Raw genomic sequence first — 288,358 nt, 5'->3', positions numbered from 1 at the left:
AATGAAAACTTTTTTTCTCTATTTTTCAGCCTGTCCCGACCCGTTTTTGCTTGATATGAAGCTTGGATGATATTGTTTAATTTTTTTGAATTTTTTTGCTATTATTTTTTAATTTTATAACTCGGGTCAGGTTGAAACGGATCGAAACGAAAATTCTTTTTTTTTCTCTATTTTTCGGCCAGTACCTACCTATTTCAGCTCGAAATGAAGCCTGGATGATGGTTTTTAATTTTTTGAATTTTTTTGCTGTTATTTTTGAATTTTCTAACTCGGGTCAGGTAGGAACGGATTGGAACGAAAGCTTTTTTTTTTTTCCTCTATTTTTCGGCCTATCTCGTCCTGTTTCAGATTGAAATGAAGCCAGGATGATGTTTTAAAATTTTTTTGATATATTTTTTGAATTCTCGAACTCGGGTCGGATAGAAACGGTTCGGAATGAAAATTTATTTTTCAATATTTTTCAACCTCTCTCGACCCGTTTCGGCTTGAAATGAAGCCAGGATTATGTTCTTTAATTTTTTGAAATTTTCTACTATTTTTTTTGCATTTTCTACCCTGGGTCAGGTAGGAACGGATCGGAATGAAATATTTTTTTTCCTCTAACTTTCGGCCTTACCTGTCCCATTTCAGTTTGAAATTGAGCCAGGATGATATTTTTTATTTTTTTGAATTTTTTAACTTTTTTTTTTTTAATTTCCTTACTTGGGTCAGGTTGGAACGAATCGGCACAAATTTTTTTTTTCTCTATTTATCGGCCTGTCCAAAGCCGTTTCAGCATGAAATGAAGCCAGGACGATATTTTTTAAAATTTTGAATTTTTTTCCTATTATTTTTGAATTTTCTAACTTTGGTCGGGTAGGAACGGATTGGAAGGAAATATTTTTTTTCTCTATTTTTCAGCCTGTCCTATCCTGTTTCGGCTTGAAGTGAAGCCGAGATTATGTTTTTTAATTTTTTGCATTTTTTTTTTTTTGTATTTTCTAACTCGGGTCGGGTAGGAGTGGATCGAAACGCAAATTTTTTTCTTTTCTCTATTTTTCGGCCTATCCTGACCCATTTCGGCTTGAAATGAAGCCAAGATAATGTTTTTTAATTTTTTTGAATATTTTTTCCTATTATTTTTGTAATTTGTAATTCGGGTCGGGTAGAAACGGACCGGAACGGAAAAAAAGTTTTCTCTATTTTTCGGCCTGTCCGGACCCATTTCGGCTTGAAATGAGGTCTGGATGATGTTTTATAATTTTTTGAATTTTTTTTCTTAATTTTATGACTCGGGTCGGGTAGGAATGGATCGGAACGAAAACTTTTTTTTTTCTCTATTTTTCAACCAGTCTCGACCCGTTTTTGCTTGAAATGAAGCTTGGATGATATTGTTTAATTTTTTTGAATTTTTTTGCTATTGTTTTTAATTTTATAACTGGGGTCGGGTTGAAACCAATCGGAACGATTTTTTTTTTTTTTTTCTATTTTTCAGCCAGTCCCGACCTATTTCGGCTTGAAATGAAGCCTGGATGAGGTTTTTAAATTTTTTCACTTTTTTTTCTATTATTTTGGAATTTTCTAACTCGGGTCGGGCTGAAACAGGTCGGAACGAAAAAAATTTTTTCCCTATTTTTTGGCCTGTGACGACCCGTTTTGACTTGAAATGAAGCCTGGATGATGTTTTTGAATTTTTTGAATTTTGTTGCTATTATTTTTTAATTTTCTAACTCGAGTCGAGTAGAAACAGATTGGAACGAAAAAAAAATTTTCTCTCTTTTTCAGGCTGTCCCGACCCGTTTTTCTTGAAATTCAGCTTGGATGATGTTTCTTCATTTTTTGAATTTTTTGCTATTAATTTTGAATTTTCTAGCTCGGGTCGGGTAGGAACGGATTGGAACGAAAGCTTTTTTTTTCCCTCTATTTTTTGGCCTATCTAGTCCTATTTCGGCGTGAAATGAAGCCAGGATGAAGTTTTTAAATTTTTTTAATATTTTTTTTTAATTCTCAAACTCGGGTCGGATAGAAACGATTCGAAATGAAAATTTCTTTGTCTCTATTTTTTAGCCTGTCTCGACTCGTTACGGCTTGAAATGAAGCCAGGATGATGTTTTTTAATTTTTTGAATTTTTTTCCTATTATTTTTGAATTTTCTGACTCAGGTCGTGTAGGAACGAATTGGAGCGATATATTTTTTTTTCCTATTTTTCAGCCTGTCCCATCCCGTTTCGGCTTGAAGTGAAGCCTGGGAGATGTTTTTTAATTTTTTGAATTTTTTTTTTTTTTTTTTTTTTTGTATTTTCTAACTTGGGTCGGGTTGGAACGGATCGGAACGAAATTTTTTTTTTTTCACTATTTTTCGGCCTATCCCGACCCACTTTGGCTTGAAATGAAGCCAAGATGATGTTTTAAAGTTTTTGAATATTTTTTCCTATTATTTTTTTATTTTGTAACTCCGGTCGGATTGAATGTTTTAATTTTGGAATGGAAAAAATGTTTTCACTATTTTTCGGCCTGTACGAACCCGTTTCGGCTTGAAATGAAGCCTGGATGATGTTTTATAACTTTCTGAATATTTTTTTTTAAATTTTATAACTCGGGTCGGTTAGGAACAAATCGGAATGAAAACTTTTTTTTTCTTCTCTACTTTTCAGCCTATCCTGACCCGTTTCTGCTTGAAATGAAGCTTGGATGATATTGTCTAATTTTTTTGCTATTCTTTTTTAATTTTATAACCGGGGTCGGGATGAAATCGATCGGAACGAAAATTCATTTTTTTTCTCTTTTTTTTGGCCAGTCCCAACCTATTTCGACTTGAAATGAAGCATAGATGATGTTTTTGAATTTTTTGAATTTTTTAACTAGGGTCGGGTTGAAACAGATCGGAACAAAAAAAAAATTTTCCCTATTTTTTGGCTTGTCCAGACCCGTTTCGGCTTGAAATGAAGCCTGGATGATGTTTTTTAATTTTTTGAATTTTGTTGCTATTAATTTTGAGTTTTCTAACTAAGGGTCAAGTAGAAACAGAACGGAATGAAAAAAATTTTTTCTCTATTTTTCAGTCTGTCCCGACCCGTTTTTCTTGAAATTCAGCCTGGATGATGTTTCTTCGTTTTTTGAATTTTTTTGCTATTATTTTTGAATTTTCTAACTCGGGTCAATTTGGAACGGATTGGAAAGAAAGCTTTTATTTTTCTCTATTTTTCGGCCTATCTCGTCTTGTTTTGGCTTGAAATGAAGCCAGGATGAAGTTTTTAAATTTTTTTGATATTTTTTTTGTATTCTCGAACTCGGGTCGGATAGAAACAATTCGGAATGAAAATTTATTTTTCTCTATTTTTCAGCCTCTCTCGACCCGTTTCGGCTTGAAATGAAGCCAGGATTATGTTCTTTAATTTTTTGAATATATATATATATATATATATATATATATTTTGTATTTTCTAACTCGAGTCGAGTAGTAACGGATCGGAACAAATTTCTTTTTTTCTCTATTTTTTCGGCCTATCCCAACCCATTTCGGCTTGAAATGAAACCAAGCTGATGTTTTTTAATTTTTTGAATTTTTTTTCCGATTATTTTTGTATTTTCTAACTCGAGTCGGGTAGAAACGAACCGGAACGAAAAAATAAGTTTTCTCTATTTTTCGGCTTGTTCAGACCCGTTTCGATTTGAAATGAAGCCTGGATGACGTTTTATAATTTTTTGAGTATTTTTTTTTTTTTTAATTTTATAACTCCGGTCGGGTAGGAACGGATCGGAACGAAAAAAATTTTACCACTATTTTTCAGCCTGTCCCGACCCGTTTCTGCTTGATATGAAGCTTGGATGATAGTGTTTAACTTTTTTGAATTTTTTTGCTATTATTTTTTAATTTTATAACTGGGGTCGGGTTGAAACGGATCGGAACGAAAATTCTTTTTCTTCTCTCTTTTTCGGCCAGTACCAACCTATTTCGGCTTGAAATGAAGCCTGGATGATGGTTTTTAATTTTTTGAATGTTTTTGCTATTATTTTTGAATTTTCTAACTCGGGTCGGGTTGAAACAGATCAGAACGAAATTTTTTTTCCCTATTTTCTGGCCTGTCCCGACCCATTTCGGCTTGAAATGAAGCCTAGACGATGTTTTTTAACATTTTGGATTTTGTTGTTATTATTTTAGAATTTTCTAACTCGGGTCGAGTAGAAACAGATCGAAACAAAAAAAAAAATTTCTCTATTTTTCAGGCTGTCCCGACCCATTTTTCTTAAAATGCAGCCTGGATGATGTATCTTCATTTTTTGAATTTTTTTGCTATTATTTTTGAATTTTCTAACTCGGGTCGGGTAGGAACGGATTGGAACGAAAGATTGTTTTTTTTCTCTATTTTTCGGCCTATCTCATCCTGTTTCGGCTTGAAATAAAGCCAGGGTGATGTTTTTAAATTTTTTTGATTTTTTTTTTGAATTCTCGAACTCGGGTCGAATAGAAACGGTTCGAAATGAAAATTTATTTTTCTCTATTTTTCAGCCTCTCTCGGCCCGTTTCGGCTTGAAATGAAGCCAGGATTATGTTCTTTAATTTTTTGAAATTTTCTGCTATTTTTTTTTTGCAATTTCTACCCCAAGTCAGGTAGGAACGGATTGGAATGAAATATTTTTTTCCTCTAACTTTCGGCCTTACCCGTCCCATTTCGGTTTGAAATTGTGCCAGGGTGATATTTTTTATTTTTTTGAATTTTTTTACTATTTTTTTTAATTTCCTTACTTAGGTCGGATAGGAAGGGATCGGAATGAATTTTTTTTTCTCTATTTTTTGACCTGTCCCAACCCGTTTCAGCTTGAAATGAAGCCAGGATGATATTTTTAAAATTTTTGAATTTTTTTTCCTATTATTTTCGAATTTTCTAACTCGGGTCGGGTACGAACGGAATGGAACGAAATATTTTTTTTCTCTATTTTTTAGCCTGTCCCATCCCGTTTCGGCTTGAAGTGAAGCCAGGATGATGTTTTTTTAATTTTTTGAATATATATATATATATATATATTTTATATTTTCTAACTCGGGTCGAGTAGGAACGGATTGAAAGAATTATTATTTTTTTTTAATCTATTTTTCGGCCTATCCCGACCCATTTCGGCTAGAAATGAAACCAAGCTGATGTTTTTTGAATTTTTTTCCGACTATTTTTGTATTTGCTAACTCGAGTTGGGAAGAAACGGACCGGAACGGAAAAAAAAAGAAGTTTTCTCTATTTTTCGACCTGTCCGTACCCGTTTCGGCTTGAAATGAAGCCTGGATGATGTTTTATAAATTTTTGAATGTTTTTTTTGAATTTTATAACCCCGGTCGGGTAGGAACGGATCGGAACGAAAACTTTTTTTTCCCTATTTTTCAACCTGTCTCGACCCGTTTCTGCTTGATATGAAGCTTGGATGATATTGTTTAACCTTTTTGCTATTATTTTTTAATTTTAAAACTGGGGTCGGGTTGAAGCGGATCGGAACGAAAATGCTTTTTTTTCTCTATTTTTCGGCCAGTACCGACCTATTTCGACTTGAAATAAAGCCTGGATGATGGTTTTTAATTTTTTGAATTTTTTTGCTGTTATTTCTGAATTTTCTAACTCGGGTCGGGTTGAAACAGATTGGAACGAAAAAAAAACTTTCCCTGTTTTCTGGCCTGTCCCGACCTGTTTCGACTTGAAATGAAGCCTAGATGATGTTTTTTAATATTTTGAATTTTGTTGCTATTATTTTTGAATTTTCTAACTCGGGTCGAGTAAAAACAGATCGGAACGAAAAAAAATTTTTCTCTATTTTTCGGGCTGTCCCGACCCATTTTTCTTAAAATGCAGCCTGGAACTGATCGGAATGAAAACCTTTTTTTTTTTCTCTATTTTTCAGCCTGTCCCAACCCGTTTCTACTTGAAATGAAGCTTGGATGATATTTTTTTAATTTTTTTGAATTTTTTTGCTATTGTTTTTTAATTTTATAACTGGGGTCGGGTTGAAACCGATCGGAACAAAAATTCTTTTTTTTTTCTCTATTTTTCGGCCAATCTTGACCTATTTCTACTTGAAATGAAGCCTGGATGATGTTTTTTAATTTTTTGAATTTTGTTGCTATTATTTTTGAATTTTCTAACTCGGGTCGAGTAGAAACAGATCGGGACGAAAAAAAAATTTTCTCCATTTTTCAGGTTGTCTCGACCCGTTTTTCTTGAAATGCAGCCTTGATGTTGTTTCTTCATTTTTTGAATTTTTTTCCTATTATTTTTGAATTTTCTAACTCGGGTCAGGTAGGAATGAATTGGAACAAAAGCTTTTTTTTTCCCCCCTCTATTTTTCATCCTATCTCGTCCTATTTTGGCTTGTAAAGAAGCCGGGATGAAGTTTTTAATTTTTTTTGATATTTTTTTTGAATTCTCGAACTCGGGTCGGAAAGAAACGGTACGGAAGAAAAATTTATTTTTCTCTATTTTTCAGCCAGTCTCGACCCGTTTTGGCTTGAAATGAAGCCAGGATGTTGTTTTTTGATTTTTTGAATTTTCCTGCTAACTTTTTTGCATTTTCTACCTCGGGTCGGGTAAGAACGGATCACAATGAAATAATGTTTTTCCTCAAACTTTCGGCCTTACCCGTCCCTTTTCGGTTTGAAATGGAGCTACGATGATATTCTTAGATTTTTTTGAATTTTTTTACTATTTTTTTTTAATTTCCTTACTCGGGTCGGGTAGGAACGGATCGGAACGATTTTTCAGCCTGTCCCAACCCGTTTTAGCATGAAATGAAGCCAGGATGATAGTTTTTAAATTTTTGAATTTTTTTCCTATTATTTTTGAATTTTCTAATTCGGGCCGGCTAGGAACGGATTGGAACGAAATTTTTTTTTTCTCTATTTTTCAGCCTGTCTCATCCCGGTTCGGCTTGAAGTCAAGCTAGGATGATGTTTTTTATTTTATTTTATTTTATTTTTTGTATTTTCTAACTCGGGTCGGGTAGGAACGGATCAGAACGAAAAAAAAATTTTCTCTATTTTTCGGCCTATCCCGACCCATTTCGGCTTGAAATGAAGCCAAGCAGATGTTTTTTAATTTTTTTGAATATTTTTCCTATTATTTTTGTATTTTCTAACTCGAGTCGGGTAGAAACGGACCGAAACGAAAAAATGGTTTTCTCTATTTTTCGTCCTGTCCGTACCCGTTTCGGCTTGAAATCAAGCTTGGATTATGTTTTATAAATTTTTTAATTTTATAACTCGGGTCGGGTAGGAACGGATCGGAACGAAAACATTTTTTTTTTCTCTATTTTTCGGCCTGTCCCAACCCGTTTCTTCTTGAAATGAAGACTGGATGATATTTTCTAATTTTTTTGAATTTTATTGCTATTATTTTTTAATTTTATAACCGGGGTCGGGTTGAAACGTTTCGAAACGAAAATTCTTTTTTTTCTCCATTTTTCGGCCAGTACTGACCTATTTCGGCTTGAAATGAAGCCTGGATGATGTTTTTTTAATTTTTTTGCTATTATTTTTGAATTTTCTAACTCAGGTCGGGTAGGAACGGATTGGAACGAAAGCTTTTTTTTTTCTTTTTATTTTTCGGCCTATCTAGTCCTGTTTCGGCTTGAAATGAAGCCAGGATGAAGTTTTTTAATTTTTTGAATTTTTCTGCTATTTTTTTTTTTTGCATTTTCTACCCCGGGTTGGGTAGGAACTGATCGGAATGAAATATTTTTTTTCCTCAGAATTTCGGCCTTACCCGTCCCATTTCGATTTGAAATGGAGCCCGGATGATATTTTTAAATTTTTTGAATTTTTTTACTATTTTTTTTTAATTTCCTTACTCAGGTCGGGTAGGAACGGATCAGAACAATTTTTTTTTTCCTCTATTTTTCATCCTGTCCCAACCCGTTCCAGCATGAAATGAAGCCAGGATGATAGTTTTTAAATTTTTAAATTTTTTTCCTATTATTTTTGAATTTTCTAACTCAGGTCGGGTAGGAACGGATCGGAACGAAATTTTTTTTTCTCTATTTTTCAGCCTATCCCGACCCATTTCGGCTTGAAATGAAGCCAAGCTGATGTTTTTTTTTAATTTTTTGAACATTTTTCCTATTATTTTTGTATTTTCTAGCTCGGGTCGACTAGAAACGGATCGGAACGAAAAAAAAAATTTCTCTATTTTTCGACCTGTCCTGATCCGTTTCGGCTTTAAATGAAGCTCGGATTATGTTTTATAATTTTTAAAATTTTTTTGAATTTTATAACTCGGGTCAGGTAGGAATGGATCGGAATGAAAACTTTTTTTTTTCTCTATTTTTCAGCCTATCCCAACCCATTTCTACTTGAAATGAAGCATGGATGATATTGTTTAATTTTTTTGTATTTTTTTGCTATTATTTTTAATTTTATAACTGAGGTCGGGTTGAAACGGATCGGAACGAAAATTCTTTTTTTTTTTTTCTCTATTTTTTGGCCAGTCCCGACCTATTTCGGCTTGAAATGAAGCCGGGATGATGTTTTCTAATTTTTTGAATTTTTTTGTTATTATTTTTGAATTTTCTAACTCGGGTCGGGTTGAAACAGATCGGAACGAAAATTCTTTTTTTTCTCTATTTTTAAGTCAGTCCCGACCCATTTCGGCTTGAAATGAAGCCTGGATGATGTTTTTTAATTTTTTGAATTTGTTTGCTGTTATTTTTGAATTTTCTAACTCGGGTCGGGTTGAAACAGATCGAAACGAAAATTCTTTTTTTTTTCTATTTTTCGGCCAGTCCCAACTCGTTTCGGCTTGAAATGAAGCCTGGATGATGTTTTTTAATTTTTTGAATTTTGTTGCTATTATTTTTGAATTTTCTAACTCGGGTTGAGTAGACACAGATCGGGACGAAAAAAAAAATTTCTCCATTTTTCAGGCTGTCTCGACCCGTTTTTCTTGAAATGCAGCCTTGATGTTGTTTCTTCATTTTTTGAATTTTTTTCCTATTATTTTTGAATTTTCTAACTCGGGTCAGGTAGGAACGAATTGGAACGAATGCTTTTTTTTTTTTTTCCCCCTCTATTTTTCATCCTATCTCATCCTGTTTCGGCTTGTAAAGAAGCCGGGATGAAGTTTTTAATTTTTTTTGATATTTTTTTTGAATTCTCGAACTCGGGTCGGATAGAAACGGTACGGAACAAAAATTTATTTTTCTCTATTTTTCAGCCAGTCTCGACCCGTTTTGGCTTGAAATGAAGCCAGGATGCTGTTTTTTGATTTTTTGAATTTTCCTGCTAACTTTTTTGCATTTTCTACCCCAGGTCGGGTAAGAACGGATCACAATGAAATAATGTTTTTCCTCAAACTTTCGGCCTTACCCGTCCCTTTTCGGTTTGAAATGGAGCTAGGATGATATTCTTAGATTATTTTGAATTTTTTTACTATTTCTTTTTAATTTCCTTACTCGGGTCGGGTAGGAACGGATCGGAACGATTTTTCAGCCTGTCCCAACCCGTTTCAGCCTGAAATGAAGCCAGGATGATAGTTTTTAAATTTTTGAATTTTTTTCCTATTATTTTTGAATTTTCTAATTCGGGCCGGCAAGGAACGGATTGGAACGAAATTTTTTTTTCTCTATTTTTCAACCTGTCCCATCCCGGTTTGGCTTGAAGTGAAGCCAGGATAATGTTTTTTAATTTTTTGAAATTTTTTTTTCTGCTATTTTTTTTTTTTGCATTTTCTACCTCGGGTCGGGTAGGAATGAAATATTTTTTTTCCTCAGAATTTCGGCCTTACCCGTCCCATTTCGGTTTGAAATGGAGCCAGGATGATATTTTTAAATTTTTTGAATTTTTTTACTATTTTTTTTTTAATTTCCTTACTCGGGTCGGGTAGAAACGGATCGGAATGGATCGGAACAATTTTTTTTTTCCTCTATTTTTCGGCCTGTCCCGACCCATTTCAGCATGAAATGAAGCCAGGATGATAGTTTTTAAATTTTTGAATTTTTTTCCTATTATTTTTGAATTTTCTAATTCGGGTCGGGTAGGAACGGATTGGAACGAAATTTTTTTTTTCTCTATTTTTCAGCCTGTCCAATCCCGTTTCGGCTTGAAGTGAAGCCAGGATGATGTTTTTTAATTTTTTGAATTTTTTTTTTTTTTTTTTGTATTTTCTAACTCTGGTCGGGTAGGAACGGATCAGAACGAAAATTTTTTTTTCTCTATTTTTCGGCCTATCCCGACCCATTTCGGCTTGAAATGAAGCCAAGGAGATGTTTTTTTTAATTTTTTGAATATTTTTCCTATTATTTTTGTATTTTCTAACTTGAGTCGAGTAGAAACAGATCAGAGCGAAAAAAAAAATTTCTCTATTTTTCTGGCTGTCCCAACCCGTTTTTCTTGAAATTCAGCCTGGATGATGTTTCTTCATTTTTTGAATTTTTTTGCTTTTATTTTTGTATTTTCTAACTCGGGTTGGGTAGAAACGGATTGGAACGAAAGCTTTTTTTTTTTTTTTTTTTCTCTATTTTTCGGCCTATCTAGTCCTGTTTCGGCTTGAAATGAAGCCAGGATGAAGTTTTTAATTTTTTTGATATTTTTTTTAAATTCTCGAACTCGGGTCGGATAGAAACGGTTCAGAATGAAAATTTATTTGTATCTATTTTTCAGCCTGGCTCGACCCGTTTCGGCTTGAAATGAAGCCAGGATGATGTTTTTTTAATTTTTTGAATATTTTTCCTATTATTTTTGTATTTTCTAACTTGAGTCGAGTAGAAACAGATCAGAGCGAAAAAAAAAAAAAAATTTCTCTATTTTTCTGACTGTCCCGACCCGTTTTTCTTGAAATTCAGCCTGGATGATGTTTCTTCATTTTTTGAATTTTTTTGCTATTATTTTTGTATTTTCTAACTCGGGTTGGGTAGGAATGGATTGGAACAAAAGCTTTTTTTTTTTTTTTTTCTCTCTATTTTTTGGCCTATCTAGTCCTGTTTCGGCCTGAAATGAAGCCAGGATGAAGTTTTTAATTTTTTTGATATTTTTTTTAAATTCACGATCTCGGGTCGGATAGAATCGGTTTAGAATGAAAATTTATTTGTATCTATTTTTCAGCCTGGCTCGACCCGTTTCGGCTTGAAATGAAGCCAGGATGATGTTTTTTAGTTTTTTGAATTTTTCTGCTATTTTTTTTTGCATTTTCTACCTCGGGTCTAGTAGGAACGGTTCGGAATGAAATATTTTTTTTCCTCAGAATTTCGGCCTTACCCGTCCCATTTCGGTTTGAAATGGAGCCAGGATGATATTTTTAAATTTTTTGAATTTTTTTACTATTTTTTTTTTTAATTTCCTTACTCGGGTCGGGTAGGAACGGATCGGAATGGATCGGAACAATTTTTTTTTCCTCTATTTTCCGGCCTGTTCCAACCCATTTCAGCATGAAATGAAGCCAGGTTAATAGTTTTTAAATTTTTGAATTTTTTTCCTATTATTTTTGAATTTTCTAATTCGGGTCGGGTAGGAACGGATTGGAACGAAATATTTTTTTTTCTCTATTTTTCAGCCTGTCCAATCCCGTTTCGGCTTGAAGTGAAGCCAAGCTAACGTTTTTTAATTTTTTGAATATTTTTTCTATTATTTTTGTATTTTCTAACTCGGGTCGGGTAGGAACGGATCAAAACGAAATTTTTTTTTCTCTATTTTACGGCCTATCCCGACCCGTTTCAGCTTGAAATGTTTTCTCGATGTTTCGGCCTGTTCGGACCCGTTTCGGCTTGAAATCAAGCCTGGATTATGTTTTATAATTTTTTGAATTTTTTTTGAATTTTATAACTCAGGTCGAGTAGGAGCGGATTGGAACGAAAACTTTTTTTTTTCCTCAATTTTTTGGCCTTTCCCGACCCGTTTCAGCTTGAAATGAAGATTGGATGATATTGTCTAATTTTTTTTGAATTTTTTTGCTATTATTTTTTAATTTTGTAACTGGGGTCGAGTTGAAACGGATCGGAACGAAAATTCTTTTTTTTTTTTTCTTTATTTTTCGACCAGTCGGGACCTATTTCGGCTTGAAATGAAGCCTGAATGATGTTTTTTATTTTTTTGAATTTTTTAGCTGTTGTTTTTGAATTTTTTAACTTGGGTCGGGTTGAAACAGATCGGAACGAATATTTTTTTTCCCTATTTTTTGGCCTGTCCCGACCCGTTTCGGCTTGAAATGAAGCCTGGATGATATTTTCTAATTTTTTGAATTTTCTAACTCGGGTCGAGTAGAAACAGATCAGAACGAAAAAAAAAAAATTCTCTATTTTTCAGGTTGTCCCGACCCGTTTTTCTTGAAATTCAGCCTGGATTGTGTTTCTTCATTTTTTGAATTTTTTTGCTATTATGTTTGAATTTTCTAACTAGGGTTGTGTAGGAACGGATTGGAACGAAAGCTTTTTTTTTTTTCTCTATTTTTCGGCCTATCTCGTCCTGTTTCGGCTTGTAATGAAGCCAGGATGAAGTTTTTAAATTTTTTTGATATTTTTTTTTAATTCTCGAACTCGGGTCGAATAGAAACGGTTCGGAATGAAAATTTATTTTTCTCTATTTTTCAGCCTGTCTTGACCCGTTTCGGCTTTAAATGAAACCAGGATGATTTTTTTTTTTTAATTTTTTGAATTTTTCTGCTATTTTTTTTTTGCATTTTCTACCCCGGGTTGGGTAAGAACGGATCGGAATGAAATATTTTTTTTCCTCAAACTTACGACCTTACCCGTCCCATTTCGGTTTGAAATTGAGCCAGTATGATATTTTTTATTTTTTTGAATTTTTTTACTATTTTTTTTAATTTCCTTACTCAGGTCGGATAGGAATGAAAATTTATTTTTCTCCATTTTTCAGCCTGTCCCAACCCGTTTCAGCATGAAATGAAGCCAGGAAGATATTTTTTAAATTTTTGAATTTTTTTCCAATTATTTTTGAATTTTCTAACTCAGGTCAGGTTGGAACGGATAGGAATGAAATATTTTTTTTTCTCTATTTTACAGCCTGTCCCATCCCGTTTCGGCTTGAAGTGAAGCCAGGGTGATGTTTTTGAATTTTTTGATTTTTTATTTTTATTTTTATTTTCTAACTCAGGTCGGGTAGGAACGGATCAGAATGAAGATTTTTTTTTTCTCTATTTTTCGGCCTATCCCGACCCATTTCAGCTTGAAATGAAGCCAAGATGATGTTTTTTAATTTTTTTTAATATTTTTTCCTATTATTTGTGTATTTTGTAATTCGGGTCGGGTAGAAAAGGACCGGAACAGAAAAAAAAGTTCTCTATTTTTCGACCTATCTGGACCCGTTTCGGCTTGAAATGAAACCTGGATGACATTTTATAATTTTTTGAATTTTTTTTTTTTTACTTTTATAACTTGGGTTGGGTAGGAACGGATCGGAACGAAAACTTTTTTTTTCTCTATTTTTCAGCCTGTCCCAACCCGTTTCAGCTTGAAATGAAGCTTGGATGATATTGTTTTATTTTTTTGAATTTTTTCGCTATTGTTTTCTAATTTTATAACTGGGGTCGGGTTGAAACCGATCGGAATGAAAATTCGTTTTTTTCTCAATTTTTCGGCAAGTCCCGACCTATTTCGGCTTGAAATGAAGCCTGGATGATGTTTTTTAATTTTTTGAAATTTTTTGCTATTATTTTCGAATTTTCTAACTCGGGACGGGTTGTAACAGATTAGAATGAAAAAAAAATTTTCCCTATTTTTTGGCCTGTCACGACCCGTTTCGGCTTGAAATGAAGCCTGGATGATGTTTTTTAATTTTTTGAATTTTCTAACTCGGGTCGTGTAGAAACAGATCGGAACGAAAAAAAAAATTTCTCTATTTTTCAGGCTGTCCCGACTCGTTTTTCTTGAAATTCAGCCTGGATGATGTTTCTTCAGTTTTTGAATTTTTTTGCTATTATTTTTGAATTTTCTAACTCGGGTCGGGTAGGAACGGATTAGAAAAAGAGCTTTTTTTTTTTTTTTTAAATATACATTTTTCGGCCTATCTAGTCCTGTTTCGGCTTGAAATGAAGCCAGGATGACGTTTTTAAATGTTTTTGATATTTTTTTTGAATTCTCGAACTCGGGTCGGATAGAAACAGGTCGGAATGAGAATTTATTTGTCTCTATTTTTCAGCCTGTCTCGACCCGTTTCGGATTGAAATGAAGCCAGGATGATGTTTTTTAATTCTTTGAATTTTTCTGCTATTTTTTTGCATTTTCTACCCCGGGTCGGGTAGGAACGGATTGGAATGAAATATTTTTTTTCCTCTAACTTTCGGCCTGTCCCATCCCGTTTCGGCTTGAAGTGAAGCCAGGATGATGTTTTTAATTTTTTGAATATTTTTTTTTTTTGAATTTCCTAACTTGGGTCGAGTAGGAACGGATCAGAACAAAATTTTTTTTTTTCTCTATTTTTCGTCCTATCCCGACTTATTTCGGCTTGAAATGAAACCAAGCTGATGTTTTGTAATTTTTTGAATTTTGTTTTCTGATTATTTTTATATTTTCTAACTCGAGTCGGGTAGAAACGGACCGGAACGAAAAAAAAAAATTTCTCTATTTTTCGGCCTGTCCGGACCCGTTTCGGCTGGAAATGAAGCCTGGATGATGTTTTATAATTTTTTGAATTCTTTTTTTTTATTTTATAACTCCGGTCGGGTAGGAACGGATCAGAACTAAAAGCCTTTTTTTTTTCTTTGTATTTCAACCTGTCCCGACCCATTTCTGCTTGAAATGAAGCTTGGATGATATTGTTTAATTTTTTTGAATTTTTTGGCTATTATTTATCAAATTTTATAACTGGGGTCGGGTTGAAACGGATCGGAACGAAAATTCTTTTTTTTTTCTCTATTTTTCGGCCAGTCCCGACTTATTTCGGCTTGAAATGAAACCAGGATGATGTTTTTTAATTTTTGAATTTTGTTGCTATTATTTTTTAATTTTCTAACTCCGGTCGAGTAGAAACAGATCGGAACAAATTTTTTTTTTTCTCGATTTTTTGGCCTGTCCCGTCCCGTTTCGGCTTGAAATGAAGCTTGGATGATGTTTTTTAATTTTTTGAATTTTGTTGCTATTATTTTTTAATTTTCTAACTCGGGTCGAGTAGAAACAGATCGGAACGAAAGCTTTTTTTTCCTCTATTTTTCGGCCCGTCCCGACCCGTTTTTCTTGAAATGCAGCCTGGATGATGTTTCTTCATTTTATGAATTTTTTTGCTATTATTTTTGAATTTTCTAACTCGCGTTGGGTAGGAACGGATTGGAACGAAAGCTTTTTTTTTTTTTCTCTCTATTTTTCGGACTATTTCCTCCTGTTTTGGCTTGAAATGAAGCCAGGATGAAGTTTTTAAATTTTTTTGATATTTTTTTTGAATTCTTGAACTCAGGTTGGATAGAAACGGTTCGGAATGAAAATTTATTTTTCTCTATTTTTCAGCCTGTCTCGACCTGTTTCGGCTTGAAATGAAGCCAGGATGATATTTTCTAATTTTTTGAATTTTTCTGCTATTTTTTTTTTTTGCATTTTCTACCCCGGGTCGGGAAGGAACGGATAGGATTGAAATATTTTTTTTCCTATAACTTTCGGCCTTACCCGTCCCATTTCGGTTTGAAATGGAGCCAGGACGATATTTTTGAATTTTTTGAATTTTTTTACTATTCTTTTTAAATTCCTTACTGGGGTCGGGTAGGAACGGATCGGAACGAATTTTTTTTCTCTATTTTTCGGCCTGTCCCAACCCGTTTCAGCATGAAATTAAGCCAGGATGATATTTTTTAAATTTTTGAATTTTTTTCCTATTATTATTCAATTTTCTAACTCGGGTCGTGTAGGAACGAATTGGAGCGATATTTTTTTTTTCCTATTTTTCAACCTGTCCCATTCCGTTTCGGCTTGAAGTGAAGCCAGGGAGATTTTTTTTAATTTTTTTTATTTTCTAACTCGGGTCGGGTAGGAACGGATCGGAACGAAAATTTTTTTTTCTCTATTTTTCGGCCTATCCCGCCCCATTTCGGCTTGAAATGAAGCCAGGATGATGTTTTCAAGTTTTTGAATATTTTTTCCTATTATTTTTTTATTTTGTAACTCCGATCGGATTGAAATGGATCGGAACGGAAAAACAGTTTTTCACTATTTTTCGGCCTGTACGGACCCGTTTCGGCATGAAATGAAGCCTGGATGATGTTTTATAATTTTCTGAATATTTTTTTTTAAAATTTTATAGCTCGGGTCGGTTAGGAACAGATCGGAACAAAAACTATTTTTTTCTTCTCTATTTTTGAGCCTATCCCGACCCGTTTCTGCTTGAAATGAAGCTTTGATGATATTGTTTAATTTTTTGGAATTTTTTTCTATTATTTTTTAATTTTATAACTGGGGTCGGGTTGAAAAAGTTCAGAACGAAAATTCATTTTTTTCTCTATTTTTTGGCCAGTCTCGACCTATTTCGACTTGAAATGAAGCATAGATGATGTTTTTGAATTTTTTTGCTATTATTTTTGAATTTTTTTAACTCGGGTCGGGTTGAAACGGATCGGAACGAAAAAAAAAATTTCCCTATTTTTTGGCTTGTCCCATCCTGTTTCGGCTTGAAGTGAAGCCAGGATGATGTTTTTGAATTTTTTGAATTTTTTTTTTTATTTTTATTTTCTAACTCAGGTCGGGTAGGAACGGATCGGAATGAAGATTTTTTTTTCTCTATTTTTCGGCCTATCCCGACCCATTTCAGCTTGAAATGAAGCCAAGATGATGTTTTTTAATTTTTTTTAATATTTTTTCCTATTATTTGTGTATTTTGTAATTCGGGTCGGGTAGAAACGGACCGGAACGGAAAAAAAAGTTCTCTATTTTTCGGCCTGTCTGGACCCGTTTCGGCTTGAAATGAAACCTGGATGACATTTTATTTTTTTTTTTTTTTTTTTTTTTTTTTTTTTTTTACTTTTATAACTCGGGTTGGGTAGGAATGGATCGGAACGAAAACTTTTTTTTTCTCTATTTTTCAGCCTATCCCGACCCGTCTCAGCTTGAAATGAAGCTTGGATGATATTGTTTTATTTTTTTGAATTTTTTTGCAATTGTTTTTTAATTTTATAACTGGGGTCGGGTTGAAACCGATCGGAATGAAAATTCGTTTTTTTCTCAATTTTTCGGCAAGTCCCGACCTATTTCCGCTTGAAATGAAGCTTGGATGATGTTTTTTAATTTTTTGACATTTTTTGCTATTATTTTTGAATTTTCTAACTCGGGACGGGTTGAAACAGATTAGAACGAAAAAAAAAATTTCCCTATTTTTTGGCTTGTCACGACCCGTTTCGGCTTGAAATGCAGCCTGGATGATGTTTTTTAATTTTTTGAATTTTGTTGCTATTATTTTTGAATTTTCTAACTCGGGTTGAGTAGAAACAGATCGGAACGAAAAAAAAAAAAAAATTCTCTATTTTTCAGGCTGTCCCGACTCGTTTTTCTTGAAATTCAGCCTGGATGATGTTTCTTCAGTTTTTGAATTTTTTTGCTATTATTTTTGAATTTTCTAACTCGGGTTAGGTGGGAACGGATTGGAAAAATCGATTTTTTTAAAAAAAAAAATATATATATATATATATATATTTTTCGGCCTATCTAGTCCTGTTTCGGATTGAAATGAAGCTAGGATGACGTTTTTAAATGTTTTTGATATTTTTTTTGAATTCTCGAACTCGGGTCGGATAGAAACAGTTTGGAATGAGAATTTATTTGTCTCTATTTTTCAGCCTGTCTCGACCCGTTTCGGATTGAAATGAAGCCAGGATGATGTTTCTTAATTCTTTGAATTTTTCTGCTATTTTTTTGCATTTTCTACCCCGGGTCGGGTAGGAACGGATTGGAATGAAATATTTTTTTTCCTCTAACTTTCGGCCTGTCCCATCCCGTTTCAACTTGAAGTGAAGCCAGGATGATGTTTTTAATTTTTTGAATATTTTTTTTTTTTTTGAATTTCCTAACTCGGGTCGAGTAGGAACGGATCAGAACAAAAAATTTTTTTTTCTCTATTTTTGGTCCTATTTCGGCTTGAAATGAAACCAAGCTAATGTTTTGTAATTTTTTGAATTTTGTTTTCTGATTATTTTTATATTTTCTAACTCGAGTCGGGTAGAAACGGACCGGAACGAAAAAAAAAACATTTTCTCTATTTTTCGACCTGTCCGGACCCGTTTCGGCTTGAAATGAAGCCTGGATGATGTTTTATAATTTTTTGAATTTTTTTTTTAATTTTATAACTCCGGTCGGGTAGGAACGGATCGGAACGAAAACCTTTTTTTTTTCTCTGTATTTTAGCCTGTCCCGACCCGTTTCTGCTTGAAATGAAGCTTGGATGATATTGTTTAATTTTTTTGAATTTTTTTGCTATTATTTATCAAATTTTATAACTGGGGTCGAGTTGAAACGGATCGGAACGAAAATTCTTTTTTTTCTCTATTTTTCGGCCAGTCCTGACTTATTTCGGCTTGAAATGAAACCAGGATGATGTTTTTCAATTTTTGAATTTTGTTGCTATTATTTTTGAATTTTCTAACTCCGGTCGAGTAGAAACAGATCGGAACAAAATTTGTTTTTTCTCGATTTTTTGGCCTGTCCCGTCCCGTTTCGGATTGAAATGAAGCCAGGATGATGTTTTTTAATTTTTTGAATTTTGTTGCTATTATTTTTGAATTTTGTAACTCCGGTCGGATTGAAATGGATCGGAACGAAAGCTTTTTTTTCCTCTATTTTTCGGGCCGTCCCACCCGTTTTTCTTGAAATGCAGCCTGGATGATGTTTCTTCATTTTATGAATTTTTTTGCTATTATTTTTGAATTTTCTAAATCGCGTTGGGTAGGAATGGATTGGAACGAAAGCTTTTTTTTTTTTTTTTTTTTCTTCTCTATTTTTCGGACTATCTCCTCCTGTTTTGGCTTGAAATGAAGCCAGGATGAAGTTTTTAAATTTTTTTGATATTTTTTTTGAATTCTTGAACTCAGGTTGGATAGAAACGGTTCGGAATGAAATTTTTTTTTCTCTATTTTTCGGCCTAGCCCACCCCATTTCGGCTTGAAATGAAGCCAGATGATGTTTTCAAGTTTTTGAATATTTTTTCTTATTATTTTTTTATTTTGTAACTCTGGTCGGATTGAAATGGATCGGAACGGAAAAAAAATTTTCACTATTTTTCGGGTTGTACGGACCCGTTTCGGCATGAAATGAAGCCTGGATGATGTTTTATAATTTTCTGAATATTTTTTTTTAAAATTTTATAACTCGGGTCGGTTAGGAACAGATCCGAACAAAAACTATTTTTTTCTTCTCTATTTTTCAGCCTATCCCGACTCGTTTCTGCTTGAAATGAAGCTTTGATGATATTGTTTAATTTTTTGGAATTTTTTTGCTATTATTTTTTAATTTTATAACTGGGGTCGGGTTGAAAAAGATCAGAACGAAAATTCATTTTTGTTCTCTATTTTTTGGCCAGTCCTGACCTATTTCGACTTGAAATGAAGCATAGATGATGTTTTTGAATTTTTTTGCTATTATTTTTGAATTTTTTTAACTCGGGTCGGGTTGAAACAGATCGGAACGAAAATTTTTTTTCCCTATTTTTTGGCTTGTCTCGACCTGTTTCGGCTTGAAATGAAGCCTGGACGATGTTTTTTAATTTTTTGAATTTTGGTGCTATTATTTTTGAGTTTTCTAAGTCGGGTCAAGTAGAAACAGAACGGAACCAAAAAAAAAAAAAAATTTCTCTATTTTTCAGTCTGTCCCAACCCGTTTTTCTTGAAATTCAGCCTGAATGATGTTTCTTCATTTTTTGAATTTTTTTGCTATTATTTTTGAATTTTCTAACTCAGGTCGGGTTGGAACGGATTGGAACAAAAGCTTTTTTTTTTTTCTCTATTTTTCGGCCTATCTCGTCCTGTTTCGGCTTGAAATGAAGCCAGGCTGAAGTTTTTAAATTTTTTTGATATTTTTTTTGAATTCTCGAACTCGGGTCGGATAGAAACAGTTCGGAATGAAAATTTATTTTTCTCTATTTTTCAGCCTCTCTCGACCCGTTTCGGCTTGAAATGAAGCCTGGATTATGTTCTTTAATTTTTTGAAATTTTCTGCTTTTTTTTTTTTGCATTTTCTACCCCGGGTCGTGTAGGAACGGATCGGAATGAAATATTTTTTACCTCTAACTTTCGGCTTTACCCGTCCCATTTCGGTTTGAAATTATGCCAAGATGATATTTTTTCATTTTTTGAATTTTTTTACTACTTTTTTATAATTTCCTTACTCAGGTCGGGTAGGAACGGATCGGAACGAATTTTTTTTTCTCTATTTTTCGGCCTGTCCCAACCCCTTTCAGCATGAAATGAAGCCAGGATGATATTTTTTAAATTTTTGAATTTTTTTCCTATTATTTTCGAATTTTCTAACTCTGGTCGGGTAGAAACGGAATGGAACGAAATATTTTTTTTTCTCTATTTTTCAGCCTGTCCCATCCCGTTTTGGCTTGAAGTGAAGGTAGGATGATGTTTTTTAATTTTTTGAATATATATATATATATATTTCTTTTTGTAATTTCTAACTCGGGTTGAGTAGGAACGGATCGGAACAAAATTTTTTTTCTTCTATTTTTCGGCCTATCCCGACCCATTTCGGCTTGAAATGAAACCAAGCTGATGTTTTTTAATTTTTTTTTTTCCGATTATTTTTGTATTTTCTAACTTGAGTCAGGAAGAAACGGACCGGAACGAAAAAAAAAAAAAGTTTTCCCTATTTTTCGGCCTGTCCGGACCCGTTTCGGCTTGAAATGAAGCCTGGATGATGTTTTATAATTTTTGAATATTTTTTTTTGTATTTTATAACTCCGGCCGGGTTGGAACGGATCGGAACGAAAACCCTTTTTTCTCTATTTTTCAGTCTGTCCCGACCCGTTTCTGCTTGATATGAAGCTTCGATGATATTGTTTAACTTTTTTGAATTTTTTTGCTATTATTTTTTAATTTTAAAACTGGGGTCAGGTTGAAGCGGATAGAAACGAAAATTCTTTTTTTTTCTCTATTTTTCGGCCAGTACCAACCTATTTCGGCTTCAAATGAAGCATGGATGATGGTTTTTAATTTTTTGAATTTTTTTGCTATTATTTTTGAATTTTCTAACTTGGGTCGGGTTGAAACAGATTGGAACGAAAAAAAAAATTTCCCTGTTTTCTGGCCTATCCCGACTCGTTTCGGCTTGAAATGAATCCTAGATGATGTCTTTTAATATTTTGAATTTTGTTGCTATTATTTTTGAATTTTCTAACTCGGGTCGAGTAAAAACAAATCGGAACGAAAAAAAAAAATTTCTCTATTTTTCGGGCTGTCCCGACCCATTTTTCATAAAATGCAGCCTGGATGATGTTTCCTCATTTTTTGAATTTTTTTTCTATTATTTTTGAATTTTCTAACTCGGGTCGTGTAGGAACGGATTGGAACGAAAGCTGCTTTTTTTTCTCTCTATTTTTCAGCCTATTTCATCCTGTTTCAGCTTAAAATGAAGCCAGGATGATGATTTTAAATTTTTTTCATATTTTTTTTGAATTCTCGAACCCGGGTCGGATAGAAACGGTTCGGAATGAAAATTTATTTTTCTCTATTTTTCAGCCTCTCTCGACCCGTTTCGGCTTGAAATGAAGCCAGGATTATGTTCTTTTTTTTTTTTGAAATTTTTTGCTATTTTTTTTGCATTTTCTACCATGGGTCAGGTAGGAACAGATCGGAATGAAATTTTTTTTCGCTCTAACTTTCGGCCTTACCCGTCCCATTTCGGTTTGAAATTGAGCCAGGATGATATTTTTTCTTTTTTTGATTTTTTTTACTTTTTTTTTTAATTTCCTTACTCGGGTTGGGTAGGATCGTATCGGAACGAATTTGTTTTTTCTCTATTTTTCGGCCTGTCCCAACCCGTTTCAGCATGAAATGAAGCCAAGATGATATTTTTTAAATTTTTGAATTTTTTTCCTATTATTTTTTAATTTTCTAACTCAGGTCGGGTAGGAACGGATTGGAACGAAATATTTTTTTTCTCTATTTTTCAGCCTGTCCCATCTCATTTCAGCTTGAAGTGAAGCCAGGATGATGTTTTAAATTTTTTTTTTTTTTTTTTTTTTTTTGTATTTCCTATCTCGGGTCGGGTAGGAATGGATCGGAACGAGAATTTTTTTTTCTCTATTTTTCTGCCTGTCTCGACCCATTTCGGCTTGAAATGAAGCCAAGTCGATGTTTTTTAATTTTTTTGAATATTTTTTCCTATTATTTTTGTATTTTGTAATTCGGGTCGGGTAGAAACGGACCGAAACGGAAAAAAAAAAAAAAATTTCTCTATTTTTCGGCCTGTCCGGACCCGTTTCGGCTTGAAATGAAGCCTAGATGATGTTTTATAATTTTTTGAATTTTTTTTCTGAATTTTATAACTCGGGTCGGGTAGGAACGGATCGGAACGAAAACTTTTTTTTTCTCTATTTTTCAACCTGTCTCGACCTGTTTCTGCTTGAAATGAAGCGTGGATGATATTTTTTGTATTTTTTTGCTATTATTTTTTAATTTTATAACTAGGGTCGGGTTGAAACAGATCGGAACGAAAAAAAAATTTCCCTATTTTTTAGCCTGTTGCGACCCGTTTCGGCTTGAAATGAAGTTTGGATGATGTTTTTTAATTTTTTTAATTTTGTTGCTATTATTTTTAAATTTTCTAACTCGGGTTGAGTAGAAACAGATTGGAACGAAAAAAAAAATTTCTCTATTTTTCAGGCTATCCCGGCCCATTTTTCTTGAAATTCAGCCTGGATGATGTTTCTTCATTTTTTGAATTTTTTTGCTATTATTTTTTAATTTTCTAACTCGGGTCGGGTAGGAACGGATTGGAACCAAATATTTTTTTTCTCTATTTTTTGAATTTTTTTTCCTATTATTTTTTGTATTTTCTGACTCGGGTCGGGTAGAAACGGACCGGAACGAAAAAAAAAGTTTTCGCTATTTTTCGGCCTGTTCGGACCCTTTCAGCTTGAAATAAAACCTGGATGATGTTTTATAATTTTTTGAATTTTTTTTGAATTTTATAACTCACGTCGGGTAGGAACGGATCGGAACGAAAACTTTTTTTTTTCTCTATTTTTCAGCCTGTCCCGACCTGTTTCTGCTTGAAATGAAGGTGGGATGATATTGTTTAAATTTTTTGAATTTTTTTGCTATTATTTTTTAATTTTATAATTGGGGTCGGGTTGAAACGGATCGGAACGAAAATTCTTTTTTTTTTTCTCTATTTTTCGGCCAGTCCCGACCTATTTAGCCTTGAAATGAAGCTTGGATGATGTTTTTTAATTTTTTGAATTTTTTTGCAATTATTTTTGAATTTTTAACTCGGTCGGGTTGAAACAGATCGGAACGAAAATTCTTCTTTTTCTCTATTTTTCGGCCGGTCCCGACCTAGTTCGGCTTGAAATGAAGCGTGAATGATGTTTTTTAATTTTTTGAATTTTTTTGCTATTATTTTTTAATTTTCTAACTCGGGTTGGGTTGAAACGGATCGGAACGAAAATTCTTTTTTTTCTCTATTTTTCGACCAGTCCCGACCTGTTTCGGCTTGCAATGAAGCCAGGATGATATTTTTAAATTTTTTGAATTTTTTTGCTATTATTTTTGACTTTTTTAACTTGTGTCGGGTTGAAACAGATCGAAACGAAATTTTTTTTTCCCTATTTTTTTGCTTGTTCCGACCCGTTTCGGCTTGAAATGAAGCCTGGATGATGTTTTTTAATTTTTTTGAATTTTTTTGCCATTATTTTTTAATTTTATAACTGGGGTCGGGTCGAAACGGATCAGAACGAAAAATTTTTTTTTTTCTCTATTTTTCAGCTAGTCCCAACCTATTTAGCCTTGAAATGAAGGCTGGATGATGTTTTTTAATTTTTTGAATTTTGTTGGTATTATTTTTTAATTTTCTAACTCGGGTCGAGTCGAAACAAATCGGAACAAAAAAAAAATTTCACTATTTTTCAAGCTGTCCCGACCCGTTTTTCTTGAAATTTAGTCTGGATGATGTTTCTTCATTTTTTGAATTTTTTTGCTATTATTTTTGAAGTCTCTAACTCGGGTCGGGTAGGAACAGTTTTGAACGAAAGCTTTTTTTTCTGACTAGGGTCGGATAGAAACGGACCGGAACGAAAAAAAATGGTTTTCTCTATTTTTCGGCCTGTCTGGACCCGTTTCAGCGTGAAATGAAGCCTGGATGATGTTTTATAATTTTTTGAATTTTTTTTGAATTTTATAACTCATGTCGGGTAGGAACGGATCGGAACGAAAACTTTTTTTTGCATTTTTTACCCCGGGTCGAGTAGGAACGGATCGGAATGAAATATTTTTTTTCCTCAGACTTTCGGCCTTACCTGTCCCATTTCGGTTTGGAATTGAACAAGGATGAAATTTTTAAATTTTTTGAATTTTTTTACTATTTTTTTTTAATTTCCTTACTCGGGTTGGGTAGGAACGGATCGGAACGATTTTTTTTCCCCTCTATTTTTCTGCCTGTCCAAACCCATTTTAGCATGAAATGAAGCCAGGATGATAGTTTCTAAATTTTTGAATTTTTTTCCTATTATTTTTGAAGTTTCTAACTCGGGTCGGGTCAGAACGGATTGGAACGAAATATTTTTTTTTTGTCTCTATTTTTTGAATTTTTTTTCCTATTATTTGTGTATTTTCTAACTCTAGTCGGGAAGAAACGGATTGAAACGAAAAAAAAGTTTTCTCTATTTTTCGGCCAGTCCGAACCCGTTTCGGCTTGAAATGAAGCCTGGATGATGTTTTATAATTTTTTGAATTTTTTTTTTGAATTTTATAACTCGGGTCGGGTAGGAACGGATCGGAACGAAAAAAAAAAATTTTTCTCTATTTTTCAACCTGTCCTGACTTGTTTCTGCTTGAAATGAAGCTTGGATGATATTGTTTAATTTTTTTGAATTTTTTTGCTTTTATTTTTTAATTTTATAACTGGGGTCGGGTGAAACGAATTGGAACGAAATTTTATTTTTCTCTATTTTTCGGCCAGTCCCGACCTATTTCGGCTTGAAATGAAGCCTGGATGATGTTTTTTAATTTTTTGAATTTTTTTGCTATTAATTTCTAATTTTCTAACTTGGGTCGGGTAGAAACAGATTGAAACGAAAATTTTTTTTTTCTCTATTTTTCAGGTTGTCCCGACCCGTTTTTCTTGAAATGTAGCCTTGATAATGTTTTGTCATTTTTTGAATTTTTTTGCTATTATTTTTTGTTGTCCCGACCCCTTTTTTTTTGTTTTTTCTCTATTTTTCATCCTATCTCGTCTTGTTTCGGCTTGAAATGAAGCCAGGATGAAGTTTTTAAATTTTTTTGATATTTTTTTTGAATTCTCGAACTCGGGTCAAATAGAAACGGCACAGAATAAAAATTTATTTTTCTCTATTTTTCAGCCAATCTCGTCCCATTTCGGCTTGAAATGAAGCCAGGATAATGTTTTTTAATTTTTTGAATTTTTCTAGTAACTTTTTTGCATTTTCTACCCCGGGTCGGGTAAGAACGAATCGGAATGAAATAATGTTTTTCCGCAAACTTTCGGCCTTACCCGTCCCATTTCGGTTTGAAATGGAGACAGGATGATATTTTTAAATTTTTTGAATTTTTTTACGATTTTTTTTTAATTTCCTTACTCGGGTCGGGTAGGAACGGATCGGAACGATTTTTTTTTTCTCTATTTTTCGGCCTGTCCCAACCCGTTTCAGCATGAAATGAAGCCAGGATGATAGTTTTTAAAATTTTGAATTCTTTTCCTATTATTTTTGAATTTTCTAATTTGGGTCGGGTTGGAACGGATCTGAACGAAAACTTTTTTTTTCTCTATATTTCAGCATGTCCCGACCCGTTTCTGCTTGAAATGAAGCTTGGATGATATTGTTTAATTTTTTTTGAATTTTTTTGCTATTATTTTTTAATTTTATGGTTGGGGTCAGGTTGAAACGGATCGGAACGAAAATTTTTTTTTTCTCTATTTTTCGGCCAGTCCCGACCTATTTCGGTTTGAAATGAAGCCTGGATGATGTTTTTTAATTTTTTGAATTTTTTTTGCTATTATTTTTGAATTTTCTAACTCGGGTCAAGTTGAAACAGATCGAAACGAAATTTTTTTTCCCTAGTTTTTGGCCTGTCCCTTCCCGTTTCGGCTTGAAATGAAGCCTGGATGATGTTTTTTAATTTTTTAAATTTTCTAACTCGGGTCGACTAGAAACAGATCGGAACGAAAGCTTTTTTTTTTTTTTGCTATTTTTCGGCCTATCCCGACCCGTTTTTCTTGGAATTTTGTTTCTTCATTTTTTGAATTTTTTTGCTATTATTTTTGAATTTTCTAACTCGGGTCAGGTAGGAACGGATTGGAACGAAATGATTTTTTTTTTCTCTATTTTTCGGCCTATCTCATCCTGTTTCAGCTTGAAATGAAGCCAGGATAAAGTTTTTAAATTTTTTTGATATTTTTTTTGAATTCTCGAACTCGGGTCGGATAGAAACGGTTCAGAATGAAAATTTCTTTTTCTCTATTTTTCAGCCTGTCTCAACCCGTTTCGGCTTAAAATGAAGCCAGGATGATGTTTTTTAATTTTTTGATGTTTTTTGCTATTTTTTTTTTTGCATTTTCTACCACGGGTCGAGTAGGAACGGATCGAAATGAAATATTTTTTTTCCTCTAACTTTCTTACCCGCCCCATTTCGGTTTGAAGTGGAGCCAAGATGATATTTTTTAATTTTTTGAATATTTTACAATTTTTTTTAATTTCCTTACTCGGGTCTGGTAGGAACGGATCGGAACGATTTTTTTTCTCTCTATTTTTCGGCCTGTCCCAACCCGTTTCAGCATGAAATGAAGCTAGGATTATATTTTTTAAATTTTTGAATTTTTTTCCTATTATTTTTGAATTTCCTAACTCGGGTCCTGTAGGAACGGATTGGAACGAAATATTTTTTTTTTCCTACTTTTCAGCCTGTCCTATCCCGTTTTGGCTTGAAGTGAAGCTAGGATGATGTTTTTTAATTTTTTTTTTTTTTTTTTGTGTATTTTCTAACTTGGGTCGAGTAGGAATGGAATTTTTTTTCTCTATTTTTCGGCCTATCCCGACCCATTTCGGCTTAAAATGAAGCCAAGCTGATGTTTTTAATTTTTTGAATTTTTTTTGAATTTTATAACTCATGTCGGGTAGGAACGGATCGGAACGAAAACTTTTTTTTTCATTTTCTACCCCGGGTCGGGTAGGAATGGATCGGAATGAAATATTTTTTTTCCTCAAAATTTCGGCCTTACCCGTCCCATTTCGGTTTGAAATGGAGCCAAGATGATATTTTTAAATTTTTTGAATTTTTTTACTATTTTTTTTTTTAATTTCCTTACTCAGGTCGGGTTGGAACGGATCAGAACTATTTTTTTTTCCTCTATTTTTCGGCTTGTCCCAATCCGTTTCAGCTTGAAATGAAGCTAGGATGATAGTTTTTAAATTTTTTAATTTTCTTCCTATTATTTTTTAATTTTCTAATTCGGGTTGGATAGGAATGGATTGGATCGAAATATTTTTTTTTCTCTATTTTTCAGCCTGTTCTATCCCGTTTCAGCTTGAAGTGAAGCCGGATGATGTTTTTTAATTTTTTGAATTTTTTTTTTGTATTTTCTAACTCGGGTCAGGTAGGAACGGATCGGAACAAAATATTTTTTTTCTCTATTTTTCGGCCTATTCCCACCCATTTCGGCTTGAAATGAAGCCAAGCTGATGTTTTAAATTTTTTGAATATTTTTTCTTATTATTTTTGTATTTTGTAACTCCAGTCAGGTAGAAACGGATTGGAACGGAAAAAAAATTATCTCTATTTTTTGTCCCGTTCGGACCCGTTTTGGCTTGAAATCAAGCCTAGATTATGTTTTATAATTTTTTGAATTTTTTTTGAATCTTATAACTCGGGTCGGGTAGGAACGGATCGGAACGAAAACTTTTTTTTTTCTCTATTTTTCGACCTGTCTCGACCCGTTTCTGCTTGAAATGAAGATTGGATGATATTGTCTAATTTTTTTGAATTTTTTTGCTATTATTTTTTAATTTTATAACTAGGGTCGGGTTGAAACGGATCGGAACGAAAATTATTTTTTTTCTCTATTTTTCGGCCAGTCCAGACCTATTTCGGCTTGAAATGAAGCCTGGATGATGTTTTTCAATTTTTTTTTTTTTTTTTTTTTTTGTATTTTCTAACTCGGGTCGGGTAGGAACGGATCGGAACAAAATATTTTTTTTCTCTATTTTTCGGCCTATCCCAACCCATTTCGGCTTGAAATGAAGCCAAGCTGATGTTTTAAATTTTTTGAATATTTTTTCCTATTATTTTTGTATTTTGTAACTCCAGTCAGGTAGAAACAGATTGGAACGGAAAAAAAGTTTTCTCTTTTTTTCGGCCCGTCCGGGCCCGTTTCGGCTTGAAATCAATCAAGCCTAGATTATGTTTTATAATTTTTTGAATTTTTTTTTTTAATTTTATAACTCGGGTCGGGTAGGAACGTATCGAAACGAAAACTTTTTTTTTTCTCTGTTTTTCGACCTGTCCCTACCCGTTTTTGCTTGAAATGAAGATTGGATGATATTGTGTAATTTTTTTGAATTTTTTTGCTATTATTTTTTAATTTTATAACTGGGGTCGGGTTGAAACGGATCAGAACAAAAATTATTTTTTTTCTCTATTTTTCGGCAAGTCCTGAACTATTTCGGCTTGAAATGAAGCCTGGATGATGTTTTTCAATTTTTTTAATTTTTTTGCTATTATTTTTGAATTTTTTAACTCGGGTCGGGTTGAAACAGATCGGAACGAAATTTTTTTTTTCCTTATTTTTTGGCCTGTCCCGACCCGCTTCGGCTTGAAATGAAGCCTGGATGATGTTTTTTAATTTTTTGAATTTTGTTGCTATTATTTTTGAATTTTCTAACTCGGGTCGAGTAGAAACAGATCTGTACGAAAAAAAAAATTTTCTCTATTTTTCAGGCTGTCCCGACCTGTTTTTCTTGAAATTCAGCCTGGATGATGTTTCTTCATTTTTTAAATTTTTTTGCTATTATTTTTGAATTTTCTAACTCGGGTCGGGTAGGAATGGATCGGAACGAAAACTTTTTTTTTTCTCTATTTTTCGACCTGTCTCGACCCGTTTCTGCTTGAAATGAAGATTGGATGATATTGTCTAATTTTTTTGAATTTTTTTGCTATTATTTTTTAATTTTATAACTAGGGTCGGGTTGAAACGGATCGGAACGAAAATTATTTTTTTTCTCTATTTTTCGGCCAGTCCTGACCTATTTCGGCTTGAAATGAAGCCTGGATGATGTTTTTCAATTTTTTTTTTTTTTTTTTTTTTTTTTTTTTTTGTATTTCTAACTCGGGTCGGGTAGGAACGGATCGGAACAAAATATTTTTTTCTCTATTTTTCGGCCTATCCCGACCATTTCGGCTTGAAATGAAGCCAAGCTGATGTTTTAAATTTTTTGAATATTTTTTCCTATATTTTTTGTATTTTGTAACTCCAGTCAGTAGAAACAGATTGGAACGGAAAAAAAGTTTTCTCTTTTTTTCGGCCCGTCCGGGCCCGTTTCGGCTTGAAATCAATCAAGCCTAGATTATGTTTTATAATTTTTTGAATTTTTTTTTTAATTTTATAACTCGGGTCGGGTAGGAACGTATCGAAACGAAAACTTTTTTTTTCTCTGTTTTTCGACCTGTCCCTACCCGTTTCTGCTTGAAATGAAGATTGGATGATATTGTGTAATTTTTTTGAATTTTTTTGCTATTATTTTTTAATTTTATAACTGGGGTCGGGTTGAAACGGATCGGAACAAAAATTATTTTTTTTCTCTATTTTCGGCAAGTCCTGAACTATTTCGGCTTGAAATGAAGCCTGGATGATGTTTTTCAATTTTTTTAATTTTTTTGCTATTATTTTTGAATTTTTTAACTCGGGTCGGGTTGAAACAGATCGGAACCAAATTTTTTTTTTCCTTATTTTTTGGCCTGTCCCGACCCGCTTCAGCTTGAAATGAAGCCTGGATGATGTTTTTTAATTTTTTGAATTTTGTTGCTATTTTTTTTTAATTTTCTAACTCGGGTCGAGTAGAAACAGATCTGTACGAAAAAAAAAATTTTCTCTATTTTTCAGGCTGTCCCGACCTGTTTTTCTTGAAATTCAGCCTGGATGATGTTTCTTCATTTTTTAAATTTTTTTGCTATTATTTTTGAATTTTCTAACTCGGGTCGGGTAGGAACGGACTGGAACGAAAGTTTTTTTTTTTTTTTTCTCTATTTTTCAGCCTATCTAGTTCTGTTTCGGCTTGAAATGAAGCCAGGATGAAGTTTTTAAATTTTTTTGATATTTTTTTTTGAATTCACGAACTCAGGTCGGATAGAAAGGGTTCGTAATGAAAATTTATTTGTCTCTATTTTTCAGCCTGGCTTAACCCGTTTCGACTTGAAATGAAGCCAGGATGATGTTTTTTAATTTTTTGAATTTTTCTGCTATTTTTTTTTTTTTGCATTTTCTACCCAGGGTCGGGTACGAACGGATCAGAATGAAAATTTTTTTTTCCTCAGACTTTCGGCCTTACCCGTCCCATTTCGGTTTGAAATGGAGCTAGAATGATATTTTTAAATTTTTTGAATTTTTTTACTATTTTTTTTTTAATTTCCTTACTCAGGTCGCGTAGGAACGGAGCGGAACGATTTTTTTTTTCCCTCTATTTTTCGGCCTGTCCAAACCCGTTTCAACATGAAATGAAGCTAGGATGATAGTTTTTAAATTTTTGAATTTTTTTCCTATCATTTTTGAATTTTCTAGCTCGGTTCGGGTAGGAACGGATTGGAACGAAAAATTTTTTTTTCTCTATTTTTTGAATTTTTTTTCCTATTATTTTTGTATTTTCTAACCCGTGTCGGGTAGAAACGGACCGTAACGAAAAAAAATTTTCTCTATTTTTCGGCCTGTCCGGACACGTTTCATCTTGAAATGAAGCCTGGATGATGTTTTACAATTTTTTGAATTTTTTTTGAATTTTATAACTCGGGTCAGGTAGGAACGGATCGGAACGAAAACTTTTTTTTTCTCTATTTTTCAGCCTGTCCCGACCCGTTTCTACTTGAAATGAAGCTTGGATGATATTGTTTAATTTTTTTGAATTTTTTTGCTATTATTTTCGATTTTGTAACTGGGGTTGGGTTGAAACGGATCGGAACGAAAATTCTTTTTTTTTTTTTCTCTATTTTTTGGCCAGTCCCGACCTACGTCGGCTTGAAATGAAGCCTGGATGATGTTTTCTAATTTTTTGAATTTTTTTGTTATTATTTTTGAATTTTTTAACTCGGGTCGGGTCGAAACAGATAGGAACGAAAATTCTTTTTTTTCTCTATTTTTCGGCCAGTCCCGACCTATTTCGGCTTGAAATGAAGCCTGGATGATGTTTTTCAATTTTTTTGCTGTTATTTTTGAATTTTCTAACTCGGGTCGAGTAGAAACAGATCGGTACGAAAAAAAAAAAAATTTCTCTATTTTTCAGGCTGTCCCTACCTGTTTTCCTGTTTTTCTTGGAACGAAAGCTTTTTTTTTTTTTTTCTCTATTTTTCGGCCTATCTAGTCCTGTTTCGGCTTGAAATGAAGCCGGGATGAAGTTTTTAAATTTTTTTGATATATTTTTTTTAATTCATGAACTCGGGTCGGATAGAAATGGTTCGGAATGAAAATTTATTCGTCTCTATTTTTCAGCCTGGCTCGACCCGTTTCGGCTTGAAATGAAGCCAGGATGATGTTTTTTAATTTTTTGAATTTTTATTCTATTTTTGTTTGCATTTTCTACCCAGGGTCGGGTACGAACGGATCAGAATGAAAAGTTTTTTTTCCTCAGACTTTCGACCTTACCCGTCCCATCTCGGTTTGAAATGGAGCCAGGATGATATTTTTAAATTTTTTGAATATTTTTACTATTTTTTTTTAATTTCCTTACTCGGGTCGGGTAGGAACGGATCGGAACAATTTTTTTTTTCCTCTATTTTTCGGCCTGTCCAAACCCGTTTCAGCATAAAATGAAGCTAGGATGATAATTTTTGAATTTTTTTCCTATTATTTTTGAATTTTCTAGCTCGGTTCGGGTAGGAACAGATTGGAACAAAATTTTTTTTTTCTCTATTTTTTGAATTTTTTTTCCAATTACTTTTGTATTTTCTAACTCGTGTCGGGTAGAAATGGACCGAAACGAAACAAAAATTGCTCTATTTTTCGGCCTGTCCGAACCCGTTTCGGCTTGAAATGAAGTGTGGATGATGTTTTAAAATTTTTAATTTTTTTTGAATTTTATAACTCGGGTCAGGTAGGAACGGATCGGAATGAAAATTCTTTTTTTTTTTTTCTCTATTTTTTGGCCAGTCTCGATCTATTTCGGCTTGAAATGAAGCCTGGATGATGTTTTCTAATTTTCTGAATTTTTTTGCTATTATTTTTGAATTTTCTTACTCGGGTTGAGTAGAAACAGATCGGTACGGAAAAAAAAATTTCTCTATTTTTCAGGCTGCCCCGACCCGTTTTTCTTGAAGTTCAGCCTGGATGATGTTTCTTCATTTTTTGAATTTTTTTGCTATTATTTTTGAATTTTCTAACTTTGGTCGGGTAGGAACGGATTGGAACGAAAGCTTTTTTTTTCCTTTCTATTTTTCAGCCTATCTGGTCCTGTTTCGGCTTGAAATGAAGCTAGGATGAAGTTTTTAAAATTTTTTGATATTTTTTTTGAATTCACGAACAAGGTTCGGATAGAAACGGTTCGGAATGAAAATTTATTTGTCTTTATTTTTCAGCCTGGCTCGACCCGTTTCGGCTTGAAATGAAGCCAGGATGATGTTTTTTAATTTTTTGAATTTTTTTGCTATATTTTTTTGCATTTTCTACCCCGGTTCGGGTAGGAACGGATCGGAATGAAATCTTTTTCCCCTCAGACTTTCGGCCTTACCCGTCCCATTTCAATTTGAAATGGAGCCAAGATGATATTTTTAAATTTTTTGAATTTTTTTACTATTTTTTTTTTAAATTTCCTTACTCGGGTCGGGTAGGAACGGATCGAAACGATTTTTTTTTCCTCTATTTTTCAGCCTGTCCCAACCCGTTTCAGCATGAAATGAAGCCAGGATGATAGTTTTTAAGTTTTTGAATTTTTTCCCTATTATTTTTGAATTTTCTAATTCGGGTCAAGCAGGAACGGATTGGAACGAAATTTTTTTTTTTTCTCTATTTCTCAGCCTGTCCCATCCCGTTTCGGCTTGAAGTGAAGACAAGATGATGTTTTTTAATTTTTTGAATTTTTTTTTTGTATTTTCTAACTCAGGTCGGGTAGGAACGGATCGGAACGAAATATTTTTTTTTCTCTATTTTTCGGCCTATCCCGACCCATTTCGGCTTGAAATGAAGCCAAGCTGATGTTTTTTAATTTTTTGAACATTTTACCTATTATTTTTGTATTTTCTAACTCGGGTCGGCTAGAAACGGACCGGAATGAAGAAAAAAAGTTTTCTCTATTTTTCGGCCTGTCTGGACCCGTTTCGGCTTGAAATGGAGCCCGGATTATGTTTTATAATTTCTTGAATTTTTTTTTTAATTTTATAACTCGGGTCGGGTCGGAATGGATCGGAACGAAAATTCTTTTTTTTTTTCTCTATTTTTCGGCCATTCCCGACCTATTTCGGCTTGAAATGACGCCTGGATGATGTTTTCTGGATGATGTTTTCTAATTTTCTGAATTTTTTTGCTATTATTTTTGAATTTTCTTACTCGGGTTGAGTAGAAACAGATCGGTACGGAAAAAAAAATTTCTCTATTTTTCAGGCTGCCCCGACCCGTTTTTCTTGAAGTTCAGCCTGGATGATGTTTCTTCATTTTTTGAATTTTTTTGCTATTATTTTTGAATTTTCTAACTTTGGTCGGGTAGGAACGGATTGGAACGAAAGCTTTTTTTTTCCTTTCTATTTTTCAGCCTATCTGGTCCTGTTTCGGCTTGAAATGAAGCTAGGATGAAGTTTTTAAAATTTTTTGATATTTTTTTTGAATTCACGAACAAGGTTCGGATAGAAACGGTTCGGAATGAAAATTTATTTGTCTTTATTTTTCAGCCTGGCTCGACCCGTTTCGGCTTGAAATGAAGCCAGGATGATGTTTTTTAATTTTTTGAATTTTTTTGCTATATTTTTTTGCATTTTCTACCCCGGTTCGGGTAGGAACGGATCGGAATGAAATCTTTTTCCCCTCAGACTTTCGGCCTTACCCGTCCCATTTCAATTTGAAATGGAGCCAAGATGATATTTTTAAATTTTTTGAATTTTTTTACTATTTTTTTTTTAAATTTCCTTACTCGGGTCGGGTAGGAACGGATCGAAACGATTTTTTTTTCCTCTATTTTTCAGCCTGTCCCAACCCGTTTCAGCATGAAATGAAGCCAGGATGATAGTTTTTAAGTTTTTGAATTTTTTCCCTATTATTTTTGAATTTTCTAATTCGGGTCAAGCAGGAACGGATTGGAACGAAATTTTTTTTTTTTCTCTATTTCTCAGCCTGTCCCATCCCGTTTCGGCTTGAAGTGAAGACAAGATGATGTTTTTTAATTTTTTGAATTTTTTTTTTGTATTTTCTAACTCAGGTCGGGTAGGAACGGATCGGAACGAAATATTTTTTTTTCTCTATTTTTCGGCCTATCCCGACCCATTTCGGCTTGAAATGAAGCCAAGCTGATGTTTTTTAATTTTTTGAACATTTTACCTATTATTTTTGTATTTTCTAACTCGGGTCGGCTAGAAACGGACCGGAATGAAGAAAAAAAGTTTTCTCTATTTTTCGGCCTGTCTGGACCCGTTTCGGCTTGAAATGGAGCCCGGATTATGTTTTATAATTTCTTGAATTTTTTTTTTAATTTTATAACTCGGGTCGGGTCGGAATGGATCGGAACGAAAATTCTTTTTTTTTTTCTCTATTTTTCGGCCATTCCCGACCTATTTCGGCTTGAAATGACGCCTGGATGATGTCTTTTTCATTTTTTATTTTTTTTTATTTTTTTACTTTTTATTTTCTTTCAACTCGGGTCGACGGTAGGAACGGATCGGAATGGAAATATTTTTTATTTCTCTATATTTCGTCCTATCCACCCATCTTCGGCTTGAAATGAAGCCACAGCTGATGTCTTTTTAATTTTTTTGAAAATTTTACCTATCCATATTTTTGTATTTTTAACTCGGCGCTCGGGGCTAGAAACGGACCGGAACGAAAAAAAAGTTTTCTCTATTTTTCGACCTGTCCGGACCCGTTTCAGCTTGAAATCGAGCTCGGATTATGTTTTATAATTTTTTGAATTTTGTTTTAATTTTATAACTCGGGTCGGGTAGGAACGGATCGGAATGAAAACTTTTTTTTCTCTCTATTTTTCGGCCTGTCTCGACCCGTTTCTGCTTTAAATGAAGATTGGATGATATTGTCTAATTTTTTTGAATTTTCTTGCTATTATTTTTTAATTTTATAACTGGGGTCGGGTTGAAACAGATTTTCGGCCTATCTAGTCCTATTTCGGCTTGAAATGAAGCCAGGATGAAGTTTTTGAATTTTTTTGATATTTTTTTTGAATTCACGAACTCAGGTCGGATAGAAATGGTTCGGAATGAAAATTTATTTGTCTCTATTTTTCAGCCAGGCTCGTCCCCGTTTCGGCTTGAAATGAAGCCAGGATGATGTTTTTTAATTTTTTGAATTTTTCTGCTATTTTCTTTTGCATTCTTTACCCCAGGTCAGGTAGGAACGGATCGAAATGAAATATTTTTTTTCCTCAGACATTCGGCGTTACCCGTCCCATTTCGGTTTGAAATGGAGCCAGGATGATATTTTTAAATTTTTTGAATTTTTTTGCTATTTTTTTTTTAATTTCCTTACTCGGGTCGGGTAGGAACGGATCAGAACGATTTTTTTTCCCCTATTTTTTGGCCTATCCCAACCCGTTTCAGCATGAAATGAAGCCAGGATAATACTTTTTAAATTTTTGAATTTTTTTCCTATTATTTTTGAATTTTCTAATTCGAGTCAGGTAGGAACGGATTGGAACGAAAATTTTTTTTTTCTCTATTTTTCAACCTGTCCCTTCCCGTTTCAGCTTGAAGTGAAGCCAGGATGATGTTTTTTAATTTTTAATTTTTTTATTGTATTTTCTAACTCGGGTCGGGTAGGAACGGATCGGAACGAAATATTTTTTTTTCTCTATATTTCGTCCTATCCCAACCCATTTCGGCTTGAAATGAAGCCAAGATGATGTTTTTTAATTTTTTGAAAATTTTTTCTATTATTTTTGTATTTTTTAACTCGGGTCGAGTAGAAACGGACCGGAACGAAAAAAAGGTTTTCTCTATTTTTCGACCTGTCCGGACCCGTTTCAGCTTGAAATCAAGCCCGGATTATGTTTTATAATTTTTTGAATTTTTTTTTAATTTTATAACGCGGGTCGGGCAGGAACGGATCGGAATGAAAACTTTTTTTTCTCTCTATTTTTCGGCCTGTCTCGACCCGTTTATGCTTTAAATGAAGATTGGATGATATTGTCTAATTTTTTTGAATTTTCTTGCTATTATTTTTTAATTTTATAACTGGGGTCGGGTTGAAACGGATCGGAACGAAAATTCTTTTTTTTCTCTATTTTTCGGCCATTCCCGACCTATTTGGGCTTGAAATGACGCCTGGATGATGTTTTTTTAAATTTTTGAATTTTTTTGCTATTATTTTTGAATTTTTTAACTCGGGTCGGTTTGAAACAGATCGGAACGAAATTTTTTTTTCCCAATTTTCTGGCCTGTCCCAACCCGTTTCGGCTTGAAATGAAGCCTGGATGATGTTTTTTAATTTTCTGAATTTTGTTGCTATTATTTTTTAATTTTCTAACTCGAGTTGAGTAGAAACAGATCGGAACGAAAAAAAATTTTTCTCTATTTTTTAGCTTGTCCCATCCCGTTTCGGCTTGAAGTGAAGCCAGGATGTTGTTTTTTAATTTTTTGAATTTTTTTTTTTTTTTTTTGTATTTTCTAACTCGGGTCGGGTAGGAACGGATCGGAACGAAATATTTTTTTTTCTCTATATTTCGGACTATCCCGACCCATTTCAGCTTGAAATGAAGCCAAGCTGATGTTTTTAAATTTTTTGAATATTTGTCCTATTATTTTGTTATTTTCTAACTCGGGTCGGGTAGAAACGGACCGGAACGAAAAAAAAGTTTTCTCTATTTTTCGACCTATCTGGACCCGTTTCGACACGAAATCAAGCCCGGATTATGTTTTATAATTTTTTCAATTTTTTTTTGAATTTTATAACTCGGGTCAGGTAGGAACGGATCGGAACGAAAATTCTTTTTTTTCTCTATTTTTCGGCCAGTCCCGACCTATTTCGGCTTGAAATGAAGTCTAGATGATTTTTTTTAATTTTTTTGCTATTATTTTTCAATTTTTTAACTCGGTTCTGGTTGAAACAGATCGGAACGAAAATTTGTTTTTCCCTATTTTTTGGCCTGTCCCAACCCGTTTTGGCTTGAAATGAAGCCTGGATGATGTTTTTTAATTTTTTGAATTTTGTTGCTATTATTTTTGAATTTTCTAATTTTGGTCGAGTAGAAATAGATGGGAGCGAAAAAAAAAAATTTTCTCTATTTTTCAGGCTGTCCCGACCCGTTTTTCTTGAAATTCAGCCTGGATGATGTTTCTTCATTTTTGGAATTTTTTTGCTATGATTTTTGAATTTTCTAACTCGGGTCGAGTAGGAACGGATTGGAACGAAAGCTTTTTCTTTTCTTTTTTCTCTATTTTTCGACCTATCTAGTCCTGTTTCGGCTTGAAATGAAGCCAGGATGAAGTTTTTAACTTTTTTTGATATTTTTTTTTGAATTCACGACCTCGGGTCAGATAGAAACGATTCAGAATGAAAATTTATTTGTATCTATTTTTCAGCCTGGCTCGACCCGTTTCGGCTTGAAATGAAGCCAAGATGATGTTTTTTTAATTTTTTTTAATTTTTCTGCTACTTTTTTTTTGCATTTTCTACCCCGGGTCGGGTAGGAACGGATCGGAATGAAATATTTTTTTTCCTCAGACTTTTGGCCTTACCCGTCCCATTTCGGTTTGAAATGGAGCCAGGATGATATTTTTAAATTTTTTGAATTTTTTTACTATTTTTTTTTTTTAATTTCCTTACTCGGGTCGGGTAGGAATGGATCGGAACGATTTTTTTTTCCTCTATTTTTCAGCCTTTCCCAACCCATTTCAGCATGAAATGAAGCCAGGATGACAGTTTTTAAAATTTTGAATTTCTTTCCTATTATTTTTGAATTTTCTAATTCGGTTCGGGTAGGAACGGATTGGAAGGAAAAATTTTTTTTTCTCTATTTTTCAACCTGTCCCATCCCGTTTCGGCTTCAAGTGAACCCAGGATGATGTTTTTTAATTTTTTGAATTTTTTTTTTTTTGTATTTTCTAACTCGGTCGGGTAGGAACGAATCGAAATGAAAAAAAAAAATTTCTCTATTTTTCGGCCTATCCCGACCCATTTTGGCTTGAAATGAAGCCAAGCTGACGTTTTTTAATTTTTTGAATATTTTTGTATTTTCTAACTCGGGTCGGGTAGAAATGGACCGGAACGAAAAAAATGTTTTCTCTATTTTTCGGCCTGTCTGGACCCGTTTCGGTTTGAAATCAAGCCTGGATTATGTTTTATAATTTTTTGAATTTTATAACTCGGGTCGGGTAGGAACGGATCGAAACGAAAACTTTTTTTTTTTCTCAATTTTTTGGCCTGTCCCGACCCGTTTCTGCTTGAAATGAAGATAGGATGATATTGTCTAATTTTTTTGAATTTTTTTGCTATTATTTTTTAATTTATAACTGAGGTCAAGTTGAAACGGATCGGATCGAAAATTCTTTTTTTTTTTTTTCTCTATTTTTCGGCCAGTCCGGACCTATTTCGGCTTGAAATGAAGCCTGGATGATGTTTTTTATTTTTGTGAATTTTTTAGCTATTGTTTTTCAATTTTTTAACTCTGGTTGGGTTGAAACAGATCGGAACGAAATTTTTTTATTCTATTTTTCAAGCTGTCCCGACCCGTTTTTCTTGAAATTCAGCCTGGATGATGTTTCTTCATTTTTTGAATTTTCTAACTTGGGTCGGGTAGGAACGGATTGGAACGAAAGCTTTTTTTTTTTTTTTTTTTTTTCTCTCTATTTTTCGGCCTATCTCGTCCTGTTTCGGCTTGTAATGAAGCCAGGATGAAGTTTTTAAATTTTTTTGATATTTTTTTTTTAAATTCTCGAACTCGGGTCGAATAGAAACGGTTCGGAATGAAAATTTATTTTTCTATATTTTTCAGCCTGTCTCGACCCATTTCGGCTTGAAATGAAGCCAGGATGATTTTTTTTTAATTTTTTGAATTTTCTGCTATTTTTTTACATTTTCTACCTCGGGTCGGGTAGGAACGGTTCGGAATGAAATATTTTTTTTCCTCATGAAATGGAGCCAGGAGGATATTTTTGAATTTTTTGAATTTTTTTTTTTCCTTACTCGGGTCGGGTAGGAATGGATCGGAACGATTTTTTTTTCTTCCCTATTTTTCAGCCTGTCCCAACCCGTTTCAGCATGAAATGAAGCCAGGACTATATTTTTTAAATTTTTGAATTTTTTTCCGATTATTTTTGAATTTTCTAACTCGGGTCGGGTAGGAACGGATTGGAACGAAATATTTTTTTTTCTCTATTTTTCAGCCTGTCCCATCCTGTTTCGGCTTAAAGTGAAGCCAGGATGATTTTTTTTAATTTTATGATTTTTTTTTTGAATTTTCTAACTCGAGTCGAGTAGGAACGGATCGGAACGAAAAAAAAAATTTCTCTATTTTTCGGCCTATCCCGACCCATTTCGCCTTGAAATGAAGCCAAGATGATGTTTTTTTTAATTTTTTGAATAATTTTTCCTATTATTTTTGTATTTTGTAACTCGGGTCGGGTAGAAACGGAAAAAAAAGTTTTCTCTATTATTCGGCCTGTCTGGACCTGTTTCGGCTTGAAATGAAGCCTGGATGATGTTTTTGAATTTTCTAAATCGGGTCGAGTAGAAACAGATAGGAACGAAAATTTTTTTTTCCCTATTTTTCAAGCTATCCCGACCCGTTTTTCTTGAAATTCAGCCTAGATGGTGTTTCTTCATTTTTTCAATTTTCTTGCTATTATTTTTTAATTTTCTAACACGGGTCAGGTACGAACGGATTGGAATGAAAGCTTTTTTTTTTCTCTATTTTTCAGCCTATCTCGTCCTGTTTCGGCTTGAAATGAAGCCAGGATGAAGTTTCTAAATTTTTTTGATATTTTTTTTCAATTCTCGAACTCGGGTTGAATAGAAACGGTTCGGAATGAAAATTTATTTTTCTCTATTTTTCAGCCTGTCTCGACTCGTTTCGGCTTGAAATGAAGCCAGGATGATGTTTTTTAATTTTTTGAATTTTTTTGCTATTTTTTTTGCATTTTCTACCCCGGGTCGGGTAGGAACGAATCGGAATGAATTATTTTTTTTCCTCAAACTTTCAGCCTTACCCGTCCCATTTCGGTTAGAAATGGAGCCAGGATGATATTTTTTAATTTTTTGAATTTTTTTACTATTTTTTTTAATTTCCTAGCGCTGGTCGAGTAGGAACGGAATTCGGGACTAAAATTTTTTTTTCTCTTTCTCAGCCTATCTCAATCCAGTTTTAATAGAAATAACGCCAGAAAGAAGTTTTTTAACTTTTTCAATTTTTTTGCTATTTTTTTAGGAATTTATTAGCCCGGATCGGGTAGGAATGGAATTCGAGACTAAATTTTTTTTCACTTTCTCGGCCTATGTCAACTCAGTTTGGATAGAAATAACGCCAGAATGATGTTTTTGAATTTTTTTTCTTATTTTTTTTTTTTTGAATTTTCTAGCTAGGATCGAGTAGGAACGGAATTCGGAACGAAAATTTTATTCTCACTTTCTCGACCTATCTCAACCTGGTTTGGATAGAAATAATGCTAGAATGAAGTTTTTTAATTTTTTTGCTATATTTTTAGGAATTTTCTAGCCTGGGTTGGGTTGGAACGGAATTCGGGATGGTAATTTTTACCTCTCTTTTTGGGCCTATCTAACCCGGTTTGGATAGAAATATTAACAGAATAATGTTTTTTAATTTTTTCAATTTTTTTTGAAATTTTCTAGCCCAGGTAGGGTTGGAACGGAGTTCAGAACAAATTTTTTTTTTCTCTTTCTCGGACTATCTCAACCTGGTTTGTACAGAAATAATGCCGGAATGATGTTTTTTAATTTTTTTGCTATTTTTTTTTTAATTTTCTAGGCCGGGTTGAATACGAACGAAATTGGGAACGAAATTTTTCCTCTCTTTCTCAGACTATCTCAACCCAGTTTGGATAGAAATATTGCTGGAATGATGTTTTTAAATTTTTGAATATTATTGCTTTTTTTTTTTTACTTTTCTAGCTCGAGTCGGGAAGGAACGGGATTCGGGAAGAATTTTTCTAGCTCTAGTTTGAATATATATATATATATATATATATATATATATTTTCACTTTCTTGGCCTATCTCAACCCGGTTTGGATATAAATATAGCCGGAATTATGTTTTTTAATTTTTTTAATTTTTCTGCTATTTTTTTTGGAATTTTCTCGCACGGGTCAGGTAGAAACGGAATTCGGAACGAAATTTTTTTTCACCTTTTCTCAACCTATCTCAGCCCGGTTTGAATAGAAATAATGCTAGAATGAAATTTTTTAATTTTTTCAATTTTTTTGCTATTTTTTTAGGAATTTTCTAGCCGGGGTCGAGTCGGAACGAAATTCGGGAAGAAATTTTTTTTTTTCTCTTTCTCAGCCTATCTAAACCCGGTTTGGATACAAATAATGCCAGAATGATGTTTTTTAATTTTTGGAATTTATTTGCTATTTTTTAAAGAATTTTCTAGCCCGAGTCGGGTTGGAACGGAATTTGGAACGAAAAATTTTTTTTTTCTCTCTTTTTGGGCCTATCTCAACCCAATTTGGATAGAAATAGTGCCGAAATGATGTTTTTTAATATTTGAACTTTTTTGCTATGTTTTTTGGAATTTTCTGGGCAGGGTCAAGAACGAATTTCGAAATGAAAATTTTTCTCTCTCTTTCTCGGCCTGTCTCAACCCGGTTTGGATAGAAATATTGTCAGAATGATGCTATTTAGTTTTTTGGATTTTTTTCTATTTGTTTTGGAATTATCAAGCCCGGGTCGGGTAGGAACGGAATTCGGGACTAAAATTTTTTTCTCTCTTTCTCGACCTATCTTAGGCCGGATTGGATAGAAATATTGCCGGAATGAAAATTTTTTTTTTTTGAATTTTTTTGCTTTTTTTTTTTTGGAATTTTCTAGCCCGAGTCTGGAAGGAACGAAATTTAGGACGATTTTTTTTTTTTTTTCACTTTCTTGGCTTATCTGAACCCGGTTTGGATAGAAATATTGCCAAAATTATGTTTTTTAATTTTTTGGCTATTTTTTTTGAATTTTCTAGCCCGGGTCGAGAAGGAACGAAATTCGAAACGAAAATTTTTTTTTCTATTTATCGGCCTATCTCAGCCCGGTTTGGATAGAAATATTGCCGGAATGATGTTTTTTAAGTTTTTGAATTTTTTGCTATTTGTTTTAGAATTTTCAAGCCAGGTCGGGCAGGAATGAAATTCGGGACTAAAATTGTTTTCTCTCTTTCTCATCCTATCTAAACCCAATTTGGATAGAAATAATGCCAGAATGATGTTTTTTAATTTCGGGAAGAAATTTTTTTTTCTCTCTTTTTTGGTCGATCTGAACCCGGTTTGGATAGAAAAAAAATGTTGGAATGATGTTTTTTAATTTTTTTGCTATTTGTTTTGGAATTTTCTAGCCTTGGTCGGGAAGGAACGGAATTCGGGACTAAAATTTTTTTTCTCTTTCTCGGCCTATCTCAGCCCGGATTGGATAGAAATATTGACATAATGATGTTTTCGAATTTTTTTGTTATTTTTTTTGGAATTTTCTAGACCTGGTCGGGTAGGAACGGAATTCGAGGCTAAATTTTTTTTTTCTCGGCCTATCTCATTCCGGTTTTGATAGAAATAATGCCAGAATGAAGTTTTTTAATTTTTTGAAATTTTTTGCTATTTTTTTTGGAATTTTCTAGCCCACGTTGGGTAGGAACGGGATTCGGGACTAAAATTTTTTTCTCTCTTTCGCGACCTATCTCAGCCCAGATTAGGTAGAAATATTGCTGGAATGATGTTCTTTAATTTTTCGAATTTTCTAGGCCGGTTTGGGTTGGAAATGATTTCGAAGCGGAATTTTTTTTCTCGCATTCTCGGCCAATCTCAGCCTGATTTGGCTAGAAATATTACTAGAATGACGTTTTTTAATTTTTTTTAATTTTTCTGCTTTTTTTGGGAATTGTTTAGCTAGGGTCAGGTAGGAACGGAACTCGGAATGAAATTTTTTTTCTCCCTTTCTCGGCCTATCTCAGCCCGGTTTGGCTAGAAATAAAGCGAGAACGACGATTTTTAATTTTTTTATTATTTTTTTGGAAATTGTTTAGTCAGGGTCAAGTAGGAACGGAATTCAAAACGAAATTTTCTTTTCTCTTTCTTGGCCTATCTCTGCCTGATTTAGCTAGAAATAAGCTAGAATGACGTTTTTTAATTTTTTGAATATTTCAGCTATTTTTTTGGGAATTCTTTTGCTAGGGTCGGATAGGAATGGAATTCGGAACTAAATTTTTTTTTTTCTCTTTCTCAGCCTATCTAACCCCAATTTGGCTAGAAATAAACTAGAATGATGTTTTTTTTTTTTTGAATTTTTTTGAATTTTTTTGTGAATTCTTTAACTAGGGTCGGGTAGGAACGGAATTCGGAATGAAATTATTTTTCCCTCTTTCTCGGCCTATCTCAGCCCGGTTTCGCAAGAAAAAAAGCGAGAATGACATTTTTTAATTTTTTTAACTCTTTTTTTAATTTTTTGGGAATTGTTTAGCTGGGGTCGGGTAGGAACAGAATTCGGATCGAAAATTTTTTCTAATTTTATTCGGCCTATCTCAGCCCAATTTGGCTAGAAATCTTGCAAGAATAATGTTTTTAATTTTTGAATTTTTCTGCTATTTTTTTAGGAATTCTTTTGCCAGTGTCGGATAGGAACAGAATTTGGAACTAAATTTTTTTTTTCTCTTTCTCATCCTATCTAACCCTGGTTTGGCTAGAAATAAACTAGAATGATGTTTTTTTTTTTTAATTTTTGAATTTTTTTTGGGAATTCTTTGGCCGGGGTCGGGTAGGAACGGAATTCAGAACAAAATTTTTTTTCACTTTCTCGGCCTGTCTCAGCCCGATTTTTCTAGAAATACAACTAGAATTATGTGTTTTGATTTTTTGAATTTTTTTGCTGTTTTTTTTGGGAATTCTTTAGACAGGGTCGAGCAGGAATGAATTTGGAACCAAAATTTTTTTCTCATTTTCTCGACCTATCTTAGCTCGGTTTGGCTTGAAATAAAGCTAGAACGATGTTTTCTATTTTTTTGGGAATTCTTTAACCAAGGTCGGGTAGGAACGGAATTCAGAACGAAAATTTTTGTTTTCTCTTTCTCGGCCTATCTCAGCCTGATTTCACTAGAAATAAAGTGAGAATGACGATTTTTAATTTTTTTAATTTCTCTGCTATATTTTTTGGGAATGGTTTAGCCAAGGTCGAGTAGATACGGAATTCGGTTTGAAAATTTTTTTCCTCTTTCTCGGCCTATCTTAGCCCGATTTGGCTAGAAATCATGCTAGAATGACGTTTTTTAATTTTTTGAATTTTTTTGCTATTTATTTGGGAATTCTTTTGCCAGGGTTAGGTAGGAACGGAATTCGGAACAAAATTTTTTTTTCTCTCTCTCTGCCTATCTCTGCCCGGTTTCGCTAGAAATAAAGCTAGAATGACGTTTTTTAATTTTTTTAGAAATTTTTTGGGAATTGTTTAGCCGGGGTCGAACAGAATTCAGAACGAAAAATTTTTTCTCTCTGTCTTGGCCTATCTCAGCTAGGTTTGGTTAGAAATAAAGTTAGAATGAGGTTTTTAAATTTTTTACTATTTTTTTTGGAATTCATTTGCCGGGGTCGGGTCGAAACAGAATTCGAATAGAAATTTTTTTTCTCTCTTTCTCAGTCTATCTCAGCCCGGTTTAGCTATAAATAAAGTTAGAATAAGGTTTTTTAATTTTTTGAATTTTTTTGCTATTATTTTGGGAATTCTTTAGCTAGGGTCGGATAGGAACAGAATTCGGAACGATTTTTTTTTTTTTTTTCTCTTTTTTGGCCTATCTAAGCCTGGATTGGTTAGAAAAAAAGCTAGAATGATGTTTTTTTAATTTTTTGAATTTTTTTGCAATTCTCTAGCCCGGATCGGGTAGGAACGAAATTCGGAATGATTTTTTTTTTTCTCTTTCTCAGCCTATCTCATCGCGATTTGGCTTAAAATAAAGCTAGAATGATGTTTTTTAATTTTTTGAAATTTTCAGCTAATTTTTTTGGAATTCTTTAGCTAGGGTCGGTTAGGATCAGAATTTGGAACCAATTTTTTTTTCTCTTTCTTAGCCTATTTCAGCCCGGTTTGGCTAGAAATAAAGATAGAATGATGTTTTTTAATTTTTTGAATTCTTTTGCTATTTTTTTGGGAATTCTTTAGCTAGGGTTGGGTCGGAACGAAATTTGGAACGAAATTTTTTTTCACTCCTTCTCGGCCTATCAGCCCAGTTCGGATAGAAATAATGCCGGAATGATGTTTTTGAATTTGTCAAATTTTTTGCTATTTTTTTGGGAATTCTTCAGCCAGGGTCGGTTTGGAACGGAATTCGGAACTAAATTTTTTTTCCCTTTCTCGGCCTATCTACCCCAGTTTGGCTCGAAATAAAGCTAGAATTATGTTTTTTATTTTAAAAAAAATTTCAATTTTTTTGCTATTTTTTTGGGAATTCTTTAGCCAGAGTCGGGTAGGAACGGAATTTGAAACAATTTTTTTTTTCATTATTTCTCAAACTATCTCAGCCCGATTTGGCCAAAGATAACGTCAAAATCATGTTTTTTAATTTTTGATGTTTTTTTGCACTCTTTGGGAATTCTTTAGTCAGGGTCAGATAGGAACGGAATTGGGCATGAAATTTTTTTTCTTTCTTTCTTGGCTAATCTCATGCCGGTTTGGCAAGAAATAAAGCTAGAATGATGTTTTTTTTTTTTTGAATTTTTCTTTTTTTTTTTTTTTTTTGGAATTCTTTAGCTAGGGTCTGGTAGGAACGGAATTTAGAACAAAATTTTTTTCTCTCTTTCTCAACCTATCTCTGCCCAGTTTTGATAGAAATAAACCTAGAGTAAGGATTTTTAATTTTTTTTAATATTTATGCTATTTTTTTGGGAATTGTTTGGCCAGGGTCGGGTAGGTATGAAATTCGGTACAAATTTTTTTTCCTCTCTTTCTCGGCCTATCTCAGGCCGGTTTGGCTAGAAATAAAGCTAGAATGACAATTTTTAATTTTTATGCTATTTTTTTGGGAATTGTTTGGCCAAGGTCGGGTAGGTACAGAATTCGGTACAAATTTTTTTTTTCTCTCTTTCTCGGCCTATCTCAGCCCAATTTGGCAAGAAATAAAGATAGAATGAAGTTTGTTAATTTTTTGAATTTTTCTGCTTTTCTTTTGGGAATTCTTTAGCCAGGGTTGTGTAGGTATGGAATTCGGAACCATAATTTTTTTCTCTCTTTCTCGGCCTATCTCATCTCGGTTTGGCTAGGAATAAAACTAGAATGACGATTTTTAATTTTTCTGCGAATTGTTTAGTCAGTGTCGAGAAGGAAAGGAATTCGGATCAAAAAATTTTTCTCTTTTTCTTGGCCAATCTCAACTCGATTTGGCTAGAAATAAACTAGAACAACGTTTTTTAATTTTTTTGAATTTTTTCGCTACTTTTTTGAGAATTCTTTAGCCAGGGACGGATGGGAATGGAATTCGGAACTAAAATTTTTTTTTCTCTTTCTTGGCCTATCTAACCCCAGTTTGGCTATAAATAAACTAGAATGATTTTTTTTTTTTTGCTATTTTTTTGGGAATTCTTTAGCCAGGGTCAGGTAGGAATGGAATTCGGAATGAAAATTTTTTTCTTTCTTTCTTGGCCTATCTCAGCCCGATTTGGCCAAAAATAAAGCTAGAATGATGTTTTTTAGTTTTTTGATTTTTTGTGCTATTCTTTTGGGAATTCTTTAGCTAGGGTTGGGTAGGAATTAAATTCGGAACCAAAATTTTTTTTTCTCTTTCTCGGCCTATCTCAGCCCGGTTTGGCTAGAAATAAAGCTAGAATGATGTTTTTTGAATTTTTTGAATTTTTTTTCTATTTTTAAGGGAATTCCTTAGCCAGGGTCGGGTAGGAATGGAATTCAGAACCAAAATTTTTTTCTCTCTTTCTTGGCCTATCGCTCGGATTGGCTAGAAAAAAAAAGTAAGAATGATGTTTTTTAATTTTTGAATTTTTTTGCAATTTTTTTTTTTTTTTGAATTCTCTAGGCCGGGTCGAGTAGGAACAGAATTCGGAACCAAATTTTTTTTCTCTTTCTTAGCCTATCTCAGCCCGGTTTGGCTAGAAATAAAGCTAGAATGATGTTTTTTAATTTTTTGATTTTTTTTGGGAATTCTTTAGCCAGGGTGGGGTAGGAACGGAATTTGGAATGAAAACTTTTTTCACTCCTTCTCGACCTATTTGAGTCCAGTTTGGATAAAAATAATGCCAAAATGATGTTTTTGAATTTTTCGAATTTTTTTACTATTTTTTGGGTATTCTTTAGCCAGGGTCGGACTGGAACGGAATTCGGAACAAATTTCTTTTTTTCTTTTTCTCGGCCTATCTCAGCCTGGTTTGGCTGGAAATAAAGTTAAAATCATGTTTTTTTATTTTTTTTATTTTTTTTTGGGAATTCTTTAGCTAGGGTCAGATAGGAACGGAATTCAGCACGAAATTTTTTTTTTTTCCTTCTTTCATGGCCAATCTTAAGCCCGTTTGGCTAGAAATAAAGTTAGAATGATGTTTTTTAATTTTTTGAATTTTTTTGCTATGTTTTTCGGAATTCTTTAGCCAAGGTCAGGTAGGAACGGAATTCGGATCCAAAATCTTTTTCTCTCTTTCTCAGCCTATCTCAGCCCGGGTTGGCTAGAAATAAAGCTAGAATGATGTTTTTTTTTTTTTTTTTTTTTTTGCTATTTATTTTTGTGAATTCTTTAGCCAAGGTCGGGTAGGAACGGAATTTGGAACGAAAATTTTTCTCACCCCTTCTCGGCTTATCTCAGCCCAGTTTGGATAGAAATAACGCCGGAATGATGTTTTTGAATTTTTCGAATTTTTTTGCTATTTTTTTGGAATTCGTTAGCAAGGGTCGGATAGGAATAGAATTCGTAACTAAATTTTTTTTTTCTCTTTCTCGGCATATCTAACCCCAATATGGCTAATAAACAAGAATGATATTTTTTTAATTTTTTAATTTTTTGGCTATTGTTTTGGAAATTCTTTAACCAGGGACGGCTAGGAACGGAATTTGGAACAAAAATTTTTCTCTCTCTCTCGACCTATCTCAGCCCGGTTTTGCTAGAAATACAGCTAAGAAAATAAAAAAAAAAAAAAAAATTGCAAAAAAATTAAAAAAAATTTCAACCTGGCTTCATTTCAAGCCAAAACGGGTCGGAACGGGCTGAATAATAGAGAAAAAAAAAAATTTCCGATCTATTCCTACCCGACCCGAGATATAGAAATCCAAAAAAAAATTCAAAAAATTACAAAACATCATCCTGACTTCATCTCAAGCCGGAACGAGTCAGGACAGACCGAAAAAGAATGAAAAAAAAAAAATTCGTTCCGATCCGTTCCTACCCGATACGAGTTAGAAAATTAAAAAAAAAATTAAAAAACTTCAACCTGGCTTCATTTCAAGCCGAAACGGGTCGAAAAATAGAGAAAAAAATAATTTTCAATCCGATCCGTTCCTACATGACCTGAGAAAAAGAAATCCAAAAAAAATAGAAAAAAAATCAAAAAAATTACAAAACATCATCCTGTCTTCATCTCAAGCCGAAATGAGTCAGGACAAGCTGAAAAAGAATGAAAAAAAAAAAATTGTTCCGATCCGTTCCTACCCGACCTAAGTTAGAAAATTAAAAAAAAAAAAAAAAAAAACAGCAATAAAATTCAAAAAATTAAAAAACTTCAACCTGGCTTCATTTCAAGCCAAAACGGGTCGGAATGGGCTGAATTTTCACTTTAGTGGTATTTTAGTAATTTTGGTAATTGGATAATTGGGTGGGTTGGGGTTTACCCATAATAATTAGGTTGGGTTAAATTTGGGTTAGAAATAATTAGTTAAATGGGTTTTAATGGGTAAATGGGTTTTATATACCCAACTCAATTATGCCTACCCCAAACCCACCCATTTGATATCCCTAGGTATATTGTAAAATGGTATGGTATAATTAGAAAAAGTAACTTTTAAATCAGTAAAATATGATATTTTTTAGTAACCGAGTATAAATGCTCCTAGGCACCAGCACATTTATCTAGTGTCAACCAGTTATATCTTCATATAAGTAATCATCTGTCAGCTTTTGAATCTGGAGGCCTTCTTGCAATTGTCATTCCACCACCAATTTGGTGGATTGATACTTTGTATAGTCCACCTAATATAACTCGTCAATTTAATGTAGTTATCTGTTACTTTTGAATTTGGAAACTTGAAAGAATCAAATAGGGAGATGAAAACGGATTTTTTTTTTCAAAATAATCTAATTTCTCAAACAATTTCATTAGTTAGCAAGGTTTTGAAACTATTTAGCAATCTAACAAATCGAGTCTGTTAGACTCGATTTTGCTCTTTGAAATCTAACAAATCGAGTGTCTCACACTTGAGTTTCGTACTCGAGAGTGAAACACTCGACTTCCATAGCAGAAACTTAGCAAACCCAAACCCAGGCGAATCCTCCATCTGTTGTTTTCTTGTTCTTTGGTCTGAAACCCAGGCGAATCCACCTACAGTAGCAAACCCAAACACCCAAGTGAATCCTCCATCTCTCTATGTTTTCTTGTTCTTTGGTCTGAAACCCAGGCGAATCCACCTACAACAGCAAACCCAAACCCTATGTTTTCTTGTTCTTTGGTCTGAAACCCAGGCGAATCCACCTACAACAGCAAACCCAAACCCTATGTTTTCTTGTTCTTTGGTCTGAAACCCAGGCGAATCCACTTACAACAGCAAATCCAAACCCTATGTTTTCTTATTCTTTGGTCTGAAACCCAGGCGAATCCACCTACAGCAGCAAACCCAAATCCAGGCGAATCCTCCATCACGTCTTCTTATTCTTTGGTCTGACAGAGAAATTGAGTCGTGGAGGCTCGAGTTCTATAAAACTCGACCTCTTCACACTCGATTTAGCACAACAAAATGGAGTTCTCTGAACTTGATTTGTTAGATTGTTAAATAGTTTCAAAACCTTACTAACTAATGAAATTGTTTGAGGGATTTGGTTATTTTGAAAAAAAATTCGATGAAAATAGAGGCTTACCTTTACATTCGGCTTTTTAGGCTTCATCCTCTGATGCAAAGGTCACAAATCAAAATTCTTGTGATCAGTTAGAGACTATATGTCCATCAGTTGGCAAAATAAAGTATATAAAGCTCTACTTGACTGAAAATTATACTAGCTTAAGAGTGTAACTCAATGCCATTGCATATAAAAAGCAAAAAGTAAGAAACATTGAACATGCTTATGATAATCCTTTCTCATCAGTGTAAAATGAAAATCCTATAGCATTTTGAGAGGGGGAAGGGGGGGAATCTTAAGCTGCTTCACGAAATGAGCAAAACGCTAATGATTCATAAAATGAGATGCCCGTTGCTTCTGTTCTTCACTTGCCAAAGCACCCCTATAAAAGCCCCATCATTCAATGTTTAGATGGTTCAATTAATGGAACCATCAAATGGCCTCAATTAGGCTCATGAATTTTGAAAGTAATATGTGCATCATATATGTTAGAAATACTGGAATCTGTAGTATTGTATTTCATAATGAAAGAATACATGAGTGCCTTTATATAGGAGGCATATGTATGCAGTACAAGTAAGAGTGTAGTACAAAAATGCATGCTATACAAGTAATCTAGCTGGGCCTAAAGCCCATAACACTATACACATTAATAGCCCCCCTTAAACTCAAGGTGGATGTGAGACCAGCTTGAGGTTGTCAACCAAATCACGAAGGCGTCCCTTAAGATGTGACTTGGTGAAGATATCTGCAAGTTGATCTTTGGAGGAGATTGAGAAGAGCTAGAAAGTACCATGGACAAGATGATAACGGATAAAATGACAATCAATCTCGATGTGTTTAGTCCGCTCATGGAAGACATCATTGTGAGCAATATGAATGGCACTCTAGTTGTCACAATAAAGAGAAGTAGCAGAGGATGTGGACACACCTAAATCCTTAAGAAGCCATCGTAGCCAAAGGAGCTCAGATGTGGTACTAGCAAGGGCACGATATTCTACTCCAGTACTAGAGAGGGCCACAAAGGTTTGTTTCTTACTTCGCCAAGAAATCAAAGAAGAAACAAGGAGAAAGCAATAACCCATAGTGGACCTGCGATTACTGGGATCTCCTGCCCAATCAGTATCAGAGAATGCACGGAGTACAAGAGGAGACTGAGTTGAGTAGAAAATGCCATGGAAGAGAGTGTCCTTCAAGTATCGAAGAATGCGTAGAACAACAGCATAGTGAATCAATCGTGGAGCAGACAGATATTAGCCCACCTGATGAACAGCATAGGAAATTTCTAGATGAGTAATTGTGAGATAACCTAGGCTTCCAACCAATCGTCTATAAAGAGAGGGATTAGACAATGGTTTCCCCCCCGAGGGTGTCAGACGCGCATTAAGTTCAACAAAAGTGTCAACAGTCTTGCTGTCAATGAGTCCAGCTCGAGACAAAAGGTCAGAAGCATACTTGGCTTGAGTAATATAAAGACCATATGTGGAATGAGTGATTTCAAGACCCAACAAATAGTTGAGATGTCCAAGATCTTTCATCTCAAACTGTTGACTGAGAAAATCCTTGAGTTCTTGAATGCCACTGAGGTCATCACCAGTTATGATCATATCATCCACATATAGAAGAAGCAAAATGGTGCCTTTATCAGTGCAATGAAGAAATAAGGCAAAATCATAAGTACTGGCAGTGTAACCCAAACGAAAGATGGTGAAGCTGAACTTGGCAAACCAAATTCGTGGAGCTTGTTTAAGGCCATAAAGTGCACGTTGAAGGTAACAAACCTTATTTAATTCAATAGAGAGACCAGGAGGAGATTGCATATAAACTTCTTCACTCAGATCCCCATTAAGGAAGGCATTTTTAACATCCATTTGAAAAAGATCTCATTTACTAGCAACAGCAACAACTAGAGGGCACGAACAGATAAGATACGAGCAACTAGAGCAAATGTCTCTTCATAATCAATCTCATACTCCTGTGTAAAACCTTTTGCAACAAGACGAGCCTTGTAGCACTCAATGGACCCATCAGAGCGAGTCTTGATCTTATAGATCCACTTACAACCAACCATAGACTATCCAGGAAGGAGAGTAACCAGATCCCAAGTATGGTTTTTGATTAATACATCAAGTTCCTCTTTCATTGCAATCTACCATAAAGGGTTAGTGGAGGCCTTATGATAGGTGTGAGGCTCGTGGAGTGTAACAAGAGCAGTGTAACAATGATAATCAAGTAAATGTGCAGGAATGGATCTTACCCGAGTTGAGTGGTGAGGTGGAATGTCTTGTGGAGGATCTTTAGGCGGAGCAAGAACAGGGGACCCAAGCTCAAGGTGGGGGGTAGCTCGTCATCAACCTGTTCATCTTCGACCTGTCTAGGAGAAGCATAAAAAATATCTGTAGAGAAGTCCAAAGGAGGATTAAGAGTATTTGTAGAATGAACATGAGATTCATCTGGAAAGATTTCTAAAACAGAGGAGGTGGTCAGGGAAGAACGAAAGTGAGAGAGTTCAACAAACAAGTTGTGTTCCCAAAAGACAACAATACGGGAAACACGAAGACGATGAGAGATAGGATCATAACACCGATACCCCTTTTGAGTTTTGCCATAACTAAGGAAACAACAAAGCCTAGATCAAGGCTCAAGTTTGCTGTGCTCATAAGGCTGAAGAAGAACGAAACAAGCAGATCCAAAAGAGCAAAGGTGATGATAGTCAGGGGGTGACCCAAAGAGGCGCTCATACGAAGTCTGATTATGGATGACAGTGCTTGGAATGCGATTAATAGCATGAATAGCATGAAGAGCAGCTTCACCCCAAAATGGGGCAGGGACTTTGGCAGAAAGAAGAAGAGCACGAACAGTGTCAAGAATATGACGGAATTTTCTTTCGGCTCGTCCATTTTGTTGAGAGGTACCTATACAAGTTAGATGATGTATAGTGCCATAGGAATGTAATAGAGCTTGAAAAGCATATTGAATATATTCAAGAGCATTATCAAATCGAAGAGTTTTGATACGTTTGGAGAATTGTGTTTCAACCATTTTTGCAAAGTTACTGTATATTGGTAAAATTTCAGAATGAGATTTCATAGGAAAGATCCAAATATAACGAGAATAATCATCAATAAAAACAACAAAATATCAAGATCCACCAATACTAGCAACAAGAGAAGGTCCCCAAACATCAGAATGAATTAACTCAAAAATACTATTAGAGATAGATTCACTATTATTGAAAGGCAAAACTAGCTGTTTTCCTAACTGACATGAAGTACAATCAAAATTGTTTTTGGACACAAAATCTAACAGACCCTTAGAAGCTAATTGTTGTACCCGAGAGGACGGTGCATGACCAAGACGAGAATGCCAAAGTGCAAGAGAAGGTAAGGAAGAAACCACAGCAGTTGCAGCAGCAACAGAAACAGGAGCAACAGGTGGAAGATGAAGATTGTCCATAGGAAACATATGCCTAACTCTAGGACCGGTCACAAGCTCTTGCCCCGTCCTCAGATCCTGCACAATACACCCAGAATAGTAAGAAATAAGGTGATATCCTAGTTCAGCTAATTGTCCTACAGAGCACAAATTATAGGATAGGCCTAGGGGTGTGCATGGGTCAGGTTGAGGGGATTTTTTGACCCAACCCACCATGGTGGGTCAAAAAAAATTCAACCTAACCCAACCCATCACATAAGTCCAACCCAACCCAACCCAACCCACATGGGTCGGGTTGGATCGGGTTGAACCCATGGGTTTGACAAATTTTTATTATTATTATTATTAAATTGAGTAGAAAAAAAAATATATTAATATATTAAAAAAAAGCCTAAAGATTAGTATCAATGTAACTCCTTAAAGGCAAACAACACTAATAACTAAACAACAATAGTAATTTATTAGGATTTGTGTGAACTAATTGGCTTTTATATAGGATAGGAAGAACTGGCTATTTAAAAAAATTTATTAATTATATAATATTATATATATATATATTAAATTAGTATTAGTAGGAGGAACTGAGGAAATGCTGCTCTATAGCTGGTTTTTTTTTTAAATTATTAAATATAATATATATATATATATAAGTGCCCTACAGTTGATTTAAAAAAATTATTAAATATAAAATATATTTTAAATATATATTAAATATGGGTGGGTCGGGTTGGGTCTGGCGGGTTTGTAATTTTATGACCCAAACCCAACCCGACCCACCATAAAAAAAATTTTTGTAACCCAACCCAACCCACCAAGCCTTAAAAACCGACCCAACCCGACGGGTCGGGTTGGGTCGGGTCGGGTTTGGCGGGTCGGTGGGTTTTGTGCACACCCCTAGATAGGCCAGGTACATGGAATACCCCAGGAACAGAGAGGTTGGAGGTCGAAACAAAACCTAGACTATTTTCATGCATGGTGGAACCATCAGCTATATGAATATTAAGAGGATGTGGTGTAGGGTCAAGTTTGGAGAATAAGGACAAGTGAGGTGTCATGTGATTGTAACAGGCAAAATCAAAAGGCTAAGTTTGAGACTTACTAGGTAAAACTAAGAGAGCAGTGGAAAGAGATGCATTACGAACCATACGAACAGCTTGAGCTATGATGTCCTGTAGTTCAGTGGGGGAGAGGTTAATAGTGGATCCAAAAGACTGGGACTTAGCTGAAATGGAAGGCATCGGCGGAGTAGGCTCAGTGTTAGCAACAACAGCAGTAGATTTGTTGCGATGGTAACATGTCTCAATGGTATGGCCAGGACGCTTGCAATAGTTGCAGAACTTTTTGTTGGTCTGCTTGCAACGATTACTAAAGCCAGAGGAATCACCTAATTGCTGAGGTTGCTCTATGGGTGGAGCAGAAGGAGTAATAGCCAAAACATTAAGCTTATTCTGGGCTTGAGGGTTGCAAGACGAGCTTCTTCTCTAACCAACTTGTTTACAGCAATATCAAGAGAGGGAGGAGGATGGCGATTAAGAAGCTGACCTCAGATGGGCTCAAAGTCCACGTGAAGTGACATCAAGAATTCATAGAGACGAAATTCATCTCTAATGGTAGCATATTGTTGAGCATCCTTTGAGTATGCCCAAGTTGGATCAAAAAGATCAATTTGGTCCCAAATGAAGCGAAGCTGATCATAGTAGTCATTGATGGATTACCCTGGTTCTTGCCTGAGTTGATACAATTCAACCACTAACTGATATTTCATGGATCCATGAGTAGTGGAGTACCTTTTGGCCAACATATCCCATGCTGATTTTGCATCATCAAAGCTATCCAATAGATTAGAGATGGAGGAAATGGAAGTGTTCCGAATCCATGTGAGGATCATGTGGTTATGACTATCCCATTCAATCATGCAACTGAGGAAGGCAGCATCTTCTTCACTTGCCCCCTTGACAGGAATAGTGATTGCACCAGTACAATATTGCTAGAGCATGCAACCCTTAAAAAAACTGTGCATAGCTTGAGACCAAGATAAGTAATTCTTATTCCCCTCCAATATAGTATTGATGGGGCAAGGAAGAAAAATATCATTTTTATTCATTTAGAGACACAATATGCAAAAAAAGACTGCAAAAATGAAATCTTCGCGAAAAACTAGGTAAGGAGAACCTGGACTGCAAAAGTCAACCCTGGAGAAAAGTCAACGATCAAAGTCAATGGCTCGGTCAACGGTCAAAGGTCAGCAGAGATGACGTGGCACTGACATCAGCAGATGACTGGATGCTGACGTAAGCTAGGGCTAATGTGGCACTGATGACATCACGGGTGATGTCAGCCTAGAGCTAATGACGTCGCATGGGGTGCGTGAGCTTTGATGCAGAAATTTGGGTAGCGCATGAGGGCGTGTGTGGTCTCCGATGGCTGCGAGGCTTCCACCAACATGTAGATCAGCGCAAGACGATCTTAGTGATACTTGCAGAAACGTAATAAGAGCAATATTTGCGATGGTGATGACACGTGTAGTGGTCTTTGCGTTGTGGGATTTCTCAACAGTAGCGACTGCAGGTTCGGAACCCAAAGACAACGGCTGAAAGACATCGGAGGTTCAACGGCAAGAGGCTGCGGCGACTGTTGTGACGACGGAAGTGATGTTGAGAATGGAGTAACACCAATAAAGACAAGACTGCTAAGAAAAGGTTAGGGCAGTGGCTCTGATATCATGTTAGAAATACTGAAATTTGTAGTATTATATTTTATAATGAAAGAATATACATGAGTGCGATATAGGAGGCATATGTGTGCAGTACAAGTAAGAGTGTAGTACAATAATGTGTGCTATATAAGTAATCTAGTTGGGCCTAAAGCCCACAATACTATACACATTAACAATATGTAACACTTTAATATACTGATAAGAGGAACATGAGATAGGGAAACACTAATAAGCATTAAAAATAATGCTAAGATTTGGCTTCGAGCAATCATGTCTCTGTCTTGTTTACAGATGACTAAAGGCATAGACATGTACAAAAACAATCTCAAGATTAGTTATTTTATGACTGACCAAAAAGTAGATAAGGCAGGACTTGAGTACACATACTTCCACCACTTTATTTGGAAATAAAATCAAACTACACTACACATGTATGTTGATTACCGAAAAAAAGGTTTTGAAGCGCATATAACCAAAAATTAGCATGATGGCCTTTCTAAGACACATGGGTGTGCCAAGTACATATTTTACGCTACCATCCCTACCATCAAAGTTTTGAAAGTCAATCTATGAAACATTCTTTGGTAGCAAAGATGCTTCATAAGTTAATAGGTTCCACAACCCATCCCCGTGCACCTTAGACCTTTTCTGTTCATAGCCCCTACTCCATCTACAAATCAAATATTATTGACCATCCTGTTACCAAAATAAATGAAAAATTGAATTATCCCACATGAAACAAAAATCTGAATTTCAGAACCTCTTTGTGTATAAAAATTTGGAATCCTTCATCAAATCCCCCATAAGAACTAAAATCTAAAATTTTAGAACCTTTTTGTGTATTATTAGCTGGTGATAGTGATCATTAGGCAATTTCATGCAATCTGTTATATCAGAGGAAAAATAAAGAATAACTAACTCTGACATACCTTATCTTGCTCAACTAAGTCAGTAAAAATTTTTAACTTCAATCATGCAGCTACATGTTTAGCTAGAATATACAAGGATTTTTGGCATTTAGCCTGATTTTGCAAACAATGTTGTTAGTTGACAGGTTTTGCGTAGCCTCTCGAGTCTGTGAGACTCAAGATCAATTAAAGAACTGGAGTCTCTAAGACTCGACTTCCGTAAAATAATGAAACCTTAAGTTGTAGTCAAAGTTGGGAAGGATTCAGGTCTGTTTGGGGAGGACGGAGCAAGATTGGCCAGAGCGATTGCGGTGAACGTGGATCTGAGATCTGCTACGTGTGAAGATAGGGGGTGAGGGTCTATCAAGGGATGGGATTTGTTTGGTAGATGCTTCTTTTGTTTCCTCTTCTTCCATGTGATTTCTGTGGAACTTGAGTCTTTAGCACTTGAGTTCACTCACTGATCACAGACTCAAGATGCTATTTACCAAATATGTTTAGTTTTCTTGTCAACTAACAAAATTGTTTGCAAAATTAGGCTAAATGCCAAATATCCCTTAGAATATACAGTTAATTAAAACATTGAGTAAACGACCTAGATGAATCTTTTCCATAGAGCTAGCAAAAATAAAACTAAATTGCGATTAATTTGTTACTTTAAAAGTAATCACTATTCACACTGGCACACCCCTAAAACTCATAAACTTGATGCAATTTTTTAAATCCAAATGCCCAAAAAAAAAAAAAAAAATCTTTAAGCACTAACCCGCCATAATTGAAACAATAAAGCCAATTCTATTGGCATAGAAAAACAAAATCATATTATTGATTTAATTCACAAAAACATAGACTTTAAAACTATTTGCAAGATCTATTCCAATAAAACAACATAAACCCACATACACATGCATGCTACTTCAATAGAACAAATAGAATCGAATTCAAAAATAATGGAGAAGATTGAGGAGTCCTCCCCACCCACAAGAAAATCAACACAAGTCATTTGAAATCATATATATATATATATATTCTAACAAATGTGTTGCCCTAAAAAACAAACAGAGAAAAAGGGGAAGCAAAACAATGACACTTTTATCATTTTGAGCCTTACCTTTAAAAATATCAAAACTATTTTGAGTTATATTCACTAGAGAGAACAATGAGAGATTTGGAAGACTGGAACAACACCAAAAAGGCAAAATTTTGCTCTATAGCACAATTTAAGAAAATTTTTAGGAGAATAGCACCCAAACGAAGTTATTTAGTTATGTAGCACATTTTTGGAACTACATAACTAAATAACTTCGCCTGTGTGCTATTCTCCTAAAATTTTTCTTAAAATGTGCTATTTGGCAAATTTTACCTAGAAAGAACACTAGAGAGAATGAGGAGAAGAATGCCAGAGCTAAGAGAGAAGCGAACACTGTTTTTTTTTTTTGGTTAACTATTTCAATAACTGTTTATCTCATTAAAATTAAATGAAGGTTCAGGGTTAAAACACCACCAAATTTGCGGTTGAGATTGAGACCCTTAAAGTAATTATGCTTGAGAAATTGTCTTTCATCATTCTAATTATTGGATAAATAATTATATATTTTTATGCATATAATCCAAAATATTCAATTTAAATATATTTACTTTTTTGCCAAATTTTAAATATATTTAAATTAACTATGACGAATAACCAAATATATACTTTACAATTAACATTTGCAATAAGAATGACGTGTGTTTGGATTAAAATTTTACTAAAAAATCCATCAATACCACTATACAAAATCCCCACATCACTCTTCTTTCTTAAATTTTGAACATTTTATTAACAATACCATATACTCCCTCTGTCCCAATTTATTTTTCCTATTTGAAAAGTCAAACATTTTAAGGGAACATAATTTATTATCTTGTCTACTTTATAAAAATGTATAAGTTTACAAAACTACTCTCAAATAAATTTATCAGTTTTTTTTTTTTTTTAAAGAGTTATTCCTAATGAGGCAACTGTTGAGGGCCATTTGTGAGAGCCCAGGCAGAAAGAAAGAAAGCCCAATAATAAGGGCAACAAGGAATTGACAAAATAGATAGCAAAAAACCATTAGACCCAAGCGGCAGGAATAATGGATCACAGGCCCAAGAAATAAACAAATAGGTCTTGAAGAAGCAAGTGGGCTCAAAGAAGCCCGGAAAGAAAGAAATAGCATCCCATGGGCAGTGTATGAGAAAGAAAAGCGAGAAAGGAGCAGGCCCAAGGCAATGCAAACTAAGAGAGCAAGGGGTTTATGGCAGGCCCATGAACCCCAATGATGAGAATAAGGTTATTGGGCCAGGGAAGTCCAATGAAGTTAGTAAAAAGCCCATGGAAGTGTGGAATTAGCAAATGGGCCGAGGAAGCCCAAAGAAAGCAAATGGGTCGTGGATGCCCGAAGGAAAGCCCAAAGGGACATAGGAGCCCATAAGTAAAAGCAAAACAGTGGCTATGACAAGCCACTGAGAGAAGGAATAAAGGGCTGGCCCAAAAGAGGCCTAGCAGGATTAAGTTATTATAGCAGGAATAACAGTACAACATTGCAAGAAATAAAGAAAGCCAAGAGTGGACCAAAGAAATGTAAGGCCCATCATCAGACACAGTCCAGCTCTTAAATGGAGCGGGAAAACAAAGAAAAGCTCACATAAGAGGTCAAAAAACACGGACGGCGAGCCTCCAGATCACGACAAACCCATGAGCAGCAGGCAGATTTTTGGACATATCTGAGAGGAAAGCACGCGCAAGGCTCAGGCACCACCAGCCTGTACCCGGCCAATATGGGACGTGGGGGGTCATGAGCCAGAGATAAGAGGTAAAGGGGGTATGGTTTGGTGGGGGGGGAGAGGGGAAAAGACCTATTTTGCGGCTCCTGCCTAAGCCCTTTTGGGAGGTACGTCCTGCTGGGATAACAGACCACCCAAAAGAGGCAAGGTTGAGGGGGGAACCGTTAGGTGCATGCCTTGAGGGAAAGAGAGAGAAAACATTTATGTCGTGGCAGGTAAGAGTGCTACGGTGGACTGAGGAATGAAATAAACCTGCCTTTGTCTGGCAAGGGTGAGTGTCACACACCTTTGGTGGTCGGCAAGTACGCCCAGACCAGACAAAGGCAGTTAATGGGGCAAAGTGGTAAAAAACTGGCCACGGCAGGCACTATAAAAGGACCCTTGTCGTGCCCTGAAAAAGGGATCGAAAAACAGAGTATACTCACGGAGTAAAAAGAAAGCAGAGTAAAAGACAACAAGAGAAAGAAAAGAAAAAGATAAGAGAGAAAACAGAGGAAAGAAGAGAAAATTGAGGAAAAAAGAGAGATAACACAATGAGCATGCACCAGTAGGTCGATTTCCCTCTCTCCCCCTTCAAATCTTGTTCTCTTCCAAAACATAACAAGGATTCCTTTTGGGCATTAACCATTCAGGTCCGACTTCCTCAAAACCATTAATCCCTACGGCAGGATCTTTTCCTGGGAGATTATTTGCATTGAGAGGAGGCGTTCTCCCCTCTTTGGTTTTGCTTCTGCGGACCAAACTTAAAACTTGACTTTATGCCCGTTCTTGATTAGCTCATATTATTTTCTTTCTCCTTTACTTTCTCTGTAAATGACATTATCACGACTGTAATCATGTTTTATAAGTAGGGATTACTTGGCAATTTTTGTTAAATAGTCAGAGTACTCTGTTTTGTTATTATTATTATTATATCTGTCTGCCGTAACTCATCTGAAACAGTTCTGCTTGCCGTAAGTCTACTCCTGGCAGACGAGGCATAGTTTGTGCACAAACCGGCCCAAGTTGAGTTACAGTTGGACCGGTCTCGACTCCCTTACTCAGAAACATTTGGGCCCATTACCGCAGGAGGTAGCCCAGCCCGACGCACAATACGCAAAAAAGGCCCCTACAGCAACTAAAAAGGTGCCCCAATTAGATTGATTTTTTAAATATTTATTAGTTTTATTTTCAAATAGTTTTGAAGATAAAGTAGGGGTGTAATAGGAATATTAGTAAATTAATTATTTTTATTTTTAGAAACTGGACAATATTTTGAGACATCCCAAAGTGGAATAGAGAACAAACAAACTGGGACGAAGGGAGTACTAAAAAGAGTTTTTATTTCATAATTAATTAATTTTAATGACTTGTTGAAAAATGTGATTAACCATTAAACATCAGTAGTCATCAAACTTTATCATTTCAAAGAAATATTTGCTCATCATTGGATGTCAAAAAATTTAAAATTTCTCGTAGGACAATCATTTAATTCCCTCTTTTGTGCTATTTACTTGAATACAAATGATAAGTAGTAAGTGCCATTCAATACACAGATTATAAGTCAGTGAAAAGCAAAACTAATTAATCAAGAGACTTATAACATAACTAGTTTTTCCAATATAATCGTTTAGTTTTCAAATTACACTACCCTAATTATTAAATTATAAAAAAATAATAATAAGTAAATAAAAAGAGAAAAGGTTTTTTTTTTTTTTTTTTGAGAGTTATAAACACCAATTTTTTGGAATGGCAGGTATAGGACCTACAGATGCCGTTAACCACTTGTCCTAACAAATTTCGACTCTCTCCACCTGTGTCTCCCTAATTGCATGTTATTATAATTATTTTTTTTTTAAATAACCATATATATATAATAGAACTTAGAACCTATACAAATATACCCATCAGGAGATATAAAAGCATAGTTATTAAACCAGGTCGAGACATTGACCCAGTCTATGAGTTGGGTCACTAGGTCACCGGTTCAACCAGTGGGTCACTAGTCGAATTGCAGGGTCAAATAAAAAAATAAATATATATATGAAAATAAGTTAGAGAAATCATAACATAAATATGTAACTTCAAAAAATAGGCATATGCTTAAATTAAATTTGAAATTATAATTCAAAATCAAGGTTTCCCAATAACATAGTAGTCTTTTGATAAGATGTGAGTCTTGGAAGTAGTAGACAGACAAAGAAGTGCATTTTTTTTATAAAATTCTTTAAGTTTTCTCCCCTTTAAATTACCATATTATAAAGCATTAAACAACAAAAAGTCAATAAAGTTGACCTATAGATGTAATTTTACAAATTTTAGAAACCCAACTGTGTTATATAAACTCTTTTGGGTTACCTAGTCACCACAAACTCGCCAGGTTTGATTGGGTCGTATGCATAAACGGTCCATTTAAACACCCAGATTGGTCTAGATGCCGGGTCACCGAGTTACTGGTCCAACTGGCTAGGTCGGTCAAGGTTTAATAACTATGTATAAAAGACTAACCAAAATAAATAGTTTATCAAAATCTAGATAAATCTATTAATTTGTTTTCGAACAGGCTTACCTAAAATCTTTCAAGTTTTGCTACTCTATAGTTAGATTCATGATACAAATACCTGTTCCCCTTAATCCTTCCCTAGATTTTGATCGATAAGTGTATACGAATATGCGAGTAAAATTCCCATAAAAATACATAAAATGCTACCCGCACAGGTAGTACTCTTACCTTCATTACCAAAAACCAGGCATCATCTCCTTAATCCTTGGGATAAATCAATTAAGACATCGTGATCCAATTAAACACTGAGACTACATTGTTTTGTTACATTTGGAATGTCATACAACACACGCTTAGTAAAATATCATACCTTAGTAACTTGGAAAACGTCATTAGTTTTTCAACAGCCTGGAAAGCAAGCAATTGGTTGTGCAGCACATTAAATACAGGGCTAGCTTCTACAACAAAGTGTTAATACTGGTTTATCAGCAAAATGTATTCTACATTCTTACAGCTACAAGTCTACAATCAGTGCTGACAATTACAAGTTCATGGTAATGCATCTGTTAATGCAACCTATACTATAACCCTCAGTACATTCCCAACAAACAAACATTGATTTCACATACAGCAGGGAAAGAAGAAAAAGGCAAAAGCAATAGACATGTTACAACGGAGGCAATGTTCCTTTCTCAATTAACGTTCTTAAATTTCTCCTCCCTTTTCCAATTCATACCAGCAGCGGCTACAAACATGTTTACCTTATTAGCCTTCTTGTCTAGGACTCCTAACACTAGCATTACCACCATCAGAAAGCTGGACCCACAAACTTCGACTTCGTTCCCCTCCATTTTCCCAGGTCTGTTGCCTTACACTCCTATCATTCGTGTCACCACCATCAGAAAACTGAGCCCAAACACTTCGACTCTTCCCCCCTCCACTGAATTCCTCTTCACACCCTGCCACTGTCTTAAGGATTTCAGATTGCAGCAGTGGGCAGTTCTCCTTGAGATACTCAAAACCGTCAGAGCGCATAACGGCTGTGTCAAACAGGGAAATTAAAGGATAAGGATATGACAAGCAAGAACACGGGGAAAAATAGACAACAAGGCTTATAAAATTAATGAAAACCTTAGGCTCCATTCTTGATTCCCATGTTTTCAATAACTTCAGCACCTCCTGAAGAGCAAAAGATTTTATAAACAGGACGTGCTGCAGTTGTTTAATCATGAATTTATGACATCATCATGTTCACTCATGTGCCAAGCTTGACCAGTTTTTGGAATTTGAATAACTAGATTAAATGATTGCGACACTCATAACCACTTCCAGTAAAGCCCAAGCAATTGTAAGAACTAACAAGAACATATAACTTCAAGGGCAAAAGGGCAAGGTTGCTTATGCTGTGGATAAGTAACCAGAGCAAGAAAAAAAATGAACTATCATTATTCCCAATTATGGTGTCGCATGAATAACTTGAGAAAGCATGGTTCCCAAGTAATTGAACAATATTGGAATGACATAGATGCCATGCCCATCTAGATCAAACGACAAGAAAAAGCAACTAAACATATTAATACCACATGAAAGCCTTTAAAATGCCAATACGAATACAGGTCACAAGCACATATATTATGAAAACAAGCAATATTAGAGCACCACCTGACCAAACTGCCAGATCCGACACCAGCCGACCCAAAAACCGTCCAATCTGAGTGGTGGTTTGGTCGGCTGCAGGTTGCTGATGACAGCAACCGACGATATCGGTTCAAGTGGCGGGTTTAGGGGGTTTGAAAACCAATGGACCCGACCCATCCGAAACAGGTTGCAAGTTAGAATCTTCTCTTTTAAGCTTCAGTTCCTCAACTTGGCCGTTCGTCAGATTTTGGGTCTTGAGATCCTCGGATTGCGAGTCTTAGGTCTTCAGATCTGTCATTCTACCACCATCACAGGTTGCCTACTCTCCTTTGTCACAAGGTCGCCAACTCACATCCATCGCAGACTGAGTGGAATTTCTCTCTCTCTCTCTCTCTCAGGTTTGATTTCTAGTATCCATTTGGTAACAACTTATTTAGCTTTTTATTGAAAATGTGCTAAAGTATACTTGTACTTTGAAAAACAGAGAAAAAGCAAAAAACAAGTGAGGTTTTAAAAATCTATACATAAGAGCTAAATCACAAAAAGATGGCTTATACTCCAATGCAGAACAAACACTTAGTCTCACCTCTCTCTCTCTCTCTCTCTCTTCGTTTCAAACTCAAAGATCTAGGGTTTGTGATCTTGATTGTGCTGTTTTGTTTGTAGTTATGCGTTGTTTAGGTTTGTTCTTTGGGTTTGATTTCTCGGGGTTTAATCTCTCCATGTCTGGGTTTGTTCTTCTCCTTCAGACCAGAAAACACTTGACGAATCCAACCACCGTCTACCCTAGCCCAATCCAACTAAACCCATGGTTACTAGCAGTAGGCGGCGGGTCTCTCCTTCCACCACCCGACATGAGAGGGTCGGTTTCAGGTTGAGTCCAAAACTGACCCGTGGACAACCCTAGGTAATATGTCGATTCTTGAAGATCTAGGATATGATATAACAGTAACATGTGAATTGCATTTGTAATATAGAAATAAATATTATTAATATTTGTTACATCAATATTTTATAAAGATATAAATATGAAATGCCAAATGGCATAAAATATATAGAACTAGTATACTAATTTGGAAGATAAAAATAACAAGAAAAATAAAGCGACATGATTGATGATCCATGTTTGACATTCACAGAAGTTAGGAAATTTAATATTTTCTTAATTTTGTAATACATGTACATGTTAACTCTTAAGTACCTCAAGTTTTAAAGTTATACAGATGTCCCGGAATTTCACATTTAAATCCCATTTTTCCTTTAAAATATTCAAATTTTACCCCAAACTTATGTGATAAAGTCCAATTTCCTATTTACAGCTTTTCTTTGGTCTATCTGTACCCTACACATTTAAGATAATGATATGGTTGTTATGTTGAAAAATCTGCACTTCCTAAATGCAGACTATGAGGGAAATGACTAGGAAACCCATAATGAACAATAACATTGTACTTTGCTTAGCACATAACAGCAATGTCGAAATAGTTTGACATAAATTAGAAACCTAAGTGAAAAAAAAAAAAATCAAGCAGGAGGAACATACCGACAAGGTTTTCAGCAGCAAATTTTAGGCAAACTGATTTTAAATCTGAAGCATGATAACTGTCAGCCAGGGCCAAAATATTGGCAACAGAATCTACAGATATATCCCTACAGAGTACAGACTCGCACATCAATCTAAGTCTAGGCAAACCATATTTTTCCGCTGCAGCTAACAATTTCGCAGCAAATGTGTCAGATAAAGATGGCATGCAAGATGAACTCAACGCCAAGAAATCCTCATCTTCAACAAGAGTATCCCTATATATGTAGTGAAGCAAAGCCTGCTCAACAAACATGCAAGAAATTATTACAAACATATACAAATATATGGTAAGCTCTACCTGACACAAAAGCCAGAATAATTCAAACCATGCTGCATTATATCCAAACAGGAAGGAGGGGGAAAAAATGTTTTTGGAAAAGCCTACCTTAAAAACATTGGGTTCCATATCTGTAACGACTATTTCTTGATCATCTTCATCCATTCCATTGAAAAATTCAGTTTCAAATACAGGAGAGCGAGCAGCCAGTACCAGTTTGTGAGCATGAAACTTTTCCCCAGACACATTAAAAGTAACATCAGAACATTCCTTATTCTCCAATAGCATACCAAAATGTGCTCCAATATCAGATTCAGGGACATGAATTGAGTGTAATCTTGAACAATCCACCGCAGAAACCACAACACCAACAGTACAATTAATTTTCAAGCAATCATCCTTAAGGAAAACTGATGATTCAAGCATATTCCGCCTGAAAAATCGCTTGTAGCCCCTAAAAACCAAAGAAAGAAAAGGTAAAATAACTAGAATAGCGGAAACACGGATAAAAGAAGAAGATAATAAAGTTATTTTTTCGATAATTTATAATGGGAGAGGGGAGATTTGAACCTTAGATGTCTCCATTGGAAACACCAGGAGGTGCTAGCTGAGCTATACAAGGCTCTTGGCAAGAAAACGATAATAATTGATTGCAAAATACAACATGGGAAAGAAAAAAAAAATAGAGCTACTGGTCACTTGAAGCAGTGGACAAACTATTAAAGCATTTCCAACAGATTTATGCTGGGTCAGGATTCAGGAAAGGCAAATGCAGATTAGCATATGTTAAAACCTTTATCCTGTATTTCATGTTTCACAATGCATGAGGTGATGAACGTTGGAAATATTCCCCATTTTCAGATTTAAAAATATTAAGTTCATTATTATTATTGGGGGTTGATGGTCCACATGAAACAATAATACACAAAAATATGTGATATTCTAGTGATAAGAATTTCTCCCAAGCACAAGACCACCATATTGCAAGTTTGCAACAAGAGTTAGAGAAAAACATTAGAAGCTTTCTTTTTATATGACTTTGTTGCTGCTCCTCAAGAATGCCGGATCTAACAGATGAAGCTATGAAGTAAAGGCAGGCCCTTGAAAGAAGAATTCATTTTGATGAAAGAAAAATTAGAGAATTTGTCTAAGAGTACCTTTAGAAAAAGAAGATTAAGAAAAGAAAGAGGAGAGAGAAGGAGAAAGAACCAACAAAGGCCAACATGACTATTGCTCAATACACTTAATATTATTAATCAACTCATTTTACCTCCTTTTGAATACATTGGGCACAATATACATAAAAGACTCTTACTTGTACTAGCTAGTAGTAATAGGATTCCTACTAGTACTAGAACTCCTAGTTTAACTAGTAAACCAAACCTAATAAATATTTAACTTGGACCCAAAGAAAATAAACCTAAGATACTTAGAATACCCTAGAAGATCCTAGACTCAACTAAATTACCAAATACCCTTAATTCACAGGAATTGCAGAAATTACAGATTCGCCCCAGAATATAAAATTGACCATAACTAATAAATAAAAAGCCAAATTAAAAAATATTTTAACCCTAAAAGACTTATACTTAGTCTATTAAAATGACATGATTTCACTTCAATTGGACTTCAGACAAGGACCCAATAAAATAAATCTTGAATAGGCAAATTTGCAAAGTAATAGCAAATTAATCTTCCATGGCTTCATCACATTTGCTTAGCAGAAAAGGAAATTAATAGAAGCTACCAAGTTATTTCTGTCAAGTCTTGGAATGTCTTAAATAACACAAACTTAAGATGCATAGAAACTCCTAGAAATTTCTAGATTTAAATCAATAACCAAAATACCTTTAATGTGCATGAATTACAAAAACTTACAAATGATCTCCCCCCCCCCCCCCCCCCTGATTATAAAATTAACCACAACTTATGAAATAAAAATACATATTAAAAAGAATCCAACCCTTAGACTCCCAATAACTTTGACTTTCAAAAGCATATAACACTTGACCCAATATTCAAAAGACTACTTTATGCATTAAGAGCACAAAGTAAACCAAAAATTACAAAGGAAAAACAAAATAGAAAAGAAAACAATGAAGAAAACTAATTACAAAAGAGGAGAGAACAAAGGAAAGAAGGGAGAGAATCACTAGATGGGAGTCTCCAAGTCCGAGACCAGTCGAATAGAGATCCACTAAAGAAAGCAAGCAGCTGATCTCCAAAACTATCCAAATCCTCAAAAGTCTGCCTACTGCGTTCCTTAAAAGTCTGCCTACTGCGTTCCTTCCAAAGAGACCATAGTAAGCACAAGGGAACTAAATTAGAAATGTTAGACGAGGGCTATCTGATTTAGCTTGAGTCACAATATAAATCTTGGAATCTACAAACTTGCGAACTAACGACAAATCAATCTTTCTACAGATACATCACTCTCTCTTAATTGGAGAAAATTGGACCTCAAGTTTTGTAATGTCAGAGTCTCTTGTACTTGCACCATTGGAATAGTTTATATCTTGAGCTAATACCATTTTTTTTTGTTATAGGAAACAGCAAGGATGACAATGGAATGTCTTTATTTTGATCCTCGTCAAAATTTAGTAGGAATCACAAAATCAATGGCTTGAATAGCTTTCAATTCAAGAATCAAAATCCTTTTCTAATTTATTTTTTTGTTGGAAACAAGATCAATCATATTGCCTTCTTTGGACTTGACTTATTCATGATTAGAGTTGTGCTCACCTTGCTCCTTTGTTGTCTTCCAAAATTCCCCTTCCAGAAGGAAAATAAATCCACTACCCTATAAGGCATAACCCAATAGATCCCAAATAAGCACAACACCATTGCCCACAAATCTCAAGCAATGTCACAATGAAGAAGCAAGTGATTTATGAATTCCCCATTTTTCTTGCACATGCAACACCACTCCACTATCATTACATTCCTCATCCGTAGGTAATCCATCATAAGAATTTTTCCTATTGCAGCTGTCCAAGTGAAAAAAGCCACTTTTATCAGTCACTTTGACCCTCCAAATATATATATATATAAGGCTACCAAAGGTGTGAACATTTCCGCAGTGTGAAACTCTACCTCAAGCATACTACTTCTTGGTAGCATCCAAAAGATGTGGTCTTCTCCCACACCTATTAACTTGATAAAGTAGATGAAAAGGAGGGAAGATGTTAGTACACTACAACTCCAGTCATGTGCAGCTCTCTAATTAATTAAGGTCATATTATCCCTGTGAATATTTCCATCCTTGTAGACCACATATAAGAAGAGACTACAGATTGTGCAATTCAAATACAACTGCCAACAGCGAATACCAACCTCGAATCTGATGAACCTAGACAATTAAAATTTGCCCCCAACCACTTGTAATTAATTATGCTTTTCCAGAGGGTTACACCATATGGTTGATTATTTATGTACTTGCATACTAATCATCCTTTCAGATCACATAGAAATACAATTCCAGTTCCACACAACACAACATAAATAAAAGGGTGATGTTGGAATTTGATAATAGAAAGAAATGATGAAGAGAGAGAGAGAGATACCACATGCTGCCACGGTACTTGAGGGTGTAGGGCCCACTCTCGAGGGCGCGATCGAAGTGGCTATGAACCTTGTGCTTGGCAGAGCCAGTCTGGTCGAGGAGGGTAAGTTCAAAGAGAGCACGGACGTCGGTGCCTTCGCTGGCGAGAGCGATGAAGACAGAGACATAGGTGGAGTTGTCTTCGGGGTTCTTCCCATCAGGGTAGAAATAGATGGCCCACTGGTAACCTCCAACCGTGAAATTCTCGCTCGCTATGTGCTTTCCAACTCCGATCCCCTTCGCCAACGAGTACCCTCTTATTGTGAAGTTGTGTGACCCGTTCACCGTTTCCGTCACCGACCTTGATCGAGATGACGACGAAGACGAAGACGACATCATCATCTCACCACCACCACGCATCTTCTTTTCTTTTTCTCACTGATTTTCTTTTTTTCTCCAACTCAAATTTTCATTCAATTTTCTCTTTGCACTGCACCTTTTATATATATATATATATATATATATATATATCATCATCATCTTTTAACTCTTAATACTTATTTACCTAATTTGAATTGAGACCAAAAAAACAAAACAAAATACTTTATTTTCAAAAATTAATGTTTCCTTAGTGCAATGGTCAATCGAGTATAAGTGCTTGTAGGATGTGGGGGGTAAGGGTCGGGGTTTAAGTTTCTAGAAAAGAACTTCACACATATATGCCTAGATTAGATTAGAATAGAATTTCTATCCTATATAAAAATTTAAAAAAAAAAACTTAAATTATTTAAAATAAAGCTAAGAAAAAAAAATGTTACACCTATATAAACAATACATTATAAAATAAGCAAAAATCTATAACCAAAGTATTAGAAAACTCAATTAAAAGCTCATAAAAATTGGAGCTTCTACCATGGGTGAAAAGTTTGGATCCCTTGGGTGGTGGAAAGTGGAGGTATTTATAAGCTTGGTGGAGGCTAGGGTTTATGGTGGGACGTTTTAATCAATCAACAGGCCAAATCGATTGATCAAAAATCCCACCAAAAAAAAAAAGAAAAAAAAAAGAAGCATTTTTTAGGCTTCTGACCAAAAGAGTGCATACACATTTAATTAAGTGCATACACATCCATATGCACGCGTACGCACTCCTTGTAAGCCTTTTTAAAATCAACTTACAAAAGGCATGTCCACACTCAAAATACACTTTTTATAAGCCTTTTGGAAATTGGGCTTAAAAATAAGGATTTTGGGCTTCGAACTTGGTTTTTTGGATCACATTTTGGGCTCTATAAAGTCACTAGGCTCCACACATAGTGCTGATGATTTTGGTAGCAATTTGATTTCTCGTCATTGGAAACAAGGGGCTTGGATATAAGTCGGAAGAAAATTAGGTGTCTATATTTGCCCTTCTTTTGGCGTTATCATGCATGGTGATGCCAAAAGACTATAGAGACGATCCAGGTGTTGCGGTCGATATCCAAGCCCTACCCATGCATGCCTCTTCAAACAAAAGCATACAATGGGAAGAGCTAACTTATGACATGGGCTTATCGCTCGTTAGCATCTAGGGATTGCTTCCCTAGAAAGGGTGGTCTCAAAGTCATAGACTTCGAGACCGATGGTCATTTGAAAAAAGTTTGTGGACCGTGTCATAGATCCCTGGGGGGTAAGAACCCAAACATACTCATATGACCGCTGCGAGGGGGTGGGGGTTCCTTAAGAATGGGAGAAAGCAATGTATCTAAGTTTGATTTACTCTATAGCAAAATTGGCAAAAATGGTGATGGTGTAAGCCTGAAGAGATAGGCGTCTTTCTAAAAAGTCAATGGATCAGTGGGACCACATGATAGGAAGTGTGCGAGTTAACTGGGATTATGGTATGATGCATGGAGCACACAAATGCACAAACGAGATGCAAGAGACACAAGTACAAAGCATGCAAGAAAATTGAGCCGTATGGCATATGCTATGCAAAGATGGACCGATGGTGGACACATGATGCAAATGGCCTTTCTAAAGAAAGAAAGGCATGTGATTGATTGTGGATGCATTAGGTATGTGAACAGATGTGATGGGTGCAATGGTAAGAAAAGGTAAGATGTTAATGAGCATGTATGTAAAGATGCAAATGTATGCGAAGACAGAAAGTATGAGACAGAGATAGCAACATCAATAAAATTAGCAAAGAGCACTATGGTGTGGGTTGATCAATCAATGAGATCAAACAACCCACATATGCATGAGGCGAATCAACAATATTGATGATGCATAAAATCGTTAGTGAGTTGATTGTCCACACTCGCGTTGAATGAGGTACTTAAAAAACAAAGAAGATGAAGAACCTACAAAGAGCACCGGTGGGGTGCCGGCCAAAAAAACCTCCGAAGGTTAAGTTAGTGATAGAAGAATCTCCAATAACTCAAAAGTGTAACAACTAGGAAATTGCATGTGCCTTAAGGAAGAGGATGCCCAGCGCTTATATAGTGGTGTAGAGTTAACCAAGATCCCTTGAATGTAGGGTTTTTTCTTATAGAGAAGATTTGGAGATAAGGCCTCAAGATCTTGGGATTTTCTTCCTATATAAGGAAGACACGAGCATGGAGTAGGGTCTTTGGACGTGGCGTGCATGTTCTTTCCATTTAAGCATGCATGAGTGGAGAATACGTAAAGGTTTGTTGGACCCAATTACTAAACAGTCGATATGACCATCCATTCGTTGTTATCAATACGAAGGATAAGACATGACCATCCATCGGGTACATATGCAACCATACGTGGAGCACTGATTCCCAGAGACTTCAAGGGAGTCAAATGAGGAGTTCATCCTGATAAGTGTGTAGTTGTCAGGTCCAACCAGAAGAGGCACATACCTTGACGACCCATTGATACATGACGACCATCAGGGCAGAGTGTGTCGCATGGTGTCAATAAAGGTACCTGACAACCCCTCAATACGTGACAACCGTCAGGACAGAATGTGTCTCATGGTGTCAGGGAAGGTTCTTGACAACCCATTGATATGTGAAGACCGTCAGGTGGAGTGTGTCGCATGGTGTCAGGGAAGGTACTTGACGACCCCTAGGTCTCTGATGACCTCTTGATACGTGATGACTGTTAAGGCGAGATGTGTTGCATGGTGTTAGGGAAGGTACGTGACGACCGTCATGGCAAAGTGTGTTGCCTAGTATCAAGGAAGGTGCCTAGAGGTCCCTGATGACCCTTAGGTCCTTGATGACCTATTGGTCCTTGACAACCCATTAATACATGACGACTGTTAAGGCGGAGTGTGTCGCCTAGTGTCAAGGAAGGTACTTGACAACCCCTAGGTAATGACCTTTAGGTACCTAATGACCCATTGATACATGACGACTTTTAGGGCGGAGTGTGTCACCTGGTGTCAAGGAAGGTACCTAACGACCCATTGATACGTGACGACCATCAGGGTGGAGTGTCGTATGGTGCCACACTCCCTTTATGACTAACGATGCTTTTGGTGATCAAAGAATCTTTTGGTAAGCTCATGATGCTTTTGGTGACCGAAGATGCTAGGGTGTTAGAAAAAATTTCTGGCTGCTAAAAATATTCCCTATCAACTATGATGAATGCTTGGGTGACAAAGAGACAAACAGAGGTATGCATGAAACAACATGTGAATGCATGGACATATACAAGGAGTACAAGAAATGGTGCATGGCACACTAAAACAAGCATGAATGAGAAATGTACATAAGTATGCATGAAACAACATGTGAATGCATGGACATGTACAGGGCATATGGGAAATGGCATAGAGAAAACTAAAACAAATATTATGAGAGATGTACACGTAGCATGTATGGGGGGTAAAGGAACAAAAGGAAGTATGCATGAAACACAAGGTAACAACATGTGAAGCATGGAGCATGATCAACCCAATAGATACATGAACTGGAGATAGGCAAGCAAGCAAATAGACACGTGAAACACAAAAAAAATAGATGGACGCAACTGAGAGATAGATATATAGTGTATAGACAACAAGCGAGTGAACATGTGAAGCACATATGGGTAGACAAAAGCAATCGACAAAAGGATATACAACACATAGCATGAACAACATATGAGGCATGAGAAAACAAGCAAATAATTGACAAATGGTTTGGGTGCAAGCGTCCGCAAACAAGTAGTTTCCTCGTGGGAAGTACGCCTTAACCTGGAGTGGACCTAGTGTAGGGTGAAAAATGGAGTCACCACCTAGATTAGGTCTAAGAACCATATCGGGCCTCTTGGACCACTCATTTAGATGTATAGGTCTGCATACCAAATTATAGGTTCGTAGCTTGGGTATGGCTTGGGAAGGTGTTAGGCACCAAGAACACCTGGCTTGTAGGCCAGCCTCCATTATGTGTTGCTAAACTATATTTAAATAATAAAATTACTAAAAGAGCCCTAATCTTAAACCTAAACATACAGGATATAATTAAATAAAATAACACAAACAATATGCTAAATATCGCATCACAACATAGAAAGAAACACAATAAAACCAAATTAAACAAATATTATACTAAAAAGGAAAAGATAACAATTAAATAAATACAAAAGGAAAAAAAATCACAAATAAACCAAACATGCCAAAAAGACCAAATAAAATATGGAGAGCAAATAAACAAAAATAATTAACCTAAAAAAGAGTCGAGCAGAATCAAATAATATGTGAAAAATGATTAAAATAATAAAAACAAGATTTTTGTCAAATTTGGATTTAGGGTGCGTACACATACTCAACTATGCACACACATGGTCGAAACCATGTGCACGCATACTCAATGAAGCACACACATCCTTTAGTACAGATCTAAAAAGTTACATCTTTACAAATTTAATCATTCAAATATATAAACATAGAAATCAAATAAGTATATTAAAAATGCTAAAAAGTAAACTAGCATAAACCAAATAACACAAAATATTATCATAAACAAATAGCCATGAAACAAATCAAACAATTATACTAAACTACGTTAAAATTAATAAATATGTCAATCTTCATATAAAACCAAAATAACAACACAAAAACAACAAGAACTTATTAAATAAACTCGAAGTCAGATTTAACACATATTTAAGGGTCATAAGCATCAATCAAATATAACAAGAACACTTAAGATAATACCAAACAAAGAATCATGTGAATCTTATGTAACAAAGTGGAAAATTATGGAAAAAACACTCGCCTTACTTTAGAATCACAGATTTAAGATTGTTTAACCAACCCTTAGTGCTTACAACACAACAAAGATTATATTGAGAAAACAAGAACAATAAAAAAAAACACAATATTTTTTAGGAATCTCAACTCAAGAATAAACTTTAATTGAAAAAGTTTTAGAAAACAATTTGGAAAACAAACTTTTTGCCTTAGAACTAACTAAAGAGAGATTTTGAATCTGTAAAAAAAAAAAGTGAAAAGGTGATGTGTGGGTCTTTAGAAAAGATGAACTAGGATTTAGAAAAGATTGAAGCACTCTATCTAGCTAGGGTTTTGATTAGAGACATAAGGTGAGTATTTATACATTAAAACTAGGGTTTGCGGGGCTTTTTAGAGACTTTTGGACGTTCTCAAGGGTTTAGGGACTGGCCCCCATCAAAGAATGGTGTTTGGGGGCCCAAAAATCATGTTTTAATTACTTGGGAATGAGCTTGCATACACAGGTTTTGAGGCTGTGCACACACCCCTGATTCATGTGTACGCATGCTCCCAAAAACCCTAATTTTGACTATTGTGTTGGCTTGACTTCAAATGGTCATAACTCACTCAATATAAATCTAAATTAGGTAAAATTTATTTTTAAATTGAAGCCTAGAATGTCTACTTTCAATAAACAAACCCCACTTAAATATTCTTTTTAGATAAAAAGTTACGGTCAAAATAGTGAGCAAATATAATTTTCAACATTGTTTTCAAAGCGATTTGAGCGCTTTCGAGTTGTGATTACTTCCAAACTATTGTGAACTCTTTAACTACCCATGGTTGACATATGTCAAGCTCATCATTAGGGCCAGAGACCAAAATTTATCAATGGGTACAAAATGAAGTTTCTACAGTGCCCCTCTTTTAACTTTGCTTGCACTACAAGTATAGTTAAAAGCTTGAAGAGACAAATGTTTTGTAAGTTAATAAACTTTGAGTCCACACACACTATACACAAACACACAAACATGCAAGCAAATGCAAACATGGAGCGTGCTTAAAAAAATGATTACTGCACTTCCAACAAGAAGTGTGAAAAACCACATGAGACATAAAAGAAAATTTGGGATGTTTTCGAGTTTTAAGGACTCTACCTGAATTAAGGGGATCACTCAATCAAGCAATTTATGTTCAAACAAAATAGGCCACTCAAGAATGAGCATTTATGCCAAGGGTGTAGACACCGCATTTTGTACCCCTTACGACTCGGGCCCTTGTTCCCCAATGATGTTGCAATTCTAAAGCCTAAGGTTTGTTTAGGATCCGATCAGATTGAAATTGACTTGAGGAAAGTATTTTTGGGGAAATATAACTCTTTTATGAACTAAATAAGTTATTTTTAGAAAAGAAAGGTCACAAAAACCTTAGGGCATGTGTACGCATACACGCATGATCCAACTCTACGTACTCATGCTTCATGCATGCGTACAAATACATGGGCATGCGTACACATGTTAGGGTTCTAGAAACTATGAAAGACAAGTTTTTTGCCCCCATTTTTCAATTATAGAAAGCCATACATGGTACCTTTTGAAAAACACAGAAAATCCTAAGGGAAAACACAAGATTAACTAGAAATAGCGAGTGTGAGTTTGGATAGCAGCAAACCCAGCGTTTTGCGAGTCTACGTTTTTTTGGTTGAGTCTCGTGCACTGTTCACGAGACCCGTAAGTACGGATTTCAGCAAATGTTAAGTTAAAATTGGATCCCATGACACTATTCACACATTTAAATATTATTTTGCTATAGCGTTTTCAATTTTCAGCAATAAGCGGGATATCCAAATAGACCCTGAATTATAGAAGGAGTTTTTCACAAAAACATTCTCAAGTCAATATTTTTCTGATTAAGACCTTTTTTGGCTTTGATCTTCGAGTTTCAAATTTACTAATTACTTCTTTATTTGATTGTGAATAGATTAATTGAGGGGAACAATCAAAATCAAGCTAAGGAGCTCTGTGTTTTGAGGTATAATGTTTTAAGTTCTTTTCTTTTTCTCTTTCTATTTTGATTTTCTTTTTCTTTCCTTTTTCTTGTTTGTTTATGTTATAATATGTTTGTTTAGTTTAGGTTTACATAACTTTTCTGTTTTTAAGCATGTTAGGTTGTTAGATTTAAGTATTCTGTTCTATTGTGTTCTTGTTTTTCTGGGTTAGGGTTTAAGGTGTGCATGCATATGCATGCTTTCTGCACGCGCACGCATACTTGAAGTATGCGTACGCATACAATTGGGCTGCATACGCAAGCCCTATGTATGGACATGCATACTCATGCCCAGAAACCTAAATCCGAACCTTTTTACTTCTGTTTTTATTTTTATTTTTATTTTTTTTAATATGCCTCCATCCTGGTTTGTTTTCATATGTATATGTCTCTATCTCCACGTTTTGCTTGTTGTTTATTCTTCACATGCTAGATCAGGGTTTTATCTTCCAATTTTGTTGTTTTGCCATGATCATGCATATAACATGATCATGCATTGAAGCATAGATGTTGTGGTGCAGTAAGGTAAGTCATGCATTCATATGAACATGCATTTGTTTGAGATAGGATCTTGATCTTACTTTGATGAACATGAATGATATTTGCAAATGCTTGGCCTTAGATATGATAACATGTTTGTTTGATCTTACCATGCCTATGTTTCTACTTTGGGGACGATATTTATTTGTTTGTTTGCTGCCTTGGATATGATGTGATAAGATGTATGATAGGTGCATGCTAGGGTTTAAGATATGGTGAGTTGCATGATAGATGTATGTTAGGGTTTTGGGATGAAAATGCCATGTTGATTGCTAGATGTATATACTAGTGTGTGTGTGTGTGTGTGTGTATGTGAGTCTAGAATGACAATATTGAATGTACCTCATAAGACACAATGAATGGAAGCCGACCCATAGGTCGAGTGGGGTCGGGTGTCTAAAACTTTCCCAGTGGCGAAGTTAGGAATTTTTTCTAGGGGGTCCAAGGTAAACATAATAAAATTCTTATGTATAAAAAAATGACTAAAAAAATTCTTATGTATATAATGATAATTTAATTTAATTGTCCAAGTCATTACTCATACTATCAATTAAAAAAATAATTGAAAAATTATTATTTTCAAATTATCATAAGCCTTTCTTGGAAACACAAACTTTGACAAGTGACAATTAACCAACATAAAGCCTATTAGTAATTAGTATAGTAGTATAGACCTAGACCCTAAAGTGTGTACAGATACCCAAACCCTATTCGGCTATTCTATTAAGCTTTTAACATTTGTTTATTTCTTTTTTCTTTTTTTTATTCAACTACTTGCTGGACACCACAAACATAAAGCATATTCTAGTAGCTATTAGAATATGCTTTACTCCTTTACTCTTCTTCACTAGAACGGCTGAACAACAAACACTTGACATAGAGAGACTCTGATAGAGGCATAGAGAGAGTGAGAAACTTACTAAATGTTCATAGTGAAGATAGATCAAGACGGCACCGCAGTGGAGGCGAAGGTAGCAGTGGCAAAAGTGAATGGAGCTTGACTGCTTGTTGCTAGAGAAGTTTAGATCTTTAGGTTACCAGGTTGGGAAGTTTAGGTTGTGTTTGTGATTTTTTTTTTTTAACCGTGTTTGTGAAGTTTAATGTTGTGATTTGTATCTATTTCTTTGGATTTTATAGTCCTGATTTAATTAGAATTTGGATTCCTAATTTAATTAGGAATAGGAATTTGACTAACAAATGGGTTTTTTTTTTTTTAAGCAAAATTGTTTATGGGCCAAAGAATGCACTGGGTTTTAACTAAATTGCTATGTATTTTTTGTCAATTTTTTTTTTGGGGTTGGGGGGGGGGGGTTCTTGCTAATTTTTTTTTTTTGTTAGTACTATAATTCTAGGGATTTTTCAAAACTCAAGGGGGGCTATAGCCCCCTTGGCTTCGCCATTGCACTTTCCCATCTTCATACCTAAACTACGGACATTTGCTCTAGTAGTACATCCTTCCTTCCACAAAGGGCGCTATATTTATGGTTCTTAGACCTAATCTAAGTGGCAACGCCATTTTTTCTCCACCCCAGTCCACTCGGTCGAGGCGTACTCCCCCCCATTACGCCCACAAAGGGGACCACTCAACTAAGCAATTTACGTACAAGCACAAACAAACCACTCAAAAATGAGTATTTACATTAAAGGGACCACTTGACCGAGAAATTTATGTCCAAACACAAATAGGCCACTCAAAAATAAGCATTTATGCCTAAGGGACCAGTCAACCGAGCATTTATGTCCAAACACAAACAATCACATATGACTCACACAAACACATAATCACATAAGGTTTGCAAAAGCAAACACACATGACTCATGCAAACATTAAAGAAACATGCAAGGATGCAAAACACGAACACACATGACTCACATAAGTAAGCGCACACAATCACACAAGATTTAGCCAAATAAACACACAAGACTCACATAAACATCAAAGAAACATGTGATAACAAAAAATACTACAAACAATCACACAACTTACATGAACAACAAAGATGCATGCAAAAGTTTAATAGCAAAAAACATGATCTCACAAGACTTAAATCAAACACCAAAGATGCATATGGTCACAAAAGATTCTCACAAAACATCAAGAATGAACACAACAACGTATGGGTCACACAAACATAACAATGCATACAAACACACAAGGTGCTAAACAAGATAGGCCTAGGGCCCAAGAAAAAAAGGAGAATGGACCTAATGCTTGATACAAAACAAGGAGAGGCCTAAGGCCCAAAAAGAGTATGAGATGGGCCTAAGGCCCAAGATGAAATAAGGATGGAAACAAGCAAACAACACATGAAAACCACACAAGACAACAAACATGCAAACGAACACACAAAACATAAAAGATCAACTACAAGGAAGCAAACAAACAAGAAGACACCAAAGACGAGGATAGACATGACAACTTCTAATGAAGCGACAAACACAAAAAACCATAAAAAATAAAGGATGACAAAGATGAAATGAAGGAACACAAAAATCAAGGTAAAACAGACTCTTTGGAAAGAAAACACAAAACAAGACCATCCTAATGAGCATGGTAAAAATGGGAACCAAACACTTGATTCATTATGGATAACTTTCAAAACATTCAATCATGGGGATGCATCCTTCTTGTGGGATCCACCTTGCCCCTAAATTGAGTATTCACTTTCTTTTCTTTTCTTTTTTCTTCTTTTTTTTTACCCTAATTTTTGCCTAGGCCATCCTTACGGCTTTTCAACCTAGTGAGCATTTTTTTTTAGGCCCTAACTTTTGCCTAGACTACCCTTGCGGGTTTTCAGCCTAGCAGGCTCTTTTATTTTTTACAAGAAACAAACAAATGGTAAACAATGAGTAAGTGCTATGACTTATTCTCAAAAAATCTTGTTGATTCAAACTCTCAATACATGAGTTACACAATTGACATGATGTGATATGACTGCACCTCACAAGGTTGCCTACATACTCAAAAGGGATCAAGCCTAACATAGTTCACACAAACAACTTCAATTGATCAAAGAGGACTTTTACTTGGCTTATAATGCAGGCTTTGGTTCTTGGGTCACAAAGAAATGGATAGCAAAGGCTCAAACTTACTTTCTTGATAGTTATAACTTGGTCAAGGATTACTTTTCATTGTTCTTGAACTTTCTTCACTTTCACCTTATTTATTTATTTCACTTCACTTTTTTTTTCTTTTTCTTTTTTTTACCGCATTTCACTTCATGCTTGCTTACTTCTAAGTGCAAGAGATCATAGCAATATAATTCTCGGTGTACCGAGGTCAAATCACAAGGAGCGGGGTGAATTCAAAGACAACGTAATTAAACAACAATTTGGGTGAAGAATAAAAGTACGTTTGCTTGGTGATTGTTAACAAGAATAATAATAATAACTAATTTAAATCAATAATGTAAATACTAAGGCATCGGGGTATTTCCCTATATCGATATGAAATTCTTTGTGATCTAAGAAAATATATATTTTATAATTGATTGTTCTTATATAATTAAATACTTATGATTCGGTTGAACTAAGACAATTCAAAAACACATGATAAGCTGAATTAATAATGCGGTTAGAATAGTTTTTAGGAAAACTCATTCACTTTAAAACTTAATTTCTATTTGAAACTATTAGAAATTCATCTAAACAATAAGAAAAACAATATTGAACTTATTGAAAGTATGAAAGAACTAATGCATCAAAAGAAATCTAATTGAATAATCAAATATGTTGTCTAAAATCTTTAGAAAGAATCACATTGAATATTCATACGTATAGAAGAAACATAACCCTTCGCCTTAGCAAAGAGTTTAGTTTGCCATTAGAGAAAGGAAAATACAAGGTTTTCTTCGCCAAATTCGTTCTACACAACCTCCCTTCAAAACCCTAACGTAAAAGTGTTCAAAGAAAATAAAACTTTTACTATTTTCAATTTTCGTCTAGATTTACAACAGTAACTTGTGAGTTAATTTGGGCCTTCAAAAATTGTGAATTTCGAAAAACTCAAAATTAGAAAGTTGTAGATATTTAACACTCCGTTTATTTCGATGTAAAATATTTTCAGGAAAATATTTTCTAATTTTACAGTGTTTGTTTTGCAGTAAAATATTTAGTCAAAAGTAATATATTTTTAGTCAATCAAATCAACCTAAGCAAATTTATGTAAAATATTTTACACTTAAAATTTTGGTAAAACATTTTACGTTTACTCACTCCCTCACACCCCGATACTTATCACTCCACTCCCAGTCACTTTCACGCTCAAACTCTCCCTCTCAAATTTCTCTCCAAAAAAACCCAGCCACCATCGGTTCCCTCTCCCACCAATTACCGGCTCCAAGGTCTGAGGCACCATTGGCAAGTACGAGGCACCACCGTGTCTTAGCATTTTGTGCTTTAGTTGATTCTGGTGACATTCAATATGCATGTATGCTTTTTTCTCAAATTGAAAGACCCAATACTTATATGTGGAACACTATGATCAAGGGCTACTGTAAAGCCAAAATTCCCACCATAGTGTTTTCATTTTTTTGTCAAAATGGCTCGAGAATGCATCGAAATGGACCGCCGGAGCTTCGTTTTTGTGCTCAAGACGTGTGAGCAATTTTGTTCAGTTTCAAAAGGGATATTGGTTCATTGCTAGGTTTGGAAGATGGGTTTTGAATCTTTTGACTTGGATTTGGTAGTGCGAAATGGGTTGGTCCATTTTTATGCCGAACGTGAGTGTTTGGATTTGCGCATGAAGTGTTTGATTAAAGTTTTGTGAGAGAGGTAGTTACTTGGACATCAATGATTGATGGATATGTGGTGCATAATTGTTCGGAGTAGGCATTGGAATTGTTTAATTTGATGCTAGTGAGTGATGTTGAGCCAGTTGAGGTTACCATGATGGCTGTATTATTATGGAGCAACAGTTAATGATTTATCATCTCAGCTTGGTGTAGAAAATAAAACCAATTTTGGGATTTTTGAGCATCTTATTGTATGTCGGATGGTGAATGAATGTATACTTATTCTTGTGTTACACAGTAAAGTACTTGCTCGACTTTCTGAAGACATCTAATTTCATATTGCTACTTGCCCGACGTTTTGAATAAGAAATTAACGTCAGCTTTCACTTTAGAAAGTAAATGAATTTGTTTGTTGTAAAGTGAGCAAAAACTTTTATAGATCTTGGCAAAAAGTTTGTTCAAAATTAAGTGAAAAATAGTATTTTTTTTTTACTAGCTCTAGTGATCCCTCGTCCGTCTCCATGTATTTTTTGGAAGTTAATAAAAAAAATGTTTTAATTTTTTATTAGTTTTTTTTTTTTTTTTCCATTTTACTTTGTGCCAACCACTAGAAAATATTTTACACAATATTTTCATGTACACTATCAAACACTGTAAAATGAAAATATTTTCCTGCAAATATTTTACATGTAAAATATTTTACCTTTACAAATATTTTACATTGAAACAAACGGAGCGTAAGTCACGGTTCCAACCCTTCCAGCCTTGTGTCAATTGGATTTTTGAGGAGAGAGATACACCCAAAACACTGATCAGTGCTCAAATTTGATTTTTCATTTTCAAATTCTATCTCTTTGATTTCTTTCCTTATTTGAAGCTTCCAAACATGGTAGACGACCCAAGCACTCTAGCTGCACCTCCTTAAACATTTAAGCATGGTTCTTTAGCTCCTCTTTAATTCTAGTTTGGTCTCCATTCTCTTAGAAACCCCTGTAAATTCATCTTTTTCACATGATTTCCTGAAAGTAGAAAATTACACTCAATGAATGACATCTTATTCAAGAAATAATGTAAAGATAAATAATAGGGACTAATGCAAATCCTGGCTTAATTATACAAATTAAGCATAGTAATAAGGAGATAACGCTCACATAAATATATAACATGTATACATTTTAAGGCGTTATCACTTTACTTCACTTTGCCACTTTTTCTTTTGTTTACTTTTGATTCACTTCACTTTACTTTTTTTCCCACTACTTTATTTAATGCATTGCCCCTAGGTAATCCTTGACAATGGTTACTTTGAAAGAAAACAATTTTGAAGGCTTAAAAAGGGTGAGCAAAGGGAATGTGTTTAAGATAGCAGGATAATGACCTCTCTTCATCCCAATTTTCATTGTTCATTTTGGCAAACATGCAACATCATATGTTGAGAATCAAATCAACTTGGTAATTTTGAGAACTTATCATAAAACTCAAACCATTGCAAACCATTTTATTGATGAATTAAAAGAGTACATGAAGTGAAAGATTCACTGAATTGAAACAACAAAGATATACTTAATTGAAATAACAAAGACACACTAAATTGAAACATACACTGGAAAGAAAGACTCTTGTGGAATGCAATAACAAAGACTAAACTTCTCAATCAATCAACCCCAAGTATGAGGAGGCACACCATGGTAGTCGGGGAGAGGATTAGTCTTGATGTTTGGGAGATTGATGGGTGGCTTAGGGATCTTGCTAGATTGAATGAGGTCTTCAATGTCATGACAGAGACGAGTGCACTTATCAGTAGAATGACCATGGCTCTAATGGTACTTGCAATACTCACTTGCATTATAGTTTGGAATAGAGGTGTTTGGAGTATACCTTCCAAGATCCAATGGCTTAATAAATCCTTTGGTTGACAAAGTTTCAAGTGCTTGAGATAAAGTCAATCCCAATGTAGTGAATTCTCTTTGAACATTAACAGTATGAACTTCACTTGTTTTACCTCCATTGTTACCATTACTACTTGAATTTCCTACCCCAAACTTCTTTTGAGGTTTTGCATCACTCTTCTCAATAAGGTCACTGTTGATAGCATCCTCAACTTGTATACTAACATCATACAAATCAACAAAAGTCTTCAATAGAATTGGTGCAAGTTAGTGCCCATAAGTAGGCAATATATTCTTCATGACCATCCTCACTTGGTCTTTCTCACTTGGACGATTAGGCATTTTGGAAGCTTTTCCTCTCTACCTCATCAGAAAATCAGAAAATAACTCATTGTTCAGCTGCTTTGTAGTTTCCAAGTCTTTAAGGCTAACATCCAATTGAACACTGTATGAATATTGTTGTGCAAAGGCTTCAATCATCTTGTTTCAATCATTCATCTTAGCATTTTCCAATGAAAGATACCATTGTAGGGCTACATCACTAAGAGTTCGGGGGAAACACAAAATGATTTGCTCCTTGGTAAGATCTAGAAGTTTTATGGCAAGAACATATTGCTTTAAATGATTCTTGGGATTTCCAGTTTGATCAAAAGAATCCATCTTCGGCATCTTGAACTTTGAGGGAGTTGGATATCGGGAAATTGAAACAATCCCTCAATATCAAGCATGTAGTCCTCCATACCTTGGGACCTCTTAAGCATACCTTTCATCTTCTCAATTTTTTGTGACCTCTCTTTGGTTTGCTTTGACTTTTATTTCTTTTTAGGTTTCTTGTTGATCTCAGCCTCTTTTTCCTCATGACAATCATCACTAAAGATAGAGTTTTCATCTTGAGATTCCTGCAGTACTTTCTTCTTCTTTCCTTTAGCACTCTCAAGATGGTGAAACCTCTCAATGATAGGAGAAGTCATCATTCTCATCATTTCTTCCATCTTCTTCAAAATATATTGGTTACTTGATGCTATTTGGTCAACAGAAGTAAGATCAGTTCTTATGAGTCGATTATCAGAAGTTCGAGACCAATAGGGTTGTGTAAGATTCTTTCTAGGAGCAATGATGGGTCACCTATGATAGATTTATCCTTATGAGAAACATTTTATGAAGATCACCAAAAAAAAAATTATACACTCAATTCCCACTTAACCATGCTCTAGAATGAGAATACAAAGATTAGACAAGTCCCAAGAAGATAAGACCCAAAAGGAAGAAACTTGAAGACACAACAATGAAGACGCTAAAAGATGACAAACCTTGACAAGACATGGGCCTAATGCTCCTAGACAAGCTAGAATGGACCTAGGGCCCAAACAAAGGGCAAATTAAGGTAATAACCCTAGACAACAAGACATGGGCCTAAGGCCACAAAACAAATAACAACAAAAGATCCAAGCGTAGACACAACCAAAGATGGGCCTACGACCCCTAGACAAGACAAGACAAAGGTGGGCCTAATTCTCTTAGACAAAACAAGGCTGGGCCTAAGGCCCAAGACACAACAAAAGATGTGCATAATGCCCCTAGACAAGACAAGAATGGCCTAAGGCCCAAGACACAAAAAGGTAGGCATAATGCTCGTAGACAAAACAAGGATGGGCCTAAAGTCGAAGACAAAACAAGACAAGACACAGATGGACCTAAGCCCAAGACATAACAAAGGAAAGACTCAAAACATCAAGCAAAAAGGGGCTACCAGAATGCATTAACTTTTGAAACAATTTTATTAATAAAAAAACTCAAAATATTTTTTTTTTCAAAATTTTTATTTTGAAAGAAACTCTTTCTTAAAAACTCATTTTGAATTTTTTTAGAAAGAAAAAAAAATTATTTACAAAAAACTCACTTAAAAAAAAAAACTATTTTTAGGAATTTATATATATATATATATATATATATATATAAATATCTCACTAAAAAACTCACTTTTTTAATTAAAAAAAAAAAACTTTACTTTGAAATAAACTTTTTCTTGAAAATTTTATTTACCAAAAAACTCAATTTTTTTTTTAATTTATTTGATTTTTTTTTTTTTTTTTGAGAACTTCACACTTTTTTTCTTGAAAATTTTTGTTTAACAAAAAAAGAACTTGAAAACTTTACTCTTTTTTTTTTTTGGGTTCTTTTAAAATATAAAAAGACTTTTTTTTTTTTTTTAAGAGATTGACCCATCTTAATAGCCCAACAAATAATTCAAACAAAGCACACACACAAGCGTTAACCCTACATGGTTGAGTTTTGAGCTTATCTATATGTGAGTAAACCCCTTTAAGTTAAAGGAACATGTCAATAGGTTACTCACAACTAGGTGGGTAATAATTCCAACTTTAAGCCTAAATGGACCCCATATAGATTGAGGACACCTTGTAAAAAAAAAAAAAAAAGTAATGACACAAATTGTAAGTTGGTGGGATGAATTTCGAAAAGTCTTGACCCTAATGCTGCCTCCACTTTCCCACTCATCTCCAACCAAGGTTACATGGGTACAAAGTCCATGTGTGTGAAAAACAAAATAAAACAAGATTGAGCTCAATTAATAAAATCTTTATTTATTTATAACCTAACAACATTTTGGAGTTAAACTTCTTCTCTATTCCCAATGGAGTCACCATTGTGGGCACAAGCGCACGCAAATGAGTGATTTCCTCATGGGAAGTACGCCTCGGTTTGAAGTGGACCGGGCAGAGGGTGAAAAATAGAATCACCACTTATATTAAGTCTAGGAACCATATTAGGTTATAACAATCTATCCACCAATAGCTTTTAGTAGTTGCTTTAAGAATTCTAGCATTGATGTTTGAGATTTCTTTCCGGTGTGACATGTATCCCTGCTTTTATATGAATTTCATAGGCAAAAGGGATGGATGGCACGGCAATGAGATTGGTAGTAAATCTTCAGATTTTGCTACCTAGAATGATTTATCGTTGAGTGAGAGTTGCAGAGGAGCGAGCATTTAGAGAATGATCCACCACTAAAGGGAAGAGTTACAATAAAGCCTTTCAGTTATAATTTCACCGTTCCAAGTTCTCACCGTAATATTTGGTCCTTTTCAGTCACTCACCAAATCTGGGTAATGGCTATTTTTCCTATTTGATACCATTGCAGGGTAATGGATACTTTTGTTGATCCTAGGCAGGTTTGATCATTTGATGTCTTTCAATTTGTCAACTTCGACGGTGTCAGTTGCTTAGCACACTCTTTATAGTTATACCGGGTAGCAAAATCAAACCAATACCAAGTTACCACAACAATATATTGCATGGAGCAATCTGGGATTCAAGAGCAGCTTTCAAGGATTTGAGAGAAAGATATTAAGAGAAAAGGGCTTACATTCTATCCAGCCATAATCAACCTTCAGCACCTAACCTGGAATAAATTTCATAACAAATAATTTAAAATGTCACTTTCAAATTCTCAACAAAATATCAAGCAGAAAATAAATGTTAGTTAAAACATTTTGCAACTTTTAAACAATTTTCTTTATATATAGCACAGGTATACATGCAGTTTCAACTTGTCTGAAAAAACCCTCTTTGCTTGGCTGAAGGGAATTGAAATGCTAACACAGTAAAATGTAAGGTCAAATACTAGGGAAGACTAACATGTATGGATCTTTCAATGTCATTTTTCTTGAGGAATAAATTTTGGAAAATAACTTCAAAAAGGATAGTTTATTGGTTCACGCTGCACGGCTTTCTGAACAAGCTCAGTCTGTTCCTTAACGTGAACTGAATAGAAACCAGTGGCTGAAGCAGCAGATGGAGCACGCCCAACATACTTAATGTCATCAAAAGTTCCTCTCCCCAGTACTTTCATGGCAGTGCAGAGGCGGGGTGCAACGTAATTGTATGCACCCATGTTCATTGGCTCTTCTTGGCACCAAACAATCTCGGCATCTAACAGAATCCAAGAAAAATTAGCAAGCTTCAATAAGTCAACAGAACTTACAGTACTCAATTAATGAAGAAACAACAGAACCACCTAGCTACTAGAATGTGACCTATAATGAAATTCACCTATATTCTGGTATGTTCATACTCCACTGTTTTTCCCTGGTTTAAAAGATTTGTAAGGATCATAGATTGATCAAGCTTCATCTTGGATGACCAGGTATGGCTATATCATACTATTTTAGGGTAAATTACATTTTAAACCCTATACTTTCAAAAAAAAAAATCAATTCAAACCATAAACCTATTATGCGTGATGTTGATAGAAAATGATTAAATAAAGTGATGTTGTATGACTTAGAGTGAAATAATGTCCATATATAATAGATACATGTTAAATTAACTACTGTGCATGTTTTGTATAAGCGTTTTTTTTATTAACGGTGTCACATAAATGAGTGCATGGTTTGCTTGAAAACATTTTTGAAAGTGTAGGGTTTAATTTGAAACTTCTAGAAGTATGGGGTAATTTGAAACAAACCCAAAACTGTGAGGGTGAGGTTTAAAATGTATTTTCACTACTATTTATCTATGGGGAGTGCCTGCCACCAATATGAAAAAGAAACCTATTATCCATGGGAGACATTGGACTGAGTGCCTGTCACAGATATGAATAAAGAAGCCAGGTAACCAATGTTAGATCTAAGTTTTGCTTGCATAAGGACATCCAATTTTTACATTATTATGGGGAAATATAACTAGTAAATCACTTTAAAAAAAAATATGGCCAGTAAGTACAAAAGAAAAGAAGGGGGCGTTTGAAGGGCTATTCAACTAAACCTAATTGATTATTTCTCTAGATGCAAATTCAAAATGCATACTTGGATATCGCTTCAGCTCCCGTTGGATAAGGTCATATGGGAAGGGGCAAAGCTGCTCCACCCTACATATTGCAACATCCTTAGCATCAACCTTTTTCCGTTCCTCATCAAGCTCATAATAAACCTGCAACAAACAGATTTGCATTAAAGGTCAGCATCTAACAACCAGGGAACAAAAGGAAATTGTACCAATGGCAAAACCAAACCATCTGAAATCATAATCCCCCAGGTAAGATTTATAAGAAGCCCTAACACTATGTTTACATGGAGAGATGGAAGAAGGGGAAGAGGGGAAGAGTGGAAAGCAACTAGAATGTACTAATTATTAATTCTTGCCACCTTCCCCTCTACACTCCCGCCATCTCTCTTCATTCCAAACATACCCTAAAGTAAATTAACCATAAGAAGCTAAATATTTGTTTGTATTATTTTATATAGAAAAAAAAAAGATTAAAACAAAAACCCAAAAAAACCTATATTCAGATGGAGGGAGATTGGGCATAAGAACAGGAGAGGAGAGTTGAAGGCGGCTGAGATGTTTTCAGTTCCAGCCACCTTCCCCTCCACTTCTCTCCCATCTCCCTCCAAACATACCCTAACTAATTTAACCATAAGAAGCTGAATATTTGTTTAGTCATTAAAAAAAAAAAAAAACCGCAGCAGTAAGAAGCACAACCTTTCCAGAGCAAAGAACCAGCCGTCGAATACCCTCTTCAAGATTGGAGTGGTCATTCTGGTCCTTTACAAGGCGCTTAAATCTGGTTCCCTGTTTGTCAAAACCTGGGTGGCCCTGGACGTCATCAAACTCAGACAAATTTGATTTGCAGTCCTTGTGACGAAGCAAGTTTTTAGGAGCCATTACAATGAGAGGCTTACGGAATTCCCTGTGTATCTGGGTAATGAAACAAAAAATCATATGAAATTATTAAAAAAAAACAAAAACACAAACAAACAAACACAAAATCAAAATCAAAACTAGAAAGTAAGTCATATTCCAATTAGTTGCACTCACTTGACGCCGCAAGACATGGAAGTAATTGGCAGGAGTTGTGACATTCACAACCTGCCAATTGCATTCCTGAATTTGTGTTCGAAGAGTTGGGTCCATCTCAGGAATAACATAAGGATTGTCATCACTCATCTGCCATAAAATTTAAGAATAAATATAAGCACAGGAACATCCTAGAGAATATTGACAATAATTTTATGAAGGAAAATCCTTAATAAAGAGAAATAACAGGAACACAATAGATATACATAAATAACAACAGTTTGGGCAGAGTACCTGAAGAAAACGCTCCAACCGTGCACTAGAATGTTCAGGGCCCTGGCCATCATAACCATGAGGAAGCAGCACAACAAGCCCAGTTTGGCGAAGCCACTTAGACTCCCCACTACTCAAAAACTGATCAAATATAACTTGGGCCCCATTAGCAAAATCACCAAACTGAGCTTCCCAGATTACCAACGAATTTGGATTTTCCATAGAGTAACCTAACTCAAACCCAAGAACACCAAACTCCGAAAGAGAACTGCACACAAGAACATATATTGCTCATCTAGAAGAAGTTAAAAGCCACAAAGCAAGATTACTCGGTGTACCAAGAGTTATATGGAAGAGTATAACAGTCTTTGAATATTTGGACTGACAGATAACTGTCCTGTAGTAAGGAGTTTGGGCAACAAGAAGTAGATACTGTCTCATGAATTATATCTATGTATGTAATCTATGGGACAGATTTTCCCTTCATCCGACCAACTATGTGGCAATTCAAATAATCCTCCACATTTACTTATAATCATATGACCTATTAGTAGTCATGTGAACTTGTTTAAATCACTTAATAAGACATTTTTGGATAAGTTACTTAATAAGACATGCGATTAAAACACATGCCAATGATCATCTTATCTCCACAAAACAGGTTGAATGAGATTCCTCCAAACCGGTTTGGTGGAAAACTTTGTCCTAATCTATATTAGCATACAAGTGCAGATGAAAAAATACAGAGGATTCTTTTTAGTTCAAAACACCCTATCTAAGGTCCTAAGGAATAATATAGTCTAATTTTATCACATTCTTAACAAATAAGACATTAGTGTGTAGATGAAATGATCCAATATCATCCCTCAGATTATCAATCAAAAAATAACATACAGTTTCATAAGGACTGAAATAGCACAACATTATGTAATTAGAACATGGACCTTTAAAGGTTTATTAAGACCACAAATGCCAAAGCTTCAAAAGTCCTATATAAATTTCAAGCATAAATAAAAGGGGGCAAAAAAAAATCCTCGCTTTCAATTAGGAAAATACCAAATCAAGAGGCATAATAACAAAGCAAGCACAGCAATATAATGTTTCATGCTACGAATTAATTAACGGCTTAATGCTAAAGTTGACAATAACACATAAATTTTACATAATTTTGATGTTATTTTTTATTTTGGTAAAGGGAAAGCAGTTACATCTACACCTGTGACGCAAAAACCTAACAGCATCCCTATCACCATCAAAATATGGACATGCATTCAGACATTGGGTAAACCCAAGGCACATTATCAGACATAATATATCAATGCATGAACTGCTAATAAGTTTCTTCCTCCTTTTTTTTTTTTTTTTTTTGTTCTTCTCAGCAGCAAAAGGGGTTAGAACCATAACACATAAAGCTCATGCACAGCAGAACTTGTAGTAAACAAAATTGTGAAACAAAAACAACAATTTTATTAGAAACAAAGGGTAATATTTGTAACACCCGCCTCACTTAAATTTAATTTAAATGTTTCTAGAGTGGAATTGGTGAATTATTTCATTTGTCTTGAAGGTGTTATTATTTTATTTTGTGATCACTACTGAGAAAATAAATAAAAGAGATATATTGATGCACGGGATAGTTAATTTGAAAGACATGGTCCAATTATAAATTGATTACAGAGATATCATTATTATTTATTTGGAGTTAAACATAATGTTTATAAGTATGGTGGGCTTCTTGGGGACCAAGTAAATAAGATACTATGCTTTTAACCCAAGCCAAAAAGAAAAGAAAAAAGTCGGTGCTTAACGTTTAAGCTTAAGAGTAGAGAATTAGGGCTTCTCTACATTGAAAAGAATAGAAGACCGTGGCACTACTAGAGGCAGCCAGCAAAGTTGTAAGTACTGAGGTAAACGTCTATCTACACATGCTTTATTGAAAATTGTTAAACGCATCTTTGACTTTGGAGCCTATGTCTCATAGTCTCATGGAAGTCTTAGACTTATACTGATAGTTTCATAGGAAAAGAGGTTATCATGGAAGTATGTATATAGACATACATTATTTTATTTATTTTGAAAGTCAGTTAAGAGATCTTTATATATATGTGAAGTAGTATTACCATTCTATATAAGTTAAGCCTATATAGACATCCACGGGTGGTGTTCGAATGGTCTATATATATGTAGAGCAAATTGTAGTATTAGAGATAACACTACAATTCAAATAGAATCTAGTATAGACATGATGTCTATTAGAAGGCTATGTCAGATTTAATATTGCGAAATCTTCAGAGTCAGATTTAATATTGTGAAATTTTCACAGTGACTAAGGAAAAGTTTTATAAGAGGATTTTTGAGGTTATTTGAAAACCTATATGCCCTTATTGAGTTATTTGATCCTTAATTAGGTTCTAGTTGACATCATCCCAAACAGCTGAAGTGAAGCTTGGTTTAGCTACTAGAGGTAAGCGGACTTCAGAACATGTCGTTTCTCAAGACGTGTATATTTATATACATACATATTTGCAAAAGTAAAGTTTCAAAATCTAAAATTATTGTCAATGCTTTACAAATACTTGTATTTTATTATTTCTTGTTTGTATGTTTGTTTGAAGCTGTATATGTTAAGAACGATTCAAAAAATATATTTTGAGAAAGGGTTCATTATATGATATATGATTTGTATTGACAAGATTGTAATAGTGTTGGTCTTTGGCTAAAGTAGTGTTATTGTGGTGTGGTGCAGTGTTTTCGTTTGCTCTTTGGAGTCGGTGTTATTGTTTGCTCTTTGGAGCTAGTGTTGCCTCTCTGAGCTTATTGGTATTGTTTCCCATGGGAATCACCCACCAAGTGTTTAACAATATATGTCTTTTTTTTTTTTTATAAGTAATAAAGATGTATATTCAAAAAAACCTCATGCATAACGGCATAAGGCATATCAAAGATTACAGAAAGAGAAAAGAAAAAACAAAGAGAAAACTAATTACAAAAAAGAGAACTAAGAAACATGGGGAGAGAATCACTAGAGGTGAGTTCCCAAGCCCTAGACTAGTCGAAAAGGGAGCCACTGAAAGAAGCAAGTAGCTAGTCATCAGTGATTTCCATGTCCTCCAACGTCCGCCAATTTCACTCCCTCCAAATACACCACATTAAGCACAACGGAGCTAAATTCCAAATGCTAGACGAATACTTTACCAACCAATTCCACCAACCAAAAAAAGTATCTGCAACCGATCTTGGCAAAACCTATGAAATTCCAAAAGATCTAAAAACTAAACTCCACAACTGATAAGCCTTTCCACAATGAAGTAGCAAATGATCCACCGTCTCCCCATTATAACGACACATAATGCAACAATTAACAAAATTAAACCCTCTACCTCGCAGATTGTCACCTGTAAGAATCTTGTCCCATACGGTGGTCCAAACAAAGAAAGAAACATACCGAGAAGCCTTAACCTTCCAAATACCTTTCCCAAGAAAGATAATAGGCAAGGGACCTCGTAGTTTATTATAAAACGAGCGGATATCAAAATCCCCATTCTTCGTTAACTTCCATCTCATACGGTCTCCATTCTCAGTTGGAGGTAAATTAGAACCCAAAGTACGAAGAAAATCATCCACAACACCTATCTTCCAATCATTTGGTCTCCGAATGAAGCAAACATCCCAGCTTCTCCATTCCTCTATTACCAACCGTTCTAGACAAGAGGCCACAGAGGCTGCTTTATTGGAAGCAATCCCAAACACAGCCAAAAAGGTCAATTGGAATGGTGAATCCCCACACCAACTATCTGTCCAAAACTTCACTCTATCCCCCACCCTACCTCAAACTGAATATTTTTGCTGAAAACCTCCCAACCCATCCGGATACTTCTCCACAAACCATCCCCATGTACACCTCTACCTAGCTTGGATGTCCATCCCCCCCACTCTTCCCCAAACTTCAAAGCTATAACCCTTCTCCAAAGCCTTGTCTCCTCAACCCCAAACCACCATAACCATTTCCCTAGTAAGGCTTTATTAAAAGTAGTTAATTTCCTTACTCCTAACCCACCATTATCCACAGGTGCACATACCTTATCCCACACCACCAAAATGTGTCTTGGAATCCCCCCACAAAAAATCTCTTTGCGACTTCTCAATTTTATTGGCCACATGTGTAGGGATAGTAAAAAGAGATAAAAAGTAAGTTGGAAAGCTAGATAACATACTCTTGAGCAATATCAGTCGTCCACCTTTTGACAAATATAGCTTCTTCCACCCAGCCAACTTACGCTTTATTTTCTCCAAGATAGGATTCCAAATAGTAGGGGACTTGTAGGAAGCCCCCAAAGGCATACCAAGATAGGTCATACGCAAAGACCCAATACTACAACCCAAAATCTCTGCCAAGGCATGGATATTATGAACCTCCCCAATGGAAACCATCTCACTCTTCAAACCATTAACCTTTAATCCTGTCACAGCTTGGAAACAAAGTAGTAGCATCCGAACATGTAGAATCTGCTCCACATCTACATCACAAAACAGAATCATATCATCCGCAAACAAAAGATGTGATACACATTCCCCTCCACCTTGCCTACCATTAGCCCTAAAACCATGAAGTAAACCAGCACCTTCAACTCTTTTCATCATCTTACTAAAAACCTCCATCATAACCAAAAACAACATAGGAGATAGTGAGTCCCCTTGTCTCAATCCCCTTGAGCTTCCAAAAAAGTCAGCTAGAGACCCATTAACCAAGACAGAGAACTGAACTGTAGATATACAAGTACGAATCCACCTACACCACTTCACCCCAAATCCCATTCTCTTTAGCAAATCTAGAAGAGTCTCCCAATTCACATGATCATAGGCTTTCTCAATATCCAGCTTACAAATAACCCCCAAAATCTTACTCTTCATCCGACTATCAACACACTCATTAGCAATACGAACTGAATCAAGTATCTGTCTACCGCCCACAAAACTATTCTGAGACTCAAATATTAGCTGATCCAAAACCTCTTTCAAGCGATTTCCCAAAACCTTAGCCAAGATCTTATATACACTTCCCACCAAGCTAATAGGTCTAAGGTCTCAAATATTGGAGGTAACTTTCTTCTTAGGGATTAAAGCTATGAAAGTTGCATTAAGAGATCTTTCAAACTTACTATGTTGATAAAACTCTTCAAACACAGCTAAAACATCACTTTCCACAACTCTCCAACAATGGTGGTAGAAGGCCATAGAAAAACCATCAGGATCTGAGGCTTTATCTCCTTCTAGCTCTTTGACAACTCAACGAATCTCCTCCTTTTCAAACCTCCGTTCAAGCCATTCCCTCTCCAACCCCTCAATTTGATCAAACTCCAGGCCTTCCACAAAAGGCTTCCACTCCTCTGTCTCCGTATACAATTTTTTATAAAACTGTACTACTTGGTCTGCCACTTCTAAGTCTTCCTCATAAATAACCCCATCCACCTCCAACATATTGAGATGATTATACCTTCTCCGAGAATTAGCTACCTTGTGGAAGAACTTAGTATTGTTGTCTCCTTCCTTAATGCAAAGCATCCTCGATTTCTGTCTCCATGAGATTTCTTCCAAAGAAAGAAGGTTCTCTATTTGAGATCTCACCACAACCCTCTCACTCATCTCCACTTCAGAAAGGCCAAACTCTCCATCCTTAGCATCTAATAATTTCAAGGCCTCCAATAATTCTTTCTTTTGACGAACTACATTTCCAAACTCACTATGGTTCCACTAAATAATGTCTCCTTTCAGAGCATTCAACTTCTTGGCAAGTACTTAACTAGGAGTACCTGAGAAAGAATATCGATTCCACCAAGAATGAACCCTATCTGTGAATCCATCTATCTTTAACCACATATTCTCAAACCTAAAAGGACTCTTCCCCTTCATTATCCCCCCTATCTCCACTAGTATAGGAAAGTGATCTGAAACCAGGCAAGGTAAAACCCACTGGATCACATCCGGGTAGTGGTCTTCCTAATCATGAGATACCAGAGCTCTGTCTATCTTAGACATCGAAAGCTGATCTGAACCATTAGACCAAGTATAACTCCCTCCCTCCAACGGTAAGTCTATCAAATTAAGCTCCTCAATAAACTCAAAAAAAGTCTCCATAGTCGAAGTAAGACGCGATCCACCCAACCGTTCACTTGGGAAGCGAACAATTTTGAAATCCCCTATGTAAAACCATGGAACATCCCAATATTGCTGAATTCCAATTAGCTCATCGCACATCTGCCCCTCAAATTATTATGATTTGGGCCATAAACCCCAGAACATGCCCAAAGAAAACCATCCCTCACATCCTGCCACTGAACCGACACGGAAAAGTAACCCACCATAACCTCTAACTTTTCTAAAACCCTCCTATCCCACATCATCATAACCCCACCAGCCGTTTGATCTGAATCCAAGGCCACCCAGTCCACATAAGGACAACTCCACAGGCTACAAACCATCCGTCTATCCATGCCTGCAAGCTTAGTTTCTTGAAGGCAGACTACATCACAATTCCACTCTCGTAGTCAATATGTCTTATCTAGCTAATGTTTTCCATATTTAACTATTGTTTTATTGTTGTTGGCTTTATAAGTGGAAAATTTGTTTATTACTATATTATACTGTTTCTACCTATTTAGGGTATTTTGACCAACTAAGTGGTTACTATTTTATTTAACTTATTTCATGATTTCAATGTTATAGTCAAATGTTTACTTTTTGACAATTTTACAGAATATATTCTATTACAGAATAAATGTTTTGTAAAGATTATATCTTGTCAATGATACTATTATTTTGTTTTGAGAGACATCCTTATGTTATATAGTCTCTTATTTGTCTTTTAGCTCACCTGCTTTCTCCACCCTTTCAAATTAGAATAGTGGAATCTCTTTTGGTGGATAATCATTGGAGCCATAGATTGAACACTTCATTAGGAGCTATGTTAGTTAATTGACTATGTTATTATGTTTCCTTAGGAACACTTCATTAGGAGCTATGTTAGTTAATTGACTATGTTATTATGTTTCCTTTGGATAGTGAGCTTAGTATTTGTGAAACTATTTGAGATTGTATTTGGGGACTTTATTGTTAAAGTTTTAGTCTAAAGGATTTTATAAGAAAGACTTGATGGTTTGATTTCTTATTTGTGGATATCTATATACGCTCTGTTCCATTATTTGAACTTTAGTATATAAGACAAGTGTATCTAAATCTGGGTTTTGGATTTGGGTCGTGACAATATTGTTTTGAATTACTTGCACAAGAAGAAAGTTACCACAGATTACCTGTTGCTAACAGTAAACATCTCCTCATTTTGGTTCATGATAACATGGTCTAGAGGGCAATACTTCTCCCCCGTTTCCTGATCATGAACTACTGCATGGCGATGACTAAATGTACCCCTTTCAACATCCTGACCACTCAATCGAACATGGTTACCCTCTGCAAGCAATGTGGCAAAAGCAAGTGCTTCCCCAACTGCCCAGTCTATGCCTTCACCTGTTTCAATCATTTGTGCACGTTGGTCATAGACCTTCTTTACGGCTCTGTGAGGCTTAAAATTATCTGGAAAAGTTGTGATTGCCTTGCCAACATTCTTCAAAATGTCTGGCTTTACCCTGTATATCAGCAAAGAAATTTTATTATATATATGCATTTGTATTTATACACACACACACAAACACCTAAATATATTTATAGTCAGAAACATCAAAATAGAAGTGAAAATTGACAACTCAACTCTACCTTAAACTAAGCCTTGATCCCAATTATATTGAGGTTCACTACCAATCCTCATCAACTAATTGGAATCGGCCACATATATTCTTTTTCTCAATTCTATCCTATATATAACCCATACCATACGCCACCTCACTAAGTAGCATATCCTTCTTCACTGCTATCTATGTTATTTAGGCACTTTAAAAAAATACTATGTTATTTTAGGGCACCCTCTACAACTTGACAAAAAATAGAAACACAAACATACCCAGTGTTCCGGATACGTGAAAGCTGTTCAGGTGATTTGAACCCAGACCAATGAGATGCAAGCCAGTCCCTTCTTTTTGGAACATAATCTTTGCTAGCCAAGAATTCTTCATTGAGTATTGTATTGACCTTATTGAGCAACTTATCAATGCCTTCCTTTGTCACCTGCCCGGATTCTAGAAGTTTATTTTGATAGATCTCAAGAGTTGATGGATGATTCCGGATAACCTGTTAGCCCCAATCAAGTTAGACATCTAAGCAGTTTGGTTGACTAAAGTCATAAGCAGCAATCAGTAATCTATGTGAAGCATCAGCAGTAAGAACAAGTGAGGATCATCTTGAAGGAAAAAAAAGATAAAAAATTCAGTAAGAATGTAAGTCAAATCAAACAGGAACAAAAAACTTCAAGGAACTGTAGAGAAAGGGCTAACCTTGTACATTTTGGGCTGTGTGAAGGACGGCTCATCAATCTCATTGTGCCCAAAACGACGATAACACACTAAATCAACCACAACATCTGAATGGAATGTCTGGCGCCACTCAGCCGCAAGCTCACAAACATGAACTACTGCCTCCATATCATCACCATTTACATGGAAAATTGGGGCACTCAATGCTTTGGCAACATCAGTGCAATACTGTGAAGATCTCCCTGCCCTTGGATCAGTAGTGAACGCAACTTGGTTGTTCACCACTATGTGTATAGTGCCACCAGTAGCATAGTTTGGAAGAGCACTAAGATGTAGAGTCTCATATACTACTCCTTGTCCAGCAAAGCTACCATCTCCATGAATAAGAATACCCATATTCTTGGTCCTGTCCATATCATTTGAGTAATACTGCTTTGCTCTAGTTTTTCCGACAACAACGGGGTCCACAGCTTCCAAGTGGCTTGGATTTGCAACCAGAGACAAATGAATTCTCTTTCCACCTCTAGTTGGTCGATCATAAGAAGTTCCTAGGTGATACTTGACATCGCCAGTTCCTGTATAAAGCCCAACTTCATCCACAGGCTTTGTACCACCACTAAACTCACTAAATATCTGACGCAGTGGCTTCCTAACCACATTACCCAATACATTCAATCTTCCCCTATGAGGCATTCCAATAACTATACTCTCAACACCAAGATCGGCTGCCCTATCAAACATCTCCTTCATGCCTGGAATCAGAGTCTCCCCACCTTCAAGCCCAAACCTCTTTGCCGTTGTCCACTTAGTGGCCAAGAAGTTCTCAAACTGTGTACTCCATATAAGCCTATCAAGAATTACCTCACGGCGCTGCCGGTTGTATTGCATCGATGTGGGGGTTTCAATCTTGTCTCTTAACCAATTACATTTATTACGATCTGGGATGTGCATGTACTCATACCCAATGCTCCCACAGTAAGCCTGCTCAAGCCGGGTCAATATGGATCTAAGGGTTTGCACAGGTCGGTTCTCAGACAAAAACCCAGCCATCCTCCACACACCCAAAAAGAATTCTCTATCAAGATCAGCTTCTGTGAACCCATAAAGTGCAGGGTCCAATTCTTCCGGGATTTCTCGTTCTTCCAAACCCAAGGGATCCAACTTGGCTTTCATGTGACCATTAACCTGGTAAGCCCTCACAAGCAATAGCAACCGCATACTCTCTTGAATTGTTTGGCCTGAAATTCCAGGGGACGTGGCAGCCTGACCCACGAAATTCCTAAAGAAATTGTCCCATGACTCATCCACACTATTTGGGTCAGCTTCCCAAGCCCTTTGAAGCTCCTCTAAGTAGACACTGCTTGTCCCATCTAGGAAGCTGTCAGTTAGCCTAGACAAGGGCACAGGACGAGGTACAGGTGCTGCTTGCGCCTTTGATCTGAATACAGTGGTGTGAAAATACCGATTCTGTGAGGGAAGTATCCGTGTTCGTGATGCATTTGACCCACCTTGAGATAGAGTTCTCCTAATAGCAAGCTTTGCTACCCCAGAGCCAGCTCTAAACCAACCCATCTCTATCGATCCAAACTATAAAACAGAAAACAGCAGTGACTTAAGTCTCTCAAGGCTCAAATGGACATAGAAGCCTAATTCTAACTTGTCAGAATCCAAGCATTCACTAGAAGAAACAAATAGACCATGGAGCAATAATAACAGGAATAAAAAACAGCAAACCAGCAAAAGAACATCATAAACATTAAACCAAAATTTACACCTTGACATGTATCTAAAACCAGAAATGAGCATAAAAGCCATTAAGGACCCAATCAATTACAACCTACTCTTGATATAGAAAACCCAAAATCTCAGAATTGCTAGAAAAGCCACAAGCTTTACATCACTATTATATAGCAAACCCAAAATCATGCAATTATCCAACGAAATTACTCTAACCAGAACCAGAACAATGCAAAAACCAATCAATTATATAACACGCAAGCATCTAGTTGCTGACAAATCGTAGTAAATTAAAACCCCAAAAAAAAAGCATATGGAATTTTATTAATATATAACTCTAACCCTGTTCACTTAATCAGTTATTCGATCAGAAACCCACTTTTAGATTGAAAATGCTCATAAGCCAAAAGAGAAACAAAACCAGATATCGAAATATAAAAAAAAAAATTGCAAGAGAAATCCTAGAAAAGCATCGTACAAAGTATCAAAAACTTGTTCAGGATTTTGTTTCGTTTAGGTTTGGAATCCCTGTCCTTACCGTTGGAAGAAGCAGAAAGAGCTGACCGGGCCAAATTCCAAACCAAACCAGACAGAAAACTGAAACGGTGCTTTTTTTATATTTTAAAAAATTATATATTATTTTTGAGACAGAACAGAACTGTGTGTTTATCAAAAAAAAAAAATAATAAAGAAGAACAGAACTGCGTGGAAAACCCTCGGGCCTATGTTTGATTTACTAATTTACCCTTCAACTAAGGGTGGATTTTTTTTTTAAATAACTATAAAATCCAAACTATTTTATTAGTTAGCTAAGGTTTGAAACTATTTTGGTATCTAACAAATAGAGTTCAAAGGAGTCGATTTTGGTGTATAAATCGAGTATATTGCACTCGATTTCCCATTGCACAGCAGCTGAGCTGGATACACTGTCCACATAGGCTGGAAATCGAGCAGAAAGGACTCGCTTTTCCTCCTTGAAAATCGAGCTCAAAGGACTCGGTTTTGTTTAATGGAAACTGAGCCCTCTGAACTCGATTTCAGTTCAGCCAAAACATGGATTTTTTTCTATCTTCCTTTCCTTTCTCTCCAAATGCCGTCCCACTCCACTTCCAAGCCCCAAAAACCCATGAACAAATCAAATCCAAAACAAAAAATCAAACCCACTCTCCAACGTGTTCTTCTCCTCCACTGGAGCGGCGGCGAGAAACCTTGTGTCCGATTCGATTTCCATCGCCTGAGTTTGTTAATCAACGAGAAACCGCCTGGGTTTGGTAATTGGCGCTTGGGTTTTTGCATTGTTGCTTCTTTCTTCCACTGGAGCGGCGGCGAGGAACCACACGGTTGCTGGGTTGCTTCTTTCTTCTAATGGGTTTTTGCTGGGTTGCTGGGTTTTTGCATCGTTGCATCATTGCTTCTTGCTGGGTTTGGTAATCGGCGCCTGGTTTTACTTGCTTCTTTCTTCTTGTTCATCGCATTTTGATCTCTGTTTCTGCGTTACTAAATCGAGTCCATAGGACTTGATTTAAATGTATAAAAATCGAGTCCAATGGACTCGGTTTCTAGGCTCAGAAACCAAGTCCATTGGACTCGATTTCTCGCCTACGTGGACCACCTCAGCTGCTGGCAAAATAATAAATAACAAACCCAGAAATCGAGTCCTCTGAACTCGAATTGCTAGATGCCAAATTAGTTTGAGACGTTTCCTAACTAATGATATTGTTTGGGTTTTGTAGTTATTTTCTAAAAAATCCCGCTAAGGCTCATCGGATTCATATAAATCATGACGAAAACCACATTTTCATCCCTATATTTTCACGCGGTTCTCACTTTGATCCTTAACTTTTTTTTCCACCGCTTTTAGTCCCTATCCTAAAAAATATGTCTCGTTTTTGTCCGTGCCGTTACATCAAAAACAAAAATTGCACAGATGGCAAACGGAGTGCACTGTTGGCACACTAAAAGTTAACGTGACTATTAAAATAATAATAATAAATGTTATTTGGCATTAAAAAATGCCACGTCAACATCTAAATTTTAAAAAAAAAAATTTAACTAAATAAAAAAATCAAAACAGAATTAAAATTCAAAATTCAAATGAATTTAGATCTAAAAGTATATTGAATAAGAACATCAACCCAGATTTAAGAACTCAAAACTAAAAACCAAAAATCACAAATAACTCAGAAAATAAGAACACAAAATTAAAAATCAGATCCACAAAATTAAACAGAAGCCTTAGCAGTCTCAAGATCCTCATCAAAGAACATATCCCATTTCCCATCCCACCTGATGAAAAACTCAGTATCCTCATAATACTTCACTCTATGCACATCCCCAGGAGGAGTAAACAAAAAAATCCCCAATACCCAAATCATATCTCTCCTTTTTGCTCAAATTCCACACACACTTCTTCCCCTCCATCACCACCAAATCATGCCCAAAAGTATGATGATGAGCCGGCTCCACACTCCCAGCTTTAAACCTCACAATAGCTGATGTGGGAGTCTCTCTCAAAATCTTCATAGACCCCCCTGGGATTATATCAATCGGATTCAATTTCCTATTCTTCACCAAACAACAAATAACACATTTTGCAAATTCATCAAATTGAGAAGAACCAGCCCACCAGCGCCGACGAGGTCCGCACTCTTTGGATCAGAGACCTCCAGTACTAGATAGACAAGAATTATCTCTGGATCGAAGAACCCACATCACTTTTCTACATGCTTTTTATTCGTTTTTGGTTTCTGGGTTTTGATCTGTGAGATCATGTTGTGTGTTTTGTGTTTTGTGTTTTTTTTTTTTTTTTTTTTGGTTATGTGGTTTAGGTGTTTGATTTATTGTCTCTAAGACTGCTTTGTCAGAATGGTTGTTTTGTTGCACACCCATTTTTTTTTTCGATCATGTTCATGTTTCTGTTATCTTTTGGTTGTGAAACTTTGTGGGCTTTACATTATGTGGTGCAAGGAGAAGGGTTTCTCATTGTTCTTATTCATGGATTTGGTGCTTCTGCATTTCAAATCAAAGTGTGTGTGTGTGTGTGTGTGTGTGTGTGTGTGTGTGTTTTTATTTTATTTTATTTTTTATTTATGGGTTTGTGTTCTTAGATCTGAGTTGGTGTTTTTGTTGTTCTTGTTCAAGACACACTTGGATCTCAATCCATGTGATTTTTAGTTTTTAATTTTTTTATTTAGTTAAAATTAATAAATTTTTTTTTTTAATTTGAATGCTGACGTGGCATTTTTTTTAATGCCAGCTAACATTTTATTATTATTATTTTAATGGCCATGTTAGTTTTTAGTGTGTCAACAATGCACTTCGTTTGCCACTTGTACAAATTCCTTCTCTGATGTAACGGCAGAGACAAAAACGAGACGCATTTTCCAAGATAGGGACTAAAAGCATTGGATAAAAAAGTTAAGCACCAAAGTGGAATCGTGTGAAAATGTAGGGATGAAAATGTGGTTTTTGCCTATAATCATTATACCCTTATCACACGCGCTCCGCAATGATGCACTTTTTTATTTTGAGTTTAATATAATTTTTTAATTTGAATTTATCTATTATTAATGAGGTTACACATGAAGAAATTTTTAAAAAACTAAAATTTAGAATTTGAAATTGAGTAAATGGCTAGGTTTAGTGTGTGCTAGTTTTTAGGAAAAAATATATTAAACGTGTATGAGATATATTTAAATAGAGAGTGTGCTAATTTTTAGGAAAAAAGTTTCTTTGGTAGTTTTTTTTTTTTTTTGAGTTTTATTGAATTACAATTTTAACCCTTTTTTATTTTTTACGAATAAGGATTATCTAATTAGATTAGGAGTATTTTTGACATTTTTTGAAATCATAACTAACTTTCTGAATCTTCTTAATATATAGAGATGACTCTTTTTAATCCAAGTCCGGATTAATGTAAGGTCAACTGATAAGACCATTCTAGGGTTTTTCTTTTCTTTTCTTTTTTCACCAAAAGTTGGGCTCAGCCTCTTCTTTTCTCTTTTTATTTTTCCAGGAGAAAATTTAAGAGATTAGAGCATAAGCATTAGGAATTGTAAAAAAAAATGTCATTTTAGCATGCCAAAAAACTATTTTATTATTTTAGAATACCATTTTACAATTTACCCTACATCAGGTCCTCTATTATTCAATTTGATACAATAAAATAATATTTAAAAAAAAAAAAAAAAAAAAAAAAAAAAAAAAAAAAACTCAGCTTAATGCAAGGCCACCATCCAACAACCAAACCACAGCCATAACCAGCGGCCACCAACAAAACAATCACCACATCCTCCAACAAATTAAAAGGCTAAAAACCTACAAATAAAAGGAAAACCCACATCCTCCAACAAAAGAAAGATTTAAAGGGAGAGAGGAGTGTCGTGGGCCATTGGTCATCATTATGAGTTGCCTTCTCCATAACCACTAGCCTAAAACTCAACCAACAACCGCCCCAAAACCCTAACCCAACCAACCCATCGACTTCCTCAACCATCCGACCAAAAACCCCAACCCATTGACTACCAAACTCAACCAACCACTAGCTCAAAACCCATAACATCGCCGCAACCAACCTCTACCCACAACCCACAATGCCGCCAACCTAAAACGTCGATCCACAACATTGCTGTAATTAACCTCGACCCACAACCTAAAAAACACACTTGATGCTAATCACAACGCTGCCGCTTAAAAAGAGTGAAGAAAGAAATTTATTTAAGTTTGATCTAAGGTGCAGAGAGAGGGAGTCGTTTGATGTTAAGGGTGGGGGATGGGCTACAAATATGATCTGAAGAAGAGTGAGGGAGAGAGGGAGAGAGAGAGAGAGAGACAACACGTGGAGGTAAGAGAAATAAAGTTGAATAAAAAAGTTATAACACATCTATCTATATCCTTATATTATTGGAACGACATTGTAGTAAATGCCAAACTGATATGACATTTGGCACATCTCATGAGAGTTAGTTTTTGGTATTTGGTGTGCCAAATGCTAAAAATATAGCATTTGGCACACTTGATGCCAATGCTCTTACAAGATAAAGTTTGGCATCTTTCTTGCTATTCTAACAACTATTAGGAACCTTCAAAATAGTAGGAACCTTCAAAACTTCTTGCCAGCATCTTAAGGTCACCTCTAAGGGGTCCCTCCCTGTAATGGTGTGTAGGACAAGGAACTATATACACTTAAGGGAATAGTTAGATACTCAAAGAAATCTAAATACCCTTATTTGTTAAAAAAAAACATTAAAAAAAAATATGATTTCCTTATCTTCTTTGTTATAATGAGATCATCCATTATATTTATGAAAACTTTGTAGAAAGTACAAACTAAAGTTGGGAATCTTGTACCATATAGAGTAGTACAATAAGTATTTATCATGATTTAATACAACACTCTATAGACACCCGATTTTACAATCCACAATCATCCTCAATTTATGGCAAAATTATATTTTCATATCTCAAGGGTGAAATCATAATTTTGACCATTAGATTTGTAAAATTTCCATGTAAAACATATATTGAAGTCTTAAAGATGAAAGCGATGTGTCAAGAGTTCCAATTGGACTGCTGGATCAAAATTTGAGGCTAAATCAAGTTTTAACCTTTGATATGATTAGGTTTTATTTTTTTATATATATATTTTTTTTATTTTTAGAGATAGTTTTTAACCTATAGATTCAGGACCTGATGATTGCTATTTATCATCAGATCAAGATACCAATTGGTTTTTGGTGTAGGTAGGGATCGAATCCTAGATCTCTTATTTAACGATAAGAGATTTTACCAGTTGAGCTAATTAAAATTCACTATGATTAGAATTGGAAACATGCAATTATGGTAAATTGATTATTATTTTGGTCTTCTAAAGGATTAATTATAATTAATGAGACGTCATAATAAAATTGATCTAGACTTAGGACAAAGGTGTTCAATTGCACAAGGGATTATGTGATTGTAATAAATAGATGATCTTAATTTTAAATTGGAATCGGCTTGGGTCCAATGCATAGGCACTAGACCTAGTCTATATATATATATATATATATATATATATAAACTAGTGTGTAGTCCCGTGTATATGCACGGATACAATATAAAACAATTACAATTATATATTTTTTTAAGAAGAGATTCAAATTATATATGGTATTAGCTTACACTTTTTTAAAACCATACATTTCTAAAAAAAATGTAATGGTTTCTCATTATTTATATATATAATTTAGAATTTAATTGGATTTAGACTCTTCGATTTTTTCACTCAATAATTCACTTGCCACAAAAATTAAAAAAATAAATGGACATGTGGCAGAAAATTGGACTCCAATTTAGAATCTAATTAGAATTGGACTCTTTGATTTTTATACTCAATAATTCACTTGGCATAAAATTAAAAATTAAATGGGACACGTGGCACAAAATTGAGAATTAAATTAAAATCTAATTAGATTTTCTCTAAACTTTGACTATTTATATATACTAGCCTGTAACCTCATGCATATGCATGAATATACTTAAAAGATATACATAGTATAATTCTTACATATATAATTTAAATATTATTAATAGTTGTGGGGCCAAAGAAATTGTGACTCTGGCCCATTTTACCTTAGGGCCCAAGGCCCGAGCCGAGGTGGGATATAGCCGAGGACGTACAATAAAAGTCCAAGTAGCCTTGAGACATAGCCGAGGATGACTCTGTCCTCAGCATCCCCAAGGCCCTCCTAAAGGAAAGGGTCAGAACGGTATAGGAACAGTTTTGGGAAAAACCTAAAATATTCGTGTTGATAGAGAAAGGACCCCTGGATAATATGGCGACAAAGGACAAAAGAAAAGCTGCCATTACTGCCATTGAATACTCTGCGTCAAACAGAGCAATGTTTTTCAGCTTTTACAACCACCCCCAACCACTTTGAGTATAGGCTGATGGGACAAGTATCAGTCCTGGAAAGTCGAACCTACACGTGGACGTTGGATGAGGGGTGCAGGCTAATATAAAAGGAGAAGTAAGCAATCCAGAAAAGCGGCTGGGGGAAAAAAGGCTAAGAACCAGAGCCTCCTAGGCCGTACCGAGGAGAAAGACTTCTCGAGCGAACAAAGTTTATTTCCGTATGAACACCACGACTAACTATCGTCCGGTGACCAAGGCCTAACCTTTCAAACTCACGCTCTACAAATTATATTGTTTGGGCCCTTAATGTACGAACTCAACATCATTTTGGGATCGTTACGAATTGAATCCTTACAATTGGCGCCGTCTGTGGGAATGACTTGTGTGTTGGCATAGGCGGTGGGTCGAGAAAGTCCCCCCATCACTTCCAACAGCCCGTTGTAGTGCCCTAACATAAAATTCCATTAGGGGCTACGCTTTTCCATTAGGGGCTACGCTTCGAAGCGTCAGTAGCGCGGATGGTTCTAGGGGCTTGGCCGAAGGGCTAATCCCCCCAAACCAATGTCCCGCGGCTTGGCCGATGGGCTAATCCCCCCTAACTAAAGAAAATATCTAAGTTTTGGACAGAACCAAGGTATTGGATGGTCCACGGACTCAAACCTATGGGGAAACCAACTACTTAAAAAGCTAAGTTTTGGACAGAACCAAGGTATTACATGGTCCTCGGACTCAAACCTATGGGGAAACCAACTACTTAAAAAGCTAAGTTTTGGACAGAACTAAGGTATTGCATGGTCCTCGGACTCAAACCTATAGGGAAACCAACTACTTAAAAAGCTAAGTTTTTGACAGAACCAAGGTATTGCATGGTCCTCAGACTCAAACCTATGGGGAAACCAACTACTTAAAAAGCTAAGTTTTGGACAGAACCAAGGTATTGCATGGTCCTCAGATTCAAACCTATGGGGAAACCAACTACTTAAAAAGCTAAGTTTTGGACAAAACCAAAGTATTGCATGGTCCTCGGACTCAAACCTATGGGGAAACCAACTACTTAAAAAGCTAAGTTTTGGACAGAACTAAGGTATTGTATGGTCCTCGGACTCAAACGTATAGGGAAACCAACTACTTAAAAAGCTAAATTTTGGACAGAACCAAGGTATTGTATGGTCCTCGGACTCAAACCTATGGGGAAACCAACTACTTAAAAATACTAAGTTTTGGATAGAACCAAGGTATTGTATGGTCCACGGACTCAAACCTATGGAGAAACCAACTACTTAAAAATACTAAGTTTTGGACAGAACCAAGGTATTGTATGGTCCTTGGACTCAAACTCATGGGGGAAACCAATCACTTAAGGAGAATTCTGGATTGCTCAGACCTACGGGAAAATTATTTACTGAAAGTCGGATTAAGTCCTAGACGGAATGAAGATCCCGACCTGTCCTCAGATCCTCAGTTCTAAGGGAACTGATGCAAACAAGCGTTTAAAGTTCGGTATGGTCGTACTTCGGTCCTTGGACCGGATGTCAAAAATGGCTAAGGTTATAAAGGTTATTAGGAAGGTGGCAAAACACCCTAATACATAGCGACCCGCATGAGCAGTTCATTTTGGGTTACCCATCCTCGGATGATTACCTCTTACACGGTACCGAGCATTCAGCTGTCATCTTGGCTAGTCTTAGGTATGTAACCTTTTTCAAGTCGGCATTATTGTGCCGAATAGTTTCAATAAGCTCAGAATAATATCTTTTTCTTAACAAGGGTTTCGGCCCTAAGTATCATTCAGAATAAAAAAATAAATAGAAAATAATCATATAATAGCACACCCATTCACAGCATAACTATTGCAGAAAAGAAAGAATACATAGAATAAAATAATGTCAACTTTTATTAATATAAAGAAGTAGTACAACGTACAATGAGGGGCTTAAACAAGCCTATACAGGAAACTAATTACAAAAGCAAAAATAAAAAGATACAAGGAAACGACAAATCTTTCTAAACTCTGCTCCAGTAGCGATTATGTATGAGAGGGTGACCCCCTTTGATGGATGAGGAGAAGAAGAGGAAGAAGTAAAAGCACCAGGATGGATCCGGTGATGGGAAAGAAGAAGAAGATGAGGCGAAATGAGGTACCAGTGAAGGAAGAGAGGAAGAAGCAGGGATGCTTAATCCCTGCGTTAGCCCTGACTCCTATCACGCAGGTGCCATATTAGCTATGCTCGAAAGAGAGCGGACGGTACTGATGATGAGCAACCCCAGCTCCGTAGCACCAAAAATTTGATGCGATTAACACCTGCTTCGGATTTTGGCTGAAGGAAGAGGAAAAATATCTTGAGTCTTTGCCTACCCTGCCCTGACCGAGCCATATTAAGTTTCGGAGGGATCCGGTGCTTCTGGAGAGGATGTGATTCCTTCACCCCCGCTTTTGCCTCAAATATATCACACTCTAGAGTTTGATTATGCTGATAAGGAAAACTTTGAGTATAGTTGGAGGTTTAGGACTTTAGAAAGACTGAAGGGTCTGTGCGTAAAGGAAGTGACCTCCTGCCTTGCTTCTTATACGGAAGGCAAGACTGGTGGCATTTAATCTATACAGATTTCCAAGGAAAGCTCAGAACGAGACAATTCCCGCTCAACTCCCAATACCATTTACAACCGTTGAATGGGCGTCGCCTCGTGAAAGGAGCTTATTAAAAACGCGCCTCGTACACTGAAACGGTAGAGGCGCGACGTGAGTAAAACTAAAGGAATGTCTCATGACCGGGAGCGTTTCCCAGGCAAACTAAAAGACACCGATATTAATGAAGGAAAAAGCTGAACAAGCCATGATACAAGCCCAACATCACCAAAACCCTCCTCCTCGACCAAGAGGTCGGGCAGCAGGATTTTGAAGGGCTATTGTGGGGTCAAAGAAATTGTGACCCTGATCCATTTTACCTTAGGGCCCAAGACCCGAGCTGAGGTGAGATATAGCCGATGACATACAATAAAAGTCCAAGTAGCCTTGAGACATAGCCGAGGATGACTCTGTCCTCAGCATCCCCAAGGCCCTCCTAAAGGAAAGGGTCAGAATGGTATAGGAACAGTTTTGAGAAAAACCTAAAATATCCGCGTTGATAGAGAAAGGACCCCTGGATAATATGGCGACAAAGGACAAAGAAAAAGCTGTCATTACTGCCATTGAATACTCTGCGTCAGACAGAGCAATGCTTTTCAGCTTTTACAACCACCCCCAACCACTTTGAGTATGGGCTGATGGGACAAATATTAGTTCTGGAAAGTCGAACCTACACGTGGACGTTGGATGAGGGGTGCAGGCTAATATAAAAGGAGAAGTAAGCAATCCAGAAAAGGGGTTGGGGGAAAAAAAGGCTAAGAACCAGAGCCTCCCAGGCCGTACCGAGGAGAAAGACTTCTTGAGTGAACAAAGTTTATTTCCGTATGAACACCACGACTAACCATCGTCCGGTGACGAAGGCCTAGCTTTTCAAACCCACGCTCTACAAATTATATTGTTTGGGCCTTTAATGTACGAACTCAACATCATTTTGGGATCGTTACGAATTGAGTCCTTACAATAGTCATTATTATATTTTTTTAACTCTTTAAAAAGTCCTATAAAAATATTATTAGATAGAAAGTGTAAATTGTCCATTTAAAAAAAACTATGTTCATTAATTCTAAACTCTTTGGTTTTTGTACGCAATGACTTACTTGAATAGATATTTATAATACGGTCCCACGTTCAACTCCAAAATTAAGAAATAAAGCTCTCTTTAAAAATAAATAATTTAGGTCACATGGCGCAAAATTGAACTTCAATTATAGAATCTAGTTGGATTTTCTCTAAGTTTTACCTACACACACACACACAAGTGTATAATCCATGCATATGTACGGTACAATGGAAAAAAAAATTACAATTACACACATATATGAATTCAAATTATGCTCTCTCTCTCTCTCTCTCTTTTATTTTATTTTATTTATTTTAATTTCTTTTGAGTATACAGTATACACATAAGTTTACTCTTTCTTTTCTTTTTCTTTTTTTCTTTTTTTCTTTATTGAGTTTTTGATGATTTACTTATATTAGACCCTTTATCTTTTGCACCTCATTAACTTACCTAGAACAAAAATTAAAAAAACTTAAATAGGACACATGACACAAAATTAGTTAACAATTGGAATCCAATTTAAAACCTAATTGGATTTTCTCTTAACTTTACCTATTAATATATATATATATATATATATATATATTAATAGACAAAACTGAAACAAAATCCAATTTGATTTCAAATTGAAATTCAATTAGAGTCTAATTTTGCACTATGTGTCTCATCTAATCTAAATTTTTAATTTTTTGTATCAAGTGAGTTAATTTAGTTTAAAAATTAGATTTCAATTAGAGTTTAATTTTGCACCATATGTTCCACCTAATCTAAAATTTTTAAATTTTTGTGCAAAGTGAGTTAATTCATTGTAGAAAACGAGGAGTCCAATATAAATAAACCTAGGTAATACATATTTTTAAAACCAAAGCATAGAGAAAATTTGATTAGAATCAAAATTAAATTTAGCTTTTCATACAAACTAAATTGTTTAGATTTTTTTTTTTGAACTAGTGAGTATATTTTTTATACTGTTTCTATTTAGATATTTTCTATGTGAAAATCTTGAACGAAACAAACTGTAGTTGAGTTAAATGATTCCATGCATCTCTCTCCATTTAATTTAAGAGATACTATTGAACCAATTTATTCTTTTATTTTGTATCATATTTAGGAGAATTTCATGGATAGTGTTAGTAAATTGATATTGTAGATGTAGTGTCTCTTCAAAAAAAATATATATATAGTGTCCAATAATGATTTTTAAAATTATATGTATAACAGTAATGTAATGAGAAACTTAGCGTAATCAATATCATTAAAATTGTAAGAAAAAATCATTTTAGTTCCTTCAAATGTCTTGGTCGAACTAATGTCTTATATATTTAATAAACCAAACTAACATTAATAGCATCGTTATAATTCATCATTCCTGTGTGTAAGCACGGGTTACGTACTAGTTAATATTAACAGTAGAACACAAATATTTAAAAATTTCCTTTTGAATTTGTTGTCAACATCTGGATGTATGATTAGAGTTGCACCGATCCTTTATAAAAACAACAAAGTCCTCCAAAACAAACAACGATTCTTCCTATCAAAAAAAAAAAAAAAAACCAACGACTCTAGTTGCAATAATACGGGCTTCCTGCCAAGACGACATATTGACATTGGACATGAGTCAAACGTCCTTGGTAGCAGGCAAAAGAAAAATAGAAAAAGGTAACAAAAAGTTTATTTAAAGGGAAAAGAATAATTATAATAAAGCTGTAAACATATTGACATTGTACATGACTCACTATAGCTATGGCTTGATAATTAATTTGATTTTAGTTTTAAAAATTGGCCTTACTCTATGCGTGGTACACATCAAAATGTAGTTACAAGACCTATACCTAGCTCCTCTGCAAGCTCATCCCATACAGGAAGAAGTGTCAAACCAACAAGGAAAATACACGCTGAAACAAGTATTTTCCTCCATGTTCCAACCTCTGTCACATCATTCAAGCATGGCTTCTCTGGAGTTCTCTGAAAATATAACATCAACAGTAAATTACACTAGGGGGGGGGGGGGGATTAAGAATTTGAAAAACATACTTTTCTATTGTTTTCTTTTATTTTTCAAATACCTGACATATTAACACATATAGTCCCCAAGGAAGTGACAAAGGTCCACCAAGCTGAAATATTGAGAAAAACAGGATGTCAATATGAAATGGGAAAATTACTAGGTAATTCCAGAGTACGGTAATGTAGTACTCCCTTCTCTCACATTCATGTTAGACCCTACTATGAATTTAATTAATGAGATCTACCATGAATGTGAGATAAGAGCACTGCATCACCGTATTTTAGAAGAACCTAATAATTACTATATGAAATAAATAGATATTTTAAAGAATATATTTAATCATGAAAACATTAATGGAGATGGAGATAATCCGTAATCGTGCAAGAAGTCCCAAGGAACAGGTAATGATGCATGAACTATGATATGGTGTAAGCACATTGTAATAAAGTACTAGTGGATTAATAATGAAAGTAAATTTAAAAAAAAAAAAAAAAAATCCTTGTTACAATGAGGGACGGGGTATTTGAACTTAGGTGCTAGTTGAGCTACAAGGCTCTTGGTGATAATGACAACGAAGTTGCCGAGCAAAGATGAGCCTTACCACTCCCAATCCAAGCAATGTGTAAGTTGTCAAACCAAATCCAATTAGCGCATTTTTTCCAAAAGCCCCCTGTAAAAAACACAATCAAATTATCATTATGTGCTAATTTCGGATGAAAATAATAATAATTATCAACCAAATCACTCAAGCAAGGGAAAATAACATCAATCCTTCTACATGAAAATTTGACAACAGAAAAACATTTATCTTCTTCAACAAATGAAGCACAATAAAACCCAACTCCCACCCCCCAAAATATAAGGATAAGGTACTTTTTTATACATGGGATAGAGGTGGGAATATCAGACAGCTTCTCAGTTGTGATATAAAGTAGTTATTAGAAGCAAGTACAGGAGCCAGAGGTAACTTCTTTTGCACCATTTAAGTTGAACATAATTAGTTCAAAAACTCCATAGACACATGTATGTATAGATTGAGGCAGGATTCCATCAACTGGTAAATGTTGATTTAGGAATTTAAGAATAAATTTGGCAAAACTAGCAGGATCTATTCACAACATCGTAGCAATGACCTTTAGGTCAACTAGCACCTCTTCATGTTTTCAATGGAGACGTCCAAGCTTCAAAATCCCCCTCCCCCACTTATAATGTATCAGGAAAAAAAAAATCATCGAAGTCCAACCGCTGGGGTGAGCCCCTCTGCTCATGTAAGTACATTCTAGATTTAATTCAATCTCGTATATAGAGAAAAAATTAGGGAAAAAAAAGACACGTACACAAACACACACAGATTTGATCCAAATGAAGGGAAACTGTGCAAAGCATACAAAGGATATCTCTATAGCAGTGCAGTTCTCAAAGGACTTTATCAAATTTACTCATCTATTTGATCGGATAAATGTAAGATTTGATAGAAGGAAGCTTCAAGAATGCAAATCCCTAAGCATAGTGTTAAATCACTAATTGTCCCAAAAGCCTAAACTACTAGGATATGATAAATTTAATCATTTAATCGCACAATTCTAACACTCCCCCTCACGTTTTGGCCCAAACTCCTCTTAATAGGTGAGGCCCAATATGTGGGATTTTAAATAGGAGGTAGAGTGGAAGAGACAAGGATCAAACTTAGAACCTCTTGCTCTAATATCATGTTAAATTACCAACTGTTCTAAAAGTTTAAGTTATTGGGAAATGGTAAATTTAATCATTAAAACTCACAATTCTAACACATACAATAAATTTTCATGAACACATTTAGCAAATATTTTTTCATTCTCATATCTTAAAAGCAATTGTTTCCCATAATATGTTTACACCTGTCTGCCAATATATATAATGTATGGATGAAACTGTATTTTCTTGCACCAATTAAAAACAAACAAATAATATATTCTGTTGTGAACTCATCAGTACATCGAGAAAATTCTCCCAATCACCACTGCACAAATGTGCAACATATGATCCTACATGTGTGCAAGCTCTATACTGACTCTTAGAATAATAGCAAGCTTAAAAATGTAAATTCCCAATTAATGAATTAAAGCAGAAGAAAGTAAGTAGAAGGCCACCTGCACAGCTCTTCCACCATCAAGGCACCCCACTGGAAGCATATTAAAAGCTGATGTTGTTAAACCACACCTACAACAGTTACTTGCATGGTAAACTATCATATGTTATGATAAACAGAATAAGATATTCCAAGAATGGTATGTTACCATCCTGCAATCACAAGAGGATGAATCGAAACTGTTGCGGCATGCATTGCTCTGCACATTGATAATATCAACATGTCACTGAAAAGCTTCATGACAAAGATGAGATACAAGGGAAATGAAATGATCGAATTACCACATCAATAACAAGTGAAACATTACTTGGCATTTATCAGATCATTCCAAAGGAGCATCATAACCATTGGAAAAGCTTAATTTTTTCTTATGTTGCATATCAACAATATTTTCAGTTCAATAAGGCGATGGAAGCAGAGGACATACGCATAACCAAGCGTAGCTCTAGTGATGAGTCCAAGAAGCAAAGAACCTTGAAACAACATGCTCGGAACCTGCACTAAATCTCCTGCAGCACCTGGATTTGATGAGAGCAATAGTCCAACAGCAAACATTGAAAAAGACAGGGCAGCACCAGCAACTGGACCAGCAATTGATATGTCAACCTCTGTACTCCGATCAGGAAGAATAGATTTGAACTGCACAAAATAATAATTGATAAGCAGAAAATATCCACATAGATATAGTGTAGAAAGTTCCACCCATTGTCTTAATGAACATTTCTCATTAGGGCTGATTAGGCCTAAAGGCGATTGACACTACCAATATATAGCAATGCAAAGAAGACATAATATATAAACTAAAGATCCCCAAACAACAAAAAAAAAAAAAAAATACAAAATACAAAATCCTGGTCCATTAAAGTATAATGCAAAACTTGAAATAGAAAATAACTTTGACTAAGAAAACCAGAATCCAATTAAAAGAAAAAAAATGCTTTTCCAGTATCACAACGTCATATCTTGTATATCAAACCATATATCAGGTCAACAAGCAGAAAAATCAAATATTTCAATTGCCCACATAAGGATTTATACATCATAAAGTATGACCAGTCCAGATATTTCTGAAATATTACACACCTTCATTAATAGCTGAGAAGTATGTAATGTTTATCTCTAAAACAATGATGTTGTCCTAGCAAAGACTTGGCTAGTTAATGAAGTCTCCAAAATCCTCATATAGGGAACAAAGCTATAACTGCTAGATTATGTATGAATTTTCATATTATTTCTACAAAGGAATATTAATTTGTTTACTCAAGATAAGGGTCCTCAAGTAGCATTGCATTAATCAAATTGAAGCTCAATATGGGAAACGATGACCATTACCATCCAAAAATGAATTTAGAATAGTCCATTTTATTAATTTCACATGGAAAAAGATTGACTTTACTTTTGGAAGAATTAAGTCGAATTTCTCATGTATTTTTTCTCATAAATCTTAGATTGAGTTGAGAGAAGAGAAAGTGAAGAAGGCAGAGCATAGAAGAGACTACTTGCAGAAAAGGTTAAAATTGGATTTGAAATAAAGCACCTAGTTGCAATGATGATTTTTTTGGCACACTGTTATAGAGGGACGAGTGTACAGAACACAGTAGAAAATAGGAAATCAAAAGGAAACAAAAGTAATAACAGAACATATCCTAGGCTTCACCATCTAGAATCTGCTTGCAAACCCTAGGCATCACCATCGCATCATGTGCACCCTCTAATGTTACACTTCCTTGTGGAACCTTCTCTTCATCAAGGATAATGGAATCATCCTTTTCAACAATGGGCAATGTATCTGACACTTCAATAGGTTGAATTAAGTCTGCTACACATGGTTTAGATATTTCACCTTGTTGTTTAGGCTCCTCAGTAGGTACTTTTTGTCACACAGGTAAAGCAACCTTCATTGACACTAAGGGCTTGTGGTGAGCATCTAAAGTATCAAACCCAATTTCAGGTTTATTGAGCATTGCAAAGTAATCTTGAACTAATTTCATGAGATTCTCAAGTTTTTGTTCCACTGCAATGTATTTGTGTTCTACTTCTGTAAATTTGTGTTCTACTTCAATGGAAGATAGCACTGGAGTGAACTTAGGACTAGAATTTGAACCAAAGTTCACCTTAGGCTTAAGACCAGATTTTGAACAAAAATTCACCTTGGGCTTGGGACTAGAATTTGAACAAAAAGTCACATTAGGCTTAGGACTAGAAATTGTTCGAACATTCATCTTGTGGTGGTTTAGCCCAAGAGATGGAGGCTTCCAAGCTTTATCCCCTAATTTATTTGTACCGTGGATCAAGAGTATCCAACAATGGGAGGCCCAAAAGTTGGCAATGCTGCTATTGTGGTGGATAGATTGGAGTTACACTCTTTTATCCTTGCTATATGAATGATCCCCTCTTTCCCTTGAAAATCCGAACTGGATCTCTTTCTTCCCAGGAAGGCTTTTTCCTCACCACACTCGTATCTCTCTCTCCAAAATTTTCCAACCCCTCCTAAGTCTCCTTACCCTTATATACCCAGCCTTGAGTGGGTTAGCCATCATGAAGGGTCCCTTCCCCCAGGCAAGTGGGCCCCTCTTTGCTGTATATACCTGGATGGGTGGGGCCCACTCAATATTCCTGAAATGACTCCATTGGAACTTGCGCCAACCTTCAAATTCGTGTTCGGCAGGCGGATTTCCCCAAGGCATTATATCATGCCTTTGGCGATATCTTGTGGTGATCGGTTTAGACTATGCCCTGTTCAGGCCTTTCATCATTGTTTGGTATAGCTAATGGTCGGTTCGGGCCTTTCAGTAGTGTTTGGTATAATTCGAGTGGGTCTGACTTAAATGGGCCATGATTTTGGGCAGGCTTTGATTTGTGGGCCGTACACATCTCATCTTCAAATTGAGATACATGGCCAGGTCCAGGTCTATCCCATTGATTGAGATTGTTATCTCGTATTTGTCTCTTTTCTTGATAAGGTGGTGTTGTGCAGATAGCACCCTAGGACTCAAATCAATAACAGTAAATAAGCGGAAATTAAATAACAAGCACACACAAAGAACACAAGAATTTACGTGGTTCGGCAAACTGCCTACCTCCACAGAGACGACGGAGAAATTTCACTATAAAAGATAGGGAGATACAATAGTACACAATAACACTCTCAAAAAACCCAAATCTCAATTACACCCTAGCACTCTCTCACAGAAACAATAAGAATAGAAGCTGCCTGCCTCTCTTTTCTCTATTTTCTCTCATGCGGCTGCTGCTCACTAGGTTAATTAGAATAATCTCTATTGCCCCTTTTTAACACAAACCTAATATATATATATATATATATATATATATATATATATATATGTCATTGGTAGGCTGTTACTAGGAATTGTATTCCTAGTTGTACTTGGTCATCCTTGACCGACTTACAAAGAATGGGCTTGGGCTTCAGTGGCAATTCAAGCCACCCACGTCAACAAATCTCCACCTTGGCTCGAATTGATCAAGCTACACGAGCAAACTCCTCCATCACCTCCACCTTAGCCCTTAAGGGCTCACAAGGTACAAACACCAACCAAGTCCAAGTAACTCTTGAACTTATCTGTTGGAGACTTTGTCAACATACTAGAGGATTCCTAAGTCTTATTTTTCTGTAGTGACCCCATCTCTTCTACATCCCTGTAAGACAATGGATCTCCACTGCTAGTTATGAGAGCAAAGCTAACCATGTCTTCAAAGCCATATCTCTGTGGTGCTTTGTGAACCCGCTTCTCTCTACCTTTAACAATTGAATAAGACTCTTCTTGTTGCTGCTGTGAATCAATCTCAACATCACCCTTATCACTGGGTGAACTATTCTCGTCAAACTCCACCTCAACAGTTAATTTCTCCTGTGGACTATCATCACGTCTCTGCTTCATTCTGTTTCAACATAAAGGCTTCATCAAATATGACATCTTTGCTGGTCACATTTTCTTTGAGATTGGATCCCAAAGCCTGTAGCCTTTAACACATTTTTCAAAACCAAGAAATATGCATTTTCTTGACTTCGATTCCAATTTAGAATGCTCTCCACTCTGCACATGCACATAAGCTGGACAACCAAAGATTTTTAGACTCAAATAATCAATTGGTCTACCTGACCAAACTTTTTCTGGAATCTTGAAATCTATGGCTGAAGATGAAGATCTATTAATAATGAAGCTTGCTGTGTTAACTGTCTCTTCCCAGAACACCTTAGGCAATCCTGCATTCAATCTCATGCATTTGGCTCTTTCTGCTAAGGTTCTGTTCATTCTCTCTGCAACCCTATTTTGCAATAGAGTTCCTTTAACTGTGAAGTGACGAGTAATGCCTTCTAATTCACAAAATCTTATGAATTCTTTATCTCTATATTCTAGTCCATTATCTGTTCTAAGATATTTTATTTTCCTGCCAGTCTGATTCTCAACTTGTGCTTTCCACTTTTTAAATATGCCAAACATATCAGACTTATGCTTCATAAAATAAATCCATACCTTTCTAGAGTAGTCATCAATGAAACTGACGAAATACTGAGCATCGCTATGAGAAGAAACTGATACTGGGCCCCAAACATTTGAATGAATGTAGTCAAGAACACCCTTACTTGTATGAGAGCCTGTCTTAAAACTGACTCTGTGCTGCTTCCCATACACACAATACTTGTAGAAGTCTAGCTTGCATATTTTCACCCCTTTCAATAAATTTCTCTTGTGCAGCTCTAACATACCACGTTCACCAATATGGCCAAGTCGCACATGCCATAATTTTGTGTCATCAATGCTGGACTCCATCGGAGTGGTGATTGCAATTCTTCCTACAACTGTGTTCCCAATCAATCTGTAAAGTGTGCTTATTTTCTATTCCTTCATCACCATCAAAGCACTTTTGGTAATCTTCATGATTCCACCCTTTGATGAGTATGAATAGCCCAAATCATCCAATATTCCTAAAGAAATTAAATTCTTTCTAGGATCTGGAACATGTCTGACATTACTAAGAACTCTCACAACTCCATCAAATATCTTGATCTTCACGATACCAATTCCAATAACCGGGCATGTAGCATCATTACCCATTTGGACCATACCACCGTTGTAAGGCTTATATGTGTCAAACCAATCTTTCTTTGGAGTCATATGATATGAGCATACTGAATCTAAAACCCAAGATTCCAGTAGAACATTGTTACCTGATGAGACTGAAAGATCTGCACCAACTTCACTGTCATCTGATGTTTCTTCAACAACACTAGCTGATTCTTGGGGCTTCTTTCCATTCTTCTTCTCCTCTAAATGCTCTTTCAACTCTTTACACTGATTCTTGTAATGCCCTTTCTTGTGACAATAAAAGCACTCTACATCTTTCTTTGCACGTGATTTAGACTTTGATCTGTTCCTATTGGAGTTCCGTCCTTTTGATCTACTTCTACCCCTATTGCTCAACTCAGACTTTACAATAAGTCCATTAGCTTGAGAACCATCACTATCTTGCTTCATCTTTATGTGTGACAAGAGAGCATTAGTCACCTTCTCGAGTACTATAGTCTCTTTCCCGTACATCAACGTAGTCACTAGATGATCAAAAGAAGTAGGAAGCGATGCTAATAAGAGTAACGCTTTATCTTCATCCTCATAATTCACCCCAAAACTTGACAGTTGGGTGTTCAACATGTTAAACGTGTTGAGATGCTCCAACAGATTTGAACCTTCCTTCATATGCAAACTATACAGTTGTTTCTTCACGTACAACTTGTTCGTCAGATTCTTTCTCATATAAAGACCTTCTAGTTTTTCCCAAACCTCCTTTGCAGTCTTTGCTTCTAGGATGTTGTGAATAACCTCATCACCTAGGTTGAGACGAATAGCACTAGCTGCTTTCGCATCCATCTCTACCCATTCTACATCCTTCATCGTTTCTGGTTTCTTCTCCTTCCCAAGCAAGGCCTTGTGAACTCCTTGTTGAATTAGGAGATCCTTCATTCACTTTTGCCAAAGTGAAAAATTTCCCTTACCACAAAACTTCTCCACATCATACTTTATGCTCGACATCTTTACTGTATTCAAAGAATTGAATCCTAACCTGGCTCTAATACCACTTGTTGTGCAGATAGCATCCTAGGACTCAAATCAATAACAGTAAATAAGCGGAAATTAAATAACAAGCACACACAAAGAACACAAGAATTTACGTGGTTCGGCAAACTGCCTACCTCCACGGAGACGACAGAAAAATTTCACTATAAAAAATAGGAAGATATAATAGTGCACAATAACACTCTCAGAAAACCCAAATCCCAATTACATCCTAGCACTCTCTCACAGAAACAATAAGAATAGAAGCTGGCTGCCTCTCTTTTCTCTATTTTCTCTCATGCGGCTGCTGTTCACTAGGTTAATTAGAATAATCTCTATTGCCCCTTTTTAACACAAACCTAATATATATATTTATATATATATATATATATATTTATGTCATTGGTAGGCTGTTACTAGGAATTGTATTCCTAGTTGTACTCAGTCATCCTTGACCGACTTACAAGAATGGGCTTGGGCTTCAGTGGCAATTCAAGCCACCCACGTCAGCAGGTGGGGAACATATTTCTCTCTTATTTTCTCATAGGATGGAGGAAACATATCTCTCTCTCCTCTGTTCATAGGATGGGGGAATCTATCTCTCAATGAGTATTTCCTTCATTTCTTTCCAATTAGTTATGGGAGGCTTACCCTTTCTAATGCGAAGGTCTTCAACATCTTGCCAATAATCTCTAGCTCTACTTATCAATTTCATCTTGGCAAACCTAGCCCTTGTCACGTATGACAAACCTATTTGTTCAAAAACTTATCTATCTCATATAACCACTCAGTGAAAATCCATGGGTCTTGACGACCATCAAAACTAGGTGCTTCTAATATAACCATGATTAATAATAAGTCTCAACAAAGAATGATAAAAAGAACCTGTACTGATGACATGGGGGTTGTTATCCAATGTGCGAGTCTGGGCTGGACTGATCTGGACTGGTGGGATTAGATGTTTGCTGGATGCAGGCTGTGACCAACAATAAAACCATGTGGGCTACCAAAAAAAAAGAGCCCAAGTAGTCAGAATGGGCTGAACGTCCCTGTTGCTGGTCTCGTTCCTTTTTTTAAAATGACTAGAAAGCCAAATACAAGTCACGTGTGGAATATTATCCACAACACACAAGAAAGCTTCAATCCCAGTAAATCAATAGCAGATGTGTGATGGTGGTGCTGGGCAAGATGGACAGTTCTAGCAGTTGGCGAAACAACGGCTTCAGCGGTGCAGATCTGACTCCTCCTGGCAGTTGTGTGGAGGGCAGCAAGGTGGCAGTGGGTTGTCTAAGGATGGACAGATTTTTTTTTGGTTTTGGCATCACCACCAAACAAAGAGAACAAAGGAGGAGACATTCTCAACTAATAATAATATTCTTATTCAAATTCAACTATCTTTCACGATTACATGAGTGCCAGTTAAATAGGTTTTAGGGATTATACTAATATGGAAAACACCTAATTAAATCCCTAAAAATAACATTAATAATCAGATTCAAAATTTAAATTCAAAAACAAAATTAATTGCAAATTAAAACATAAAATCTTGGTTCCCTGCATCAACGAGGCAGTTGGATAAGTCCAACTCCATGCAAAAATGGCAAGAGCACTCAGTATAAGCAAAAGAGGGATCTGTAGGACTGAATATCTAAATACATTTAGACTTACCTCTTTCAAGGAGTTAAGGCCTTCTTTTTTTATCTTACAATAAATACATTTGAATAAGGTATGGGGAAAACAACATTTAACTTCTAAACCAGGAACAGATCAACTTGTAATAAGACTGAAATAATGTTCTGAAGCATTTGTCTCAACCATGTTACTCAATGCTTCCTTCTAAATGTGTTTGTGGGGATGTGGGAATTGGTCTCTATGTTAAACAACCTTCCAATGCTGGGTATGTCTAAGGAGATATAGGAATTCATATTGACCAGAGGAATAACCATTCAATGCCCAGTCACTTTGCTGGGACATAGAGCCATCCATTCAAATATGATACTGGCATTACTCAAATCTGAAGAAAAGGAAGAAACTGAACAAGCTTGCTTTTCTTTTTATTTATTTATTTTTATGAGATAGTGGGGGAGGGGAGGGGAGGTAGGATTTGAACCACAAACATAGGGCACCACAAAGGATTCCATTACCACTGGACTATCAATTGAACCCCAGCTTACATTTCATTTGAGTAACACAGCTTAGCACCCAACCATAAAAATTATATTGCACCAGTCTTATAAGAGGAAATTTTATAACCCCTACAAAGAAGTTTCTGCCACTTAATGATTTCAGGAAAGGAATTATAACATACAGAAATGATTAAATATACTCACCTGAGTAATTGCACCAAAGCTGCCAAGGGTAATGTTGGGAATAAAATAAGGTATGCTTAGCTTTACTTTCTTTGGGAAAGCAGCCAGAAAGTGCCCAACTTCCTGCATGTAAATAGCCCTATCACTAGAAATATATCAAAAGATAACATTTATTTAGAAGACTGTTTAATGACATTTAGTAATATCAATATCAGTTGAGGAAAAATATAAATCAAGAAATAGGTCAAAAGAAGTTAAGGAACCAATAAACAAAAGGTTAAGAGGTAGCAAAGATGTATTATGTCATCTCTTTAGCAATTAATCAACTCAAGTAAAATGGCTTTTAGATGGATCTTTCACATTGAATGGGTGAATAATTTCCCAGTGTCTGTTGTTTGCGAAGGTTGTGGTTTTGGCTTGGGATCTAGGGAATTTTAGTACTCCAAGACAATGTACACAACTCATACTTGGATAGCTTTAACCAAATCTAAAATCATATTGTTCCAATAGGAGGAAGGGATTGTCTTTGCAAGACAGGAAATTTTAGTACTTCAAGACAATGTACATAAGCTGTACTTGGATAGCTTTAACAAAATCTAAAATCACATTATTCCAATAGGAGGAATGGATTGACTTTGCAAGATACCTTAATAAGATTAGGATTATCAACCTGCATAGTTGGGTTGAGCCAAACAACAAATATTATCAAGTGGTATTCTTTTTATTTTTCAAAATTGGTAAGTTTTTAACCTAAGAATTGGACCTACCCCGGGCAAAAATGATCAAATGGTTAATATCTTCAAATGCGAAGAGCAGCTAAGTAATAGATTTTAGTGAGTATTTAATACAAATTAACTCACAAAATGGCAGTGGCTATATATAGGATAGTTTGTGGTAGATAATTTTTAAGCTCCAGAATTCTATATTCAAAAAATAGAAATAGAAACAAAAAAGTAGATTATGATCTGCATGTAAATGTAGTACAATGTATTATAACACCAATAGAAACTTTTCCCATTGAAATGCATTTATACAACCAAAGTAGACGGGCAGCAAGAGATGATTGTTTACGTGAAATAGTAGAACTCCCAAGACACCATATGCCAGGGGCAAAGCAGACTCCACAAAAGGAAATAGCAGTTCCATATCTGGTGGTTCAATGGCATTTGGATCTGTGAAGTATTTCACTACCTCTGGTGGAAGTCGATTGATCTGCTTCATTAAAAAAAAAGAAAAAAGCAAAACAAAAAACATGTAATAATGAATGGTAAATTCCCAAAATGACAAACAAATCGATGGTTGATGAACCATTATGATGTCCTAAAACATATAAGAAAAGGATTGTGTACTAACATATACAGATAAATACTATGATGTGAACTTGTGTTTTCATTTATACCTGAGATGCAATTCCTAACTCCACAGAGGAACCAATGGTTAGAAGGAATAACAAGAGAGCAATCACATACTGCCAAAGTGTCGTTGGCCCTGGTTCTGAAACCTCCTTTCGCAGCAAACCAAAGCTAACACGTGGACCACCACGTGGGTCTGGTCCTTCTGAATTGGGTTCCTCAACCATAAAAAGGTTGTACTTATTTCCAGTGACCTCAACCAACTGACCCTGAAGTTTGGCAAACACCTCTTCTCTCTTTCCCCTTAAATTCCCAAGGAAAAGAATGCCCTCACCAAGGTCTCCAAATGGCTCTTCTTTAGTAACCCAGAACGTAGAAAAGCCAAAAAGCTTATCCTTAATCAACTTTACATCAGCAGGATCGACCTTCTCGGGCCCAAGGAGTTCCATCAGTTTAAAAGAATCAACTTGGAAACTGTTGTATGCCGGTCCAACCGGTGATATAGTTGGAGGCTGAAACATGGACATATACTTGAATCAGCACAGTCCTATCTTATATATTAGACATACATTCATAGGTGTGATTTTGTGCCTTTTAAATTTTTATTTATCACTACCCATCACATTATATGATATATATACATACAGATTCACACAGAACAAGTGAGCACGCACACCATATGAATCTCAGGTCAATACAATACCTTGTAAGACATTGATACCAACAAGCTTCGAGTTCGAGTAGTTGAGGCTCAACTGAAACTAACGGCCTCTAAAAGGCCTTAATATAAGTAGTTTCCGAAAAAGCATTGAAGTTGACAGTGGTAATGATCAACATTGATACCAACAGTAGAATTGAGGTATTGAAAGACTATCAATCGCAAGTGAAAGCCATGCCACCACTCGACTCACTAATCTAAATGAGTTTTTCAAAGCTTAAGATTTATTTTCAAAATAATAGTTAAATGATTAAATTCACTCTTTACTATTAAAAAAATAAAAACTTGTTCTATCTAAGTAAAACTGTATTACTAATAATGTTCCAACAACTTCAAATACTAGTAGTCCTTCATCTACTAGTCCAACTAAAATTTAAAGAAAGAAATTCAAAACAATGCTCCAACAATAAATAATACCCTTGAAGAAGGCGGCGTCTTTTTGTCGCCGGCCGGTGGTTCTTCAGGCGGTGCAGCGGTGGTTGCCGGGGAAGTCGAAGGTTCAGCACTACTCTCTTCTTCATCGCCATTACTGTCATTGTGAACGCCGCTAAAACACTTAAACCTATAAAAATTGAAATAATCCACTCTCGTAGTCCTCTTCCGCTTCGACTTGAAGCTAAATGAACACGATGTTTGTCTGACTCTGCACAACAAACATGAATTCCTCCTCGTCCTATTCCATACGGGGGCCGAAAAACTAAAACTACAGCTCGTAGTCAGAGTTCCCATTTATTAAAACAACAATCAAACAAAAAATTGAAGGAGAGCCTGTTGTTTTTTACTTTTAGTTTCAGTTATGCATTTGGATTTGGGAATTCAAATGGATGAAGAAAACGAACTTGAGGCCTTGGTGTAAGAGTAAGACTTTAGTTCAATATCTACTTTCTAAATAAAATAATATCTTCTTCTTTTTCCCCTTTTTTTTTTTTTTTTTTTCTTTTTTTTAATACTTTAATCTTTTTGTATTTTTCTTTTTCTTTTTTCTTTTTTTTGGAAAAATTCCTCAAATCTCTTGTGCTTTGGTCTGATGATAGATTTATTATCAGGAACGGATGCTATGGATTAAAATTATCTCTAAAAAAATAACTACATTAGTTCTCTCTCTCTCTCTCTCTCTCTCTCTCATGGTTCTGCCAAGGCCATTGGGTTGAGGTGGTTGGTGGTTTTTTTATTGCTGGGTTGAGGTTTTTTTTTTTTTTCCCTTGTAATCTGACCATGTTAAAATGGTTTGACACCATTTTGTGCTTATGTGGATAGATTAGTCATGTGTAATAATTTAAAGACCTGTTTGGATGGAAGGGAGGGGAAGGGAATAGAGTAAAGTTAGCTGAAAATAGGCTAATTTTGTGCCAAATTTACACTACTCTCCTCTACTCTCCTCTCTTCCCCTCAATCCAAACAGACCATAAAGATTTTACTAATATATGCCCTAAGGGCATATATTACTAATATATGCTCTTAGGGCATATGTTAGTAATCTATTTTAGGAAAATTTTTATCGGAAATTGAAAATGCAGTCTAAAAAGTTTGACAACTTTTTCAATTTTTGATATTTTTTAAAAAAAAAAAAAGATTGTTAATGTATACTCTAAGAGCATACATTAACCAGACCTATAAATTAATTGGAAAACTTAAAGAACTACACATAAGGTATTGTATTTGAGTTTTTGTCCTAATCAAATAACATATTTAATAAATTATCTATTCTTTATTTTTATTTTTTTAGCAAAGAACGATAATTATCTATTCTTTATTAATCCTTTATATATTTCACCATTAAAGTTCTTGTATGGACAAAATTTGGAGCACAGGCCCACACTGTATGGGATCCTGGTTCAAAAAGCCCAATACAATGAATTTTTGTAGAGTATGGTTCAAAGAACTAGATTTAGATAAGTTAAGCAGAGGTTTGCATGGGATTTAGGAACACATAAGCAAGAAAAACAATTATTATGATGAAATAACCTCTAGTCCGAGGAGACGTAGAATTTAGTTTCTGAATACAGGTCAGTACATTAGGGTTCTTTTGCATGCTTCCGTCCCCCTTTTCTATGGGGGCTTCTATACATTATATAGGCTCTTCCTTATCATCTGGGCTTTACACTTGTTGATTATCCAAGTCTCCACTTGAGCACCTGTCCCATCAGACTCCTCTTTCAGTCTTTTGTGAGTTGTGGTAGCCAATGTAACACTGTTCAGGGGTGTTGAGGGCCATTTGTAGAGGCCTAGGCAGACAGAAAAAGCCCAATAATGAGGGCTACAAAGAATTGACAAAATAGATAACAAGAAACTCATTAGACCTAAGTGGCAAGAATAATGGATCACATGTCCAACAAATAAACAAATGGGTCTTGAAGAGGCAAGCGGGCTCAAAGAAGCCAGGAAAGAAAGAAATAGCATCCCATGGGCAGTGTATGAGGTAGAAAAGTGAGAAAGGGCCATCGCAGGCCCAAGGCAATGCAAACTAAGAGAGTAAAGGGTTCATGGGCCTCCCATGAACCCCAAAGATAAGAATAAGGTTATTGGGCCGGAGAAGCCCAATGAAGTTAGTAAAAAGCCCATGGGAGTGTGGAATTAGCAAACGGGCCGAAGAAGCCCAAAGAAAGCAATCAGAAATGGATGCCCAAAGGAAAGCCTAAAGGGACATATGAGCCCATGAGTAAAAACAAAACAGTGCTCATGACAGGCCACTGAGAAAAGGGATAAATAGCTGGCCCAAAAAGAGGTCCAGTAGGATTAAGTTATTACGGCAGGAATAACAGTTCAACGTGGCAGGCAATAAAGAAAATAAAAAGTGGGACAAAGAAATGTAAGGCCCATCACCATACAAAGCCCAGCTCCTGAATGGAGCGGGAAACCAAAGAAAAGCCCACATGAAGGGTCAGGAAACGCAGATGGAGAGTCTCTAGATCACGACAGACGCATGAGCAGCAGGCAGACTCTTGGACATATCTGAAAGGAAAGCACGCGCAAGGCCCAGGCACCACCAGCCTGTACCCAGCCAATATAGGACATGGTGGGGCCATGGGCCAGAGGTAAGAGGTAAAGGGGGTATGGTTTGGTGGTGGGGAAAGGGGAAAAATTTATTTTGCGGCTCCTGCCTAAGCCCTTTTGGGAGGTACGTCCTGTTGGGATGATAGATCACCCAAAAGAGGCAAGTTTGAGGGGGAACCGTTGGGTGCATGCCTTGAGAGTAGAGAGAGAAAGCATTAATACCGTGGTAGGAGGAAATGTTACGGTATACAGAGGAACGAAACAAACCTGCCTCTATCTGGCAAGGGTGGATGTCGCATAGATCTGGTGGTCGGCAAGTACGCTCAGATCAGAAAAAGGCGGTTAAGGGGCAAAACAGTAAAACATTGGTCACGGCAGGCACTATAAAAAGGCCCTTGTCGTGCCCTGAAAAAGGGATCGAAAAACAGAGTATTTTTTACGGAGTGAAAAGAAAAACAGAGTAAGAAGAAAAGAAAAAAGATAAGAAAGAAAATAGAGAAGAAAAGGAAGGAAACTAAGGAAAAAGGAGAGTTAGTTCAATGGGCATGCACCAATAGATCGGTTTCCCTCTCTCCCCCTTCAAATCTTGCTTTCTTCCAAAACGTAAACCAAGAATCTTTCTTTTTGGGCAATAACCATTCAGGTCCGACTCCCTCAAAGCCATTAATCCCCACAGCAGGATCTTTTTCCTGGGAGATTATTTGCATTGAGAAGAGGCATTCTCTCTTCTTTGGCTTTGCTTCGCAAACTAAACTAAAAAACTTGATTTATGCCCATTTGATTAGTTCGTATTATTTTCTTTACTTTTTCTGTGATTGACATCATTATGACTGTAATCATGCTTTATTAGTAGGGAGTACATAGCCATTTATTTAAAAAGTCAGAATACTCTGTTTTGGTTATTATTATATCTGCCTGTCGTAACTCGTCTGCAACAGTTCTGCTTGCCGTAAGTTTACTCCTGGCAGACAAGGCATAAGTTTGTGCATAAATCGGCCCAAGTTGAGTTACAATTGGATCGGCCCCAACTCCCTTACTCAGAAATATTAGGGCCCATCACCGTAGGAGGCAGCCCAGCCCATTACCACAGGAGGCAGCCCAAGCCCAATACACCATACACAAAAAAAGGCCCCTACAAGGGGTATTTTCCACATTAATGCAGTCAGGAAAGTAGCTGTAGTACATTCAATGTGGTGTTGGCAGCTTTTGCTTAGATCTTTTGTGTTTCCTTCCTTTTCACATATTTAGGAGATGTGTTTCAGTGGCTTGGATGCACCTCCACTCCGGATTTTCAGTGTCCGAGGAGGAATCCCTCCTCGGACCTTTTTTCTTTATTTCCCAAGATAAGATTTAACATGGATCGCTTAAACCATGTTGCCTCCTCGGACGGGCCCAAGGCCCAACTCGTTACTTTGGGCCATAGTCCCCACAATAGCCCCTCAAAACTCCGGTTTTTATCTCCTTCCGAGGAGAAGAAGCGGGGTTTTGACTTTTTAAGGGATAAGAACAATTAGCTTCCGGTTCACACGTGTGGGGGCAGTTGCTTCTGATGCATTGCAAATTACGAGGCACGGCTTATTACTCTAGGTGGCTTTATGTCTCCCCCATCCAGTGGCGAAACGCAGATCTAACGGTTGACATTCTTCCTAGAATTTTGAGCAGGAGTGACCTTCCCTTTTTTCTCTTGCTATATAAGGCCCTGGGGAAACTCTTTTAGCTTTTCTTTTCTATTAACACTTAAGAACGCTAGAGAATTCCAGCGCCTAGTTCTTCATTAATGTCTAGGCCTTGAAATTTCCGTGACTACTTCAGTGAGAAACTTTTTCCTGAGAAAATCTCTGAGAGCTTTAGAGATTGTTGTAAGGATACTCGTAAGTTCTCTTTCCTCTTTAAAACCCCAATTTTCACCTCGGCCTTCCTCCTCAGCCCACCGGTTCGTCTAGTAGACTCCGGCCGCCATGGAGGCCTTTAGGGCAAAGTACCACATCCCGCAGGAGGTAGTTTTGGAGTACTGTCCTCCAGAACGAGTGCTGAACGATAGGGACGTGGGTCAAGTCGTCATTCCCATGATTGCTTTTATAGAAGGAGGAATGACGCTTCCCATGCGTAGGATTACCCGGGACTATTTGTTTAACCATAGGTTGACACCGCATCAGTGCGCTCCCAACCTGTTTAGGGTCTTGGGCAGCATAGATGTCCTGAATGAGCAAATGGATTTAATTCTTACATGGCATGACGTTGTTCACATGTACGAGTGCCACCATCTTGACAAAGCGGGGTACTACCTTAAATCTCGGTCCGAGATCGTTAGGTTAATCCCTTGTCTTCCTAAATCCAATAAGGGTATGAAGGATGACTTCCTTATTGCCTCGGGAGAGTAGAGCGATGGTCTTCATTGTCCAACTCGGGCGGGAGATCCAGGTGCGGTGCCTTTAGGAACAATCCCCTGGGAAGGGGGTTTAACCCTTTAGCTTCATTTTCTTTTGCTTGAAGATTCAAAATTTTTGTAACCTAACTACAATTTCCTTCTCGACTGTTTTGTAGATAGAGCACACGTCGCTCCTCGGCTGAGCCACGTAAACATTTAGGCCTTGAACTATCTTTTGAGGTCAGAGATCTACGTCAACAAAGGTGGACAATCATGCGCGGCTCATCTGATTTTGGGTTACCAACCCTTGTCCTGTGCTTTTCAAGATGTCGACCAATCCATAAGAGTTGGTAGTCCAAGGTTGGCTAGGATCGACGTATCGAAGCCCAGGTTTTTAGCTCGAGACGATCTTAGGCCGGTTGTTTTGCCTGGCATTCAGAATCCTCAGCCAGCTGCACAACCACTTCCACAAGATAATCCCGAAGTTGCAGTGCATGTTGAAGAAGAGACCGAATCATCTCGTCTTTCTCTTGAGGAGGAGATAGATGAGTTCTACTTCGAAGAGGATATTCCAAAAGCTCCACTGATCGAGCTTTCAGACCTTGAGTGAGAACAGGATAGAAATTCCGTGATCGGCACCCCTCTTGTCATTGCCTGCTCGGACGACTCTTCAGACGAGGAGGTGAACAACATGGCCTCCAACAAAGGAAAAAGTTTGCGAGAACTGATGGCTGCCAGAGGCAAGGGGAAATCATCGAAGGTGTCTGCCAAGTCCCAAGCCTCTGTCCTTCCTCCTGCTGCTCCGCAAATCCCTGTTGATCCCGGCTTGAAAGTTATTCCCGACCTGAAGAAGAAAAGGCCGGTTGAGTCCCTTAAGGAAGGCGAGGTGGGTCCTCGCCAGGGCGATAAACAACAAAAAAGGACTCGGGAGCATCGGGACAGAAGGGCTCCATCTGTGGAGAGCCGAGAAGAGATGGAACGGGCTGAAGTGCGTGTTCCTCCACACACTTGGAGCCCAAGACTCGAAGTGGACAGAGCAGCCATCCCTTATAATGCTTCAATCCGAGAGTATAACAGGGGCCGAGTGGGGTATATTGTTGAAGCCCTGGAGTAGCCCGTGCTCTTTCCCAGGGACATGGAGGCTTACAGGCGATTTTCACAGTCTGAACTCTTCCTATCCCTGAAGAGGGATCTTGCGATGGTAAGGCAATTCATCTTCTCCTCGGTAAGATCATTGGATCATATCATATTTTAACTTGTCATTTTGTCATTTCTTTCGCAGATCACTCAGCAAGTGTTTGTGACCGAGGAGTGGTGCCGTGACAATCGTAAGTTAGCTGATGTCGAAGCCCTCTCTTGTGCCGAAGTGGAGAAGGCTCTGGGAGCCCTCAAGTAGGAGCACTATGAGCCATCTGAGAAGCTCAAGGAGGCTGAGTCAGGTCGTAAGAGTGCTGAGGCTGGCTTGAAGACTGCTGAAAAACAAGCCGAAGATCAACGCCAAAAACTGTACGTGACTGAGACCAACCTTGCTACTGAAAAGCAAGCCATGTTGGGTCTCAAGGCCATGTTACAGAAAGCCCAAGAAAAGGCCCGGCTTGCTAAGGAAGCAGCTCAGCTAGTCAAGGAAGCAGGTGAGGCCGAAAAAAGGGCTACCTACCAGCTTGGGGCGGAGGAGACTGAGGCAAGACTCTCCGAGGAGCTGCCAGAGGTATGTAGGGATTACTGCAGTATTTCATGGGCTCAGGCCCTTAATGCAGCAAGGATCCCTGCAGACTTTGCCTTGAGATTGTCTGAGAATGTCTTCTTCCCTCCAGAGATCCGGGAGATCCCTGCCGATACCACTGAAGCTTCCGAGCAGCCAACGATTGTTCCTGATGCCATCCCCTTAGCTGAAATTGCCGGGGGCTCTGGCTAGGTCGCTGTCTGGGTCGAGGATGTGGAGGAAGAGAAGGGTAAAGGCAAGGATAAGGGAAAAAAACCCTCCTCCAAGGCCAAGGATCTCGCTAAGGAGACAATCATTGAGGCTGAGGACCATGGGGCAGATCCAAAAGCCAAGGATGTTCCTCCTTCTCAACCAGAGTGAAAAGAAGATCCTCCTACTGAGGCTTAGCTCCTAGGATCCTCTTTATTATTATTATTATTTTTTATTTCGAACGGAAATTGTATTGCCTTTTGTTCTTTTGCAAAGACTTCTTATTGTATTATTTTTGGTTATCAATACAAATGCTCTTTTTCTCATTTTTTTTTTATCTTTATGATTGAAGTTGATGGAATTTTATTATATTGTTCCGAGTTAATGTTACTGTTTCTTTAGTTGATGTTTGCAACAAACCTATCAATATAAACAAATGAGAAAAGGCAGGACCGTGTAATGAATTTAGAACAATAAATGCTATCATACAAGAATTTGAACATACCTTAGAATTGCATAGAAGTCTTGAGTTGTTAACTTCCCCTAAGTCTGTGGTCCGAGGAGCCATACAGGACTTAGGTTCTGTTTAAAACTTGGATAGACGCCATAAGTTGTTAATTTCTCCTAAGTCTGTGGTCCGAGGAGCCATGCAAGACTTAGGTTCTGTTTAAAACTTGGATAGATGCCATAAGTTGTTAATTTCTCCTAAGTTTGTAGTTCGAGGAGCCATGCAGGACTTAGGTTCAGTTTAAAACTTGGATAGACTCCATAAGTTGTTAATTTCCCCTAAGTCTGTGGTCCGAGGAACCATGCAGGACTTAGGTTCTGTTTAAAACTTGGATAGACGCTATAAGTTGTTAATTTCCCCTAAGTCTGTGGTCCGAGGAGCCCTGTAGGACTTAGGTTTTGTTTAAAACTTGTATAGATGCCATAAGTTGTTAATTTCCCCTAAATCTGTGGTCCAAGGAGCCATGCAGGACTTAGGTTTAAAACTTGGATAGACGCCATAAGTTGTTAATTTCCCCTAAGTCTGTGGTCCGAGGAACCATGCAGGACTTAGGTTCTATTTAAAACTTGGATAGACGCAATAAGTTGTTAATTTCTCCTAAGTCTGTGATCCGATGAGTCATGCAGAACTTAGGTTCTATTTAAAACTTGGATAGATGGAAGTGAGTCAACAAATGCGCGATGATCACGGGATACAATATAGGCATAGTTGTTTTCATTAATAATAATATCTTTTCAAATTATTTACATTCCATGGGTGAGGTATAGTTTTCTCGTCTAGATCTTCTAGATAATAAGCACCTATTCCTGCCACTGAGGTGATGCGATATGGTCATTCCCAATTGGTTCCCAGCTCGCCCCAGGAAGGGTTCTTGGCGTTGCCAAAAAAATTTCTCATCACGAGGTCGCCTGGCCCTAGTGGCCTTAATTTTACATTAGTATCGTACCCCTGCTTTAACTTTTGGTGGTAATAGGCCAATTGGATCATTACTTTTTCTCTTTTCTCCTCGGCTAAGTCTAGACTTCTCCCTAGTAACTCGTCATTATTTCTTGGGGTAAAAGTGCTGGATTTCAACGTTAGGGAGTTAGTTTCCAGGGGGAGCATAGCCTCGGCCCCATAAGTCATTGAAAAAGCAGTTTCCCATGGATGTGTAGTAGTTCTTCCACCTATCTTCCCTTTGCATCATCCAGTCTCTTTTTCAGCCTTCTCACTATGACCTTGTTCACAACTTCGGCTTGCCCGTTTCCTTGGGGATAGGTTGGAGTGGAATATCGGTTTGTGATTCCAAAGTCGCAACAATATTTCCTGAAGGCTTTACTATCAAATTGAAGGCTGTTGTCCGAAATGAGGGTGCAAGGAGTTCCAAAGCACGTAATGATGTTTTTCTAAATGAACTTCTTTGCATCCACGTCCCTGATGTTGGCTAAAAGCTCAGCCTCTACCCATTTGGTGAAGTAATCAGTGCCGACTATTAAGTATCGCTTGTTCCCTGCTGCTTTTGGGAAGGGACCGACAATATCCAGACCCCACTGAGCGAACGGCCAAGGACTGGAGAGGGGATTAAGGACTCCCCCCGACTGGTGGATATTTGGGGCGAATCTCTGGCATTGATCACACATCTTTGCATATTCTTGGGCCTCTTTCTGCATGTTCGGCCACCAATACCCTTGACAACCAAAACCGAGGAGCCTTCCTCCGTATCTTCTCAGCCTCCAATTTTTCATCAGGCAATACATTATCTTTGAGGAAGTTCACTATGGGATCCATCCAGCTCGGATTCCTTCTGACTTGATGGATTCGAACTATATCCTTTTTTATTGTATCGGTCTTGCATAAATCCTCAACAAGGATCACTCGTGGTAGATCCTATGCCGAAGACATGGCAAGAGTGGCCAGTGAATCCACATGTGTGTTCCCGCTTCTAGAGACATGCATCAAATTAAAAAATTCAAAGCCTGATTGCAGGCGTTTGACTTGACTGAGGTATTCCTGCATTCTCGCATCTCTAGCCTCTAACTCGCCCCTCACCTGGCCTACGACCAGTCTAGAGTCTGAGAACGCTTCTATTGCCTTTCTACCCATTTTTTGCACCATGACCATTCCTTGCAGCAAAGCCTCATACTCGGCTTCATTGTTTGTAGCCGAGAATCCAAGTCTTAATGATTTTTCAATGGTGACCCTCTTGGGGCGATATTAGAATTAGCCCTACCCCAGATCCTTTTTGGTTTGCCGCGCCATCCACATAGACCCTCCATCTCGAGGCTCCTTGTGCAGAGATTGTGCCAACCGATTTTCCATCCATGTTTTCCTCCTCGGCTACTGCTTCTACAGAGGGTTCAGCAAATTCAGCGACTAGATTTGCGAGGACTTGGCCCTTGACAGAGATCCTAGGCATGTACTTAATATCGAAAGCCCCTAGAAGCGTACTCCACATGGCGATTTTTCCTGTGTAATCGGCGCTTCGAAGCACCGATCGGAGAGGAAGTTGAGTCAGGACAATGACCGTGTGTGCCTGAAAGTAGTAAGGAAGTTTTCGCGTGACATGCACTACAGCAAGAATTGTCTTCTCCAGTGGTAAGTAGTGCACTTCAGCTTCATGTAACGATTTACTTACGTAGTACACTGGTCGCTGTATGCCATTATCAACCCGTATTAATACCAAGCTTACAGCGTGAGAGGCCACCGCTATATAGGCGAACAGAACTTCGTCGGCCTCAGGGCTAGATATGATGGGTGGTCGTGATAGGTACTCTTTAAGTTGTTGGAAGGCTAGGGCACAATCCTCGGTCCATTCAAATCCTTTCCACTTGTTCATCAAGAGGTAAAAAGGTCGGCATCGGTCTGCAAATCGGGAAATGAACCGATTTAATGCTGCGATCATTCTAGTGAGTTTCTGTACTTCTTTCGGATTTCGAGGAGCTTGTAGGCTATTAATCGCTTTGATTTGGTCCGGGCTTACCTCTATTCCCCTATGAGTTACCATATAGCCTAGAAATTTACTAGATCTGACGCCAAATGAACATTTAGAAGCATTGAGGCACAGCTTGTGCTCTCTTGGGATGCTAAAAATGACTTCAAGGTCTTTCACGTGCTCAGACACCACTTTACTTTTCACTACCATATCGTCAATGTAGACTTCAATAGCCTTGCCTAGTTGTGGTTTGAACATTCTGGTTATCATCTTTTGGTAGGTTGACCTTGCATTCTTTAAATCGAAAGACATCACCTTATAGTGGTAATTTCTGACGGGTGTCATAAACGTTGTTTTCTCCTGATCTTCTAGAGCCAGTGGTATTTGATGATAACCCTAGAAGGCATCCAGGAAGCTCATTCGGGGGTGGCCTACAGTCGCATCTACCAACCGATCTATCTGCGGCAACGGGAACGGGTCCTTCGGACCCGTCTTGTTTAAGTCTGTGAAGTCTATGTAGACTTGCCACTTCCCCGTCTTCTTTCTTACCACTACTGTATTTGCCAACCATTCAGGGTAAAAGACTTCTTTAATAGCCCCTACCTTTTTCAGCTTCATCACTTCATCCCTAACAGCGTCTGCATGCTCTTTCGACGGGCGCCGGGGTGGTTGCTTCTTTGGAATAGAAGATGGGTTAATGTTTAGGTAGTGACAAATGAGATTAGGGTCCACCCCTGGGGCATCATAGGCATCCCATGCAAATACATCAACATTCCTTCTTAGAAACCCGATCAGTTCCCCTTTTTCTAGGAGAGGTAATTTCGAGTCGACTTGGAAAAATCTTTCTAGATTATTGTCAACGGTAACCCTTTCTAAACTCTCACATTTTATCTCTTTGGCTAATTCACCGATTGGTGCTGCCGAGGTGGTTGGTTGCTATAAGTCCTTTTTCACAAACGCCGAGGATTCTGCACTGGACCGGCGTGAGATGGCGGCCACCATGCATTGCCTAGCCATGGCTTGATCTCCCTCAATCTCTTCCATTTGGCCCCCCGACGGGTATTTTACCTTTTGGTGAAGTGTAGAAGAAACGGCTCCCAAGGCATGGAGCCAAGGTCTGGCTACTATGGCCGTGTAGGGTGAGTAGGCGTTGATCACAATAAAATCCACCTCCACCACCTCTGTTCCGGTCTATATGGGCAATCTGATCTGCCCTTTCGGTATGACAGTCTTCCCTTCGAAACTTATTAGAGGAGAGTTATATGCTTTTAAGTCCTTAGGCTTTAGGTTCAGCCCCTTGTATAGATCAGGGTACATCACTTCCACAGCACTACCCGAGTCTACCAGCACTCTTTTCACGTCGAACCCTCCAATCCTCAATGTAACTACCAAAGCATCGTCATGGGGTTGGATAGTTCCCCTCTTGTCCTCATCCGAGAATGCCAACACAGGTGAGTTTCCTTTTTTAGATCTTTTAGACTCCTTCTCACCATCCTCGGTGTGAAGCCGAGCCACAGACAGCACCCCAGAGGGAAAAGCGCCGGTCCTCCCTGAAGCGGCGAGGATGACGTGTATCGTCCCCATGGGAGGTCTCAAAGATACATCTTTTCGAGGCTCTTGAACTGCTTGGCCCAGATGACCGCTGGAGGGGTGTAAAAGGTGGCGTAATTTTCCTTCTCGGACTAATTGATCCAGGTGATTCCATAGATTCCTGCAATCCTCGATGGTATGCTCGTGGTCTTGATGATAATGACATTACAGGTTCTGGTTGCGCTTTGAGGAGTCTCCGGCCATTTTACTCGGCCATTTGAAGAAAGGCTCATTTTTTACTTTCTCCAAAACTTGTTGCACCGGCTCTCTGAATACGGCATTAACCGTTTGCATGTTGGTTTGTCCAGCCTGTCTCGAAAAATCCCTTCTCGGTTGGTTACTGTTATATCGTTCTGATCTGTAATCATTCCCTTTGGGGGGGATGATCTTCTCTTTTCCTTTCCCTTGTAGTTGATCCTCTTCCACCCTTTTGTATTTGTCAATCCTGTCCATCAGTTGGTGAACGCTGGTGATGGGTTTACCAGTTAGAGACTTCTTTAAACCATGCTCGGTGGGGAGACCACTTTTGAATGTGTTGATGGTGATGTCATTGTGGTTTTGATCCATCTCGTTATACATCTCCCAATACCTATCCAAATACACCTTTAAGGTTTCCCCTTCGTGCATAGACAAGGATAATAACGAACTTAGGGGTCGAGGGACTTTGCTGTTTGTAATAAAGCGAGAGCAAAAAGCTTGAGTGAGCTGCTAATAGGAATCTATGGAGTTCGTGTTTATGCTGTTGAACCATCTCATCGCCACGGGTCCCAGGTTGGACGGAAAAACTTTGCACATCAGAGCCTCATTTTGGGAATGGATAGCCATTCTTTGGTTAAACTGGCTCACATGCTCTACAGGATTTGCTTAGTCGTTGTAGATGGTAAACGTAGGTTGATGGAAGCGCCGAGGTAATTTAGCCCTCTCTATCCTGTGCGCTAAGGGTGATCTGGAGATCTGATCCAGTGCTTTGTTCATGGCATCATTATTCAAACCTTTACTAGATGGGCTCTTATGTCTCTGTTCAGGGCGCGACTCCTTTTCGTAGGAAAATGTTTCACTTGGGGGAGTTCTTGACCTCTACCTGTAACTGACATCTTCTTCCTCGTTAGAGGATGTGTCTAAGCTGGAGAGGGACCGCCTTCGCTGCGCATGGCGCAACTTCTTTTTCAGGTCATCTATCTCTCGCTGCATGGCCTGATAGTTGTTTTGCCTTTGGGATATGCGACTACCTACTTGGGAGTGGCTTTGGCTCGTCTGAGTAATAAGTGCGCTTCCCTCTTGGTTTCTTTCATTGCCTAGATTTGGCCCAGGGTCAGGAGGATTATTTTGCCGCTGAGGCCCAATAGGTTCTGTCTGCTGAGGGTCAGCTTGGCGTGGATTTTCTTGGTGTGGACCTGATCCTGCCATGCTTAATCGTCGTACTTACTAATACTCAAGTTCTTCCCACAGACGGCGCCAATTGTGTGGACAAAATTTGGAGCACAGGCCCACACTGTATGGGATCTTGGTTCAAAAAGCCCAATACAATGAATTTTTGTAAAGTATGGTTCAAAGAACTAGATTTAGATAAGTTATGCAGAGGTTTGCATGGGGTTTAGGAACACATAAGCAAGAAAAAAAATTATTATGATGAAATAACCTCTAATCCGAGGAGACATAGAATTTAGTTTCTGAATACAGGTCAGTACATTAGGGTTCTTTTGCATGCTCCCGTCCCCCTTTTCTATAGGGGCTTCTATACATTATATAGGCTCTTCCTTATTATCTGGGCTTTACACTTGTTAATTATCCAAGCCTCCACTTGAGCACCCGTCCCATCAAACACCTCTTTCAGTCTTTTGTGAGTTGTGGTTGCCAATGTAACATTGTTCAGGGATCTTTTCCACATTAATGCAGCTAGGAAAGTAGCTATAGTGCATTCAATGTGGTGGTGGCAGCTTTTGCTTAGATCTTTTGTGTTTCCTTCCTTTCCACGTATTTAGGGGATGTGTTTCAGTGGCTTGAATGCACCTCTGCTCCGGATTTTCAGTGTCCAAGGAGGAATTCCTCCTCAGACTTTTTTTCTTTATTTCCCAAGATAAGATTTAACGTGGATCGCTTAAACCATGTTGCCTCCTCGGACGGGCTGCGTCCTCGGACGGGCCCAAGGCCCAACTCATTACTTTGGGCCATAGTCCCCACAGTTCTCATATACAATTATATAAGAGATTTTTTAGAAATTTGGGGAGTCCCCCACCTAAATAGATTCATCACTAGTGGTGACTCATAATCCACTTATATATTTTTGGGCTAACTACAACTTATCCACTTGTGGTTTGGTTGAAATTTAAATTGCCTAGTTATGGTTTAAAATTTAACACTTTACCCACCTGAGCTCTTTTCCGTTAGGCTTGTGTAACCCACTTCACTATTTGACATTAGAAAAACACATTTTAATTTGAAAACATAACATAAAACAGATCAAAAAGCAGGGTTTGAAACTCTATGAACATTAAACATGAAATTTCAAACAAATACAAATTTAGACACGTACAAATTTCAAACAAACAATAAGTTGAAGCCACCTTGAAAGTTTTTCTAACTTTATTTTTCTGTTTGTAAGAAAATCTCTTAAATTAACTTTATGTTAGGCCCTTATTTCAATCCACTAAAGAAGGATTATGAAGCTTCTACTAATAAAGTTTGTTATGTATGTGGTTGCAAGCCAAGATGCATGGGTTTCCAACACACCTTATTTGAGGCTTCTCCAAAAAAACACACCTTATTTGATATTAATTAAATCATTTAAGTTTCAAAACTTCGTATATCTATGATTAGGATTAAGGGTCTACTATTTCAAATTTTGGATATGGACACTTGACACTCTTGGATTAAAAATACTGGATTATTGCTCCCTTTTACTATGTTTATTGATGCAATTATTATTTTTACCTACTTTAATATATGATAAAAGCAATTAGAAACCCAAGCAATTTTGCAATAGTGGTGTATGCATGTTCTTTGGCCAAATATTCACCAAAATTCATAAAGTATCATTTTCCCAAAATTTGATTGATAGAAATCATCCTTTGGATGGGAGTGCCATTAATAAAGCTAAAGTCACCTACTAATAAAATAAAATCCATGGCCACAAATATGGTCCTAACCAAAAATTACATCATTACAAAATTCCTCTAAATTAAGAAACATAAAGAAATTTCACACACACACATATATATATATATATATATATATTAATGGCCTAATTAAATACAATGACCGATTTTTGGACCAAGAAAATTTCTCGGTTATAAGTTGATATTTCCTTAGTTAAAAGTTATGCTGAAAAGTTGTTAAACTGCCATTTCTGCCAAGATGATGCAAGTTAACTATTGTTAGCAACTGACATTTGTAAAGTTCATTTTTAATAAGATTTGTATTCTATATTCAAGTAATTTATTACCGGCTTATGATGCTGAATTTTTTATTAATTGTTTCTTCTTTGTGTGCAGAATCCCTTTTTGCAAGATATTTGCTGTTTTTCTTTTGAGAATACTAGATGCAAGACGTGGTAATTTTTTCTGTTCTGAATTATTAATATGTTTGCCATTAATTTGATGTACTATTGAAGCTCTTTGCTATTGGGTGATTTTTAAAATCTTGAATTGGAAATGCCACTTCTCTATTCATCACAGTTGTGATCTATTAGTGAACACTAAATGGTGAAAATTACAATATGCCAAACTGGATATTGCTATTGAATTTCTCAACATGTAAAGAAAGGTTCAATACCTCTCTTCTTCTTCTTCATTTTTTAATATTTTTTTGTAAGTAAAGTTTTCATATATATACCTCTCTTTTATATCTTATGTGCAGGAAATCCTATCTTTCTTGAGGCTTTCAATTTGATAAGGTAGCAAACTGCGCCTAAGCATAGGGCAAGCTTACTCATAATTTTTCAATAAAATGTTTATTTTTCATTTATTATCATTTTATCATAATTTTTTTTCTTCTCAAAAAGCTCTAGATAGCCTCCCCCTCTTTCTCTCTATTCTTGCAGTAGGGGACCTCACTCATGTTAGGTGCTATCTTACAATAAGACTAATTTAGGTTCTTAACTTTTTTATATATATATTTTTGTATAAAGCCAAGGATGGAACTAGGATTCAAAGTCAGAGGGGGCAAATATAATTTTCTTGAGAGGGACAAATATAATTTTTCATGGACTTATTTTCTAAAATCTCAAATATATACTTATTATTTAATATTTTAAAAAAAATTGGAGGGGGGGACCCACAGCCCCCTCTGCTTGTACATGGTTCCATCCCTGTATAAAGCAATATTCACCAAGTGATTGCCATTAATCACAATGATTACAAGAAGTCCCTACTGATATTTTCTTTATTTTTATCACAAAATTTTGGATTCATGAATCAAGCTGGGATTGTAACAATAAGAGGAATGATATTGAGTAGTCAACATTGTAGCTAATGGATGTTGCCTCATCTTCAATAAATTTATCTTTAGTGTAGATCAAGACATATATACCTCACCCTAAACTTTTGGTCACATATAAGTTGATATGGCCTTATTTAGATAAAGATTTCAGTGCGAATTAGATCTCCTTAATCCGCTACGTCAAATTTGGTAACTCAAAATTTGCCTTCATGGTATTCTTGCTTTCTAAAATTTGACAGTTTAACCAATTGTGAAGGACTATTAATTGGTTCCATGCTCAGGTAGTACACGTACATTCTATGTTTCACAATTTTTTATATATACGAGGCCTATGCTTGCGTTTCATAGTCCAAAAACCTGACAAATTAGTCATTCTACTTGCTCTATATATGTTATATAATCTCTCAAAGGACTCTCCATTATTAGTGGTTAATGTTATGTATGTAAATCAACAATTTAGGATTCTGCTTGCTGGTTTTGCCCACCCTTATATGAGACCATGGTTTAAAAAAAAAAAAGAAAAAAAAGAAGGAAATTTATGGATCTATATAGGAATATCATTGCACTGATTTGGGGGAGGTTATGCAGAAAGCAAGAAAGCAAGGCTTCCATTAAATTATTTTCTCATTTGGCAATAGACTGGTGGAGGATATATTTATAAGAAAGAGGATTATGCCTTGACAAATAACAATGGTAATGGAAGACATTCGAAGCTTGTTGGCTCAAGGAATTCAAATATTTATATGTTGTACATAGAAAGGTGTCGCTAGAAGCAAGACCCCTAGCAACCTTGGTGTCAAAGTCTAACATGCATACATATGTTTTTTAAACATGTAATACTTAGGTTATGTTTGGTAATAGTTTTTATTTTCTATTTTCAAAAACTTGTTTTTGGGAATATAAAGAAAAAACAATTTTCTTGTATTTTTGAAATAAAAAACATGTTTGGTTATTTGAAATTAAAAAGATAGGTTTTTGAAGAAAAAAATAGAAAATACTAAAATATATTGTTCCTAGGATTTGAATTCTAATTGCTAACTCATTAAATGAGATAGATTCATTAAATTAAATGTGTGTTTTCATTAACTTTTGAAAATTAAAAACTGAAAATAGCCTTTTACATGTTTTTAGTTTCCTTTATAAATTGAGTTTTGAGAACAATTTTTATTTTCTGTCCATTTTGAGTTGCCAAACAAGTTTTTTAGTCTCTGTTGATGGCCATTTTGGAAGCCCAAGTGGAAGGGAGAAGCCTAGCAACATGGACAAAAAGGAGTTGGCAAACGGATAAAAAACTCATTAAGCCCAAGCGGCAGGAATAATGGATCACAGGCCCATGAGATAAACAGATGGGTCTTGAAGAGGTAAATGGGCTTAAAGGAGCCCGGAAAGAGAGACAAAAGCAAACTATGGGCAGTATATGATGTGGAAAAGTGAGAATAGGCCACAACAAGCCCAAAGTAATTAAAGCAAAGAAAGTAAGGGGTTGATGGCAAGCCCGTGAACCCCAAGGATGAGAAATAACGTAATTGAGTTAGGGAAGCTCAAAGAATTCAGTAAAAGCCCATGGTAATGTGAAGTTAGGAAAAGGGCCGAGGAAACCCAAGGAAAGCAAACGGGCCCGGGACGCCCAAGGGAAAACAAATGGGATATAGGAGCCCGCTAGTAATGTAACACAAGAACCAATGGGTTTGCTGGGCCATTAGGGGAAGAATAAATAGCAGTCCTAAAGGAGCCCAGCTAGATTGAAACAAAACAACTTCACAGCATGAATGATAGAGTGGTATGACAGAAGATAGTAGCAGGAAGAAGGGTAGGCTAAGGAAAAAGCAAAGCCTACCATCAAGCAAGGCCCAGTCCCGAATAGGGCAAGCCATAAAGGAAAGGGAAACCAGAAAATGGTCAAGAACGGACGGCAGACTGTGCAGACCAATCACGACAGACACATGAGCAGTAGGCAGATTTTGAACATACATGGAAGAGAGGCACGCGCAAGGCGCAAACCTCACCAGCCTGTACCCAGCCAATACAGGACATGGTGAGGTCATGGGTCAGAGGTAAGAGGGCATGGTTTGGTGGTAGGGAGAGGGGAAAACCTATCTTGAGGTATTCCTGCTAGGGCTCTTTTGGGGGAAGTATCCTGCTGGGATGACATACCATCCAAATGGGCAAAACTGAGCTAGAACCACTAGGTGCATGCCATGAGGGATAGGGAGAGAGAAGACACCCACACCGTAGCAGGAAAGGGTGCCACGATAGACAAACAAACAAAATAGCTTTCTTTTGTCTGGCGATGGGGAATGGCTCACAGTCGGACCAGTGGTGGTCAGCAGGTACACCCAGACCAGACAAAGGTGGTTAAGGGCTAAAATAGTAAAATCCGATCACGGCAAGCACTATAAAGAGGCCCTTGCCATGTACAGGAACAACAACAATAGTAAGCACTACGGTATTGAAAACTTGAAAACCAAGAAATAGAAACAAGGATTAAGAATAGAAAAAAGATAAGAAAAAGGGGAATATTAGAGAAGAAGGAGAGAAAAAAGATAAAGAGTGAGAACGGCAGGCATGCACCAATAGGTTAATTCCCTCTCTCCCTCTCAAAATCCTGCTCTCTGCCGGAAGCGAAAGGTGTTCTTGAGTACCAACCATTCAGGTCCACTTCCCTCAAAGTGATTAATTTCTACAGCAGGATCTCCTTGAGAGATTATTCACTTTGAGAAGGGGTGTTCTTCCCTCTCTGGTTTAGGTTCTACGGATCAGACTTGATCTAATTTATTTACTTCTTAATCAGCTCACATACTACCCACTTGTTCCCTTTCACTTTTCTTATAAAATGATTATTGTTAAAACTGTGGTTGTCTTTTTTCTTAAGTAAGGTTTATTTGTTCACCTTAATAAAGATCTCAAAGTATTTGATTTTATTATTATTATGATGTCTGCCTGCCGCAACTCACTTGAAACTGTTCTGCCTGCCGTAAGCGTGTTCCTGGTGGATGAGGCATAGTTTGTGCACAAATCGGATCAAGTTGAGTTGCAGTTGGACCGGTCTCAACTCCTATACCCAGAACACTTGGGCCCTATATCGCAGGAGGTAGCCCAGCCCACTTTAACCAAAAAAAGGCCCACTACAATCTCAAAAATAGAAAATTGTTTTTGAAAACAAAAAATAGGAGGAAAAAACAGTTACCAAACATACCCTTATTGTATTGGTTAGTAGTTTTTCCATACACTGTACATCCCAACACTCTTTTCCATACTTTCTTTACCACATAACCAAAAAGATAATGGAAGTTCCCTAGCCATTAATGTGAAGATGTATTGTAACTTTTATACAAAATCTACTATTAAATATTTCAGTACGTAAAGAAATATGTTTATAATAAGGAGAAACTTGACTATATATATATATATATATATATATAATGAAAATTGTTTAATAACCCAAGCTTAACGTCAATGGCATTACTATAATTGATCATTCTCGTGCATAAACATGGGTTACAAACTAGTAGTTCTAATGAGTAATGACAATGAGAAGGAAGTGTACAAATCTCCAATACCACTTGTTGTGAAACTTTATGCTCTACCAATTGTGATATGTCATTTGTTAAGGAAAGAAATAAGCACACATAGCAAGTTGTGTTTGGTAGAGTATAAAATGAAGCACAAAAAGTATTTTACAAGATTTGTACTATGAGAAGGAATAGAAAAGTTTTGACACATCATTATCCTATGCTTTGACAAAAATGACGTATCATCATTATAAGCATCCTTATATTGGTGAGGTTTAAATTTTTGTGTAAAATCTAACTTATATATGTGTGTGTGTGTGTGTATATGTATAAGGGTATTGTATTGAAATTCTTGTTATCTTAAGAACATTCACATCAGTCTCAAAGTATTTTTTTTTTTGTCAAATTTGATTTAAAAACCCCACTTTTGTTATTTTAACTAATATACTATTCACAAATAACTACATAAGTCTTAATGCTTTATTTTTATTTCATTTAAATATTAATTTTTATCTCCCTAAATATAATTATTTTTCACCCTCCTTTCGTAATTCAACTAGGGTTGTCCATGGGTTGGTCCAGGTTAGTTTTGGGCTTAACCTAACCAAGTGAGGTGGCAGATTGGAGGACCCATTGTCGACCGAGAGGATGAATGGGTCAGATCGAGTCAAGTTGGCCACCGGTCGAGTCAGTAGAGATCTCTTGAGATTGAGAGGAGATCTCACTGGATCGGTTGAGATCTCCTCAAATCTAGAGGAGTTCTTATCGGATTGGCTGAGATCACCCCAGATATTCGAGTTTGATTCCGAGAGACACATGGATCTGAGAAAGTTAGGGTCATCATTAATGGTGGAGAGGAGATTGGAGCAGAGGAAGTTGGGATCATTGGGCAAGTCGGGTTCTTCATTTTCTCAGACTGCCAAACCAAAAACCGAACCGATCTTGTCAGTTTCTGTCACCAGTGACTTGCCATCAATCGACACATTGCTCAGATCAAGTAGATTTAGTCAGTCTGGACAGGTGGTGGACAACCCTAAATTCAACATTTCCAAATCAAACACAACCACATCAAGCACCCAAAATGGACAACCTAGACCGAACCTACATAAACTAAAAAACCAAAATGTTCACAATTCATAGCAACCAAGAAAAATCCACATCCAACACATATTGAACCAACGTCACCAAAAAAAAAAAAAAAAAAACCTACTCATAAAAATCTAGAAAAATACACAACCAACTCAAATTGAACCTGCATCACACTAACCCAAGGAAAATAGAAAAAAAAAAAAACAAAAAGAAAAAAAAAACCATAACCAACCTAGATTAAATCTGCATCTACTAAAAAAATGAGTCTCTAGTTGTGGTAAGGTCACATATATGGTGGCGGGCGAGGTCGTGGTGAGGTCTCACCTATCATTGGGAACTGGGGCAAGTGACAGAAACACACCTGAGTAAGAATGGTTCATGATGGAAAGTCTACGACATAAGAATGTAAGGTCACAATGAGGAATAACTTAGCAACCCAGAAAAATTCACAACTAAAGTTGTTTCTTAAGGATCTGTTGATGAACATCTCATTAAAGTTAGGACAAAATTTAGTTACAAAATTGGTTGTAACTTAAAATTACAACTTTAATTAATATCTTTTTATTGGAACTGAATTTTGACAAATCTATCATTGGATTACATTTTTTTCCTATATCCTCCATGCTTGCACAATTTCTAGAAAATTAAAGATCAATAGTTATGTCATCAATGAATTATTTAAATTACAAGTTTTTGTAGTTTAAAATTATTCATAAATTATAAATTTATAAATTATATAATAAATATTATTCGATCTACACAAAATTTGATATATCTATTAAGAGTATAAAGAACATACAATTCAACGATTAGATTTTCAAAATATGTAGTAATGTTAATTTTTTTAAAGGAAGTTGTAATCTTAGGTTTCAACTAATTTTGTAACTAAATTTTGTACTTAAAAGTTATTAAATTTTGTACTTAAAGTTATTAAGGCACTATTCATTAGTAATTTGTGAATACTAAGGGTCCGTTTGTTATGGAAATACGTGTGGATGAAAAAATGTTGTGAAAATACATGTTATGGTATTTAAATTACAAAAATTATTGTTTAAACAACTGTACCTAATAAGCCCTAAAATGATGAACAACATGATGCAAGGTAGTTTTGGGTAAGTTCAGTCAAATTGTTGTTGAAAAGTTATTATGCAGAGGCAGAGCCTGATCCTGATACCCCCAATAAATTTATTTATTTATTTTTATTTATTTATTTTTATGTTGGTTGGAATAGGATAAAAGTAGGAGGTTGAAAAAAAATTTGCATCTTCTCATGGTACGAAATCCATGCACGTTTTGTTCATAAATCATCCCACACACGCCAAGTGCAGCACCAATATTTAATCATTAAACCTTTTCTATCACTCCTTTTGCTAGTGCATCACAAACACACACACACACTTCCCATTTCACTCATTCTCCTTCTTTACCAACCATAACGTCTCTCTTTAAAAAAAGAAAAGCTTACCAGTTACCACATTCACCTTACAACCCTTTCACGAGACTAACGTGCACTCCTCTAATTTTCATATAAGCACCAACCCCACCACACTAGTCTTTTGTTCACTGTAATTCAACACCCTTACTCCAATGGCCGAGACACGAGATGGTGATAGCACATCTGGAAATCGACGTAAAGGCAGGGGAAAGCGTACTATGGCAACGGTAGAGGCAGAGCCAGTGGTAGCAGCAATGGCTCCATGTGGGGCATGCAAGTTTTTGAGGAGGAAGTGCATTAATGGGTGTATCTTTGCTCCCCACTTTGGCTCGGACCAAGGAGCAGCTCGGTTTGCAGCTGTGCACAAGGTATTTGGTGCAAGTAACGTATCAAAGCTCTTGTTGCATATACCAGTGCACCAAAGACACGATGCTGTGGTTACAATATCATATGAAGCTCAGGCCAGGTTGTCCGACCCAGTTTATGGTTGTGTGTCCACTGTACTTGCTTTACAACAGCAGGTTGGATTTTTCTCTCTCATTGCTTCCATCAAATACTCCTACTTGTTAAGCTCATTAATTAATTTAAAGGTGATTCATATTTAATTTCTTCGAAAGATTTATTTATATATTCTCTATTCAATGAATTTCTTTTCTCTTTCTATTTGTAGAAGAATTAATTAATATTTAATAACCTTTCTTTGTGCCCATTTTTTTAGTAAATTGACCATGTAATAGATTTTCACCCAAATTTGGGTACTGATTGCATGACTTGACAGCCACAAATGGTTCTTTTCTAATTTTGAACTTCATTGCTAAACCTTCAAACTGCAAATTTAATGCAGGGATCATCTTCATAAAAGCAAACAGAACCTTTCACTTTTCAGTGTGTTTAGAAGTAATTTTTTTTGTTGAAAGTTTATTTGCTTATTGGCTGAAGTTGGTCAAAGCATGATTACTCTCAAGGGAAAAAAAGTTTTAAAAAATTGCAATTAAACAAATAAGTTAAACAACTAAAAGAAAAAGCTCTTGTCAAAGGGAAACTATCAATCTTCAAAATTTCATCATATTTAATTATAATTAGGTAGTTCTGTTGACTTTCTAAAATCACAGATCATTGTAAACCATTGTTTTCATAAAATATATGTACCCATGTACATATTTATACAAAGAGAAGTTAAACTTTTTTGCCTTTTAATAAGATTTGAGCTTAATCCAATCCTACCCCTCTTTGCCTTTAGATTAATTTTAATTGAAAAGTTTATTGCTATTATTCTGAAAATTGATAAAGCACAATTGTACCTAAAAAATGTAAGCCTTTAAAAAATTATACACACAAATAAGCTAATAAACTTATGTTAAAAAAAAAAAAAAAAAAAAAACAAAAAAGAAGAAGAAGAGGACCACACAAATCTCCAAATGAACGTGAATGCTATGTGAGTCAAAAGCGTAGGTTAGCTTTAATATATATTCTGGAACGGCTTAAATTGGGGAAAACTGTTGTTATATATTCAGGTGGCATCTCTGCAAGCCGAGCTGGCTATGGTGCAAACACAACTTATAAACAGTAGGTTTGCATTCGCAAATTCCCTTCAGAACTCGCAACAACAACAGCGGCAAAACATTGCAGTGCTGCAACCAGCGTATTCTAACAACTCTTCTGCTTCCAATAACCTCATCAGCATGAGTGCCTTCACCTCAAATTTCGACATTGTAGCAGAGACTGCACCATCCCCACACAGCTTAGAGCCTTTGCAGCTTTCAAGACCGTCCCAAGATGAGGAAGAAGACGAGGAAGAGAGTCACATTCCGCATGTGTTTGGCAATGAGATACTACATCGGAGTTGACTTCCACAATTATCTTTTTGCTTATTATAGCTCCTTGCACTCACACACACATATTCATGCACAATTACCTGCTTTTATGATAATGCCATGTTAGCTAATTGGTGCATCTTAGAACTGTCAACATTTTCATTGGGAAAAGCAAAAAAAAAAAAAAAAAAAAAAATTTACATGTTGCATAACTTACATTATGTATGCTAGCATTCTAGTCCTTGAAATATTTACTAGTATGATCATAATGAAAATCTTATTATTATACCTCGTTATTGCACACTCTTTGAGATCATGTTTTCAAAATATGGCTTCAATTAAAATTGTGAAATGGAAAACAGGATTTCACTATTTTAATTGAAATTGAGTTTTTAAAGCATGATTTTAGTCCACATGATAATGTGTATATAGTGATTGCGCATTAATAAGTGTGTGATAATTATTGTTCATATATTAATACCATAGCAACTATATACTAGTACAGTACTAGAAGTCTTTTGCAGCTTTACTGCCAGACTTCAAGAGCACACAAAGTAGAAAGTAGAAACCTGCCATATTAATAAGCCAGTCTCGTAGTGTCGCTTAAAATTTCGTTTCTGTGTCTGCGTTTCCTTGGGTGGGTTCTATGTACTATTCACGAGACCCACAAGTACCTCTTTCAGTAAATATAATTTCTAACCTGGATCTCACGGTACTATTCATACATTTAAAAATTATTTTGCTACAGTGTTTTTAGTTTTTAGTTTTCAGCAATAAGCGGTATCCAAATAGACCCTTTACTTCTCATTTCTTAGAGTTGAAATTGTGGGTCCACAATTAAAAAGACCCTATTTTTATCTCATTTTTATATGTATTGTATTAATATTCAAAATTTTGCCAAGAGTTTTATAATTCAAGTTGTATTATTTAATGTGATATTTTCAATGAAGATGCTAACGATTCAAATTTCTCTCTTCCATTTTAACTATCGAATTATCAAAAAGAAGTATTTCAAAATATTTAAAATCATTCAAAATAGTGAGGCACGTATACAACTTTACCGATATATTGCTATAATAATATGTTTAAATTTTATGTGTTTAGATTAGTCTCTTCAGTTTCTCAAAAAAAAAAAAAAAAAAAAAAAGATTAGTCTCTTCATTTGATTGTTGTCTACTATGAATAAATTATTTTGATTTCTTTTGTTAATGATATGAAATATATATTTATAATCAATTGAGAATTTGAAAAAAAAAAAAAAAAAAAAACTCAATTGATTAGTATTAATATATAATAATTTTTTTATTAATATTGATTAATATTTTAAAATTAATTTTACTTTCAATTTTTCCATTGTTTTAAAAACCGGACCAAACCGACTGGTTCCACTAGTTAAATCGAGAACTGGACCTAGAATAGTTTCGATAAGAACTAGAATAACTGGTAATAAACCATTCAAAATTGGTCGAGAATCGGGAAAAACCAAGAACTAGACCATTTTCTAATTTTTTGACCATTCTGGTTTTTAAAACCATGAATTTTTTTTTCTTTAATTGTGCCTCCACTGAGCTAAAATATTAGCTTCACTAATTTGAGGAAAAAAAATACTCCTATATATGAGTAACTAATTTTAGCAATTTTGCTCAATAAAATTACATTTGCCCCCTTAACAACATCACTATCCCACTAAAGCAAAAAGAAAATCCTTATTAAAAAAAATTAACTTATCTAAAATCCAAAAAAAAAAAAAAAAAAAGGCGGCAAAACAAATTGGCAAGTCCCCAAAAAATTAGCCCACCCACAAAATGACATATAAAAGCTAAGGAAATTTTACTCCAATCAACTAATTTTAGACCTGGCCCATAAAATATAAACACAACCACTCGAATTTTTTTTCTAAATAACAATAAATATTAAAAAATTTAGTTAATTGTCATGTTTCAAAACAATGTTGAAAACTAGCATCTCGAGTGTCTATAACTCGAGTTCCAAGATAAAAATCGAGTTTTTAAGTCTCGATTTGTAAGTGGATTAGTTTAAAGTGAAAAAAAATTAAGTTAAAAATCGAGTTTTAAAGACTCGATTTCCATAAATTGAATAAAAACGCCGCTATAGGTCTATAAAACGTCACTATAGGGCTTAAAAATGCCACTATAGGACTCCATAAATCTGTACTTAAGAAAAAAAATTTTCCAGGAAAACGCCGCTATAGGGCTTTAAAACGTCACTGAAAGGCTTAAAAACGCCACTATAGGTGAAATTTTTTTCGCATGAAACTCGAGATCTATGTGGCCTTTTCTAATATGGATCTCGAGTTTCTAAAACTCGAGATGCTACTTTCCTTTATTGTTTCAAACGTTGCCTAACTAACTATATACAATTCTTTTGCATTGCTGTTTTGCACATTACCTCCAACCACTCTAAAGAAAACCTAACTGAGACGTGATTGGGTGAGATTGAGTAGAGGCATGACTGCGTGAGGCATAGTGGTGAGACTAAGCAGAGGCAACATGACACTAGCCACCAGATTTGAGCAGAGCAGCATATCAGCATGTTATTCCTCTCTCTCTCTCTCTCTCTCTCTCTCTCTCATCTGAGCAGACGCAAAACCTCTCTTAACTCTCTGATTCACAGACCCATGTGTTATTTTATGCTAATATAGAAATAGATAGTAAAGCTTTAATGGTTCTCATAAAAATAAAAATAAAAAGTAAATCTTTAATGGTAGAAGAGTGTAGAACTAGGATTTTTTTTTTTTTTTTTGTGTGTGTGTGTGTGTAAAATAACATCATTTTGCTAACAATTTCGTTAGTCAGTAATGTTTCCAAACTATTTAGGAAACTAGCATCTCGACTCTTTAGACTCGAGTTCACTGGAGCAACTTGAGTCTTAAAGACTCGAGTTTCATGTGCTGACAATACTAAGTTGGAAAAATTATACACTTGGAACTCAAGTCTTTAAAGCCCGAGTTTGATAAACACAACAAACAGAGTAGCAAAGAAAGACAACAAATAGGGCAAAGAAAAATCAGCAATGGACGAAGAGGAAGATCAACAAACAAAGCAAAGAAAAACCCAGCAATGGAAGGAAACGAAGAGCAAAGAAAAACCCAGCAATGCATGGATGGAGAGGAAGATCAACTTTGCTTAAGTACATCATCTAAACCTAACAACGCATGCTCCGTCTCAACCCAATAACACATGCTCCGAGATCAAAACTACTGTGGGGTTGTGTTTTGATTTGTGTTTGGAGGAATGGGTATTTTTTGATTTTGGGTTTGCGTTTCTAAGAAACGGGTTTGGTTGTTGAGGTTCTTCTTCTTCTTTGGTCAGATTCTTTTTCTTCTTCACTCCTTCAGTAGCTTGTACATTTCTTCTTCACTTTGTAGACTGTACATTTTTTCTTACAACTCTATGGAACTCAAGTGTTAGAGATTTGAGTTCCATGTGGATAATTTGCTCCACCTCAACTTAGAACTTGAGTGTTTAATGGTTGATTTTTACAATGAACTCAAGTCTTTTAAACTTGAGATGCTAGTTTTCTAAATAGTTTTGAGAATCTGCTAATTAACAAAATTGTTCCTAAAATGGTGTTAAATGGCAAAAAAATCCAACTAGCTATGTAGACGCACTTTAATAAATCGGTAATTGTCATACATTTTTTTTTACCAAAAACGGTTTGTTTACATGGACTACCATGAACTGCTGTCATGTAAAAAATTTAATTGTCTTTCTTTTTTTTTTGAGGAAAAATTTAATTGTCTTTCTATAATTGTGATACTCATAGCATCAATTCAATTAGGTAATAATTCTACATCAAAATGGATAACCGAAATTAAATAATAAAAAAAGAGGAAAGAAGTGAATGGCCATTTAATTAGCTAATTATGGATACTTAAGGGCATAAAGAGTACAGTAATTGTCATATATTTTTTTACCAAAAACGGTTTGTTTACTTGGACTACCACGTACTGTCATGTAAAAAATTATTGTCTTTTATATAATTATGATCCTCATAGCATCAATGTTTTTTTTTTTTTTTTTTTTGGTGAGAAACAAACACACACACAAGGGAGAGGGAAAGGGGTTTCTAACACAAAGGCACACTACAACTTCACTCAAAAGCCATGATAGCATCAATTCAATTAGGAAATAATTCTGACAACAAAATGGATAACCGTAATTAAAAAAAAAAGAAAAAAAAAAGGAAAGGAAAGAAGTGAATGGCCATTTAAGATCAGCATAAAGCTCATAGTAAATTATTTAATGTATTTTAAGAAATATATTGACACATGGCAAGTATGTCATCAATAAAATTTACATGTATAAGTCATGTGGTATAGTTTGTCCAAATCATACCAATTAAAGGAAGGAAATGACGTGTCATCGCAATATGCATTGAGATAGGAGAAAGTATACCATGTTTCGGTAATACCAACTTAGCATCTGTTTTGGTATTTCCTACAATATAAATAAGTGACACTTGTTTTAAAAAACCACATCAAATTACTCCAATAAATTAATCACAATCTTCTATACTATCGGGAAGATAAATTAATCATTTATTGGAGTAGTTTGATGTGGTTTTTTGAAACATGTGTCACTCATTCATTGGGTAGAAAATACCAAAACAGATGGTGAGTTGGTATTACCGAAACATAGTATATTTTCTCTTGAGATAGAGACACATGTAATTATTGTATGCATCCATCAATTGTAGGATCCAACTTTTATAATATACTAGTCGCTAACCCGTGCAATGCACGGGAAAATTATTGAAAATGAAATCTAATGAATGCAAAGCAATTATGCAAAATATCTTTTAAATTAAAAGATAAATATTAGTGAATGTCATTATCCTTAACTGTTTGTGTTACATCTAGAGTTTTATATCTAAGTTACTACAATACTACTTGTAGCAACTGAAGCTCACAATATAAGTATATTATATGAGGCCAAAACTTATATTATCTTCAAGCTCCTTGGTGCGGACACTACATGATAGCACATCTGTGGAGATTATCTTTATCATTTATGTTATCTTTATTTGGGTTTATCTTTAGTATTGGATTAGTATCTGAGATTGTTAAGATTATCGTATCAGTATTTGAGATTGTTTAGGATTTGTTTAGGAGAGTTTATCTTTATCATTATGATTCCTGGAAGCTATATATAAAGCTCCATATGGTTCCTTTTGTATTTTACAGACTATTATTATTATTATTGAGATTATTTGCAGAGATTGGATATTATTTGTTTGGTGGTGAATCCAAACACCTTAGGTGGGAAGCCTAAGGTTCTTCGGTAGGACTAATCTAGGTGGGAAGCCTAGGTTGTCTTGCATCAACTTGGTATCAAAGCCAAACCCGATCTCCCCTTTCAGCAACCAAAATCACGACTGACATCCCACACCCACACTCTCCATCAACAAACAAATCAACCTCTAGACATGCCATTACTCAAATACTTACCCCACGAGATTTGCAAACCAAAGCAACCCAATTCCTTGCCTCACGAGATCTGCAAACCAGAACTTGAACCAATCCGTACCATATACCCGCTTTGGCCACACGAATTCTTCATCCCAAAACTAACAGAGAAACCCACTACTCCCTCCAAGCCTGTGACCCTCATTCGTGCCTGACTTTAGGACCACCACCGAAAAAAAAAAAAAAAAAAAAAAAAAAAATCAGATCCACAACTTCAAATCGCCAGATTGAGAACAAGAAAGTTGAAAGCCACCACCAAGCCACCGATCCCATCAACGGAATGATGCCATCACACAACCCGCCGTCGACACGCCGTCACCTTCGCTCCCACCATGTTGCTTCACGGGTTTTGAGATCTGACTCACCAGTTCTGATCTCTACCTTCAAGTGCCACTGACAGTCATCGCTGACGAGCCCAGCCGCCTCTTTGCCGTCGACTCCAAATATGTTTCGTGTTTGCTCCGCCGTCTCTTTTAGTTTTTCGTTGTTTCTATTTTCTCTAGTTTCGATGTTTATTTTTGTTTGAACTTGGCAGATAAGGACTTTAGCTTTATATTCTAGTTCTTTCTATATTGTATTATTATATTAAAAAAAAAAAAAAAAAACATTCAAGTCAGGTCAAGCAGAAGCTTCAAGAAGGTCCCAGTGCATTCCATGTGAAGACCAAAAAAGCCAAATTTCCACTTCCACTACACTACATGTGAGGCCTAATTTCCCCATTGATTAGTAGCGTGACCCACTGTCCAGTGAGGCCCAGATTGTTAAGTCAGCCCAACCAAGGTTTGGACTTTCCAAACTTAATGGATTGAAATACACTTTCAGATTTAATATCAATATGTCCACTATGTGCCTTAACTTTACCTTCAGTAACATGCTACTGCCTTTGTCCTTTGTTCTGCTTAAATTTTCACATGAATTTATTATTTTAGCTGCTGGTTTATTTTCTTTCAGCATTTTATTTTAGCCAAAAAAAAAAAATAGAAAAAAAAAATCCACAAAAAAAAAATCCTTTAAAGTAATTACTTCTCAGTATTAGTGGTTGAACTAGCCTAATCACATTGTCATAATTAGGTCATTTTTAATTTAATTCTTGTTGAAGCTAGTACTGCTTGAATGCAACAACCTGTGGAATTCATGACTTCTCTTCACATATAATTTAACTTGAGTATTATCCTTACTATTCACTTGCTAGAATTAGTTTGTTGATATCTTTGCATGCATTTGCATAGTGGTCGTCTAGTAACTAGTTCTGAAGAACAATCTAATTCCAAATCAGAGTCTAGTTCTGAATCCCAGTCTAGTCCACAATCCCGCCTAAACATGGATCCTCCTCCCCAAGATGAATTAAGACAAGCCATTGCAGAGTTTACTGCCCGTCTAGGCCACTTAGAGGCTAGGTATGACGAGGAATATGCACATAATGGAAGAAATAATAATAGGCATGACCCTCACCCTAGGCTAGAGACAATGAAGACAACTCCGCTAAGCATATCAAAGTAGAGGCCCCTACCTTCGATGGTGTTAGGAACCCTCAGGTTTACAATGATTGGGTGCGAGAGATGGAGCATTTTTTTGAGTGGTATGACCTGTCTGAGGATAGAAAGGTTAGGTTTGCCAAAATGAAACTTGTAGGAAGAGCAAAACTCCATTGGGATAGTGTTGTTAACCACCTCCGTAAGACCCGCCAACCACCCATAACTCTTTGGGAAGAAATGAAGGCCAAGCTCAATGAAAAGTACTTCCTAGTTTCTCATCAAGGCAACTTGTTGGATCAATGGCATGATTTGAGACAAGACAATAGGTCTGCTACTGAGTACGTAGAACAATTTGAAGAGTACAGGATATGTAGCAATGCAGCTGAGGATGAGCCAATTACCTTGAGTAGATTTAGGAAAGGTCTCAATTATGATCTTCAAAGAGAATTGGTGGCTTGACAAATCTCAACTCTTGATGATGCTTATACCTTAGTGCAAGATTTAGAGCTGATCCCTAGGCCCTAAGGTGGAAGGAGATTTGACAATCGCATGTTGCCTCCCAACAATTTTGATGGTCCCCAAGGTAGATACCTCCAAGGTACCCAAAATAGGCCTTATCTCAACAACAGACCCTTACACATAGAAGAAAATCCTCAGGGTAGATACCAACAAGGTCCTTAAACTAGACCCAATCCCAACAATAGGCCCTTACACCCAAAAGACAAAGGAAAGAGTGTGGTTAGAGAGACATTTAGGCCAAATTCTAGAATCCAGTGCTTTAAGTGTCAAGGCTTTGGTTATATGGCTGCCCAATGTCCTAATAAGACTTTATTGATTGAAGAATTGGATGGAGAGGAAGAGGTAAAAGAAGTAGTCTATGAGCCTAACATTGAAGACATTGTAGAAATAGGAGAGGATGATTCCACCCAATTAGCTTGCATTAGAGCCCTACCATCTTTTGATAACCTCAATGAAGGTAGTCTTGATATTCCTGTAATGAGTGTTGTTAGGTGTGCTCTAGCACAATCCAAAGAAAGTGATGATTGGAAAAGAAATACTATCTTCCAAACCTTTGTCAAGTGTGGAACCACAAATTGCAAGGTTATCATTGATAGTGGAAGTTGCATTAATGCGGTTTCTTCTAAACTTGTCTCCCTCCTAGGTTTGAAGTTAGTTGCCCATCCTAAGCCCTATAAGGTTTCTTGGGTAGATGATTCATCTATCACCATCAAGGATAGGTGTCTTGTTCTTATTCATATCCTCTCATACAAGGCTCAGATTTCATGTGATGTGATTCCAATGGATGTAGGACACATAATTTTGGGACGACCATGACTCTATGATTTAGATGTCACTCTTTATGGTCGCTCGAACTCTTGTTCCTTCATGCACAATGGACAAAGGATTAAGCTTAACCCAGTCAAAACTAAGTTTGTTAGTGCAAGTAAGACTAGAGAAGAGCCCAAAAAGCAAAGTATGAACCTCATTAGTCCAAAAGAACTTGAAAGGGCTGTCAATCAAGACTCCATCATCTTTGCTTTGGTTGTTAAGGAAATTGCACTAGATAACTTTGAAGAGCCAAGAAAAGAAGTACGGTCAGTGCTTCAAAAGTTCCAAGATGTTTTCCCTAAGAAGCTTCCAAATCAATTGCCTCCTATGCGTGATATTCAACACGCCATAGATCTTGTCCCGGGAGCAGCACTCCCAAATTTGTCCCACTATAAAATGAGCCTTCCTCAACATGATGAGATGGTTAGACAAGTGGATGAGCACTTGCACAAAGGATTTGTGTGTGAAAGCTTAAGCCTATGTGCAGTCCCTGCACTCTTGACCCCAAAGAAAGATGGATCCTAGAGAATGTGCGTGGATAGTCGTGCAATCAATAAGATTATTGTGAAGTATCATTTTCCTATCCCTAGGTTAGATGATATGTTTGATATGATGTCAGGAGCCACAATCTTTTCGAATATGGATTTCAAAAGTGGATACCACCAGATTAGGATCCACCTAGGTGATGAATGGAAGATTGCTTTTAAGACAAAGGATGGTCTATATGAGTGGCTTGTGATGCCCTTTGGTTTATCAAATGCTCCTAGTACTTTTATGAGAATGATGACACAAGTACTAAGGCCTTTCATGGGCAAATCTGTGGTAGTGTACTTTGATGACATCCTCATTTATAGTAACTCAAAAGAGCAACATTTGGACCATCTTAAACAAGTTTGTTCCACTTTGAGGAGAGAAACTTGTATGCCAACCTAAAGAAATGCTCTTTCTTCATTGATAGTGTCATTTTCTTAGGTTTTGTGGTTTCATCTAAAGGAGTTTTTGCTGACCCACAAAAGGTCAAGGCCATAGTGGATTGGCTCGAACCCAAGAACATTCATGAGATTCGCAGTTTTCATGGGCTTGCAACTTTCTATCGCCGCTTCATACGTGGATTTAGTACAATCATGGCACCAATCACTGATTGTATGAAGCAAGGCGAATTCCAATGGTCAAATGCTATTGGTAAAGCATTTCAAGAAATCAAGAAGAAGATGACAGAAGCACCGGTGATGCGCCTACGAGACTTTGATAAAGTCTTTGAAGTGGAATGTGATGCATCTGGTGTAGGCATAGGAGGAGTTCTTAGCCAAGATTGTCACCCTATAGCTTACTTTAGTGAGAAATTAAATGAGGCTAAGAAGAAGTATTCAACATATGACAAAGAACTCTATGCTATGGTACAAGCTTTAAGATATTGGAGCCATTATTTGACACCCCATGAGTTTGTCATTTATTCGGATCATGATGCTCTCCGCCACATCGATTCCCAAAAGAAATTAAATGCTCGACATGTCCCTTGGGTTGAGTTTTTGCAAAGATTCTCTTTTGTTTTGAGACATAAATCTGGTGTTGAGAATAAGGTAGCTGATGCTTTGAGTCGCCGAGTCACCTTACTTTCTGTGATGAGCACAAAAGTCATAGGGTTTGAGAAGTTGCAAGAGGAGTATGAATCTTGCCCAGATTTTGGAGAAGTGTACACTACACTTAAGATTGAGCATCTTCAGGTTGTTGATGATTTTATCCTCCAAGATGGCTACTTGTTTAAAGCCAATAAGCTTTGTATCCCCCGCACATCAGTTAAAGACTTTTTGGTTTAGGAAGTGCACGCGGAGGACTTTCAAGACATTTTGGACGTTATAAGACAATTGAAGAGGTAGAGAGACAGTTCTATTGGCCAAGTCTTAAGAGGGATGTTGCCAAGATAATTGGTCAATGTCGTCAATGTCAACTGGCTAAGCATTGCAAGCAGAATACTGGCCTTTACACTCCTTTACCAGTTCCATACCGTCCTTGGGAGGATATTAGCATGGACTTTATACTAGATCTTCCTTATACCCTTAGGAAGTTTGATTCCATCCTTGTAGTGGTAGACCAGTTCTCTAAGATGGCTCACTTTCTTCCATGCTCTAAGACTTCTGATGCATCCAAGGTAGCCAAGATTTTCTTTGATGAGATTGTTAAAGTTGTATGGGTTGCCTAAATCAATTGTGTCAAACAGGGATGTTAAATTCATGAGCTATTTTTGGAAGACCCTTTGGCACATGATGGGAACAAAGTTGAAATTCTCCACAGCATACCATCCTCAAACTGATGGTCAAAGTGAGGTTGTCAATAGGAGCCTAGGAAATATTTTAAGGTGTCTCATAGGTGAGAATGGTAAGACTTGGGAATCTATACTCCCTATAGCCGAATTTGCTTACAATAACTCAGTCAATAGGTCCATAGGTATGAGCCCATTTGAAGTTGTTCATGGTTATACACCTAGGAGACCTTTAGACCTTCTCCCAATGTCCTTACATGATAGGGTTTCTGTGTCTACAGTAGAGTTTGCTAGTCACATGCATGAGCTGCATAAAGAGATCAACAAACGAATTCGTGCTAGTAATCTTAAGTATAAGACTCAGGCTGATTTACATCGACATCATTTAGACTTTGATGTAGGAGATTATGTTATGGTTCATATCAGGCCTGAACGGTATCCTTCAGGAACCGTTAAGAAACTGCAGGCCCGCAGTGCTGGCCCATTCAAGGTATTAAAGAAACTTGGACCTAATGCTTATGTGATTGATATACCTTCAGATTATGGTATTAGTTCTACTTTTAATATTGCTGATTTACTTGCTTTTAAAGGTCCAGCAGTTATTCCCTATGACCCTTTTGATGATCCTCTCTCTTCTTCTTTGGCTAACCCTGTCCCTAGCCCTACACCATCTTGTTTCCAAAAGGCACATAAAGATATTATTGATGTTATTTTGGATGAGCAATCTCTTTTCACTAGGGATGAAACAGTTCAGCGCTTCTTGGTTCGTTGGCGAGGATCGCCTGATTCTGACTGTACATGGATCACCAGAGAGGAGTTGTAGCAGCTTGATCCCGCTCTTTTGGAGGCTTACTTGGATACACTTGCTACCACCTCATCTCTACCTCCTATCACCTGCACATATGAGCGTCGACGGAGGTGCCATGCTGATCCAGTGAGCTTGTGGCTTGATGGAGTTTATTCTGATGTCACTTGATCCTTATGAGCTTTACTCGATGGGGTCGAGTTTCTCCCACCCCAGGGGAGTTGGTGCGGACACCACATGATAGCACATCTGTGGAGATTATCTTTATCATTTATGTTATCTTTATTTGGGTTTATCTTTAGTATTGGATTAGTATTTGAGATTGTTAGGATTATTGTATTAGTATTTGAGATTGTTTAGGATTTATTTAGGAGAGTTTATCTTTATCATTCTGATTCCTGGAAGCTGTATATAAACCTCCAGATGGTTCCTTTTGTATTTTACAGACTATTATTATTATTATTATTGAGATTATTTGCAGAGATTGCGTATTATTTGTTTGGTGGTGAGTCCAAACACCTTAGGTGGGAAGCCTAAGGTTCTTCGGTAGGACTAATCTAGGTGGGAAGCCTAGGTTGTCCTGCATCACTCCCCTTAGTCTTACAGAGTCCTTAACAAAATTTCTTTTGTATTGAATTTGATTTCAGAGGACTTATTCAAAATTATTTGAATTAAACCTCACAAATTAGAAAAAAAAAATAAATAACATTACAACATTATAGCTGATTAATATAAAAATACACTACCAATTTAACATGGTAAATCACTATTAGTAATTTAGAAAGCAAAAATTAACAAAATTAAAATTGTTACCCATTTAACCTAAAACTTTTCAATTTCTAAAGTCGTCAAACACCTATAAACAAATAACTATTGATATAAAATATTCAGTAATTACTTCAATACCGCAAGTTGTTCATGCTGTAAAAAATTTGAGAGAATAACACAGCAAGCATCTTAAACTCTTTCTTGCTTGGATCCTACAAAACAATATATATAACATGCCATTAAAGAGACAACCAATTACGATAGTGTTGGAGGCAAAGTAAAAGATTAAAAAAAATTGAAGAAGTGGTTTAGTTAGCATACCAGCTAGTTAATTTATATCAAAAGACATAAAAATCATACAATCAAATAGAATTCATAAGTAAATAATACATGTGGTACAATCAGATAAATAAAAGGTTTGTTAAGATGATCAAGTTTGGCAATGAAGAAGACGCAGCAGCTATTGATAAGGGTAATCTTTATCTTAAACTTGTGATAATGATGAAGATGCAACAACTACTAATTATGCAGATCTAGCATAATCTTATTTTGATTCAACTACAACAAAAATGACGATAATTACCATAAAAAGATTATATCAAAAAACAGTCTTTTATGATATAGCCAAGAGTACAATCAAAGCTAATAGAAGGAATTTTAAATTGATTTCAATGATGGAGGGATTCACTTATATGAGGAGACCAAGAAAAAAGGAGAAATATCATGTTCTGAGTATAGTATTAAATTTTAAACTCTATAATTCAATTTGCTAACTTCTAAAATACCTTAGCAAATTGAATTTCTGCAAGCATAGATTACATCATTCAATTGAATTTCTGCAGACACGGATACTACTAAAACTCTATCATTTAATTTTCTAACTACTAAAACTCTATCACACGGATTACACAATATAAACCAATAATGTTACCGTCTCAAACATTTAAAAAAAAAAAAAAAATCAATTTTAAACATAGAAACAAATAATCATATATCAGCACAAATACCTAACCTAAATATATAAAAACTCATATATGAGCCACAACACAAAAGAGGTAGTAACAAAATTAAAAAAGAAAAAAGAAAAACAACAATAAAAAAGAACAACACTATTAATCTAATCCTTACATTGAACTATTATGCAGGCAGCCACAAGAATTGAGGTTAAGAGCAACTGGGATTTAGAGATACCTAAATTGAATTATCTAGTTTTTCAGTATTAATATAATGTGAGGAGAGGAAGAAATGAAGAATTTAGAAAGCCAAAGTCTAGCGTTAGGAAGCTGAAGGGTTGCCGTCTAAGATTGTAAATGTGGAACACAAAGGATTGTTATCTAAAATTGTAACTGTGGAACACAAAGGGTTGAGAATTATTTTCTTTTTATTAGTATTTTTAAATTTAAGAAAACTAATTTAAATTGTAGGATAAATTTACGAAAAAAAATGGTAATGACATGACAGCTAATGTGGCTCAACCTGAGTATAGCAACGTTAAATGCTACACTTCAGCGTTTAGTAATATATAGATGAAACATATAGAGTTGTCATCTAAAATTGTATCCATGAAACACAAAGCGTTGAGAATTATTTTCCTTTTATTAGTATTTTTAAATTTAAGAAAACTAATTTTAAATTGTAGGACAAATTCCAGAAAAATAATGGTAATGATATGACAGTTGATGTGACTTAACTTGAGCGTAACAACATTAAATGTTATGTTTCCATTTTTAGTAATATATCGAATATAGATTATAGGTAGATAGATAACTAGTGTTCTTAAAAACACGAATTTTCCTCAAACTAGACAAAGGTGGTTAATGGACGGATTTGTTGAAATTTTTACAAACCCTGGGCTAAATCGCTGTCGTTGTTACCCAGCTATATCTTCAATTATTTATTGTAACTTACTACTTTTTTTTTCCTCACCCTTTAAAGTCGGCCAGAAAAAATATTTTTAAAAAATAAAATAAATAATGTACCTATAACTAGTAACAGCTCCACAAAAATATAATGTTTCTCAACACATTTACAGATGATAATAGTAGTATTCAATCAACAGGAAATGATCTTTCACGAAAACGACAACACCATGAAATCCCATTACAAGATGGTTCAATCTTACAACTGTAGTAGTTATAATTTGTTATTCATTTCATGCTCTCAACAGAAGAAAGTTACATTGGACACGGATTAAATCAAAATCCCGTTACTAAGATGGGTTCAATCTTTACAGCTGTTATAATTTGTTATTCATTTCATGCTATTAACAGAAGAAAGTTATACATTGGGCACGGATTAAACCAAAATGTGGTAACAAGAAGCATTAGAACACAACATCCGTCATGTGGTTAAAAACAATTTTACCAAACTTTGTAGAAACAAATTTTCACCCTTGTTGCTGAATGGTGCAACAAACTATACTGCAATTCCAAAATCTATACCTCCTAATTTCTACCAATCCAACATGTTTGCTTGAAGGAAGCACCACCAATTAGAAAATCTTCTACTCTAGTCACCTATTACTACCACTACCCGCTAGCACCAGAGACATCCTAGCCAACAGCAAAGAGGTGCAAACTTGACTGGTTTTTTGTCCCGTTCACTACCAGTTAAAAAAACTAAACTGCCTGCGACTCCCTACAACATTTTCATTTGTAGAATCTGATCCACTTCCCATGGTTTCATCTGAACTCTCACTCGGAAGTAGTTGTATTCGATCAGCATTATCAATCATCCAATCTGCAAATTCAGGGGATGATGCCCATTCAGCCATAGCTTGCTGAGTTGATTCGCGTGTGAAATCATCCCACTCTTTCTTCGTAAACTTCTTTCGGTTCTGCATCGAGTGAAAAGTTGAATAGTATTCTTGCTGATTCTTTGCTACAGAAGATGGCGATACAACACCTGTAATATAAACATAAGCAATTATAAAGAACAAAAGCATACTTAACATCAAAAAATTTGCAAAATAAGGTAAGATGGACATTGCACATAGTTATGCAACTGTTTCTACAAAGAAATAGATTCTGTCAAAAAGAATATATATATATATATATATATATAGTATTTCTCTCACTGGTGTATTTAAAAATCTCATATCCGAAAACTTTAGTAATTAAAGCTTAGTAAGTATTTATAAACATGGAAATCAGTAAGGCTAGCAACATAGAGTAATACCTCTAATGGGAGAGTTAGACCAAGCAGATGGCTTCTTTGGGCTATTCCACATCTTCCCTTGAGGGCTTGACCTGCTAAGGAATTCAGCACGATTGTGCTTTCCTGTTGTCTGCCTCCCCAGCTTCAACCAAGGACTCCCATTCCCAGAATATGATTGATGCCTACGTGAAAACATTCACTGAATATTAAGCGGAGATCTTCAAGAGTAGATAACAAAACTTTTAAAGATAGATAAACAAGCCTTCACTAATACCTATGTCTTAATTCTAATTCCATCATAAAGGAACCCATTTTTCTACCATTCTCAAGGATCTCCTACCATATGATGTTGTGCCTTCCAATGCTATAAAAATATATATATGACTATATAAGTTTATTTGGAGAGACTCTGACGATTGGTGTTCATGACCACTCATTGATCTAATCAAAACAATTATTGGATCATCCAAATGTAGGGGGTGTAATGGGTTAGGTGGGAACGCTTACTCAACCGAACCCCAATAGGATGGTCTGAAATTGTTTAAATGGGTTTGGAATGGATTTAGGCTAAAGTTTTAAAACCCAATAGGATTTGCGGTGGATTTGGGATTGGGCCTTTAAACTCAAAACTGACCCAATTGTATGAATTAATAAATATCCCTGATGCAGTAGTATCATTAAAATTTATATTAAAAAAAGAGTCTATAACCCTTTATGCACCATTTTTTCTCTCTATTTCTATCTTATCCCCTAATAGCACCAGAATTTAAGTGATACTAATAAAATAACTTAAACATTGTTTTGTGTTTTATAAAACTTAGGCAGTTTTAACTTTTAATATTATAAATTATAATGGTATTTTAACAGGTGGATTTGGATGGGTTTGGGTATTTTAGACATAGGCAGGATAAGTTTGGGAAAGAATTATGATATTCAAAAGGTTTGGGAAAGGTTTGTTACAAGTACACATCTTTTGTTTAGATCTCACAAGCTTAATCCATTAAAATTAAGGGGTTAAAGAGGAAGAAAATAAACTATTTCTAGTAAGATGCATTCACTTCATAAATGCGAAACAAAGAATGAAGTGAAACTTGTATGGAACTTACATTAAACCAGGCCACTTCATAGAAAAGATAAGATTGCAGATAGCCCAACAAGAAGCCAAGGTCACCAGAGCTAAAGGAGTATCAAGAGAGCTCTGAAAGATAATACAAAAGCAGAAAATTAGCGAAAAATATATATATATATATATATATATCAACAGTTCTAAAAGATGAGGGTAAAAAAAGCGGAAACATAAGACCAATCACATCAGAACTTTGGCATCTAAACAAATAAAAGTTTAATCTCAACATAAAAGCACTATAAGCATCAATAACAATCCCATCACTAGTGATCCTAAAATATAATCAAGCAAATAAAGTAGATAAAAAAAGCCAAAAAGACAAAAGTGCATGATAAGTATCTGTGTGTGTTTTGGAGTGGAAGTGTAACCATGCTTATTCCTGATGATGTTAAGAAACTCTGTAGAAAAAAAGTTTATATCATGTGGCCTCAGGTACAAGTGTTAGGTGTAACTGGTATCAAAAAGGTTCAAGTTCATCTTTTTCTATTAAAAATTTTTGATCATAAAGAGTCAAATTCATCTAAACCCAAAATCGGATACAACCAAAATACATGGCCTAACTATCAGAAGGGTCCAATCATTCAATGACCTAAGGCAAAAATGAACAATTACACGGCATTTCTCATACAGAAATTTCATTAATATTGAATACAAATGCTTCATATTTCCACTCATGATTGCTGATTATCTAAAAGTAGACGTGTTGCAAATAAAGATTGAAGGTCATGCATGTTCAGGACAGGTACTTGTTATATTTGGAAGACAATTTGTAACATAGGGCAGAGTTTTATCAGAAGGGTCCAATTATTCTTCAACCTAAGGAAAAATTGAAAAAGTTCCACGGCATGTCTTACACAAAATTAAACACACACGCATCATATATATAAGTATATACATGAAAGAGTTCATAGTGAAAGTAAAATTTACTTTCCACACATTCTTGTTGATTATCTGAGATTCTGAATATAGTTGTGTATACAGATGAAAAGTTATGCATGTCTACCATGGGCGCTGGGCATAATACAAAGAATATATGTAACATAGGACACAGTTTTATACAGCAAACAGCGGCAATAAGCACCTTCTTTCTCAAAGTCAAGTTTCATGCTGATTTATTGTCTGTCTTTCCATGGTGTTTCATGGATCAGAGAAGCAAAAAATTAATGAAATCTTTCTAAGTTCAGTTCAAGTATCTAGCTAACACGAGATTAAAGTACCTGTAAAATAGAGGTTGTTCCAATGATGCGCATTGCCCATTTAACAAACTGGGCGATCCCAACATCCACACCTCCGTCTTGTGAGATAACAAATTTCCTCACAATCCAGTATCCTAAAGCAGCTCCAGCAAGGACAATTCCAACTAGCACAAATAAAGAGACCTGACAGAAGAAACAGGAACCAAATGTTTATGAATTACTTGACAGCTGGAACCTCCCTAAAATGGCAACAAGATGTGATAGATATACACCAACAGGCATCATAGAAAAAAAAAATCAGAAGCAAATTATTAGTAATTAGTTTCTGCCTTTTTTATTTAATGTAGAAGTAATTAAGGAAAATGGCTTTACATTGAAACAGTACCAAAGTATGTGATTATCTCTCTACTCTTACATACAATGACAAAGTCAAACATATTTTAGGCAAGTGCAAATGGACATGCAGAAACAAAACAAACAAATAGCGAAAGGCTAATAATATAAGCTAAATGATTCTGTAAGGTAAAAGAAAGTAAACTCAGGATTTTTTTTTTTTTTTTTTGATAAGAAATTCAGGACATTTATTAAAACCTTAAATTTCTTTTAGCATTTTTACAATTGTACATTCCTCAGGGGCTGTTTGGTATAGAAGTTTAACAACATGTTTTCAGTTTTTAAACAACATTACACGCATTTCCACACACTTTTTCACCCACACATATTTCCAAAAAATACAAATAACGTTACTAGAACAACGTTACCAAACAGCCCCAATTTCTCCAAGATCCATAGTGAGTGAAGAACAAAGAGGAAAAAGTTTCAAACCCAAAAGTAGCCACTTAATGAAATGACTCTTCATTAAGATCTCAAATTAATATTCTTTTAAATCATTAAATTCCATTTAATCAATAACCAGGGTTGAGAAAATAGGGGTGTTTGACAAACCATAGAATTGGGTTAACCATGAATATTAAACAATAATTAAAACATGGTGCAGACTGCAGAGACACCATATTGAACCTATTAATGCTGATTACATTTATTGGGTTTGATTAATCGTGATTGATGCCGATTGACACTGATTGACACTATTAGATAGATTTGATTGCAATTTGATGTTCATTTACATATATGATGTCAAATCATTATGAGTTTTTATTTTTTTATTTTTTTATTATTATTTATATATATATAATATAGAAAGCCTATTCAAAGGCCCTTGGACTCACTATTGTAAACCATTGGTCATGGATTAAAGAAATTTGGGTTGGAAGTGCTTGATTCTGATTCCAAGTAAGCTCAAATGTTCATTCTTGAGTTCTAGGGGTGGCAATTCATGTTCACGTATCATGTCAAATCATGTTCACGTGTCGGGTTCATGTCGTGTCAACTTAGTATTCGACTATGTAGGTCAACACTAACCCGACACGTTTATTAAACAGGTCAGGATTCTTTAACCCTAGAATGACCTGTTTATTAAATGGGTCAGTTATGTTGACCCGTTTATTACCTATCAAAAAAAAAAAATGTTGATCCATTTATTAGATTTTATCAAAGCGAAACAAAATACAAATTTTAGTATTAACTCAATTGATCTAAACTATGAAAAACAAAACAAATAGATTTTTAATATAAAATTTAAAACTAATGAGTAACTGCAACACAAATAATCATTCAAAATTAAAGCATATCTCAATATTACAAATAATTAATCACAATATGTCAAACAAAATAAACAACAATTAATAAGTTTATATACCTAGGGTTTGAAGGGTATATTGGTAAAATAACATTTAGTTAAATGGGTCAGTCGTGTCAACCCAAATATAACATGAACCCGTTAAGCCTGAACCCATAGCCTGTTAACTTTGTGTTGTGTTGTGTCGTGTCGTGTTCATGGGTTGTGTCGGATTTTGCCACCCCTATTGGGTTCCTATCTATCTTATCTCATGCTTGGTGTTTATTCCAAGCAAATCTAGGTGTTCGTTACTAGGTTATTTTTCTGTTTTCATCACTTGGTGCTTATTTCAAGCAAACCCTAGGTGTTGTCATATTTCTTTATTTAATTCTTATTCTGTGTCCCAAACACAAGCCCCCCTCCTTGAGTACATTGTCCTGCAACAATTTTGGAATTAAAGCAAACTTCAATCTGTCACAGCAGTTATCTGAAACCAACAGCCAACACACCCACACCAAATCAATCCCATCTTTACCCTAGAACCGTCAACCTCCAATTTTGGATCCCAATCACAAACTGCATCAATTACAACAATCAAACTACCCATACTTACCATCATTGAGTTCCTCTTTACTGAAGAAGGGGGAAAAAAAAAGAAAAAACACCATTTGAAGAGAAAGGCCAGCACAGAACCAATTACTTTCCATTTGAAAAGTCAAGACCGCATTGTTGTGACAAGTTACACCACCCGCAAAACAAGTAAATGATCATTCAAAACACCCCAAGAGTACAATAATGTCATATTCCCACCTCTCACACAATAGTTGGTCCCACTAATTAAATTCCTATTGAGACCTGCTATTAATGTGAGAGGCAGTACGACCTTATTGTACTCCCTGAATATTGTATAATTTTTCCCATTAAATGGCCTAAAACACCCCATTTCTAACAATTTTCAATTTTTTTGGCAAATTTTACATGCATTCAAAAATCAAATCTACCTCCTCCAATTTCATCAAACCCATATCCATCAATTCAATTTTTTTCTAAAAGTAAGAACAGATTTTATTTAAAAGCACTACCAAACCACCTTAGTGTGTTTATATTACCATTTTGTAGAAAATGGTAGTTGCTTAATTGCTGAACATTGGCAATCAGTACAGTTGTACCTTAGAAAAAGTGAGGCTATAAAAAGTTGATGTACATAGCAAATAAACTAAAAAACTAATCCAAATTCATCTAATCAACTCCATCTTAAACCTCAACCCAAAGTTTGATACCCTCATTCTGACCCCACCTTAAACACCTCACCTACACCACACAAGCTTATCTCTTCCATGACTACTAAAACACCATAAGCCAACCTCCACCCACCACTCTCATCCAAGCTTCAATTGCCACTTATAATCAAAGAAGCACGGACACGGACAAGGGAATGGGTACAACTCAGCAACATGAGCAATTTTTGAAAAATTATAACATGAAACAACTAGTACGACACCAGTATGACACGGGTACAACATGGATATAGCACGGATATGGCACTCTAAATAAAGTGTCTGTGCTTCCTAGCTTATAATACCATAATACCCCTTAAACCAGCCTTTACCATCTAAAACACATCAACCCACTTCACCAAATCAAGGTTAGAGATATAAATCTGCGTATGCCAACCACTAAAGACGACACCACCAAGATCCTGTGGAAAGGTTCTAGACATAATTTCTAAAATTCCTTTAGAATCTTTTTTATTTTTATTTTTAAAAGTTCAATCTTTCTTTAGAATCATACTTGAGATTGGTTTGCCATTAAAGTTAATATAAACGCAAGATTTGTTCTTGGATATTAATAAAACTTTGGATATTGACAAAGACTAGAACATGGTGTTCCAAGTTAAAGAAATCATATACCATATAATAAAATTGGGCCTAGAAGCCATGGTTATGCCAAGTGGCTATCTTCATTTTGCTGATGATAACATTCTTTTCTGCGATGCTTCTAGGGAGCAGTTGCTTTCAATTAGGTTGACTTTGACTTGTTTTCAAGCTTTTACCAGTTTGAAGGTGAACGTGGGGAAAAGTGAGATTGTCCCTATTGGGGAGGTGAGTAACATTCAAACTTTGGCTAACATTCTTCAATGCAGGATGGGCAGTTTGCCTATGATTTATTTGGGAATGCCATTGGGTACTTCGTATAAGACAACTTCTATCCAAAACCCTATTTTGGAGAGGATGGAGAAGAAGCTTTTGGGCTAGAAGCATCTTTATTTGTCAAAGGGTGGTAGGCTCACTTTGTTGAAAAGTACCCTTTCAAGCCTATCGACTTATTATCTTTCCCTTTTTATAGTTCCTAAAGCTGTGACTATTAGATTAGAATGTATTTAGAGGAATTTTTTGTGGGGTACCTCAGAGGAGTGTTTCAAATACCCCTTGGTGGTTTGGGAAAAAGTCTACTTACTGTGTGAGTTAGGCGATTTGGGAATTCGGAAATTGGTGTCTTTTAATCAGGCTTTATTAGGAAAACAGCTTTGGAGGTATGTCCATGAAACCACTCATCTGTGGTGGAGGGTTATTGCCATGAAATATGGGGAGGGGAAAGGGGGGTGGAGCACCAAAGTTTGTAGAAGGGCTCATGGGTGTAGCTTATGGTGAAGCATTAGTGAAGGGTGGGGGAGCTTTTCTAAGCACTTGTCTTTAGTGGTGGGGGATGGTTCTTGTATTCTTTTTTGGCATAATAAGTGGATTGGGGAATATGGGTTTACTTGGAAAAGTATTTGGAAGCAGAAGATTCCCTCTAGAGTAGCTTTATTTGTTTGGACTGCTGCCCTAGGGAAATGCTTGACGATTGATAATTTACGTAAAAGGAAGGTGTGGATTTTGGATTGGTGCTACATGTGTAAGAGAAATGGTGAATCAGTTGACCATCTATTCCTTCATTGTCCTTTTGCTACGGATCTATGGTCTTTGGTTTTGGGTCTTTTTGGAGTATCTTGGGTTATGCCACACACTGTTTTGGGGCTGCTACGGTGTTGGCAAGGCAGCTTTGGTTGTCATTGTAATGGTTTTATTTGGTCTATCATTCCTCATTGCTTATTGTGGTGCCTATGGAGGGAGAGGAATGGTAGATGTTTTGAAGATTCTGAGAGATCTATTCCAGACCTCAAGCTTCTCTTTTTTAGAACTTTAAGGGATTGGTTGTTTGCTTTGCAAAATAAATCTTTCCCTTCTTTTATTGTTTTCCTAGACTCTTGCAATTTTTGTATTTGATTTCCTTTCCCTTGTTCACTCCCAGTGCACTAGGGTGTTCCTTTTTTATCAATATATCTTATTACTTATCAAAAAAAAAACTATTTATCCTCAATTATTTGTGTGTTCAGCCAATAAGGAAGCTTGTATCTCTTATGTGTTAAGTCTTCCAGTGAGTGGAAATGATAGAGTGGAGCTTAAGATTTTATAGGGAATTCAATAACTGGGAGTTAGCAGCTTCTTTCTCCTTTCTTCACTTCATCCAATCTCAGATTCCTAGGGGTGGTGGTTGTGATAGCCTTTGTTGGCGCCTCAATAAAAGTGGGAAGTTTGACATTCGGTCTTTTTATCATAAGATTTGAGATGTTACTCATTCCATTTTCCCTTTGAAGGGCATTTGGAAAGTAAAGGTTCCTAAAAGGGTGGCATTCTTTATGTGGACAGTAGCACATAGCCAGATTCTAACTTTGAATAATCTTATACTTCATGGTCGCCCTTTGGCGAATCGTTGTTGTATGTGCTGTTGTAATGAAGAATATGTGGATAACTTGCTGATTTTTTGTCCGGTAGCTCATTCGATGTGGATGTATATGCTTCAGTTGTTTGGAATTGATTGGGTCATGCCAGGTTCAGTTGCAGACTTATTATTTTGTTGGTATCATTGGCTTGGGAAACATAATTCTGATATTTGGAATTTGGTTCTAGGCTGAGAAATCTCTGGCTCAATTGTTAGGTGCCAACGAACTCTCTTTGATTGGTCTTGATGTTGGGGTCTCTCGAATGGTTTTGCTCTTATGAATTTTCAATTGTCTCTTAGAATAGTTTAATGACTGTTTGTTCTTATTTTTTTTCTTTGTTTGCTCTTTGTTCAATATCGTGAACTCTATGTATCTTTCCTTCTATTCCATTTTTAATAATATTTTCTTTCTTACTCCCTATCAAAAAAGAATACACACACACACACACGTATTATATGTCATAAAATTAAGAAGTATTTGTCATGGATCCCACTAATTATTAATATAGTTTCAATTTATATATAATTTTTAATTATTATTATACTAGTAATAATAATAATGAAGATTGCATGTGTAGAAAAATTGGTGAGTTATAAAGCCAACAATGGGAGTTGAAGTGGCAGTGATGAGTGAGACGAGGGGGTGGAGGGTGGTTAATTAGTGAAGGAGCAATTGAGGACTGGGTCTTGGTTGAGGATGCCAAGGGAGCTTAGCTTGAGGGCTTTAGGGTCCGTTTGGTTAGAGGAGTGGAAAAGTGAGAGGATAGAAAATGAGAAGTGGATGGAAAAGTGGGATGATAGAAGAGATTTAGTTTTCTTTCATTTGTGCTTGGTTGGGAGGATGGAAAAGTGGAGAGATGGAAAACTTATTTGTGGTAACCCTAGATAGACCAAATCGACCAAATTGCAACTTGAGGGACCAAATATATAGTGCACCTATTATTGGAAAACTAATATTTATTTTAGTCTATATATTAACATCAATTACATTCACTATGGTCAAATAGATTTCTCTCAAATAATCAATAACTGAATATCTTGTTCAGCTTAATCATTTCACATACCATGTGATCACTTACGTAGACAAAATGGAGGGGAAAATAGATTCAAAATAATGTGTAATAACATATCAAAGTAACTAACAATAACAAAAAAATATTAATAATGACAACATATCTATAATCTTAGTAGAAATAAACTGAACACTGAATACAAGAACTTACTGGATTGTGCATCTCTTCACTGAGTCCAAAATTGATAAGAATTGAATTTACCAGCACTGAAAAGTGATGCATAAGAAAAGATCCAGCCCCAAGCTGTGAAAGGGATTGGTTAGTAAGGTCAACATGCCGTCAACATTAAATGCAGCTTGGTGAATTGCTTTCAAGCAAAGTGAAGTAGACTTACCACTGATCCATACATAGTAAGATAGAAGAAATTTTTCCTACCAGTTGGCAGCAATTTCATTCCCTACATCATGATTCAAGAAAATTAATAACACAATTGCAAGCTATAAAAGCTAATTTAAAAAAAAAAAAAAAAAAAAAAAAAAAAAAAAGAACATGACAATCCAGGAAATTGTTTTTCTTCTTTTTTCAATTAATATAGAAAATTTATTTAAAAAGAAAGAACAACAGAGGCCAAAGTACACAGGATGTACAATTCAATTTTGTAATTTAAATTGAAGTCAATGATGACTGTTCTTGGGCAAGCTGGTTACAGACAGCACTAATTATTCAATTACATTTGAAGGGGTGCATACGAAAACATAATGATGAGATGCCTAAAGTCCAGGTCACATCAATCAGTCATGGACAATCCATATTTTATCAATACAGCAAACCTGTAATCCTGCAAATGTTAACAGACCATGAACCATTCCCAAGCTTGAAGCAATGTTGCCCATACGGCTCAAATTTGATTAAGTTATGATAAAAATTTTCCACATTTTTTTGATAATTAAGGACATCATGTGATAATTGAAACACACTCGCTTTCTGTGGGAATTGAACCCATGACCACGTAAACTGAAAATGCTACGTGATACATTTGATTCTTTTCATAACCTCAAATTGGCTCAAATATATACTAGTTCCTTCCTCCCTTTACTATATATCTAGCTGAAAATATTTAATATTTTTTTAATATGGCATCTACCTATCCACAACTATGGAATGATACAGGCACAAAATAATGCAGTGGAAAGTTAATTGCAAATTAATTCACTTAAGTGAACTGGATGAAGTTAATAAGGAAAATTTTCTAGTCACATAATTAAATCAATTCTTGGATCATCTATATTGTCAAACCATAAATAATTTCCTTTCCTTTTGTGGAGATCAAACATTTAAAAAGTGTATTTCATTTGTAGCTCTCTTAACCTCCTCCCTGTCTAAAACATATGAAGATTTGCCATCAGTGACATTAGTGTGATCTTTTTTATGGTAATGAAAAAAAAATAACATTGATAACTATAGCATGAAGTCTGACACCATTTGCCCAAAAAAGAAAAAAAGGTCATATATTTCCACTGGTAAAGAAAGATGCCAAAGCGAAAATTTAATACCTGAAATAGAAGGATGATAATGACAAGGAAAACTCCAATAGCCATGGAACTGCTATAATAAAAAGGAACCCAATTGCTGACAATGGGTGCCAAAAGTAGTAAAACAAACCCAAATGCTAGACACACAAGGCGCCATCTCTGAAAATCTGCATAAAAACCACAAAAGTGAAGATCAATATCAAGTAAACAATTTCAAAACAACAAGAGGCAAAGGGGGGGAAGGCATACCTTCTACAATAGCAATTGTGACATAACCCGATACTTCACCAATGAACTTCACATCAATATATCTATCATCATAAGGCGATATGACTGAGCTCCCTAACTCCTTAATAGATTTCCACTTGTCATTTTCACACTGGCATAAGCCAAGTGAATTATTTCTGCAAATGTATAAGTTGCTAGAAACATTAGTCCAAAACAGAGATTGCATTTAAAAAATTTCCACATTATGCGTGAGAGATAGAGAGTTTTGACTTACTTGTGAAAACAAACCTGAATTTTGCTATGCAATCTCTCTGGGATTTCTAGAGATGGAGAGAAGGTAACCCGAAAAGTTCTGGCATAACTACCAAGTTTCAATCTTGATATACCAGAAACTTGAACGCGTTCACAAAATAAAACATCTTTAGAGCCACGGGAAGCTGAATGCCCCGGGAGAGGGGATGGGGTGACAACTATGGATTGGTTTTTTATTGATAGATCAACACCTGTGAATTTAAAATGAAGAAAGTATTCTTAACGAAACAAATCCAATTTTCGGGGGAAAAAAAAAAGCACTAAGCACTTGGCAGCTACAACCATTTAAAAGGGTCTGTGATAGAGAACCAACAAAACCAAACTGACCCAATTTGCAATATGAAGGATAAAGCAGCCACCCAATTCAAAATCTTTATTTTATTATTATTTTTTTTTTTCACATTCACAATAATTACACCAATATATACATCTAGGATTAATGAAACCCTATAATATACGAAAACCTAAAAAATCTAACCCTAACTGCCTAACAGTCAGGTTGGCCACGAAGAGAATAAACAGAGTATATACGAAAGCCATAAATAATAATAACCTTATTACTAAGCCCAGTGAGGAGGCGAATTTCATTAATCGGGATCCAAAAACCGACAAAAAAAGAAAGAATAGTGATTTATTCGAATTTCGTAGAGTTTGCCAATAAGTTTTCTGAGGAAGCAAACAGAGAATCTGAAGGAGAGAGAGTGATACCTTCGAGAGTGGCAAACAGAGGGAAGAGAAGAAGAAGAAGAAGAAGAGCCGTAGAAGTGGAAGTGGAAGACAAACCCATCGTCTGCTGTGCTATCTCTTCTCTTCTTCTTCCTTCTTCTTCTTCTGTGTGTGTAGAAAGAGTGTACTACTAGTACTAGTAACTAGTAATAGTTGCTTAGAAACGAAGATAAAAAAGAAAGAAGCAAGCTTTATTCCTGCTATCAGAGCGCGTTCGTTTCTTAATTCTTATATATGTTTGGTCGGCCCCCACTTAGCGTTAGATTAAGGCAGTCCGCCTTTCGATTTTTTTTTTCAAAATAACACTAATTTTCTAACAATTTTATTATTTAGCAACGTTTCCAAATTATTTAGAAAAGAAGAAACGTTGGATCCGGAACTAGCGTAAAACCACCACGTCACGTCAGAGTTCACACACTCACAGCTTAAAGAAACAATATAACCTTAAAAAAATAAAACATTTCACGCTCACACGCTATAACAAATTACACCATTTAATTTCTTCACACTAATCATTCTTCAAAAAATATTTTGTTGATTTTTTAACTACACAGAAAAAAAATTATCATAATTTTAATTTCAATTGGTTGAGAACTAACGTAGAAAAGTGACAATTAAAAGAAAGGATTGGTGGTAGATCCCATTTTCCCATCAACCTGCACACTGCATAGGATACATTATCAAGAAAATATTTGTTTCAAATGTTTAAAACCTTTTAGAAGTTTTGTTTAAGGAATAAAAAAATCAGCTTTAGTTTCCAATCAACTGTTTATAAGTTTTACTATTTTTTTTAAATTACAATTTTCTTATATTATGGATTAAACCAAAAAAAAAAAAAGATGTAATACGTGTATTTTAAATTACAATGGTAAAAATTGACCCCATAAAACTATTAAATTGTTACACAACATAAACTTGGAAGAAAAATATTTTAACTTTTCTTTAAAATATAGGGAGAAATATTTTTTTGGTCCCTATATTTTGGGTCATTTTTCACTTTGGTCTCCACATTTTTTGAGCTCCTATTTGGGTCCCAGAAATTTTGAAAATCATTTCCAATTTAGTTCCTACCAACATCTTATTATCAAAAATAGTCTACATGATAAAATGTAGTGCACAACTGACATGTTAAATGCTAACATGGTTAATAAAATAATAATAATAATAATAATTTATTTGGCATTAAAAAATGTTGCATTAGCATTTTAATAAATAAATAAATAAAAACCATTTCAAAAAATTTAAACAAAAAAAAAAACCTTCAATATAAATAAATTAAATTATTATTATTTTTGCTTTTCATTATAATTTCAGATGAACATTCATGTTGTTCCCAAGAACATGAACAATCATGTTCTTCCTATTCTTTGGGTTCTTCCCCTAAGAACATGTTTGGCTTTTCTTTTCTTTCATTTTCTTAGCAACCAAACATGAAAAAACAAAAACAAAACCATGATTGAAACCAAATCAAGACATACCCAACCCGTGCCTAAACACTTAACAATAATTTCTGGAGTATTTTATGGAATGCAACAAAACACCTAAAAATATTTTCTTTTTCAAAAACTATTTTCACTTGAAAATATTTCAAAGTCAGTAAATATTTTCCATTGAACCAAACATACCCTATAAATATCTCTACTTAATTAAGCCTGATGATCTTATAATGTTAAGAATTTAAGGATCCAAGATAAGTAGTTTTTTTTTAAAAAAAAAAAATTAAAAAAAAATATTTGGATAATAAGATAAACATAATCTTAAAATTACAAAAAGTTGTGAATTCAAGGGATCGTGGGGGAGTAGACCAAAGTCACCAAACAAAGAAAAATAGAACAGAAAGTTGAAAAGAAAAAAATATAGAGAACCTTGATATAGGTGATTCTTCGAACAGTGGGCTAATGCCCTTATCCTCTTTCTTTGCATCAAGTCTTGGTGGGCGATTAATCAAAGTAGACTAAGTAGTAGGAGGAAAAAAAAAGTTAGAATGACTCCCAAAAATTGAAAGGTAAGAACAAAGAACAAACCCTAGAATTAAAAAACTTATTTAAGTTCTAATTAAAAAAGATTGCTTTAGAACCTCCTACACTCTCATTTAAAGCATGATTTATGTTAGATTCATATTTTCTATATATTGGCCTTTGATAAAATGGACTTTACTTGTAATTGGGTCGATCTAAGTTGGGTTTAATGTATCAAGAAGTATGTAAAGTTTACATCCTAATTGGTATAATTAAAGACATGAAAATTAATCCAAGAAACAAGTAAAGAAAAACAGTTTTAGTAATTCTCGACACTAGTATCTATCGAGATTTAATGAGCTCGACATAAGCTCAACATAAGCTCAATCGATCGAGATCTACGATTTTAGAATTCTCATATATGAATTTCTGCCCATGATAACTTGGATTGCTAGGGTTTCGTCCTCTACAACCCTAGACCATATAAAATGCTTATTTTAAAGTCATAAAAGACATAAAGATTCAATTAGAGAACTCACACACACTTTGTAAGAAGCTATTGTGTTTTGTGCGTCTTAGGATTTTATAACCAAGTGCTTCCAGATCTTCAATGTATTTTGAAATGAAGAACTTTACTGCCAACAACAATCATTTAGTTGCTTGGAGTTAGTCACGTATTAGGATCTGTGCATGCGAAGAAGTTTTCTACAAGATCAAGTCCAATTGGAGATTGGTGTAAAGGGTTTAACTATAAGTTGATATTTTGGGATAGTCCAGGATAGTGATAAGATTCTTTATACTTGTAACCGCTTATTCTTGATTAGTGGATTCTTGAAAGTGGTGATTTGATGAAATTCACCCGATGAGGATTTTGCCTTGCAAGAGGTTTTCCTCATTCGTCAACAAATCACTGTGTTATTTAATTTCTACTGCATATTAGCTTATTTGATGATTTGTTGGTGCCTCCAAGATTTGCATGTAATTTGACCTTATTAATCTACTTAGGTAATTGAATTAATTAACCGTGGTCAATCTATAACCCAACAATTTATTAAATAATACCCCATTTTAGAGCAATAACATTGGGAGTATTAAAACTCCAATTTGCTATTTTAAACCATCAAACCATAAAAATTGAGCATTATCCAAACGGCTATTCCCAGAAAAAATTTCAACTCAGTTACGGTAACATCTTACTTATAAGATGTTATTGTAGCAAGTGAGTATTTCTTAACAATTTTTTATTGTCTCTCTCCTCTTTTTTATTGATATTTTTTATTCTTATTCTCTCTCTCCTATCTATATCTCTTTATTTTTGTCTCTCATTCTCTATTTCTGTCACCATCATCACTCTCAATGGTGGCTTGCCTATTTTCTCTCTAGATCAAGTCCACAACTTCAAATCCTCTTTCTAAATCAAATTCTCTCCAACCCATAAATCATCTGCCTCTTTGTGATCTACAAATGATCTCTAGGCATCGCATGGAAGAAGACTTCATGAAGTGGAGGTTGCATGCTCATGGACAAAGGGTGAGTGACAAGCTATGCTAGTGCATGAGGTAGGTTTCTATGTATGGTGGTTGTTGATTGTTGATTTAATGGGTTTGGTGGTTGTTAATTGTGACTTGGTGGTGTCGTGTTGATGACGATTATGGCTGGTTTGCAGCGGTGGTGGTGGTTTCAGTTTCTATTGGTGGTGTGGGCAGTGGATGGGTTGATTTTGGTATAGGTTTGGGTGGTGGGTGAGGGGTAGTGGCTAGTGAGGGGTTGATTTGGGTTTGGATTTAAGTGGTTGAGAGAGAGAGAGAGAGAGAGAGAGAGAGAGAGAGAGAGAGAGAGAGAGAGAGAGAGAGAGAGAGTTGTAGAGGATGGGAGAGAAGAGAATGAGTTGGGTTATATTACTTTTATTAGGTGTTTATATTATTTTAATGTGTTGCATGTTAAAGTTAAAAATGAGATATTGGGTGAGTTTGAAATTGGTATGTTAAAATAGATAAACTAGCTTTTGAGAGTATAAATGAGAAATTTTTTAGAAACCCAGATACTAATGCTCTTAAACTTATATTCTCCAAGTGAAAAAAAACAGATAGAGGACATAAACTATTTTGTAAAGACATGTAAATTTTGTATGTACCGCCAAAAGGGGGGAAAAAAGAGCCAAAAGACTTGTTTCTCATTTGGAACTTGTTTTTTTCCAAAGGAAATCTCTAGAGTTCAAAGTCACTCCTAATTATTGAATTATTTCAAAAGAAAAAGAAAAAAAGATTAGTAGGCAATGAAATATTTGCACATGAAAGACATTAATTAAAATGTGAGGCTATGAGTATTGTTATGAATTAACCAAGTTGTTTATGAACTACTCAAGCCTGACTTGAGAAAAAAAAAACTTGTTTATGTTCGTTTATTTGGTAAACAACCAAAGTTTATATGATATAAAATTATAATACATAGTTTCTTGAAAAAAAGAAAAGAAAAATATTATTTGTAGTTTCTAAGAGTTCATATCCATTTGTAGTAAAAATTCATAACTTTGAAAAGGGATAAGAAATTTTAGTCATGGTTTTACAATATATATATATATATATAGAGAGAGAGAGAGAGAGAGAGAGAGAGAGAGAGAGAGAGAACAAGTTAATCAAGTAGATCATTTCACAAGAATATGAATCAAAGCTAATATATAATCTTGTTTGATAATGAGCTCAAACTCGATTTATATTCGAAATAAAATTAAAGTGGGAAGTACATGAAAAGAAACAAATAGTTTTAATTTTGGGATATATCAAATTCTAGACTTTTAAATGATATTCTTTAAACCCTCATTAGGGGGTTTAAAGAATCCTATATATTTAGATTAGGCTAGAGTAGAATTTATATCCTGTATTAAAAAAAAAAAATCCTATTTATTAAAAGCTTGAGGAAAAATGTTTCAATTAAAAGTATAGTATGCCTTCTCAAAAAAAGAAAAAGAAAAAAAAAAGTATAGTGTGAGGTTTTCCTTAGGGTATTTGTTAATAGATCATTTAAAAAAAATTAATACCACTTTCATGATAAATATAAAAGATATAAAAGAAATTAGTTAATTTTTATTTAGGCATAAAAAATTGCTAAAATTATTTTATAAATCAATAACGGGCATTCTTAACTTACCCCTAATGTTTTTTATATAGTAAAAAGGTTTTCATGGATTGTGGAAAATGAAATGTAGAAGGCGGACATATTTTTTTTTTTCAAAATAATACCAATTTTCAAATAATTTTGTTAGTTAGCATCGTTTCCAAACTATTTAAGAAACTAACATCTTGAGTATCAATTATTTCAAATTACTAACATCTCGAGTGTTTTTGGACACACTCGTTTCAATTATTTCAAATTATCTGAACGTAGACTAAACGCATTTTCCACATTTTGAAGAGTATACATCATAATAACATAGAGCTTATTTTTCTAGGGAGAAACAAGATAGAAAATGTATAGCTTTAAAATTGATCAAACTCCTTCAGCAAAAATGAAAAAAAACCTCCATGCTTGCACATACACATATGCTTGCACAGGTTTTTTTTTTTTTTTTATAATTTTTTTTTTTAAATTTTGAAGTTTTCTACAAAAATGAAACTTGAGAATACATTCACCTGAAATGAAACCTGTCACAATTTTTCTCTTTGAAGTTTATGTTGGGTTGCTGGAGTTTTTTTTTTTGTGTATGTAAATGCATATATTTATGTGGGTTTTACTTGGTGCAGTATTATGCTTATAAATTTGATGTAGTGTTTTTCTGATTTCTTTTATTGTGGTTTGAATTGGGAAAATTTTGGTTTTTGAAGTTTATGTTGGGTTGCTGGAGTTTTTCTTGTACTATATGCATATATGTGTGTGGGTTTTACTTGGTGCAATTTTATGCTTATAACATTGATATAGTGCTTTTTTTTTTCCCCCTTTTATTGTGGTTGAAATTGGGTAAATTTTTCCTTTTGAAGTTACTGTTGGGTTGGTGGGTTTTTTTTTTTTTTTTTTTTTTTTTTTTTTTTTTTTTTTCCTTGTATACATATGCATATGTGTATGTGCAGGCATGACAGAGTTTGATTATTGGAGGATTATTTTGAAGGGTAAAAAGAATGTGGTGGTGTTGTTGTCATTCATAAAACTTTGTTCTTTTGCCTATATAGAATAGTTGGTTAAGATGAATTCATCTAATTGTTGTCTTAAATGCCATAAGAGCATGCTTATCTCAGTTGTCATTTTCAAATGGACTTAAAAAAGAACTTCAGAGTTTAGACAGACATAATTTGTTAAGAAAACAACTATGATGTGAAGCATGGTCATCATACATAACAAAAATATAAAAACTTGAGAGAGCATATACTATTATATAGGGCAAGAGGGGGGAGGGGGGCACCAAAAAGATGACCTTGTTATTTATGATTTGTATTTCTAGAAATTATTTCCTGCAGAAACTTTCATCTTGACTTGCCCCCTTATAAGCAAAAGCTAATTTGGAGTCCTCTATTGTGCACCTTACACATTTCCATTGCTACATTTAACCAAATTGGAATGATTTTGATTATATTTTAGGAAGTTGTTCCTTTGTCCTTGATTATGTGAAGAGCCCAATTATTTTTATGATTATCCGTGTTTGTATTTGATTTAATTCCTTTGTGATAGCCAAAATCTCTCAATGAAATGAAACTTTAATTTCAATTTGTAATATATCTTGCTTTGTTTTCCTTTTCATGTGGAAACCATTTTCAGGAAGAGCAAGGTTCGAGAGATAGAAGAAAAGAATCAACCAGGGGGAAATGAGAAATGGAAGATAAAAGGTCAACAGTCGCAGAAGTGTGCAAAGCAAAGAAGGCACTGAAATATCTTCACCATTTTTTATCAGATCTTTCGACATTTATAGAGCACATTTGAAAGAGTATAGTATCAAGATCAACCTAGAGAAATATTTGATAAACTATGATAATTTTACCTAGTGACATGAGAAACAGAATCCACTGAACTGATTTATAATTCATAGCTATATTCACACATGTTCTCTTTGATGTTAGATCCTTCCCATAGTTTTCATTATAGAGTTGATCATTATTGTTGTAATGTATAAATGCATACTTCTGGAAATAATATTTATTTATTGGAAATTTGGTTATTTATTGATTAGAACAAAGATCTTTTTGGTTGATCGCTTCAAGAGTGGAGTAAAGTTCTTTTTATTTCACATTTACTTTTAGAACAAAGCTGGTTACTCCGATGAACTTATAAATTGACTAAGTCATTGAGCGCTTAGTACAAATAGCAACAGGCCAACACAAAAACTTGTAGCCAACTTCACCTAGGAAGCAAAGTAGACCTAAGACTAATCATGCTTATTTGAATTATGGTGTTTTTGGACACACTCGTTTCAATTATTTCAAATTATCTGAATGTAGACTAAACACATTTTCCACATTTTGAAGAGTATACATCATAATAACATAGAGCTTATTTTTCCAGGGAGAAACAAAATAGAAAATGCACCTATTGCCTTTAAAATTGATCAAACTCCTTCAGCAAAAATGAAAAAAAAACCTTCATGCTTGCACATACACATATGCTTGCACAGGTTTTTTTTTTTGGCGGATTTTTTTATATATATATATATTTTTATATTTTAAAGTTTTCTGCAAAAATGAAACTTGAGAATACATTCACTTGAAATAAAACCTGTCACAATTTTTTTATAATAAAAGTTTCTAATTGAGAATATATTCACCTGAAATAAAACCTGTCACAATTTTTTCTATAAGAGTTCACCTAAAATAAAACCTATCACAATTTTTTTTATAAAAGTTTATAATTGAGAATACATTCACCTGAAATAAAATCTGTCACAATTCAATTCATAAAAGATCATATGATTGACCATACATCTTGAAATAAAATTTGTCACAATTCTTTTGGGAAATTTCTGATTGAGAATACATTCATCTAGAATAAAACCTGTCATAGTTCAATATACAAAAAAGAGGACCCTACGTTGGGAATACAAAAAAGAAGATGGTTCTATGTCTATCCACCACAATTTAAACATTATATAACCAAAACATATTTGCCTCCCAATCCATTCTCTTGGACACAAAACTTGTTTGTACATCAACTTTCTTGGAATTGTTGTAATGGATCCTACATAAAAGAATTTACAACAAAATACAAAAAATAAAATTAGAATGAACACAATTAAAAAAATTCAATATATTTTAATTAAACGCTAAGTGGTCATACCGTAAATGATGGCTGGTTGGGATATATATGCATAGTAGATGATGATGTAGAAGGATATGTCACAATTGGCAAAGAGTCCTAAAGAAGATTGACAAATAAAAAAATGAATAAATAATAAAAACATCTATTACAGAACAATTTATACTAAGTAAAAAAATCAAATACATCATATACCTATACAAAACTTGTGGAGTACAATGTATTTGCTATGACTAATGGGTTCAACCTTGCCATCGAAGACTCCTAATTTTAAAAAGTAAAGGCTTATTTTTGAAAATATCAGTAAATGTATGTATTATCTTGAAACTGAATATATTGTAATTAAATAACCTCAGTTTGACTTTGTTGTTGATGCATTGACTCCCAAAGTGGTGTCAAGCTTGTATTTGCAACATCCCTACAAGAAGTAATTTTATAAACCAAAAATTTAAATACTAAATTAATACTACAACCCAACAAGGTCATGTAATTACCTGGAATGTTTATGTGTTGGACAATTGGTTCTCACATGACCCGTTTCTTTGCAAATGCTACATTTTCTCTTCTTCATCAATTGTTTTTCTTTTCGATGCTTTTGTCTCAAAGCTTTAGGCCTTCCCTTTGATAGAACATGTGGAGGGTCTCGCAAAGTAATTGGAAGATTTGATAATACTTGATTGTTTAATGTAGTATTATTAGGACTTTCTAAATTATCAACATCATGAACATCTTGCATAGTTAGAAGCTCCTCATGAACTTTTCGTAAAGTTTGTCCAAGATGCTTGTATTGCTTCTCTGATTGTGACCCTACCTCTGCAACTTCCAAAAATTGAAACATCAAACTATTTCTCATCATGGTAAACGAAACTTGAGGCTCCACTTGTACTACATCACTAGAGATGTCATGTACAATGTGCTTCTTGGTATTAATTGTCCATCTTTCTAAAATATAATGTGACGGAAGAAAGTGCACAAGAGATTTCTTCACAAAAACAGTTATGATATGCTTACAAATAATATCAACAAACTCAAACATATGGCATGTACAAATAACTTTTGTCTCAACAATATCAAGAGACACTTCATAAAATGGACTTTCTCTCCCATGAGCTACCACCTTGTATATCTTCTTCACTCATTCTTCATAATATTTGGATGCCTTGTATTTTTTACTACAAAATAAGTCTTCTTGAAATTTCATAAACATCTTTCTTGTATAAACTTTTGCTGCCTTTGCTTCTAGCTTATAACATGTTTTCAAAATTGGCACTAAATTTTTTGTCTTTACATCTTGTTCTTTCTCTTTAAGATAACGTGCATTTAAAGCTAGCTCATATTGTTATACAAAATCACTTATCGTTGTACTCGAACAAACATAATCTTTAAAAAAATTATTCATGCTTTCACTCCTTTGAGTTGTAAACATCCTGGCACAAAATGATCTTTGTAAGTAAGCTGGAACCCATCTTTCACGCTGCATATAAAGATTTCCCAACCAATCATTATCCCTCAATCCATATTTCTCCATAATCGTACTCTATTCTAACTTAAACTCTTCAATAGTGAGTGTATCATGGATGCAATGGTAAAATTCTTCTTGAAAATATGGATATTTATTATATACATGGGACAATTGTTCTGAAACTTTCTGTAAAAGATGCCACATACACAATCTATGAGTTGCATTTGGCAATACATCTGCAATTGCCTTAGCGATAGCCTTGTCATCGTCTGTTATAATTGTAGAAGGAGGATTTCCAGGCATTGCATTAAGCCAAGTCTTCAACAACCATGTATAAGATTCTGCTGTTTCATTGACAAGCAAAGCACATCCAAACATCACAGATTGATGATGGTGGTTAACCCCTGTGAAAGGAACAAAAGACATCTTATAATGATTTATTTGGTATGTAGCGTAAAAGGTAACGACATCTCCAAAATATTGGTATGCCATTCTTGACCAAGCATTTGCCCAAAAGCAATTACTCATGCACCCATATTCATCAACTTCAATTGCATAAACAAAACCTGGATTTTTACATTGACTCTTAATAAAATATTTGTACATTCCCTGAGCATCTCCATCTTGAAGTAACTTTCTTCTTTTACTATCCAAATAATTTTGAATATCAATTGGAATACATACAACATTATAATCACCACCAGATTCTTTACTTAACACAAACATTATCTTGCTTGGGGCTATACTTGACTCATTGAGTGTATCTATAAGATTCTTTTGGGCACTTGTTATCACTCTATGCCCACGAAGCAAACTTGTACTCTTAGGGGTAAGAAGCTCATGATTATGACCCTCCACAAACTTACATATAATTCATGTATTATCAACTTTCTTTAAACCTATCATTGCTTTGCATCCCACTCTTGTTTTTGCACGCTTTGGACCTATTCTTCCATTGTCTTCATTACATTGACGACGTCATCCTTCCTTCAAACAAACGTATTCAATTCCAACCCTTATTTTATCTTTATTCTTTCGAGTATGATTTACTCGTATACTAAAACCCTTTCGCCTTGCATACGCATTATAATATGCACGAGCAGCCTCTAAGTTTTCAAATACCATATCAAGATGTGGTTCTAAATGCCTATTGCATGCAAAAGGTTGATTTGAATCATCCAATGACAAATCTACATTATTTTGATCTTTGTTTATTTCTGATTCATCATGTATTAAGTCATCCACCAAATCACAAAGTGAGATTGTTTTAGGTTCTTTGTTGTTTGCACTCATATTTTCAATTCAAGTAATTTTATATTTCAATATGACCTATAAAAAACAAAAGAGAAGAAAAATTCATAAGCAACAATTAAGAATAAATTTAAAATTTGTGTTATTACAATACTAAACTTGCCCAATTTGGCAAACTTGTTTTATTACAAAATTAAAATTTAATTGGAAAATTTTACGCTAATATTACAATTATCATTAACAATAGGAGAAAATTGACATTGGTACATATAGCTCCAAGTACATAAAACAGCTATCAAATAGCTCCAAGTACATTAGTACATTGGTACATATAGCTCCACTCAATAAACTTTATTACATAAAACAACTCCAAGTACATCTTTATATGCACTTTGGTACATATAGAGAGCAAATTGACATTACAAGTAGGAGAAAATTATATTTGAAACTAAAAATATTTTAATAGCTATCAAATAAATGATACCAGTTGTGTCCCAGAGACTAAAGTTGACGGCGAAGAATTCAATAACCACAGTAAGTAAACTTGTTGGAAAGGCACCTTTAAGAAGCAAAATTTTTCTATGTAACAGTAAGCCCCTTTATTTCAGAAAATAACTTTACCCTTACAATATCATAAAATACCAGGAATCTAAGACAACTATTAGTTTATTATGAACTAAAATTAGATCTAAATGAAGAGTATATAAAATAAAAGAGACCAAACCAATTACAACACAAAGACCCAGTAAGCACTCAAGTGCAATGATATTTATGGTGCAAGCATACCTCATAGAAGCACCAACAATCATAGGCAAAACACACTACTGAAAAGCTCTATGTCGAGCAAACCCATCAGCAATCCAACCACTGAGTAGTGCTCCAACAAGGGCACCACCTAGACATGTACTCACAACCAGACCTTCATTAAAATAAATGACAACCTTTTAGATAAGGGAGCTAGATGCAAAAATCAGACATCACATTAGAGCGATTAAGGAAAAAGATCAACTCAATGTCACCTTCTGCCAAAGTATTCCCACTGAAACCAAGATCTATAGAAATGCTTTCAAGTGGTTCATTAACTACTTTGAATAGATTAGGTACCAAACAAAAAAGGGCAAAAGTAGAAATTTCAATTAGTTGCTTCACATGTGAATAACACTCAGAAAGATAAAAGAAAAGGAAGAAAAGATTGAGTTCAAGAAAGAGCATCAACCCTGTATGGTAGCCAAATAAGAAAGAAGATTCAGTAATCCTATCCTACAATAAGTAACATTCTTTTGAATCTTCTAAAATTGGGTTAGGTAACTACCAACCAAAAAAAAAAAAAAATCAGATTCAATTTAGTCAAGCAAAATTGTGCATAATCTATGTTAAATGACAGTCATCTTCTACACCTTATGCCATGAACTTGAGCATTAAGCTGTCATAGCAGAGCCATACACAACAAACAAGACTGCATAAAGATATAATGATTTGCATAAAAAAATAATCAAATAGGACAACATAAAGATATTTGAGCAAACATACACATGGTATTCATTAGCATATAATAGAAATTATGGTCAAAATTTTCCCTACAAAATTTTCATTGGCAGATAATACTCTCCCAGGTATTAAATTAGCTATTACACTTCATTTTTATCAATGTTCTGTATCTGCAGAACATTTTTTTTAATGGACAGTCTGAAATATGAGTACATTAACAGGCTATGAATTTTGGTGCCAACATTCATATAAAAGTTCCCATTAATAAAACACTATAATTTCCATTCATTGGTAAGTGAAGAAAAGATAGAGAGAGCATGCCTTTGCCATGACAGATACAAAAGCTCCGGCAACCCAACATACACATATCAATATTGCACCAAGTAAAACCCACATACACATATATGCATATACATTTAAAAAAAAAAAAAAAAAACTCCAACATAAACTTCAAAAACCAAAATTTACCCAGTTCAAACCATAACAAAAGAAATTAGAAAAAACACAATATCAATCTTATAAGCATAATACAGCTATAGCAACCCAACAAAAACCCACTTGTGAAAAAGTAAAACAAATTTTGAAACTTTCAACACAATTGTCAACTTCTTTACAACAAGTTCCAATTCAGTATTCAATTATCATTTTCAAACTCAGTCCCATCACATTGTACATCTAAAGCCAATTTATCTAATAGTCAATCTAACTTAATCAAATCAATCAAACATCCCTAATTCAAAAACCAAACAAACCCTAGATCATATCAAAACCCAATACAACATCTTTCATTAGAACAATACAAGATATGAACATACACTCACCCTCCGTTCTCATCAAAAAGGAAATGCTCAAAATTTGAAACTTTTTGATGAAGCAAACAAAAAATCCGAACACCCAATTCAAAATCCAAATTGGGGAAAAGGGAAAATCATGAAAAACAAACCTTTGGATCGTGGCTCACGGCGGCTCCAGTTTATTTCCAAGCTCCACGTATAGCTCTGACGAACTCTTTGGCGGTGAGCTCCGGTGTGTGGTGTGGTGGAGGTTTGGGCAAGCAAAGGACGGCACAACCCCAGAGGAGGAAGCAGAGGGCACGATGAGAACTCTTTCTTCTTCGAAATCGTTTCTGCTCCGGCAATCTATGTGGCAGTGGTGGAGGTTCGGTGTGAAGGAAGAGAGGAAGCAGAGGAATAGCGTGAACTTGCAGAGGAAGCTGTGAGTGTGAAATGTTGTTTTTTTTTTTTTTTTTTTTTTTTTTGAGGTTATATTGTTTCTTTAAACTGTGAGTGTGTGAACTTTGATGTGGCATGGTCTCATTGGCTGGCGTAAAACATTGGTTTTATGCCAGTTCTGGACCCAATGTTTTCTCTTTAGAAAACTAATATCTCAAGTTCTTGAAACTCCAGTTTACTGTAGCAACTCGAGTATCACAGAATTGATTTCAAAAAAATCCTTCAGATCAAACCCAGAAACCCACAAAGACAAAAAAACAGAGAGATTAAACCAGATAGATCTTTCTAACAAAACCCAAACCACGAAGACAAAAACAACAAACTAGAGAGATCAAACCTAGGTGGCGGTGGCGGCAGCGACAGCGATTGAAATTGAGCTCTTGAGGTCTTTGGGTGGGTTTTTTAATTCTTGTTAATTTTCTCCCTAAGTCTTGATCTATCAACAAAGTTTGGCCAACAAGGTGTATGGTGGCAATGGAGGGTCGTACCACGTTTGGTCTCCATCTGAGCTTCCCATGCTTCGTGAAAGGAATATTGGTGCTGCCAAGTTGGCCTTTGACAAGAATGGTTTTGTTCTTCCTCGTTACTCTGATTCTGTTTTTACTTTCGTGTGTTTCAAGTTTTGATTTTTGAGTTTTCTTTTATGGAACTTGAGTCTTACAGACTCGAGTTCCACGTGAATTTTCATAGAAATCGAGTACGTGATACTCGAGTTGCTATAGTAAACTCGAGTCTTAAAGACTCGAGATGTTAGTTTCTTAAATAGTTTGGAAACGATGCTAACTAACAAAATTATATGAAAATTGGTATTATTTTGAAAAAAAAAAAATTATGTCCACCTTCTTCATTTCGTTTTCCACAATCCACGAAAACCTTTTTACTATATAAAAAACATTAGGGGTAAGTTAAGAATGCCCGTAATTGATTTATAAAATAATTTTAGCAATTTTTTATGCCTAAATAAAAATTAACTAATTTCTTTTATATCTTTTATATTTATCATGAAAGTGGTATTAATTTTTTTTAAATGATCTATTAACAAATACCCTAAGGATAACCTCATATTATACTTTTTTTTTTGGAGAAGGCATACTATACTTTTAATTGAAACATTTTTTTCTCAAGCTTTTAATAAATAGGATTTTTTTTTTCAATACAAGATAGAAATTCTACTCTAGCCTAATCTAAATATATAGGATTCTTTAAACCCCCTAATGAGGGTTTAAAGAATATCATTTAAAAGTCTGGAATTTGATATATCCCAAAATTAAAACTATTTGTTTCTTTTCATGTACTTCCCACTTCAATTTTATTTCGAATATAAATTGAGTTTGAGCTTATTATCAAACAAAATTATATATTAGCTTTGATTCATATTCTTGTGAAATGATCTACTTGATTAACCTTCATCACGCTCTGCCTTTGTAAGTTTATCTTTGGCTCTCATCCCCACTGTGCTGTGAAGCCTTTATATTTTTTATTAGCTATTAAGATATTTGCGGGATAAGTCTGCCATTGGCTCCCATGTTTTTGGGACATTTGTATGTTCAGTTAGACATTTTGTGGAGCGATGAGAATTAGGCAGGCTCTTGGCACATAGTCACTTCTTCTATTCACAGTACTATTTTGTAGCACTTGTTGTATGAGTGTTGTGCCAGGCACTTGGTGAAGTGTAGGCCCGTCCATTTTGCTAAGGAGAAGTATCAGTCGTGCTCGAGAGTCATTTCTGATTTCTGTGGTAGATTTGAGTTTGACTTTCCATTGGCTTTTCGTTGGGTTGGTTTAAAGCCAATTTATCATTTTGCTATTGAGTTCTTTGATAAAGGAGTTGGGTTTTCTTGGAGAGCTTACAGGATCGTAAGTACAGGTTACACATGCGCAGATTCTGTTATAGGTCCATTTGTTGACACTGCCGAGACCACCACCACATTGACTGATTTCGAGGAGAGAAGGATTACTTGGCAGCCACCAATGCTAGGTGGTTGCCTTATCTGGCTGACGAGGGCATTAGGTTTGTGCACTATCCTGCCAATAGGGTGAGAAGACAGTTCGGGCTAGATTAGGATATCCCTGATGATCTCTCTTCTCTTATGGAGTCTCCCACTTCCATTCGACCATTCCTGCGGCATGCTGCCTTTGAGTTCTGGAGCAAGTGTTTTACTGTGGTTACTATCCCAAGCTCACAGAGAGAGGGCATTTGTACTCTTGCTATGCACGGATACTGGCAAGTTGTGATGGCTTCATTTGAGCAGGAATTGATGGGTAGTCGGGGTTTTTCTCTTATTCCTCCTGACGGGCATAGTGCGGTCATTTCAGCCAACCTCGGCTGCTTCTACCCTCTAAATCTGTGTTGGCATATGCTAGGAAGCAGAATCGGTCTGCCATTTTTGAGTGGGTTAAGGAGGATAAAGGATGGTTATGGCATGTCGGTGACTATCCCACGGGTTGGGAAAAGAAGGTAAAGGTGATAAACATTCTCGTGTTAGGTAGGAAAAGTTCTGCCAAGCCTAAGTCTGCAAAAAAGGGTGATGATCCTTCTAAGGCTTGCTCAAACGTTGTACCTTTTGAAAGTGGCCTCCCTCCTGTAGGTAATATAGTTTTAGAGGGCTCTCCTCCTCCTTCTGCCTATACCCGTTCTAGCGTGCGCCCCACTGCCAGCAAGTCTAAGTTCACTGCTTCACGGCTATCTACGAATGCTCCCCCTTCCAGTAGGACACGAGGTAGTAAGAGAAAGACCTTTGCTTTTTTTATTATTATTTTTTTATTATTATCTACGGAGAGTATGTTATCTTTAACTTTGCTCTTCTTTTTTTTTTTTAATTTTTTTTATAGAGCTTTCGTGTGGTTAACCCTCATACACTTGTTAACTCGTCTCTTCATCTTTGTCTTTTGCTTTCTTTTCTTTTGCAGTCTAAGCATAAGGTGGATTTATCTGCCACCCGTCCCATATTACTTGATGAGTCAGAGTTTGAGGTATGTCTCCTTCCTTTCTTCATTCTTTTTCTTCTCTTTAGCCCATATTTCCTCTGTCATATGCCGTTGGTTGTCTCATCTCCCTTTCAACATCATCGCTAGTTACGGATTCCTTTGTTCCTAATTTTTTTTTCCAAGATGAGCCTGAGCCTATCTCTCTATACCACCCCACGGCTGAGGAGCTTTCTGCCTCCATGGGCACACCTATGGAAGGTTTTTTTGATGGGGTTGATGTGGTGTTTGAGGCCGCAACTCCTGCCCCTCCTGCTGCTGCACAGGGAGTTCCTGTTGAGGCTCCTATCCCTTCCACTAAGTCGGTACCCATAGGTAAGGGTACTTATACGGAGGGGATTAGTGAGACTGCTCCCATTCCTGCCGAGACACTTACTCCCCATGAGGGAACCATTCCTCCTGCTGTTGTTTAGACTGAGGTTGCTTCTTCTGCCACACCTCTCGTTATCTCTACCAGTGATCCCTTCGCCGCTCTATCTCAGGTCATGAAGGATGGCTCTTCTTTGGTGGTTACCCCTTCTTCCATACCAAGCTCTGCCACACGCAGACCTAACGCAGACTATCTTCTGAGAGATCTGAGGACGTTCTTGAGGATCCTAATGACGAGCCTACCATGAAGAAGAGGGTTTCTGATTTTGAGGAAGAGGAAAATGCTGAGCATGAGGCCAAATTCATGGGTATATGTCTCTTTATCTTGTTAAGTTTCCTCCTCCCTTCTTTCTTTTTTTGTTATCTCGTTTTTATACATATGTATCTATGTCACCCCTTTGCTGTGGTCTTCCTTTATTTTGCATGTCCATTCCTCTGATTGCAGATACCTTTGAGGAGTCAGGGGTTGCAGTAGACACAGATATGCCTACAACCACTTCTCCTGCTGCACTTGTAACACCTATTTTTGCCATACCTTCAGCACCAGTTTCTGCCGTACCTACTGTATCAGTTTCTGTCATTCCCATAGCACCAGTTCCTGCTATTTCCATAGCCCCTACTCTTACGGGTACTGGTATGTTTCTTTCCCTCATCTCTTTCTTCACTTCTTCATTGGGAGTTCGTTCTCCTTATCTCATAGTTTCTCACACCATGCTTCATGTTTTCTTGATAGGTCCACTTCCCACTACTCCTTCTTAGTTTGAGGTGGGCAGCAGTTCTACCACAGTTCTGGACCCTGTGAGTGAGGCCGCAGCCTTCTTTGCTTGTTTTGATTAGCCTAAGGTTAATGACCTTGATCCTGCAGACTTCTGGGGTTCTAGGCCTCCTTATGTAGACTTTCATGGCTTTAGAGTTCCCGAGGATTGTGCTCCTCATTTGGAGGCGGTCTACAGTAGCCGTGGTGACTTTATGCAAGGATTCCGCCTTGGCCATTCTGCCAGACAACACTTTTTGAAACTGTTGGGGAGTGTGATGAGTGAAATTAAGCACAACTTTGTTGATATTGTCTCCACTGAGAGGATCCTGTAGTAGAGGGCTGCGGTTCAGGAGCTTGTTAGCGTGGGCTTTGCTGTGAAGTTCATTCTAGATCATCTTTGTGAGATTGCCCGAGCCTTCTTTATGAGAAAGGTTCAGCCTGCTGTTGATGTCATTGATACACGCATCGAGGCTTTGAGGAAGGAGGTGGCTGACTTGGAGAGTCGTCGTGAGTGTCTTCTTTCCAGCATTGGTGGATCCAACCATTTTGGAGATCAGCCCCTTATTTCTGGGCTTCATTGATGATGGTGTAGTTCCCCATTTTTTTTTCCTTCTCTTATTACCCCATCAAGTACACTTTATGTTTCCTATAGCACTTATTTGGCAAGTTCTGCCACAGTTTGGGTTTGTAACTATGATGCTACACTTTGTTACTGCTTTTGCTATTGCTATGACATAGAATGCTTTTATAATACTTTGTACATTTTCATTGCTTACTCATAAAAGCACATTACAATCTTGTCTTGTGACATAGTCACTTAAAGGAAAAAAAAAAAAAAAATGGAACATAAAACTCATTGAACAAAAGGGATAACTACATGACCTCTTTTTTTTCTTTTCTTTTCTTTTCTTAAGCATAATAACGCTTCAACCACTTCCCATTGATAGGATCTATCAGGTCCTTACCATCCATCTGGGCTAAATGGTAATACCCACTTGGATGTGCCTCTCTTATTACAAAGGGTCCCTCCCATTTCGGCGCAAACTTAGATGGTCTTGCCATGCCTCGCCTGACATAATCTGTTACCTTTAACACACAAGTTGCCCTTCCGCGAACACTCTCTCTTTAGTCATTTTGCCATAGGCTTTAGTCATCCTTTGCCTATATTTGCGGCTGCGTTCTTGGGCCTCTTCCCTTCTTTCATCAAGCCTTTCTAGGTCTTTATACCTTTCTATCGCAAAGACCTCTTGTTCTTTTTCCTTCTCCCGCATCTGCATAATTTTCAAAGATGGAGTCATTACTTCTGCCGGGCTCGTTACCTTTGTCCCGTTTACCAATGAAAAAGGTGAAAACCCTATGGATGACTTTGGCGAATTTCTATTGGCCTAGAGAGCGTCTGGCAGATGCATCGCCCATCCTCCTATATACTCTTGGCTCATTTTGCTGATGATCTTTATGAGGGTCTTGTTTGTCGCCTCTGCTTGCCCATTTCCTTGAGGGTAATAGGGCGATGAACGATGGTACTTGACTTGGTAGAATTCCAACATCTTCCTTTATCACTGTTGACAAAGGGTGTGCCATTGTCACTGATAACCCTGTGGGGTACCCTAAACTTCACAATTATATTTTTTTTGATGAAGTTTGTTACTCCTCCTCTTGTGGCTTTACGGAGTGGCACTGCTTTTGCCCATTTTGTGAAGTATTCCATAGCCATTAGGATCCATATGTATCCACGCGATTGTGGGTTAACTAGTCCCACCAAATTAAGCCCCCAAGTGTGGAAGGGCCATGGCGTGACCATGCTATGTAAGTTTTGTGGATGAGTGTGAATCAGGTTGGCTTGTACTTGGCAACTGTGGCATTTTTTCACAAATTATGCTGTATCTTTTTTCATGGTGGGCTAATAGTAACCCATTTGCAGCAGGCATCTGTAAAGCTTTTTCTTCCCCTGGTGTTCCCCACACTGTCCTGAATGCACTTCTTTTATCATCTCTTTTGCTTCCTCAGGACCCAGACATCTTAAGGGATCTCCATCATACCCTTTCTTGAAAAAGACTGCATTATGTAAAAAGTAACGCGTTGTCAACCTCTTAAGCTTGTATCTTTCATTGTGCTTTTGTGGCAAGATACCTTCTGTTAAGTACTGTGTAAATGGACTTCTTTAGTCTTCGATGGTGAACATAGCGTAACTTTCCTCTTTGTCTGCTGCAAGTTGGCAGGTCTCAGATTTGGTTTGGACTTAATCTGTGTCTTTACCCATATTTGGCCAATAGAAGCCTGCCCTCCGGAGTTTGCGATAAAGGTTGATCTCTTTGCAGGATCCACAAGTCTTGTCATGCACTTCCTTTAACTTTTTTTGGGCCTCTTCCTGCCCTACGCATCTAGACAAGACCCCGCCTAGCGTCCTACGGTTCAATTCTCCTTTTACCAGGGCGTAGTCTTTTAGCACCTTTAGTTTTGCAGTGTCTTCTTCTTTCATCAAGGCCTCCCTTATGGGAATTCACCAGTCACCTTCACACTATTCCTCTTGGAACCTTTCCTTCAACATCTCAATAATAGACTCTTTCCTCTTGCTGACTTCTATCCTAGTGCTATCTCCTTCGAAAATTATTTGTGAGCCTAATACGGCCAGGGCATCTGTAAACCGGTTTTTGTTCCTTGGAATGTGTTCTATTTCAAAGGTCAAAAACTTTTCCTCCATCTTCTGAGCCATTACTCTGTATGGGGCTAGGCTGGGTTCCTTTAAGGAAAAGCTTCTTTTGGTCTAGCAGACCACTAGGTTCAAATCACCCATTACCCTTAAATGCTTGACTCCCATTTCGAGGGCTGTGACTAGCCTAGTTAGATAGGCTTCATATTCTGCCGTTTTGTTTGAATAGGGGAATTCTAATTTGAATAATAGTGCCACAACCTTGTCTTCTTCATGATACAAAACTACTCCCATTCCTCCTGATTGGGTGGTAGAAGACCCATCAAATTTCATTACCCATTACTTTTTGACTTCTTCTGCCATGGCTACTTCCCCTGGGACCTCATCATCCAGAGGGAATTCCTCTTCTTCTGGAAACTATGCCAACAAATCTGCTATAGCCTGGCTCTTTACTGCCTTGGGCATTTCTGCTTTCAGGTCGTACTAAGATAATTGTAATAACCACTAGGATATTCTGCCAGAGAGAATCGGTTGCCACAACAAAGCCTTGATCGCATGGAAGTTAGTCATAAGCCACACTTTGTAAGCCAAGAAATAATGGCATAGCCTTTGCGAAGCATACACGATAGCCAGGCATGCCTTTTCTGCCCTTGGGTAATGAGTTTTTGTATCTTTTAGAGCATGGTTGATGTAGTAAACTGGTTGCTCAATGCCACCTCCATCCTTTTGGGCGATCAATGCACCTATGGCATACTAGTTGGTGGCTAGGTAGAGCAACAATGGCTTCTTGTGGATTGGTACTTGCACAGTAGGGAGGTTCATCATAATCTATTGTAGCCTTTTAAAGGCCGTCTGTTATGCTTCTCCCCACTGAAAGCTTTACCCCTTCTTGAGTAATTTGCCGAAAGCAAAAGTAATTGATGCCAATCCAGGGATGAATCTTTGGATATATGAGACCTTCCCCAAGAAACTCTTCAACTACTTTACTGTGGTTGGAGGTTTCATGGTTGCTATGGCTGTAGCTTTGGCCGGGTCCACGTCTATTCCTCTGCTGTGAACCAAGAAACCCAAAAATTTCCGCGAGGACATTCCAAATGCACACTTGAGGGGGTTCATCCTTAGTTTGAAAGTCCTACACCTCTCAAATGCCTTCTTCAACACTTGGACGTGTTCTTCTCGCTTCTTTGATTTTACCACTATGTCATCCACATAGTCCTCTAGTTTTTGATGCATCATGTCGTGAAATATTGTCGTCATTGTCCGTTGATAAGTTATACCTGCATTTTTCAACCCAAACGGCATCACTAGGTGTCTTTACCGACCACCACTGGCTTGTCAACCGCTTAGCTAGCACCACTTGTCTGTGCTGGCCATGCCACTCCTCAACACCAGACAAAGAAGACTATTTTGTTCTTTTGTTTACCGTGACACTCTTACCTGCTACGGTGTGGGTGCTCTCTCTCTCTCTCCATCCCTCATGGCATGCACCTAGTGGTTCCAACTTATCCTTACTTCTTTTGGGCGGTATGTCATCCCAGCAGGACATTTCCCCCAAAAGAGCGTGAACAAGAACCCCAAAATAAGTTTTTCCCTCTCCCCACCGCCAGACTATACCCTTTTACCTCTGACCCATAACCCACCACCTCCTGTATTGGCTAGGTACAGGCTGGTGAAGTTTAGGCCTTGCGCGTGCTCAACTTTTGTGTGTGTCCAAAACTTGCCCGCTGCGTTTGCCGTGGTCTGGAGGCTTCTTTGCACATTCTGCTATCCATCCTTGACTTCTTATGGCATGAGCTGTTTTCTGATTTCCCTTTCTTTAGTTTTGCTCCCCTTAGGTGTTGGACTTTGTTTGATTGTGGGCTTTTCCTTCTTTAGCCCACTCTTTTGCTCCTTTCTGCAGTCTTGCTACCACTTCTCGCTACACTATTCTGCCATTTCTGCTGTGATGTCATTTGACCCAAGCCTGCTAGGTTTCTTTGGGCCTGCTACTTGTTCTTCTCTCAATGACTCAGTATGGTCATTGGGCTTTTTATTACATTACTTGCGGGCTCCTGTGTCCCATTTATTTCCTCTTGGGCATCCTTAGCCCATTTGCTTTCCTTGGGCTTTCTTGGCCCTTTTCCTAACTCTGCGTTCCAATGGGTTTTTACTAACTCCTTTGGGCTACGTTGGCCCAATTACCTAATCCTTCATCCTTGGGGCTCATGGACTTGTCATCAACCCTTTACTTTCTTTGCTTGCATTATTTCAGGCTTGCCGTGGCCTATTCTCACTTTTCTACATCACATATTGCCCATGGGTTTGCTACTTCTCTCTCTTCGGGTTCCTTTAGGCCCATCTGTTTATTTCATGGGCCTGTGATCTATTTTTCTTGCCGCTTGGGCTTAATAGTTTTTCTATCCACTTATTAACTCTTTTCTGCCCATGTTGCTGGGCTTCTTCTTTCTATTGGGCTTCCAAAACTGAGCATCAACAAGCTTCACTTACTATCAATCACACCAATGACACGACATCATGTAATTTAATAAGCTTATAAATTATGGCTGTTAAGGTCAAAATTTTGACAAATGACAAACCGAGAACAAAACATTGTATCTTGATTTTCTTGGGTTGACAAATATTTAAGTACTAATAATAAACTTGATGTTGATTTTGGTCCATCAATGGAGATTAAGGCTCCTTGTCCTGAAGTAATTCAAAGCAGTCCATTGCTTACAAGGATAAAACCTCAACAATTGTGTGAAGATGGGAATTGAGAATTAATGGATGAATATGTTGATTTGTTCTTAACCTTGGTTTCATGTGATGTATGTTATAACAAATTACAAATTAGAATTCATTCAGCAAGGTTTATCATGAGTGAGAAAAGATTGGTAAGTAGCATATTGGTTCAATGGTTCCGCACTTATTGTTGAAAATAAAGGGATGGAAAAGAATCATTGGACATCCAATAGATCAAGGCAAGTACGCTAAACTCAAGCCTAAGGCTGATTTGCCTTACCACTATAGAGTATAAAAAAATTTGAAGCTAGTTGACCTCTCTTTGTTCCATGATGAAGACAAACAATCTAGACTCAGAGTCAAGTCTTTTCCAATCTAGAAAGATTGACACGGGAGTATCCAATAAACCAGTAGACCCAACAACCCTTGTTGTCCTACAAGCCCAAATATAGGAATCCTATGGTCTAGACTAGGAGGCCCAAATCAAGCCTAGTTATCTGAAGCTAGTACTGTTATTCAAAGCCCATTAAGGCTGGTCCTACAATATCTATTTAGTCAATATTTCAAATCCTAATGTCTTTAATTAGTTAATTTTGAAAGCTGTTGTTTGTGGGAAATATAATACCATTTATTTTCTTTCTTTTTTTTTTCTTCAATGTTTTGGGAACCATGTACCAATTTAATTCTCCCATGCTTCGAAGGCTGTTCTAAAGACTATTTCTAGTTGTTTGGCTACCATTAATGATATTAGATTGAGAGGGATTATTATTCAGAATTATTTGTGTTATATACTCATCAAGTGCAGTGCTTCTTAAAGCCCAGGGGAATCAAATGAATCCCTTAAACTGGCAAAAATTTTAAAAAATTATATATAATTTTAAACTTTTTTTATTTTTTATTTTGACCCTCTTAAAATAAAAATTTGAACCCCATGATCCTAAAATTTTTTAAGTCTACTTAAAATAAGTTTGAATATGATCCTTTTAGCAATATCTTGGCTTTTTTAAACCAAAAAAGGAAAAAAAAAAAAAAAAAAAAAAAAGGAAAAAAAACTAACAAAGGTAGAAAATTGCTAATCTTAAACCTTAGAAAAAACTCATTTAAATCTTAACAATTTTGAAATAAATCAATCAAATAGGTGATCAGTGAATGAATGATTGTTTAGCTGTGTACATTGAAAGAGATTTAACTCGTAAGATTGAAAATGAAAAATATCATGCAACGATTTTAAAATATGAAACTCGTAGAAGGCAATTAAAAAACTTCATGTATTTGTGTGTGTGTGTGTGTTTTTTTTTTTTTTGGTGATGTCATATATTAAAATTTTTAATTGGTATAATTTATGTTTCTTATTGACCCCCCTAGAAAATTGGAGCCACCACTTGTTATACTGTATTTCTTTTAGTAATTTCATTGAGTAATGAGTGTTCTTCAGCCCTGTATTGTTGGTACTTTTTTTTGGGTGTGAATTTTCTATATTCCATTGGTTTTTCCTTGAGGGTTTGCTTGTTATTTTAGTGTGGGAGTCGTATTTCTTGTTTTTTCTTCCACTTCCCTTTTTCTGTTATTAGTTTCTATTAGGGATGGCAATTCATATTTACGTGTTGGGTTCGTGTCGTGTCAACTCATGAGTATCTGATTATATGGGCCAACATATACTAACCCGACATGTTTATTAAATGGGTCAAGATTCCTCAACCCTAACACGACCCATTTATTAAATGGGTTAGTCATGTCGACCTATTTATTAGATTTTATCAAAATGAAAAAACAAACAAATAAATATTTTTAATATAAAATTCAAAACTAACAAATAACTGTATCACAAATAATCATTCAAAACTAAAGCATATCTTAATATCACAATAATCAATCACAATATGTCAAAGAAAGTAAACCACAACAACCATAAGTTTATATACCTAGGGTTTGAAGGTATATTGGTAAAATGTTATTTAATTAAACGGTTCAGATGGGTAAAACAGTTTCCATGGGTTGAACACTAACCCAGCCCGTTTATTAAATGGGTCAGTCATGAGTTTATATACAAGCATAAGTTTATATACCTAGGGTTTGAAGGTATATTGGTAAAATGTTATTTAATAAAACGGGTCAGATGGGTCAAACAGTTTCCATGGGTTGAACACTAACCCAGCCCGTTTATTAAATGGGTCAGTTATGTCAACCTAAATATGACACAAACCCATTAAGTCTCAACCCATTACATGCTAATTTTGTGTCGTGTCGTGTTAGGTTCGCAGGTTGTGTCCAATTTTGTCATCCCTAATTTCTATTGGCCATCTTTCTTATAAGCAAGGCCAATTACGTGGCATTTCTAGAAACTAGAGCCACCATTATTAGTTGTGAGATAAGGAAGCCAACTAGGAAACTATCATACAATTGGGGCACTCTGTTCATTACAATAGAATCAACTCGTCACAGGTTGTCCAATTCTCTTGGCAACTAAGGATAGGTACTTTGAACCCTTTTTTTTTTAGTAGATGATATGGTTTATTACTGTAGCTTTTTTAGTAGCTGCTATGTGAATTGTATTTGCAAAAAACTAAAAAAGTGAATGTGGATACTGATGATGGGAAGAAAATCAGTAGGCTGAATGCTCCCGGCTTTAATGGAATGATGGTTATTTGGAAGGCTTGAAAAGACAAACGCACGATCAAAAGGTGACCGGGGTTGACCGGTCAAGAACGCTCCGATGCTTAAATTAGTTTCTCTCTCAAAATCTAGAGTTCCAACTTTAGAGAAGATATGTCCAACTTACCTTCATCTAGTCTGAATGGGTGTTTATATAGTGTACTCTTGAAGCGGTTATTTGATTTGTAACTTCCCTTATATTTGAGGAAGTCAGAAGGTTCAAGGATAACTTCCACAATCGCTATAGGTTATCATATTTCATCTTTATTTTCTATAATTGTCATTGGAAGTTAAGTACCCAGTAGGAAGATATAGTGATGAACCGGGGTCTTACTCATGCCTTGGAATGATAACACATGGTTCAATTTACTAGTTTTTGTAGATAAACTTCCTTGGAATTTTTCCAAGTGTTGGGAGTCGTCCATGTGCTTTCCTCATGGACGACCCACTTGTTTATGGATGACTATCTCACTAGGTATAGTCATTCTTGTCTTTTTGACCTGGATGACACCCATGGACGAATTGGAGTTTGCTCCGTTTTTAGTTCACCACCAGATACCATTGAGTTGGTTGGTTTTGCATGTAAATCTTTAGTAGAAGATCTGTTTTTTTTTTTTTTTTTTTTTTTTGGTGGATATTTTATCTTTCTTCTTTTTTTTTCTTTTTTCTTTTTTTTTTAATGCTATATTTATAGACTTCTTTTCTACAAGATACGGACAATCAAATGTAGCATTTTATTATTGAGAATAAAAGGGTGTTGTTTTTTAGGGTATTGATGCAAGTGATATGATTTTTTGTTGGCCTGTATACTGCTGCATCATAATCAAAGTCCAAGGGAAGATTTGAGCAAAGTGAAAATATAATTTAGGGATACCCTCAACCTCAAGCTTACAATTCTGAAACTCATATGGCTCCAAGTAGAAAGTAGGGACGGGACCGATGCAATTAATTGAAACAAAATAACTAAGATTGATAAACAAATAACCATTCGTTATAAGAAAGCAGCATGTGCTATGTATTGACCGAATCTGTTGGTTTTGTGCTATACTGTTGGCCAAACAAATGATAAGAGTTGCTAATGGTACACTATAATATTCCATCAAATTTTTTATTCATTCTTGTTAATTACTCCTACAATAGTATATACTTTAATAAAGAAAACCATAGCTATATACGGCCAGAAGGGTTTTTTAAACAACCGTATCATTATTATAATTCTTTTGATCGATCTAAAGAATTAGCTTATCATGTTCAATCAAGACAGCGAAAGAGGTTTCTACCTTGATCCCACTTCATAAAATAAGTAATTATTTGATGTAAGCCAGAGTAGATTAAGAGGAAGAAAATGGTTGTTTATTTGTACACTAATATAAAAGGCGCAATGAAAGTGACTTAATATGTAGAGGCATCTTGGAAATAAACTTTGCTTGTACTTGTACAACTATGTCTTTTGGGAGAAAATGGGCTTTTGCCTTCTTTTTTTTTTTTTCTTTTTTTTTTTTTTTTTTTTTTTTTTTTTTTTTTTTTTTAAATCTAGCATTTTGTCCAATTTTTCAAACTAATTAGGAAAATGCTTCTATTTTGAAACTCGATTTTTGGACAATCGAGTTATAACAAATTGAAAATTATAAAAATAAAAATAAAAAAAAATTCTAGAGCTCTATAGTGGCATTTTAAGGACCCTATAGTAGCGTTTTAGAACCACAAACTCTATGAACTCGAGTTTCATGCAAGTTTTTATTTTATATTTAAGTTTGATTGCTTCATACCTATTGTGGTATTTTAAGGAGCCTTATAGTGACATTGAAATTCGATTTTGAGAAAATCGAGTTTCAAAATAAAGGCATTTTCCTAATTAGTTTAAAAAATGGAACAAAATGCTAGATTTTTTTACGTGAAATGGGCAAAGACCAATTTTCTCCAAGTCTTTTGGGTTATACAGTTCGGACGCCGAATAGAACAAGTCAGCATTGTTTTTAACACCCCATTTGCCTCTCCCTCATGAAAGGCGGCCCTCACCATTCACTTCCTTGATTAAATATACACCAACAACCAAGCCTAGATCTCCTTCACTTCCTCTACCCCTTTCTCTTTTCCAAACAGTTTTTGTAAACAACAAAGATGGACCGGCTTATAAGCTTAGAGCCATCAAACGTTGCTCCAATTCGTATTGAACACGGACAGAAATGATACGGCGAGATCACCTTGCGCAACGTTATGCACACCATGCCCATCGCCTTTCGACTTCAACCATTGATCAAGACCCGTTACACAGTGAGGCCACAATCGGGGATTATATCTCCTCTGGCTAGGCTGACCATTGAGATTGTTTATCATCTCCCACCAGGCTCCAATCTTGCCCATTCGTTCCCTCAATGGGATGACTCTTTCCTTTTACGTAGCGTAGTGGTTCCAGGTGCCACCATTAAGAAGCCATCATCCATGTTTGATGCTGTCCCAAATGACTGGTTCACTACAAAGAAGAAACAGGTTTTTGTAGACAGTGGCATCAAAATCACGTTCGTTGGCTCCCCGGTTTTGGCTCAACTTGTGGAAGATGGTTATATGGATGAAATTAAAGAAGTTCTTCAGAAGAGTGATCCCGAATGGAAAGCGGTAGACTCCATTGACGCGCATGGCCGAACTTTACTTCACTTGGCCATTTCTCAAGGTCGACCCGAACTGGTCCAGTTACTCCTCGAATTTGAGTCGGACGTGGAGGGTCAAAGTCGATCAGGGTCTAGCCCACTTGAAGCAGCAGCGGCCTCTGGAGTAGCCTTGATAGTGGAGCTATTATTGGCTTGTCGAGCCAGTACAGAGTGGTCCGAGTCCTCAACTTGGGGCCCTATTCACCTTGCGGCCAGAGGGGTTCACATGGAGGTGTTGAGGCTTCTATTGCAGAAGGGGGCTAATGTGGACGCACTCACAAGGATGGGAACACGGCTTTGCACTTGGCATTGGAGGAGCGAAGAAGGGATTGCGCAAGGCTATTGTTGGCAAACGGTGCAACGGCTGATGTTCGTAATAGTGGAGATGGTGACACGCCTCTTCATATCGCCGCAAGCTTAGGTGATGAACACATGGTTAGGCTTTTACTACTCAAGGGAGCCAACAAAGATATCAGAAACCGGGTTGGAAAATCTGCTTACAATGTTGCAGCCGAGTTTGGGCATAATCGGTTGTTTGATGCCCTCAAACTTGGAGACAGTCTATGTGTTGCTGCACGAAAGGGTGAAGTAAGAACAATACAAAGGCTTCTTCAGAACGGCGCGGCCATCAATGGGCGAGATCAACATGGATGGACAGCGCTGCATAGAGCTTCATTCAAAGGAAAACTGGATGCAGTGAGAGCTTTAGTGGAGAAATGTATTGATATTGATGCTAAAGTTGAAGATGGGTACACGGCCTTGCACTGTGCTGCGGAGTCAGGACAAGCGGAGGTGACAGAGTTGCTTGTAAAGAAAGGAGCAGATGTGGAAGCAAGAACCAATAAGGGTGTGACTCCGCTGCAAATAGCAGAGTCGCTGCACTATGTAGGGATCACAAGGATCACAAGGTAGTGGTGGGGATGAACTAGGTAGAAGTTAATTAAATAGGTAGAGATGTGGCAGTTTTTTATTGGCAAAGTATAGAATGGTGTTGAAAAAATAAGATAAAAGATTTGGACTCGAACTAACTTAATTAAAATTATTACATTAAAATAAAAAAGGAGATATTCTACATCAAACAATTAGTCTTCCAGAAGAAACTATTTTAATTTCAGACGATGACTACCTCATAACCTATTGCTAGTTTGCCATAGAGTGTACCTACAAACAAACAAGCATATTTTTTCAAAATCTCCCCATACAATAAGTTTTAAAGATTGATGTCGTGGAAGCTATAAGAAAACAAACATGTTGCTTTTTGAATGGAAAAAGAGACTAAACACGTTTGCTTCTGAATAAAAATCTCAAATCCATGAGGGTTCCTTTAAATCCACAACGTAATAGGGTTCTGGAATCCACTAGAGAGAAATAATAGACAAAGTTTGTAATTTTATAAATCTAAAAACTGAACTGTCTTTGAAGCTACAATATATTTTAATAGTAAAAAGAAAACTAAGGGCGGCTAGGAAAACATCTAGAAAACCTAATTTGCGCTAATCACGTAATTAGGTAGCAAAAATTAGGCAAAATAGTAATTTTTGCCAAAATAGCAAAATTGAGATAATTGCGGAAATTGAAAATATTGTTTCTAAGAGACATCCCAAAATAGATAGGACTTTATTCTTACTTTTAAATTAAAAGTTATTAATAAAAAACAAATATTTCTAAAATTAAATAGCAAAAACACTATTTTCAAGGCCTTAATGAAGAAATTCGCCTAAATTTGGGCAACCTTTGAGATAACTCAAGTCTTGATTAAAATGTCGTTTTCCTTCAACCTGTCAAATTTCATGCAATTCTAACATCATTGCCCTGATGGCCTCTACTGGTGCCCTCCTTGATCTTGCACCGTGACCTCTAGCACTTTTGTTGCTCTAGGAAGACATGTGATGTAATATACAATAAAATTTGATCTTGCACCGTGACCTCTAACACTTTTGTTGCTCTAGGAAGATGTGCTGTAATATACAATAAAATAGTGTCAGTGATGGAATTATTTATTTATTTATTTATTTTTATACAAGATAGAAATTCTATTTTAGAATAATTTAAGTATATATGTGTATGAAGCTCCTTCTTGGGGACTTGAATCCCGGCCTTTACCCCTCACACCTCACAAGTATTTATACTTATAGAGTGACCATCACACCAAGGGTGTGTGGTGGTAATGGATAAATATGAGAATCAATTACAACCCATCAACTTAGTAATTAAGAAAAATGATGTGAAAATTATATATATATATATATATATATATATATATAGCATTACTCTTTTTCTTATGTTCGGTGATGAGTATAGTACTAGCGTGGCACCTTGTCTGATCCAAATAGCAGCTTAGTCAATTAAAATCAATGACCTGTATGCTCAATCTCAATTGAGAAGTAACGTAGCTTCTCAAAAGTAACGATTCAAATAAGGCCTCTAGGGGAGAGTTCAACCATAATCAGGGATCAAGAATCCAAGAACTGTATCACTAAATTTCATTGGACTAGTTAGATTTCTTAACATAATTCAAGTTTCAAACCCCTAATGAAAATCAAAGAGAAAATCATTCTCGCAAAGAGCATAAATATGATGCAATTATCAGAAAACAGAGGAGAGTTCTAGAGAATTGAAACTCTATTTCATTGAAAAATGAATTGAATGAATTAACTAATACAATCAAATATGTATATATATACACCAAAGCTGTAACTAACTGTCCTCCACAAGTAACTAACTAGCAAGCTAACAGGATTAATTAAAATAATACACAGAATTAACAAACTAATACACGTGCCTGTCACATGCTAAGTTAAATACATATATAGAACTAAAAACTACATGCCGTTTCTATCTATTATGACTGTTGTCGTTTACTGTACAAATTGATTCTTCGGAGCTTTGCTTCTTATCTGTGCTCTTGATTCTGCTCCTCTTAGCCTCATTACTTCCTTTAGCATCTTGAAACCCCCCCCCCCCCTTAAAGGCTTTGGTTAACAAGTCTGCAATCTGAGAATTGGTCCTAACATGTAACATTTTGATATACCTTTCCAAGACTTTATCTCTGACAAGGTGACAATCAATCTCTATATGCTTTGTTCTTTCATGAAAAACAGGGTTTGTAGTAATGTGAAGGGCTGCCTGACTATCACAGAACAAGAGGGCTACTTGAGGATGCTTTATTTGAAAATCATGAAGAACATATAAGAGCCAAATGATCTCACAGACTGCTACTGCCATTGATCTATACTCAGATTCTGCTAAAGACCGTGAGACTGTTTGTTTCTTCTTTGACTTCCATGAAATCAAAGACTCACCAAGAAAGACACAAAATCCAGTGACAGATCTCCTAGTGTCAGGGCATGAAGCCCAGTCTGCATCAGCAAAGGCCTTCAAGTGCAGTTCTGATTTGCTTGAGAAAAATAAACCTTGGCCTGGTGGACTCTTTAGATATTGCAAGACCTTATGAGCTGCTTGCAAATGAGGCTCTCTAGGATGTGCCATGAACTAGCTTAGTCTATTCATAGCAAAGGTTATGTCAGGCCTTGTTATTGTCAAGTATAGCAACCTTCCTATCAATCTTCTATAGGAGCTTAGATTTTGCAACTCCTTCCCCTCATACTTACTAAGCTTGAGATTCTGATCCATAGGCACTTTGGCTAGTTTACATCCTAACATACCAGCATCACCTAACACCTTAAGTGTGTACTTTCTTTGGCATAAATTGATACCATCAGTAGTCCTTGCAACTTCAAGGCCTAAGATAAACTTCAAATCACCCAAATCTTTTAGCTTGGACTGTTGATCTAATAGAATCTTCAACTCATCAACTACTTGCTTTTATCACTAGCAATCAATATATCATCAACATAAACCAATAGAGCAATAAAAGAAGTAGAGTTCTTCTTAATGAAAAGGGAGTAGTCAGCCTTGGACTGTGTAAATCCGAGAAGGACTAATGCAGTGGAAAACTTGGCAAACTATTGCCTTGAAGCTTGTTTTAGTCCATACAAGGACTTAGTAAGCATGCATACTAGCCCCCCCTTGCTGTGGAAGCCTGGTGGGAGATCCATATAGACTTCTTCCTTCAATTCACCATGAAGGAAGGCATTATTTACATCAAGTTGACAAAGGTACCAGCCTTGCACAGCAGCCACTACAAGAAGACATTTGATAGTAACAAGCTTGGCAACTGGTGAGAAAGTTTCAATGTAATCAAGGCCTTCTTTTTGAGTGAAGCCTTTAGCCACCAATCTGGCCTTATATCTTTCCACAGTCCCATCAGATTTGTACTTCACATTATACAACCATTTACAACCAATTGGCTTTTTATGAGGTGGAAGAGTTGTGAGGGTCCAAGTGTGATTAGCTTCAAGGGCAGAAATCTCAACTGCCATAGCCTCTCTCCACTTGGGATCTTTGATTGCTTGGTGATAGAATTTGGGCTCCTCAATTGAGGAAATGGCATTACAAAAATGCAAGTGTCTAGGAGACAATTTGTGGGAAGATAGGTAAGAGGGTAAAGGGTAAGCAGTACTAGATGGAACTTGAGACACTTGATTGCACTTATAAGCTTGCAAATAAGCAGGCTTGTGAGAAATCCTAGTGGATTTTCTAAGAGGTGGAATGGAAGAAGAAAGAGCAGGAGGTGTAGTATGGAAAAGGAGAAGAATGACCAAGGGAAACATTGGACTGATCAAGATGGACATTAGACTGATAAGGGGGAATAGTGGACTGATCAGAAACATTAGAATGACCCAGAGGAACAAGTAAGGAACCAATAAGAATAGAAGAAGGGGAAGAAGGGTCTAAACAAGTATGGGAATTAGGAACATGCTTAATAATAGAAGTGGAGTCTGCAAAAGGAACAAGAATAGAAATTGGACAAGAGGGAGAGTCAAAATCAGGAGTAGATGAACCAAATAAAGGAAAAGAGTGGGAACCAGACAATGAATGAGAAGAATCTGAAAAAGGGAAGATAAACTCATGAAAGACAACATCTCTAGAGACAGTGATCTTCCTAGTATGAAGGTTAAGGACCTTATAACCTTTCATATTAAAAGGGTAGCCTAAAAAGACACATGGAGAATCTTTAGAATCAAACTTCAACCTATGAACAGAAGGGGTGGAAACAAAACACAAGCAACCAAACACTCTAAGATGAGTAAATGAAGGCTGTTTATGAAATAAAAGCTCAAAAGGGGATTTATGACCCAACAAAGGCATAGGCAACCTGTTAAGCAGATAAGTAGTTGTCAAAATACATTCTCCCTAATATGCTGAAGGTAGATTGGATTGAAACTTAAGATATCTAGCAACGTTAAAAAGATGATGCTTTCTCTCAACCACATAATTTTGCTGAGGTGTGTATGAGTACAACTCTTTTGATGCACAATGCCATGATCACTATAAAAGTTTGACAAAGAGAATTCAGGGGCATTATCTGATCTAATTGCCTTAATACCAGTGTTAAATTGAGTCAAAATCATGTTATAAAAGGTAATTAAAAGCTGTTTAACATCAAACTTAGCTTTCATGAGATATACCCAAGTAGACCTAGTGGCATCATCAACAATGGTAAGAAAGAATCTAAAACCATCATAAGTGCAAACAGAATAGGGACCCCAAACATCTACATGAATCAAAGCAAATGGCTTAGTACTCATATTATTGTTTGAAGGAAATAGCAGCCTTTTTTGCTTAGCCAAAGGATAGATGGTACAAATGTCATTACATTTCGAAGAAAAAGAAGGTAAAACATCTTGCAAAGATGAAAGTTTATTAAAAGAAGGGTGTCCTAATCTAAAATGCCACAAAATGGACATATCTTTATTAGAGATAGCTGTTTAAAAAGCTGACTTGGGAAGCTTGTTGGTGGAGAGGTAATCTGACAGAGAAGGCGGAGTCCTAGAAGTGTTGTTCTGCAGCAAATACAGACCATGTTGGACTTCACCCACTCCAATCGTCCTCCAACAAGAAAGGTCCTGAATGAAGCAAAATTGAGACAAAAATACAAGACAAAAAAGCAAGCTTTGAGTGAGTTGATTGACAGACACAAGATTAAAGGAAAAAGAAGGAACACAAAGAAGATGTTCAAGGGTAAGTGAATTAGACAGTTTGACAGTACCAATGTGAGTGACATGAGCAGATTCACCATTAAGTAATTCAACAACATAATGGGAAACAGCAATATAAGATTGAAAAAGTGAAAGAGAACAAGTAATATGATCACTTGCACCTGTGTCAAGAACCCAAGTACTACCACTAAAAGTAGACCTATTCACAAGCTTAGCAAAGATAATGGAATGCTTGAGATTACCTGCCAAAGGAGTTGATTGAGAAGTAGAACCTTGGTTGGAAGAAACACTGTTGGCCATAGCAATTGGACTATTCTGAGAATCAAACCCTCCAATCATGGCAAGCAGTTTCTAGCATCCTCTATTGTGAAAGGAAAATGTTGTGGAGTTGGTGTTGCAACAAACTCTTGAACAGAATCAAGAGAAGAGACTTGATTTGCCCTTGCTTTGGTTTTATATCCAGGAGGATATCCATGGATTTTGTAGCATTTCTCCACAGTATGACCAAGCAATCCACAATGACTGCAAGTAGGCCTCTCCTTTCCTTTCTTGAAAGTCTTGGAACCAGAACCAAGATTCATTGTTTTGGCTGCAAGAGCTAAGGATTCAACAAAAGGAACATTGTTGCTATGTCCAACTGACCTCTGCCTTTCATCTTGAACCAACAAAGAATATACCTTGTCAACAGAAGGAATGGGATCCATCAACAAAATTTGGCCTTGAATGTGAGAGAATGAATCATTGAGACCCATTAGAAGTTGCATAATTGCTTCTCTGTGATGAAGATTGGAAATCTTTTCATTCTTATGGCACACACACTTCTCACAAGAGCAAAGAGGAAGCGGTTCATAGTTTTGTATCTCATCCCACAAGATTGAGAAAATGGTAAAATAATCACTCACAGTGAGTTCCCCCTGAGAAATGCTAGCAAGATCTTTCTGCAATTGATAAACCCTAGGTCCATTGCCTTGAGAGAACATATTTTGAAGCTTCTTCCAAACTTCCTTGGCAGTTCTCCGATACACCATACTAGTAGCAATCTTAGTGGAAACACAATTGATGATCCAAGAAACCAGAGAAGTCAGAGAAGCAGAGCCATCAATTAACCAAAATTTATTCTTGATTCTAAGAGCTCTCTCCATAGATCGTGCCCATGTAGGGTAGTTTTCTCCTCCAATCAATGGCTAAGATACAAGAATCGCACCAGGGCTCTCGGCGTGGTGAAGGAAAAAGGGATGTGATTCATCAATGGTAATGCTTGTAGATGCTTGATCAGAAGACGCCATTGACAAAGCTTTGAAAGGAAAAACCTAGCTTTTGAAGAAGAAGAAACTAACAAAAAAAATTAGGTGGAAGCAAGAAAAGATTGCTCTGATACCATATCAGAAAACAGAGGAGAGTTCTGGAGAATTGAAACTCTATTTCACTAAAAAATGAATTGAATGAATTAACTAATACAATAAGATATGTATATATGTCCACCAAAGCTGTAACTAACTGTCCCTCCACAAGTAACTAACTAGCAAGCTAATAGAATTAATCAAACTAATACACAGAATTAACAAACTAATACATGTGCTTGTCACATGCTAAGTTAAATACATATATAGAACTAAAAACTACATACCTTTTCTATCTATTATGATTGTTGTCATTTACTGTACAAATTGTTTCTTTGGAGCTTTGCTTCTTATCTGTGCTCTTAATTCTACTCCTCTTAGCTCCATTACTTCCTTTAGCATCTTGACACAATCAACAAGGAAAATGTGTGAATAACACATCCCATAAATTTATATTAATTTCCATAGAATAAACTCCTCACACGACCTCTAACTTAGGCATTGGATAATTCTCAGATGGCAATCCCCCGGTGATTCACTCAATATTTTTAATTGGGAAATGTTAAGGTGTAAAAAAGATTTAAAAAAAAAAGTTAAAAAAGGCAAAAAGACTCCAAATGATACTTATAAAGCTAAAAAAATTGAGATAAAGCTGTAAAGAAGACAAAAATTATCAGAAAAATTTCAAAAAAATTGTTGTTAAAGGACATCTTGCTGTGCCCGTTAACACAACCCTTTTTAATTTAATTGACAGATGTTCGTGGATCCAGGTCATTTCCACAATGAACTGCATTATGCATTGACATTTTTTGAGGGAATGATAACAAGTTTTCCATAGATTAAAGATTAGATTGTATTAACCAAATCCATGTAAGCATAGACAACTAGAGGTGAAACTGTTTTTAGGTGACAATAGGAAGGATCTTCGAATCAAGATAGCGAATGAGTAGTGGCCCTTTTATGACAAGTGTGTGAAATAATGCAGAGCACACATGAAATACTCCAACGCAACATAGACCTCATATGTCAGGTCTCGTCATAGCACACATTGTACCGAGGCACATCCTAACAACGACTAGCCATCACCGTTATTGAAGAAGTAGGCGGTGAAATGGGGGATCATACCAAAGGCATTCAACTATTTACAAAGGGAAAGGTAGTAGGAATCGAAAGCCATGAGTAGATTTTCCTGAAACAAAAGCTGGGTAATGGTGTTGGCTTAATTACCTATCCTTAAGATGCATTAGGAAATATATATAGCTACACAACACAAAGTAGTATTTGGTTACAATATAAATTCCTAGATAGAGGCAGAGGAGCTAAGGATAAATACAACAAAGGCTAAGAATAAATTACAACTAAACAGGCTATGTGATAACTCTAGGAACATTGCAATCAAATGACTGAAGAAAACTAAAATCACTTTTGTACTCTCACTATTCCATCCCCTTCCTATTTTTTATTACCCCTACTTTTCCACCCTTCTAGCCAAACAAACCCTTAAAGTGGATGGCGAGTCTTCTTATGGGGGCCAATCGGTCCAAATTGGCGTCCTTTTTACTAGCCATCTTCTCCAAGCATCATCATGGTTCAAAGCTAAAACATTACAAGACTATGAAGCCTCATAGATCAGATCAGATCAGCCATGGGCATAACCGGCATCCAAACGTCACACTTAGAGGTGTGCAACCAACCCACAAACCCACCAAAGCCAACTCGACCTAACACAACCTACCGAATTGGGTTGGTTTTTAGGGATGGGTAGGTTGGGTTGGGTTATGAAATTTTTTTTTAATAATGGGTTGGGTTGGTTTTGGGTCATAATAATCACAACCTGCCTAACCTGACCCGACCCATCTATATATTTAAAATTTAAATTATATCTATTTAATATATATTTAAAATTATATTATACAATTAATAATTTTTTGTTTAATTTTTCCCCTATTCAGCTATTCCTCTATAAAACCCAATTACCTCGCAAACCTTAACAATCTTATTTCTCTCTCTGCTGCCTCCCACTTCCAATCTCTCACTCCACTCTTATTTGTTTATAACTGAGTTGGGATACTAGTTCATGCATATTTTGTTTATCAACTTAATTGGATATATTTTGTTTATAATTGAATTGGAATACTAGTTCATGTATATATTTTTTTATCAACTTAGGTGGCAAGTGAGATATATTTTTTTGCTCAATTTAATAATAATAGTAATAATAAAAAAATTGTCCAACCCATGGGTACAACCCGACCCAACCCGATTCATGTGGGTTGGGTTGAACCCCTGTGATGGGTTGAGTTGGGATGGATTTTTTTTAACCCACCATGGTGGATTAGGTCGAAAAATCCCCTCAACTCAACCTATGCACACCTCTGACCCACACTAGTTCATCCCCATGTCGCACTTGCACATCCTCCACCAACCAAAAACGGTGCTTTCAAAATTGATATTCAAATCCATGGTAATATCACCGAAAGATCAAATCTGAACTTGACTCATCAATCAAGTTTATATATAAACATAAGATGACTTAGGTACAGTACTTACGTTCTATTCCTTAGGTTCCCCTCTTAAAATTCTACCATGTGGATTTTTCCTCATAGGATGAAAGTGTATTTTTTAGTTAAGTAGCCACATAGTTCAATCTTAAGTGGGGAACTTAAGGAACAACACCTAAGGTATTGTACATAAGTTTTGTCCTAAAAATAAATATCAATCGTGCAACGTATTTTTTTGATTCCAATACCAAACTAATGTAAACAAAACTTTAAGATTATATTGCGCACTTTAAGTTTGCCTCGTGCATCTGATCATCAGCATAGTTGTTTTACTTTTACGCACAATTTATTCACAGAATATAACTCAAAATCTGGGTTTGAGAGAAAAACGTACAAAGAGAGAGATGTTACCGTTTAGTTTCAAATCAATTATCTTAATTACATTAAAATCCTTTTTTGAAATACTTTCCTTATGTTTTAGAAAGTATTTAGGTCTTTTCAAATGCTTCCTTATTTATCTCTAAGACTTTTAATTGTCTTATTAGGTTCAAGTTAGAATTAAAGAGTGGATGAGAGAGAATGAATTAGGGTTAAACCTAAAAAATGAAAGAAAATAAACATGGCATTAATGACAAATAAAACAAAAAAAAAGCAAGAAATCTTATTGAAGCCCTAGTGTACGCCATAAAAGAAATGTATGTACACAGTCTTCTACCGGCGTACATACTTGAAATTCAAGGCATATTCTCATAAGAATGACCAAAAGATGAACCATAATCATTCAAAGAGTGCATATGCCACTTAGGAAGTGCTTACACACCCAGAGGCATATTAGTGTTTCCACATGTTTTTGATCAAAACAGTAAAAAAATCATCCAACAACTAATGGATTAAAAAAATAAATAAATAAATAAATAAATAAAAAAACAACAACAACAACAACAATAACAAAAAGTATGAAATCACAAGAATCGAGGAAGAGAATGTGGATCATGGAAAAGATCCACATCTCCTCCTCGTAGCACTTACAATGATGTTATTTTAACTGGTCCCTCGGCTGAAATTGACTACCTTAGTTGTGTGTGTGGGAGGAAGAGTTGAACAACTTGATTAGGTTGACCAATGACCCTAAGTGGTATGTTTGCAAGCTTGAACCAACTAGAAGTTTTGAATCAAAGTGAGTAAAAGACTATTTCCTCGCCAAATGATGGTTGAAAATTAGTCCAATGCTCACTTTTTTCTGCCTTTCTACCTTAAAACTCTTAGTTTGGATATTCTGAGGATATTTTGATAGAGTTTTTGTAGGGTAAAAGTTTCTAACCATTTGGATGTTGAAAATGGGGGCATTCATAGGGGAAATGGGAGTCTAGGGTTTAATGAGACATTTGGGCAACCAGTTGATCAGGCTGGTTGCCCTAGAATCTCATTAAAATGGAAATGGATTGATTTGTGACTTTCTGTCTAGATAGTGCTACACCACAAATTGGGTGCATATGCATCATATACCTAACATACACACTCTTTGTCAACCTCGGTCAAATTAGGTCAAAATGGGCTTTTAGGCTTTGGGCTTCTATCTTACTTCATAGTTGGGCTTGAGCTTGTACTGTATTGGGTCACTCTTAGGGTTCTCATCCTCGTCGGACTCCATACACGATACTAATTATTTTGGAAGCGATTTGATTTTTTGTTATTGGCATCGAGGGTTAGAATATAAGTCAGAATGAAATGAGGTGTCTATACATGGAAGACCTAATCAACGACCTAGTCACACTACCATTATCGTCAATCACCGCCGATCTACAACCCATCCATGTGATCAGTTTCTTGTCGATCCAAGGAAGTGCTTGCGACAACTAAACGATGAGATTGAGAGGTGGGTTATGGTTGTTAGTGGAGATCAGAGAGATAGTGGTGGAGGAGATCACGGGTGGTGGCTGAGAGAGAGAGAGAGAGAGAGAGAGAGAGAGAGAGAGAGAGAGAGAGAGAGGACTTAGGAAAAGAAAATAAGATTTTAAAAAAAAATTTTATTAATTTCATTTTTTATTATTTAAATGCTGACGTGACAATTTTTTAATGCCAATTAAAAATTTACTATTATTATTTTAATGGTCACTTAACTTTTAGTGTTCCAGCAATGCAATCTGTTTGCCACATATGCAATTTCCTTTTGTAAGATGATGAAAAGGACTAAAATGAGAATGCTTTTTCATTTTTGGGAACCAAAATAGGGGAAAAAAGTGGGGACCAAAATTGAAATCAGTTGAAAATGTAAGGACGAAAATGGTATTAACTCCTTTGTGTTTTTATGTTTAGTCATCCAGAAAGTGCAAGAAAAGTTGGGAATAATCTTAATTTTTTTGCATATCTTTTAATAGAGAAACTATTATTATTTTGTTTTTTTTTTTTTTCCAATTTTAATGTTGATGTGGAATTTTTAAATTTTTTTAAAAAATTTAATTAATATTTTGTTAGCCACGTTAGCTTCAAGAGTTCCAGTGTTGCACACTATTTTCCACATAAGGCTTTTCCGTTAATGAGTTAATGGTATGTTCCAAATTAATTGTAAGTTAAAAATAATAACCATTAAAAAATTACTTATTGCCACCCACATTTGGGGACCTTGCTATAGTGGAAGGCCCTAGGGCCACAGCCTAAGTGGCCTAAGTCAAGGGCTGGCCTTGTCCTATACTCTTTCCAACTCACATAGTGCTCCACCATTAATTTGTCAACACATACAACAAAGCTTTTTTATTTTTTTTTAAAGAAACCTTACGCACAAAGAAACCATTAGAAATTTAGAATCACAACAAATTATTCCAAACGGGTTTGGCTTATCTCTAGTATTTTTAAAATAAAAAAAAAAAAAAAACTGGAATCTCGTTTTATTTTAATGAGAAACTGTCACATCACCCACTAACTAAATAAAATGTGAAGATTAAAACTCATTACCACTTGTCATTGTATATTTAAAACAACATAAAAATGTCCAATTAAAAAAGTACTAGAGGAAAGCCAAACTCATTCCAAACATGTGTGCATGTTTGCTCATGGAGATAAGAAAAAAGAAAAGGGACCGGAGAGGAGGTGAAGGCTAAAAGGAGCGCGAAAAAATTAGTAGAGAGGAGGGGAGAGGTAATTAAGATTATTTGTTCATTAAAAATAGAAAATGAGAAAGGAATAGAAAATATATTTTATTGATTTTTTCATTTAATTGTCATTTTTTGAAAATTATTTTAGGTAAAAATGTAAAATTCATCATTTAAGTTTAACCAAAATTCATTTCAATCATTTAATTTTGCTTTCGTTCAATTGAGTCTTTTAATTTCTAAGTTTCAAATTTATTCAATTAAGGCCTCTTTATCAATTTCTATTAATTTTTATTAAAAAAATCTAGTATTTTTTAATAATTAATTTTATTTTTAAATTCAAAAATTTTTGAAGAAAAAGAAAATAAAATTCGGACAATTATCAGTAACATTTAACAAAATTTAATGGACATACCTTAATTGAATGAATTTGAAACTTAAAAAACTTAATTGAATGAAAATAAAGTTAAATAATTAAAATAAATTTTGGTCAAATTTAGAAGGTGAAATATTTATTTTTTTTCCTTATTTTTATTTGTAGAATAGTCATGGTATATGTCCTTCTTGTTTGTCAAGTGAATTGGGCATATAATGCATCCTCTCTCACTACCGTTCTTTGACTCAATAATAATAATAATAATAAATTGCCTTCTTGCTCGGCCTCATTTGCTGTGTGTAATTGCTGCCTTTTGGCAGCTCGCTTGATTGTATAATATAGGAAAATGATACTCGATAGCATGATCCTTTTATATATATATATATATATATATATATATATATATAAAAAGACACCTAAAACTAAAAATAGCAACATCAAGAATTAATGAATAGTAAATGTGGTCATAAATAGTTTTTTTTTCTAAAAAAATGAAATAGAAAAAGAGAACTGATAAAAGCTATCCCGTGACCTAAACTCATGGTTTTGTTCATTATTCAAAAACAAAAAAAAAAACTCATGGTTTTGACGTGTTGGCCAAAAAGCCCATAGGAATAGTAATGGTGGTATTGACAGTTTCCAGAAAACAAAAAATGAAAATGACAGTCTGGCACTGGAAAGGCAAAAAGTAAAAGTAAAGACCAACGTCAAACAGCGGCTTCTGTTCATTAAAACAAAACAATGGGTACTCACTACTCACCTCTTCTTCTGATTCTCTTTAATTTCCAACCCCCTATATATAAATAAATAGATCGATGATCACGTCTAAACCAACCTACTAGATATCAAAAATTTCGTTTGCTTTAATTCCCCCATATATGGCTTCTCTTGTTCTTATTTTATCTGAACTTGTTTGTCCCCACAGCCAAAACACAAAACCAGAGTTATTATTGACAACAACTTCTTCTTCTTTTTCTTGTGTTGGTACTGGTACAGGAGCTGGCACAGCTTTTCCTGAGAGAAAGCCTTTGAGAAGCGAGACCAACAACAACAACAACATTCAGTCGGAAGATATGCTGCTAGTCGAAGATCTAGCGGAGCAGAGGATTTGCCTTGAATCAATCTGGCCTTGAAAAGTTTACTCTCTACTGTTCCAGGATCTGCGCCACATTTCATTTGTTTTAAATGCCTAGCTCATGCTTTGAAACCACTTTGCGCTTATGACAATATTCTGTATTTCTGTTAACTTTTCTTTCTTTTTTAATAGGAACTTTTCTTTTCTTTTTTTGGAGAAACGGAACTTTTCTTTCCTTGTTATGCTCCATTGTGTATTCTGACTCATATCTCATTGTGTATGAAGTAGTGTATTATCTTCTTCTTCTTTTTTTAATCAATTTGAATGTACATATTATAAATATATTTTAATTTGATTTTTTTTAGTTAAATTTGTAAAATATTATTACCATACCGTTCATGTTTTAACAATTATGGTTCTAAATTCATCAAAAAACAATTATGGTTCTAAGAGTCATAGGGGTTTCGTACAACTTTGTCCAATTCCTATGGTCTAACCACCTGAACTAAGCCGCTTTCAAACAAAAAAAAACCACCTGAACTAGCCTGTGTTTGGATCCGGATGACATGGCGTTTTTCGTATTGTTCCTTTTTATTTTTATTTTTTAGTAGCCGTGTTTTTTGACTTTCTGTCCGTGTACAGTACATATCAGTGTACTAATCAGCATTTTTTCAGCTACATGGGTCTTATGATATTATATATATATATATATATAAATTATTTTGTTAAAATATTTTCAGTTTTCAGTTGTATCTAAACGGTCTCCTATATAAAATCAAAAGTTGTAACTAATGTTAAAATCTTTCAATTTATATGATTTTTTTTTTTAATAATTTAAAAGCCATATTGATATAATTGAAAGTTTAGACATTAAATTGAACTCTACGTGGTCTAAGGAAGTGAGAAATAATTTGAACTAAGGAATTAAGCTTGGTCACCAACAAGATAAGAAGTAGAGACACCAAACAAACAAATAAATAGTAAATAAATAAATATTTGAATATCTTAATGGTGCAATGATGTAATTGAAAAGAATATTGGCTTATGCAAAATAGCATTTCAACCCAAATATGTCTAAGGAATCCAAATTCCAAAATAAAATTTTGCTAAACTGCTTCTCTAAAAATGGATAACACTAGATAAATTTTGTATTATTTTTTCTCTTGGTAAATGAAATGGCTCTCTCTCTCTCTCTCTCTCTCAAAATTTAACAATGGGGCAGCGCGTGGTAGACAAATCTTACAATGGGGCAGCACATGGTAGACAAAGGCACTCGAATTCTTCAATCCCAAAGCCCACTGAATAGATGAACCAACAAGCAAATCCTTGACCTTGTACAGCCATGTCAAAACCCACCAAATTGAGATCCATCACTACATCACCTAAGTCAACCAAAACCTCCTTGTGGGCGTTTTATGATCCCTACCCACCCATGGTCATCGCATTGGTGAATCTTCAATTAAATTGTCCCTCTCTTTTGGTTTTGCTCTCATTTTATATCCTATATATGGTTGTTTCAATGGTGAATGGGGATTGAGAATGGAACAATATCGATTGTTGGGAGAGAGTGAAGGATATAGAAATTGAGAGAAAAGAAAATTCGTTTGGAGAAAGAATAAAGAATGAATGAAAAAATAATATTTTAATGAATCATAGTATAAAATAAAGAATCAAGTGTGGGTGTTTTGAAAAGTGATTAGTTAAAATATGAAATATAAATTTTTATTATATAATATAAAGAACTTTCTAGCACATGTGGCACGTGCAAATTTTTACCGCAATGTGGAAGCAAGTGAATAGCTCAGGTGATGCTTATGGAGGTGTATGGAGGCTAGATTCCTTGTTTTTGCAAATTGGCAAATGATGAGGTCGACATGACAGTGTATGTGACGAAAGGACAATCTTTAATTTGCGTGAGGAATCTAAAGCAGTGTGTGGAAGATTTGCAGGAGCTAGTGGCCGCATGTAGAGGCGCCAACAAAGTCTGATGAAGGTTGAATTTCAGGGTTTCGCTTGCAGGTTGCTGGAGAGAAGGGATGTGTGTTTGGTTTCTTCAATGGAATCCCCTCCATTTCCTCTGTAGTTGTGAATTGAATATTAAATGAATAAATAAAAGTGATTATTGAATATAGAGATTCAATCAAGAAAATAAGAAAAAATGAAAAATTCAAAAAGAATGGTATGGATTCAAAAAAATTCTGTGAATAAAAACTAAAAAAGAAATATCAAAGCCGTTTTGATAATTCAATAATAATATTATTACTTCAATTCCAAGTTCTTATTTCTTTCGACTGTATAGATCTTAGCAATGGAATAATTAAGTCATAATTTATTGGTTGATTGTATCATTAACTATTTACTTATTTTGGTGTGAGGAACTTCTCATGAATCCACTAATTTTTGCCACTTCCATTATTGCCGTCAGGCTTGCTTCTATTGGACTTGGGGTTGGTCAAGGTACTGCTGTGAGCCAAGCTGTAGAAGGGATCGCGAGACAGCCCGAGGCAGAGGGAAAAATATGAGGTAATTTATTGCTTAGTATAGCTTTTATGGAAGTTTTAACAATTTATGGACGGGTTGTAGTGTTAGCACTTTTATTTGCGAATCCCTTTGTTTAATCGAGAAAAAAAAAAAAAAAAAAAAACGTATTTTTATTAGTTTATTTCCTTGGACTTACTGCTTTTTTTTTTTTTTTTTTTTTTTTTTAATTCGATTAGGATTTCACTTCTCCAATTATTTGGTGGGACACTAACCCATGGGAAGGACTAATTGGAGAATGGGGAATTAGCAGAACACTGCGTTGAATGCTGGGCTGCTTGTTGAAGATAAAAGTACATGGAACCCATATAAATTTTTACCATGAACAGATTGTATCCATTAGGCAAATATGGGTTCAATCAAGATTTGTTTCTCGGGAGTACCAAAAGCAAGCATGACATCATTATGAACATAAAGTCCCAAAGTATGGAATCCCAAAAAAAGGCTGGCCCAACTTAAATGGGATATGATAGCTTCCTTATGGTCCAATATTCTTGCCAATACATTATCCTCATTTTGTTCCAGATTGTAATCTTTAATAAAAAATATAGCTCCATGAGCAAAAGCTCCTGTCATGATCCATCCTGCAATGTATTGGTGATGCACATATAATGCAGCTTGAGTAGTAAATTCTTGTGCTATGAACGCAGAAGCAGGTAAAGAGTACATATGTTGAGCTACCAAGGAAGTAATAACCCCTAAAGAGGCTAGAGCAAGGCCTAATTGAAAATGAATTGAATTATTAATTGTATCATAAAGACCTTTATGTCCACGCCCTAATTGCCCCCACTCCGTAGTTGTGCCATTCGTCGAATACACTTCTCGAAGATGGAAGTGGAGTGATTTTAGGAGAGATAATCGGGGTAGAAGCCTCCGAGAAACCTGATGAGGGGATTCTCAAGAACTCCTCCTCAACAAAAATCTTTAGAGAGAGAAAAAGGGGTTTGTTTTTCTCTTGTTCACGTTGATATCCCGAGTTCAGTTCAAGCTATTGCAAAATAATTTGTGAAGGGGTGGAACGAGCTTACCTTTTAGAGAAAGGGGAAATGGCTTTTTTTTATCTGAGTAAGACTCTCCCCTTACCACTTACAACATAGGGGGCTATGAGTGGCAGTAAGGATGACTTATCTGTCAACTTTTCCACTATCACCCCCAAAAAACCAAACTCTGCTAAGTAAAGTTGTTAGAGTACACTTAACCTCTGGATTTGAAATTACTGCTTATATACCTAGTATTGGCCATAATTTATAAGAATATTCTGTAATCTTAGTAAGAGGGGGAAGGGTTAAGGATTTACCTGGTGTGAGATATCACATTTGTTCGAGGAACCCTAGATGCTGTCGGAGTAAAGGATCGTCAACAAGGGCATTCTAGTACGTTGTGGATTCTTATCCAAGACTTGTATCATTTGATGATGCCATGTGAATCACTAGAAACGTGTAAAGTGTATGGCTAACTCAATAACGAAAGTTTCACAAGGGAATAGGAGCAGGCTACCATGAGACAAAAGATCCTCTTTTTCCATGGGTTTCATAATTGGACATTGAACCCATTTTATATGATGGGGGTTGCTGATGTATTGGGGGTTGCTGATATATTGGGCGCTGCCCTTCTATGCGCTATTCATGGTGCTACCGTAGAAAATACTTTATTTGAAGATGGTGATGGCACAAATACATTCAACTTGAGTTGGGTTAAGCTGGAGTACGGTAGGGGCAGAGGGAATTTCTGGTGGAGCGATGAAATGCGTAGAGATCGGAAAGAACACCAACGGCGAAAGCACTTTGCTAGCCTGACACTGACACTGGCACTGAGAGACGAAAGCTAGGGGAGTGAATGGGATTAGATACCCTAGTAGTCCTAGCCGTAAACGATGGTTTTATGCCTATTGGTGTTCCAAAAGTACCTTTTCGAAGTCCTGGAGAGGAAGATGCATCGTGGGTTGACATATAGTGCAACTTGTCAGATATATTGGGTCACATGGAATTTCCCCATTCTCTCCCCTAATCAAGATATCCCCTCTTTCGCCCAAAAAAGATTGATTGAATTATCAAAATTTTGGAGCGTGAAATACAATTTAATCCTATTTATTTTTTGTAGGGGTATCAAATTAATATTATCAATTAGAATAATTTATGGTTGGCTCGACTGGTTCAAAAAAATGAAGTATCTAGGCTCCGTTTAGAAAAAACCCAATTGGTAATATATCTAAGATTACTACTTTTATATTATTCTATTTATAAACAAGAGCGATCTCAAATTGTTTAATCAATCGAGTAATATAATAAATACATTTAATATAATGAATACATTAAATATTTAGTGGAAGACATGAAATAAATGAAATTGAAAAATAAAAAAAAGCCATAGCAAAAAGACGTGGTATTGGGACATTTGCCCTATATGTGTAAATGAAAATCGGGCCTATCTTTACTTGGATTTACTCGCTCCTTAAATAGATTAAGACTTATTCCTGCTTAGAAGAGAAAGAAAGAAAAGAAGGAAGGGGAAAAAGTCTGACTTAACTAAATCGTGTACGGAGATTAGCACTAGTTCCAGTATTAACCTCATGAAAGAAACTAATTCACCAGGGTTCGGAAGATGGTCAGTGGGGAGCAGAGGGGGTATAGAAAAAGAAAGGCAAGATTCTCCACCGAAGCCAAAAAAAAAAGACCCATTAATAGGTCTATCGTGTCGGGAAATACACTTATCCGGTAAGGGAATGGGCTTTAATTGCGTAAGAAAGAGAAGTGAAAATAAAAAGAAGGACCAACGACGATTTTGTACTAAAGAAGAAGGAGGAGGAGTAGGAGCAAGCTTTAATTAAAGTAGAAGCGTACTACGAAAAAATTCTGAGTTCATGCCATGACGATTTATATGGAAGGGTAGTTTTGTTGATGCATTCCTGTTGAGAATGAAGAAGGAGAGAGATCTTCTTTTGAACAGGAAAATTTGGCCACATAGATCTTCTATTTTGCCGGAATTCGTTAATTGCTCCATACCAATTTACAATGGAAAAACTCCTATTCGTTGTAAGATCATTGAAGGTGGTTGAAGTAGTTGAATAGGAGGATACGATGACTATAGCCCTTGGGAAATTTACCAGAGACAAAAATTATTTATTTGATATTATGGATAACTAGTTACGGAGGGACCGTAAGACATATTAAATTACAATGACCCCTTTGATGAAGTTCTAAATAATCAGGAATCTCACATTGTTTTTTTTTTTACCAAAGATATCTGAACTAAAGAATTTTTGTCTTACTTGATCATTATTTCTTGACAGACTAGAAATATATCTTCCTTCAACAGAAAGAGAATGAACGCTAATTTTATCTTGATCCTTTTGAAGCGAAAAGAGGCAACACTAGAGCGGCATGAACCTCCTGATACTATCCATAAATGACTTGTTTTTGGTAAGAGATGTACATTGCTGTATGTGAATTTCGATGCATGGTTTACATCGGTACTCTAGTGCATTTCTCCTGTAGTTTCGAATTTCGGGGTTTGTTTGAAATAGTCAATAGATTGATTTCTAATAATGAAGTTAATTTTTTTATTTGTTACTTTGTGTGCTCTTTTATTTTTTTCTGGTGCAATTGCCAAATCCGCCCAATTTCCCCTTCATGTATGGTTACCCGATGCTATGGAAGGACCTACTCCTATGCAGTTGGAACTATCTATGGGGTATTAGGCATCAAAATTTGGATATTTGTAGACAAGAAAGCCTAAGCCTTTATTTGACTTGTCTTTTCAGGGTTTGTAATTCTTGTAAGAGCATAAATCTTTACTAAATGTGACATTGGACATATAATTTTTTGAACATCATAAATTTTTGATCTAGTAGACATGAATTATACATTAACATTAGACACCAGATGAATCAATGATTTACCAAAATTTTCTAATCAATCTGCTTCTAGATCGATTCATGCTAGAGGGCCAAGATGCTTTGATTTCTTACATTTTTTGTAAACACGATCAATATATTATGTATCATCCACGATAATAAATATAATTCGCCTTGATAAATATAAATAAATAGTATAATTTCTATGATTAATACTAATTATTCAACAAATTCAATTGATTGATACGAGTTGATTTTATGTTATGATAAATTGAGGAAACAATAGTTGGTCCTCTGGTCCTTTATAGAGAAGAAATAGTATTATAGATCATAGATATTTGTAATTAGTCATTTATCACTTCACTCAGAGTAGGAACAATAGGATTTCATTGCTATAAATATGGATTATTGAAAAGAATAAAACATGTATTTGGATCTTTTCCTTCAACCTCGCAAAATTGTATTAAGGATTGCCTTGCGAAATAGCAATAGAACTTTTCTAGCCATTTGTAATTTGTAGTCTAATTAGACAACATCATGCTTCAAACATGGGGGTTGCGGATACTTTGTTTGTATGTTTGTATACAAACTCATGAAATTCTCTAAGTGCTCCGGCAATCAATTTAATATTATATAATTGAATAGATAATTGACTTTTACTTATATATTATATTATTTTTACTTATTATTCTTTTATAAAGTTATAAAGTCTTTTTATAAAGCTATAAAGAAAGTACAAGAAGAAATTCTTTCTTTTCTGTAACCCTTACCCCAGTCAATAATGTAATAGACTATTGTCCCATTATTTTGTAGAGACAAGCGAGAGACGTAACGTAAGGATTGGATAAAATGAAAAAGATTGTGACATTTCATTTTTTACAGCATTTTGAAATCAGTCGTTTTTTATATATCGGAATGGACGATTCCATCCTTAGAGTCGAAAAGAATAGTCACAAGAGGTTTTTCAAACAAGAATCTTTCTTTATCTTTTATTTCTTTAAATATTTCTAACTTACAATTTTCTTGATTGTCATCTAGATAAGAGGTTTCATAAATGGGTCTATTTTTATAACGTGTCTCTTTAAAATGGAATTCATCCTTTGTTTTTTCCTTTCCATTCATTCGGATCTCTTCTGTTTCAAATAAATTCAAGGATCTAGAAATTCATTTCAGACAATTGAACCTTCTCAAAGTGTTTCTTTTTAAGAACCAAAAATATTTGTGCTGAAATAACAGATGCCAAGAAAAACAAAAGGCCTTGGACACATAATGGATCTTGAAGTACTATTTTTGCATCCCCCTGACCAAATCCACCTACATTAGGATTACTCGTTAATGGTTGATCAAGTTGGACGGATTCTCCTTCTGAAACAAGAAGTTCAGGTCCAGGGGGGATAACATCCACCACTTGACTCCTAGTCGATGCATCCACTATGGTTATATTGTATCCTCCTTATCCTTTTCATATAATTTTTCTTACTATACCCGTTCCTGTAGCATTATAAACATTATTGTTACTCTTGCTATCGTTGAGATGAATCCGACCCCTTCCCCTGTTCCTGCCTATGTATATGAGATATTTTAAGAAGTGAACATCTTTCTTAGTAGTGGGGTCCGGAGAAAGAATAGGAAAGGTGATTTTGCTATAGTTCTGATCAGGAGAAGGACCTATCACAAGAATATTTTTTTTAGTCGGCCGGTAGTTCTGAAAAGACAGATTGCCTATCTTTTCTTTAATCTCGGATGAAATACAATTGGGGGGGGGGGGTGCTAATTCAAACCCTTCAGGTAAAATAAGAACAGCCCCCACATTCAAAGCCCCCTTTTTACCATTATTAGCAAGAACTTGTTTTCATTGCATTTCATAAGGAATTCGAACAACCGTTTCAAATACAGTATTAGGAAGTATCGCCTGTGGAACCTCAATATCCACAGGTTTATTAGCTAAATGGAAATTGGCACATACAATACGGCCGGTTGCTTCGCATGGATTTTCATAACCCTGCTGTGCAAAAATGGGATAGGCATTTGAAATGGGCACCCCAGTTATTATATATATCATGAGCGATACGGAAATAGATCGAGTAATCTCTTCCTTTATCCAAGAAAAAAGGGTATTTCTAGTTTGCATGGTCCAATCATTGGTATCAAGGGGCAGAGGCGTTTGGTTTTTTCATGTTGTCAAAGAGTTAAACAATGGTTTTTCGTGTTGTCAAAGAGTTGAACAATGAAAATGGATGGCAAGTGCCTGATCGTGGTGTAGCGTTTTTTTTTTTTTCAAACCACCATTGACAGTCTTAGCTTGTGTGACTTCTGCTCTAGAAATGAGAGTCAAGCTGTGGGGAATTAACGTTCTCATCATCTTTGCTAAAATCAAGCCCATCGCAGAGACATTCATAAACTGCTCTACTGTAATTCTTAGCGGATAATCCCAATTTAGGTTTAATAGTACATCCTAATAGGGGGCGGCCATACTTGTTTAATTTATCCCTCTCAACTTGGATGCCATGAGGCAGACCTTGGAAAGTTTTAGAATAAGAAGTAGGGATTCGCAAATCCTCCAGACGTAGAGCGCGCAGAGCTTTGAATCCAAATACATTACCCACAATGGAAGTTAACATGTTGGTAACAGAACCTTCTTCAAAGAGGTCTAAGGGGTAAGCTACATAAGCAGTAAATTGATTTTCTTCTCCAGCAACCGGCTCGATGTGGTAGCATCGTCCTTTGTAACGATCAAGACTGGTAAGCCCGTTAGTCCACACAGTTGTCCATGTCCCAGTGGAAGATTCAGTAGCTACCACGACCCTTGCTTCCTCGGGTAGAACTCCAGGTTAAGGAGTTACTTGGAAGGCTACCAAGATATCAGTATCTTTGGTTTGATAGTCAGGAGTATAATAAGTCAATTTATAATATTTAACACCAGCTTTGAATCCAACACTTGCTTTAGTCTCTGTTTGTGGTGACATAAGTCCCTCCCTACAACTCATGAATTAAGAATTTTCGCAACAACAAGGTCTACTCGATAGGAATTAGGAGTTAATGAAACCTTTCAAAGAATCCTTTCAAAAAATTATCAACTAATTAGAATGCTTTGTTATTAGACCATGACATTTGATTCGCCAAATATACCATTATTGTATACGCTTTCATATGTATGGCGCAACCCAATCCTTATTTTCTCAAGTTTCTAATCTCTTACTTGGGGAGCGGGGGTAAGAGATTAGAAACTTGAGAAAACAAGGATTGGGTTGCACCATACATATGAAAAAGTTATTATATCAGCATTGCGTATAAAAGTTATTATATCAGCAATAGTGTCTTTACCCATGATAAATTAAAATTATTGTTACCCCCGAACTTTGATATAATCAACATGCTTTTTTCTTTCTATATTATGAATTGTTGAAGATATATGCGTGAGACAAATTTACTAATTAATCTAGTTTACTCTATTCATATTTTATTCAAATGCTATAATAGCATTAGAGTTCAAAAGATAGGACGAAAAAAGAATTTTTTTGAGGTCTTGATACTCATTATGCCTAGCATTGAATAGATGGGATATTCACCTTATCAATATCTCAAACCAATGCAAAGGTGGGTTCCATTTATTTGGTACCGAACCTAAATGTAAATGGATGCCCGGATTGGACCGAACCTTTTGTTAGGTTGTTGTTCTCTTGTTTATTCCTGAAAACGTAGAGTAAGACATCTATTTATCAATCAAATCAAATATTTTGATTCCATGATGGACTTCTTTGAAAAACATTGGCGTGTGTGTAAACGAGGAGCTCTACCAACTGAGCTATAGCCCTTGTGCTTGTTCTAGTTATACGTATTTTATCATGTTGTGCGGGTATCTACAGGACCTAAATTGTCAATGGGCTCTCCAAGCACGTTGAAAATTCGTCCTAAAGTTGCTCCACCGACCGGAACACTTAAAAGAGCTCCCGTGTCAATCATTTTCATTCCTCTCATTAGACCATCTGTAGCACTCATAGCTACAGCTCTAACTTGATTATTTCCTAATAATTGTTGTACTTCACAAGTCACATTAATTTGTTGACTGGCAGTATCTCAACTCTTAACTACCAGAGCGTTGTAAATATTAGGCATTTTCCCTGGGGGGGGGACTCGGCCGTAAGGCATCGATGGTGACTCCATGGGAGGTTCTGTGTGATGTTGTGTGGTCCAGATTTGGAGGCAAGCAATGGCACTGTGATTGATGGATCTGTGCGTGGAATCTTCTTTGCTTGATCAAGATGAATTTTGTTCAAAGCCAAGAACGAATTTTGGCTATAATACCATGTTAAATATTAGCATTGATATACCATGTTGAATGTGTTAGAATAGATGCGGAAGTATAACATATAGAATACAAAACCATGAAGGTTATGTAATTCAACCTAATGACCTACGTCTACAGAGCGAACCCTTAAGGGCTACATGTTTATTGTACAAGAGTGTAGTACATAACTTGTGTTACAATGAACGTAACATGGGTATATATAGGAGGCTAAACTCTAAACTACTAATACAAATAGGAGACTTGTCTTGTACACAAAGAAGGATGAGTTTGGGTCTATACTATAAGCTCATATATCTCTAAATAAGTAACCCTCAATGACATTATCAGCTTTAAGAAGCCACGAAAGCTGCTGTATAAACTCCTAACTTTTGCTACATATTGTTCCCTTATGATCATTGATCTTTCTATGTACAGTCTACATATTATAGCTACAACGGATAATGGAGCTATCCTTGATGTTGAAAAATAGCAGAAGCTCAAATTACTAAGATTGATTGTGAAAATATTTTAGGCTTGTGAAAGATCTCCAAACTAATAATAGGAACGAAGAAAATTAATCCAAAAGAAAATAGACACAAAACACCAAGAATTTACGTGGTTCGGCAATAGCTTACATCCACAAGTGACGACGAACAAATTTCACTATATAAAATTTGGGATAATACAAATTGGTATAGAGGCACTCTCACAAACCCAAATCCCAAATCCCAAATACACCTAAATAACTCTCTCTCACATATACAAACCAAAGAACCAAAGGCTTACAAATACCAAATGCGAATACCAAATACCAAATGCGAATTATGCACAAACCAAAGAAAGAGCCACAAAGCAAATCCAAAAGTTGCAACGTATCAAGAGAGAGCAAATCACCAAACTGCAGAACCAAGCAGCAACAAACTTCTCTCACTATTCCAAATTGCAACCCAAAAATATCAATGAACCAAACAAAGGAGAGCTTTTTTTTTTTTTTTTTCCTCACACCCACACACTCTATTTTCACACACTTCAATTGCTGCAACACATTGCGTTAAGTCGGTGAAGATACAAGTCCTTCAATCAATAGAATTGTATTCCTTCGCGTGCAAAATACTAATTCAAGTAAAGACAAAGTCTACTTAAAGTAGAACTCTATATCTCATATCTACTTTGCTACTATTCCAAACCATTCAAGTTGAACTTGGATATCTAAGCCGGGTTGGGAATTCAATGGGCAATTATCCCAAGCTACGTGGTGCACAATAATAATCCAAGCCATCAAATATAACACTTGAAGTCATAAGCATCCAGACGAAGTTATACTTGACAGTAGCCCCAAGTCGAACAATCAAGGAAGTTCAATGGTGGCCATAGAGATGACCCGAAACAATATCCATATCATAAAGAGCTTTCTTTCAAGATTGAGATAAAAGACAAAGAAGTGTTGGCTGATGGGTTTGGATTATTAATGTTATTTTCCTTTGGGTACAACAATTGGGTTGTTGGTGTTGAGTTTGAGGATGTGTATTCCCTTCCCTTGGCCTTGTCAATGAAAGGTGTAATGAGTAGTAAAACGTAGCAATCAGCGGTTGGTGATGAAAAAGCCACCTTGACTGTCTGTCGTATATATATATAGATCACCAACCGCACAAAATTTCCTTCCAAGGTGGGTTGGTGATTTTAGGTAGTGAAAATGAAATGGACGGCCCGGTCCACACCTACTCACCCTGCGTATCACTTGTTACATTAGCCTTTCTAACCCACCTGTGGCTGTGAGGCTGTTGATTTTCAACACCAACAATCTGGCTGGACTTTATTCCATTTGTCAATTAGTTCCTTTTTCATGTTTATAAAAATAATTGTATGTTACTAATCTGTCAAAATTCTTGATTGTGTTCTTCAATAAATTTGAGCAAAATGAATCACAAAGACATGGGCTATATTTTATGGCAAATTAAACAAAATTAATGGAACGCCACGAGTCAGTCTGTCAGTGACATTTGCAACTCTCTCTTACAGTTATAAAGTTGTAGAAAATGGTCTCGTTTATCAATGTCAGAGAAAAAGAAACTCATGAATTCTTTTTGTTGGAAACTTTAAATCTCATTGACAATGACATTGTTATATGTTAAGATGGACAAAACAAGTGATCTTCCAAGGGATAAGTCACCACACAAATGATTGAAGGTTATGCTTGCTCAGTCGTATGGAACTACAATAAATAAATTTAATATTGATGAAATAGATGTTTAAGTTCAATTCTTTCGAATGATGTTGAGTCTTTGTTATTTATAAAGCCAACCTCGAGGGTTTTGATCAAGAATTACTATAATTTTTTTCAATATTATTGATTTATTGTCTAACAAAATCAAATATGTACAAAGAAAAGATGAAGCAGGTAGGAGCATCACCAACATGTCAGCAAAGGTTTGACCAAATTTTAGTTAAAACTCTACTTTGTCTATATTAGCTAGTTACTCTTTTAAATTAGATTCCAATAAATCAGGGCTGGCCTTTTCCCTACATTAAGAGTGTGTTTAGATACCGCTTATTTTGCTGAAATTGAAAAATTATTACTGAGAGTACTGTAGATAAAGATAAAAGTTAGTTGAAATAGTACAGTAGAGCCTATGAATAGTATCAAAAAGTGCAGTGAGACCACGAATAATAGCAAAAATAAGCTGAATAGTAAAATAATTTTAATTTTTTATTCTTACCCAAACGCACGCCAAGTAGGCAACCGCCTAAGGCTAAAAGTGGAACATGGTCCTATCAAAAAAATAAAAAAATGGTCTCCAAATTTTAATAAGTCAAGTTATATCTTTAGCTTATTTCTTTGGCAGTAGGAATTTTAATTAAACCCCAACTCCAAAAAAATAATAATAATAATAATAATTATCAAAGAAAAAAACAGATAATAAAATAAATAAAATAACTCTATTTTCTGGTGAAAAAAAAAAAAACAAAAAACAAGAGCAAAAATTCATTTGTGGCTTGTGGGATGCTCTCTGGTCCTAACTCTTTCTTTTCTGTATGTATAAGAGTTTTAGAGGGTAGAACTTATAGTCCCAACACACAAAATAGCAACAACAACAACAACAACAACAACCAAAAAAAAAAAAAAAAAACTCCTCTTCACTCTAAGGGTTTGTTTGGATTGAGGGGAGAAGGGAGGGAGAATAGAGTTGGCTAAAATAAGCCAATTTTTGACCAATTCTACTCTACTCTACTCCACCTCAATGCAAACAAACCCTTAGGGTAAGGAAAAAAAATAATATCAACTCTAGAATCTCTACCTTGGCATTTGTTGACAGAGTATTATTAAAAAGGATAAGTTAAAAAGTGGTCTTCTCATGTCGCTTTTCTCACAAGTGTGATTGGAAAATTGTTATGGATTTTTTTTTCATATATAAATTGTTTGAAGGAAAATTCCTTAAATTTGTGTACAAATTTTGGTTATGCATAGATTTGAAAATTGTAGAGAATTAAAGAGAAATTATTAAATATTTATAGAGAAATTAGGAGAACCGTTACTAGTATATGGCATTCTTCTACAAAATTATTTGATTAAAATAAGCTAATTATTTTGTCTGTACTTAGATCTCATATATATTTATTTGTGTTAAAGGTTATTATTTATTAATATCACCATTTATTTGTGTTAAGGTTTCTAAAAAAAATGAATATTTTGGAACTCAACAAATAAAAGTTACTTTAATGCCTGTTTAGATAGAGGGGGAAGAATAGGGAGTAGAGTAGAGTTAGCTAAAAAAAAAGCTAATTTTGGACCAAATCTACTCTATTCTCACTCCCTCCCCCTTAATCCAAGCGGATCATTAGAAATAACAAACTGATCAAATTATTATTTAATTGAAAAACATAATTATTTTCGATGACACATAAAACACAATTTATTGAAAATAATTATTTTTAAACAAAATTTTCATAATAATATTTTGGAGAAATACATTCTGCCATAAATATAATACATTATAAAAGCATATATTATATTAAAATTAAAATGAATTGTACCCGAATACATTAAAACAATAGAATTATCAAACCCAGCTACCAGCCGACATCCCATGTTGAACATGAGGCTCTCAAAAAAAAGTAAAGAGATGGGTTGTTTTACTATTCTCATTATTGCATTGGTATGGGTAGATCACGGAAGCACACATGAATATTTCCTCTTCCTCGAATTCCAAGATATGATCCGAATAGATTATCAAAAAATAGGTATGATCCGAATAGAATCATGCTGCTCCCAATTCCATCATCAAAGTCTATGCCTGAGTAATTCTAATACTACATGGATTATCACAACTCTCTTATATGTTACACTAAAATTTGTTGCTTGTTATGTGGATACACTATTTTTTTTCCCATCATTTACAAGTTATGCCATTATTGTGCCATTTTACGTGGGGCCTCACCTCACCGACTCACCCAACAAACCTGCAGCAGCCATTTGGCACTGATCAAAGGGTGTTGTTGGCAGAGTACGGAAATAATATTGAACAACTAATGAAGCTTATATTAAATTAAATTAAAAACGTAATCTCTCTCGGTCCCGTTCTTTCTCTCTGGTCCCCCAACCTACATGTAGTCCCACCACCAACCCCCACCAACTTCACCCACCAACTCCTCTCAAAAAAAAAAAAATCTTCACCCACCAACCTCGTTACTTCTCCGTTAACTTTTTTCCTTTTTTTTTTTTTTCAATGATTCCAATTACCCACCCTATCACACTCTTTTTATGGACATTTAATTATTGTTTTATTAAATGGTGATTAATAAATAATATAAATTTCTATCAATAATTTTTATGATGAAAAAATTTCTATCAATAATATTCTATATAAAAGTGGCATTGAGAATGTGGGGGCCAGTTAATCAGGAGGTATTGTTAAGGCTGTACTAACTGGGCCTATAACCCAATCCGAGGACATTAGACCATCCGAGGATGTCCAAATAAAATTATAAGGGGAACAGAGTAAAGAGAAGAGTAGAGATAATAAGAGATAAGTCCAACGAATGTCCATGGAGAAAAACCATCTCGGTAACAAGGGTCTAAGGTCAATAAGAGTGTCATATTATCATGGACCTTCTTCGAAATTACATTACAACTAAGGGTTGGACGTTGGACAAGGGGTAAGAAAAGAGAAGGGCAAACAAATATCTTCAAAAGCTGCTACCCCCGCATTAAATGTCTCCCAACCAACTCTCTGGCCGCATTAATATGGAGGTGATGCCTGACCAATGGTCAAGCAGCCTTACAGCTACTAATTGATGGTTCTGGGAGATGTTGGATGGGACAGGATGAAGTTCCCCGAATCTAACCTACACGTGTGTCGTAGGGATGATACCAAGATTGTAGTATATAGCATGGGAAGATGTACTAAAAAAAAAAAAGGAGAGATCAGGGAAGAAATCCATAAAATTTTTCGATAAGACTGTGAACTCTTGTAAAGCTGTTGAAAAGCAAGACAATATAATATAAGCTCCTCAGGCCATTCCGAGGACAGATTTTCTTATCTTGCTTGTGTTTAGTAGCCTAAAATTAGCAAATTTTATCGTTTTTCTTCTGGAGTAGATCTAGTTCTTTCATCCACACTCTATAAATTTATTGTTTGGCTTCTTGGGCTTAAACCCAATCCTGTATTGGGTCCAATCCAATTTTAGTTCTTACAATTGGCGCCGTCTGTGGGAAGAGCTTGATCTAGTCTAAAGGAGATTCGGTTACAACATTCACGATGGAGGAGGCAGGACCACACTAGGTAGATGTTAATCTACATCAAGCAGAATCAAAGGGTTCTCAGCATAGCAATCCACGTAGGAGCCCTGAATAGAGAGGAGGCCATGAGGGAAGTGTGCACACAACTCACACCAATAAAAGTCAATCTCGAGCGAAGAGCCATGTTTCCCATGCAAAGAATGACAGAGACATGCAACGTGAAATCGACGATTTAAAGAAGGAGTTGCATCATGCTCGGCGAAGACATTCATCGCCCAGCTTCGAACCGTCCTCTGAAGAGACAGATGGTGCTAGTTATAGACGAAGATCCAAAACTCCGCCCAACGAGACCTTTTCCTATGAAGAGGAGCACCACTATAGACGTAGGTACAAAAGCCCACCTTACAAAGGCCTGGGGAACGATGCCATGAACAAGGCGCTGAGTCAAGTTTCTAAGTCACCCTTCACACGAAACATAGAAGATGCGAGACTTCCTCGGTGATTTCATCAACCCACATTCACCATTTATAATGGTCGGACAGATCCGGTAGAACATGTTAGCCATTTCAGTCAAAGGATGGTTGTTCATTCCAAAGATGAAGCCTTGATGTGTAAGGTCTTTCTATCTAGCTTAAGCCCGATGGTGATGAGGTGGTTCAATGGTTTAAGGGCGAACTCTATTGACTCTTTTAAGAAACTCACCCGAGCTTTTAGTGCTCGCTTTATTACTTGTAGCAGGGTTCCTCAGCTTTTGGGATCCTTATTGTCTATGTCCATGCTGGAGGGTGAGACTCTGAAGGTTTATTCAGATAGATACTAGGAGATGTTTAACGAAATAGAGGGAGAGTACGATGATATGGCCATTAGCACTTTTAAGGCTGGTCTTCCAACTGAGCACGATTTGAGGAAATCTCTAACTAGTAAACATGTTACTAGTGTACGCCAACTGATGGATCGGATTGACAAGTACATAAGAGTAGAAGAAGACCAACTGTAGAGGAAAGGAAAGGCTAAGGTGATCCCCCAGGAGAGGAGGGATTTCAGGTCGGACCGGTACAATAATATCTGACCTCGAAAAGACTTTGTTGGGCAGTCAGGATCTGCCAATACCCAGGTGATTAACTCTGTGTTTCGAGAGCCAGTGCAACAGGTATTGGAGAAGATTACGAATGAGTCATTCTTCAAATGGCCAAACAAGATGGCAGGAGATCCTATGAGACGCAACCAGAACTTTTATTGCCACTATCATTAGGATCATGGACACACAACTGAGGATTGTAGAAATTTATGAGACCATTTGGACTAGTTAGTCCGAGAAGGGAAGTTGAAGCAACTCTTGCATCATTCCAATGGTCGGGTAAGCCAAACGGGCTCGAAGCTTCGAGGAGATGCTTCTTCAAGACTCCCCCTTGGCACAATAAACGTTATTTTTGCTGTCCCAGGAAGGACTGGATCTTGGCCTTCCAAGGTAATGTCGATATCTCGTTGTCCAGCCGAGGAGTCTAGTTCGATGCCTAAAAGAGCCAAGATGGGCATCCCATTAGTGTTAGGTTTTTTAGATGAGGACAAAGTTGGAACCATACAGCCCCATGATGATGCCCTAGTGGTTACGTTGAGAATTGGTGGGTATGATGTGAAAATGGTGATGATTGACCAAGGCAACGCTGCTGACATAATGTATCCTGACTTGTATAGGGGGCTAAATTTGAAACCTGAGAACTTAACAGCCTACAGTTCTCCTTTGGTGAGTTTTGAGGGTAAAATGGTCGTCCTAAAAGGTCAAATCAGATTACCTGTGCAGACTGGTACGGATGTGGTGGAGGTGGACTTCATCGTCGTAGATGTTTTCTCTCCCTACACGACCATTATGGGCAGACCTTGGCTTCATACCTTGGGGGCCGTCTCCTCTACTCTTCACCAGAAGATGAAGTACCCATCCGGAGACTAGGTTTTGGAGATAGTAGGAAATCAAACTGCCACCCGACAATGCCTGGTAGCGGCTATCCAACATCGGCCTGAGGCAGAGACCTCAGCCACCGCTGATAATGGTTTATAGCAATCAGAAACCCCGGTACTACCCTTCAATGGACCAGCCGACGAGGCGAAATGTGAAGATCTAGAGAGGGTAATCGTTGGTGATGATCCGGAGAAATTCTTTCAGGTTAGAGCTAAACTGCCTTTGCAGGAGAAAGTGCAATTGGTTGAGTTCCTCAGAGAAAATGTTGATGTGTTCGCATGGAGTGTGTATAAAGCCCCGGGCATAGACCCAAGTTTCATCTGTCATCATTTAAATGTTAACCCTTCCATTACTCCGAAGAGGCAGCCACCTCGGCGTCCATCAAAAGAGCACGCCGAGGCTGTCAGAAATGAAGTAACCAAGCTCAAGCAAGCAAGGGCTATTAAGGAAGTTTTTTATCCTCAATGGTTAGCCAACACGGTGGTGGTGAAAAAGAAGACTAGAAAATGGCGTGTGTACGTGGACTTCATGGATCTCAATAAAGCCTGTCCCAAAGACCCTTTCCCTATGCCTCAGATAGATCAGTTGGTGGATGCAACAGTCAGTCATCCTCGGATGAGTTTTTTGGATGCCTTCCAAGGATATCACCAAATACCGTTAGCATTGGTTTGAAAAATGTGAGGTCTACTTATCAACAAATGATGACCAAAATGTTCGAACCACAATTGGGCAGGAACATTGAAGTCTATATTGATGATATGGTTGTAAAGAGCAAAGTGGTGTCTGAGCATGTGGGAGATCTTACAAGCATTTTTGGAATTCTGAGAAAGCACAAGCTACATCTGAATGCTTCACAATGTTCATTTAGTGTAGGCTCCGGAAAGTTTTTGGGATACATGGTGACTCACAGGTGAATTGAGGTGAACCCAAATCAGATTTAGGCCATCAACGGCTTACAAGCACCTTGGAACCCCAAGGAGGTCCAGAAACTGACAGGGATGACTGCTGCTTTGAATCAATTTATCTTTAGGTTAGCTGATAGGTGCAGACCCTTCTTCCTTTTACTGCATAAATGGAAAGGATTTGAATGGACGGAGGAATTTGCTGTAGCATTTCAATAGCTGAAAGAGTACCTATCTCGGCCGCCTATCATGTCCAGTCCTGAGGTGGACGAGATCTTGTTTGCCTACCTAGCGGTGGCTTCTCATGCAATAAGTTTTGTTTTAATACGAGAAGACAGTGGCATCCAAAGACCAGTCTATTACGTAAGTAACTCACTTCGTGAAGTCGAGGTGCTGTACTTATCACTGGAAAAGGCCATCTTAGCAGTAGTGCATGCTACACGAAAACTCCCCCATTATTTCCAAGCGCGCACACCGTGGTGGTTCTAACTCAATTACCGCTCAAGTCCATACTTCGAAGTGCAGATTTTACTAGGAGGATTGCTAAATGGGGCACAATTCTAGGGGCTTTTAACATCAAATATATGCCTCGTACCTTTGTGAAAGGCTAGGTCCTCGCCGATCTAGTAGCCGAATTTGCTGAACTTCCAGAAGAAGCAGAGGTGAAGCAACATGGCATGGATGAAAAATCGGTTGGCCTAATCTCCACACAAGACTCCTCATCCTGGAAAGTACATGTGGATGGAGCAACGAACCAGCGAGGATCAAGAGTGGGGCTAGTTCTGATATCCCCTGAAAAGATCATCATTGAAAAGTCCTTGAGGTTGGGATTCTCGGCTACAAACAACAAAACGGAATATGAAGCTTTGCTGATGGGAATGGCTATGGTCCAGAAAATGGGTGGAAAGGCAGTGGAAATGTTCTCAGATTCAAGACTGATCGTAGGCCAAGTAAAAGGGGAACTAGAAGCCCGAGATACAAGAATGCAAGAATATTTGGGTCAAGTTAGGCGTATGCAAACAAAATTTGAATCCTTTGACTTATCACATATCCCCAGAGGTAAAAATACCCATACAGATTCCTTGGCTACCCTTGCCACTTCCTCGGCATGGAATTTGCCCCGAGTGATAATTGTCAAGGATTTATGCCTCCGCACCCCAACGAGGAAAGATTTGCTCCAGATCCATCAAGTCAACTTTGGGCCAAGCTGGACGAACCCCATACTGCTATTCCTCGAAAGGGATATATTGCCTAAGGAGAAACCAGAAGCTGAGAAAATAAGAAGGAAAACTCCTTGGTTTTGGTTGTCCAAGGACAAAAAGTTATATAAATGTTCTTTTTCTGGGCCATATCTGCTTTGTGTACATCCCGAGATATCAAAGTCACTCCTAGAGGAACTACATGAAGGAATTTGCGAAAGTCACACGGGGGGAAGATCCCTATCGCACCGGGCCATTACTCAAGGGCACTGGTGGCCAGATATGCAGAAAGAAGCACAAGAATACGTTAGAAAATGTGACCAGTGTCAAAGGTTCGTTCCAAACATCCACCAGCCAGGAGGAGTTCTTAATCCTTTTTCCAGCCCTTGGCCTTTTGCTCAATGGGGTTTAGATTGGTCATTTCCCTAAAGTATTAGGAAACAAAAAGTATCTGCTGGTTGGTACAGATTATTTTACTAAGTGGGTCGAAGTTGAACCTTTGGCTAATATCAGAGATGTAGTCGTCAAAAGATTTATCTGGAAGAATATCGTTACTCGATTCGGGGTTCTTCATACCCTTATCTCGAATAATGGCCTTTAGTTTGATAGCAAAGCCTTCAGGCAATACTGTTCTGACCTAGGGATAAAGAATATTCCACTCCGGCCTATCCTCAAGGAAATGGACAAGCTGAAGCTGTCAACAAGGTTATAGTGAATGGACTTAAAAAGAGGTTGGACAAGGCAAAGGGAAGATGGGTGGAGGAATTACCACATGTCCTTTGGACGTATCGAACAACGCTTCGACGGTCAACAAGAGAGACCCCCTTCTCAATAACATATGGAGCCGAGGCCGTAATCCCTCTGGAAATAGGTTTCCCAACGTTGAGAACTAATGCGTTTAACCCAGACGGCAATGATGGGTTGTTAGAAAAAAGTCTAGACTTGATCGAAGAGCAAAGGGAGAGTGCAATGGTCTAACTGGCTTACTACCAGCATAAACTCAAGCAAGGTTACGATACCAATGTAAAGCTGAGGCCGTTGGCTGTGGGAGATCTGGTACTAAGGAAAGTTTTGGGAACCACCAAAAATCCAGCCTGGGGAAAATTGGGGCCTAATTGGGAAGGACTGTATCGGATCACTTTAGTGGCAGGAATAGGTGCATACTACTTGGAGGATTTAGATGAAAAAATTGTACTCCACCCCTGGAATGTAAACAATCTAAAGAGGTATTATTATTAATAAAAATAATCCTGTTTAGTTTCCCTTTAATTTATTTCGATCATATATCATGTGTTTCCACATCTATTGAAGTATTAAACAGAAACTAAGTTATGTCAGGTTCCTCGGACCACAAACTTAGTGGAAATTAATACCCTATGACATCTGTTGAAGTATTAAACAAAAATTAAGTTATGTCAAGTACCTCGGATCATAAGCATCACCCGAAGCATTTTAAAGTGTCTTGGACTTGTCTGTTATTCAAACGTTTTGGTATTTTCTCAAAGTTGGAAACTTATTAGAATTGATAAATTAAGAGTATGTCTTGATAGTACTGTGGATTCAGCAGTCATGATTTACTCAGATTCTCAGTTGAAACATATAAAACTGTGTTTTCTCTCATATCAGTAAACTTCATTCTTTTATGGCCTATGGTAATGTATGAACATAGAGCAGACAAAGTGACAATTGCATAAATAAAAGATAAAACAGAGATAACGCATGTAAATTTGGAAAGATGAAATCTACATCTCATTAAAACCTGTCCTGAACAAAAAGAAAAAGAAGAAGAATTTCATTACATTAACAGCAGCTACCCTATGTAAACATAAAAAGTTATGATTTTAACTTTATTTGGAGCTTGCCCTTGGAGGCTTTATCAGCTGCCTTAGGAGGAACAACTTTCTCTTTCTCTTTGGGGACTTCTCCAACGGGTATGGTGGTTGAAGTTAGATCTTGCTCAAACCTTTGAGAAGCTGCCCCATCCTGAGAAACCTTTATAGCCTTGTCCGAAGATGTATCTTTAGGAACTTCAGGCTCTTTGGACTGCTTCGGTTGATTGGGAGGAAGAGGATCTTGAGTTTGGGCTTCCTCGGCGATGGCAGCGACTGTAGAGACCGCCTCCCCCTGGTTGGGAGGGAGGTTCGAAACTCGTATAGCTTGGGGGAAAAAGATGTTCTCTGGCCTTCTCAGCTCAGAAGAAACCTCAACCCCAGCTCGATTGAGAGCTTCCTCCCAAGTCTGAGCACAGTATCAAGACATACAACGAGGACCTCTGCCCGAAGGGTGTCCTCGGTCTCGGCTATGCCGATGTCGTAGCCATGCTGTTCAGCCTCTTCTTTTGCCTTCTCGGCCTCTACTCTCGCTTTCTCCGCCTTGGCCTTTGCTTTTTCGGCCTGATCCTTAAGCCTTTGGGCTTCTTCTAGTTTTTTCTTGAGAGCTGCCAACTGTTCCCTAGAGGCAGTCAGTTGATTAGTGGTCTCGCGCAGTCACTTCCTCTGGTCCTCGGCTTGCCTTTGCCTGCCATCCAAGGCCGAGTCAGCACTATGGCGAGCATGCTCCTCCTCGGTTAGCTTTTTCTTCAGTTCAGCATTGCTATTTTCAGCAATGGTAAGTGTTTGCATAGCTGTCGTCCGTCTTTTTCTTTCATCTTCCAATTGCTGGTAGTATGCATTGGTTATTTCCTCAAGCTTGAAAGTGGCTTGGACAGCCTAAATGAAAAGGGTTAATAGCATAGCCAATAAAAAGTATACATCTATATATGATAATTATAAATAAAAAAAAAAAAAAAAGGGAAAAGAAAAAAAGGATTGACATTTTACCATGCCCAAATATCTTTTACAATTGAGGAAGACCTCATTCTTCCTCATGCTCCGCAGCTCGGACATATCCTTTGGAAGCAGCAAGGCCTCCTCCACGGCTGAGGCAACGTGGCACCCAATGCCCCCGTTGAAGTCCCTGAGTGATGCATCATCCCTCAAGGACTCACCGCCGTGCATGGGTATTGGGAGCCAGGCTTGTGGCTCTAGAGGCTGAGTATCCGCACTCTCCATTCCTCATTAGGACGCGTGGCTAACTTTTGCTGCTTCGCAGCTCGCTAAGCCTCGTCTTCACGAGTTGGATGAGATCTCCCAGGCTCCACCACGTCCTTGCCTTTCTGCTCTCTTTTCCTCTTTGGATCAGCAGGTTCGGGTCTAGAGGGCAGAAATGGCTGTGGAGGAGCGAGAGGAGATTTGGGAGGAGGAGGAGGAAGTTTAGTTTGAGTAGGCTTCCCCGGTGCACCCCTCCCGGGTTGATCCTCTATCAACTCCATCAAACTTTTTTAAGGCTTCCTCTGGATGCCCATTTCTTCTGATACGTTCTCGAGAGATGGTGGCTGGTTGAATACTTCAAATTCGTCCGAGGAGTCTGTTAGGTCCACAATACCCTCTGAACCTTTTTCTTCTTCTTCTTCTTCTTCTTTTCTTTCTTCCCCTTCCTCAAGAACGAGTTGGGATGAGGATGCTCCTATTGAAGGGGTGGCCACAAAAAGTGGTTGGGTATGGGGAGTACCTTTAGGAATTGGGACACCCTCTGGAACAACGAACCCTTGGTAGGTAACAATGATACGGTGGAGCCGAGGGTCGCGGGCTTTGATTACATACTTAGGAGCTTGGAATGCGAGCGAAAAGGGTGTGTATCCAAGGATTAAGTGGGCTGCTCGGAGTTGACCGTCAACTTCGTTCACGTACACCTCGGCTTTCAAGATCCAGTCTAAGCTCTCTTTGTTGACTAAGCTGAGCTTGGGTTTAGTAGCACGCTTATCTGCAAAATCATCGAATTAAAACGAAGTTTCATTAGAAACAAGGATGTTGAGACACGAAAGAGAAATGCAAACCAAAATTCATAAATCTACAGCTATACCCCCACCTGGTTCTCCCTCCTCAGTTGGACAGGGTAGGCCATCGTGCCATTCCCCAGAAAAGATTAGGAAATCCTCCTTTAAATTTTTGTTTGAAGTGGGGAGGCACTGGATTAGCCTTACTTCGGGATGCCTCGACTTGAGGTAATATCCCTGCCCCTTTAAATTGTGCAAATTGTATACTCAATTCACATCGTGGTGGGTCAGGTTTAGTTTCATTCTCTCGTTTAAATCTTCTATACTCCCCAATACCCTAAACATATTTAGGGCACACTGTGTGGGAGATAACCTAAAAAACCTAAGGTAATTCCTAGTAATAGTACCCATGGGAATGGTCACCCTCCCTCTATGAAGGCAATCATGGGAATGACCACCTCTCATGTTTTCCTAGCACCGACCCACTCCCCCTGGGCAGCGTACCTCATGCCTACTGTTGGCGGGATCCTATACTTAGCCCTAAAACTTCCCATACCCTCCTTGGACTCAACCAAACATTTGAACTTACCCATTTTCCTAAAAGGTTTCGAAGAAAAATTAACAAGTTTAAAATGAAAGCTAAAAGGGTTTAAGAAGACTTACAGGTTTGAAAAAGGGTCCTCGGACAAGTTTCTAGTATTTGTAGACGCACAGGGAGATGAAAGAAAGAAACAGGTTCAGTGTATGAGCTCTAAGACTGTGTGATTGCTGAAAGTAAGAAAAAGAATTGATTTGAAAAGCTATTTATAGTGGCGCAGAAGTTACAAGCCGGAAAGTTCCCGCTCGTAAAACGAGAAAAATCTCCCGTCGTACGATTTACATTCTACCGTTGAACATGGGGGACAAGGGCGCTGTCAAAATTTAATGATGGCACGCTCTGGACGCCGAAGCGTTAGGAGCATGCCTTAAGCAGGTAAAAAGACACATAGGAGGTCAGGAATACAGAATAGGACCATAAACAAAAGGGGCTGAGGACGTCAAAATCATCCTTTCCTCCCGAGGAGTCGAAAAGCAAGATTTTGAGGGGCTATTGTGGGGGCCAGTTAATTAGGAGGTACTGTTAAGACCGTACTAACTGGGCCTATGGCCCAATCTGAGGACATTAGACCATCCGAGAATGTCCAGATGAAATTATAAAGGGAATGGAGTAAAGAGAATAGTAGAGATAATAAGAGATAAGTCCAACAAAATGTCCGAGGAAAAAATTCATCTCAATAACAAGGGTCCGAGGTCAGTAAGAGTGTCATATCATCATGGACCTTCTTCGAAGTTACATCACAACTAAGGGTTGGACGTTGGACAAGGGGTAAGAAAAGAGAAGGGCAAACAAATATCTTCAAAAACTGCTACCTCCACATTAAATGCCTCCCAACCAACTCTTTGGCCGCATTAATGTGGAGGTGATGCCTGAACAGTGGTCAAGCAGCCTTACAGCTACTAGTTGATGGTTCTGGGAGGTGTTAAATGGGACAGGATGGAGTTCCCCGAATCTAACCTACACGTGTGTGGTAGGGATGATACCAAGATTGTAGTATATAGCATGGGAAGATGTACTAAAAAAAAAGGAGAGATCAGGGAAGAAATCCAGAAACTTTTTCGATAAAACTGTGAACTCTTGTAAAGCTGTTGAAAAACAAGACAATATAATATAAGCTCCTTAGGCCACTCCGATGACAGATTTTCTTATCTTGCTTGTGTTTAGTAGCCTTAAATTAGCAAATTTTATCGTTTTTCTTCTGGAGTAGATCTAGTTCTTTCATCCACGCTCTATAAATTTATTGTTTGGGCTTCTTGGGCTTAAACCCAATCCTGTATTGGGTCCAATCCAATTCCAGTCCTTACAGAGAATATTTTATATTTCTTATGAAAATTGGGTATCAAAATATTTAAAAAATTGTCTATTAATGAATGACTACACCCCTTAATGGGACTCAATCTAAATTATAAAATAAGATGAAATTGATAGTTTTTTAAAAGCAAAAACACCATTTTGGTGCCTACATTTTGGTGTCACAGTTAATTTGGTCATTACCCTTTGGTAGCAATTAATTTGGTCCCTGTTATTTTCAACTTACAATCAATTTAGTTCCTACCGCAAACTCACTAACAAATAACGCCTATGTGGCTAACAGATTGCATAGTTGGTACACTTGAAACTAACTTGGTTAATAAAATAAAAATAAAAATTTTCAATTACTATTTTAAAAAGCCACGTTAGCTTAATAACAAATCCATGTCAGAAATATATTTAAAAATATCTTATTTCTAATTTTAAAGAAAGAGAAAAAAATATATATATCAACTTGCAATTTTTTTTTTCTTTCAATTTTGTTGGCTGCTAAACGCATTGGAAAGTTAAAACCATTGTTCTCTTCCTACACCAATGATCCAACACCACCACCTAATCTTGGAAACCAAACAGTTAAAGTGAATGGTATTGGTAAATTAAATAGAAATTCACAAGAAGAACCTTTATGGCCTGTTTGGAAGTTTAGAGAGGGAGGAGAGTAGAGGGGAGTAGAGGAGAGGAGAGTGGTGGGGAGGAGAGTAGAGGGGAATGGTTCCCCTCCGCCTTGTTTGGATGTTTTTAAAATTAGTAAGGGGGAAGGGAGTAATTAGCCATTCCCCTTGTTTGGATGTTTTAAAAATTAGGATGGGGAAGAGAGTAAATGATTAAAATAGACAAATTTACCCCTATTTGAAAATGGACTTGCAACATTGGTCTATGCTTAATTTGTTAAATTAAATAATTATTTAATCAACATTCTCATTTCATCAAATACCACTAATAAAAATATAAAACTACTATTAACTATTATTCCCGTAAAAAAAAAAAAAAAAAAATTTATTACCTCAAAAAAAATTATAATCAAAAATCAAAAACCTCCCATTTCCTCAACTTTCCCAAGAAACAAACAATTGCCAAAGTTTCTCACTCCCCAAACACCCATGGCAGCACAGCAGCCACCTTCAACCCTAAAACCCAAGCCTACATCCCAAGACCACCGATTCACCCCCCCACCAATCCCAGCCTCTCTTTCACCTCTTTCCTCTTCCAAAACTCCTATTCTTCCCCACACAGCCTCGCTCTCATCAATGCCGATTCTGGCGAAATCCTAACCTTCCGCCAGCTCAAACTCCAGGTCTCCATGCTCGCCCACTCTCTACTCCATCTCAACGTTCACACAAACGACGTCGTCCTCATCGTTGCTGAGAAATCACTGATTTCAACGAAGATGAATGCCGACTCGTTCGGATCGGAGATGGAATCAGAATCGGATTTGGAGGAGCGTGGTTTTGGTGGCCCCGAGATCACCGATGAGGTTCTGGCTTTTGCGAGGAATATCGGGATGCATCCAGAGACATGGTTGGATTTTCCGATTGATGAAGAAGAAGACTTGGACGGTATCTGCATTTTTTTCTTTTTTTCTTTTTTTCTTTGGATTCAAATCAGCAACCAAAAAGTCAATGCTTAAATTTTATAAGGAAACAAACAAGATTATTATTATTTTTTTGATAATACAAACAAGATTATTTATATAATTAATTTGTAATTTTGTTAATTTAGAAAGGGTAAATTGGAGAATTCATTTTGTCAATAATTTATCTACTCTACTCTCCCTCCAAATCTCTCCAATTTGGGGAAATTAAAAATGAGGGGTTAGAGGTAGTTGAAACTCCTCCAAACCCCTCTCCCTCCTTCCTTAAAAAACTTCCAAACAAGGTAATTGAATTACTCTCCCTCCCTCTACTCTACTCCCCCTCCTTTTTTTAACATCCAAACAGGCCATTAAGGTAGAGGACAAAGGACCAAATTTGGATATAAACCATTATCAACAACTTAATTCACAAACCACATGCTGAGTGACCAAGACCAAGATGTCATTTTTTTTTCTTTTTCTAGGAAACCAAATGCAACAATAAACATAAATCTACGAAATTTTGCAAAGAAAAATACAAAAATACCTAGTACCCCAGCCACCATTGTCAAACCAAACCTTTTTTTTCTTAGATCTACAAATTTTTCGAATCTCCCAAACTCAAAACACAAAAAGGTAAAATATAATTTACACAAGTAAGTAGAATCTTAGAGAAAAAGGATTTTGGAAAGAAACAATAAATTTTTAATGGTAGTGGTGGATTTGATGTGCTTGAGGCAAAGCTTGTGGATGAGACCAAGCTGTTACAGTTGTGCTTTAGATCGACACCGATCTACACTTCAAGTTCATCATTGCTAGATTGTAATCTTAAGGTCCGTTTGATTGGATGGATGGGAAAATGGGAGAATAGAAGAGATTTTATTTTCTCTCCTTTTTGTTTGGTTGGGAGTAGAAAAGTGGAGGGAAGGAAAAAAATAAGTTTGAATAAATTTACTCATATACTCTTGTTAAAGAATGATACCCAATTAAAAAAAAAAAGTAAAAAATAACCACAAAAAAAGGAACAATCACCCAAATTTAGAAGGCATGCCTAGGCTTAGGAAAAAAGAAAAAAAGAGGCAACATTGCCCCAAAAAAAAAAAAAAAAAAGCAAAAGGCAATGTTACTAGCCAGGGGAGAAGGAAAAAAAAAATAAAGGCAACTTGAAGAAGCCTACGTGCATATGGGCATTTTTGTCAATCAAGAAAAAATTTATTTCCACTCATTTTTCTCTCTATTTTGGGGAGAAAATATTTTTGTCGAACTGGATAGAAAACACCTGGATTCCACCATTCACCTCCAAACAAACATGCCCTTAGGGGCTCGGTCTTTCATTGCAAATCTCCACCTAGTTATCTCTCCGCCCCCATCCTACATTTCCTTTGTGATATTAGACGTGATAACAAATGACAAAGTTACAAATTCTAAGGTAAATTATGATGGCAATTATAGATTTAAAGGAACAAAATACAAATTCTGAAGTATATCTAAAGCAATCCAACTTCTTCAATTTATTTTAATTCATTTTAATTTTTCTTTAAAATTGAGGAATTTTTTTTTTTTTAAGTTTTTAATTCAAATGCTAACTTGGCTTTTTAAAATAATAGGGTTATTTGCAATTTGTTAGTTATGTAGGCATTTTTTGTTAATGAGTTAACGGTAGGGATCAAATTGACTGTAAGTTGAAAGTAATAGGGATCAAATTGGTTGCTATCAAAATGGAAGAACTAAATTAACTATAACCTCAAAATATAGAGACAAAAATATTTTTGCATTTTTTAAATGGAGAGACTTGCGCAAAACAAGAGGTCTCCTCATTATATATTTATTTAAATTTTTGGCTAAAATCCAAAATTGACTCTTTAACTTTTTTCAGATTTCATTTCAGTCCTCTAATTTTACTTTCGTTCATTTCAGTCCTCTAAGTTTCAGTTTATTCAATTAAGACATTTCTGTTAACTTTTGTTATAAATTAAAAAAAAAAAAGTGGAAAATATTTTTCAATCATTAATTGAATTTTTTTAATTTAAAAATTTTGAAGAAAAATTTATAAAATTGAAAAATTAACCACAATATATAAGAAAAGTTGATAAAAAAAATCTTAATTGAATAAATTTAAAAGTTAAAAGAATGAAATAAACAAAAGCAAAATTAAAGGATTAAAATAAAATCTAAAAATACTTAGAACGTCAATTTTGCCTTTTACCCTATATTTTCTTTACACTTCCGCGTAAACTTTTAGAATATCTTGGGAACTTTAAGAGCTCAAAGATTTATAAAAATGTGAACCTTTTTTTTTTTTAATAATTTTTTTATTATTAACATCTACACTACAATATAGGTGCACGCGTTTCTGTAGCGCGTGGCGAACACGCGGTAACGTGACAAATCTGCCGGGATTCTTTCAAGTGAATTCACTTGTTTTACTTTTGCTTTGCACATCAGTGTTCTGACTTCTGGTTCACATCACATGCCGATGCTGTGTTTTTATTTTGGAGAATGTTAACCAGCACGGCTTGGTGTTGGTTAAGGGTAGAAAAAAAAAAAAAAAAAATTTGTCAAAAAAATCAAAAATACTACCTACAAAAATGAAAAAGTGACATAAATTGAGAAAAAGTGACATAAATTGAAAAAAAGACACAAATTGTGTCAGGAAAAAGTGTGCTTAATGGGCACCGCACGGTGCCCGTTAACACAACCTTTTTTTTATTTGCTAAAACATGTTGATGTTGTTGTTAGAGCATCTCTAGCAATTCTTTAAATTTTTGTACTATTTAAAGAATAAACAGTGATTTTTATATTTTAGCTATCCACTTTTTCAAATGCACTTTCCAAGAAATTCTCTATCTCATTTAAATATTATTTTTTCATTCATTCTTTATTCTTTCTTTAATCTTTTTTAATATTTCTTTATTCATTCCCAACAACTATATTTCAAATTCCTAACAGCTATATTTTTAAATTCTCAACGGTAACATTTTCAAATTTTTCAACAATTATATTTTCTCAATACCCTTTTTTTAAAGGGTCATTTTTTTCAAATGGTAATATTTCTCAATAGTCAAATTTTTCAAAAAGACTTGATAAATTTCAAGATTAACATAGATTTGATCAATTTCAAATTACATTGAATTTTACCCATACAAGACTAACATAAATGAAGAGAAATTTCAAATTACAATAAAGACTAAAAACTAAAGACATAAAAATTAATGTGAGCATAAAACTTAAAATTAGATGATCCTACAACTCGCTATATCGTTGCCACATGTGCTCAATGAGATCCAATTGGAGTTCAAAATGAGTTTCTCTATTTCTAATTTTTTCATGGGTTGCAATGAATGCTGTAAATTGACTAAATTCTTCTGTAGGCTTGTGGGACACTGTTGTAGGGATGCTTTCAGGTATTTGTTCATAATCAAAGTATTCTGCTCCATTGGCATCACGTTCATCTTCAATTATCATGTTATGCAATATTATGCTTGCCTTCATAATGTAATCAAGAGCCTTTGTTCTCCAAAGACGTGCAAGCCCACGAACAATCACAAATCGTGCTTGAAGCACTCCAAATGCACACTCTACATCCTTCCTTGTTGACTCTTGAGTTGTAGCAAAAAGACTACTCTTTCAACCTTGTGGAGCTTGGATTGTCTTTACAAAAATTCACAGAATCATATGGAAATTATGACAATACTCTTTAAAAAGAACAAAAACAAGAATTCCCAGAAAACATTTTCCAAAAACCATTCCAACCACATAGATATCAAAAACCCACCAAGCAAAAATGACAAACATGCAAAACCCAATATGAATTCAGCGATCAAACATCATTGCCATTACCAAGAATTCAGCGATCAAACCCTATTCCCTTAAAACCCCAAAATCCAAATCAATAGCAAACAGAACACAAACCCATCATATACCTAGAAACCCATTTTTCTAAACTCAAAAAATAGCCAATTGGAAATATGATTTCAAATGATTGAAGTTGGCATACCAGTTTGATTTCAGCTTTTGTGAGAGAAATTCAGGATTGTTAATGTGAAAGAGAGAGATCTGTGATCATTTGCAGATCACCCTTTGTAGCAGAAAGAGAAAAAGAGGAGAGAATAATTGTTCTGTGAGAAGCAACAGAGAGAATGAGAGGAAAAAAGAAGCAACGGAGATGAGAGAAAAAAAGAAGCAACGGAGAGGATGAGAGAAAAAAAGAAATTCGGAGGAGAGAGCAAGAATTTATATAATAGTAGGTGATATAATTTTTTAATCAAAAAAATTCAATTGCTAATGTACAGTAGCCCATTAGATTTGATGAGCTACTGTTCATGAGCAAAAAAAAATTCAGGGTTTAGAGAATCTATTGGAGACCATTTTTTTGGTCTCATTCTCTATTACAGAGAATATTTTGCCTTTAGCTATACCATTGGAGATGCTCTTAGTTGTTACACTTACATTTTACATAGCCTCAAACTCGAATAGGCAATTTTTTTTATTTTTTTTTATTTTTTTTTTTTGAGAATGAGGCAATTCTAATTTTTGTAGCTCAAAAAAAGTCAATTACAACTCAGAGTGGCTTCCATTAGAGTTAACTATTGGGGCATTTTAATATTAAATAATTAAAATGAATAAATGTTACAACATAAATGTAAAGTATGGGAGTGAATATGGAAGATGAGGAATTGTAAAAATGTTTAATCCCACATTGAAAAGGAGAGAGACTATTTTATTCCTTTTAATTGTGGTAATTAATGGGCTAACATGAATTGTCTCAGATATTGGGCTAGATACGTGCGCAAGGAGGAGGTGAAGAGTGGAGGTATCAAAAATGGAAATGAATCAGCCCCTTGGATCCTCCTATTTGACAGCCCATCCAGAATAATTACCATACCCGTTGGTGAGTAAATGACCTGAATTAATACTCCATTTTTATTATGGACAATGAAGAGCCATTAACCCACTTAATGGACTATCTGTTTGGGCTTATTCATTCTTCAAAAACTCCTTATCTCACCATTAATTGAGTAACTCCAGCCCATCAGATTAATATCCAACAATTAATCATGTAACACCCACTACATCAGAATAATGAACCTAATTAATTAGAATAAATTGGGTAGTAATTTCATGAGGCCCATTGAGCCTATAAATAGACTCATTCAGACCCAATTCAAGTTATTACAATATATAATACACACTCAAAAAAATAGAGAGGTTATTGGCAAGGAAGGGTGTTCTTTCTGGTGGAGATTTGGGCTTGAACACTTTGTGCAGAAGTTGTTCTAGCCATACGATACTTGTTGGGCTGTTGTATCCTGAGGGAGACAAGTCAGAGAAGGTCTGCACCGGTTACAAAATTTAGCCAACCAAGGGCTTGAATCTCCTTAAAGAGAGCGAGTGTCATGCCTTAGTCCAAATAGTATTGTGTATTTCCTTTCTTTACATCAATAATATTCGAAAGTATTATTCAGTTTCTCTTTGTGTGTTATTTCCATTATTATTGTGTTTGCACCAATATTAACTATATATATTTTTAGAGTAAACACTAGGGGCACGTTTGATAAACTGAGTATGGATTACAATAGGAATGATAATCTTTATTAGTGGAAATAAAATGCATTGTAATGAAATAACTAAACATATTCATTAGTTTGATTGTGAATTGTAACATTAGAATAAAATTTAAGATCTATTTTAGGAAATATCTCATTCGTACAATTATATTTCCTAAAAACTAATATATTTTAAATTTTAAAGAGATGAGTTATTTTTTGATGATTTTTTTTTTTATTTCCATAATTGTTAGATGAATATGGAAATTTTGTTATTTGGAAATATATTAATGTTAGAAATTATTACATCTACTAAGGAATAGCTATTATAACCCTTTTAGAGATGAATAACTATTACAACCCTTTTAAAGAGGAATAGTAATTTCTCACTTTTTGACAAAAAAAAAAGTTATTTTTCATTTTAAAGAATAACTATTCATAAGAAATGACTATTCCTTGTAATAAAATCATAACCAAACTATTAAATAGCTAAACCATAGGAATAACTATTACATTACAATGCCTATTACAATCTACCAAACATGCCCTAGTTCTTTACTTGCGCTTCGCATGGTTGTTTTATTTATTTATTTAAAATTTAAAAACTTATAAATATTATAAAAATCATGTTCTTTTCCTTTATTTATGTTAACCTTGGTGTTTTCTATCTCTGTGAAAAACTTTGTAAAATTATTTGAATTCAATGTAAAATTATTTGAATTCAACTTGTGAAACAATTATAATAAAAACAAAATAAGATGTAACCTGGGAAATTAGAAACATAAACCAAAAGAAGTGTTTCTTTTGGCACAAAACCATAGTTTTTTGAACTTATCTTGAGATGATGGACATACCCTACCCAATTTGGATTTGTACAAATTTGAAGATATGTTAATAGGCAATTAGTCTTAATTAAGATTTAAGAATGTAGGGACGATTACCAAAACGACTATTACGTAATTGAGCTTAGTTAAGAATGTAGGGAGCATTACCAAATTGACTATTACCAAAGTGTAGAGACCAAATTGACCACGACCCTATAATGTAAGGACCAAAATAGTATTTTAGCCTTTAATAAATGAGTCCGAATTTGGTGAGGATGGGGTGTAAAATCCATGTTTTACACCATCAAATAAAATATTGCTACATCAATTTTTTATTTAAAACTCAATACATCTTATCACACCTAATAACATCACAATAAAATCCTAGTTGGGTTGGATTTTCAAATGGGCATTAAAATTAATTGGGTATGGTTGTGCCTATTCTTTAATATATGATATGATAATGTGGCATGTTGGGATTGAATGGTGTAAACTTAGGTTTTATACCACATTCTTATAGAATTTAATTTCTTAATAATAAAAATCAAAATTCAAATAAATATATCTGCAATTCATGCCTCTTAGTTGACATTCCCCTCCCTTTTACATACCAATAGAAGCAAAATTAAAAATTGAAAGAAAAAAAAAAGTTGTAGAGGAGTTTCATGTTTGGGAGTTAGGAGTCATGGATAGTTAAAGTAATTTTGAATTTTGATCCAATGGAGTCTATTTCCATAGATATTAAATTGTTGCGGTAATATAAGTTGTAATATCTAACCTAATTGGAACCATCCTATATTGGAAAATAAGTGTGAGTCAAAGAGTTTTAAAACATGTGTTGTGTATCAAAGAGTTAGGTCATTTTGAATATACACCACTATTAGTTTTTTTAAGATCTTCTCCTCTCTCCCCATGTTTATGTTAAAATACTTAGTATTCTAAAAAAAAAAAAATTAGAACTATCCTTTGTCATTGTGTTTTTTACTTATTTATTTGATTTTTAGAACAAAAAAAAAATGACCACGTAAAATTGATTAGTTTAATCATATCTTAGCCAATCATTTGCCTGCTTTTAAATACTAATGGATCACGTTCACATTAACCACAATAATTAAATATCTATGGAAATAGACTCTATTTGGATCAAAATTCAAAATTATCCATAACAAACATGGTCTCTAGAAGTTTGGATCTTAATAAAACACTCCATAAAAGAATATACATAAACACACGGGTTATGGAAGTAAAAATACGAAAAAAGATATACAAACATAAAATATTCCAGAAAAAAATACGAAAAACAAAGTTACTATGAAGAGAAATTCATATAAAAGATACCTGGCGGTTTGAGGATGAAGAGTAGAAACAAAAGAGTAGACTTATTAGAAACAAAAGAGCAAAAATGACAGAGAGAGTAAACAACAGAGAAGGTAAACCTAAACATCATAGAGGATGTCTAATATAGTAGTAGTAGGTCGCTTTGGTAAGTAAGAGTTGGTTTAAAACTCTTCCTTAGCTTTAGGATTGGGTAATTTTTTTTTTTTTTTTGATACAAGGATTGGGTAAATTAATAATAATAATAAAATTGGGGGGCTTTGCAGAGTACTAGTTAGTTTAAAACTCTCTTTTTCACATAATAAATAAATGATGTCTAAAATTGTGGGACTACCAAAACTTACGAGGCAAAATATTAGAAGACCAACTAATAATCAAACGTCTTTGGCTATTATATATTATATAAATTATTGTTTTAAGTATGATATCAAATAATTTAATCAAATTATATTTCAACTAGCCAAGGGCCTTCTAGCTTAATTTGCAACTCCTCATACACTTTGCATGAGGATCTAGAGAGAAAATGGTTGAAGCTGCAGGTTTAGCATTATAATGTAACTATCTCAAATATACACACACACACTAAATTACTTTTTTTTAAATAGAAAATTTCAACTGATTTTGCAATATGCTTTTAAGTTAAAAAAGTGGAGTGCAGGGAATATTGTAGCTCCACAACATATATAGCTTGTACTCTTTTATTAGAAGAATCATGGTTTAAATCATCCTATAATTGTAACTATCAATTTTTTTTTTTTTTTTTTTTTTTAAAGGAGGGACAAAAAAGGTGGGGGAATGATAGCCTAGGGGTGTGCGCAAGTCAAATTGGGCGGGTGGAGGGAAATATTTTTAACCAACTTGCCAATGACAGGTTAAGAAAATTTCAATCCGCTGCCAACCCTCCAATCTATGAAATTGGTGAGTCAGACAAAAATCTTAATGGTTTCAATTCAGCGGATTGATCGGGTTGGTTGGGTTGACAAATTCAATTGACTAAATGAAATTATTTCAATTAAATTGGATAATTTTTTGCTCTCTCTAATAAGAAAAGAAAAGAAAACTTTTCAATTTTTATTAAATTTAATCACAAATATTACATCATTTTTTTTATTAGAATAACTAAAACACTTATCACACTGAAAAAAAAAATCTCATAATTTGAAATTAGATGAGTACATAGAGTAATAATAATAACAAAATCTTAGGGTGTGTCTGGTAGAGTGGATTTTAGAGAGAGAGAGGGAAAACTTTTTGGATGATGTTTGGTTGGAAGGGGGAGAAGAAAAAAATGTGGTGGGGTCCAAGGGTTTTCTCCCTGGGCCCACTAAAATGTTTTATCCCCAAAATGGGGAGAAAACTGAGGGGGCGAGTATGATTTACTTGATTGACAAAAATGCCCCCAATCGTGTTTTTTTTTTTTTTTTTTTTTAAGCTTTTGCTTTCCTAGGTAATGTTGGCTCTTCTTTTCCTTTTTTTTTTCCTACGCGTCGGCATGACATGGATTTGTTTTGTTTTACTTCTCCATTTTTATTTGTTTTTTTTTCTTTTTGTTTAACTAGACGTTATTTTTTTTTTCTTGACATGATTTTTATTTTTTAATAAATTTGAGTGATTGCTTTTTTTTTTTTTTTTTTTTTGTTTGTCTTGTTTTGATCACTTTTTTGTTTTGATCAGGCATCATTTTTTAATAATGGTATATGAGTAAATTTATACAAACTCATTTTTTTCATCCCTCAACTTTTCCACTCCCAACCAAACAAAAATGAGGGAAATTAAAATTTTTTCTATCCTCCCACTTTTCCACCCCTTTAACCAAATAGACCCTTAGAGAGAACAGCTAGATTTTATTAAGAAAGAGAAATGTGAAAATGAAAAAATAAAAAGAAAGAGCAAGAGATGAGAAAAATAAAGTAGGTAAATATGTGAGGGAGAGTTTTGCAACATGACAGAGTGTGTGTGTGTTTGTGTAAGAGGGGCTCGAGTTGTAGCGGGTTAGAAATATCTCAACCCACTATTTAACCCGACCCGCTAAATTATCAATTTACCCCACCTAACCTGATCTGCCTCAATTAATAAACCCGCATGGATTAGGTCAAGTTGGTTCGAATCCGGTGGGTTGATAGGTTAGGCAGTTTTTTGCACAGTCATAATGGTAGGAAAGAGGTGTTGGTGGAACGTTTGCTCATAAGTAAATATGATAATAATAAAAATAAATAAAGAAAGGTATAATATATTTTTTCTTGAACCAACCATATTCAATATGTATTAGGAGGATAAAAGGGAGTTTGTTAAATTTTATATTATTTTATTAAAAACGTGCATTGTGTCAATGCCAAGTGTTTTACCCTTGCAATGAGCATTTCAATACAATGATAACACTAACAGTTCTTTATTTCCCTTCTCCTTTAGCTGTGTAGACACCCAATTTTGTAACCTTTATTCAATCCAAGTGTAAAAAAATTATTTTACATTTTAAGAGCAAAATTATAATTTTGACTATTTGAACTTTTTGATGCACTATTAAAAATAAATCTTGAGATTCTAATGATCAAAACGATATGTCTGTGGGCAAGTGCCTGCGACAAGTTTTGGTTCTCTTTATGGGATGTATGACTTAGCCTAAGGTGGACTGGGTGGAGGGTGAAAAATGGAGTCGCCACCTAGATTAGTTTAGGAACCATAAATTAGCGCCTTTGTAGAAGGACTAATCTGTACTAAAGCCCTTGTTCGGAGTTTAGGTATGGGGATGGGAAGGTGCTAGGGACCCAACCCCCCAACCCTTCACTCATTGTGTTTCAAATCCTAATCTCATCAAAGGGTTTTCTAATAGGCTATCTAAACTCACACATACACTCTAGCTTGCATCTAAACATACAACATGTCATATTGTCCCAAAACCCTAACATTCATCTACCATGGCATTCATTCAAAATTACTTGGAGGCAGCAAAGATATCACAAGGCAGTAGCATCAACAAAGCATAATCAAGCATATTCAATCACTCAAGCATAGCATCATGTCATCAAACAAAATTTCCAAGTTTAACAAGCAACTCATGTCAACCAACCCAAAATGCATTTCCATGTTATATGCATGACTTACCTTACCTTACTTACCTCACTACATCTCAACACCATAGCATCTATGCATCAATGCATGTTCATGGTGTTCATCAATCATAAACCCTAATCATAAAATTCTAAGCAAAAGGAATTAAAACATGATATACTACTGATCTAGGACCTAAAACATATGAAAAAGAATTAAATAGAACCTAAAACATGCATTTAAATGAATAAAACAAAGAAGAAAACAAATCTGAGTTTCTAGACTTAAACCTGCGTATGCATGCTAAAGCCTACATACGCATGGACATAAGGTTGTGTACGCAACCTTACCTAGAAACACAACAAGCATACACCAATCAAAACCTACTCTAAACAACCTAGCATGCTTTCTGAACGATCAAACAACAATCCTAAACTATATAGAGAGTTAACCAAGCAGAAAAACAGGAATAAAAACAAATAAATAAAGAAATAAAAGCAAGAACAAGTACCTCACACAAGAAACTTTTGAAGCTTGATTTTGACCATTCCCTTCGATCAATTTACAAAACAAAATACCCAGAGGATTAGTAAGTTTAACTAGAAGGCTTTGGAGTGGACTAGCCAAGAAACTTTAGTTTAGGATGCTTTTCAAAGTAAAAAGCTTCTCTTTGAATCACTTTTTGGAGTGGACTCTCTATATCTTAGGAAAAAGGTCGTGGGGACCTTTTATAGTGTCCAAAGAGAAGGGAAAGAGGCAATTCTAAGCGATGTGGGATTGCCTCTGCCGAGATTTTGTAAAATGCTTGCTTATAGGGGTTTCTAGAACCCTAGCTAAGTACGCAGGCTCATGGCTGCGTACGCAAGAGTTAAGGATGCATATGCAAGCTTAAGGCTACGTACACACTCTTAGGGTTTTGTTAGGATTTTTCTTCTTTTCAAAAGCATCTTTTAACTAAAGTATTTCCATAGCTAGGCCCTAGATCAACCCTAGACCTCCTAATGTTATCATCATTGGGGAATAAGGGCTCGAGTCGTAAGGGGTACAAAATGAGATATTTACAATGTCATGCACTTAAATTGGATCATCGAATTAAAACTTACAGCTAGATAAAATTTTAACGATTAACATGTATCCCAAAGAATCAAGAAGAGACACATGTGATTATCACTAATTAATTATGATTAGTTCATAAAACAATTAAAAATAATTAATTATATGGCATATTTTGATAGGATTTCCATGACAATACTCCATGCATGTAATCAACTCTTAAAATTTTGAGATAAGGATAAAGTCCATGAGATTAAAAACAAAACTGATTAATTATCTCTAATTAGTTAAGTGTTTTTTTTATAGAAACAATTAATTGAGTGTTTAGAAGTGAAAAATAGTCTACAAATGAATTTGGATTGTAAGAATATGTGCATCAACTCGTGCAAAAACTCATGTTTGTTTTAGTATAAGAACCATTTTTTTTTTAATATATTTCACACAACCATTTTTTAAAAACACCTACATCATATTATCTATCCTAAAAGTTATCTCGGAGAAAATTGGCCTTTGCCCCTTTTGCGCAAAAAATCTAGCATTTTGCCTCCTTTCCCAAACTAATTAAAGAAATGCCCCTGTTTTGAAACTCGATTTTCTCAAAATCGAGTTTCAACATCACTATAGGGCTCCTTAAAACGCCACTATAGGTGTGGGGTGATCAAACTTAAAAAAAAAAAAAAAATTGCATGACGCCACTATAGGGTCCTTAAAACGCCACTATAGGGTCCCATAATTTTATTTATTTTTTATTTATTTATTATTATTATTATTTTTTTAGTTTTCAGTTTGTTATAACTCAATTTTTAGAAAGTCGAGTTTCAAAATAGGGGCATTTCCTTAATTAGTTTGGAAAAGGAGGAAAAATGCTGGATTTTTTTTTAAAAAAAGAACAAAAGCCCATTTTCTCCGGTTATCTCAATAAAATATTCATTCTTTATGATTATCAAAAAAAATATTCATTCTGCATTTACATAACCATTTTTTTAAAACACCCACATCACTTACACACACACATCTACCGGTAAAAGTGAATTGAGAAATGACTAAAATGTCTTTACACATGAACAATACCCATGTAAATTTAAATGGGTATTGTAATTTGTAACTATGGACAAGATACGCATAATTTTAGACAAATTGGTGTAGATGATTTTTTGGGTAGGTTAGCCAAAATTTTGCACTTATTCCATTTTACATTGACTAATGCAAGTGTTCAAAGAGAATAAATTCAAAATTTATTGAAAAAAAAAAAAAAGAACTCTAAGAAACCATCAAAAAGAGTAAAAAATTGTCAAAACTCGAAACAGGAAAAAAGGCAGGAGCCGAGTCCAAGTGCCGCACTTGGATAGGGACTTTGAGTGCCAACTGGAACATGAAGAATTCGAGTGTCGATTGGCACTTGAGCCCAGGTTCCTGACTTCATTTCGTTTTTCATGTGATCTCCTCTATTCTAGTTTGCATTGCACAGCCCCATCTGTACATGTGCTAAAAATTAAGCTAAGGAGACTTTCAAATTCATCCTAAATTATCCCCAAGGCCCTCTATTCCCTCTATTAATAGAGAAGACTCCCTCTCATTCACAAGACACTGAAATCCTTTGAGAGCTACTGAAGAAAGCCACTAAGGTGATTGCTGATCATTTCCGTCAATTCATGACTTTTTGAATACTAATCACCTCAAAGGTAACCTCTTAACTCAAAGATCTATCATCACTCTGCCTGAACCTTGGAAGAACACGGAGAGCATTTTTGAAGAAAACTTCAAAGAAAGGAGGTGATGCCCTAATGATTCAAAGAGAAGCTGCTCATCCAAGACTTGATCCAAGGAGGAGCCACCTATTCAATATCGATCCAAGAAGGTACCATTCATTCCGCTCGAACCTTGATCCAAATAAAGTCGAAGTGCCACCTAAATTCCGAGCTTGATCGAAGAACGTGTTGCAATAACATTCAAAATACTAAAACATTTAAGGTCATCACTTGAATCCAACATTGCATGTAGGTATAAATCTCTAAACCATGTAGTTTAGATCATTAAACTTCAAATCTATCTAGGGTTTATGGAATAAACTCGCATGCTCAATATCTTTTTCAAACTCTAATTTTTCAATCTACTTTCATGATAATGACATATTGTTTACTTGTTTGCAACAAGTTTGAATATTTTGCTTGCATGACATGGATCCATGACTATCATATGGGTGGAGTGCTTAACACTTTCCTATTTTATAACTTATCTTTCGAATTTTAGATTAATGATTTGTAGATTAGGTTTTCTCACATGTAATTTTCATTTTTTAGAATGTAACTAGGAATCAAAACCATGTACTTTCTTAGATTCTATCTCGAATGAAGGTAATGTATTTCTTTATATCTTTCTATCAAATGTAAATTTTCAATTTAATCAATAAAATGTTGAATTCATTATGGTTTTCTTATTTGTTAATTAAGATAAATGGCAACTCCAAGTCCAAAACCATTAATTTTTGAGGAACGGTATTAACAATTGACTGTCATTTTAAGAGGCATTTATTGTATATATAGGTATATATAAGGATAGGTTGTAATAATGTTGTTTGAGTTTAGAGAATATTGTTTCATAAAGTAAAAATTCTGAAATAAGCATTTTCGATCGGTCGAAGCTTTGGCTTGATCGATCGAAATGGTAAAGAAAAAATCCTAGAGCTTTTGCCTGGTTTGATCGCTAGTCGATCCTTATTCGATCGATCGAAAAGAGCATTCGATCTATCGAAAGAACCTCTCGATTGATCAAAACTCGAAAACTGAATTTTCTGCAGAATTTTTCTGGTGACTATTCGGAAAGGTTGAAAAAGTTTCAAGCCTTGTAAATGGTTTTATGAAATATTTTAACTCTCTATACGTGTCTTTTGATGAAATATAACCCTATAGGTATAAATAGAGGCCTATGTTAAAGAGAAACACAAGAAATCCTACAGTCATTTTTCAAAATTGCTATCTGTAGAACCCAATATCTTGGTTGTATCCTGGGGACAAATTTGCGATAACCCTTTAGCAACAATAGTGTGAGGGGCAAATATTGTCTAAGGAAAACGATATTGTGACTCTAAGTTATCTATTTTCTGTTTTGTCTTTTGTGTTGACCTTATTCTTCCATTATTACTTTGTATAATATCCCTAACAGCATTAACATAATATCCCATGACATTCACATGAGTTTGGCCTAAAAGAAAAACTTCATTGGGCTGAAGTCTCTAATCAAGCTCAATGATGTCAAATGTTTAAGATTTTTTTTTTTAATATTAAATAAAATATGAGTTGATTTTTAAGCTTAAAATTAAGGTCGTTTATTTTAATGGAAAACCTTATGTGAAGATAGTTTTACACATTTTCGAGTGTTTTTTAGTATTTTTTTAAAAAAAAATGTTATATCCACAACATTTTCACAACAAATCATAGGTGGTTAGTTGTTATTGGTTTTGATTTGAACCTACTACTAAAATTACTTCTTTACCCCACCATTATCAACCTGTAACAACCTGCCACATAAAATTTGTTGTGAAAATGTTGTAGATATAACATTTCTCTTTAAAAAAAAATGGTCAAAGAAAAACTATCTCTTAACTTCTCGTATTTAACTTAGTAGGAGATAAAGTTCTTTTCCATTAAGGCTATGTTTGGCAATATGTAAAATATTTTCCAAGTGTAAAATATTTTCAAATAAAAATGTTTTACAAAAAGAAAAATATTTTTAGTTGTTTGTCTACTTTATAGAAAATATGCCGTAAAATTATTTTCAATGTTTGGTTTTGCATGTAAAAACCTATTTCCATCAACCCAGCCACCACTATAAACCCAACCACCATCAACCACCACATAACCAATTAACTTGAAAAAATTATAAACAAAATCAAAACTCATTAACAACCTATAACAAACTGCCACATAGAATTTATTGTGAAAATATTGTGGACATAACATTTCTCTTAAAAAAAAAGGGTAAAAAAAAAACTATCTCTTAACTTCTCATATTTAACTTAGTAGGAGATAAAGTTCTATTCCACTAAGGCTGCGTTTGGCAATATGTAAAATATTTTCAAGTGAAAATGTTTTACGAAAAGGAAAATATTTTTAGTTGTTTGTCTGCTTTATGAAAAATATGCCGTAAAATTATTTTCAGTGTTTGGTTTTGCATGTAAAAACCTATTTCCATCAACCCAACCACCACTATAAACCCAGCTACCATCAACCACCACATAACCAATTAACTTGAAAAAATTATAAACAAAATCAAAACTCATTAACAACCTGCCACATAGAATTTGTTATGAAAATATTGTGAACATAACATTTCTCTTAAAAAAATGGTCAAAGAAAAACTATCTCTTAACTTCTCATATTTAACTTAGTAGGAGATAAAGTTCTTTTCCACTAAGGCTGCATTTGGCAATATGTAAAATATTTTCCAAGTGTAAAATATTTTCAAGTGAAAATGTTTTACGAAAAGGAAAATATTTTTAGTTGTTTGTCTGCTTTATGTAAAATATGCCGTAAAATTATTTTCAATGTTTGGTTTTGCATGTAAAAACCTATTTCCATCAACCCAGCCACCACTATAAACCCAGCCACCATCAACCACCAAATAACCAATTAACTTGAAAAAATTATAAACAAAATCAAAACTCATTAACAACCTGTAACAACCTGCCACATAGAATTTGTTATGAAAATATTGTGAATATAACATTTCTCTTAAAAAAATGGTCAAAGAAAAACTATTTCTTAACTTCTCATATTTAACTTAGTAGGAGATAAAGTTCTTTTCCACTTAGGCTGCGTTTGGCAATGTGTAAAATATTTTCCAAGTGTAAAATATTTTCAAGTGAAAATGTTTTACGAAAAGGAAATATTTTTAGTTGTTTGTTTGCTTTATGGAAAATATGCCGTAAAATTATTTTCAGTGTTTGGTTTTGCATGTAAAAACCTATTTCCATCAACCCAGCCACCACTATAAACCCAGCTACCATCAACCACCAAATAATCAATTAACTTGAAGAAATTATAAACAAAATCAAAACTCATTAACAACCTACCACATAAAATTTGTTGTGAAAATATTATGAATATAACATTTCTCTTAAAAAAATGGTCAAAGAAAAACTATCTCTTAACTTCTCATATTTAACCTAGTAGGAGATAAAGTTCTTTTCCACCAAGGCTGTATTTGGCAATATGTAAAATATTTTCAAGTGAAAATGTTTTACGAAAAGGAAAATATTTTTAGTTATTTGTCTGCTTTATGGAAAATATGTCGTAAAATTATTTTCAGTGTCTGATTTTGCATGTAAAAACCTATTTCCATCAACCCAGCCACCACTATAAACCCAGCCACCATCAACCACCACATAACCAATTAACTTGAAAAAATTATAAACAAAATCAAAACCCATTAATCTCAAAATCAAAACCCATCTACCAAACCCACAACCCACCACCCTTGAAACCCCCAAATCACCCAAGCAACCAATCCACCAAAAACCACCCCCAATTGGCCACCATCAACGCTAGAACTCAACCTAACCCACCACCATTGAGAGAGAGAAGTAAGATCGATATGAGAGGAAGAGCGAGAAAGAAGGATGGAGAGAGAGGAAGAGGGCTTTGGATTTGACCTTAATCAGCGGTGATAGGCACAGCCACTAATAGCAGTGGACCAAAGCTCGAGTTCAGGTGTCGGTGGTGCTCTCTCCCTCATTGACAACCTTTGTCCCTGGTGGCCAGTCCTTAATCAGCGGTGATAGGCACAGCCACTAACAGCAGTGGACCAAAGCTCGAGTTCAGCTGTCGGTGGTGCTCTCTCCCTCATTGACAACCTTTGTCCCTGGTGGCTCTCTCTCTCTCTCTCTCTCTCTCTCTCTCTCTCTCTCTCTCTCTCTCTCTCTCTCTCTCTCTCTCAGGTAGACCATAGAAATGGTTTGAAGGTAAATTGAAGTGTAAACAATTTTACACTTCAAGCCCACCTATTTTACAGTCAAAGATCCTTTTTTCAGTCCAAACCAAACACTAACCATCATGTAAAATGTTTTCCTAATTTTCATTACAGTCGAAACAAACATAGTTTAAAATTTTATGGAAAACAACTTTATTTCACACGAAGTTAAATAAGGGAAGTTAAGAAATAATTTTCTTACTACTCATTTCAAAAGTAGTTAACAAACGTAATAAAATGAAGGGTTGTGTTAATGGGCACTGGAAGGTGCTGTTAACAGCAATATTTTTGTATTTTTTCTAACAAAAGTTTTTGTCTTTATTCATCTTTGTGTCAAATTTTTAACTTTTTTTTTTGTTAGTACTATATAGTGTTCTTTTTGACTTTTTTGGACCAGTTTTTTTTTTTTTTTTTTTTTTTTTCTTTTTTCACCTTAACAAGCACCGAACCCGGTGCTTGTTAAAATGAAATAGCTTTGCTAGGAAATAGTTTTTAAAAAATTTCCTAGAAAATGTGAAACGAACTGAGCAGTTCAAAACCGTCACACGCGCCACAAGAGCGAGTAAAGATACTGAAAATAAGAGAGAAAAAAACAATAGTTAAAAAAGTAGAAAAGCGGGCCAAATGAGATCTACTGTACGCCAGCCAGCACTGTAGTAAAAGTATGATAATTCCAAATTTGGGCTATAAATAGGACCCAAATACTCTCTATTCAACTCGCGCTTCTCTGCTCTGCTCCAAGCTCAGCAAAGACTCCTTCCTCCCTCGTTCGTTCGTTCGTTCTCAAAAATTTTAAAAATAATAATAATCTGAGATCCGAAAGGTATGCTTTTTGGGTTGCTGCCTGTCCATGCAACACCCTGTTTTTATTTCATTCTTTTTAGTTTAGTTGCTTCTCTAAAACATAAAAAAGACAACGACGACGACGATTATGTCTCTATAAACTCAAATCTAAAAACACTTCCTTGCTTTCTTTCTGTTTTTTTGTTTTGTTTTGTTTTGTTTGAGAGATCTATTGGTGAGTGAGTTTGTGAGTCCCATTTATTTATATATATATATATATATATATATATATAGGACCTTACCACAAACACACACATCTCTCAATTAGTATTAGCTAGGATCACGGCGGATCTAGTTTTGGTTACAAGAAAGCAGTGTTCTGAACCATATTTATCCTCCGGATCTAGAATTGGTCTTTGCTATTCACATTAGATCTGACCTGGATTTCAGATATTAGATTTAGATCTGGGCAAAACATACATAATTGAAATTGAAACCAACCAATGTATTAGATTTAGATCTGAAGGAATTGAATTGATTAGTTTTTTCTTAAACAGATCCAGGAATAGCAGTACTAAGCATTTTTTTTTGTACTTAATTTTGTTTATTTGATTTTAGAACGAACAATGGCATCACATATTGTTGGATACCCTCGTATGGGCCCGAAGAGAGAGCTGAAGTTTGCATTGGAATCGTTCTGGGATGGAAAGAGCAGTGCTGAGGAATTGCAGAAGGTGAGTGCAGATTTGAGGTCATCCATCTGGAAGCAGATGGCTGATGCTGGGATCAAGTACATCCCTAGCAACACTTTCGCTTACTACGATCAGGTGCTTGACACCACCGCAATGCTTGGCGCTGTTCCACCAAGATACGGTTGGAATGGTGGTGAAATTGGATTCGACACCTACTTCTCCATGGCCAGAGGAAATGCCTCTGTACCTGCTATGGAAATGACCAAGTGGTTCGACACCAACTAGTAAGTCACTTTCATCATCATCACTTTCCTTCCTTCCACCGCAACTACTAAGTTTTTTTATTTTTTATTGAACTATTGTTATTTTGTTGATCCATCCAGCCATTTCATTGTCCCTGAATTGGGACCTGATGTTAACTTCTCTTATGCTTCTCACAAGGCAGTTTCTGAATACAAGGAGGCTAAGGCGGTATGTTTCTTTTCTATTTTCTTTTATTAGTTTATCATTTATGGTAAGTTGGATTAAGAGGGAGGGAGGGAGGGAGGGACTGAAAGTAGAGAAGAATAGATTTAGCACAAAATTAGTTTATTTTTAGCCAACATTACTTTATTTCGGTCCTTCTTCCTTCCATCCATTAGACTTCTAATATTGGTAATATTTTGTCAATTAATTTATATATTGGCTCTGGGTGTGTATGTGTAGCTGCTTTGGTAAATGTGTCCATAGCAGTGAGGTTTTTTTTTTTTTTTTTGAATGTCAAATATGTCCATATGATGACTTGAACCCAAATTGCTCTTCCAATTCTCACGAGTGTGGGTGGATGCTGAGGTTATGGGTTCGAAACCCATTTGGTTTGTGTGTGTGAGTGTGTGTAGCTTACCAATAAAAAAAATGTTGATAATGGTTTGAAATTGATATGGCATACATGTATAGAAACTAGAAGTTAAACCTAGCAATGCAAGCATCATGATGGTTTCTTGTCATATATCCTCCTTCTATAGTAATAGTACCAGGCCCTGATCATAATTACAAGTTATTCCTTTCAATTTTCTTTACCTGTGAATCAACTTATTAAAAGATGCCGTATATTGAGTTCCACTCCCTTTGTGTCTCATGCAGCTTGGAGTAGATACTGTTCCAGTCCTTGTTGGCCCTGTGTCCTACTTGTTGCTGTCTAAACCTGCAAAGGGTGTTGATAAGAACTTCTCTCTCCTCTCCCTTCTTGAAAAAATCCTTCCTATCTACAAGTGAGATTTTTTAAACTTACCATCTATGTCGTTTATTCCGGATCTAAATGATCTGAATTTTCTAATTCATTGTTGCATCGATGAATATTTCTTCAGGGAAGTGATCTCTGAGCTTAAAGCAGCTGGTGCTTCCTGGATTCAGTTTGATGAGCCCACCATTGTATTGGATCTTGATTCTCACAAATTGAAAGCATTCACTGATGCCTACTCTGAGCTAGAATCATCTTTATCTGGATTGAATGTTCTCATTGAGACCTACTTTGCTGATATTCCTGCTGAGGCATTCAAGACACTAACTGCTTTGAAGGGTGTCACTGCTTTTGGATTTGATTTGGTTCGTGGTACTAAGACCCTTGATTTGATCAAGGCTGAATTCCCCAAGGGAAAATACCTCTTTGCTGGAGTCGTTGATGGAAGGAATATTTGGGCCAATGATCTTGCTGCTTCTCTTAGCACATTGCATGCTCTTGAAGGCATTGTGGGCAAAGGTACAAATGTTTTATGTCTTGTTGTCCATGGTGATAGATGTTTTCATTATATGTAGTTCTTTATTTTTTTTTTCTTTCCTTTTTTCTGTGCAGATAAACTAGTGGTCTCTACCTCCTGCTCGCTTCTCCATACCGCTGTTGATCTAGTTAATGAGACTAAGTTGGACAAGGAAATCAAGTCATGGCTTGCTTTTGCAGCACAGAAAGTTGTTGAAGTGAATGCATTGGCTAAGGCCCTGGCTGGTCACAAGGATGATGTAAGTCACCTCTGTGTGTGTGTGTACTGAAATTACTAGATCCATTGTGGTGGTTGGTTCCTAGTCAGTAATGAGGATAATAGTGAAGTTTGATAAGTGGATTTGCAAATCTTGGACTTCGGGGAAGCAGCATTGTTTGCTTGAAAATTAGTTGAGATTTTTGCTTGAACTTCTGGGAGAAATCTTGTAAACCACCTTGAAGGAAATTGTTTTTGTGTTTAATTGTTCTTTTTGCTTAAGTTGATATGAATGCCACATACTCACTCTTTGTGGTTTCATTTTCAGGCATTCTTCTCTGATAATGCTGCAGCTCAGGCATCAAGGAAATCCTCTCCAAGGGTGACAAATGAATCCGTTCAGAAAGCCGTGAGTGCCTCATTCTTCATTTTTTCTGCCTTTCAAGTGGATATGCTGTATGTATATGTGCTTACTGACGACTTAATTTCTTGATTCCTCAGGCTGCTGCTTTGAAGGGTTCTGACCACCGCCGTGCTACAAATGTGAGCGCCAGACTGGATGCTCAGCAGAAGAAGCTCAACCTTCCAATTCTCCCTACCACCACCATTGGTTCCTTCCCTCAGACCATTGAACTCAGAAGGGTCCGTCGTGAGTACAAGGCAAAGAAGTGAGTGAAGTGACAATTCTATTTGTTTTGCTCAGCATGTGAGTTTTGAATGTTTATCTAATATATTCCCTGATCATGCTGTTCTCTATAGAATCTCTGCGGATGAATATGTTAAGGCCATTAAGGAGGAAATTAACAAAGTTGTCAAGCTCCAAGAAGAACTTGATATTGATGTTCTGGTTCATGGAGAGCCTGAGGTGTGATTCCCTATATTAATATCTGTTTATTTGAAGATCAGCAGTAGGATATATCTAATGCTTTCCTAAAATTTAAAATTTTAAAGAGCACTGTATCTGTCTAGGTTACCTTTTATCTTTGTATGAGTAGCTCCCACTAATTGTGGAAAATTTTCATTACAGAGGAATGATATGGTTGAGTATTTCGGGGAGCAGCTGTCTGGTTTTGCCTTTACTGTCAATGGGTGGGTGCAATCTTATGGATCTCGCTGTGTGAAGCCACCCATTATCTATGGTGATGTGAGCCGTCCCAACCCAATGACTGTCTTCTGGTCCTCTGCCGCTCAGAGCATGACTGCTCGCCCTATGAAGGGAATGCTTACTGGCCCTGTCACCATTCTCAACTGGTCCTTTGTTCGAAATGACCAGCCAAGGTATAAAAATAATAGAATACCAAAAAGAGATAAAAAGGACAGAACAAGCTACTTCTGTTGATTGATCTGTTTTTTTAAGACTAACACTACATATAATTCCTGTTGTCAGACATGAGACTTGCTATCAAATTGCATTGTCCATCAAGGACGAAGTGGAGGATCTTGAGAAAGCTGGTATTAATGTTATCCAAATTGATGAGGCTGCTTTGAGAGAGGGGTTGCCTCTTAGGAAATCCGAGCAAGCTTTCTACTTGGACTGGGCTGTTCACTCCTTCAGGATCACTAACTGCGGTGTCGTCGACACTACCCAGGTTTATTCCCTTTTCACTTCCTACTTAAAGCACCTTGAAGTTTAGCTTTATGTTTCATTCTTTTTCAGTTGCTTCAATTTTTTTCTTTATTCTCATCTTTCAACAATCAACAGATCCACACCCACATGTGCTACTCCAACTTCAATGACATCATTCACTCAATTATCGACATGGATGCTGATGTGATCACCATTGAGAATTCTCGTTCTGATGAGAAGCTTCTTTCGGTCTTCCGTGAGGGAGTCAAGTACGGTGCTGGAATTGGCCCTGGTGTCTATGACATCCACTCCCCTAGAATACCATCAACTGAAGAGATTGCGGACCGGATCAACAAGATGCTTGCTGTGCTTGAGACAAACATCTTATGGGTTAACCCTGACTGTGGACTCAAGACTCGCAAGTACACCGAGGTGAAGCCAGCTCTTAAAAACATGGTTGCTGCAGCCAAGCTCCTTCGCACCCAGCTTGCTAGTGCTAAGTGAATCATTTAAGAGTTGGGAGTTTGAACCTCTGGCTCTGAAGGAAATTCATGTTTTAATTGTTTGAATAACTGTGTGATGAAATATTTAGAGGGCTTAATATGGTTTGAGAGCAATTTTTTTTTTTTTTTTTCAAATATTGTATTTTTGGGCTCTGCCCCCCCAATATCCATTCAAGCATTGGAAGAAAAAAAATGAAATGTCATTATTAGTTTTTGCATTTTACTAAGCTACTTTCCTATTTATTCATTTATTTGACTGCCACGGCCACTTTAACTCTTTTGGATGTTTGTCTGTGCCTACAAGTGGGTAGTTGGACCATATTGCTGGCCTTGACAGAAGACACTGACACGTTCATATCTAAGTCTCCTTTTATACTTTTTATTTTTGCTAATAAGTCTCCTTTATTCTTTGCTTATTTAGAGAAATGAACTTGAACTGAATTGAGCTAATAAGTAGACCAAGAGAGGTTTTCAGCAAAAAAAAAAAAAAAGTAGACCAAGAGAGGTGTTGCATTGTTAAGGAGTTAGAGCATTCTCATCAGCTCTCTCATAAAAAATGCTATTTTGACACATTAAAAACCTACTTCATCATTTTAACACATCATTTTACAATATCTCATTTATCATATGTTTTATTATTCAATTCTATACATTAAAATAATATTTACTATACATTAAAATAATATATTTACCCAAAACCCAGCAAATATACAAATGCACAGCCAGTGGCAGTCGCCACCCCCCAAGAACCAACAGCCATTGCTACAACCACCGTCACAACAACCACCACCGCTACAACCACTGTCACAAACTACAACCACAATCATCGAATCTTCCAACAAATTCCAAATCCAAAAAAAAAAAACCTCAAAATCTTCAACAAAACTCCAACCCAACAAATCAATCAATGACCAAACTCAACCAACCATCGGCGGCGAGATCAGTGGCGAGAGTTGTGGAGGATGATGAGCAAAGATTGGCGACTGCCCCTGGGCGAGCAAAGCTTCAGATCTACGAGCCGAGGTTTAGATTGGCGAGCTTCACTAGGCAAGCTCTGCGTCAGATCAGAATCGCCTTCTTCTTCGTGACAAGAAGCAAAGATCGGTAACTATGGAGGACGACGAGCAAAGATTGGCGACTGCCCTTGGGCGAGCAGAGGTTCAGATTGGCGAGTTTCAATCGGCGAGCTCTGCTTCAAATCGGAATCGCCTTCTTCTTCGTGACAGGAAAAGAAAGAGAGAGAGATAGTGAAAGGAAAAAAAAAAAAAAAGGCGTAGAGACGGGTCGAATCTACGGCGATAATACCGAAATGCAAAGAGAGAGGAAGAGAGTGAGAGATAAAAAAAAAAAATGAAAGTGAGAAAGAAATAGGGAGCAACGGAGAGCTGGAGACCAAAGAGGAGAGAAAGAGAGAGCTGTGTTGCAGACGGAGAGAGATGTGTTGGGAGGAGAAAGAAAAGTAAATAAAATAATCAAAAGAATTATAGCATTCATGTCCGTACGCTCTTATATTTGAGAGCGTATTGTAGCATGTTTCATAATTTTGAAACATTCATAAGGGGCTGTTTTTGGTGTTTAGTGTGCCAAATGTTAAATATTTAGCATTTGGCACACTTGATGAAAATGCTCTTAAGAATGTAGGAGACTATAATGTGTTTGGGGAGTGCCCGAAATGTGGGATTTGGGAGATTGGGGTGTACGGTTGGGAGTGCAAAAGCTGCTTTGTGGTTCCCAATGCAAGTTGTGTGGTCCAAAGTAACGTTGCGGAGTTTATACAAGTACTTCCTTGGTGCACACTGAGAGGTGCCGGCCTTGAATTGACGCGTAAGAAAATCTCCAACTTAGATATTTGATCTACATTTTGTACTTTCCTCCCTTTTTATTTTTTTGCTGTTTTCGATATGGACTATAAAGTCCAAAAGGGGAGTTTGTTCTCAAGAGGCCAAAATGGCCAACTGGCCTTAAAATCGTAACTATCTAGTTAGTAGGCGCTGTTTAGAAACATATTTTGTTTATAGCATCTCGACTCTTAAAGACTCGATTTTGGGCTTCAAAATCGAGTCTTTGAGGCTCGATTTGCATGCTTAGACCAGTTCTGATATGGCACTTTGTCCACATGGGTGTCCACCTGGAAATCGAGTTTCTAAGACTCGATTTCAAACCCAGAATTTTTTAAAAAAAATTCTAAGTTTCTACCTGCCGAAATACCCAAAACAAATTTAAGAAATTTCACCGCACGCAGATCAGATCAGATCAGAGGGAGAGAAAGAGAAACACACAGCGACTCAGATCAGATTAGAGGGAGAGAAAAAGAGAACCTCACCAACGCGGCCTGGGGCTCGCGCCGGCCAGCGTCGCGCACGGCCAGGGACTCGCGCGAGCCTCAAGCCGCGCGCGACCCAGGCTCGCGCGAGCCCCAAGCCGCGTACGAGCCCCTAGCCGCGCTCGACGCTGGCCGGCGCGAGCCCCAGGCCGCCTGGGTTGCTGGTCAGTTTCTGGTCATGCTGCGCGCGCCTGGGTCTCCGATCTCGATCTTCTCTCCCTCTCTGTTTCTGGTTTTCTTTTCTTTTTTCTTTTTTTTTTTTTCTCTGGGTTTTTCCTCTGATGCTCTGGTGTTTGGTCTGAGTGTTATATATAGGACTTAGAAATCGAGTCTTAGAGACTCGATTTCCATGTAAATGCCATGTGGCAGTTCTGCCACATCAGAGTTGGTCCAAGCTACAAACCAAGCCTCAAAGACTCGATTTTGAAGACCAAAATCGAGTCTTTAAGACTCGAGATGCTATAAACAAAATATGTTTCTAAACAGCGCCTACTAACTAGATAGTTACAATTTTAAGGCCAGTTGGCCATTTTGGCCAGAACCATCTCATTGTCTAATTTTATATCATTCGCTAAAAGAAAAATGTTTGTAACCGTGAGTACTTATTTATGAATTTGACTGTATTTTTCGGAGACCTCTTTTGTGGGGGCTTATTGTTACTATTACTAGCAACAACTGCGCTTTGATCATAATCTATAATTTTAGCAATTTTGATATATAAGATTACATTTGTATATTATTGATTCTTTTAAGAATAATGCTATAACTACAAAATTTTCTACAACATTTTTACAAATTGTTGAGGTAGCAAATTCATATTGGTTAGTATCTGAATCCACTACTTTGATAATTTTTTTTTACTTACCAATAACCACTTGTCACATCAACAATTTGTAAAAAAGTTTGTAACTCTAGTATTTTCCTCATTTTATAGATCTAAAATCTAAAACAAAATATACAAGCCCAAAACAATTAGCCCAACAACAAAAATTACCAATTTTAAAGCTTAAAAAAAAAAAAAAAAACTAAAGCCCAATTAACCTATTTTATCCAAAACAAACAACTAGACACTTTATAAAATTTTAAACAAAATAATTTTGTTTTTATCCAGTAGTAGACACGCACAAAAAAATAAAAAATAAAAACCCTTCAGTGATTGAACAGCAGAGTGGAGGTTGCAGCCAGCCACCCTACACAACTAGCAGCAAATTATTCGCCCGCATAACTCCAAGTTCTATCTCCGCCCCTCCCTTTCTATATAAATATATATATATATATATATATATATATTATTGAATTTAAATTTTATTGTATATTCAAACCTTTCATTAGAATCTTGATAAATCTTTTTTTTTTTTAATTGTAAAATATATAATTTCATATACAAACACAATCAAATTTCATATTAAACAAAAACATAAAATGTTTATATAAAATTTAATTGGGACTATGTTTATATAATTAGATGAATCTGAGTTCATTCGCAGCTGGCCCAATTTAATTGGGACTATGTTTATATAATTAGATGACTCTGAGTTCATTCGCAATAAGTTGCCGGACTTTTTGGTTGTCATTCTTATAGTCTTTTGAAAAAAATGAATTCGCCATGGAAATATTCATAGTTTTTTCCTAGGAATTGTAGTCTTATTCTTGATTGCATTCACCAAACAGAGTAAGACCTATTATTTGGGTCTCTAATGAGAGGTTTATCAGGAAAAAGATTGAAAAATTATAAATTGTTAATGAGTCATGGCTTTTTTTTTAATATATATATATATATATTTTTTATACAGGTTTCAAGACCCAATCCACAAAGGCCCATATTCATTCATCATAGCCAAGCAAACCCATCAAAATTTATTCATTGATGACATTGAAAGGTCCATAAGAGAATTCGCATCAGATTAGTAATCTAAACTAGTCTGATGCTAAAAATATAGTTAAAAAATCCACACTCAAAAATCGCACATCAGCCTCACCAAATTAACCCCAAAAACTTAACAATGAACATACCACGCCACAAGTAGCATGGTACTATTGCTCATTACACCGAAATTTATTAATTTTTTATTTCATTTTGTACTCTCTCTCTCTCTCTCTAAAAACGTTTGATCTTCCCTTTCCCACATCATATTGGCTAGCACAGAAGAGATGGAGGGTGATGAACAATGATGGTAGGGTTGCAAGTGGTGGTTAGCAACAGTGGTTAGGTTCAATTTGGGTTTTGATTGGATCCGATGGTGGCTAGGTTTTTGTGGGGTGGTTACTGGATTTAGATCAACGTAGATGGGTCGTTTGCATGAGATTTTGGGTTTTTGTGGAAGTGGTTCCTAGGTTTTATGGGTTGAGGCGGCAGTGACAGCATTGTGGTGGTTGGGGCTTGTGAGTTGTGTTGTGTTGTTGTCGGTTTTGTTGGGTTGTGCTACCTAAGTGTGCGGCTGTGATGGGTGGTAGTGGATTTTGGGGTTAAAAATGTGAATATAAAGAAATAATAATTAATTAAAATAGTGATATATTGTTAAGGCTGATGTATGACTATAAAAAACATAGATAACTAAATTAGAAAAAGAGGAGTTTTTAAGGCTAATTTAGCTAAAAATTCGAGGAGGCTAGTATGGATGCTCTAATAGGAGCAACCTTAAGGAAAGCATAGAAATTCGCCAATGACAAGGCCATGTGTTAGGTCAAATAATTAAATTTGTAAGTATTACACGTGGCAACATTATAGCCACTAGTATACTATGAATAATTATTTAAAATTTCAAAGTATATTATAAATAATTATTTAAAATGTTATATCACTAGCATATTAACAATAAAGTGAAGCCTTCAATGAGAGATAAGTGGTGTCAGGTTATTCAAAATCAAGTCAGGTGCCTTGAGCTATATGGGGGAGCTTGCGTGATTGTGTTTAAATATGAACATGTGAGTGACAACAGTGGGAAATTATTGTGTACTTCCAGCCAATAAGAGTATGCCAGCACATTAAAAATTGCTTACCTCAGCAGGACTGCCAGCTCTTGTTATTTGTTAACGTCTGTTAATGTTTCAAAATTTTTAACAGCTCCTTCAAAATATTCACGCATGCCCTCACTAACTCTCAGTTAAAAGGTTTGGCCCCACATCAATAAAATAAGTAATATAGGGCTCTTAGTAGAAGACAAAGGCTTAAAGTTCATAAACAATATTGACAGCAACACAACGCTCTCAGTAGAAGACAACGGCGGACACAAAGTTACTATTTTTTTTTTTTTTTTGGTTTCAAGTAAAAGCAAGGTAGAAATAATGGACTTAGAAAGTGATAAAGGTAAATTTTGTTTTGTCTTGTTTTGATTTAATTTATGTTTTAGAAGAATGTTTAATTATTTGTGGTGATATATTTGCTCTCAAATAAAACTATATAAATCCTTATTGGCTTCTTGCTGTGTTTTTGTTTTTGTTTTGTTTTGTTTTTTTTTTTTTTTTTTTTTTTTTTTTTGCTCTTTGCAATATTTATTGTTAAATTTATTATTATAATATTTTTTTTCAATGAGTATCCATAATCGACCCAAAAAAATTTAAGACTAAAATTTTGTTGTTATATAAATAAATAATTAAATAAATAAACATTAAAAAATTTGGTATTAAAACTTTGTTGTTTATATTGTTGTGTCTAAACATAAGAGTTTTGTGATTAAGTGTACCATAGGCGTTTAAGAAGACATACAAAATTGTAAACATGGTGCATATTGATAAAAAAAAAAAAAAAATTATAAACATGATATAATTATTGTATTGTAATTTTCTTAGTATTTTGTCTCTAATATTTATATTTGTCATAAAAATTGTTGTAGTTATTTGCAAATCCAAGTGATATTGAAGAAATTGAAGGGGACTGCATGTTTGTAGCAAGGCTAGAAAATAGTGATGAAAATTTGTTGAATAAGGTGGTCCATAATGCAGATGAAGCATATGCTTTATATAATGATTATGCATTGCGAATGGGTTTTAGTATTCGAAAAGGAAAGCCTAGATGTTATAATGAGACGAAGAACATAAAGCAACGTGAATTTCTATGTTCTAAGGAGGGTTTTAAACTAGATGAAGATTTTTGTAAAGAGAAATATTCAAAGAGACTAGAGACTAGAACGGTTGTAAAGCATTTGTTCGTTTCACAGTTGAAAATAGTGTTTGGAGGGTTAGTGCATTTAATCCAGAGCATAATCATGAACTTACACTACAATCAGAGAGGCATTTGTTAAGATCTGGTCGTCGTATTGCAAAACCTAAGGAAGATGTAATTGATACCATGGCGAATGCAGGTATAAGTACAAAGAATGCTTATTCATATCTAACAAAAGAAGTTGGAGGGAGTGAAAATGTGGGCTTTACCGAAAGAGATTGTTATAATCATGTGAATATGCAAAAGATGACAATGATTAGTGCTGGAGATGCTCAAAGCTTATTGAATCATTTTAAGTCTAAGCATGCAGAAGATCCCATGTTTTCTTACACAGTTCAAGTTGATCAAGAAAATCGAATGACAAATTTTTTCTGGAGAGATGGGAGATCAAGAGTTGATTATGATTGTTTTGGAGATGTAGTGGTATTTGACACTACATACCATACCAACAAATATAATTTGATTTGTGCTCCATTTGTAGGTGTTAATCACCATTGGCAAAATGTGATGTTTGGATGTGAATTCCTTTTGGATGTGACCACTAATTCATTTAAATGGTTGTTTAAGTCATTCTTAGACTCAGTGGGGAATCAATCGCCTATAACAATTTTCACTGACCAGGATCAAGCTATGTCAAATGCCATTGGGGAAGTGTTTCCAAACACACATTATCGGCTATGTTTGTGGCATATTTCAAAAAATGCTCCTTCTCGCTTAGGAGAATTAAACTCTAACTCAAAGTTCATGTACTTGTTCAACAAGTGCCAAAAATATTGTGATTTAGAATTAGAATTTCAACAGACATGGGATCAAATGACACAAAAATTTGATATTGAGAATCATCATTGGCTTAATATAATGTACAAAATTTGACATAAACGGAGCACTGCATTCACTAAGGATTTTTTCACAGCTGAATTTAAATCTTCCTCGAGGAGTGAGAGCACGAACCATGTTTTGAATGGTATAGCAAATAAATCAATTAGCCTCACTAAGTTTGTAATTGAATATGATAATGTATTGGCAGGTATGCGTTCCTCGGAGTTGGATGAAGATTTTTGATGCAAGCAAGTTGCCCCACAAAAAGCAGTTAAGAAGAGTGGCATTTTGGTTCATGCAGCTCAAGTTTACACTTGTAAGATATTCAATTTATTTGAAAATCAATTTCTTAATAGTCTTGCAATGGTTTGGGATCAAGTTGATTGCCAAGATACAATTGGTGTTTTTGAGGTCAAAGAAGAAAATAGTGAAAGAGTATGCATTGTCCAGTTTGATCATCTTAATAACAATATTTCTTGTTCTTGTAAGAAATTTGAGTCATTGGGGATTCTTTGTTGTCATGCATTGCGGGTTTTTAGTATTAAAAATTTAACTAGAATTCCAAGTCAATACATTTTGAATCGTTGGACAAAAGAGGCAAAGAAGGGAATGATGACTTATGAACAAGACAATCATTCACTTAGTAATGATAAAGAGGCAAAGATAGTATGGCGTAATAGCATGATGTGAATAGCTAACACAATCATATCTAAAAGTCAAGGGGAGGATAGCCTTAAGAGAATTTGCCAAAAATTGCTATTGGAACTTGATGAAAAAATTGAAAGGGAGTTATCAAGGGTCAAGTTTGGTGCAGATGCAAATCTGGAAGAGAATGAAGTCATACAATGTGACACCACTGATGAAATGCCTTGCTTGCCAAATGAGGTGTCAATGTTAAAACCTCCATGTGTGAGATCAAAAGGTTTAAGAAATACTAGACTTAGGACACTTTGAGAAGCGCAAGGCAAACACATCTAAAGATGCATCTTCTTCAAGTGAGTAACTTTTTGTTAAAGACTAAATATACAATTTAACACTTTTATCATCACTAAATATTTTTGTATATTAAATTCTGATTTTGTGTGTGATTTCTTTTATGTACGATTTCATAGGAAAAAGAAAACAACAAGTAGTTGAAGAACATTCAAATGTCTCATTTGGTGGCGCATGCAATACACTAGTCTGTCAACCACCTAATCCCTACTCTTATACAAGCTTTACAAGTGCTAACTTATATGGTCAATCTTACTTGCCTTGGACAACGCATTCTCAGGTATATATATATATATATATATATATATATATATAATGTATAGTCATAATCTGATTGCTATACTTGATACCTAATTATGAGCTATTTTCTATTTAGGACATGAGTTATGTAAATGTACCATTTACATCTATGTTGCAAGGTACCGATGTTATAGCCCAACTGAGTCAGGTAAATTGACACAATTCATTCATTCGATACTATGTAAAACTATATGTACAAAGCTTTGTTTTGATATAATGTGTTCTTATATTTTATTCCTTATAGAATTCATCTACTTCCCAAATGAGCTCGTTGATTTATAATTCCAAGCAACCAGATTACAAATATAGCCAAGAGGTAAATTTAGAAATTATTGTGGCATACTTGTTTTATCAATAGTGTCATTTATTTCTTGTTCTCAAGGATTACTTACTTTATACATTTTATTTATTTATTTTTCTTTAAATTAGGTTGTCAAACCACATAGAAAAGTTACAGAAGTAAAACATGGGGGCAATGGCCACAATGAACTAAGTAAGAGAGTTCATAAGGTATTTTTTATTATAGTTGATATTAATTGGGATTTGGTTCATTTTTGTTCCATTCTAATTGATGCAATGTTTTAAATGTTTCTAGGGGGAAAATTTCATGCTACCATCAGTATAAATTTGCTCTAGGCCGCCTGTTGGCATATTTTGGTATATCTTGTGTCTAAATATGGCAGAAGAATCTTTTCATATGTCCACTCTTTTGTAACTAGAGTTGGAAAAGGAAGAGCTAGATCTGGATATGAAAAAGGTAGAGTTGGAGCTAGAGCTGGGACTAGAAGAGCTAGAACATGAGATATATGATGTGTACTTGGATCAACATTTGATGGATTTCATTTTTTTGTTTTTTTTTGTTAGGACTTTATATTATTAGGATATGTCAGTGCTAGAGTGAGGTTGATTGTGGTCACTCTTTTGTAAGCTCTCCATGAGTTTCTTTTTTGTGTTGATATTTTTCAAAGCCATTGTGTACTCATGAGGCAATTTTGTAATGACCAACTTAATATTATGCCAATGTTATGATGAATCCATATTGATCGTTTTAATTTTAGTTGATGAGACCATTATGTCTGATGGTGATATAAAATAGACCAACTTCTAAACTCGTCCATATGGCCCGTCCTAAGGAAAAATTGGATGGCATAGGGCATATTCGTCCAAGGGTAAGCCCGTCCGTCTGTAAAGTCGGTTGGACGAGCACCTTGTGTCCTGAACATGTTCCTTAAAGCAACCATTGTTTTCCTGTCAGGCTACAAACCCTTCCCCTAATAAATGGTTGTGGAAAACAAACCCCAAATAATGTAACTTCCATGGCGATTATGGAAGTTACCTCTGAATCCTCCGAACTCCACAACGGTAGGAGAAATAACTGCCTCAGACAAGCACTATATAAGGGCTCTTCTACATGAGCGTAAGGTATTCAGACATTTCCAAACAAATTGGAATTCCAAAAAATATTGACTTTATCATCGAAGGATTCTTGGCCGGTCTTCCCCGGTCTCCTCTAATTTTGTGTTTACTTTTTCAAGACATTACAAGTAACCTTGAGATCATCAATGCCCGAGACATTCAGCCTACTGATTTCCTTGTATTCATCAATGTCTATTAAGTTCAATTTTTAATTTTGGGCTATAGGCTCTGCAGTGGGCAGAATTGTTGTTGTATAATTTTGGACAAATTTTTGTTATTGTAAAACTGTTACTATCAAGGAAACTGCCACTTTTGTATAGATAGAAGGATTCTATTATAATGAACACCCTCTATCTTTTGAAAATTACTTTTTTCAATGGTGCAAATATTTCACAACGACCAAACTTCCTCATGAAGCGGTGTATTCAATTTCCATTACAAAATGGTAAAACTAGTGGCCATTTCAATTTTCATTACAATAAACAAGAGACCAGGCTTACCAATATCTCAAATTGTCATTACAATATATCACAATCACCAAACTACAATTCATCCACACTTTCACCTATTCTAAATACAAGTACTCTCCTTGTCTTTTTTGCTTTCACTAAACAGGCTAAAATGACCACAAAAACAACAAAAAACTTAATGCCAAGTAAACAAGTAGTCCCTCTCCCTCTACTAATGCACAATTTAAATCTCAGCAATCATTCTTTTCCTCCAAATTCATCAATTGGATGTCCATGGCAGACTCATTATCTTCTAAATCAACAACATTCTTCTTACATGCATAGGTGCTTTGGCACAAATTTCATTATCGATTCTCAGGAAGAAATTGCATAGCTGAATTGTTTGCAATTTTGTAAAAATGCAGATAAACTTTAAGTAGTCCTTTTACTCTAACTCAGCCATGAAACACTATGACAAACTTTAAGTAGTGCTCTTACTCAACCATGAAACTGAACCAACATAAGATCAAAAACAACATTTTTAACATTGATTGAAATATTCCGAATATATTAAAATTTTAAAATCATCCTCTTTAACATAATAAACCATAAAATTTAAGAAAATATGAATATAGTTTAGTTACACACCAACTGGCAGAAAAATAAGCAAAACAACTACCACCATCTAAAATAACACATCAGCTCAAGGCAAAGTTGTAAAGCACAATGCTTTGAAACCAAAGTTTTTAACAGGTATTTTAACAAACATCATCTGTGCATTTCAAAAACAAAATTAAAATCAAATCAAATATAAATTAGCCACATTTGGGCTAGAGAGAGAGAGATGAGAAAGCCTTAAGATAGGAGGTCACATGGGCAAGCACAGCCGGTGGTGGTGGTGGTGTAAGACTCGGTGGCTGATGCAACCATGGAGATTCGGCCATGGGTGTCCCACAGAAAAGTATGGTAGAAACATAGATTTTAAAGTTTGGTGAAGTTGAAGAAAAAATTGAGAAAATGAACAGAGAAAGTGAGTTGAAGAGAAGAGAAAGGGGAGAAAATGGAGAGAGATATTCAATTTATTCTTTCTCTGTTCCTTTGTGTCCACCGTTGTCTTCTACAAGTTCTACTGAGAGCTTTGTGTTGCTGTCAATATTGTCTATGGCTTTTAAGCCTTTGTCTTCTACTGAGAACCCTATATTACTTATTTTATTGATGTGGGCCCAAACCTTTTAATTGAGAGATCATGAGGGCATGCGTGAATATTTTGAAGGAGCACCCCTATTAAAAATTTCCAAACGGTAACAAACGTTAACAAATAATAAGAGCTGGCAGTCCTGCTGAGGTAAGCAAGTTTTAATGTGTTGGCATGCTTCTATTGGCTGGGAGTACAAGGTCAGCCTGCTGACCCTGTACTCCAGGACTACACAATAATTTCCCAACAACAGTTACCTAGAGGCGATTATTAGAGGATTCTTAGCCGAAGATAACATAAAAGAGAGCAAATTGTGATATGATACATGGCAAGGGAAACAATACTAACTGTGAAAAATTTCAAAGTACAAATAGAGAAGTACGTTCTCAGACATCCAAAACCAAAGACATTGACTCTCTTGTACCCGAAATCCGGAGGTATCCACTAATTTTTGTGACTTTATTCTTATAAGTGCATTAGAACATCCACATCATTGGATGCAAATTTTTCATCTATTTTGCATAAAAAAAATTTACTTTTTCTATTTTACACATCAAATTATCTATTCTACACATTTATTCAATAAAATATTCATTATTTTACCATTTTTTTTATTATTTTCTTCACTACCTCTCTCTCCCTCTCAGACCCAGTCACCATCTTCATCACTACCTCGATCGGCGAACCATTCAAGATCAAACCAACCAAAGATCAAAAACCCATTCAAGCCGAAACCCACTCAATCCGAAAGCCAAATCATCACCCACCCAACCTGAAACCCAATGATCAAACAACGAGAAATAAGTGAGTTAATCGGCGGCAATTTGATCAAGCTTTGTGCGGCGGTGGTTTGATGTTGATCAGACAAGTTGATCAGCGGCAGTGGTTTGATGTTAATCAAATGAGAAAAACGGAGACTGAGATGAGAGTGATCAGTGGCGATTTGATCAAGCTTTGTGTGGTAGTGGTTTGATGTTGATCGGCGGTAGTGGTTTGATGTTGATCAAATGAGAAAAATGGAGATTGAGGTGAGAGGGAGAGTGAGGTGAGAGTGAGAGCAACAAAGACAAAGAGAGAGAGAAAAAATTACTAAAATATTAAATACAAGTGCTACAGTAACCGTGCATTTATGCACGGTTATTGTAGCAATTTTGCATTTATGCAAATTTTTACACCCAATGATGTGGGTGCTTTTTTGGCCAAAATGTGTAAAATCTAGAATTTTTTGCATTTTGGAAGAATTTGCACCCATTGATGTGGATGCTCTTAGTTTTGTCTCGTATAAACTAGACTAGACTCTTTGTAACTTTAAGCATTATAATCTTGTACTGTTATTATTAATAAAGTATTCTTTTATTTTCTTTGTTCTTATTGTTAACTTATACATTTCTCAAGAAGTCTTATTAAGTTAGATTGTACAAAATCTATTCCTTTTTAAAGGAAGTGAGTTTTCTGTCTCGAGTAGTATTTAATCATTTCAAGCAAACTAAAAATTGATTTGTACTCAAACAACTTTACTCTTTTTTTTTTAGAAACTGAAAATTGATTTGTACTCAAACAACTTTGTTTGCAACTTCATTTCGGAGGAAAATAGATCTCTTGGGAAAATAACTTTATACCTTTGTTTAGTTTGTGTGAAGATGCACTTCAGTTGGACCAAGATGTTGGCTTAATAGATCTCTTGGGAAAATAACTTCATACCTTTGTTTAGTTTGTGTGAAGATGTACTTCAGTTGGACCATGATGTTATACATATGTAAATATTAATATATAATTTAACACGTTTGAAAAATAAATAGTTGACCTATAGGTTCCTAATAATAGTAATTTAGGATTTTTGTCCCCATTTACTTTGCTAGTTGGGGGTGTGCGAACGCATTAATTTGATTTAGATAATGGGCTTGGGTTCTTACTTCTAAGAAGCATGGACACAACAAAAACCCTTACGTGTTGGACACAGACACGCTTGGGACAACTCTTGTGTTCGTAGCAACACAATCTCTCAACATGACAGCCGAAGAAAAAAAAAAAAAATATATATATAGTAGAACCAAGGTTGGGTGAAAATGTACCCCCATTAAATCAATTGGCCTTTTAGTATCTAGATTGTAAATTCATTACAACAATCATTCAACTTATATGGTAACTTTTGCAAAGAAACAGGCACTCAAATTCTTAGGTGAGCAACATCAGAGTCACTGTAAAGTAATTTAGGAAAAAAATGCCAAAAAACTCCTGAACTTTGAAGTAGTGATCCTTACGTCTTTTAAACTTTTATTTTAGTCAACACTCCCTAAGCTTCACACATTAGCCAATTTGAGGTATCGGTTAGGTACGAGTTAAATTAACATCACGTGACACACAAGTGGCTCAGCTTCAAATTATTTGTAGAAGCTAGAAGGGCGTATCCCCTGCAATCTCTACCTTGTTTATTCATTATTGTGGATTTTCGTTCCGCTTTGATCTATGTATAATAGAGACAGAGAGACTATGAGCATGTTTGAATAAGCTGTTTCAAAATGTGCGTTTTAAAAACCACAGATAAGCATTTGGTGAAAATGTGAAAATATGCATTTTCTGTTTTTAAAGCCACATTAAGGGGTGTTTGGTACATGTGTTTGAAAACATATGTTTTGTTATTTGAAAATATGTGTGAAAATACGTGTAGGTGAAAAAATGTGTTGGAAATGCGTGTAATGTTGTTTAAAAACTGAAAACATGTATTTAAACATGTCTACCAAACAGCCCCTAAGCATTTGGATAAATTGTTTTAAAAATAGTTGTTTTGGGTGTAAATTCCAAAAAATGACTTAACTATTTTGTTAAGTTTATTTTGTGATTTTTCCTAAAATCAGAGTTTTCTTCAAACCCATCTACTATCCAACAAGAAAAAACTAATCCCATCCAATCCAAATGGTTTTGATAAAAAAGTCTCAAAGCAACAGCTGTCATGGTTTGCGGCATCCATGGAAGTGCAGGTATTGATCTAGGTTCAGAAAACTCATTCTATGAACTTCTGAGTACAGGAGCCCAACAGTTTCTCTGTCGTTGCAAAATTTGATGATAGAAAGTCTCGCTTCAACACTCTCTCAAACAGAGTCAATATCTGCAACAAAGTTTGATCAATTGAGCAAATGATCGCACCAAAAAAAAATAATAATAATAAAATAAGTACACACACAAACACACACATATATAAATCAAGACTATGCAATATGGAAGTAGTGAACTGACAATACTACTTGTCATATGAGCAGAGTTTTACACAATAGTCCATAAAAAATATCAAAAAGAAAATAAAAAGTTAGGAAAAAGCAAAATAAGATAAAGTAAAATTGATTTCATGTTATCCCTATATAATTTGCTAGCATTTCATGCTTGAACATGGCCATTTCTGAGCATGTCCACTGCTTTTTCATCCAAGTCTTAGCTGTGTATTTCTACCATGTGTGTGTAATTAGTTACAGACTAGCACACCTAAGCTTGGCCTTTTGATATTGTTATAGCTTATGCATTAACTGGTGTGTATCAGTAGAGATACATGTATTTTGTCAAAGACACAAAACATAATATTTGTATAAACATAATGTAGCACCAATGGCAAAGATTGTGAGAGGTCTATGTGTTAGGTGTGTGCATATTGTCAGATGGTAGCAGATGGTTGTAATAGCTTGTGTATACCTAGAGTAATTTTCTAATTTCCAATTTCAATCCCTCTACTTGTAATTTTACAATTTTAATGTAAATCTTCTCAATAGAATTACTTCCAGAGTGCGATAACTAATTTGGGTGTCTCATGAAGGATTTTTACATCTGAAGAGGGAGGCATCACTTTCCTCTTGTCTTTTTGTTGTATTAGATAATTGAGTAACCTAATCTTCTTAAGAGAGATAATGATAGTACTCAATAGCTAGGGACTGCAACTGGAGATCCACCACCAATTCATGGAACCTAAGTTTCAAGAGTGTGGTTTTGTAGGGTTCTTGGACTAATAATATTTCAAACTTCTATATGAGTTTAGCTGTTTCATGTTTGAGCGTGATCCTTTTTTCTTTTTTCTTTTTTTCTTTTTTTTTTTGGGATAATAAATGGTAGAATTTTATTCAAAGTAAGTAATAAGTCTATACACAAGCAAGGCAGCATCATAGATCAACCATGCTTAGATTGTACTCGCTACAGAGCTTTCTCTTCACCTAATAAAAAATGCAGCAACTATATACAAATTTACATCAAGGAATGCCTAAGAAAAACAAGACAACCTTACAAGGACTCAAGACAAGCTTCCATAATTAGCTTCAAAATATTCTAAAGCATGGGCTGCAGCAGACATGGCTAGAGAAGGGGGATCAAGACGTGAAGTACCGTAGCGAGCCTTATTCCGCTTATTTCAAGTCATCTAGCTAGTTGTGAAAAATAATGCAGTCTCTGGGTCATTTTCTCTTTGCATTATTTGATCAACCACATCCACAAATGAAAGATTTGTGCAATGAGTCATGATCTCTCTCAAGCATGTGGACTTCCAAACCTTGTCAGAATATGTACAGCTTAGCAGGATATGGTCTGTTGTCTCCACCCCATCCTCACAACATTCACACCCAGCATCAAACAAAATTTTTCTTCTAGTTAGATTAGCTTTAGTAGGCAGTATATCTCTACAAGCTCTCCAAATGAAAGTTTTGATTTTATTACATACCTTGACTGCCCAAATCGCTTTCTAGATCTTATTGCTCTCTGAGTGATTGGAAGATTGGCCATGAGAAGAACTTAGTTGTTGAGTTTGGATCATCTTATATGCACTTTTTACCGAATATTTGCCCATGTTTGTGTATGCCCAAATTTGGATGTCTTGCACCGCTCTAATGCTCAATGGGATGGATTTAATAGCCTCAACTTCATGTGGGTGGAATACATGATCAATCATGGATACACGCCATGATCTTGTCATTGGATCAATGAGGTTATCCACTGTGGCCATGGTTGACATTGTGGAGCACGGGGTTACCACCTTGAATGATGGTGGGGTTGGAAGCCATCGGTCTTGCCAAATTCGAATTTTATTTCTAGTTCCTACCCGCCATCTCAATCCCTTGTCCAAGACAGATCTGGCTGCCACTATACTTTTCCATGCAAAACTCCCTGAATTTGGTGATGGAGTATCTAAGAAGGATGTATTGGGAAAGTATTTTGATTTGTAAACTCAATAGAACAAGGAGTGTGTGTTTTTTAGTAGCCTCCATCCTTGTTTGGCTAACATGGCTAAGTTGAAAGAATGGAGATCCCGAAACCCAATTCCTCCCATTGACTTGGGCATACAAAGTTTAAACCAACTCAACCAATGTACTTTCCTTTTCTTGTATCTTTTGACCCCACCAAAATCTGCTCATCATCCCTTCAAGATCTTTAAGCAAACCTTTTGGTAGCAAAAAGCATCCCATGGCATATGTGGGGATAGCTTGTGTGACTGCTTTAATCAAAATTTATCTTCCAGCTTGAGACATCATCTTTTCCTTC

At 35.8% G+C, this 288,358-nt stretch overlaps 7 protein-coding genes and 1 pseudogene across 10 annotated transcripts; 3 read left to right on the top strand and 5 right to left on the bottom strand.

The window, feature by feature from the left end:
- Positions 1 to 63,455: 63,455 nt before the first annotated feature.
- Positions 63,456 to 70,601, bottom strand: LOC115952897 (BTB/POZ and MATH domain-containing protein 4-like). Of its 3 annotated transcripts, XM_031070233.1 has the most exons (5): positions 70,104 to 70,566; positions 66,649 to 66,994; positions 66,222 to 66,501; positions 64,172 to 64,219; positions 63,456 to 64,080 (listed from the first exon to the last, which is right to left on the bottom strand). In XM_031070233.1, the coding sequence occupies exons 1-4, from the start codon at positions 70,499 to 70,501 to the stop codon at positions 64,173 to 64,175; spliced, it is 1,071 nt and encodes a 356-aa protein (XP_030926093.1). In that variant the 5' UTR covers positions 70,502 to 70,566; the 3' UTR covers positions 63,456 to 64,080; position 64,172. The 3 variants fall into 3 exon arrangements, with proteins under 3 accessions (XP_030926093.1, XP_030926092.1, XP_030926091.1); XM_031070232.1 differs by lacking the exon at positions 64,172 to 64,219 and having other exon boundaries at positions 70,104 to 70,601; XM_031070231.1 differs by lacking the exon at positions 64,172 to 64,219 and having other exon boundaries at positions 66,222 to 66,994.
- Positions 70,602 to 87,978: 17,377 nt separating this feature from the next.
- Positions 87,979 to 101,352, bottom strand: LOC115953765 (2-oxoglutarate dehydrogenase, mitochondrial-like). Its single transcript, XM_031071560.1, has 9 exons — positions 101,245 to 101,352; positions 98,991 to 100,556; positions 98,561 to 98,787; positions 97,857 to 98,189; positions 90,571 to 90,817; positions 90,298 to 90,426; positions 89,962 to 90,177; positions 89,286 to 89,409; positions 87,979 to 88,410 (listed from the first exon to the last, which is right to left on the bottom strand). The coding sequence occupies exons 2-9, from the start codon at positions 100,539 to 100,541 to the stop codon at positions 88,172 to 88,174; spliced, it is 3,066 nt and encodes a 1,021-aa protein (XP_030927420.1). The 5' UTR covers positions 100,542 to 100,556; positions 101,245 to 101,352; the 3' UTR covers positions 87,979 to 88,171.
- An 11,413-nt stretch (positions 101,353 to 112,765) lies between these two features.
- LOC115952988 (probable zinc metalloprotease EGY1, chloroplastic) lies at positions 112,766 to 126,784 on the bottom strand. Of its 2 annotated transcripts, none has more exons than XM_031070386.1 (10): positions 126,297 to 126,784; positions 125,209 to 125,673; positions 124,881 to 125,021; positions 123,831 to 123,932; positions 115,851 to 116,062; positions 115,572 to 115,622; positions 115,425 to 115,494; positions 113,897 to 113,965; positions 113,354 to 113,404; positions 112,766 to 113,252 (listed from the first exon to the last, which is right to left on the bottom strand). In XM_031070386.1, exons 1-10 carry the CDS (start codon positions 126,606 to 126,608, stop codon positions 113,094 to 113,096), a joined length of 1,632 nt encoding a protein of 543 aa, XP_030926246.1. In that variant the 5' UTR covers positions 126,609 to 126,784; the 3' UTR covers positions 112,766 to 113,093. The 2 variants fall into 2 exon arrangements, with proteins under 2 accessions (XP_030926246.1, XP_030926245.1); XM_031070385.1 differs by having other exon boundaries at positions 124,881 to 125,024; positions 126,297 to 126,754.
- Positions 126,785 to 148,654: 21,870 nt separating this feature from the next.
- Positions 148,655 to 150,656, top strand: LOC115953592 (LOB domain-containing protein 20). Its single transcript, XM_031071326.1, has 2 exons — positions 148,655 to 149,156; positions 150,150 to 150,656. The coding sequence occupies exons 1-2, from the start codon at positions 148,788 to 148,790 to the stop codon at positions 150,480 to 150,482; spliced, it is 702 nt and encodes a 233-aa protein (XP_030927186.1). The 5' UTR covers positions 148,655 to 148,787; the 3' UTR covers positions 150,483 to 150,656.
- Positions 150,657 to 164,689: 14,033 nt separating this feature from the next.
- Positions 164,690 to 177,534, bottom strand: LOC115953539. Its single transcript, XM_031071257.1, has 10 exons — positions 177,286 to 177,534; positions 176,540 to 176,768; positions 176,287 to 176,441; positions 176,059 to 176,204; positions 174,900 to 174,962; positions 174,716 to 174,808; positions 168,074 to 168,235; positions 166,837 to 166,928; positions 165,752 to 165,912; positions 164,690 to 165,478 (listed from the first exon to the last, which is right to left on the bottom strand). Exons 1-10 carry the CDS (start codon positions 177,362 to 177,364, stop codon positions 165,177 to 165,179), a joined length of 1,482 nt encoding a protein of 493 aa, XP_030927117.1. The 5' UTR covers positions 177,365 to 177,534; the 3' UTR covers positions 164,690 to 165,176.
- A 27,649-nt stretch (positions 177,535 to 205,183) lies between these two features.
- LOC115951695 lies at positions 205,184 to 206,622 on the top strand (annotated as a pseudogene).
- Positions 206,623 to 212,107: 5,485 nt separating this feature from the next.
- On the bottom strand, positions 212,108 to 212,914 carry LOC115951694. The gene has a single exon (XM_031068852.1). The coding sequence runs from the start codon at positions 212,912 to 212,914 to the stop codon at positions 212,108 to 212,110; it is 807 nt and encodes a 268-aa protein (XP_030924712.1).
- Positions 212,915 to 266,404: 53,490 nt separating this feature from the next.
- LOC115952855 (5-methyltetrahydropteroyltriglutamate--homocysteine methyltransferase) lies at positions 266,405 to 271,413 on the top strand. Its single transcript, XM_031070185.1, has 12 exons — positions 266,405 to 266,516; positions 267,095 to 267,452; positions 267,552 to 267,639; positions 268,291 to 268,418; positions 268,515 to 268,906; positions 269,000 to 269,163; positions 269,449 to 269,529; positions 269,622 to 269,788; positions 269,880 to 269,985; positions 270,148 to 270,398; positions 270,508 to 270,709; positions 270,823 to 271,413. The coding sequence occupies exons 2-12, from the start codon at positions 267,103 to 267,105 to the stop codon at positions 271,189 to 271,191; spliced, it is 2,298 nt and encodes a 765-aa protein (XP_030926045.1). The 5' UTR covers positions 266,405 to 266,516; positions 267,095 to 267,102; the 3' UTR covers positions 271,192 to 271,413.
- Positions 271,414 to 288,358: the final 16,945 nt, after the last annotated feature.

This window comes from Quercus lobata, chromosome 7, assembly GCF_001633185.2.
Source record: "Quercus lobata isolate SW786 chromosome 7, ValleyOak3.0 Primary Assembly, whole genome shotgun sequence".
Taxonomy (NCBI): domain Eukaryota; kingdom Viridiplantae; phylum Streptophyta; class Magnoliopsida; order Fagales; family Fagaceae; genus Quercus; species Quercus lobata.
Note: the sequence above shows the minus strand (reverse complement) of the source record. Positions and strands in the feature narration are given on the sequence as shown.

What these genes read in the sequence shown, in the direction of transcription:
- LOC115953539 (XM_031071257.1), bottom strand. Translation starts at nt 177,364, where the DNA reads ATGGGTTTGTCTTCCACTTCCACTTCTACGGCTCTTCTTCTTCTTCTT. An exon ending in TCTGTTTGCCACTCTCGAAG is followed by an intron (nt 176,769 to 177,285) that starts GTATCACTCTCT and finishes TTAAATTCACAG; the next exon opens with GTGTTGATCTATCAATAAAA. An exon ending in GTCTAACTCTCCCATTAGAG is followed by an intron (nt 165,479 to 165,751) that starts GTATTACTCTAT and finishes TTTATATTACAG; the next exon opens with GTGTTGTATCGCCATCTTCT.
- LOC115952855 (XM_031070185.1), top strand. Translation starts at nt 267,103, where the DNA reads ATGGCATCACATATTGTTGGATACCCTCGTATGGGCCCGAAGAGAGAG. An exon ending in TGGCTGGTCACAAGGATGAT is followed by an intron (nt 269,164 to 269,448) that starts GTAAGTCACCTC and finishes TTTCATTTTCAG; the next exon opens with GCATTCTTCTCTGATAATGC. An exon ending in ATGAATCCGTTCAGAAAGCC is followed by an intron (nt 269,530 to 269,621) that starts GTGAGTGCCTCA and finishes TTGATTCCTCAG; the next exon opens with GCTGCTGCTTTGAAGGGTTC.
- LOC115952897 (XM_031070231.1), bottom strand. Translation starts at nt 70,501, where the DNA reads ATGCGTGGTGGTGGTGAGATGATGATGTCGTCTTCGTCTTCGTCGTCA. An exon ending in AAGTACCGTGGCAGCATGTG is followed by an intron (nt 66,995 to 70,103) that starts GTATCTCTCTCT and finishes TTTGGTTTTTAG; the next exon opens with GGGCTACAAGCGATTTTTCA. An exon ending in TGCTGCTGAAAACCTTGTCG is followed by an intron (nt 64,081 to 66,221) that starts GTATGTTCCTCC and finishes TGTTTGACACAG; the next exon opens with CCGTTATGCGCTCTGACGGT.
- LOC115953765 (XM_031071560.1), bottom strand. Translation starts at nt 100,541, where the DNA reads ATGGGTTGGTTTAGAGCTGGCTCTGGGGTAGCAAAGCTTGCTATTAGG. An exon ending in GGTTGGAGCGTTTTCTTCAG is followed by an intron (nt 90,427 to 90,570) that starts GTACTCTGCCCA and finishes ATTTTATGGCAG; the next exon opens with ATGAGTGATGACAATCCTTA. An exon ending in TGGTTCTTTGCTCTGGAAAG is followed by an intron (nt 89,410 to 89,961) that starts GTTGTGCTTCTT and finishes TGTTTGTTGCAG; the next exon opens with GTTTATTATGAGCTTGATGA.
- LOC115951694 (XM_031068852.1), bottom strand. Translation starts at nt 212,914, where the DNA reads ATGGAGAGAGCTCTTAGAATCAAGAATAAATTTTGGTTAATTGATGGC.
- LOC115952988 (XM_031070385.1), bottom strand. Translation starts at nt 126,608, where the DNA reads ATGGGAACTCTGACTACGAGCTGTAGTTTTAGTTTTTCGGCCCCCGTA. An exon ending in AGTTAGGAATTGCATCTCAG is followed by an intron (nt 125,025 to 125,208) that starts GTATAAATGAAA and finishes TTTTTAATGAAG; the next exon opens with CAGATCAATCGACTTCCACC. An exon ending in TATATGTGTTAATATGTCAG is followed by an intron (nt 113,253 to 113,353) that starts GTATTTGAAAAA and finishes TTATATTTTCAG; the next exon opens with AGAACTCCAGAGAAGCCATG.
- LOC115953592 (XM_031071326.1), top strand. Translation starts at nt 148,788, where the DNA reads ATGGCCGAGACACGAGATGGTGATAGCACATCTGGAAATCGACGTAAA. An exon ending in TACTTGCTTTACAACAGCAG is followed by an intron (nt 149,157 to 150,149) that starts GTTGGATTTTTC and finishes TTATATATTCAG; the next exon opens with GTGGCATCTCTGCAAGCCGA.